General features: G+C 41.6%; 3 protein-coding genes and 1 non-coding gene across 6 annotated transcripts; 3 read left to right on the forward strand and 1 right to left on the reverse strand.

Annotated features, from left to right (window-relative positions):
- The first annotated feature begins 117,363 nt into the window (after window positions 1–117,363).
- On the forward strand, window positions 117,364–171,475 carry LOC106583019 (protein FAM107B). Of its 2 annotated transcripts, XM_014166756.2 has the most exons (6): window positions 117,364–118,401; window positions 119,142–120,323; window positions 149,890–149,953; window positions 164,840–165,068; window positions 169,639–169,798; window positions 169,903–171,475. In XM_014166756.2, exons 2-6 carry the CDS (start codon window positions 120,300–120,302, stop codon window positions 170,014–170,016), a joined length of 591 nt encoding a protein of 196 aa, XP_014022231.1. In that variant the 5' UTR covers window positions 117,364–118,401; window positions 119,142–120,299; the 3' UTR covers window positions 170,017–171,475. The 2 variants fall into 2 exon arrangements, with proteins under 2 accessions (XP_014022231.1, XP_014022232.2); XM_014166757.2 differs by lacking the exons at window positions 117,364–118,401; window positions 119,142–120,323; window positions 149,890–149,953 and adding an exon at window positions 151,165–151,413.
- On the reverse strand, window positions 131,770–131,824 carry LOC123729729 (U7 small nuclear RNA). Its single transcript, XR_006761437.1, has one exon. It is a non-coding gene; the product is annotated as a U7 small nuclear RNA (small nuclear RNA).
- A 1,591-nt stretch (window positions 171,476–173,066) lies between the features above and the next one.
- Window positions 173,067–175,282, forward strand: LOC106582949 (uncharacterized). Of its 2 annotated transcripts, none has more exons than XM_014166592.2 (4): window positions 173,067–173,180; window positions 173,633–173,803; window positions 174,274–174,327; window positions 174,411–175,282. In XM_014166592.2, exons 1-4 carry the CDS (start codon window positions 173,111–173,113, stop codon window positions 174,419–174,421), a joined length of 306 nt encoding a protein of 101 aa, XP_014022067.1. In that variant the 5' UTR covers window positions 173,067–173,110; the 3' UTR covers window positions 174,422–175,282. The 2 variants fall into 2 exon arrangements, with proteins under 2 accessions (XP_014022067.1, XP_014022068.1); XM_014166593.2 differs by having other exon boundaries at window positions 173,633–173,766.
- A 22,825-nt stretch (window positions 175,283–198,107) lies between these two features.
- On the forward strand, window positions 198,108–241,134 carry ccdc3b (coiled-coil domain containing 3b). Its single transcript, XM_014166755.2, has 3 exons — window positions 198,108–198,792; window positions 227,968–228,142; window positions 238,003–241,134. The coding sequence occupies exons 1-3, from the start codon at window positions 198,437–198,439 to the stop codon at window positions 238,285–238,287; spliced, it is 816 nt and encodes a 271-aa protein (XP_014022230.1). The 5' UTR covers window positions 198,108–198,436; the 3' UTR covers window positions 238,288–241,134.
- The last annotated feature ends 2,659 nt before the right edge of the window (window positions 241,135–243,793 follow it).

Below are 243,793 nucleotides of genomic sequence, written 5' to 3' on the forward strand. Positions count from 1 at the left end.
TGCTGGAAGCATGCATTGTCAAACCGGAGAGGTGTGGTCAATCCATACAGGGCCTTTACAGTCTCAAATGATAGTGATCATTTGAACGAGTTGGGGAGATGAAACAACGGAGCCCCATTTAATGAAGTGAAGTGAAGTGAAGTAGGTGGATGGGGCGATTTTAACGTGGAGCTTGGCAAAAAGGGGCATGAATTGTTGACATAATTGTAATCAAAACCCAACCTTAATTTACTCGTTGTGACGCACTCAGGTTCCAAACTCCATTTTAGACGAGATTGACTCTATGACCAAAATTATCCTATTTACACTTTGTTGTCAATTTCGACACTAGAATAAATGTTTTGGACTAATATCTTATCGATGTCACAGGCCATTTTTAAATGGATTAGTTGGTTTTTAGGTGCAGCCGCTCTTTAAACATGATCAATAACATTTGATTATATGGTTGCAAGGCTCCAGAAATTAAAACATTGAAATTACAAAACAGTGGCAGATATCTACGTTGGTAAGGTTAATGATGTGATTTCTTCTATTTTGTATTACATTTTAGAAATTCTAAACTATGAAAAGGAACTGACACAGATCATATGACCCATATACAATATTGGGTAAGTTACTTTTAAATGTAATCTGTTACAGTTAATAGTTACCTGTCCAAACTGTTTATCAGTAACATAACTTTTGGATTACACAAACTCAGTAACATAATCTGATTACTTTCAGTTACTTTTGGATTACTTTCCACAACTTATTCGGGCTAGGGGGCAATATTCGGAAGTTTGGATAACTGAGGTGCCCAAAGCAAATTTCCTGTTACTTAGGCCCAGAGGCTAGGATATGCATATAATTGGTAGTATTGGATAGAAAACACTCTAAAGTTTCCAAAACTGTTACAATAATGTCTGTGAGTATAACAGAACTGATATGGCAGGCATAAACCCAAGGACAATCCATCCAGAATTTTTTGTTTCAGCTCACCCCTGATTACTATGGCTGTCAATGGGAATATAAAAGGAATACCTCCCAGATTGCAGTTCCTAGGGCTTCCACTAGATGTCAATAGTCTTTAGAAAGAGTTTCAGGCTTGTTTTTTGAAAAATTTGCTACAATTTGTAGTTTTTGTAAGTGACTCCATTATGGCTGTAGTGTTTGTAGCGCCTTCCTGGTGAGGGTGCGCACTTGATTATTTATCTCCGGTAATGAATATACTATTCTCCGTCTTACATTTTATCGTTTGTTTACATATTAGGGTACCTGAGGATTGATTAGGAACGTTGTTTGACTTGTTTGGAAGAATTTTATTGGTAACTTACGGGATTCATTTGTATGCATTTTGAACAAGGGAAACCAGTGGATTACTGAGTCAAGCGTGCCAACAAAACTGACTTTTTTGGGATATAAAGAAGGACATTATCGAACAAAACGACCATTTGTGATGTAGCTGGGACCCTTTGGATTGCAAACAGAGGAAGATCTTCAAAGGTAAGTGATTTATTTTATCGCTATTTCTGACTTTCGTGATGCATCTGCTTTGTTGGAAAATGTTTTTAATGCTTTTGTACGCGGGGCACTGTCCTTAGATAATCGCATGGTATGCTTTCGCCGTAAAGCCTTTTTTAAAATCTGACAAAGCGGCTGGATTAACAAGAAGTTAAGCTTTTAACCGATGTATAACACTTGTATTTTCATGAATGTTTAATATTACGAATTTTGTATTTTTGAATTTCGCGCTCTGCAATTTCACCGGATGTTGTCGAGGCCGGGCGCTAGCGGTACGCCTTTTCAAAAGAGGCATTAAAAGAAGATAAAAATGGATCCATCAAACACATTTGGTGTGTCATCAGTGTGGTCTCTGACTTGTGGTCAGAGTCGCTCAGGTGGAGCAAACTTAAACTTGCAAATGTTTTCAATGCTGAATTGACTGTCTTTGAGAAATCAGAAAGGTGTCATAATGTATTTTTCAAAACATCCTTTCTGAATTAAAAAATAATCCAATAAGTAATCTATGGAGCAATTTCAGTGCCAACATAAATTGTATTTGAATTCCATCATTTTGAATTTGTATTAGGATATTGAATTGGAATGTAATATTTGAAATGCACAAATTGAATCATTGAATTCACAAATTTAAAATGTATTGCATTCATTGTCTGTGTATTAAGTTTACAAACCATAATTTGAAGTTTCCTAAAGTTTCATATATTCAATTTCTCAGATCCATTCAGATTCAGTTTTCAAATTCAGTTTCTAAATTCAGATTCAAAACTGGTCTAAACAACATCCTGGTACTTTGCCATCCAGGAAAAGTAGAAGAACAAGGATACATGGAACTCCCTTCCAGCCAATCGGCTACCTACCACCTGACCTCATTAATGGCCGTCAGGTGGACTGTCTTTGCGGTTGCATGTCCTACAAAATAGGTACTCCTAGAGTGCTGGGTACATGAACGCAATCTGAATACAGGCTTTGGGTGGATAGGCAATGGCATGGCAAGAGAGATGGAGTTGTTTGGGAGGGAGTTTTCCCCTCTGTGATTCTTCTTGCTATCCCACCATCAGCCAGTGATATATCTAGGGTTGCTTGAGAGAGTAAGATATGTTGAGGAAGGAGTAGATTTAGTTGTAAGTGAACATTTACGAACACAGTACTATACTTTCTTGAATATATTCACAGAGGGATCTGAGGACCCTAAAACAAGGAGGACAGGTGCAGCTTTTAGTGTTCCTGAGTTTGAAGTGGCAGTGACAAAAAGAGCAACGGATAATTTCCATGTTTACACAACGGAGTTGTTGGATGTACTATTGGCTACAGAGTGGGTGGAGGAGGTGAGGTCAGACAGAGTAGTCATCTGCTCTGACTTACGTGTAGCACTGGTGAACTTAAATTCATTTGTGTCTCAGAGCAGACATAATGTATTGTATGAGGTTTTTCAGTGCTTGTATAGGGTGAAAGGGGTATTTGTCATGTTCCTCTGGGTACCAGCTCATGTGGGAGTAGAGGAGAATGAGGAGGTGGATGGTATTGCCAAGCAGGCCCCTTAAACATCCTAATGTTGAGATGGAATTGTCAATCAGTAAAGCAGGAGGGGTTAATACGAACAGTGGTTAAAAACAAATGGAAAGAGTTGTGGAACATGGAGTGAAAGGGAAAACACCTGTATAAGATCTAGGAAAAGGTGATGGCAAGGAAGTCCTCAGGCCGAGAGAGAAGGGGGGAAAGTTTATTCACAAGGCTGAGACTGGAACACACCAGGCTCAATAGTACATTGAAATTGGTGGGGAAACATCCAACTGGGAGGTGTGATCATTGTCAGGAGGTGATGGAGACAGTGGAACATGTTCTTCTATTTCAGTGGCAGAAATATGGGAGGGAAAGAGAGTGATTGTTTTTAGAATTGAGGCATAATGTGGTTGAAGAGCCAGGACTAAGTGAACTGCTGGGGAAATCTTGATGGAATGTAGTATTTCATTATGTATTTTGTTTCCTTCACTGTTTCTGGTCCACACAGTTGGTGGCGATAATGCACCTTAAAGTTGGTTGCCAATCACCATATACAGTTGAAGTTGGAAGTTTACATACATCTTAGCCAAATACATTTAAACTCAGTTTTTCACAATTCCTGACATTTAATCCCAGTAAAAATTCCCTGCATTAGGTCAGTTAGGATCCCCACTTTATTTTAAGAATGTGAAATGTCAGAATAATAGTAGAGATAATGATTTATTTCAGCTTTTATTTATTTTATCACATTCCCAGTGGGTCAGAAGTTTACATACACTCAATTAGTATTTAATAGCATTGCCTTTAAATTGTTTAACTTGGGTGAAACGATTCGGGTAACATTCCACAAGCTCCCACAATAAGTTGGGTGAATTTTGGGCCATTCCTCTTGACATTCCTCCAGGACAGCGGAGTCAATCACCACCTTCCGGAGACACCTGAAACCCCACCTCTTTAAGGAATACCTAGGATAGGATAAAGTAATCCTTCTAACCCCCCCCCCCTCCTTAAAAGATTTAGATTCACTATTGTAAAGTGGTTGTTCCACTGGATATCATAAGGTGAATCCACCAATTTGTAAGTCGCTCTGGATAAGAGCGTCTGCTAAATGACTTAAATGTAAATGTAAATGTAGAGCTGGTGTAACCGAGTCAGGTTTCTAGGCCTCCTTGCTCACACAGTTCTGCCCACACATTTTCTATAGGATTGAGGTCAGGGCTTTGTGATGGCCACTCCAATACCTTGACTTTGTTGTCCTTAAGCCTTTTGCCACAACTTTGGAAGTATGCTTGGGGGTCATTGTACATTTGGAAGACACCTGTGCAACCAAGCTTTAACTTCCTGACTGACGACTTGAGATGTTGCTTCAATACATCCACATGATTTTCCTGCCTCATGATGCCATCTATTTTTTTAAGAACACCAGTACAGTCTCTACTGCAGCAAAGCACCCCTAAAACATGATGCTGCCACCCCCGTGCTTCACAGTTGGGATGGTGTTCTTCAGCTTGCAAGCCTCCCCCTTTTTCCTCCAAACATAACGATGGTCATTATGGCCAAACAGTTCTATTTTTGTTTCATCAGACCAGAGGACATTTTTCCAAAAAGTACGATCTTCGTCCTAATGTGCAGTTCCAAACCATAGTCTGGCTTTTTTACGGCGGTTTTGGAGCAGTGACTTCTCCTTTGCTGAGCGGCTTTTCAGGTTATGTCGACATAGAACTCGTTTTACTGTGGATATAGATAGTTTTGTGCCTGTTTCCTCCAGCATCTTCACAGGGTCCTTCGCTGTTGTTCTGGGATTGATTTGCACTTTTCGCATCAAAGTACGTTCATCTCTAGGAGACAGAATGCGTCTCCTTCCTGAGCGGTATGACGGCTGCGTCCTCCCATGGTGTTTATACTTGCCTACTATTGTTTGTACAGATGAAAGTGATACCTTCAGGTGTTTGGAAATGTATCCCAACGATGAACCAGACTTGTGGAGGTCTACAATTTATTTTGATTTTCCCATGATGTCAAGGAAAGAGCTGAGTTTGAAGGTAGGCCTTGAAATTCACCACAGGTACACCTCCAATTGACTCAAATGATGTCAATTAGCCTATCAGAAGCTTCTAAAGCCATTACATAATTTTCTGGACTTTCCAAGCTGTTTAAAGGCACAGTAAACTTAATGTATGTAAACTTCTGACCCACTGGAATTGTGATACAGTGAAATATAAGTGAAATAATCTGTCTGTAAACAATTGTTGGAAAAATGACTTGTGTCATGCACAAAGTAGATGTCCTAACCGACTTGCCAAAACTATAGTTTGTTAACCTCCCTGGGCAAGGTGGGACTTTTGCGTCCCACCTAGTCAACAGCCAGTGGAATCGCGTCGCGTGAAATACAAATACCTTAGAAATGCTATAACTTCAATTTCTCAAACATATTACTATTTTACACCATTTTATATATACACTTCTCCTGAATCGAACCACGTTGTCCAATTTCAAAAAGGCTTTACAGCGAAAGCAAAACATTAGATTATGTTAGGAGAGTACCCTGCCAAAAATAATCACACAGCCATTTTCAAAGCAACTAGCATGCATCACAAATACCCAAAACACAGCTAAATGCAGCACTAACCTTTGACGATCTTCATCAGATGACACTCCTAGGACATCATGTTACACAATGCATGCATTTTTTGTTCGATAAAGTTCATATTTATATATGAAAACAGCATTTTACATCGGCGCGTGACGTTCAGAAATTATTTTCCCTCAAATACTGCCATTGAATCAGCGCAACAATTTACAAAAATAGTTGTCATAAACATTGATACAATATTAAACTGTCATTCAAAGAATTATAGATGAACATCTCCTTTATGCAAACGCTATGAAAGACTTCAAAAAAGCTTCACGAGGAAAGCACTCTTTGCAATAATCTGAGTACTGAGCTCAGAAAAATACACTAGGGTATACAGATAGCCGCCATCTTGGGGACATCTAAAATCATACATTGCATTAGAAATATTCCCTTACCTTTGATCATCTTCATCAGAAGGCACTTCCAGGAATCCCAGGTCCACAACAAATGTTGTTTTGTTCGATAAAGTCCATAATTTATGTCCAAATAACTCCTTGTTGTTCGTGCGTCCAGTAAGCTACTCCAAGTGTAGTAAGCGCGCGGACGATGTTGCGACAAAAAGTAAAAAAAAGTTGTATTTACGTTCGTTCAAACATGTCAAACGTTGTAAAACATCAATCTTTAGGGCCTTCAGAACGTGAAGATTCAATAATATTTCAACCGGACGGTTCCTGTGTCTTGAAAAATGTTTTGGAACGGGAGGATCCACCTTCGTGAACCCGCCCCAAGAAGTGATGTCACCCCCTGCCTCAACAAATTCCCCTCCTTGTCATTCTGGCTCTGTTCATCGTAGAAGCTTCAAACAACGTTGTAAAGACTGTCGACATCTAGTGGAAGCCGTAGAAAGTGCACAATTATTACTACGTCACTGTGTATTCAATAGGAAACGACTTGAAGAGAGCCCATGCATCCGGATTTCCACTTCCTGGTAGGATTTCTCTCAGGTTTTTGCTTGCCATATGAGTTCTGTTATACTCACAGACACCATTCAAACGGTTTTAGAAACTTCAGAGTGTTTTATATCTAAATCTATTAATAATATGCATATTCTAGCTTCTGAGTTTGAGTAGGAGGCAGTTTAATATGGGCAAATATTTTTTCGGAAATTGTCAATACTGCCCCCTAGCCCCAACAAGAAATGTGTGGGGTGGATGAAAAACGAGTTTTAATGACTCCAACCTAAGTGTATGTAAACTTCCGACTTCAACTGTAAAATTCACAGAAGAAGATGAAGAAGAAGAAGAAGATGTAGAAGGAGGAGGACTGTCTTGGCTGGCAGAAGAAGCAAGAGACTCTAGTGAGCATTAACTACTAGGAGTATTCTAAGATCAAGCACAATGTCGTGCGATGCCACTTCACCACAACTGTCATCTGAAACCCCACCTCTTTAAGGAATACCTGGGATAGGACAAAGTAATCCATCTAACCCCCCCTAAAAGATTTAGATGTACTATTGTAAAGTGGTTGTTCCATTGGATATCATAAGGTGAATGCACCAATTTGTAAGTCGCTCTGGATAAGAGCGTCTGCTAAATGACTTAAATGTAAATGTATGTCATCTGGAAAAACATAGGAATCAATCTATTGTTCCATAGAGGGGTTTTAGGGGAAAGAAACCCTTCTCGTCTGAACAGCTCATGCAGTTTGCACCATGCCAGGACAGAATGTATAATATTTATTTTTCTTTAACCTTTATTTAACTAGGCAAGTCAGTTAACCTCTCTGGGCCAGTGGGACGTTTGCTTCCCACCCTATTCAACAGCCAGTAGAATCGCGTGGCGCGAAATACAAATACCTCAAAAATGCTATAACTTCAATTTCTCAAACATATGACTATTTTACACCATTTGAAAGATAAGACTCTCGTTAATCTAACCACATTGTCCGATTTCAAAAAGCAAAAGCAAAACATTAGATTATGTTAGGAGAGTACATAGACACAAATAATCACACAGCCATTTTCAAGCAAGCATATATGTCACATAAACCCAAACCACAGCTAAATGCAGCACTAACCTTTGATCTTCATCAGATGACACTCCTCGGACATTATGTTATACAATACATGCATGTTTTGTTCAATCAAGTTCATATTTATATCAAAAACCAGCTTTTTACACTAGCATGTGATGTTCAGAACTAGCATACCCACCAAAAACTTCCGGTGAATTTACTAAATTACTCACGATAAACGTTGACAAAATACATAACAATTATTTTAAGAATTATAGATACAGAACTCCTTTATGTAATCGCTATGGCCGATTTTAAAATAGCTTTTCGGCGAAAGCACATTTTGCAATATTCTGAGTACATAGCTCGGCCATCACGGCTAGCTATTTTGACATCCGCCAAATTCGGGGTCACCTAAAATCAGAATTACTATAAGAAAAATTGGATTGCCTTTGCTGTTCTTTGTCAGAATGCACTCCCAGGACTTCTACTTCAACAACAAATGTTGTTTTGGTTTCAAATAATCCATAGTTATATCCAAATACATCCATTTTGTTCGTGCGTTCAGGTCACTATCCGAAGGGTGACGCGCGAGCACATTTCGTGACAAAAAAAATCTAAATATTCCATTACCGTACTTAGAAGCATGTCAAACGCTGTTTAAAATCAATTTTTATGCTATTTTTCTCATAAAATAACGATAATATTCCAACCGGGCAACGTTGTATTCATTCAAAGGCTGAAAGAAAAAAATGGAGGAGTCTCGTGACCGCGTATCTCAGTCTAACTGTCCCCAGGCTGACCACTCACAAACAGAGCTGCTGTACTTTGCCCAGAGACAGGAGACACCCCATTCCACTTTCTGGCGGCTTTAGAGAGCCAATGGAAGCCTTAGAAAGTGTCACGTTACAGCACAGATGCTGTAATGTCGATAGAGATGCAACAGAAGGACAACAAATTGTCAGACAGGGCACTTCCTGTATAGAATCTTCTCAGGTTTTGGCCTGCTATATTAGTTTTGTTATACTCACAGACACCATTCAAACAGTTTTAGAGTGTTTTCTATCCAAATCTACTAATTATATGCATATTCTAGTTTCTGGGCAGGAGTAGTAACCAGATTAAATCGGGTACGTTTTTTATCCGGCCGTGAAAATACTGCCCCCTATCCCACAGAAGTTAATTACATTCATTCTAACCAGTAGAGGGAGAGGCCCATCCATTTACACAGGTCACCCTCCACCTTTTGCAACAAGCTGGACAGATTGAGTTTATAGAGGTTGTTCAGGTTACCGTCCACCATTATGCCCAAATATGTGAAGCCCATAGGCGACCATCTTAAAGGAAACTTATGCTTGATGGTATGATGTTCAAAGACAGACAATGGTAAGAATTCGCTTTACCAAAATTGACCTTATATCCAGAGAAATATCTATAATACTGTAATAGGTTCTGTAAGTGAGAGAGGGGATGTTCTGGGTACGTTAGAATTAAGATAAGGTCGTCCACAAAAAGTGATAACTTATCGGTATTTGCCCATCTCAAAGCCATGTATGTCAGGGCAGGTTCTAATGGCCTCATCCAACGGTTCGATGGCAAGGGCGAAGAGGTGGGGGCTAATAGGGAAACCTTGTCTGTTCCCCCTATAGAGAGGGAAAAAGGAGGAAGTAATCTCATTGGTAGTAATCGTAGCTTTAGCAGATTTATAGAGTGATTTTATCAAATTTACAAACTTTTCCGAACTTTTCCAAGGCGCAAAAGAGATATGGCAATTCGACCCTATCAAAGGCCTTTTCGGCGTCGAGGGAGACTGCGACACTAGGTATTTTGTTTCTTTAGCAAGGTAAATTATATCAAAGAACCATCTGAGATTTTTGGAGGACAATCTATTCATTATGAAGCCAGTCTGATCAGGGTTGACCAACTCTTGGAGAACAGTTTACAATCTGTATTATGGAGAGAGATTGGTCTATAGGATGCATACTTTAGCGGGGTTTTCCCTTTCTTGTGAATTACTGTAATCACAGCTTGAGAGAAAGACTCTGGAAAGCAGTTGTCCTCCCCGGCTTTTTTAAGTACCTCCATAAGGTAGGGGACCAATATCTCCTTAAATTCTTTATAGAACTCTGGAGGGAAGCATCCTCCCCAGGAGATTTATTAGAAGGTAAAGATTAAATGTCCTGCAACAATTCAGGGACTGAGAACTGTTCACTCCTCTGACAGGCAGGGGGGTTGAGAGAGGAGAGAAAAGAGGCGATCTCTGATAGATCATTGCTTGATTGGGAAGTATAGAGATCCTTGTGATATTTCTTAAATGTATCATTAATTTCAGTAGGGTCGAAAGATATCTTTAGTAAGAGTTTCTATAGCATTAATTGTCCTCTTACTTTCCTCTGCTTTCAATTGCCATGCCAACCATTTGTCTGCTTTCTCTCCAAGTTCGTAGTAACACTGTTTTGATTTAGTTTCTGTTTTTTATTTACCAAAAGCCTGTATAGGTCTTTAGTCAGGCCTCTTTGGTAGGTTTTCTCTAGCTCAGAGATTTCAGATTCAAGGACATTCAGTTAGGCACCATGTATTCTCTTCAACCCTTTATTATAGGCAATGACCTGTCCCCTCAGATAGGCTTTCAATGCATCCCAAAGAATGAAATTGTCAGGAGTGGAGAATTTGTTTGTCAAATTAAAAATATTGATCTGCTCTTTGATGAATGCACACAATTCATGTTGCTTCAGGAGTGTGACATTTAGTCTCCATCTACAGCTATTGCTCCATTTACCTTGGTAAATTGATAATACCAGAGGAGAATGGTCATTATTAATGCTGCGTGTTTCCCAGCCTCTGTTCTGGACCTGGGGACTGTGGAGAGACCTCTGGTTGCATGTCTTGTGTTGTACCAATGAGAGTCCGAACTGTGTGCCAACTGCTTGAGCAGAGAGTTCGGTACTTTCAACACATCAATACCTCGCACAAAGACCAATAGTGATGCAGTCAATCTCTCCTCATCTTTGAGCCTGGAGATACTGACATGCATGTTACTGACACTTTCCCTCCGTGTACATCTAAGTGCAATAAGTGATTCCCATTTTAGAAACTATTGAGTCTATATGTTTTGACCATGGCAATCTGCTATTTAGGCTTGCACCCAGCAGGTTAGTATCCTCAACTTGTTCAATAGCCACATTATTCAATAATAGATCTAAATGAGGTTTAGCGTTGAGTGAGTGATTTGTCCCAAAAATTATTATTTTAGTTTTGGGGATATTTAGCACCAGCCTATTATTATTTACTGATTCTAAAACTGACTGGAGCTCTACGTTAAGTGTCTCAGTTATTTATTTTACTGTTGCAGCCAACGTGTATACTGTTGAGTCATCAGCATACATAGACACACAGGCTTTATTCAAGGTCAGTGGAAGGTCATTTGTAAAAATTGAAAACAATAATGGCCCTAGATGGCTGCCCTGGGGTACACAACACTCAACTGAATTTGCATGAGAGAGGCTTCCAATAACGAAAACCGTCTGTGATCTATTAGATAGGTAACTTTCAATCCATAATAAGGCACAGGATCCAAATCCATAACACCTACGTTTTTTTCAGCAATAGAGTATGATCAATGACATCAAAAGCTGCACTGAAGTCTAACAAAACATCTCACTATCGCTAACAAAACATCTTAATATTGATTTATTTCAGAAATTTGTGTCAGTGCCGAGCATGTTGAGTGCCCTTCCCTATAAGCATGCTGAAAGTCTGTTGTTAATTTGTTTTCTGTAAAATAACTTTGTACACAATTCTTTCCCAAAGTTTGCTAAGCACTTGTAACAGGCTGATTGGTCGGCTGTTTGAACCATTAAAGGGTGCTCTGCTATTCTTGGGTACCTGAATGACCTTTGCCTGCCTCCATGTCTGAGGGCACACGTCGTGTGTTCCGCTACCAACCTCAGCAATTTACCATCAAGGTTGTCACTACTAGATGATTTGTCCTTATTATAGATAGCAACAATTTTTTCACCTCTATCACACCCACTTTGTGGAACTCTTTGACTGTGAGATTACTAATTATGTTTTACATAGGAGCACACTCTACAAAGGCCTCCAAGGGGACCTGCCTGACCGGTCTGTCCTGCGTGTGTCCGAGGTGTACAGCAACTTTCACATTGAACTGGCTGGGTTCTTCACCTGATAGACTGATGTATGGCCCCATTGAAAGCCCACCATTTGGCCTACTGGAGCTCAAGTGTCCAAACTCCAAGAGTTATGTTGACTGCTCCTACCTGATGCTCTAGCGTGGGAAACTGGAGCTAAAGTCACAGCACGCCTACTACTGTCAGGAACAAAGCCAGATGCTAATAACAGGGCTGGAGTGCGAGGACTTTGTGGTGTTCGCTGAAGAGGACATGCTGATCCAGGACATCTACAAAGACAGTGGGGAGGAAAATACAATCAAGGAAAAGGCAGACCATTTATTTTTTTATTTGTTAATGCCTAGATGTCTACATTTAATGCTTGACTTCATACATGGCTATGCATGAAAGATGAGACTGAGATTTTTTTATATATATACACAGTTTTGGAGTGCATGCTATTTTCATTCATCATTGATGTTGACTGCTAAAACTTGTTAATTACATGGCTATGCTATTTATCACTGAATAAACACATTGTTGAGCATACAGGTTACTTGTGTGTTTCAATTCTCCTAAACTGGTTGTCAGGTGAAAATGCATGACACAGTGGTAGTGCAACAACATGAGAGACAGAGGTTTAAGGCAAACAATAGCCTTTAATGCTGGTCTTTAACGATAACTTAAGTTTGTAACACACAATTGATAACCGTCTCCAAGACCTGCCTAAATATGTGACTCGTTTCAGGAAGCTAGACGTATGTCGCGGGTCACTACTTCACAGGAGAGCAATTTAAACGTTTTTTTTTTTTAATCAAAATGCATTTTTTGTCAGAAATTACTTCTGGAATATGTGAACTTTCATGTGCCTTAATAACAAACTTGTATGCCATCTGTAAATACAGCAACCTTCGCTCTAGCCATGATTGGCTGAGATAATTAGTGGGCTGGACATGCCGAGAGATGAGTTCAGATTGGTCTGCCATGTTGCGCACTTCTGTCTATTTGAGCTGGTCAGTATGTGTAGATAATCCTGTCTAACGCAACTTTATATATATATATTTATAGGTTGTAAGGCAACAAAATATGAAAAATGCCAAAGGGTGTGAATACTTTTGCAAGCCACTGTATGTTTGTGTTGCTTCACAGTCCCCGCTGTTCCATAAAGTATATATTTTATCTAATTTTACTACTTGAATCAGTTACTTGATGTGGAATAGAGTTCCATATAGTCATGGCTCTATGTAGTACTGTGCGCCTGCCATAGTCTGTTCCGGACTTGGGGACTGTGAAGAGACCTCTTGTAGCCTGTCATGTTGGGTATGCATGGGTGTCCGAGCTATGCGGCAGTAGTTTAAACAGACTACTAGCTAACGTTATGTGTATGATCTGTGTAGTAATATTATTCGTATCTCAGAGCCATTTGATTTGCTAGTTATAGCCTAATGTTACCAAGTGGAGTCTTAACAAAAGACTCCACAATGCAAGTATCCATTTCAATAGGAAGAGTAAAATGGTCTGTGAGCTATTCTCTCATTTGTGTCTGGAAGTCGCTAGCAAGCTAGCCAATGTCAGCATGTTAGTTTGGGTGCTTGATTGCTGTTGTTAGGTCAGCTAGCTAACGTAGCTGGTAAATTTGCTCTGGCTATTTACTCAGATTTCAGAGCACTATAGTCTGAGTGTTCCAGAGTGCAAAATAACTGACGAATTTATGAACGCTCAACACATGTTGAATATGTCTGGTGTCAGTTGTTGCCAGCAGTACAGTTGCAGTCACCAACGCTCTGGTTAACATAAAAACAGCCTAACAAGCTCTGCTAGGGCGAGTAAAATGGTCAGTGAGATGTTCTCTCATTTGTGTCTGGAAGTAGCTAGCCAACGTTAGCCAGTTAGCTCGGGTGTTTAACTGCTGTTGTTAGGACAGAATGCTCGGATCAACCCTTAAGGAAATGGGTGAAAATAAAACTGAATGGGTGAGGGGCACTCCAGTAGGTACCAAAATATTCAAAGGCCATTTTCTCAAAAGTTAGGTTACAAGTTTATCAACTTTCAAAGCAGAATTACTTTCCCATTGTTCGTCAACTGTAGTGTATGCTATACCATTTTCTAGCTCTGAGTTTCTACATTTATCCATTGTAAAAAACACAATTTCAAATTTTGCTACACAAGACCGAATCAAGCCTGTTGGTCACCTACAGTCGAAGTCGGCAGTTTACATACACTTTGGCCAAATACATTTGAACTCAGATTTTCACAATTCCTGACATTTAATCCTAGTAAAAATCCCTGTCTTGGGTCAGTTAGGATCACCAATTTATTTTAAGAATGTGAAATGTCAGAATAATAGTAGAGACAATTATTTATTTCAGCTTTTATTTATTTCATCACATTCCCAGTAGATCAGAAGTTTGTTTACATACACTCAATTTCTATTTGGTAGCATTGCCTTTAAATTGTTTAGCTTGGGTCAAACGTTTCAGGTAGGCTTCCACAAGCTTCCCACAATAGGTTGGGTGCATTTTGGCCCATTCCTCCTGACATAGCTGGTGTAACTGAATCTAGTTTGTAGGCCTCCTTGCTCACACACACTTTCATTTCTGCCACAAAGGGCTTTGTGATGGCCACTCCAATACCTTGAATTTGTTGTCCTTAAGCCATTTTGCCACAACTTTGGAAGTATTTTTTATTTATTTTTTGATTTCACCTTTATTTAACCAGGTAGGCAAGTTGAGAACAAGTTCTCATTTACAATTGCGACCTGGCCAAGATAAAGCAAAGCAGTGTGACACAGACAACAACACAGAGTTACAAATGGAGTAAACAAACAAGCCAATAACACAATAAACAAGTCAATGATACAGTAGAAAAAAGAAAGTCTATATACAGTGTGTGCAAAAGGCATGAGGGGGTAGGCAATAAATAGGCCATTACAATTTAGCAGATTAACACTGGAGTTATAAATGAGCATATGAAGATGTGCATGTAGAGATACTGGTGTGCAAAAAGAGCAGAAAAGTAAATAAAATTAAAACAGTAAGGGGATGAGGTAGGTAGATAGAGTGGGCAATGTACAGATGGGCTTTGTACAGCTGCTATGCTTGGGGTCATTGTCCATTTGGAAGACCCCTTTGCGACCAAGCTTTAACTTCCTGACTGATGTCTTGAGATGTTGCTTCAATATATCCACATAATTATCCTGCCTCATGATGCCATCTATTTTGTTAAGTGCACCAGTCCCTCCTGCATCAAAGCACCCCCACAACATGATGCTGCCACCCCGTGTTTCACGGTTGGGATGGTGTTCTTAGGCTTGCAAGCCTCCCACTTTTTCCTCCAAACATAACAATGGTCTTCATGGCCAAACAGTTCTATTTTTGTTTCATCAGACCAGAGGACATTTCTCCAAAAAGTACGATCTTTGTTTCCATGTGCAGTTCCAAACCATTGTCTGGCTTTTTTATGGCGGTTTTGGAGCAGTGGCTTCTTCTTTGCTGAGCGGCCTTTCAGGTTATGTCGACATAGAACTCGTTTTACTGTGGATATGGATATTTTTGTACCTGTTTCCTTCAGCATCTTCACAAGGTCCTTTGCTGTTGTTCTGGGATTGATTCGCACTTTTCGCATCAAAGTACGTTGATCTCTAGGAGACAGAACGCGTGTCCTTCCTGAGCGGTATGACGGCTGCGTCCTCCCATGGTGTTTATACTTGCACACTATTGTTTGTACAGATGAACGTGGTACCTTCTGGTGTTTGGAAATTGCTCCCAAGGATGAACCAGACTTGTGAAGGTCTACAATTTTTTTCTGAGGTCTTGGCAGATTTCTTTTGATTTTCCCATGATGTCAAGCAAATAGGCACTGAATTTCAATGTAGGCCTTGAAATATATCCACATATACACCTCCAATTAACTCAAATGATTTCAATTAGCCTATCAGAAGCTTCTAAAGCCATGACATAATATTCTGGAATTTTCCAAGCTGTTTAAAGGCACAGTCAACTTAGTGTATGTAAACTTCTGACCCACTGGCATTGTGATACAATGAATTATAAGTGATCTGTCTGTAAACAATTGTTGGAAAAATTACTTGTGTCATGCGCAAAGTTGATGTCCTAACCAACTTACCAAAACTACACAATTGTTTTTGTACAACATCTAATGACCTACAGTACATGTCACGTCCTGACCAGCAGATGGAGTTGGTGTAGTAGTTTGGGGGTCAGGACGTGGCAGTCTTGTGTGTGTCTTGTGACTCCTGATCAGGAACAGCTGGGAATCGTTGTTCCTGATTAGGAGTCATATATGTAGGAGTTGTTTGTCACTGGGGGTTGTGGGGAATTGTTTGTGTGCACTGCGTTGGTTTGAGCCTGCCACACTGTTACCATTGTAAGTACTGTTTATTGTTTTGGTTTATTGTTTTTCAGTGGATACTTTGCTTGAGATGCACCATGAGGTGCCATCTCAATCATGTGTTTGAGGTGCAGTGAGACTTGTTCGTGAAGACCTCACTTTGAAGAAGCAAAGATGATGGTGTCTGGCAGTGCAACTCTGTTCAGTCGATGACCACTTGGGTGTCTAAATAGCCCTCCTTGAACTCCTCTGTTAAGTGAGCCTTCACTTCTCCCTCTGACACCAAACAAATCGTAGAGGAAGTTGGCCCATGTGATGACGATCCGACTCACAGTGGATTGGCTGATGTTAACCTGTTTAGGATAGGGGGCAGTATTGACACGGCTGGATAAAAAACGTACCCAATTTAATCTGGTTACCACTCCTACCCAGTAACTAGAATATGCATATACTTATTACACATGGATAGAAAATACCCTAAAGTTTCTAAAACTGTTTGAATGGTGTCTGTGAGTATAACAGAACTCATTTGGCAGGCAAAAACCTGACAAGGTTTCAGGCAGGAAGTGGCCTGTCTGACAAGGTGTCGTTCTTCTTGTCTCTGTTTATTGAAGAGTGAGGATCTTAGCTGTCCCGTGACACTTCCTACGGCTGCCATAGGGTCTCAGAAGGCGGCAAAAAGCTGAATCGTGGCTTTGCAGGCTCTGGCTGAAACAAAGTAGCGCGTTTGGGTAGTGGCTGGTTACAGTACTGTGAGACTCAGGCGCGTGCCCGCGTTGACCGAAAGCTTTGTTTACTTTCCTCAGTTTAGCTAAATGGACATTCCCGGTCGGAATATTATCGCTTTTCTATGAGAAAAATGTCATAAAAATGGATTTTAAACAGCGGTTGACATGCTTCGAAGTACGGTAATGGAATATTTAGATTTTTTTTGTCACGAATTGCGCCATGCGCACGACCCTGATTTACCATTTCAGATAGTGTCTGGGACGCACGAACAAAACGCCGCTATTCGGATATAACGATGGATTATTTTGGACCAAACCAACATTTGTTATTGACGTAGCAGTCCTGGGAGTGCATTCTGACGAAGACAACAAAAGGTAATCAAACTTTTATAATAGTAAAGCTGATATTGGTGAGTGCTAAATTTGCCGGGTGTCTAAATAGCTAGCCCGTGATGCCTGGGCTATGTACTTAGAATATTGCAAAATGTGCTTTCACCAAAAAGCTATTTTAAAATCGGACATATCGAGTGCATAGAGAAGTTCTGTATCTATAATGCTTAAAATAATTGTTATGCTTTTTGTGAACGTTTATCGTGAGTAATTTAGTAAAATGTTAGCGAATTCCCCGGAAGTTTGCGGGGGGTATGCTAGTTCTGAACGTCACATGCTAATGTAAAAAGCTGGTTTTTGATATAAATATGAACTTGATTGAACAAAACATGCATGTATTGTATAACATAATGTCCTAGGGTTGTCATCTGATGAAGGTCATCAAAGGTGAGTGCTGCATTTAGCTGTCTTCTGGGTTTTTGTGACATTATATGCTAGCTTGAAAAATGGGTGTTCAAATACCTTAGAAATGCTATTACTTCAATTTCTCAAACATATTACTATTTTACACCATTTTAAAGACAAGACTCTCGTTAATCTAACCACACTGTCCGATTTCAAAAAGGCTTTACAACGAAAGCAAAACATTAGATTATGTCAGCAGAGTACCCAGCCAGAAAAAATCACACACCCATTTTTCAAACTAGCATATAATGTCACATAAACCCAAACCACAGCTAAATGCAGCACTAACCTTTGATGATCTTCATCAGATGACACCCCTAGGACATTATGTTATACAATACATGCATGTTTTGTTCAATCAAGTTCATATTTATATCAAAAACCAGCTTTTTACATTAGCATGTGACGTTCAGAACTAGCATTCCCACCGAACACTTCCGGTGAATTTACTAAATTACTCACGATAAACGTTCACAAAAAACATAACAATTATTTTAAGAATTATAGATACAGAACTCCTTTATGCAATCGCTATGTCCGATTTTAAAATAGCTTTTCGGCAAAAGCACATTTTGCAATATTCTGAGTAGATAGCCCTGCCATCATGGCTAGCTATTTTGAACCCCACCAAGTTTGGCCCTCACCAAACTCCGATTTACTATTAGAAAATTGTGATTACCTTTGCTGTTCTTCGTCAGAATGCACTCCCAGGACTTCTACTTCAATAACAAATGTTGGTTTGGTTCCAAATAATCCATAGTTATGTTCAAATATCCTCTGTTTTGTTCGTGCGTTCAAGACACTATCCGAAGGGTGACGAAGGGTGACGCGCCAGGCGCGTTTCGTGACAAAAGAATTCAAAATATTCCATTACCGTACTTCGAAGCATGTCAACCGCTGTTTAAAATCAATTTTTATGCAATTTTTCTCGTAAAAAAGCGATAATATTCCGACCGGGAAACTCTGTTTACGTTCAAAGACAGAGAAAATAAAAACATGGTGTCGCCTCGTGCACGCCCCTCAGTCTCATTGTCCTCTGATCGACCACTATCCAAATGCGCTAATGTTTTTCAGCCAGGGGCACCAAAGACATCATTCAGCGGTTTGCCGCCTTCTGAGAGCCTATGGGAGCCGTAGGAAGTGTCACGTTACAGCAGAGATCCTCAGTTTTCAATAAAGAGAGTGTAGAAGCCCAAGAAATGGTCAGACGGCACTTCCTGTAAGGAATCTTCTCAGGTTTTTGCCTGCCATATGAGTTCTGTTATACTCACAGACACCATTCAAACAGTTTTAGAAACTTTAGGGTGTTTTCTATCCAAAGCCAATAATTATATGCATATTCTAGTTGCTGGGCAGTAGTAATAACCAGATTAAATCGGGTACGTTTTTTATCCGGCCGTGCAAATACTGCCCCCTATCCCCGACAGGATAACTCTTCATAACACATACAAACTGAGGCAGCAGACTTTGAAAATTTATATTTGTGTCATTCTCAAAACTTTTGGCCACGACTGTAGGCCTAATAGTGTGGTATTAACCTACCTTGCGTAGAACCATATGTTGTCGTCGGAGGCTGCAAATCTCTCCAAACAGAAATGCTGGCGGACAGACAACTCTTCCACCTGTCTCCTCAGTTGCTGTATCTCCTTGTGGAGATCTTTGTTTTTCCCCAGGGCTGAGGGTTCGGGGGCTGAACAGTGGTCATGCTCCAGCGCCATGGGCATGGGCACATCATCTGCAACGTCCTCAATATCCTCTGCCTAGGATGGTCGCTATCTCCTATGACATACTGCAGGACGTAATGCTTGGATGGAGTAGCCCTTCCACTGGAAGAGGCCAGGCAGAGCTCCCTTCTTTAATAATCTGCGCCAAGTGCTGGTCAAAGGCTCGATCAAGTCCTCAGCTTGGAAATAACAGCTGCAGACCCAGGTGTGATTTGTCACTGTGAACTTGTCACGTAGAAAATGTATTATCCACCTCTTCCGTGCCTCTTATAATGTTGGAAAAGTGTGGAAGCTCAACACAGAGTTGAACTTCACCCATGCCTCACATTTTGGCACACAGCAATGCTCTGCTGAAGTGCTGCAACCTTCCCATTACCCTTCCCCGCAATCATTGGATTTTTAATAGAAAACAAATTAATAAATAGAAAACTATGGGGAAAAGACACATATTTTGTTTAGTGGTTTAAATAAATTATGCCTACTCTAATTTACCTACTTTCAGCACCATGAGCTGCGGCTTCAAGTTTCAGCACCAGGTCAATAACTCTGATAAATACATAATGTAAAATAAACATATTGTTTTTAATGAAATAAATTATAGTTGTAGCAATCTAAGTTGATCTCTGGTCCTCTTTCTCATCTTTGCGCTCTCCTTCTCAAACTGAACAGAACAGGCTATAGGTTAGTCTGTGCGCAAGATGGTACATTTTTTGGACTTAGCCTAATCATTTTCAGAAGAAGCCTTTGACTCTCGTATTGAACTGCCACCGTAGGCCTGCACAGCCATTGGTTAGGCAGCACACAAGATCAGCAAGAGCAGCGCAGGCCGGGGCTCAGGGTTGGAATATCCATTGCAGTGTGCAATGCAGCCTAGTTTTATTTACACCATCCCAGCATCTTAGAAATATAACTTTAATCTGTGCTTCTACGAGCATGCACTTCGTAGCCTATAGGCTACGGATCATTTGCCTGAGACCCAACTAAATAGCCTATAAGCGCCAGTGGAGGCTGGTGAGGGGAGGACGGCTCATAATAATAGCTTGAACAGAGTGAATAGAATGGCATGGTTTCCATGTTTGATATATTTGATACCATACCAATACTAAACCCTCCCCTTGACTGAAATGGAAAAATAATGACCCTCCCCCATTTTCCTCCTGGTACCAATTATGTACATTTTGATTCATCCCTTATGAGTATGCTTCTAATTGTTAAGAACTGGGGAGTTTTTCAGGATAAAAAATAAATGCAATGGAGCTAAGCACAGGCTAAATCCTAGAAGAAAACCTGGTTCAGTCTGCTTTCCACTAGACACTGGGAGATGAATTTATCTTTCAGCAGGACAATAACCTATAACACAAGGCCAAATCTACACTGGAGTTGCTTACCAAGAAAACAGAGAACAGAGTGGCTAAGCTACAGTTTTGACTTAAAACTGTTTGAATATCTATGTCAAGACCTGAAAATGGTTGTTTACCAATAATCAACAACCAATTTGAAGGATTTTCAAAAGGGTAAAGGGCAAATGATGCAGAATCTAGATGTGAAAAGCTTTTACAGACTTAGCCAGAAAGACTCACAGCAGCTCTTTGAGACTTACCCAGAAAGACTCACAGCTGTAATTGCTGTAATGTCTATTCTAACATGTATTAAACCTATTACATCTAGATGTTCCGCTAGCGGAACACCGCTCCAATATCCAATGATAGGGCGAGGCGCGAATTACAAATTCCTCAAAAATCCCAAAACTTAAATTTTTCAAACATATTACTATTTTACACCATTTTAAAGACAAGACTCTCCTTTATCTAACCACATTGTCCGATTTCATAAAGGCTTTACAATGAAAGCAAAACATTAGATTATGTCAGGAGAGTACCCAGCCAGAAATAATCAGACACCCATTTTTGAAGCTAGCATATAATGTCACAAAAACCAAAACCACAGCTAAATGCAGCACTAACCTTTGATGATCTTCATCAGATGACACTCCTAGGACATTATGTTATACAATACATGCATGTTTTGTTCAATCAAGTTCATATTTATATCAAAAACCAGCTTTTTACATTAGCATGTGACGTTCAGAACTAGCATTCCCACCGAACACTTCCGGTGAATTTACTAAATTACTCACGATAAACGTTCACAAAAAACATAACAATTATTTTAAGAATTATAAATACAGAACTCCTTTATGCAATCGCTATGTCCGATTTTAAAATAGCTTTTCGGTGAAAGCACATATTGCAATATTCTGAGTAGATAGCCCGGCCATCATGGCTAGCTATGTTGACACCCACCGAGTTTGGCACTCACCAAACTCAGATTTAATATAAGAAAAATTGGATTACCTTTGCTGTTCTTCGTCAGAATGCACTCCCAGGACTTCTACTTCAACAACAAATGTTGGCTTGGTTCCAAATAATCCATAGTTATATCCAAATAGCTGCATTTGTTCTTGCGTTCAAGACACTATCCGAAGGGTGACGCGCCGGCGCGTATCGTGACAAAAAATTTCAAAATATTCCATTACCGTACTTCGAAGCATGTCAACCGCTGTTTAAAATCAATTTTTATGCGATTTTTCACGTACAATAGCGATAATATTCTGACCGGGTGATGTTGTTTTCGTTCAAAGACTGAAAATGTAAAATGGACTCTTCACGTGCACGCGCGCACCCGTTTCATTGTTCTCAGATCGACCACTATCCAAATGCGCTACTCTTTTTCAGCCAGGGACTGCAGAGTCATCATTCAACGTTCTGGCGCCTTCTGAGAGCCTATGGGAGTCTTCGAAAATGTCACGTTACAGCAGAGATCCTCTGTTTTCGATAAAGAGGCTATAGAAGGACAAGAAATGGTCTGAGAGGGCACTTCCTGTTTAGAATCTTCTCAGGTTTTGGCCTGCCATATGAGTTCTGTTATACTCACAGACACCATTCAAACAGTTTTAGAAACTTTGGAGTATTTTCTATCCAAATCAAACAATTATATGCATATTCTAGTTTCTGGGCAGGAGTAATAACCTGATTAAATCGGGTACGTTTTTTATCCAGCCGTGAAAATACTGCCCCCTATCCTAAACAAGTTAACTAAGGGGGTTAAATAGTGTTATTAGTGTTGTATTTTTTCATATTTTTTTATTTATTTTTAATACAAATGTTAGAATTTGTCTTCTGCTTTGACATTGCAGAGTATTTTGTGTAGATCCATTTAAATAACACTTTGTAACACAGCAACATGTGGAAAAAGTCAAGTGGTGTGAATATTTCTGAAAGGACTGTAGTTACTCCCCAACCTTGCCCATATGTTCTGTCCTAGATGCAGATGCTGAATGTGAGGGTGAGCTGTATGCCCATTGTGATAGAGATCACAGGCGAAGCCTCTATGTCTGTGTGATCGCCAACGGTTTTTCTAATGAGTTCTGGCACTGGAGGTGAATGCAGAGCATCTTGCTTGCGGTCAAAGAGAACTCACACTCTATTTGTATCTGTGGCAGATGGCAACACCATCATGGAATCACTAGTGGTGGTGGATGTTTTCCTTCTCTTTTGTGGGGGCTGGGGAGGGGCAGCTGTGTGTGTTTGGGAGACTGGCAGGGTGATGGCGGTGGCTGTTTGAGTAGCCAATGGGAACATTACTCATCTATAATGTGTATGGTCTCATTTTGCATCAATTTCTTTGAGTCTAGATATTGTGATGCAGCTCTAGCCCAAGATATGTTTAATGGATTTTCATTTCTTGTTATCTACATTTCACTATTTTACTGGGAATCTAAATCACATATTATGGGAAATTTGGAAGGCTGGATAAATGTATTAACTGTCTTGGCGTTGTACACACGCGCACACACACTTAATTTCCTCAATTTCAGCTACTAATCCATCTGTTCTTCCCAGCTCTGGGGAATCCATTAGTGATGTTATCAAAAATGACATTGTGATTAAAAAGAGCATTCTTAGGGACCATTTGATAATTACTGGGTGACAGGGGGATGGGGGGGTCCAACACGAGGTGTCATAAAAAAACATGTTTTAGCCACCTTCCTAACGTTTTCAAATTATCCTTCCCTTTACTTGAAAAAAATTGCACTACCCTAACAATTCATTTAATTAATTCACAATAATGATTACGATCACAGTAAATGCCTTTTCACATCATCTCCAATGCGTCCCCCCCCCCCACACACACACACCCTTTCTTCGGAAATATTTGCATCATGTAACAAATGCTGCTGCTGCGGTCATTCTTTTGCTTTTGAGAAGGTAGTGGCAATGGAAATAGAACTTGGTTCGATTTGAGTTGCTCAACGAGCTGCAAGTCCGGCCTCTCCCAGAGTAGAGAAACAGATGATCTTGTATGACTCCGGGTGAAAAATCTACAAAGAACCAGCTAAAAAGAGGACCATATGCATGTCAGGTAAAATAACAACCCAATGTTTATCTCCCAGGACAAACTATCTAGCAACAGCTAGCTTGCTAAATGTCCAAGAATGTTTCTTGTGTGTTCTGACCTGCCCCAAAATGTATATAATTGATTCAGTTATTTTTATTATTTTAATCTGCGTGTCATGATCGCATCTGGTGTGGCTAGATAAAATGATAATGTGCACAATGGTGCACGTGGACGAACGCACGGGCCGGTCTAGCCAGGTGTAATGCTAGTCCTAGGAATAACAATAGTTATAGTTTGATCACTTATATTGAGCAATTTTTTTACTAATATTCAAGGTAAAGAATAACTTTTGCTTGCTGAATATAAAATAGGCTACATCGTTGGCAATGAACTGGAAGGGAAATTTGAATGGTGGGTAGCTCTTGTGTGACGTGATCACATTGGTTGGTGGTGATAAATTCTTACATTGCGGCCTGTCAGTGGCAGAACATGTGCCACTATTGGCTGAACCACAGGTTTAATTAATAGGGGAGGCACATTCAAGCAGATGGAATGAGTTGGCTAGAATGGAACAAATTATATAGGGAAAGCTGTAAAACGGTGAATGCAATCTGGGGAAAAAACATATTACCTTGCCCAGTGGTGTAAAGTACTTAGGTAATAATGATTTAAAATACTAGTTAATTAATTTTTTGCAGTCTACTTTACTTTACGATTCATATTTTTGACTACTTTTACTTTAATTTCTCTACATTCCTAAATAAAATAATGTACTTTTTACTCCATATATTTTCCCTGATTTTGAATGTTTAGCAGGACATCAAAATGCCAATTTTTTTATTGAACCTTTTTTTGAATAGGAAAATCAGTTAAGACAAATTCTTATTTACAATGACAGCCTAGGAACAGTGGGTTAAATGCCTTGTTCAGGGGCAGAACGACAGATTTTTACCTTGTCAGCTCAGGGATTCGATCTAGCAACCTTTTGGTTACTGGCCCAACACTTTAACCACTTGGCTACCTGCCGCCACAATCACCAATTCACGCACTTATCAAGAGAACGTCCCTGGTCATCTCTACTGCCTCTGATCTGGCAGACTCACTAAACACACATGCTTCGTTTGTGAATTATGTCTGACTGTTGGAGTGTAATCCTGGCTATCCGAAAAAAATATAAAAAAATAAACCAGTAAGAAATGTGAAATTATGTATGACTATTGGTTACGTTTTCCATCACTGCCTCTGCCCCCCCCAAAAAATGACAAGTATGACAATTGGTCACTTTTTCGACCACTGCATCTGCCCCCTAGTACAGTAATTATCGAAAGGTCCCTTAGCCTCATCCGCAATTATTGTCAAATTGGACTTACTGAACATCGCAGCTACACTCCAGTCCCCATCACAGAAGTGACTGGAGTATTGATTTGAACCATCCGGCTAAATCATGCTCTTAATTTTCTAACTCAAACGTCAAATTTGGCCCCTAGGTATGTATCTCATATATTTAAATTGATAATTCCTATGTGCCTCTGTAATTAAGTTATGAAGATTAGATGACAAATTTTCTGCTGCTCTCCACTCAATCGAGGCCACAGACCCAGGGATGATTCACTCATTTAGTTTCACCCTTATGGTGCTGAAAAGGGGATAATTCTGTGAGTCCAGATGTGCACCAAGTCCCCGGTTTTGATTCTCTAACTATGTTGATCAGTGCTCATTTCATCCATGAGTCTGGCCCTGCTCTCTGAAATCCCACTCAGAGCCGGGGTCAGATCAGTTGGCCATGAGGGGCCTAAGGGGACAGTACTAAGGAGTTACCATATGGCTGACAAGGAGACTAGACTCGGTGCTAGCTAATCAAATAAAATCCAAGTTTATTGATCGCATACACAGGTAAGCAGATGTTATAGTGGGTGCAGTGAAATGCTAACGTTACGTTACTATGCAGTAAAATGTCAAACAATATCACAAATAATAAAAATAAAAGAAATGTCGGAATGAATCCAATTAACAACCCAAATAGCACTGTATCAGTAATCAAAAGCATTATATACGTATATACACTGCGTGTACAAAACATTAGGAATACCTGCTCCTTCTGTGATATAGACCAGGTGAATCCAGGTGAAAGCTATGATCCCTTATTGATGTCACTTCAATCAGTGTAGATGAAGGGGAGGACACAGGTTAAAGAAGGATTTTTAAGCCTTGAGATAATTGAAACATGGATTCTGTATGTGTGCCATTCAGAGGGTGAATGGGCAAGATAAAATATTGTGCCTTTGAATGGGGTATGGCAGTAGATGCCAGGCGCACTGGTTTGAGTGTGTCAAGAACTGCAATGCAGCTGGGTTTTTCACCCTCAACAGTTTATCGTGTGTATCAAGAATGGTCCACCACCCAAAGGACATCCAGCCAACTTGACACAACTGTGGGAAGCTTTGGAGTCAACATGGGCCAGCATCCCTGTGGAATGCTTTGAGAACTTTTAGAGTCCATGCTCCGATGAATTGAGGCTGTTCTGAGGGCAAAAGGGCAGCTCAATATTAGGAAGGTGTTCCTAATGTTTTGTACACTCAGTGTACTCCGGATTAATTTACACAAGATATATTAATGATATGTAGGGCGGTAAGTATATTAAAGTGAGCTATGTCAAGAATCAATTATATAAATAAATATGTGATGTGTATAAATAGTGTAAATAAATGCTATGTACTGTACAGTAGTAGAAATATTAGAAAGAGCTTTGTCGAGAATACAGTATAAAAATAAACAGTGTGAAACGGGAAGTGTCCAGTGGTTTAATGTCTCTATTATATGTGACAGCAGTGTGCATGTGTGTGTGAGTATGAGGTTCACATGTTTAACCATACTTGTGGCGTCCAGAAGTCCCCATAAGTATAGTAAACAAACAATTACCAACTGGGGACATTTTGTTAGCCGTCACAAGGTGAAATGCTATTTCTAGGGGGTTTAGGTGTTGAGGACAGACGTTCCGCTAGCGGAACACCTCGCCAACAGCCAATGGAATAGCAGGGCGCGAAATACAAAACAACAAAAATCTCATAATTCAAATTTCTCAAACAATCAACTATTTTACACCATTTTAAAGAAACTTCTCGTTAATCCAACCACATTGTCCGATTTCAAAAAGGCTTTATGGTGAAAGCATAACATTAGATTATGTTAGGACATCACCTTGACAAGAAAAACCACACAGCCGTTTTCCAAGCAAGGAGAGGCATCACAAAAAAACAGAAATACAGCTAAAATTAATCACTAACCTTTGACGATCTTCATCAGATGACACTCCCAGGACTCAATGTTACAAAATACATGTATGTTTTGTTCGAATAAAGTTCATATTTATATCCAAAAACCCCATTTTATTGCCTCCAAAACTTCCTGTGAATGAGCACATCAATTTACAAAAATACTCATCATAAACGTTGATAAAATTTACAACAGTTATTGAAAGAATTATAGATACACTTCTCCTTAATGCAACCGCTGTGTCAGATTTCAAAACAGCTTTATGGCGAAAGCACATTGTTAAATATTATGAGTACAGAGCTCAGCCATCAAAGCAAGCTATACAGTTACCCGCCCAGATCTGGAGTCAACAAAACTCAGAAATAGTATTATAAATCTTCACTTACCTTTGCTGATCTTCGTCGGAATGCACTCCCAGGACTCCCACAAGAAATGTTCGTTTTGTTCGATAAACTCCATATTTATGTCCAAATACCTCCTTTTGTTTGCGCGTTCAGATCACTATCCAAAGGCAAAATGCGCGAGCGCAAAACCAGAGACAAAAACTCAAAGTTCCATTACCGTTTGTAGAAAATGTCAAATGATGTTTACAATCAATCCTTAGGGTCTTTTTATCATAAATATTCGATAATGTTCCAACCGGACAATGGCGTATTCATTACAGAGGAAAAAGAAGGAGCGGCGTGCCTGCGCAGTAAACAACTCATTGGTCTCAGGCAGTACACTGGTTGAATGGGCTCTTATTATCTCCCCAATAACAGCAGAAGCATGAAACAAGGTTCTAAAGACTGGTGACATCTAGTGGAAGCCTCAGGAAGTTCAAAATGACCCCACAGACATTGTAGTTTGGATAGGCAATCACTTGAAAAACTACAAGCCTCAGATTTCCCACATCCTGGTTGGATTTTTCTCAGGTTTTTGCCTGCCATATGAGTTCTGTTATACTCACAGACATCATTCAAACAGTTTTAGAAACTTCAGAGTGTTTTCTATCCAAATCTACTAATAATATGCAAATATTTGACTCTGGGCCCGAGTAGCAGGCAGTTTACTCTGGGCACGCTTTTCATCCGAATGTGAAAATACTGCCCCCTATCCCAAGCAGGTTTTAAGGTTAGAATTAGTGTTAGTGTTAGAATTAGGTTTAGGGCTAGGAGCTCGGGTTAGATTTCGGGTTATAGTTAGGGTTAAGGTAAGGATAAGGGTAAGGGTTAGGGGTTAGGTAAACTAGGGTTTTAAATGGGACTGAATAGTGGGTTAACGTGGCTCAGGTTGACAGAGTCTGACTGGAGGGTTGGCAGCGTGCCCCCGGTGACATGTTGGGCTGACCGCACCACCCTCTGGAAAGCCATGTGGTTGAGGGCGGTGCAGTTGCCATACCAGGCAGTGATGCAGCCCTAACAGAATGCTCTCAATTAAACATCTGTAGAAGTTTGTGAGGGTTTTAGGGGCCATGCCAAATTTCTTCAGCTGCCTGAGGTTGTAGAGGTGCTGTTGTGCCTTCTTCACCATGGTGTCGGTGTGGTGGGCCATTTCAGGTCCCCATGGATGTGCATGCCGAGGAACTTGAAGCTTTTGACCCTATCTACTGCAGCCCCGTTGATGAGGATGGGGTTGTTCCCCCTCTTCGGTCTCCTGTAGTCCACGATCAGCCCCTTTGTTTTGTTGACGTTGAGGGAGAGTTAATTTCCTGGCACCACTTCGCCAGGTCTCTAACCTCCTCCCTGTAGGCTGTCTCGTCATTGTTGGTAATCAGGCCTTCCACTATCATGTCGTCAGCAAACTTGATGATTGAGTTGGAGTTGTGCATGGCCACGCAGTCATGGGTGAACAGGGAGTACAGGATGGGGCTGAGCACACACCCCTGGGGGGCACCCCGTGTTGAGAATCAGCGTGGCTGAGGTGTTGCCTACCCTCAACACCTGGGGGCAGTCCATCAGGAAATCTAGGACCCAGTTGCAAGGGAGGAGTTCAGACCCAAGCCCCTAGCTTTGTGACGAACTTAGAGGGCACTATGGTTTTGAAAGCTGAGCTGTAGTTGATGAACATCGTTCTCACAGGTATTCTAGTCCAGGTGGGAGTGCAGGGCGGTGGGTAGTGCAATGGCAATTGCGTTGTCTGTGGATCTGTTGGGGCAATGGTGGCCATCTTGAAGCAAGTGGGGACAACAGACTAGGATAGGGAGAGGTTGAAAATGTCAACACTCTGCCTGAGGTAGTCTGTGGCTTGGAATGCTGTCCAGGCCGGCAGCCTTGAGAGGGTTAACATGCTTGAAGGTCCTACTCACGTCGGCTACACAGATCAGGAGCCTACAATCCTTGTGAGCAGCGGGGGCACATGTCAGCAGCCACGTTAGCTACATAAACTCCATTTGTCAATTTACCAATATCTTTATGAAATGTATTTGGTGAGCTTGAATGTAGTTTATTCCATTCAAAATACACATGGCCTGTATCTTCATTCCTATCAGTCTTAAGGAAAAACGCAGTATCTATTTCACAATTCATTAAAACCTGTCTGTCTTTTTACCCATGAGTACCATGATAATTTCTATGTTGCTAAAATACAGTGTTTTTTAATAATGAAGAGACCACTTTGATTCAACCACTATTCAACTTCAAGTAGCTGGATATCCACAGTCAGTTAGCATCATAACAGCATACAGCGAACAGGATGAGAAAAAGGCAATTTACGACTAATGGAGGCACAAACAAAAAAGAGATAGTGTGGGAGATGTATATCATATCGCCCCATCATACCTGCTGTTAGGAGGTGAATGACATCTCCATCTCTCCACCCCCTCGATGGTCCCACTCTCCACCATGAGTTACATGATGATATGAATCTGAAAAGTGTGTAGGATAGTGTGTGTGTGCCACACTACTGTGTGTCAGCGCTGGTTAAGTGTGTTATGCTTCTCTGCACTCATTTCACTCAAAGCTCTTAGCAGTAGAAGTGTCACGATGGGACTTTGCGGTTTGGCAAATTTGTCACACAATAGCTTAAATAGCAGTTTCTGCTGTGTCTGCTAAGTGATGTAAATCTACAACAGTTTATATTTCACAGTAAATTTATGATATGTGCACTGAATGTTATTGATATTCATGTTTCACCACTTTTATTAGGAAGACTGCAAATGGCTCCTTGGTAATATTTTGGATTTGGGCGATTACATTTTGGCAGAACTCCCTATTCAGGAGATTACTAATGTGCCATTATTTTCAGAAGCATGGGAAATACATTAATCTTATGAAGAATGAAAGCATACTGCTCACCTTTGTGCACATGGCAAGGGGGAATACAAGTCTCTCATTGATATGATCTCTTCCTGAATTGAATTACAGACTAGGAATGGACCATCACCTATTGACCCTGGTGATGACATCATTAACTCCCTCCCCTGAGGACATGTCCACTGTCTTCAAATCAATTTGTCTTACCTAATTAAATCTTCCATTTAGTTCTGTCCTGAACCAGAGAGGCCAGTAGGCTTCTATAGCCTTTGATCGTCACCTGCTCCATTAAATTGTGTTATTTTTCACCACCTATAATAAGCCTTGTCAGTATGTGCCCCAAAACAAGTGTGAAAGAGAAAAGGAAACCATTACAGCCCAGATTCTCATACCCTTGGCTGTTCTGTTCAATTACCTGCACAGTACTAACGGAGCAAGTCTCCTGCTCAAAGAAACACTGGTGATGAGATGGAGTGGTATTTAGCATGCATCTCAATTACCCCTTCCCATTCCACACAGAGCCCACTCTGCAGTGTGCACACTGGCAGAATATCCCTATTAATACATGAAACCATTGCAACTTGTAGGCCGAGTCAAATAAACACAATCTGAAACGACTAGGACTTCTCAGCTGCGGCCAGGAGTCAAGCGAAATCGCTATTTTCTTGGGTGATCGCCACTGAGATTGCTATCGATCGCCCCTTTTTATGGGACTTCCCAGTGTTCTCAGTGTGCGATTTTAATCCGGCCCCTTAACCATGGAGAAACAGCTCATTCCGTGTGTGTGTGTGTGTGTGTGTGTGTCTCTCTGCTGCTGGTTAAGAATGTATATGAGGCAGAGTAGAAGCCTGCAATATGGAGGAAGGGCTTGGTTGTTTCCATGAAAGATGTTCCATGGAGATACTCAGGCCTTCCTCCCTGCTGCTCGGTAAACAGGTAAGCATCCCTCTGGACAGAGGGTTGGGGAGACAGCGGGAGACAGAGGGAGTGCGGGGGTTTCTAGTCAGGTTAGAGACCCCCCTTATTGATCCGTGGTGCAGATCTGTGGAAAGGCTCCTTGTTAAGGTCTCAACAAACCGCCTCTATTTAAAACATTTTCCTTTATCATTACTATTGGCTTAATGCATGTACTGTAAGTTCTAAAATAATTTACCCATCTCAATAATTAAGTTTAATAGTCTGTTGCCTGATGTTTTGAATTATACATGACTTTTGAATGAATTTGGTTGATAACCATCTTTCACTGGAGCAGTGTTCAGTTGATAATCAACCATTAATCTTAATTAAATTACTGGACATATATTCCATGATCTTTCAGATCTAGACAAGGTTTTTCACAAGAAATACAGTACATTCAGTGTTTCTTGAGATGATGTTTCTAATGAAACTGAGCTTTCTTGCTGTTCAAGCACTGGTATCTGCAGACTAACGGCAGTTTGTCAAAGCAGTAGTGCAGTAGTGTAATATCAGGTTTCGAGGCTATGATGGAGGCTTTAGTAAGTACTCTCAAATCATCATGTAAATCATCTGTGATAGGCCAAGAGGCATGAAGACAGGGGATGCGACTGTATCCTTCTCTGCATTGTGTGTGTTTGTGTGTGTAGTTTAAAGTTCTAAGTTTTAGCGTCTGGTGCACAAGTACAGTAAAATGTCTTTCTGTAGGTGTATTTGTGCGTGTGTGCACGTGTGTGTGCAAGAGAGAGAGAGAGAGAGAGAGAGAGATGTTCATTATCACTAATGGGACATTAAATAAAAGTCAGAGGGAAATCTCCCTGGCCCCAGGGTCTTCAGTGCCAGCAAGGGCAATTAAAATGAGGTGATCATACCATAAAAGCTTCTCTAACGTGCACTGAATATTCACTCACATACACCCCCATCCCCCACCAACACCCCCCAGCACAGTGTGTCTGACTGAGCAGCAGGGAGGCTAATTAAGCAATAATGCCCGAGGAGGTGTGGTATATGGCCAATCTACCATGGCTAAGGGCTGTTCTTATGCACAACGCAACGTAGAGTATTGGCCATATATCACAAACCATATCACAAACCCCCGAGGAGCCTGTTATAAACTGGTTACCAATGTAATTGGAGCAGTAAAAGTAAATATTTTGTCATACCTGTGGTATACAGTCTGACATACCATGGCTTTCAGCCAATCAGAATTCAGGGCTCAAACCACCCAGTTATAATCACTAATAAATGCGAGCCAACCAACACTGTTGCACAAAACCCACCCAGGCAAGCAACATCATTCAGGGTGGTTTGTGTACTGTATACTGAAGGAATTTCATTTATAGGTTGTTTTTTTATGCAAAGCAGGTAATCCCATTTGTACAGAGATAAGCCTGTTTATTTTAACACAAGCTTTTTATAACCTCAATTTGTATTATCTATTAGCAGTTGTTGTCTGATACTTTTCAATCAACTGACTGAGTCTCCCGGCGGCTTCACTGTAGTTATTGTATTACAGGGGAGTCGGATTTTGTGGTGTCTGAGTGTATCTCTCACATTATTGATTGACTTAAAGCTATTTTATAATACAATGACAAAATGGATCATCAGCGTCAGCATTGGGAATATCTATAATAATCCGGACATCCCTTCCTTCTCCCTTTGATTTCATAGATATACAAAGGTAGAATATGTTCTACTTCAGTGAGAATGATACGTATTTAGTACATTGAAGCCACCTCTTTGCAGAGGTTATTTTATAAATGTTTAATCACGTTTTTTTTTTAACTTTAGTTTCAGGACTGCTCATTTTTTGGGTTCCCAGCTCCTCGAAAAGAAGATAATAGATATATAAATATATGAATGAGTCTTGGTAGGTGAGTTAAGCTGTGTGTGAGTTATCACCATCATACATCAGCACTGGCCTATCTCTGCTAATGATGTCATTGGTGCCTCCAGAGGTGTCCCATAATACCCCCTTCACCAGTGGGTTTTTCCTCTTCCTATATCCCCGACTGCTGCTGAGAGGGTAACTAATGTGTATTGTTTTCACTTTTGTCAGGTTTATTTATGTAGTGGTGAGGTACTCATTAAACCGTTAGGCTGTAATTAAAGGAGCAGGAGTAAATCTATCTGTGAGGGGATGTTGATTAGGGGCCTCAGTGATCATTCATGGATTTATCTTATTCTGCAATATTGTGATTGTGTGGCCATTTGCATATGTCCCTACTAAGGAGGTAAATTGATAGGACGGCCCTGCAATTAGCCCTGAACTGGATCAGCTTAGAATAAAGCTTCATCATGAACTTCAGAGAATGGAGTCATCTAACTTTATTAAATGACATTGACTCATGTGAAATCACATCCAACTTTGTAATTGTTGTTGTGGCAATATTGTGTAAATTTGTTATATGCAGTACCAACCGATCAATTCCTTCCAAAAAGAAAATAGAAAGGTGCTTGTGGTTGATTGTATTTTGTCATAACTGAATGCACTGATTAGCAAGAGTTGAAGAAGTCACAATATAATTTTGGGAGAAATGCCACCTTTCTCTCCTGCTTCCTCTTTCTGGTAATCAAAGTGTTGTGTAAAAAGTAAAAGACATCTAAGTCCTTTGATCCATCCCTCTGATTTGTCATTTGATGGTGCAATTCTTATACGACTGCAAAGCACCGAGATCCTCTCATCTCCTCCATTGCTCCAGAAAGTAATTTTCTTCTCCACAGCCCCTTGAACTGATCTGGTGTTTTTTATGTAGAAGCCTTTTCAGTTTGTATCTATGGGCGAGCAGCCATATATAACCCCACACAGTGATACTTCAACAAGATTACAAGCCTAAGAGATGTGAGACTCAACAAGCCTCTCATCCCGATACGCCAAATAAAAAAAGACAGCTGTCCCTAATGACGGCTTTACCATCCTAATCAAGCACTCATAAACGCTGCCTGAAACAGCCACCCAGAGCTGTCATATCACATTGGGTTCATGTACTTTATCTATTCAATCATTCTTCTATACATTTAGTGTTGCCTTGTTCCTCTCTAATTATTTGTATTGAAGTTTACTACATTCTGTCTCTCTATCGTGTAAAGCTGATGTTGCATGGGAATTGTGTTGAGGAGGATCCTCCACCTTGCTGAAAAATATATCTGAGCTGCTGTGGTTATCGCTCTCGGACACAAAAGATATGGCATAATAGTCAGATGGTGCCATTTACTCCATGTCTCAGCTCCAAACATGGTTATTTACCACTGTCCTTGTTGTCTTCTACAGAGGTGAGTAAACATGGCTATTTTCTGTCTGGGCACAGTTCTGAGAGTTAGAGGATAGACTCAACTCTTTCTGTCTGGACCTCAGCTCTGTTTCTCTCCCTCTCTACGACCCTTCAGCATTCACTATATAAAGGAAACATTTTATCATACACACACAATGTGTGAAAATTGCAATCATGTGCAGTGACTATTTTAATTGAAGGAAAAAAATGGCTTTGTTTTATTTCAGTAATGAACCAACCTCCCATTAACTGCCTCTGAACCATAACAATGTGATTTTAGGTAGTAAGCAAATAATGTGATTTTAGGTCGTTTTTGTCACATGAGAAAAGATCATGTGATGAACACTAAGGAGTAAATGTTGAATAGTGTTTGTATTGTGACAGTCTGTTTGCCTTGCTGTGGGTCTCTGTGACCACTGGACCATGGCCAATCACAAATGTTTGTTGAATTAAAAAGCCATGAAGCAAACACATAAGAAATTCAAACAACTGAAGGGAATCTTTGCCTTAGCAGACACCAGTGAAGCAGGACAACACTGAGATCCTGAAATACATCTCCAGCCAGGGCTGTGGGATACGCAATATGCACATACTGTACAACACACTACAATAAACATATCACATCCACAGGACAGGGCTAAAGTAGCTCTACCCATGTGGTACATTATAACAAGGTGCCTTTATGTGTAGTTAGAAATTACATAGTGTAGTTTCTGCCTGAGGTGTGTCAATGGGCCAACTCTGAAGTTACAGTGTGATGTTTGTAGATTGTTTCTGAGTGTGGTTAGCAGTTCATAGAGAACAGAATATTATCACAACTGTCTCTTGAATCTGCAATTAATGAAAAATGATATACACCCATGAAATGCGTTAAATGGTCTCTTTTTCTCTGCAGATGTTTTTCATTTTACTCCATTAGCTTACACATCAGTGCTCACAGAAGTATGTACAGAAAAAAAGGGATATTATTCAAGAATGATTATTAATTCATAAACATCTGCTAAATTAAATTATATGAAACTAGCGTCTGGGAGACCCTCACGACTCCTAAGATTAATAAAAAAAATCAGGTAAACTACAGAACACATTCTGGCCCTAATTTTAACCAGTGAATATATTATTCAGATGTAACATTTTCAGTAGTCTGCTTAGAAGGATGAAAATCACTGAACCGTAAAGTCATTCAGCTTTTACTTTTCCATTTCAAGGCCTTTAATGTGCCCTGCCCATCACTTTACATAGTATTTTCTATGACAGTTTCAGATTGCTCTTTTGAATTGACATTTTCTAGTGACACAATGCAACCCTCAGAAATGTGAAAGCTGTATGCCTAGATGTCTTTCACAGCAGAAGCTCATTAATAAGAGTTTAATTGATCCAGTTGACAGATCTCAGATATTTGTCTGATTTGAACTATTTTTTCACAGACACTTCAAGTCACTGTATTTTAGATATTTCCAAAACTTAATTGCTCTTTTTTTAGTCTCTCTCCCTCTCTCCCTCCAATGTCACCTCTGTCCCATCCTCTGTTGTGGAATCCTGGCAGAAGTTGAGTGAGTCCTAACGCGTCCCTCTGGTTCTACAGTCTAACCAGCTGTTCCAATCAGCCTGATTAGCCAGTGGAGGGATCTCAGGGGCACTGAGGGAGACAGGGCACCTCTATGTCCCTTATGCAACGACTGCTAGCTAGTACCAAATCTATTCCCCTTCACCTGTCTGTCTGTCTGTCTGTCTGTCTGTCTGTCTGTCTGTCTGTCTGTCTGTCTGTCTGTCTGTCTGTCTGTCTGTCTGTCTGTCTGTCTGTCTGTCTGTCTGTCTGTCTGTCTGTCTGTCTGTCTGTCTGTCTGTCTGTCTGTCCGTCTGTCTGTCTGTCTGTCTGTCTGTCTGTCTGTCCGTCTGTCTGTCTGTCTGTCTGTCTGTCTGTCTGTCTGTCTGTCTGTCTGTCTGTCTGTCTGTCTGTCGTTCGTCTGTCTGTCTGTCTGTCTGTCTGTCTGTCTGTCTGTCTGTCTGTCTGTCTGTCTGTCTGTCTGTCTGTCTGTCTGTCTGTCTGTCTGTCCGTCTGTCTGTCTGTCTGTCTGTCCGTCTGTCTGTCTGTCTGTCTGTCTGTCTGTCTGTCTGTCTGTCTGTCTGTCTGTCTGTCTGTCTGTCTGTCTGTTCGTCTGTCTGTCTGTCTGTCTGTCTGTCTGTCTGTCTGTCTGTCTGTCTGTCTGTCTGTCTGTCTGTCCGTCTGTCTGTCTGTCTGTCTGTCTGTCTGTCTGTCGTGTCTGTCTGTCTGTCTGTCTGTCTGTCTGTCTGTCTGTCTGTCTGTCTGTCTGTCTGTCCGTCTGTCTGTCCGTCTGTCTGTCTGTCTGTCTCGTCTGTCTGTCTGTTCGTCTGTCTGTCTGTCTGTCTGTCTGTCTGTCTGTCTGTCTGTCTGTCCGTCTGTCTGTCTGTCTGTCTGTCTGTCTGTCTGTCTGTCTGTCTGTCTGTCTGTCTGTCGTCTGTCTGTCGTCTGTCTGTCTGTCTGTCTGTCTGTCTGTCTGTCTGTCTGTCTGTCTGTCTGTCTGTCTGTCTGTCTGTCTGTCTGTCTGTCTGTCTGTCTGTCTGTCTGTCTGTCTGTCTGTCTGTCCGTCTGTTCGTCTGTCTGTCTGTCTGTCTGTCTGTCTGTCTGTCTGTCTGTCTGTCTGTCTGTCTGTCTGTCTGTCTGTCTGTCTGTCTGTCTGTCTGTCTGTCTGTCGTTCGTCTGTCTGTCTGTCTGTCTGTCTGTCCGTCTGTCTGTCTGTCTGTCTGTCTGTCTGTCTGTCTGTCTGTCTGTCTGTCTGTCTGTCTGTCTGTCTGTCTGTCTGTCTCGTCTGTCTGTCTGTCTGTCTGTCTGTCTGTCTGTCTGTCTGTCTGTCTGTCTGTCTGTCTGTCTGTCTGTCTGTCCCCAACCCAAACTCCAGCCATCTGACCTGTCAGTGTACCCTTTTCCCCTTCCATGTGCTTATACCAACTCCTTCCCTATGACCTACTCCACCTTCCATTTCTGTAGCACCTTTTACCAGCTCAAGAAAAATGTTGATAGGGGATAGTGAGGTCCTGCCTCAGACAACTAGTTCAGGTTGTCTTCTGGGTAAGCTCACCAGACTTACTCATATTAAGCTACTTTGAGACATACTAGAGGACCTGACAATTCCCAATATTTAGCCCTTAACAAGTACTTGTCAAGTAAATTAACCCTAATGTTGGTTGCTGGCTCTATGGGTCCACATACATTCCCATAAGAGTATTTCAAATTTGTACACGTTTTGGATGCCAGGTTTGAATTTCTTGTCTAAACTCATCCACATACTGTAAATTGACATATTGGCATAATGCAAATTACATAAAGGCTGGCCCTACTCTCAGTAAACATATTATACCAATACTATAGTAATTGCATTTACATTCACACTGAGACATTTTTTTCTTTCTTGTTTTTATACAAAGCTGTTCCTAAAGGAAATCTACAATATTTTGTTTTCAGGATCCATGTTTAAAGCTGCTTTGAATAAGGTTATTTTGACAGATGTTATGCCAGTCATTTCAATCTTGTGTCCCTACATAATTGTCTCCCTGTGTTGCCTCGAAGGCTCCCGTGATGTCTGTGTAAGTCTATACTTGAAACAGTACTCCCTGCAAAACATCTAGGTCTTACACCAACCCATGAAATGCAAAAGTGTTCTTCTGGATTTATTAGACTATGAGTCTGACCAAATTAGTTTGACACCCCTAATCTAGATGGTCATTATACTAATAATATGCTTTTCTAGATCAATGTGACATTACAGAAGCTATGGAATTCCGTTATCATCACCTCATTGACTCCAGCTCTCTCCAACCAAAAATGCCACGTTATTGACCCTGGAGGCCCACGTTGGGATCAGACGGGCTGCAATGGGCAAAAAAAAAAAAACTATGCTCATTCTGGCCGTCAAAGTAGTTCAAGAGAGCTTCACATTTTAACCGAATTTCAATTCCGTAACCTTTTGTTCAAGTGGCCGCAGATTGGATCAGTTCCTGGAAGAGATTGCTTCCTGAATCTGAAATGTTGTGCCCGTGTCAAGGGGACATGGCTGCTCTCGCTCTGCTCTCAATGAAGCTCACTCTGCTCTCCATTCTGACCCCAGCACAACAGCAACTGGTTAGAATAGGCAGTGTATTTGTTCCCAAAAACCTCCAATATCTCGAGAGGGGTCATGCTGAGAGCCAGTCTCAAGTGGCTCTACTACTGTGTATTTAATTACAGCAGTTTGGAGTCATTATAAAGTGACAAAAGCATAATTGCTTGGGTGTGACATTTAATGTTTCTTGTTATACAGTTTGCTATCTTCTTACAGGTTTCATTGGCACCCTTGTGACCTTACAAAGAGCACTGGTCAAACACCTCCAACCGTCATTTCTATCACAGGACAGGTTTTTGAAAAATGGCAACGGTTTTCTTCAGTTATTTCATTTCTCCCCACTCCTTCCAATTGGCACACTATTTTTCCATACTTTGAACTGAGTTTGTCCAAGAGGCTTGAAAGTGTCAAATGCTAATGTAGGGAAATACTTCATGATTTTGCCCATTATTCAATAACTTGCTTGGTGTATTCATATATTTGTAAACTAACGATCTTACCACATTAAATCAAATGATGACCATCAATACATGAAGCAGAGGTAAGATGGGCTTGTGTATTTGAACAATAAGAAATAGCCATACTGTACATGTGTACAAACTGACATGAAATCAGTTACATTAATTTATTTTGGTTGCTTTGAAAGTTTGTAGGCTATGTATATTCCAAAGATGTTCACTTTGATGGTTAAAAACACCATAACTATGTGGTTCCTGTCATGTCCTGGCCAGTATATAAGGTTAATTGTTTTGTAGTTTGGTCAGGGCGTGGCAGGGGGTATTTGTTTTATGTGGTTCGGGGTGGTGTGTTTGTGTAAAGGGTGTTTGATTTACTATTTCCGGGTTTTGGTTTATGTTTAGTTAATTCTATGGTTAGTTTAGTGTGTGTTTCTATGTTTGGTTGATTGGGGTTGGGACTCTCAGTTGAAGGCAGGTGTCTATCTGCCTTTGATTGAGAGTTCCATATATTAGGGTGTGTTTGTATGTGTTATTTGTGGGTGATTGTTCTGTGTGTAAGCCGTATGCTTTACCAGACTGTTTGTAGTTGTTCGTTCGTTTCGTTTTTGTTATTTTGTATGTTCATTTTTGTAGTTAATAAAAATCAAGATGAGCATACACGTACCTGCTGCGTATTGGTCCTCCTTCACCGACAACAACCGTGACAGTTCCCCAAAATGTGGGAAAAGATCAAAGGTAGCCTAACATCAAAGTATTACCTACATCCAGTATGTGACCCTATCTATCCCTGATAACTATGGTACTATCTCCAGAATAGTACTTTTTTCCAGTTAGTTTGGTACAGTCCAAAAACCACTTTGATTTACAACTTAAATTCCATCAGTGTCTCTAATGAATGTCATATATTTGTGTCTCAGGTCATAGTGGCTTAGATAATATGAGGGCACCTTTTATATTTGAGATGTATTCATCCAGCATGAGTGGAGTTTAAATCTACAGCTTGCATGCTGTATGTCTCACATGTTAGCTTGATCCAACAATCTATGTAATTTAGGGATAGTTGTAGAGAGTGTGCTTTGATCACTGCCATAAGAAAATAAATCATGGGCAGGATGTATGTGGATGCAGGGCAGCAGTCAGACAGTCAAATGAATACATTATTTGTAACCTTTTTGATATCCATCTTTCTACTGCATGCGCAAGTCTACAGGGTTGACTGCTCATACTGGGGATCCCCAAAGATTATGAACACACTACATAGACTACACTACATAGGACTATAGAGGGAAGGTGCCGGACCATTATGTTGTGGTGAGAATGAGACAACACTGAATAATGAGCTAGTGAGGATGACCCTCTTGTCTCTGTGAGGGGAGCAGCTTCACTCTGATCCTACAAACTGTGCTGAAACAGTAATTAACAACGGACAGCCAAAGCCACTGAGAGCTCTGTTCAGAGAGACCGGAGCGGCCAGCAAAAGGTTCACCTGACAAAGAGCAAATCTGACAGTAATTAAGTACACTATGGTACCGAAGACAAGTCCTGTGTAAAACGATGCCAACACTCCACTGAATGAAGCAAAGAGAGGTTTTTAAAATGCTGGTAAGGCGCTTGGAAACTGATGACATTGTGCCTATTTTGTCTCCTTCCTCCCTCTATCTATCCATTTGTGCATCAGATACAGTTGAAGTCGGAAGTTTACATACACTTAGGTTGGAGTCATTAAAACACGTTTTTCAACCACTCCACAGATTTCTTGTCAATGAACTATTGTTTTGTCAACTCGGTTAGGACATCAGTTTTGTGCATGACACAAGTAATTTTTCCAACAATTGTTTACAGACAGATTATTTCACTTATAATTCACTGCATCACAATTCCAGTGGGTAAGAAGTTTACATACACGTAAGTTGACTGTGCCTTTAAACAGCTTGGAAAATTCCCGGAAATGATGTCATGGCTTTAGAAGTTTCTGATAGGGTAATTGACATCATTTGAGTCAATTGGAGGTGTACCTGTGGATGTATTTCAAGGCCTACCTTCAAGGCCTACTTTTGCTTGACATCATGGGAAAATCAAAAGAAATCAGCCAAGACCTCAGAAGAAAATTGAAGACCTCCACAAGTCTGATTCATCCCTGGGAGCAATTTCAAAACGCATGAAGGTACCAAGTTCATCTGTACAAACAATAGTACGCAAGTATAAACACCATGAGACCACGCAGCCGTCATACCACTCAAGAAGGAGACAAGTTCTGTCTCCTAGAGATGAACGCACTTTGGTGCGAAAAGTGCAAATCAATCCCAGAACAACAGCAAAGGACCTTGTGAAGATGCTGGAGGAAACAAGTACAAAAGTATCTATATCCACAGTAAAACGAGTCCTATATCGACATAACCTGACAGGCCGCTCAGCAAGGAAGAAGTCACTGCTCCAAAACCTCCATAAAAAAAGTCAGACTATGTTTTGCAACTGCACATGGGGACAAAGATCGTACTTCAAAGCCGAAGAAGCCGAAGAACAAGCCAAAGAACAACATCCCAACCGTGAAGCACGAGGGTGGCAGCATCATGTTGTGGGGGTGCTTTGCTGCAGGAGGGACTGGTGCACTTCACAAAATAGATGGCATCGTGAGGAGGAAATATTATGCGGATATTTTGAAACAACATCTCAAGACATCAGTCAGGAAGTTAAAACTTGGTCGCAAATGGGTCTTCCAAATGAACAATGACCCCAAGCATACTTCCAAAGTTGTGGCAAAATGGCTTAAGTCAAGGCATTGGAGTGGCCATCACAGAGCCCTGACCTCAATCCCATAGAACATTTGTGGGCAGAACTGAAAAGTGAACTGAAAAAGTGTGTGCGAGCAAGGAGGCCTACAAACCTGACTCAGTAACATCAGCTCTGTCAGGAGGAATGGGCCAAAATTCACCCAACTTATTGTGGCAAGCTTGTGGAAGGCTACCCGAAATGTTTGACTCAAGTTAAACAATTTAATGGCAATGCTACCAAATACTAATTGAGTGTATGTAAACTTCTGACCCACTGGGAATGTGATGAAAGAAATAAAAGCTGAAATAAATAATGCTCTACTATTACTCTGACATTTCAAGTGGTGATCCTAACTGACCTAAGACAGGTCATTTTTACTGGGATTAAATGTCAGGAATTGTGAAAATCTGAGTTTAAATGTATTTTGCTAAGGTGTATGTAAACTTCTGACTTCAACTGTAAGTATTTGATGTATGAGGGGGGAGGGAGGAAGTGGGAGTCGTAAGGGATGTATTAAAAGTGTCAGAGGATGAAATATATTTACCCACATGAAACAATACCACAGTTTACTATAGAATACTATTGTACTTACTATAGAATTCTGTAGTAAGCGTCGTATACTTTAAAATACTATACTTCAGACTTCACTATCCCTTGATCATGTGTAGTACTTACTATATAATTTTTTTGTATACTGTAGTATTAGTATACTGTAGAATACTGTAGTAAATACTACAGTATTATTCGCAAATATTTTGAATTAAATACTACAGTAATGTCTGCAAAAACACTACAATAAATACTACAGCATACTACAGTCTGCAAAACACTACAGTAAATACTAGCGTATACTAAAATCCTCAAAAATACTACATTCATTACTATAGTATTTTCAACAGTTATCTTTTACTACAGTATTTATTCTAAATTTCACTGTAAACACTACAGCATACTAAAGTAAATACTACAGTTTTCACTGTAGTGTTTGATGACTTTAGTCAAAAAAAACACTAGTGAATACTACAGTCAAGTTCGCAACAGTCAAGTATGTACAGTGAGGGAAAAAAGTATTTGATCCCCTGCTGATTTTGTACGTTTGCCCACTGACAAAGAAATGATCAGTCTATAATTTTAATGGTAGGTTTATTTGAACAGTGAGAGACAGAATAACAAAAAAATCCAGAAAAACGCATGTCAAAAATGTTATAAATTGATTTGCATTTTAATGAGGGAAATAAGTATTTGACCCCCTCTCAATCAGAAAGATTTCTGGCTCCCAGGTGTCGTTTATACAGGTAACGAGCTGAGATTAGGAGCACACTCTTAAAGGGAGTGCTCCTAATCTCAGCTTGTTACCTGTATATACATGCCCGTCTGAAGTTTGCCCATGAACATCTGAATGATTCAGAGGACAACTGGGTGAAAGTGTTGTGGTCAGATGAGACCAAAATTGCGCTCCTTGGCATCAACTCAACTCGCCGTGTTTGGAGGAGGAGGAATGCTGCCTATGACCCCAAGAACGCCATCTCCACCGTCAAACATGGAGGTGGAAACATTATGCTTTGGGGGTGTTTTTCTGCTAAGGGGACAGGACAACTTCACCCCATCAAAGGGACGATGGACGGGGCCATGTACCGTCAAATCTTGGGTGAGAACCTCCTTCCCTCAGCCAGGGCATTGAAAATGGGTTGTGGATGGGTATTCCAGCATGACAATGCCCCAAAACACACGGCCAAGGCAACAAAGGAGTGGCTCAAGAAGAAGCACATTAAGGTCCTGGAGTGGCCTAGCCAGTCTCCAGACCTTAATCCCATAGAAAATCTGTGGAGGGAGCTGAAGGTTCAAGTTGCCAACTGTCAGCCTCTAAACTTTAATGACTTGGAGAAGATCTGCAAAGAGGAGTGGGACAACATCCCTCCTGAGATGTTTGCAAACCTGGTGGCCAACTACAAGAAACGTCTAACCTCTGTGATTGCCAACAAGGGTTTTGCCACCAAGTACTAAGTCCTGTTTTGCAGAGGGGTCAAATACTTATTTCCCTCATTAAAATGCAAATCAATTTATAACATTTTTGACATGCGTTTTTCTGGATTTTTTGGTTCTTTTTCTGTCTCTCACTGTTCAAATTAACCTACCATTAAAATTATAGACTGATCCTTTCTTTGTCAGTGGGCAACCGTTCAAAATCAGCAGGGGATCAAATACTTTTTTCCCTCACTGTATACCACAGTTTACACCATATAGTTTACTACAGTATTTTTTCATGTGGGTTTGCCAAAAGTGTTAAGCTCCACCTGAAAGGATAAAACAGGTCAGGGTCAGACACAGAGGGAGGGAGAGAGAGAATGGGAAGAAAGAAAGAGAGTAAACACATGCACGTGGGCACACAAAAACCCACTCCTTTATTATTTTTAAAGAAAACACTTGAACTGTGTTACGCCTTTCTTGTTGTGTGAATAATCATTCGTGAGGTGGTTTGATGTCAAACTCCTACAGGCTTGTTATATCATAAAATATATTTTCTTTCATTATTAATGAAAATTCAATACTGTGTTTGTTTGCGTGTAACCTCTACAGTCACCTTTTGTGCTGGCATTCATCTCCAAAAGAAGCCGTCTGCCTTCTCAGAGCTGTTCTGTGTCTTCACATATTAAAGTTCCAATAACTTTGAAAAGGTTTCAACTACAGATAGTTGTTCAATTTTGAATGTTTGTTGCGTATCAGTCTGATGTGAGAGTGAAGCATGCTGTAAGATTTACATTAAGTTAGCATCACTATGGGATTGTACATGTACTTGTTAGCATTGTTAACCTTCGGATTACAGAGGCTCAGTAGGGTTTGAACGTAGCACTCCTTGTGTTCAGCCAGTATTACCAAATATCCCAGTATGACAATCTGTATACCACCCAAGCCTACTTAAGGTCAACATTATTTTTGTCATTGTGGATGTATTTTTGCATAAATAAACTAGAAACAAGTCAAGTCATTATTCTTATTATCCGTTGGTGCATGAGAGTAGTATTTGATGTATGAGGGGGAAGAAGGAAGTGGGAGTGTAGTGATCCTAATAATTATTACCTTATTTCAAGGCGTCATTGTCCAGCTAAGATTCTTGAATCCTTGTTAAATGATCATGCTATTTTATTAAACAAGTTGTCCTCAATAGGCCTGAGCTCTGACGCCTGTTCATAGTTTCATGATTATCTTAGTGACAGAACTCAGACCATCGTGATTGACTCGGTTAAGTCCGAATTTCTTGAAGAACATAAAAGGTGTTCCGCAGGGGTCGATACTAAGACCTGTGCTTTTCACTATTTATATAAATGCTATTGGTCAATCTGTTAAAATGTTTTAATGTAATCTATATGCAGATGATACTATTATGTACACAATTGTCCTGACTGCTGACCTGGCTGTGACAAGACTACAGTCCAATTTTGCAGTTGTGCAGGAAGCCCATACTGATCTAAAACTTGTATTAAATACGGGAAAAGCTAAAAACATTTTGTTTTCAAGCTCTCATAAGATTGTCTCAGATGGATTACATCTTCACTCGTCGGATGGGTCTATAATCGAACGAGTCACTGCATACAAATACCTTGGTATTTGGATTGACAATGATTTATCGTTTAAAAAACATACCATTGAGCTTGTTAAGAAACTAAGATTTAAAGTGGGATTTTTTGCAGAAACAGATCTTGTCCATCTCTAGTCAGCAGGAAGCACATTGTGCAGTCAACCCTTCTACCTGTTCTTGATTATGGTTATACTGCAACGGGCGTCATAAGGATTAGACCAAGGTGCAGCGGGAACGTGTATACTCATCCTCTTTATTAAATCAAAAGAAGGAAAAACAAACAAATCACATATACAAAACAACGAATGCCACTAAACAGTCCTGTCAGGTGCACAGACACAAAACAGGAAACAACTACCCACAAATCCCATTACAAAAACACCCCTATACATAGGACCTTCAATCAGAGGCAACAAGGAACAGCTGCCTCCAATTGAAGGTCAATCCAATGAACTAAACATAGAAATAGATAGACTAGACTGAACATAGAAATACACAAACATAGAACATAGACCAAAAAACCCCGGAACACATAAAACAAACACCCCTCTTACATAAGTACATAGCCCAACAAACCCCGAACCACATAAAACAAACACCCCCTGCCACGTCCTGACCAAACTACAATAACAAATAACTTTACTGGTCAGGACGTGACATATACTACTACTATCAAAGTGCAGCTGCCTCTACTCTTAAACCCCTGGATGCCATTTTCCATAGCATCCTTTGTTTTATCACAGGAAACTGTATTCTTTACCAAAAGGTTGGCTGGACCTCGTTGAAATCCCCTAGATCACATCATTACGCTCTTTTGTTTAAAAATCCCTGCTCCACAAACTTCCGACTTACATCAATGTTAAGACTTAAAATCACAAGTTGTCAAACCCATTCACAGGATTGGTTAACTCTGAAGAGTCCTTTGGTGTCTAGAGAGTTAGGTAGATCAGCCTTTAGTTTCCTTGCGCCTTGCATGTGGAATGATCTACAATGCACATGAAAATTGGAGGAATTGGTGCCTCTAGTGCATTTCAGACAGTTGTTAAAACTTCTTAGGGCTAGGCGTCCCGCTAGCGAGACAACTTCCAGTGAAACTGGAGGGCACGCAATTCAAATAAATAATCATAAAAATTATGGATATTAAAAATGTAGGTAAATATAAGTGTCTTATATCGGTTGAAAGCTTAAATTCTTGTTAATCTAACTGCACTGTCCAATTTACAGTAGCTATTACAGCGAAAGCATGCCATGCGATTGTTTGAAGACGGTGCCCCACATCAAAATATTTTTCCACCGGCACAGGTTTCATAAATTCACAAACAGTGATTAAATATTCACTTACTTTTTGAAAATCTTCCTCTGATTTGTCATCCAAAGGGTCTCAGCTATAACATTTAGTGTCATTTTGTTAGAAAAAAATCCTTCTTATATCCCAAAATGTCAGTTTAGTTGGCACTATCGATTTGAGTAATCCATTCGTTCAACTTGCAGAGAAAGGAATCCGAAAATCAACCCCTAAACTTTGTTTCAACATGTCAAAATACATTTCTATTTACTCCTCAGATACACTAAAATGTAATCAAACTATAATAATTATTACAGAAAGAAGTATGTTCAATAGAATACCGATTTTAGCAGGTGCGCTCTTTCTTCATGGCGCACTCAAACACAAATTTCCAAGACTGTGTCCTGTACTGAAACTGATATTTCTTCTTTGTTTTTGAAGTTACAAGCCTGAAACCTTGAATATAGACTTCTGACACTGTGGAAGCCATAGGAATTGCATCCAGGGAGCTAATTTCCAGTGTGCCCTTATACCTTCCATTGTAAGAGCATGGTCTCTCTCAAAAAAAATATCTGGTTGGTTTATCTTTGGATTTTCTCCTACCATATCTATTGTGTTATATTCTCCTACATTATTTTAACATTTCTACAAACTTCCAAGTGTTTTCTTTCCAATGGTACCAATTATATGCATATCCTGGCTTTAGGGCCTGAGCAACAAGCAGTTTACTTTGGGCACGTCATTCAGGTGGAAATTGAGAAAAAAGGGGCCTAGCCCTAGTTGTTAAGGGACGTTTTTACTGAAGAATGTGTCTGTTTTTCATGATTGTGTTGTTTTTTTTGTGTATAATAATGTGTATTTTAATGTGTATATGAATGTGTACTTTAATCTGTTTATTGTATTTTGATGTGTATTGTATTGCTATACCGGGCTCATCTGGAAATGACTTGGTCTCAGCATTGACTCCTTGTCAAAATAAAGATGAAATAAAATTACAATTATTGTGTGTTTGTGTGTGCGTTTGTGTATGTGTGTGTGTGCGCACATGCTTGCATGCATTCGCGCTTGCTTGCGCATGTCTAGCAGTATCCTGTTGCCCAGACCCTCAACGCTTTTTAGCCTGTGATGGGATTCTGATCATCCCGTGACAGTAGAGCATTGAGAGAGACAACAAGAGTGAGAGATGGAAGTAGGGAGGGAGAAAGAAAGTGTATCCTATAATAAAAGATAAAGGGGCAATTGAGAGAAAGTAAAATGTTCTGGCTGTGAACCTCTATTCTATTCGATTGCTTTTGTTGGAGAGGCACCAAACTATAATCATTGTAAGTGTTTACAATCAAAGAAGACCAAGAGATCAACAGCTTTTCCAAAATTGCTCTACTGTGCAACCAAGATACACAATGAACAAATAATTATTATCAAGTTGTTATCATCTTGTCCTGTTAAGAGCTGTTATTCCAATTCTCGGCCCAGTCCCTTAACTACAATCAACACAGGCTTTGATACCGTGCAAAATGTTATCTTTTTTTTACAATGAGTAGTCAACTCTGCTCAGTAAAATCTGGATGTAGACTGAGTGATGAAATCAAACCAACTGTCTTTCATTAAGATGTCCACCTGCTTGCGGTTTTCTAACAATTATGAAGTAGAATATGTGTGAAGACTTGACTGAAGTTTTATGAGCGGCAGTTCTACGCACACATGGATGCAGCACTGACACTGTTTAGTCCCTCTTTGGCAGTGTCTCTATTTGCAGGAATCTGATATCTTTTAGGACTCTAATACCTGCATCTCCGGCATTTACATTTGTTATGCTTTGTTGAAGTTCATGCCATAGAATCGATTGACTCTAGGCTACCTACCAAGTTATCTTATGACACTCCATGTAAGCCCACTCTAATGAGTTGCATCCTACACATTTCTGGAGAATCAGTTCATTGATATTGATGTCTATGCTCACTTACACACACAAACAAACATGTGTGCACATATGTGCGGCTGTGAGCACACACACACACACACACACACACACACACACACACACACGGCCTATTCACAAAGCTTACAAATTTCTCAATTAAAACTGTCTCTTTGCATCACTAAGCATGCAGATATCCATATGAATGTAATAGCAACAGATGATGATGACAACATAAACCCTGAAAAATAAAGTAAATAAACTGAAATACATGAACCATATCCTCAAATCATGGATGTCTTACTATAAACAATCAGTGTTCATTCTCTCTCCATTGTCTTCTCCTCGGTCTGATAACCCCATTAGCTGTTGTCCTTCAGTTTCTGTCCGTTAGAGGCTGGATTTGCATCATAGACTGTCAGTGCACACAAGCAGTGGAAACGCACCCGCTGTGGTGTCTAAAGTGTACCAACAGTGCCACCATTAGACAGGCAGATGTATTCATTCAAAGGGTTTTGAAATAGGAGATACGTTTTTTTTTAAATCTCTGTGGTCTTACTATACTTTAAAGGTAGATGTGATGAATCTGAAACCTAGATATGATTTATTTTCGTAACAAAGCCATTTTAAAAGCCATTATCTAAATCAAACATGCCTCAACAAGGTTTAGGCCTCTGAGATGTCAACCTGGGTCTCCTCTCACATACTTTACATAGCCTACCTCTGACTTAGATTAAAGAGACAATCTCTGGTGATTGCACAGGGACAATTCCTTGTGTTATTCTGAACATAATTAAATGTCGTCCATCTTTCTCTCGTCCCCTTTTGGTGGAGTATGTTGAATTTGTTTTTGTTTAGTGATGATGGGAGGAGGACAATGTTGTTAGTTTTTACAAGCCAGACTCTTGCTTTGCTTTGAGGTGATGGAATTGCTCCAGCAGTGTGCTGAAATGGAACCTCCTTCACCACCCAAGATTAGACGCGGACATGAAGAAATAATTAAAAATATTGATCATGTGTACAGTGCAAGGAAGCCATCTCGGACGGGAAAGAGAGTTCAGCCTTCCATTCTGAATTGGTTTCTGGGGCTGTGGCAGAGTGAATTACACTGTTGGACTGTGCCTAATGCCGTGCCCCACAGCTCCACGACAGGGAAGGAGCAGGAACCTTTACGGAGAGAGGGAGAGTGAGAAAAAGAAAACAGTTGCTGTAAGTTGACCTTTGCAAGACAGAGGGTGTTTTTGTATGTGTGTTTGTGCGTGCGTGCGTGCGTGTGTGTGAGTGATTGTGGTGAGGAGGGGGTGGTATAATCCTGTGATTTGTTATGACCAGGGTTGGGGAGTATCTGATTATATGTAATCAGTTACATGTAATTTGATTTAAAAATACGAACTGCAATCAGTTACGTTTCCAGCAAAAAATATTGTAATAAGATTAAAGATACTTATGGATTACTTTAACATTTTGAAAGGATGTTTGCGGGAAAAAAATACATTGACATGTTTCTGTTTTATCATTAACATTCAATTCAGCATTGTAAAAAGCTGCAAGTTTAAGTTTGTTCCACCTGAGCAAGTCTGACCACTAGTCAGATACAACTATGATGACACACCAAATGTGTGATGGATCTTTTTAGTCTTCTTCCTGTTGGGGATCTTATCCCGATATCGGGATTCATTGTCAAGAGACCACGGCGGGAAATTCAAAAACTGCAAGAATCTAATAATTTCAATTTCTCAAACAATCAACTATTTCTCACAATTTGAAAGATAAACATCTCCTAAATCCAACCACATTGTCCGATTTCAAAGAGGCTTTACGGCGAAAGCATAAAGTTAGGTTATGTTAGGAGAGTACATTGAAAATAGCTGTGTGTAATGTTTTGTCAATTCAAACACAGGCGTCACCATAAGCGGATAACCAGCTAGAATTATACACCAACCTTTGACAATCTTCCTCAGATGACACTCCTAAGACATTATGTTACACAATACATGCATTTTTTGTTCCATCAAGTTGATATTTATATCCAAAAACAGCATTTTACCGAAGCGGTGAAAATCAGATTTTTTTTCTCTCAAATGCTTCCGGTGAACAACGTTACAAATCACAAAATTACTATTCGATAACATTGGTAAATTATATTATTGTCATTCAAATATTCATAGTTTAACATTTCGTAAATGCTACTGCAATGCCAGATTTCAAAATAACTTTACTGGGAAATCACAATTTGCAATAAACCGGGTGCTGTGCTAAGAACAATAGGCTAGGCTATACAGGTTAGCACCATATGTAACCATGTAATATCAAAATTACTATTGTCAATATTCCCTTACCTTTGATTATCTTCATCCATTGGCACTTCTAGAAATCCCAGGTCCACTACAAATGTGGTTTCTTTTGACAAAGTTCATAATTGATGTCCAAATAACTCCAAGTTGTTCCATGTTGTTAGCGCTTCGGTAGGCTACTAAAAAGTAGCGCGGGGGATTCACGGCGAAAAGTAAAAAAATAATCTATTTACATTGTTCAAACATGTCAAACGTTGTTTAGCATCAATCTTTAGAGCCATTTTTAACGTGAAACATCAGTAATGTTTCAACCCGACCTCTCCTGTGTCTTGAAAAACGTCTTTGAAAAATGTATCGCATCACATGATTGCGCAGGTGCAGCCAATAATGAAGTGACGACATCCCAGGGAGGTCAACTTCTCTTCATTCCCATCCGGTCTCTGTTCATCATAGACGCTTCAAACAACTTTATAAAGATCGTTGACATCTAGTGGGGGAAATAATCCAAAAGTAACAATCAAAACAAATAAAATGTAATCTGTCACGTGCCAAATTCAACAGGTCGTGAATTGCTTACTTACAAGCCCTTAACCAACAAGGCAGTTCAATAAATAGAGTTAAGAAAATATTTACAAAATAAACTAAAGTAAAAAAAAATAACATAACAATAACGAGGCTATATGCAGGAGGTACCCATATGGAGTTATGTGCGGGGATCCAAGTTAACCTCTATGGGCTAGGTGGGACGCTAGCGTGCCACCCGTGGTGCACTCCATCAACAGCAGGTGCATTTCAAGAGCGGCAAATTTGAATCCAAATAAATGTCAAAATTCAAATTTTTCAAAAATACAACTATGTTACACCATTTGAAAGATAAACATCTCCTTAATCTAACCACGTTTTACGATTTCAAAAAGGTTTTACGGCGAAAGCATAAATTTAGAGTATGTTAGGACAGTACATTTACAAGAGTTGTGTGTAATGTTTTGTCAAGTCAAAGACAGGGTCACCAAAACCATAAAACCAGCTAAAATGATGCACTAACCTTTTACAATCTCCATCAGATGACACTCCTAGGACATTATGTTAGACAATGCATGCATTTTTAGTTCTATCAAGTTCATATTTATATCCAAAAACAGCGTTTTACTATGGCATTGATGTTGAGGAAATCGTTTCCCTCCAATAACCGGCAGTCAAGTCAGCGTCACAAATTAAATAATTAAAATTAGAAAACATTGGTAAAATATTATATTGTCATTTAAAGAATTATAGATTTACATCTCTTGAACGCAATCAACTTGCCAGATTTAAAAATAACCTTACTGGGAAATCACACTTTGCAATAATCCGAGCACTGCGCCCAGAAAAATACGCGTTGCGATACAGACTAGACGTCATGTTGGGGAGATCTAAAATCGAAAATACTATGTAAATAATCCATTACCTTTGATTCTCTTCATCAGATGTCACTTCCAGGTATCACAGGTCCATAACGAATGTAGTTTTGTTCAAAAAAGCTCATCATTTATGTCCAAAAATCTCCGTCTTGTTAGCACATGATCTAAGCCAGCCGGACTTCTCGTCATGAACAAGGGGAAAAAATATATTTACGTTCGTTCAAACATGTCAAACGTTGTATAGCATAAATCATTAGGGCCTTTTTTAACCAGAACATGAATAATATTCAAGGTGGACGAATGCATACTCTTTTATAACGTATTGGAACGAGGGTACCCAACATGAACTCGCGCGCCAGGTGTCTAATGGGCCATCATCGTTCCATGGCTCTTGTTCGGTCAGATCTCCCTCCAGAAGACTCAAAACACTTTGTAAAGGCTGGTGACATCTAGTGGAAGCAATAGGAAGTGCCAAAATATTCCTCAGCCCCTGTGTTTTTCAATGGGATAGGTTTAAAGGTAATACAACACATCAGGTATCCACTTCCTGTCAGAAAATGTCTCAGGGTTTTGCCTGCCAAATGAGTTCTGTTATACTCACAGACACCATTCAAACAGTTTTAGAAAATTTAGGGTGTTTTCTATCCATATGTAATAAGTATATGCATATTCTAGTTACTGAGTAGGAGTGGTAACCAGATTAAATCGGGTATGTTTTTTATCCAGCCGTGTCAATGCTGCCCCCTAGCCCTAACAGGTTAACAAGAAGCCAGTGTATAGAGTTGAAATGTATTCTATTTGAGTTTGCATCCCAATATTACACTTTATATGCATCAGAGAAGGGTGAAATACAGTATAACAAAACTTTTTGAAATAGAAAAAAAATTATTTGTCATATTTAAAAAACAAAATCTTGATTTAATTATAAAAAATAGGAATAACATTTCATCAATGAGGCCAAAGAGGTCACTTTTGGTCATTGACTACAGGAAAGGGATAGAGCTCTATTTTAACAAAAAAAGTAGAACAAATGTGTTCTTTTCTACTTCACAAGCAAGAATGAGGTGTCGAGGCTTGACCCCTTACTGGCCAATCAGAACATGCTCCATGGCTAAATATGTGGTTGCTTCAAGTTGTGTATTTACGGTCTTTTATGTATGACCTTGGAATCATCTCCACTTCCAATGTTAGTCCATTATAGTTTACTAAACAGCTTACATAAACGACATAACAAAATGTAGACTAATCCTATTTACTGCCCCCTAGCCCTAACAGGATGTAATACAACACATCAGGTATCCACTTCCTGTCAGAAAATGTCTCAGGGTTTTGCCTGCCAAATGAGTTCTGTTATACTCACAGACACCATTCAAACAGTTTTAGAAACTTTAGAGTGTTTTCTATCCATATATAATAAGTATATGCATATTCTAGTTACTGGGTAGGATTAGTAACCAGATTAAATCGGGTACATTTTTTTTATCCAGCCGTGCAAATACTGCCCCCTAGCCCTAACAGGTTAAGCAGCAATTGTTGAGAAGCAGTCCATGCAAAAAACCTGATATCTCTTGCTTAAACAGATGGATTTTGATGAGGATTTTTTCATGCTAATGACATTTTTGCGGGGGGGCACAGACATCAACTCTAGGGGGTTAAAAATGTTTTCAGGCCATAGGTTGGGCGGTGGCACTGAACAATGTTGATTGAGCCTCCAGGTTTAACTTGAAACTTATTTTTCATCTAATTGCCGACGATGCAAGGGCAGCTGGAATTGCGCAGCAGTGAAAGTTAAGTAATATGATAATGTTTTAATATACTTTTTAATAAATTAGCTGGTGGCCAAACTTGTTATATCGGCTAATTTAATGTTTGAGATCTTTGTTTGTAGATATAGCTACATCTGTGAAGTTTAGATTTAGAAGGTTGCTAGCTAGCTAGCGTGGTTAGTTAGCTATCTAGCTAAAAATGTTAGCGGGAACTTTGTCTCAACTTCATTAGTTCGCTAAAATTAGAAAACTATTTGATTTGAAAAAATGTATCGAAATCCAAAAGGATCAGAGTTAGGTGATTTCAACCATGTGCGTGTTGAGTTCACGAGGCCAACTAACATTAGTGGTGCAGTAGGTGCATGGTGATAATTGGGATGTGGCCTAGTGTGATCACTTTGAGCCTCGTTTGGTGCAGCATGTAGCTAGCCAGGAAGTGAAGGTAACAACATGGCAAATATCTACTAATTTGTTCTTCAAAACACATATAACTAAGAATGTTTGTCTGAACAAAAATGGTTAGATAGCTAGCTACCTATATAGCTAGCTACAACACCAACCTTGACATCTTGTAACTTAGCGCTAATGTTAGCTAGCTAGCACACATGGCCAGACATGATAGGGTTGTCCTAGTCATTTAGATTAACATGTCTACGGTGTGTGCTTGTTGTTAATCAGAGATCAGACATTGTGTTTAAGCCAATATCATCGCAGGGAAGACAAAGGGGAGAATGTATAAGGGGGCATTTTGTGTGATTGTAGCTATACATATAGAAACACCATAAAATGTTTGCAACCAAATGTAACTTAAATATGACATTGCGTGTACTTGCATTTTGCAGGAGTGCAGTGTAACATGTTGGTGATGGTCCAATACCAAAAATGTAAGAAGTTCCTGAAGTTGCAACTTGGGTTCTCTTATGGAGATTTCATCAATCAAGGTGAATATATGAACTGTCTGATATATTTCTTAATTGAACCCTTGGGCTTGTTGTGGGTCAGACCCATTCTGTTGCCTTCTAGGTGGCTTATCCCCCTGTATTCTGATTAGTCTCATTTTTGTAGTCTAAAATAGGTTTCGACTGCCCTCTGCAGCACAAATAAAAATGTTGGATAAGTCCCTAACTGAAGTGGAGGAGGATGTCCTGCTGGACCTGATTGAGGCCAATCCAGACCTAAGCCTCACAATCAAAGATCTTGATCTTTCTACAGTCTCACATAATGATATCAAATAACATGAATGTATAGATTGATTGCTTTGATCCATTGTTTGTGCTCAGACAATACTCCTGCAGACTGTTTGACACCCAGTTCATGCACAGACACATTATCCCTCTCGTAAAGTGATTTAAACCTGAGATCTCCAGAAAGACAGTCTAAAAAGGCCAACACAACCTTAGGAGATGAGGCCATCGACTACGCAGCAACAAAAGAGGTACAATTATAACTGATATTGGATGTTGATAATCCCATTTCTGTGTTTGCTCTTCATGGAGTTTCCGACAGCATAAACCAACCCTAAATTGTAAAAAATGTCTCATCTTAATAGATGGTCCAAGATGCACTGACTAGTAGACCTGGTGGGCAAGACGTATTAGAATGAATATTATCGCAATTTTACGTTAAAAATACCATAAAGATTGATTTTAAACAGCATTTGACATGCTTCTAAGTACGGTAATGGAACATTTTGACTTTGTCTCTCGTTCCGCGCTCGCACGTTATGCCTTTGGATAAGTGATCTGTACGCACGAACAAAACAAGGTATTTGTACATAAATATGGACTATTTTGAACAAAAACAACACTTCTTGTGGAAGTAGCAGTCCTGGGAGTGCATTCTGACGAAGATCAGCAAAGGTAAGAGCATATTTCTAATACTAATTCTGAGTTTAGGTTGCCCCAAACTTGGCGGGTGTCTGAATAGCTCGCCGTGATGGCTGAGCTATGTACTCAGAATATTGAAAAATGTGCTTTCTCCGTAAAGCTATTTTAAAATCTGACACAGCGGTTGCATCCAGGGGTAGTCTATCTATAATTCTTAAAATAATTGTTATATATTTTGTCAACGTTTATGAGTATTTTTGTAAATTGATGTGCACATTCACCGGACGTTTTGGTGGGAATACATTTTCTGAACATCACGCGCCAATGTAAAATGCTGTTTTTGGATATAAATATGAACATACATGTATTGTGTAACATAATGTCCTAGGAGTGTCATCTGATGAAGATCGTCAAAGGTTAGTGCTTCATTTAGCTGTGTTTTGGGTTTTATTGACACATGTCCTTGCTTGGAAAATGGCTGTGTGATTATTTTTTGTCAACGTACTCTCCTAACATAATCTAATGTTTTGCTTTCGCTGTAAAGCCTTTTTGAAATCGGACAATGTGGTTAGATTAACGAGAAGTTTATCTTTAAAATGGTGTAAAATAGTTGTATGTTTGAGAAAGTTGAATTATGACATTTTGTTGTTTTTGAATTTTCCGCCCTGATATTTCACTGGCTGTGTTCCGCAGGATGCTAGCGTCCCACCTAGCCCATAGAAGTTAAACATATTTGGCGTGTGTATGCTGTACTGTTTTTGAGCAGGAGGATTCCCACGCGTCAACAGAGAGAACGTTATGCTCTTGGAATTGTGACCCTCTTTCCTTCATTGAGAGATCCTTTTTCCCCCAAAGGCTATGTAAGTGCTGGTCGAGCATGCTTGCTTTAATGTGGACTGAAAAGGGCATCAAACAGTCATGGAATCAAGTCTAAAAAATAATAACCATTTGACAACCATGTTGGTCACCTTTTCCCACATCTAAGAAACAATTCTATGATCCTAACATGGGCAAATGATATCTGAAATATTGCCTGAAGACAGTATAAAAGAAGACCTCAATTCGACCCATCAAGAAGAGTATTTCAGCCAAGTCGGGAGGCCCAACCCATAGGAGGAAGACTGACCTGGACCACCAGCTTGTTGGTGATGCTTGCAAGTGTCGTGGAAAATTACATAATTAGTCATGCTATCCCGTGTTTTACTGTTTAAAGAATAGTCTTGTTATATGCTATTGTTTTTCTAACCTGATACAAACTTGTCTTGGTGTGACTTAGTCATAAGACTGGGCTTACAGCTAAGAGGCGTTTGGGTGCAACTGCAGCATGTGACATCCTGTGGGTTTACTATCTACAGAAAGTCACATGTATGGAAACTTGCAGAAAGGAGTATGATATAGTGTTTCTTGTTGTGAATGCAGTTAGATGGTTGAGTCCTCGGGCTATCAACCTTGTGCTATCTTAAAGGAATAATGGAGAAAGAAAGTAAGAAGAAGAGACAGACGGAGGAAGAAAAGAAGGAGAAACAGGGATGATGATGATGATAATGACGTTCCACCCCCCTATTATACCCCAGTATCCACGGCACCAGCACCAACCCTGTTTGTCCGACAGCAGTTTGCTCAGCCGTCTCCCCCACCGCAGCTCTACCAGCAAACCCCTCGGAGGTGGCCCATGAGCAGTGGAAATCTGTTCCACAGCCCACATTGAGTCATGTCTCTGGTATTGATGTACTCTGGGAACTTAGTCCACCATTGACATCGACCCCTATGACGCAGAAAAGTCCCTCACCTGCAACGGTCACGACCAGAACAGGTAAAAAAGGGGACTCCAACACAACCTTTCTCCAGGCACTTCTGGTAACATTCCCTAATCCACAACCACGACCTGTGGACGGTGAGGAGGGCCATGAAGAATGGCACCCGCTTGTCGACATCCAGAAGACTTGGAGAAAGGACAAAATGAAGGACATTGCTAAAGAACTTCCAGATCCTGCAAAGGACGCTGGTGATTTTACCACACAGCTACTTAAGATGGCCCAGCTGTACAAGCCATCTGCAGCTGAGATCGCGCACATTTGCCGTATCAAGATGAGGCTGTGATGGGCGGACGTGAAGAGAGGCTTTGATGAAAACTACCAATGGGAAGAGGGTGGAGTCTATCAGACCCAACTGGCTACGCTGTGTGATCACATAAAAGAACATTACCCACCCATGACCGATTGGGCAGCTATCCATAGTTGCACGCAGAAAGCTAAAGAGTCGTTGGAAGACTACAGACATAGGCTGGAGACCTGCTACCGTAAGCATAGCGGGCTCAAACCAATGACTGATGGCCGCCGCAATGATGACAGCCTCTTGAAGGCTGCCCTAATGAATTAACTTTTGCCTGCTCTTGGTAAACGGGTTAAAACGACCTGCACTGGCTGGGAAACTACCAGTCTACAAGTGGTTATTGAACACGGTAAACACGCTGAGAGGCAGCAACTGTCTCAAGAAGACAAGACAAAACAGAGAATAGAAAATGAAGGAGTGAAGTTACAAGCTGCACAGCTGGCTTTTTATCAAGGACAGGGCCAGCAGCAGCAGGCTCAAAGAAGATCTCAAAATGATGGCCAGAGGGGAAGAGGAAGGGGTAGAGGAGGAGGACGAGGAGCCAGTGCTGACAGATGGGCCAGGCAACAGCAACAACAGGACAGGAACTTTGTTTGTTATAACTGTGGAAAGGGACATTTCGCTAGAAAAGTGTCCAAAAACAAGTGCGCAGGGAGCTGCAGGCCGTGGTTGCAAAACCGGACCTCCACTGAAAACAACCCTTTACAACCCACATATGGACTGATGGAAGGTAGAGACTGTTAACCTGTTATGGATAGGGGGCAGTATTTTCACGGCCGGATAAAAAACGTACCCGATTTAATCTGATTATTACTCCTGCCCAGAAACTAGAATATGCATATAATTATTAGCTTTGGATAGAAAACACTCCAAAGTTTCTAAAACTGTTTGAATGGTGTCTGTGAGTAAAACAGAACTCATTTGGCAGGCCAAAACCTGAGAAGATTCCTTACAGGAAGTGCCCTCTCTGACCATTCCTTGGCCTTCTACACTCTCTTTATTGAAAACTAAGGATCTCTGCTGTAAAGTGACACTTCCTACGGCTCCCATTGGCTCTCAGAAGGCGGCAAAACGTTGAATGATGCCTTTGCAGGCCATGGCTGAAAAACAGTAGCGCATTTGGATAGTGGTCGATCTGAGAACAATGAGACTGGGGGCACGTGCAAGAGGAGACTCCATGTTTTTATTTTCAGTCTTTGAACGAAAACAACGACTCCCGGTCGGAATATTATCGCTTTTTTACGAGAAAAATCGCATAAAAATAGATTTTAAACAGCGTTTGACATGCTTCGAAGTACGGTAATGGAATATTTTGAATTTTTTTGTCACGAAACACGCCGGGCGCATTACCCTTCGGATAGTGTCTTGAACGCACAACAAACGCCGCTATTTGGATATAACTATGGATTATTTGGAACCAAACCAACATTTGTTATTGAAGTAGAAGTCCTGGGAGTGCATTCGGACGAAGAACAGCAAAGGTAATACAATTTTTCTTATAGTAAATCTGAGTTTGGTGAGTACCAAACTTGGTGGGTGTTAACCTCTATGGGCTAGGTGGGACGCCTGCGTGCCACCCGTGGTGCACTCCATCAACAGCAGGTGCATTTCAAGAGCGGCAAATTTGAATCCAAATAAATGTCAAAATTCAAATTTTTCAAAAATACAACTATTTTACACCATTTGAAAGATAAACATCTCCTTAATCTAACCACGTTTTACGATTTCAAAAAGGTTTTACGGCGAAAGCATAAATTTAGAGTATGTTAGGACAGTACATTTACAAGAGTTGTGTGTAATGTTTTGTCAAGTCAAAGACAGGGTCACCAAAACCATAAAACCAGCTAAAATGATGCACTAACCTTTTACAATCTCCATCAGATGACACTCCTAGGACATTATGTTAGACAATGCATGCATTTTTAGTTCTATCAAGTTCATATTTATATCCAAAAACAGCGTTTTACTATGGCATTGATGTTGAGGAAATCGTTTCCCTCCAATAACCGGCAGTCAAGTCAGCGTCACAAATTAAATAATTAAAATTAGAAAACATTGGTAAAATATTATATTGTCATATAAAGAATTATAGATTTACATCTCTTGAACGCAATCAACTTGCCAGATTTAAAAATAACCTTACTGGGAAATCACACTTTGCAATAATCTGAGCACTGCGCCCAGAAAAATACGCGTTGCGATACAGACTAGACGTCATGTTGGGGAGATCTAAAATCGAAAATACTATGTAAATAATCCATTACCTTTGATTCTCTTCATCAGATGTCACTTCCAGGTATCACAGGTCCATAACGAATGTAGTTTTGTTCAAAAAAGCTCATCATTTATGTCCAAAAATCTCCGTCTTCTTAGCACATGATCTCAGCCAGCCGGACTTCTCGTCATGAACGAGGGGAAAAAATATATTTCCGTTCGTTCAAACATGTCAAACGTTGTATAGCATAAATCATTAGGGCCTTTTTTAACCAGAACATGAATAATATTCAAGGTGGACGAATGCATACTCTTTTATAACGTATTGGAACGAGGGTACCCAACATGAACTCGCGCGCCAGGTGTCTAATGGGACATCATCGTTCCATGGCTCTTGTTCGGTCAGATCTCCCTCCAGAAGACTCAAAACACTTTGTAAAGGCTGGTGACATCTAGTGGAAGCAATAGGAAGTGCCAAAATATTCCTAAACCCCTGTGTTTTTCAATGGGATAGGTTTAAAGTCAATACAACACATCAGGTATCCACTTCCTGTCAGAAAATGTCTCAGGGTTTTGCCTGCCAAATGAGTTCTGTTATACTCACAGACACCATTCAAACAGTTTTGGAAACTTTAGGGTGTTTTCGATCCATATGTAATAAGTATATGCATATTCTAGTTACTGGGTAGGAGTGGTAACCAGATTAAATCAGGTATGTTTTTTATCCAGCCGTGTCAATACTGCCCCCTAGCCCTAACAGGTTAAAATTCAAATCAATTTATACAATTTTTGACATGCGTTTTTCTGGATTTTTGTTGTTATTCTGTCTCTCACTGTTCGAATTAACCTACCATTAAAATTATAGACTTATAATTTCCTTGTCAGTGGGTAAATGTACAAAATCAGCAGGTGATGAAATACTTTTTTCCCTCAGTAGCTAGCTAACGCTAGACTATCTTACCTGCATACATCACCATGCATAATGGATGAGTCTCCCTGTCAGGAATGCCATACCATGGTTGCCTTTAGTTTGAAGATGTAATCCAGAGACAGGTGTTTTCTCCATCTCTTTAGCTGTCAGACTCTAATTCCACTGATTTCAAAACTTGATCCTCTAGAAAGTGGAGAGCAACACTTATGCAGCTCCCACTACACAATACTTTAAAAAAAGCTGCGTTCGACAGGATTACCAACACAGACTGACAAGCTCAAATAGACAGAATATGGCAGACCAATCCGAACTCCTCTCTCGGCATGTCCGACCCACTCATTATATCAGCCAATCATGGCTAGTGGGAAGGTTGCCAACTTTTTCTGTGGCTTAACCAACAAGGCTCGTAATTTAACAATTTTCTTTGTATTTACAGATAGCATACACATTTGTTATTAACCTGTTGGGTCTAGGGGGCAGCATTTGCACGTCTGGATAAAAAAAATGTACCCGATTTAATCTGGTTACTAATCCTACCCAGTAACTAGAATATGCATATACTTATTATATATGGATAGAAAACACTCTAAAGTTTCTAAAACTGTTTGAATGGTGTCTGTGAGTATAACAGAACTCATTTGGCAGGCAAAACCCTGAGACATTTTCTGACAGGAAGTGGATACCTGATGTGTTGTATTGACTTTAAACCTATCCCATTGAAAAACACAGGGGCTTAGGAATATTTTGGCACTTCCTATTGCTTCCACTAGATGTCACCAGCCTTTACAAAGTGTTTTGAGTCTTCTGGAGGGAGATCTGACCGAACAAGAGCCATGGAACGATGATGTCCCATTAGACACCTGGCGCGCGAGTTCATGTTGGGTACCCTCGTTCCAATACGTTATAAAAGAGTATGCATTCGTCCACCTTGAATATTATTCATGTTCTGGTTAAAAAGGCCCTAATGATTTATGCTATACAACGTTTGACATGTTTGAACGAACGGAAATATATTTTTTCCCCTCGTTCATGACGAGAAGTCCGGCTGGCTTACATCATGTGCTAACGAGACGGAGATTTTTGGACATAAATGATGAGCTTTTTTGAACAAAACTACATTCGTTATGGACCTGTGATACCTGGAAGTGACATCTGATGAAGAGAATCAAAGGTAATGGATTATTTACATAGTATTTTCGATTTTAGATCTCCCCAACATGACGTCTAGTCTGTATCGCAACGCGTATTTTTCTGGGCGCAGTGCTCAGATTATTGCAAAGTGTGATTTCCCAGTAAGGTTATTTTTAAATCTGGCAAGTTGATTGAGTTCAAGAGATGTAAATCTATAATTCTTTAAATGACAATATAATATTTTACCAATGTTTTCTAATTTTAATTATTTAATTTGTGACGCTGACTTGACTGCCGGTTATTGGAGGGAAACGATTTCCTCAACATCAATGCCATAGTAAAACGCTGTTTTTGGATATAAATATGAACTTGATAGAACTAAAAATGCATGCATTGTCTAACATAATGTCCTAGGAGTGTCATCTGATGGAGATTGTAAAAGGTTAGTGCATCATTTTAGCTGGTTTTATGGTTTTGGTGACCCTGTCTTTGACTTGACAAAACATTACACACAACTCTTGTAAATGTACTGTCCTAACATACTCTAAATTTATGCTTTCGCCGTAAAACCTTTTTGAAATCGTAAAACGTGGTTAGATTAAGGAGATGTTTATCTTTCAAATGGTGTAAAATAGTTGTATTTTTGAAAAATTTGAATTTTGACATTTATTTGGATTCAAATTTGCCGCTCTTGAAATGCACCTGCTGTTGATGGAGTGCACCACGGGTGGCACGCTAGCGTCCCACCTAGCCCCAAGAGGTTAAGGCACATGGAAGTTCACATGTTCGAGTAGGCATTTCTGCCCAAAAACTATTTTTTATAAAATATTTTTTAGCTTCAAACGGCTCTCCTGTGAAGTTGTGACTTCCGACATACGCCTAGTTTCCTGAATTTGGTCCCACTTATGAAGACTTTAGTGATGGAAGTTACTTAAGACTCATCCCTTGTTCTAAAAACATAGAAATACTTTACAGATCCAATTGTACTATGATGACTTTGAAACTGCTAAGCCGTTTGGATCCAAGCGTGGTGTTCACAAGACAGGCGCAATTTATTTTCTCCTCAGGAATCTGCCACCAAAGTTTCTCTGCTGTGATGAATATTCATTTAGTGTCATTATTTCATTATCAAGATCTAATGAAATATGTCTTTGATGCCATTCTATAGCCCTTTGAAATTGATGTAAAAAAACTGGAGAGAATTTTGCATTTTCAACTGATAGAGTTATTCGCACTGTCTGCCAAATAACTGGAGACAATTTGGAGATGCATGTAGTCTTTGGTTTCACAGAGTCCTTCAGTGGTCATTACTTTGCCAGAGTGCATAGTTATGAACTTGAAAATGTATTAATAAACCAATTAGGCACATTTGTACAGACATTTTGAACAGAAATGCAATGATCCATTGGATCAGTCTAAACTTGTGCACATAGACAAATCTAAATTGCACCTAAATTCATATATTGGCCTTTCTCTTGCATTTCTAAGATGGAACTTTTAATTTTTTTTAAACGCATGTTTTTTTCATGGTATTATCTTTTACTAGATCTAATGTTTCATTCTCCTACATTTAATTTCTCATTTCCACAAATGTCAAAGTGTTTCCTTTCAAATGGTATCAAGAATATGCATGTCCTTGCTTCAGGTCCTGAGCTACAGACAGTTAGATTTGGGTATGTGATTTTAGGTGAAAATATACAAAAAGGGACCGATCCTTAAGAGGCGAAAGAACAGTAGAAGTAGCATAGCACTTAATTCTATTCAAACTCTGTCTTGTGAGAAATGTTCCCTTGATTTTGGGTGGGGTTCCACCACGAAATGAGAACTGATATTTGCTGCTCTTCTTACTGCAAATAATCATTGTTTTTTCACCTTTTCTTAGCCAGGGCATGATTGTGTATCTAAAGCATTTGATAATTGAACATCACACACTTTTCAAACAGGTTTACCTACATAACTTAACCTGTCTGGGATAGGGGGCAGTATTTTCACGGCCGGATAAAAAAACGTACCCGATTTATACTGGTTACTACTCTGGCCCAGAAACGAGAATCGAGAAACGAGTAATTTAGTAAATTCAACTGAGGTTTTCGGTGGGTATGCTAGTTCTGAACATCACATGCTAATGTTAAAAGCTGTTTTTTGATATAAATATGAGCTTGATTGAACAAAACATGCATGTATTGTATAACATAATGTCCTTGGAGTGTCATCTGATGAAGATCATCAAAGGTTAGTGCTGCATTTAGCTGTGGTTTGGGTTTTTGTGACATATATGCTTGCTTTGAAAATGGCTGTGTGATTATTTTTGGCTCGGTACTCTCCTGACATAATCTAATGTTTTGCTTTCGCTGTAAAGCCTTTTTGAAATCGGACAATGTGGTTGGATTAACGAGAGTCTTATCTTTCAAATGGTGTAAAATAGTCATATGTTTGAGAAATTTAAGTTATAGCATTTTTAAGGTTTTTGTATTTCGCGCCACGCTCTACCATTGGATATTGGTGAGGCGTTCCGCTAGCGGAACGTCTAGATGCAAGAGGTTTTAATACCCAAACATCACTTTACCATACATTACCTAGCATGCATAAGACTAAAACCCTCAAAAACTTCAAGAACATTACTAAGTCCCTTGCCAAAAACACCAATTTGCTATAGGCCATCACCATTGCGACATACTGAGTATGGACTGATGAAAGCATTTTCCATTAGTGAGTTTACTGGTGGTGAGGAGTTGGCAGCGTCACTTCAGGTTCTGATGCAGTGTTACAACCTGGCTCTTAGATGGTGACAAACAAGGGAGTCCACACGTTGGCAGTTAATTAAGGAATAACAAAAATAATTTATTAAATAACTAACAAAGTATAAAACTACAAAAGAAAACTAACTTGTGAAGTGTGAAAGTAGGCATGTGAGGGGTGTAATGGAGATGCATGGATGAAGGTAAATGCGTGTAAGTGTTGAAGGGTGCACCAGATCACAAAACAAAATGGTGCTTGTGGAGAGAGAGAGCCAGGACTGGGCACCAGGAACTTTTATCTCCAAGCTGATCCAAACCCAGGTGCAACTTGTCACGTCAACGACCCAATCAGCTCCACGTCTCGCTAATCTGCAAATAAAAGCACAAACGTAGAGGCGACGGCAGGGAGAGGGTAACACCCCCTCCCATAAAAATCGGGGACTAACAAGGACCCGAAAACAAAACACACAACCACACAAAGACAACTGATCAAAACCATAACTAATAAAGGTTCAGACACAAAATACTATACAAACCATAAACATAAGTAGCCCACCGGATGCCCATGACACCAACCCAACCAAATTTCCTGACCCCATCCAACCTCAGCAACCACAGTACCTGGAATCAACAATTTAAGAGAAATAAATGGAGACCGAGCGACAGGAGAGCAGAAGCCAGAGCAACAGGAAGGACAAAATAAACTCTGTACAGACCACCAACCGAAAAGAAAAACAAACGCAACAAAGGCGTCCGAAGATCGACTAAATCGGTGCATGGGAAAGCGCATCAGCCACCACATTATCCACACCTTTTACATGTCGTAGTTCCAAATGGAATGCCTGAAGGAACAAACACCAGTGCATAATCCTGCGATTTGGCCAAAACATCATGTGCAGGAAAGTAAGGGTGTTGTGGTCAATGTAAACCACAATAGGGACCACACCCGACCCCACATATACCTCAAAATGCTGCAACGTCCAAATTAAGGCAAGGGCCTCCTTCTCCCCCACTGAATAATTCAACTGATAGCTGTTAAATGCGACACAAAAATGTTGTTTAATGGGGACAGCATCCCCAACATCAATATCGTGCAATGCCAAATGTGTTTGAGAAGGTGTATCAGCAAACAAATACTGAAAATGAGTGATCAAATCGGTTAACTCTGCTTTACAATCAAATCAAATGTATTTATATAGCCCTTCGTACATCAGCTGATATCTCAAAGTGCTGTACAGAAACCCAGCCTAAAACCCCAAACAGCAAGCAAAGCATGTGAAAGACGCACGGTGGCTAGGAAAAACTCCCTAGGAAAAACTCCCTAGAAAGGCCAAAAACCTAGGAAGAAACCTAGAGAGGAACCAGGCTATGAGGGGTGGCCAGTCCTCTTCTGGCTGTGCAGGGTGGATATTATAACAGAACATGGTCAAGATGTTAAAATGTTCATAAATGACCAGCATGGTCAAATAATAATAATCATAGTAGTTGTCGAGGGTGCAACAAGCACGTCCGGTGAACAGGTCAGGGTTCCATAGCCGCAGGCAGAACAGTTGAAACTGGAGCAGCAGCACGGCCAGGTGGACTGGGGACAGCAAGGAGTCATCATACCAGGTAGTCCTGAGGCATGGTCCTAGGGCTCAGGTCCTCCGAGAGAAAGACAGAAAGAGAGAAAAATTAGAGAGAGCATATTTAAATTCACACAGGACACCGGATAAGACAAGAGAAATACTCCAGATGTAACAGACTGACCCTAGCCCCCCGACACAAACTATTGCAGCATAAATACTGGAGGCTGAGACAGGAGGGATCAGAAGACACTGTGGCCCCATCCGATGATACCCCGGACAGGGCCAAACAGGCAGGATATAACCCCACCCACTTTGCCAAAGCACAGCCCCCACACCACTAGAGGGATGTCTCCAACCACCAACTTACTGTCCTAAGACAAGGCCGAGTATAGCCCACAACAATCTCCGCCATGGCACAACCCAAGGGGGGGCGCCAACCAAGACAGGAAGACCACGTCAGTGACTCAACCCACTCAAGTGACGCACCCCTCCCATGGACGGCATGGAAGAACACCAGTAAGCCAGTGACTCAGCCCCTGTAAAAGGGTTAGAGGCAGAGAATCCCAGTGGAAAGAGGGGAACCGGCAAGGCAGAGACAGCAAGGGCGGTTTGTTGCTCCAGCCTTTCCGTTCACCTTCACACTCCTGGGCAAGACTATACTTAATCATAGGACCTACTGAAGAGATAAGTCTTCAGTAAAGACTTAAAGGTTGAGACTGAGTCTGCGTCTCTCACATTGGTAGGCAGACCATTCCATAAAAATGGAGCTCTATAGGAGAAAGCCCTACCTCCAGCCGTTTGCTTAGAAATTCTAGGGACAATTAGGAGGCCTGCGTCTTGTGACCGTGGCGTACGTGTAGGTATGTACGGCAGGACCAAATCGGAAAGATAGGTAGGAGCAAGCCCATGTAATGCTTTGTAGGTTAGCAGTAAAACCTTGAAATCAGCCCTTGCCTTAACAGGAAGCCAGTGTAGGGAGGCTAGCACTGGAGTAATATGATCAAATTTTTTGGTTCTAGTCAGGATTCTAGCAGCCGTATTTAGCACTAACTGAAGTTTGTTTAGTGCTTAATCCGGGTAGCCGGAAAGTAGAGCATTGCAGTAGTCCAGCCTAGAAGTAACAAAAGCATGGATTAATTTTTCTGCATCATTTTTGGACAGAAAGTTTCTGATTTTTGCAATGTTACGTAGATGGAAAAAAGCTGTCCTTGAAACAGTCTTGATATGTTCTTCAAAAGAGAGATCAGGGTCCAGAGTAACGCCGAGGTCCTTCACAGTTTTATTTGAGACGACTGTACAACCATCCAGATTAATTGTCAGATTCAACAGAAGATCTCTTTGTTTCTTGGGACCTAGAACAAGCATCTCTGTTTTGTCCGAGTTTAAAAGTAGAAAGTTTGCAGCCATCCACTTCTTTATGTCTGAAACACAGGCTTCTAGCGAGGGCAATTTTGGGGCTTCACCATCTTTCATTGAAATGTACAGCTGTGTGTCGTCCGCATAGCAGTGAAATTTAACATTATGTTTTCGAATGACATCCCCAAGAGGTAAAATATATAGTGAAAACAATAGTGGTCCTAAAACGGAACCTTGAGGAACAACGAAATTTACAATTGATTTGTCAGAGGACAAACCATTCACACAGACAAACTGATATCTTTCCGACAGATAAGATCTAAACCAGGCCAGAACTTGTCCATGTAGACCAATTTGGGTTTCCAATCTCTCCAAAAGAATGTGGTGATCGATGGTATCAGAAGCGGCACTAAGATCTAGGAGCACGAGGACAGATGCAGAGCCTCGGTCTGACGTCATTAAAAGGTCATTTACCACCTTCAGAAGTGCAGTCTCAGTGCTATGATGGGGTCTAAAACCAGACTGAAGCGTTTCGTATACATTGTTTGTCTTTAGGAAGGCAGTGAGTTGCCATGCAACAGCTTTTTCAAAAAATTTTGAGAGGAATGGAAGATTCGATATAGGCCGATAGTTCTTTATAATTTCTGGATCAAGATTCGGCTTTTTCAAGAGAGGCTTTATTACTGCCACTTTTAGTGAGCTTGGTACACATCCGGTGGATAGAGAGCCGTTTATTATGTTCAACATAGGAGTGCCAAGCACAGGAAGCAGCTCTTTCAGTAGTTTAGTTGGAATAGGGTCCAGTATGCAGCTTGAGGGTTTGGAGGCCATGATTATTTTCATCATTGTGTCAAGAGATATAGTACTAAAACACTTTAGTATCTCCCTTGATCCTAGGTCCTGGCAGAGTTGTGTAGACTCAGGACAATGGAGCTTTGGAGGAATACCCAGATTTAAAGAGGAGTCCGTAATTTGCTTTCTAATGATCATGATCCTTTCCTCAAAGTTCATAAATGTATTACTGCTGAAGTGAAAGCCATCCTCCATTTGTGAAGGCTGCTTTTTAGTTAGCTTTGCGACAGTATCAAAAAGAAATTTCGGATTGTTCTTATTTTCCTCAATTAAGTTGGAAAAATAGGATGATCGAGCAGCAGTGAGGGCTCTTCGATACTGCACGGTACTGTCTTTCCAAGCTAGTCGGAAGACTTCCAGTTTGGTGTGGCGCCATTTCCGTTCCAATTTTCTGGAAGCTTGCTTCAGAGCTCGTGTATTTTCTGTATACCAGGGAGCTAGTTTCTTATGACAGATGTTTTTAGTTTTTAGGGGTGCAACTGCATCTAGGGTATTGCGCAAGGTTAAATTGAGTTCCTCGGTTAGGTGGTTAACTGATTTTTGTCCTCTGACATCCTTGGGTAGGCAGAGGCAGTCTGGAAGGGCATCAAGGAATCTTTGGGTTGTCTGAGAATTTATAGCACGACTTTTAATGCTCCTTGGTTGGGGTCTGAGCAGATTATTTGTTGCGATTGCAAACGTAATAAAATGGTGGTCCGATAGTCCAGGATTATGAGGAAAAACATTAAGATCCACAACATTTATTCCATGGGACAAAACTAGGTCCAGAGTATGACTGTGGCAGTGAGTAGGTCCAGAGACATGTTGGACAAAACCCACTGAGTCGATGATGGCTCCAAAAGCCTTTTGGAGTGGGTCTGTGGACTTTTCCATGTGAATGTTAAAGTCACCAAAAATTTGAATATTATCTGCTATGACTACAAGATCCGATAGGAATTCAGGGAACTCAGTGAGGAACACTGCATATGGCCCAGGAGGCCTGTTATCAGTAGCTATAAAAAGTGAGTGAGTAGGCTGCATAGATTTCATGACTAGAAGCTCAAAAGACGAAAACGTCATAGTTTTTTTTTTGTAAATTGAAATTTGCTATCGTAAATGTTAGCAACACCTCCGCCTTTGCCGGATGCACGGGGGGTATGGTCACTAGTGTAACCAGGGGGTGAGGCCTCATTTAACACAGTAAATTCATCAGGCTTAAGCCATGTTTCAGTCAGGCCAATCACATCAAGATTATGATCAGTGATTAGTTCATTGACTATAACTGCCTTGGAAGTGAGGGATCTAACATTAAGTAACCCAATTTTGAGATGTGAGGTATCACAATCTCTTTCAATAATGGCAGGAATGGAGGAGGTCTTTATCCTAGTGAGATTGCTAAAGCGAACACCGCCATTTTTAATTTTGCCCAACCTAGATCAAGGCACAGACACAATCAGACAGGTGACCCAACAAACTCTCCAAGTTTGCAAGGGACTCATCAACCTACCCTGCAAAATACCATCATCAGGGCCCGGCACACCATCTTCATCACACTCTGTCACTGTATGTGAAGGTGGAGTGGCTGACCTCAGATCAACAGATTCCACCGAAAGAACAGGACTAACCGCGTCCGTTTTAGCACATACAGTGGTTGCTCCACTAAATGTTTTGCGATTATGCTGCGGTACTTAGAGGTAATTTGTGGTTTAGTACAGTACCCTGCATCACCACTTCATTGCTCCAGACCAGCGCAAGGGGACGTTAGAGCACTGATTTTGCTTTTGGGTACTACTGTGTCTGACAATGAATGGGCGACATAAACCGAAATAGAAACTGATAATTGTGCACGACTTCAGTATTACTTAAACTGTTGTTACACTAAGGTTTTTATTCTTTTAGGATTATTTTGCTCTTACTGTAGTACTGCAGGCCACTCCTGACCAGTCACATTGTACAGTGCCTGAGTGGTGCAATGGTCTAAGACACTGCATAGCAGTGCAAGCTGTGTTGCTACATATGCTAGTTCAATACCTGTGCCAGCCTCGACTGGGAGACCCATTAGATGACTGTAGGTTTTTGGTTTCTCTCCCTATAAAAACAGAAATAATTCTAAATAACAAAATGTCTTTATTTACAAATTAGTAACAATGTCTCACTCCATGTTCAAGAATGGCCTTTTTCCTTGCTCATTTTACATTATTTGAAAACTAAATCTCCAAAATGTTATTTTTTTAAACAAAGCAATTATTATTAATAATTTAGAATTATATAAAAGCCCCTTGGATATTCTCACATATATTATTAACCCTGTTATTAGCCGGACAATATATATTGGTCATATTGGTCATGGCCCCCGAGTGCTGCACAATGGGATTGCCTTGCAGTTCTCCAGCTGTATCCACTAAAAGCGCACGAGGGTAGGGAGCACGGGATGGGCCGCAGAGCCGCGCACGGAAGACAGACCTAGCCCATGGGGGAGGAGGAGGGAAGGGGAGTGGACACCCACCCCGCCACAGTGGGTAGCACAGAGCAACACTTTAAGGGGCATTGCACTAATAATATTTGCAGGACAATATATCTTTACCAACACTTCCTTGTATTTTGATACTTTGTGGATGGGACCTCCCAGTGGTGCAGCTGTCTAAGTCACCACAATGCAAAATGTGTTGCTACAGATAGCCGTGCCGGCCACCACCGGAGACCTACGAGGCGGCTTTTGGTTTTAATTTAGAATCCAATCCTTTATGTAGTTTTTGGCGGAGAGTCACGTCATATTTTTCGATATACTGTAGGCCTACCGTAGACGACAGGAGTCTCACTAGTGTTGAGTAATGTGCTATTAAAAGTGGTGTAGATCTTATTTTAAGAGCATATTGAAGTTAGAAGCAATAGGATTTGAAGCAATAGCCTACAACTATTTTAGCAATGTGTCACGCAACTGTGAGACAAGCATGGGGACTGGCCTTGATAAATCAATGAGATTTTATTTTCACTAAATCTAATATGTTTATTTACATATTAGGGTACCTAAGGTTTGATTATAAACATTGTTTGGAAAAGTTTATTAGTAACGTTTGGGATTCATTTTGTATGCATTTTGATGGAGGGAAACTGGGTGGATTATTAACTGAAGCGCGCCAGCTAAACTGAGTTTTATGGATATAAAGGACATTTTCGAACAAAAGGACCATTTGTGATGTAACTGGGACCTTTTGGAGTGCCAACAGAAGAAGATCAAAGGTAAGGCATTTATTATATCGCCATTTCTGACTTTCGTGTCGCACCTGCCTGGTTGAAATTTGTTTTTCATGCTTTTGTATGCGGGGCGCTGTCCTCAGATAATCGCATGGTGTGCTTTCACCGTAAAGCCTTTTTGAAATCTGACACAGCGGCTGCATTAACAGGAAGTTAAGCTTTATTTTGATGTATTACACTTGTGATTTTATGAAAGTTAAATATTTCTAATTCTGTAGTTTGGATTTCACGCTCTGCAATTTGACCGGATGTTGGCCAGGTGGGACGCGACCATCCCACCGGCCCATAAGTTAATGGATTATCAAACTGTTCGGCTATGTGTTATGTAAGTTCCATTTTGACCGTAGTGTCAGCACGGCTCATAGCACGAGTCAGAGTGCATGCAGAGAATACCTCCGGGAAACTCTACGTTTTCATAGATAATCCCTACATGGGATAGGGTATGAGAAACTAACAGAGGAGATACATCAAGTCGTTACCCAAAATCACATGAACACCGTCAACGGGCAGAAAGGGACACACCCCAAGGGAAACCTCACCTCGCACAAAGTCAAACTTATATCTGACCTAGTGCAATGGTACAGATAAAGTATTCAAACCTATCCTTTGAATCATGACACTGGTTCCTGTATCTGTCTCCAGAGAAAAAGGCAGACAACACTCAAAAACAAACGATTCAGATCCACCAGTGTCTCGCAGAATCTTTTCTGGCACATCACTTCCCAATAGTGAAACATAACCCTCTGTGACAAACAGTGAATAATCAGTACTAAAAGGTTTGGACAATTGAGCTTGCGCAACAGGATTAACATGAGGAACAGACTCAGCTAATGCAACATGTTTTAAATTTGTGCTGACCAATCTGCTGACCTTTTTACCAAGGACAGGACATTCGTTCTTCCAGTGGCCTTTACCTTGACAATTACAGATTTTACTTACATCATTCTGTCCACATGAACCATGTTTGGATCTAAATGGTAATGTGTCATTACCAGAACCAAAGGAATTTGCTGACCGAAATCCACTTGAACTGTTCCTCTGCCCACTATCTCACATACAGGACCCTCAAACTGCCTTTGTGGTTCAGTACTTACTCATCTGCCAAAACAGCAGCTTCAGATGCAGTCCATACTTTGTACTTTTATATGGGTAGCAAGATGATCAGGGACAGATTCTTTAAATTGTTCGAGGACAACCAGGTTGCACAAATCTTAAAAACTAGTGACTGCTGACGCAGTACACCCACAACGGAATTCAGTTAACAAATCCCGTGAAAACTAAACATGACTGTTTTTAACCTTTATTCAATGTTCTGAAACGCTGTCGATACACTTCAGGGACCAACTCATTAGCATACAGGATAGCCGTTTTAACCTTTAGGTAATCGGCGCTATCTATAGCGCTAAGAGATGAGTAAGCCTCCTGAGCCTTACCGGCCAAGACACTGTAGCATCAAAGTACAGTCTGCATCAGGCCAAGCCCGACAGTGTGCTACACATTCAAATAATGTAAAAAATAGAGCAGATTTCAGTAAATGTAGGCATTAACCAGAGATAACCAGCAACATCAAGAGGTGGAGAACCACCAAGGGAAGAGCATCCAATTGGGGAGCTTGAGTAATCATTCTCAAAATAAAATTCATCTGAAAGCTTGCTTTCTGACAAGTTCTAACCACTGATGTTGCAACCGCAATTTAGCTTGTTCCGTATCCTGCTTCAACCTTCACAGAATCATTGTCATGATTTAGCTTCAATAAAAGTAACTCCTTTTTCTGATGAAATGTCAAACCAGCACTAGACCCAATTGGTACATCCAGTACAGCTGCACTAGGTTCACTCAATTCTGCCTTCAAAATACCAGCTGAAAGCAAATTAGATGACAGAATAGACCTCACAGTATCCTTGAGACATTTGTCACCAATCTTAACATGATAATACTCACGCAACTGCAAAAGCTATTCCTTCATAAACTGCATAAGCAACTCATCAGGAGCATGGACAAAATGTATAAGCTACTACCAAATGAACAGATTAGTAGACCAAATTTGAACTGCCCTAATGAGTATATCGACTACAGAACAAGTACATAGCTGACTTAACAGCGCAAAAAACTGGTGAGTATTACTTGAGTTTACTCAAATCCTATTGTTAAACTTTAACCTAGTCTTGGGGGGCTTTGTGGCAGGTATCGATGCACTAGAGCCCGCTGACATGGAGGAACCAGCTCGCTGGTAACCAACCCAGAACCACAGATGTGCTCCAGAGAGAATGCTCTGGGTAGTTATGGCTGCCTCAACTTCACTGTCATACACTGCAAAGACAACTCACCTCCATAATTTGATGACCCAACAGGGAACAGAACAAAGTGTCTCTAGATAGTACAGGAAAAGAGACTTGTCTTCTCTCCACCAATGCACCAAATCAAAACTTCTAATAAATAAAGTCATCAAACCGATACAAGAGAAGGCAATTTCTCAACCAATCGAAGTGTGACTAAACACAAGTTATTACAAAAAGTCAACATGTAACTCCCAATATACAGTAGCACATACAAAATGGCCAAATAGCCATACAGGCTTCTGGGACAATACCAGAACTAAGCAAACCACAAGACCCACCAAAGTGTCACCAATTACCATGTATACTAGGGATAACATCAAAATAGCCAAGGCAAAAACCCAGACAAGCCCCCATTTGTCACAACCTGGCTTTTAGATGCTGACAAACAAGGGAGTTCACACATTGGCAGTTAAGGAATAAAAATGTTTATTAAACAACTAACAAAGTATACAACTACAAAGGAAAACTAACCTGTGAAAGTAGGCATGTGAGGGGTGTAATGGAGATGCATGGATGAAGGTAAAATGTGTCTAAGTGTTGAAGGGCACACCTAATCCAAAACCAATCAACCAGATCACAAAACAAAATGGTGCTTGTGGAGAAAGAAAGAGCCAGGAACTTGTATCTCCTAGTTGATCCCAAACCCAGGTGCAACTTGTCACGTCAACGACCCAATCAGCTCCACCTGCCCCAAATCTGCAAATAAAAGCACAAACACAGAGGAGGCGGCAGGGAGAGTGAGGGGGTGGTGTAATAGCGGAAAGCAATTTATGCGAACAGCTGGGTTAACATGGATGGCACGGAGTACAGAGAGGGAATGTTGGTTTGCAATAAGATGGAGCATGAAATGCAAGTCTTTTGTAAAATAACTAAGATTCTTGTGGTTGACAATATTGTAGACCTATTGCTGGACAAGTTGAATACTGATAACTTCAGTGAACATTACCATGCATTCACTGTGTTTGATGGTGTTGATGACAAAGTTGTTGTCAAAGCTGATGATCTGACATTTTATAAGCCTTTTGGCCTTCAAAGTGCTTATATTGCTGATGAGAGCCTTTGTTGTTCCTTTGTTTGCCATGATTGAGTAATAGTCAGATTATTGGCAACGTTGTCAAGAAAATTGCTTACCTAGTCTTAGGAGGACTTACACTTGTGTTAAATAGCAACTCTGCAAATATTCTTGTTTCCATATAACAGATGTACTGATGCGCCTGTGATGCACTGAATTCATTCTGGTGTGCTGGTGATGCACTGATTTCATTCTGATGTGCCTGTGATGCACTGATTTCATTCTGATGCACTCTGTGGCCTAAATAAATGAGTTACTACTCTTGTAACGAATCCTTTATTGCTCCTGTTTAACTCACCTACAACTTGCAGGCTTGATTTGAGTGGGAGAGAACCAGACCCAAAAAATATTTTGCTAGTGTGAATATTTATCACTTCCTGGTGTCATTTCAGCTACAGGATGCATTCTCCAGAGTTGGCTCCTGAGTGGCGCAGCTGTCTAAGGCACTGCATCTCAGTGCAAGAGGTGTCACTACAGTCCCTGGTTTGTATCCAGGCTGTATCACATCCGGCTGTGTTTGGGAGTCCCATAGGGCTGCGCATAATTGGCCCAGCGTCATCTGGGTTTGGCCAGGGTAGGCCGTCATTGTAAATAATCATTTGTTCTTAACTGACTTGCCAAGTTAAATAAAGGTTAAATAAAACAAATAGTAATACTTAGGGGTGTTGAAAAAACACTCCCATGTGTCATTTGCACAACTATATTTTAACACTCCAAGTGTTTCAATATGAACACTACAAAAAGTGTTAAACTAACACTGAGTGGCCCTATATAAACACTGGACGAGTATTAAAATGAACACGCATGCTGTTAAATTAACACTTTCAAATGTGCTGTGATAGCTACAAACATGAAGAGGATGCAAGTTGCTCAAAGAAAAACAAAAAAAGTATGGATAAATGTCACAGACATATGATTGTCTCACTCCCAGACTGCATGAGTGATTCTCAGATGTAATGAAGGCTTTGCTTTGCTTCTCTCAAACAATGAGGATTTAGGTTCATACTGCCCCACTGTCGCAGGAGCACTTTTTAGGACATCAAGAGGAAGATGAGAGAGACAGAGGGCACTCAACTATCCGTCTCTCATTCCTTCTCTTTATTACACACAGTCTCTCTCTCCCTCTCAATCTCTCTCTCTGCACAGCCTATCTGTTGTTTTTGAGCTACTGTAAACTGTCTTCCTCCATATATTTTGAGCTATGCACATTCGTAATCTGTTTCACTGTGATGTTTCACTAACAATCTGTTCCTTCACAATTACGTTTTGGAGGTGCCATGCACACATCTGTTTTGAGCTGATGTTCTCTGAGATAACATTGTGCACAGCTCCACTGACCTCAACTCGTTTGGTGACCGACAGGTCCATGTGTATTTTATTCTGCTAGTCGTGCACATGCATCTGACTACATCACTGATTCTGCCCCCGCCTCTCCCTCCTCTGTGGCAGGGCACATCATCAAGGTCTTAGCTCTGATAATTACCCATTGCTCATTGGATTTGATTAATACCCCGTGGCCGCTGACTGCCCCCATGAAATCAGGCCTGGCCCTAAAATGAGTCACCCTACCAGGGCACCAACGGCCATCTTTCAAAGGCTTGCTGAAACCCTACCGATAGGCTGGCTAAAGGAGTTATCACAACCAGTCAAATCATAATCCAGGGTAAAACAACTCCACACACTCGCTCTGATATCCTGTTAGGGCTAGGGGGCAGTATTGACACGGCTGGATAAAAAAACATACCCGATTTAATCTGGTTACCACTCCTACCCAGTAACTAGAATATGCATATACTTATTACATATGGATAGAAAACACCCTAAATTTTCTAAAACTGTTTGAATGGTGTCTGTGAGTATAACAGAACTCATTTGGCAGGCAAAACCCTGAGACATTTTCTGACAGGAAGTGGATACCTGATGTGTTGTATTACCTTTAAACCTATCCCATTGAAAAACACAGGGGCTGAGGAATATTTTGGCACTTCCTATTGCTTCCACTAGATGTCACCAGCCTTTACAAAGTGTTTTGAGTCTTCTGGAGGGAGATCTGACCGAACAAGAGCCATGGAACGATGATGTCCCATTAGACACCTGGCGCGCGAGTTCATGTTGGGTACCCTCGTTCCAATACGTTATAAAAGAGTATGCATTCGTCCACCTTGAATATTATTCATGTTCTGGTTAAAAAAGGCCCTAATGATTTATGCTATACAACGTTTGACATGTTTGAACGAACGTAAATATATTTTTTCCCCTCGTTCATGACGAGAAGTCCGGCTGGCTTAGATCATGTGCTAACAAGACGGAGATTTTTGGACATAAATGATGAGCTTTTTTGAACAAAACTACATTCGTTATGGACCTGTGATACCTGGAAGTGACATCTGATGAAGAGAATCAAAGGTAATGGATTATTTACATAGTATTTTCGATTTTAGATCTCCCCAACATGACGTCTAGTCTGTATCGCAACGCGTATTTTTCTGGGCGCAGTGCTCAGATTATTGCAAAGTGTGATTTCCCAGTAAGGTTATTTTTAAATCTGGCAAGTTGATTGCGTTCAAGAGATGTAAATCTATAATTCTTTAAATGACAATATAATATTTTACCAATGTTTTCTAATTTTAATTATTTAATTTGTGACGCTGACTTGACTGCCGGTTATTGGAGGGAAACGATTTCATCAACATCCATGCCATAGTAAAACGCTGTTTTTGGATATAAATATGAACTTGATAGAACTAAAAATGCATGCATTGTCTAACATAATGTCCTAGGAGTGTCATCTGATGGAGATTGTAAAAGGTTAGTGCATCATTTTAGCTGGTTTTATGGTTTTGGTGACCCTGTCTTTGAATTGACAAAACATTACACACAACTCTTGTAAATGTACTGTCCTAACATACTCTAAATTTATGCTTTCGCCGTAAAACCTTTTTGAAATCGTAAAACGTGGTTAGATTAAGAAGATGTTTATCTTTCAAAGGGTGTAAAATAGTTGTATGTTTGAAAAATTTGAATTTTGACATTTATTTGGATTCAAATTTGCCGCTCTTGAAATGCACCTGCTGTTGATGGAGTGCACCACGGGTGGCACGCTAGCGTCCCACCTAGCCCATAGAGGATATAGGTATTACATTGAGATTTCTTCTGCTTGTGGGTTTTTGTAAATAACAAGCAGCTATCTGTAATTATTTCAGATTTCTTTCAGATGTTCAGTACTGTTTAAGAAATGAGCTCTAACATTACACTGTCTCTCAAGCCTTGTTTGGTGGTTCTGTTAGCCAAGCACGAACACACACACACACACACACACACACACACACACACTGACAGTTCTTAAAGGATCGCTCTGCCCATATCAGCACTCGCTATCTTAATAACCTTCCTATTTTCCCAATGACACCCACTCCCATTATTTTCCTGTAAATGTGTATGCAGGGGAGATGAAAGATAACAGATGAAAACAATCTCCAGTTGTTGTTGTTGTTGTTGTTGTTGTTGTTATCAGTATGAAATAATATTTATATATTAATAATGGAACAGGAAGTGGGGATAATGATGTTTGAGTAAGTTTAGTCTCTCTTTTCTTCTTGGAAACTATGATGTGTTTCTACTGATGAATCTGACGTCAGAAAAACCATTAGCAAAATATTTGTTTTTGAAGTGATTTTCCCTATTCTCTAGTGTATTTTATCCAGCAGTATTTTGTAATTTATTTTGAGTCCTGTGATTCTCCCATTGTAATTTCTTACTGCATCATTGCTCTATAGAGCATTACTTAGGATACAGGTCTCTTTCCAGTTACTGTAGAGAGTTAAACCCAGCCTTAAACCCAGTGTTAAAAAGTTGTATTACAACAGTAGTAGTGGTAGTAGTATAGTGTTAAAAGCCACAATATACTGCACTCTCAATCACATCACACTCTGTATTTATAGAAATAGATAAGGTAAATATAACCCACAATCCTTTATTTTTAGTGGCAAAAATATGAGTGTGTCTTCTGAGGTGGCTTGCCATGTGGAATGAATTGAGTGCACTGTGGGGCAGGCAGAAATGTTCTGGAAGCTGGACCACAGTGTCACCAGGTTAAATCACAGAGGCAACATTTTTCCCTTTGCCCTTGACCAAGGTTTCCTACCAGGGAGGATACTTGGGAACTAGGCTAAACAGTAGAGTTTGAAATGCCAGGCGAAGCTTCTTCCAACCACTTGCAGAGGGATTTTGGCACTTGCTCAAAGAGGTTAATAAATCCTCTTTGGGCTAGGGGGCAGTATTTTGACGTCCGGATGAAAAGCGTTCCCAAAGTAAACTGCCTGTTACTCAGGCCCAGAAGCATATAATTGGTAGATTTGGATAGAAAACACACTTTCTAAAACTGTTAAAATAATGTCTGTGAGTATAACATAACAGATATGGCAAAATCCTCCCAGATTGCTTCCACTAGATGTCAACAGTCTTTAGAAAAATGAGCTAGAATTTGTAGTTATTTTAAGTGGCTCCCATTTTGGCTGAAGTATTCTCATGCGCGTGGATGAGAACGCGTTCTTTGTTATTTATCTCCGGTAGCGACAATAACAATTCTCCGTCTTAAATGTTATTGTTTATTTACGTATTAAGGTACCTGAGGTTTGATTATAAACGTTGTTTGACTTGTTTGGAGAAGTTTATTGGTAACGTTTGGGATTTTGTATGCATTTTGATGGAGAGAAACCGGTGGCTTATTGAATGAAGCATGCCAGCTAAACTGAGTTTTTGGAGATATAAAGAAGAACTTTATCGAACAAAAGGACCATTTGTGATGTAGCTGGGACCTTTTGGAGTGACAACAGAAGAAGATCTTCAAAGGTAAGGCATTTATTATATCTCTATTTCTGACTTTCGTGGCACACCTGCCTGGTTGAAAAATGTTTTCATGGTTTTGTATGCAGGGCACTGTCCTCAGATAATCGCATGGTGTGCTTTCGCCGTAAAGCCTTTTTGAAATCTGACACAGCTGCTGGATTAACAAGAAGTTAAGCTTTATTTTGATGTATGACACTTGTATTTTCATGAATGTTAAATATTTCTGTAATTTGAATTTCGCGCTCTGCAATTTCACCGGATGTTGTCGAGGTGGGTCGCTAGCGCCACGCCTAGCCATAACAGATTTTAAGTTGATATGAGAGATGGTTGCAATGTGTTTATGTTGGTCTCGCTTTGCCAACGGCTAGATTAGTTTCACAGTTAGATAGTGTAGTCATCAATGCCTTCAAGCTTCTCAGTCCAACACCAGATATGGGCCTGTACATGGCTTCTCTCTCTAGTTGGTTGACATTATTTTTTTATCTCTGGTAATGTCTGCTTTCCCCACTTGCAGTTGCATCAGAGCAACAAGCCAATGTATCCCTCTAAGGCACGAGGCAGCACTGTTAAATGATATGTAAATATGTAACAAAACCGTTTGGTCGAGCAACTTCCTTTCCCTGTTGTGAAACTCTTGAAATGCATTTCTTCTCTCTTTGAGTGTTGGATGATTTCAGGCATGTGTCGCCTCTCCTCTGTCTGCAAGTACAGGCTACCGTTAACTTGTAAACACACTTTGAAATCTCCTCAAGACACTGTCATTAAAGGGCTGGGTTGTCTCAGTATGCCACTTAATTCAAAAAGCACGCCAACTTTAGTACAGCTATGATTCACAATTTCTTCCTCTCTTCCTCTTTTGTTGTCTTTCTCTATTTCTCTCTGCATGTTTGTGTGTTCATGCGTGCCAGTATGACTGTCTTCTTGTGCTCATTCCACACTTGTCAGTATACGGCTAACCTACAATATGATTCATAAAATTTTCATTTGACTCTATTCACAAATGTTCAACATCTAAAGAAACTTGGTGCCATTGTGGCAGAGTTATATTAAAGTAAAAAAAAAAGGATTTTCAATACTCTCTAATTGTTGTTTATTTAGTTAGTAGCTGATCTGTTGATCTTGATGTTGATGTTGTTATTTTGTTATAACTGAGGTGTGGGTGGTGACGGTCCCTCTTGTGGTAGCCGGGCTGACAGGTCAAGTGCAGTCATATGCTGCATCTTAATTTTCCTGTTTTAAATCAGCAACAGTAGAGAGAGTGATGTGCATATGCTGAAACAAAGGCACGATTGGCTACATTGCATAGGTTGTGTGTTCTGTGAGCTTCAGAAACAGCAGCATGGCTCATAATTTTCTCCTACTGGAGAGTTGATAAACTATGCCTGATCTTCCAGCCCACAGCATGTGCATTGGCCATAAGTTTAGCAATTACCACACTTGATTTATTTAATTTAACCCCCCTTCTCCACAATTTCGATCTTGTCTCATCACTGCAACTCCCCAATGAGCTCGGGAGAGGCGAAGGTGGAGTCTTGCATCCTCCAAAACATGACCCGCCTAACCGTGCTCCTTAACACCTGCCAGATTAACCCGGAAGCCAGCCGCACCAATGTGTCGGAGGAAACACCATTCAACTGGGTCAGCCTGCAGGCACCCGGCCCACCACAAGGAGGCACTAGGGTGCAATGAGCCAAGTAAAGCCCCCTCGGCCAAACCCTCCCCAAACCCGGACGAGGCTGGGCCAATTGTGTACCGTCCTATGGGACTCCCGGCCACAACCGGTTGTGGCACAGCCCGGGAATGAACCTGGGTCTGTAGTAATGCCTTTAGCACTGTGATGTAGTGCCTTAGACAGCCGCACCACTCGGGAGGCCTTAACACACAATTTTAAATTTATTGAATTTTTGTGTTTTGTGTATTCACACTTATAACACACCTCACACGTTAAACTTTCACAGAACAACCTTGAAATAACCCTTCACTCTCGGTTCTTTTAAAAATCCCCACAGGGAAAATGTATTTTAAATTTAAAAAAGTGTGAACCTCGTTCCAAGTGAAGACAAAGTCTGAAGATGGAGGGAGAACATCATTTCCATGAAAAATGTGCTTCCACTGATAAGTGTTGATCTTCCCTGATTAAGTGCTACTTTTAAACAAATCTAGCTGCTATGGAAAGAAACTTTTGTGTCACGTTCAGGATCAATGTCAATACCCAGTCAGAAAACATATGTCTTCAGTTTGTGTTTACTAATCGATATAATTTCAAATAGCATGTTGATATGAGAGGTTGTGAGGGTTATGCTTATGTGATTACTATCAGGGATAGGAAAAAACAGATTTCTTATGAGATAACTCTCTTCATGTCCAAAGATGTGAGGCAAACACTGGAGCAAACAAATAAAGCTCAGCACTTGAACCTAAAAGTTCCTATAAATGTCCAGCACTCGCTGTACAAAACCAATTCTTCTTCAACCTATTACAGTCCAAATATTGACTGTGAAACTCTATAAAAGTCGCTCTTTTAGGGCTATCCAAACAAAGTAGATAGAAAATGACCTTGAGAGCATACTGTTCTTGTAACGTGTATGCTAGGAGTCGAGAAGCAAGTACAGGGTGTGAATTTAATAAATAATTGCACATTGAACAAAACAAGGGTAGCGTACAGCCATGAAACACAGAAACAGAGTCAATAATGCCTGGGGAAAGAACCAAAGGGAGTGACAGATATAGGGGAGGTAATCAGGAAGGTGATGGAGTCCAGGTGAGTCTCATGAGGTGCGCGTAACGAGGGTGGCAGGTGTGCGTAATAATGAGTAAACTGGCGACGTCGAGCCCTGGAAAGTGGGAGTGGGGGTAGACGTTATAGCTGTCTCCACTCCAGTAAAATGTCACGATATGTTAACATCAGTATATTTTGTGCATTTCATCACCACGCAATAAAAACGTTCTCCATTGGAAAAAAAAACATCCTTTTCTATATAATTCTGTAAAGATGCACCGACGGAGAAGGGCGACATCTTACGAGTTCCAACCCAACTTTGTAATACAATGACTTTTATCGTGTTTTACAAATCTTTCATTGAGAGTATTTTAACTTTTTGTATTGTTTGTTGGTTTGGCAATGCCACTGTCAGCCAGAGAAATATGCTGAGAAGGATTTTCCCCACAGCAAGGAAGGTACTTGGAGTCAAATAGACAGGCCTGGTTGAGATCTTTAAGGTCAGGCCCTCCGCAAGGCTCACAAAATAATTTTAGACCCAAGTCACCCCCTGTACACGGACTTTGAACTACTCCCCTCTGGGTGCAGGTATAGGGCACACCTCGGCAGGAAAAATATATCCCTCCTAAATAACTTCCTGACTGATGTCATGAGATGTTGCTTCAATATATCCACATAATTGTCCTGCCTCATGATGCACATCATTTTCCTGCCTCATGATGCCATCTATTTCGTGAAGTGCACCAGTCCCTCCTGCAGCAAAGCACCCTCACAACATGATGCTGCCACCCCCATTGGAATGGTGTTCTTCGGCTTGCAAGCTTCCCCCATTTTCCTCCAAACATAACAATGGTCATTATGGCCAAACAGTTGTGGTGGCTAATTTCTGCATTACCAAATGAGGAGAGTTACAAACTTCACACACCAGTCAGAGTTATACTTAAACTACATCTTTAATAATAAGAGCTTTGCAATAGCACTTGACTTTCAATGATGCGCCATTGAAAAGTGACAACACAAAAGTACAAAGATCTTTTATAGCCAAGATACACCCCTCTCAACGTACATGACGAACCACAGATCTTAGGAACAGTTCACAAAGAAAGACTTTTGCTTGAGAGAGGAGTATCCCATAGCCAGATAGCATTCGCTATAAATTATCGTTCAGTTTGGTCCCTAAGACGAGGTTCTAATCCCGTTCCTGGTACTTCATAGCACAAAAACACCATCTCATCCAATGGCATAAATCAATTGTCAACTCTAGATACTCCCATCTCAAGTAAACCCCCTCTTGACCCCACCCCTGGACAAGCTCACTGAGGGGAGTGAGCCTCTAGGTCATACACTATCCCAGAATAAGTGCAACATCAGAGAGGACATACAATGGTTCCAGACACTGCAATACACCTCCCCCCAATGCCAAAGGAGGGAGTGACTTGCGCACAGACATTGTGGAGACAAGTAATTGGTTCCCCATTAATCACGCCATCCCTTCACATGGTTTAACAGATACATTCACATATGAAGACAATGTTCCATCCTGTCCTCTTCCCTTTCTGATATTCTGCATTGCACAAGAGACATGTAAAAGACAAGCCTGACCTCTCCCCTCTCTGGGGCCCAAGCGACAGAGCCCCAGCTGAGGGGAGTGCAGAAGTGCAACTGCCAACACCAGAGTCCAAAGGGATACATTCTGATTCATCCGCCACACAGTTCCATTTTTGTTTCATCAGACCAGAGGACATTTCTCCAAAAAGTATGATCGTTGTCCTCATGTGCAGTTGCAAACCATAGTCTGGCTGTTTTATGGCGGTTTTGGAGCAGTGGCTTCTTCCTTGCTGAGCTGCCTTTCAGGTTATGTGGATATAGGACTCGTTTTACTGTGGATATAGATACTTTTGTACCTGTTTCCTCCAGGATCTTCACAAGGTCCTTTGCTGTTGTTCTGGGATTGAAAACTCATTTTTCAACCACTCCACAAATTTCTTATTAACAACTATAGTTTTGCAAGTTGGTAAGGACATCTACTTTGTGCATTACACAAGTAATTTTTCCCACTATTGTTTACAGACAGATTATTTCACTTATAATTCGCATTTATAATTCACAATTCCAGTGGGTCAGAAGTTTACATACACTAAGTTGACTGTGCCTTTAAACAGCTTGGAAAACTCCCGAAAATTATGTCATGGCTTTAGAAGCTTCTGATAGAATAATTGACATCACTTGAGTCAATTGGAGGTGTACCTGTGGATGTATTTCAAGGCCTACCTTCAAACTAAGTGCCTCTTTGCTTGACATCATGAGAAAATCTAAATAAATCAGCCAAAACCTCCACAAGTCTGGTTGATCCTTGGGAGCAATTTCCAAACGCCTGAAGGTGCCACGTTCATCTGTACAAACAATAGTACGCAAGTATAAACACCATGGGACCACGCAGCCGTCATACCGCTCAGGAAGAAGACACGTTCAGTCTCATAGAGATGAACGTACTTTGGTGCAAAAAGTTCAAATCAATCCCAGAACAACAGCAAAGGACCTTGTGATGATGCTGGAGGAAACAGGTACAAAAGTATCTATATCCACAGTAAAACGAGTCCTATATCGACATAACCTGACAGGCTGCTCAGCAAGGAAGAAGCCACTGCTCCAAAACCGCCAATAAAAAAACAGACTACGGTTTGCAACTGCACATGGGGACAAAGATCGTACTTTTTGGAGAAATGTACTCTGGTCTGATGAAACAAAAAAGAACTGTTTGGCCATAATGACCAACGTTATGTTTGGAGGAAAAAGGGGGATCGTTGCAAGCCGAAGAACACCATCCCAACCGTGAAGCACAGAGGTGGCAGCATCATGTTCTGGGGGTGCTTTGCTGCAGGAGGGACTGCACTTCACAAAATAGATGGCGTCATGAGGAGGGAAAACAATGTGGATATATTGAAGCAACATCTCAAGACATCAATCAGGAAGATAAATCGTAGTCACAAATGGGTCTTCCAAATGGACAATGACCCCAAGCATACTTCCAAAGTTGTGGCAAAATGGCTTAAGGACAACAAAGTCAAGGTATTGGAGTGGCCATCACAAAGCCTTGACCTCAAGCCTATAGAAAATCTGTGGGCAGAACTGAAAACGCGTGTACACCAGCTCTGTCAGGAGAAATTGGCCAAAATTCACCCAAGTTATTGTAGAAAGCTTGTGGAAGGCTACCCGAAACGTTTGACCCAAGTTAAACAATTTAACCTCTATGGGCTAGGTGGGACGCTAGCGTGCCACCCGTGGTGCACTCCATCAACAGCAGGTGCATTTCAAGAGCGGCAAATTTGAATCCAAATAAATGTCAAAATTCTAATTTTTCAAACATACAACTATTTTACACCCTTTGAAAGATAAACGTCTCCTTAATCTAACCACGTTTTACGATTTCAAAAAGGTTTTACGGCGAAAGCATAAATTTAGAGTATGTTAGGACAGTACATTTACAAGAGTTGTGTGTAATGTTTTGTCAAGTCAAAGACAGGGTCACCAAAACCATAAAACCAGCTAAAATGATGCACTAACCTTTTACAATCTCCATCAGATGACACTCCTGGGACATTATGTTAGACAATGCATGCATTTTTAGTTCTATCAAGTTCATATTTATATCCAAAAACAGCGTTTTACTATGGCATTGATGTTGAGGAAATCGTTTCCCTCCAATAACCGGCAGTCAAGTCAGCGTCACAAATTAAATAATTAAAATTAGAAAACATTGGTAAAATATTATATTGTCATTTAAAGAATTATAGATTTACATCTCTTGAACGCAATCAACTTGCCAGATTTAAAAATAACCTTACTGGGAAATCACACTTTGCAATAATCTGAGCACTGCGCCCAGAAAAATACGCGTTGCGATACAGACTAGACGTCATGTTGGGGAGATCTAAAATCGAAAATACTATGTAAATAATCCATTACCTTTGATTCTCTTCATCAGATGTCACTTCCAGGTATCACAGGTCCATAACGAATGTAGTTTTGTTCAAAAAAGCTCATCATTTATGTCCAAAAATCTCCGTCTTGTTAGCACATGATCTAAGCCAGCCGGACTTCTCGTCATGAAAGAGGGGAAAAAATATATTTCCGTTCATTCAAACATGTCAAACGTTGTATAGCATAAATCATTAGGGCCTTTTTTAACCAGAACATGAATAATATTCAAGGTGGACGAATGCATACTCTTTTATAACGTATTGGAACGAGGGTACCCAACATGAACTCGCGCGCCAGGTGTCTAATGGGACATCATCGTTCCATGGCTCTTGTTCGGTCAGATCTCCCTCCAGAAGACTCAAAACACTTTGTAAAGGCTGGTGACATCTAGTGGAAGCAATAGGAAGTGCCAAAATATTCCTCAGCCCCTGTGTTTTTCAATGGGATAGGTTTAAAGGTAATACAACACATCAGGTATCCACTTCCTGTCAGAAAATGTCTCAGGGTTTTGCCTGCCAAATGAGTTCTGTTATACTCACAGACACCATTCAAACAGTTTTAGAAACTTTAGAGTGTTTTCTATCCATATATAATAAGTATATGCATATTCTAGTTACTGGGTAGGATTAGTAACCAGATTAAATCGGGTAAAAAAAATTCATCCAGACGTGCAAATGCTGCCCCCTAGCCCTAACAGGTTAAAGGCAATGCTACCAAATACTAATTGAGTGTATGTAAACTTCTGACACTCTGGGAATGTGGTGAAAGAAATAAAACCTGAAATAAATCATTCTCTACTATTATTCTGACATTTCACATTCTTAAAATAAAGTGTGGTCCTAACTGACCTAAGACAGGGTATTTTTACTAGGATTAAATGTCAGGAATTGTAAAAAACTGAGTTTAAATCTATTTGGCTAATGTGTATGTAAACTTCCGATTTCAACTGTATGGTTTCCAGTTTGCAAAACGTCCAGCGAAGTTCCTTGATGGCCGTCTTGGTTTTCTGCTTGTGGGGGGATATGCACGGCTGTGACGATAATCGAGGAGAGTTCTCTTGGGAGATAATACGTTCGGCATTTGATTGTGAGGAATTCTAGGTCAGGTGAACAATAGGACTTGTATGTTGTTACTATTACACCATGAGTCATTAAACATGGAATTGTCACGATTTACCAGGAGCAGAAGAGAGGCAGAGTCAATTGCAGGAGACAGAGGTCCGGTAGTGCGATAGCGTTTAATAACAACCTGAAAACAACACAAGAAGCCGAAGGGCACAGGGCGCACACAATACTCAAAGAGGGAACACGTTCCCAAAACAAATGACGCACGGGGCGCAGCCCGGCTGAACTAGAATAGGGAGCAGCGCTTACTAACATCTGTCCTGAATAAACATAAAACAATCCCGCACAAAATCCCTGAACTGAAAAGACACACTAAATACCCCCCCCCACTAATGACAGACAAGGAACAGGTGCGGATCAGACAGACAAAACCAAAAGACACAGAAACATGGATCGGTGGCAGCTAGTAGGCCGGCGACGACGACCGCCGAGTGCCGCCCGACCGAGGAGGGGCGCCACCTTCTGTGGATACTGTGACAGTACCGCCGACGCCGGCCTCGGGGACGACCCGGAGGGTGAGGCGCCGGTCGATCCGGGCGGAGACGGTGGAATTCCTGCAGCATAGCCGGATCCAGAACGTCCCCCGCCGGGACCCAGCACCTCTCCTCCGGGCCGTACCCCTCCCAGTCCACGCGGTACTGCAGGCCCCCTACCCGACATCGGGAGTCCAGGATGGCCCGGACGGTGTACGCCGGGGCTCCCTCGATGTCCAGGGGGGGCAGAAGGACCTCCCGCACCTCAGCGTCCTGCAGCGGACCAGCTACCACGGGCCTGAGGAGAGACACATGAAATTAGGGGTTAATGCGGTAATATGTAGGAAGTTGTAACCTATAACACACCTCGTTTATTCTCCTCAGGACTTTGAACAGCCCCACAAATCGCGGACCCAGCTTCCGGCAGGGCAGGTGGAGGGGCAGGTTCCGGGTCGAGAGCCAGACTCTGTCCCCTGGGTTAAACACGGGGGCCTCACTGCGGTGGCGGTCAGCGCTCTCCTTGTGTCGTTCTACAGCCCGCTTTAGACACTCCTGGACAGCATTCTAGGTCTCTTTCGAGCGCTTCACCCATTCCTCCACCGCAGGAGCCTCCGTCTGGCTCTGCTGCCATGGCACCAGGACCGGCTGATAACCTAATACAACCTGGAAAGGTGACAGGTTAGTAGAGGAGTGGCGCTGAGAGTTCTGGGCCATCTCGGCCCATGGCACGAACCGCGCCCACTGCCCTGGCCGGTCCTGGCAATACGACCGCAGAAACCTGCCCACATCCTGGTTAATGCGTTCTACCTGCCCATTACTCTCGGGGTGGAAACCTGAGGTCAAGCTGAACGAGACCCCCAGCCCCTCCATAAACGACCTCCACACCCTGGACGTGAACTGGGCACCCCGATCAGATACGATGTTCTCGGGCACCCCATAGTGCCGGAAGACATGGGTGAATAGGGCCTCCGCGGTCTGTAGGGCCGTAGGAAGACCGGGCACAGGGAGCAGACGGCAGGACTTCGAGAACCGATCCACAACGACCAGGATTGTGGTGTTCCCCTGTGAGGAAATCCACCGAGAGGTGAGACCAAGGTCGTTGTGGAACGGGGAGGGGCTGTAGTTTCCCTCGAGGCAGGTGCCTAGGAGCCTTGCACTGGGCGCACACCGAACAGGAAGAGACATAATGACGAACATCTTCAACCAAGGTGGGCCACCAGTACCTCCCCTTCAGGCCCCGCACTGTCCGTTCCACCCCAGGATGACCCGAGGAGGGTAGAGTGTAGGACCATCGGATCAGGCGATCGCGAACACCAAGCGGAACATATTTCAGACCCGCGGGACATTGTGGTGGAGTGGGTTCTGACTAACCCGCCCGCTCGATGTCCGCATCCACCTCCCATACCACCGCTGTCACCAGACAGGAGGCGGGGAGTATGGGAGTAGGATCGATGGTCCGCTCCTCGGTGTCGTAGAGACGCGACAGTGCGTCAGCCTTCCGGTTCCGGGAACCTGGAATGTATGAGAGGGTAAATTGAAACCTCGTAAAGAACATGGCCCACCTGGCTTGACGAGGATTAAGTCTCCTCGCTGCCCGGATATACTCCAGGTTACGGTGGTCGGTCCAGATGAGAAAAGGGTGATGTGCCCCCTCAAGCCAATGTCTCCACACCGTCAAAGCCTTTACCACGGTGTAACGCCCTGGCCATAGAGAGGGGTTTTTAGTTCTCTATTTTGGTTAGGCTAGGGTGTTACATGGGTGGGCGTTCTATGTTTATTTTTCTATGTTGGTTTGTTTCTTTGGTTTGGCCGTGTGTGGCTCTCAATCAGGAACAGCTGTAGTTCGTTGTTGCTGATTGGGAGTCATACATAGGCAGCCTGTTTTTCCTTTGGGATTTGTGGGTGATTGCTTTCTGTTTCGTTGTGAGTACCTGACAGAACTGTCGGCTGTCGTTTTTTTGTTTATTTGTTTAGTGTTCTATTTTCGGGTTTATTAACCTCTATGGGCTAGGTGGGACGCTAGCGTGCCACCCGTGGTGCACTCCATCAACAGCAGGTGCATTTCAAGAGCGGCAAATTTGAATCCAAATAAATGTCAAAATTCAAATTTTTCAAACATACAACTATTTTACCACCTTTGAAAGATAAACATCTCCTTAATCTAACCACGTTTTACGATTTCAAAAAGGTTTTACGGCGAAAGCATAAATTTAGAGTATGTTAGGACAGTACATTTACACGAGTTGTGTGTAATGTTTTGTCAATTCAAAGACAGGGTCACCAAAACCATAAAACCAGCTAAAATGATGCACTAACCTTTTACAATCTCCATCAGATGACACTCCTAGGACATTATGTTAGACAATGCATGCATTTTTAGTTCTATCAAGTTCATATTTATATCCAAAAACAGCGTTTTACTATGGCATTGATGTTGAGGAAATCGTTTCCCTCCAATAACCGGCAGTCAAGTCAGCGTCACAAATTAAATAATTAAAATTAGAAAACATTGGTAAAATATTATATTGTCATTTAAAGAATTATAGATTTACATCTCTTGAACGCAATCAACTTGCCAGATTTAAAAATAACCTTACTGGGAAATCACACTTTGCAATAATCTGAGCACTGCGCCCAGAAAAATACGCGTTGCGATACAGACTAGACGTCATGTTGGGGAGATCTAAAATCGAAAATACTATGTAAATAATCCATTACCTTTGATTCTCTTCATCAGATGTCACTTCCAGGTATCACAGGTCCATAACGAATGTAGTTTTGTTCAAAAAAGCTCATCATTTATGTCCAAAAATCTCCGTCTTGTTAGCACATGATCTAAGCCAGCCGGACTTCTCGTCATGAACGAGGGGAAAAAATATATTTACGTTCGTTCAAACATGTCAAACGTTGTATAGCATAAATCATTAGGGCCTTTTTAACCAGAACATGAATAATATTCAAGGTGGACGAATGCATACTCTTTTATAACGTATTGGAACGAGGGTACCCAACATGAACTCGGCGCCAGGTGTCTAATGGGACATCATCGTTCCATGGCTCTTGTTCGGTCAGATCTCCCTCCAGAAGACTCAAAACACTTTGTAAAGGCTGGTGACATCTAGTGGAAGCAATAGGAAGTGCCAAAATATTCCTCAGCCCCTGTGTTTTTCAATGGGATAGGTTTAAAGGCAATACAACACATCAGGTATCCACTTCCTGTCAGAAAATGTCTCAGGGTTTTGCCTGCCAAATGAGTTCTGTTATACTCACAGACACCATTCAAACAGTTTTAGAAAATGTAGGGTGTTTTCTATCCATATGTAATAAGTATATGCATATTCTAGTTACTGGGTAGGAGTGGTAACCAGATTAAATCGGGTATGTTTTTTTATCCAGCCGTGTCAATACTGCACCCTAGCCCTAACAGGTTAAAATCTTGAATATGAATACACATCCACTGCTGCACCTTGGTCTCATTGCGACGAGAGTCGTTACAGAATCACCCACCAACAACGGACCAAGCAGCGGAGGAAGGAGAAGCACCAGGAGAGGGGCAGTATGGACTCGTGGACCTGGGAGGAGATCAGAGCCGGAGTGGGCCCATGGAAGAAGGCAAAGGAGGACCGGGAATATTACAGTGGAACGCCGATAGCGTTAAAACCGGAGAGGCAGCCCCAATAATTTTTTGGGGGGCACATGGACAGATCGGCGGAGCCGAGGATGGAACCAGAGCCAGTCGGGGTAAAATTGGAGGGGAGCGAAGCAGAGACTGTTAACCTCTCTAGGGTAGGTGGCATCAAATCGTCCCACCTACGTAACAGCCAGTGTAATCCCGTGGCGCGTTATTCAAAAACCTCAAAAATGCAAAAACTTCAATTTTTCAAACCTATGACTATTTTACACCATTTTAAAGACAAGACTCTCGTTAATCTAACCACACTGTCCGATTTCAAAAAGGCTTTACAACGAAAGCAAAACATTAGATTATGTCAGCAGAGTACCCAGCCAGATATAATCAGACACCTATTTTTCAAGCTAGCATATAATGTCACATAAACCCAAACCACAGCTAAATGCAGCACTAACCTTTGATGATCTTCATCAGATGACAACCCTAGGACATTATGTTATACAATACATGCATGTTTTGTTCAATCAAGTTCATATTTATATAAAAAAACAGCTTTTTACATTAGCATGTGACTAGCATGTGACTAGCATTCCCACCGAACACTGCCGGTGAATTTACTAAATGACTCACGATAAACGTTCACAAAAAGCATAACAATTATTTTAAGAATTATAGATACAGAACTCCACTATGCACTCGATATGTCCGATTTTAAAATAGCTTTTCGGTGAAAGCACATTTTGCAATATTCTAAGTAGATAGCCCGGCATCACAGGGCTAGCTATTTAGACACCCAGCAAGTTTAGCACTCACCAAAGTCAGATTTACTATAAGAAAAATGTTATTACCTTTGCTGTCTTCGTCAGAATGCACTCCCAGGACTTCTACTTCAATAACAAATGTTGGTTTGGTTCAAAATAATCCATAGTTATATCCAAACAGCGGCGTTTTGTTCGTGCGTTCAAGACACTATCCGAAAGGGTAAATAAGGGTGACGAGCATGGCGCAATTCGTGACAAAAAATTCTAAATATTCCATTACCGTACTTCGAAGCATGTCAACCGCTGTTTAAAATCAATTTTTATGCCATTTTTCTCATAAAAAAGCGATAATATTCCGACCGGGAATCTGCGTTTAGGTAAACAGACGAAAGAAAATAAAGCATTCGGTCGACTCGGGCACGCGCCTAAGCCCATAGTACTCTGATCGGCCACTTGCCAAAAGCGATAATGTGTTTCAGCCAGAGGCTGCCTCGATATCGTTCAGCTTTTTACCGGGCTCTGAGAGCCTATGGGAGCCGTAGGAAGTGTCACGTTATTGCAAAGACCCTCAGTCTTCAATAAAAAGAGCCAAGATGAAACACAACTTGTCAGACAGGCCACTTCCTGCATGGAATCTTCTCAGGTTTTGGCCTGCCATTTGAGTTCTGTTATACTCACAGACACCATTCAAACAGTTTTAGAAACTTTAGGGTGTTTTCTATCCAAAGCCAATAATTATATGCATATTTTAGTTACTGGGCAGGAGTAGTAACCAGATTAAATCGGGTACGTTTTTCATCCAGCCGTGTCAAAACTGCCCCCTAGCCCTAACAGGTTAACCTCTCTAGGCTAGGCGGGACGAATTCGTCCCACCTACGTAACAGCCACTGCTATCTGGTGGCGCGATTTTCAAAACCTTAAAAATCCTATTACTTCAATTTCTCAAACATATGACTATTTTACAGCCATTTAAAGATAAGACTCTCCTTTATCTAACCACACTGTCCGATTTCAAAAAGGCTTTACAGCGAAAGCAAAACATTAGATTATGTCAGCAGAGTACCCAGACAGAAATAATCAGACACCCATTTTTCAAGGTAGCATATAATGTCACAAAAACCCAGAAGACAGCTAAATGCAGCACTAACCTTTGATGATCTTCATCAGTTGACAATCTTAGGACATTATGTTATACAATATATGCATGTTTTGTTCAATCAAGTTCATATTTATATCAAAAAACAGCTTTTTACATTAGCATGTGACGTTCAGAACTAGCAAACTTCCGGGGAATTTACTAACAATTTACTAAATTACTCACGATAAACGTTCACAAAAAGCATAACAATTATTTTAAGAATTATAGATACAGAACCCCTCTATGCACTCGATATGTCCAATTTTAAAATAGCTTTTTTGGTGAAAGCACATTTTGCAATATTCTAAGTACATAGCCCAGCCATCACGGGCTAGCTATTTAGACACCCGGCAAGTTTAGCCTTCACCAAAATCAGATTTACTATTACAAAAATGTTATTACCTTTGTTGTCTTCGTCAGAATGCACTCCCAGGACTGCTACTTCAATAACAAATGTTGGTTTGGTCCCAAATAATCCATCGTTATATCCGAATAGCGGCGTTTTGTTCGTGCATTCCAGAAACTATCCGAAATGGTATATCGGTTGACATGGCGCAATTCGTGACAAAAAAATTCTAAATATTCCATTACCGTACTTCGAAGCATGTCAACCGCTGTTTAAAATCAATTTTTATGCAATTTATCTCGTAAAAAAGCGATAATATTCCGACCGGGAATCTCCTTTTCGGCAAACAGAGGAAAAATCACAAAGACGGGGGCGGCGAAAGGCGATAATGTGTTTCAGCCTGGGGCTGGGATGACGACATTCTGTTTTTTCCCGGGCTCTGAGAGCCTATGGAAGACGTAGGAAGTGTCACGTTAGAGCAGAGATCCTTTGTAAAAGATAGAGATGGCAAAGAAGTTCAAGAAATGGTCAGACAGGCCACTTCCTGTAAAGGAATCTCTCAGGTTTTGACCTGCCATTTGAGTTCTGTTATACTCACAGACACCATACAAACAGTTTTAGAAACTTTGGAGTGTTTTCTATCCAAAGCCAATAATTATATGCATATTCTAGTTACTGGGCAGGAGTAGTAACCAGATTAAATCGGGTACGTTTTTTATCCATCCGTGAAAATACTGCCCCCTAGCCATAACATGTTAAACCAGGTGATGTCACCGCATATGTGGGAGGTGGAACTAAATGTTAGGTGCAGAACATGTAGAAGGACAATATAAGAAGAAGATGGAATCCTATTACACCGGCGCCAACACTAACGGATTACAAAGGGAAACCCAGCCATGTGTTGTCCAACGATACAGAACTCCCAAACAAGCCAAATGCATTTTATGCTTGATTCGAAGAATATAACGCTGTGCCTTGCGTGAAGGCCTTGTTTTTCCGGATGACTGTGTGATCTCGCTCTCCATGGACAATGTGAGCAAAACGTTTAAACAAATTAATAATCACAAGGCCGCCGGGCCAGACGGAACACCATGGCGCATTCTCAAAGCATGCGCAGACCAGCTGGCAAGTGTCACCACCAGCGGTGTGTGCTTAGTCTGTTTATAGTGTGGTGCCAGGACAACAACCTCTCCCTCAAGACCAAGTGGCTGATTGTGTACTATAGGAGAAAGAGGGGCAAGCCCGCCCCATTCACATCGATGGTGCTGTTGTGGAGTGGTTCGAGAGCTACAGGTTCTTTGGAGTCCACATCACTAAGGCCTAACATGGTCCACACACACCCACACAATTGTGAAGAGGGGACGGCAGCGCCTCTTCCCGCTCAGGAGGCTGAAAAGATTTGGCATGGGCCCTCAGATCCTCAAAAAGTTCTACAGCTGCACCATCGAGAGCGTCTTGACTGGTTACATCACTGCTTGGTATGGAAAATACACTGCCATTGAATGCAAAGCGCTACAGAGGGTGGTGCGGACAGCCCAGTACATCACTGGTGCCAACCTCCCTGTCATCCAGGACCTCTATATCAGGCGGTGTCAGAGGAAGGCCCAATAAATTGCCAAAGACACCAGCCACCCAAGCCATAGACTGTTCACTCTGCTACTGTCCAGCAAACGGTACCGGAGCATTGGCTCTCGGACCAACAGGCTCCAAGACAGCTTCTGCTCCCAAGCCATAAAACTGCTAAATAGCCAGACTGCTAAATAGTCAATTAAGGGTACCCAAACTATCTGCATTGACTGTATCTTGCACTGACCCTACGCACACTCACTAGACTATATATACACATCATATACACACTCACAGGGTTGGGGAGTAATGGATTACATGTAATCCGTTACATGTAATCCATTCCATGTAAGCAATTACAAAAAACTGTAACTGTAATCCGTTACGCTACCAGCTAAAATATTGTAATCAGATTACAGATACTTTTGAAAAACTAGATGATTGCTTCGAGGATTACTTTTAAATTCAGAAAAAAAGTTTAAGATTGTTCCACCTGAGCGAGTCTGACCACAAGTCAAAGACCACAAATGACACACCATATGGGTTTGATGGATCGCGGGCTACAGTCCAAGCTATGTCTTCCAATGCTGCGACTACTGTCGGCATCCAAAGATTATCCAACTTTAATAAACGCTTGGAGGTAAGGATGACAGCAGTGGTGTAGTCTACGGATATCACTTATTATTGATATCTACATAGTGCATTGAGGTGAATCACACTGCTGCTCTCTCATTTAGCTATTTGCACCTTACGGATTGTGATTGTTGTGGATGGCTGTTAACAAATCTAAATGTGTATTTGAACCCAATAATGATTGAATTCAAGAAGTTTAAGCTGCCTATCAATCATCGTTTTTGAAACCAGTGGACAGCCAGTGAAAAATGTGCTCTTGCCACAGCTGCATAGTGCGGATCCAAGCCTATGGAATAAAACTGTGTCTTTTACTGCTCAATCTAATTCATGCTGATTAAACAAAAAAATCCATAGGCCTGATGGACACATGTTTAAACGTGTACACTTTTGATAGACTTATAGGGGCAATCTGTAGTTGCTACATCAATTTTTGGACTTATAAATATATATATATACATCCATTGATTCTTGAAGAATATAACTTAGAAATGCCTCATGAGCTTAGTTCATTCAGCTGTCGCAATCCATGAGAACCCAAAATATAACCTTGTTTTACTTCAATGTTTGTAAACATTGTAAATGTAAATAAACACTGTATACCCTCGTAACATGGTTAAAACAATATTTTTTATATCATGGACGGTCAGTCCTTGCATCCATAGCTCTGTCTATTATTCTGAGAGTGGTTACATTTCTCCAGGCCCATCCCTCAGCTTTATTGTTATTGTTTCATCGGTGGATTTGCCCTTTAAACAGCTGCATATTATCAAGATATCAAAGTGTCACCAACAAAAGGTAAACAATAGGCCTATAGCAAATGCAGCATATGGCATTCATTTTTCACATGTAAATAGCACTTTTCAGTAGTGCTGAAAGCATGCCATTCCATGAGCGCAGAATTTATTTTTCAACTCAATAAATAACAGAGTACGGCTTGCTAATAAGTCTTTAGTTTTTTTCACCTTTATTTAACCAGGTAGGCTAGTTGAGAACAAGTTCTCATTTACAACTGCGACCTGGCCAAGATAAAGCAAAGCAGTGCGACACAAACAACAACACAGAGTTACACATGGAATAAACAAACGTACAGTCAATAACGCAAAATAAATAGTTTTGGGGTCATGCTCAGGTAAAACAATTTGGCTAATCTATACTTCCATATTTCCAAGTCCTATTCTTCAAGATCAAGGGGTATAACATTTATTGTAATGACTGGAATTCTGATAGACTTTGGTTTTTAATGTAAAGATATAATTGAATCGTATTATTATATGTAGTTGAAAGAACCAACGCTGGAGCTGAGAAGCAGGTACAGGGAGACAACATTTAACTGGAACAGACATGGAACAAACAAGCAACAGCGTCAGCACCCAGTAACATAAGGACAGACAACAAACAATGCAGCAGCGGGGAACAGAGCTGGGGAACTGACAAATATAGGAGAGATAATGTCAGAGGTGATTGAGTCCAAGTGAGTCCAATAATTGCTGAAGCGCGTGACATGATGGTGGCAGGAGTGCGTAATGCTGGGGAGCCTGGCACCTTCGAGTGCCAGGGAGCGGGAGCAGGCATGGCAGTAGTAGAAAGCGATGGGTTAGAAGAAGCCAACATAACCAACCCATACAGTGAAATTGAACATCCATATATGGCCAGCTATGTAAACTTTAACATTGATTTATCCTGCAATAGATGTCGTTCAATAGGTAACATACATTTTTGTCTTCTTCTAATGCCTCTTAAGGGGAAAGTAATCTAAAAGTAACGGAATGTAATCAGATTATGTTACTGAGTTTGGGTAATCCAAACATTACGTTACTGATTACAATTTGACAGGTAACTAGTAACTGTAACTGATTACATTTAGAAAGTAACCTACCCAACCCTGTACACTCACTCACACACATTCCCACACAAAACCCACACACATACACTATATACACACACACAAACACAATAACACACACAAGCACACTGACACAACACAAATACATAAACATCAGTTGCGGTCGGTGCCGTTTAAGTTGAGGGAGGAGGTTTTGTTTTGAAGAGCATGGCAGCGTAAAAATGGGGGGTGGGGTGGGGACAATGCAAATAGCCATTTTATTAACTGAGTCATGGTTTGGGGGTAGAAGCCGTTAAGAAGCCTTTTTGACCTAGACTTGGAGCTCCGGAACCGCTTGCCATGCGGTAGCAGATAGAACAGTCCATGACTAGGGTGGCTGGAGTCCTTGGCAATGTTTTGGGCCTTCCTCTATCCATGATGAGGTTGCTACACCTATCCTATGAATGAAAGTTTACAATGTAGGTGCACAGGCAGAGAGACATTTCAGTAATCAAGGTGACAGATATTGACACAATCAATTCCGCCTTGCAAAATCTTGCCTGCATCTAGCTGATCTAGGGTGTAATCATTAGTCCAACAGCTGCAACCGAGAGTTTCTATTGGATAAATTCAGGTATGTTTATCCCCATTTCATTCCATTTGGTTACATTTAATAAACGCTTTTCAACAGAATTGGCGGAATAAATACATCGCTGGTCACACGCAAACACAGTTTCATAGCAGCCACATATAAACAGCATGATCACTTTGATCATTGAATAATTCCTTCTTGCATCTACACGCTCTCCTCCTTTCACCTTTTCCCTTCGCTTACAGACTTCAGTGCACAACACATCAGCTGTCTGTGACCAGGCGAAAAAACCTTTCCAAGCCAAACCTTCATATCATAATTGCTAACCGCTACACACAGTCTACATCATTGTCACCATATTTGCTAATGTCAAGTCAACATAGCTACTAAAACGAATGTGTTAGTAAACCCGCTATAATCATGGTGTACATTGTACAGTTAGCAAGCAGTTTAGCAGTTACACTAGCGGGCCCGGTGGCAATAAATAATAAAACCAAAAGGGTACCTTGATTTGGAAGAGTTCCAGTGCTGGATAGCCATAGCCAGCTAGGTAACATAGCATCCCTCTCCGTTTGAGCCGAGTGTTTGAGTAGGCTAGGCTAACTAGCTGCATTCACTAGCTAAGTAACTGAAAGTGAAAAGAATACAACACATAGCTATTGCTCTCTCTCTTGTCTTTCTCCTTAATTTTTGAAGACTGTTCAACTGTTGTTTTTCTCTTTGAGTCAACTACTCACAACATTTTATGCATTGCAGTGCTAGCTAGCTGTAGCTTATGCTTTCAGAACTCGATTGATCTTCTGATCCTTTGATTGATCATGTCAGTTCATCCTGAAAGAGCTTTGGTAGGTTGGAGGATGTCCTCCGGAAGTTGTCATAATTATTGTTTAAGTCTATGGAAGGGGGTGAGAACCACGAGTCTCCTAGGTTTTGTATTGAATTCAATATACCCAGAGAATAGCTGTTCTCTGGCGCCAGCATGATACTACCCTACAGAGTGCTGTTGAGGCTACAGTATACCTTCATTGCAAAACAGTGTGTTTTAATCAATAATTTTGTGACGTGACTATACATACATATACACATATAGTGCCTTCAGAAAGTATTCACACCCCTTGACTTTTTCCACATTTTGTTGTTTTACAGCCTGAATTTAAAATTGATTAAATTGAGATTTTTTGTCACTGGCCTACACACAATATCCCATAATGTCAGTGGAATTAGTGGAATCGGATTAGTTGATTTGGCTATTTTAGCCCCCCCAGTCGCTGGCAGGTGTATAAAATTGAGCAAACAGCCATGCAATCTCCATAAACAAACATTGGCAAAAAACAACTGAAGACCTCGGTGACTTTCAATGTGGCACCGTTATAGGATGCCACCTTTACAACAAGTCAGTTTGTCAAATTTCTGTCCTGCTAGAGCTGCCCCGGTCAAATGTAAGTGCTGTTATTGTGAATAGAAATGTCTTTGAGCAACAACACCTCAGCCGTGAAGTGGTAGGCCACACAAGCTCACAGAACGGGATCACCGAGTGCTGAAGTGCATAGCGCGTAAACATCGCCTGTCCTCGGTTGCAACACTCACTACCGAGTTCCAAACTGTCTCTGGAAGCAACATCAGCACAATAACTGTTAGTCGGGAGCTTCATGAATTGGGTTTCCATGGTCGAGCAGCCGCACATAAGCCTAAGATCACCATGCGTAATGCCAAGCGTCGGCTGGAGTGATGTAAAGCTCACCGCCATTTGACTCTGGAGCAGTGGAAACGCGTTCTCTAGAGTGATGAATCCCGCTTCACCATCTGGCAGTCTGTGAGACCAATCTGGGTTTGACGAATGCCAGGAGAACGCTACCTGACCCAATGCATAGTGCCAACTGTAAAGTTTAGTGGAGGAGCAATAATGTTTTACATGGTTCGGGCTAGACCCCTTAGTTCCAGTGAAGGGAAATCTTACAATGACACTATACAATAACATTCTAGACAATTCTGTGCTTCCAACTTTGTGGCAACAGTTTGGGGAAGGTCCTTTCCTGATTCAGCATGACAATGCCCCCGTGCACAAAGCGAGCTCCATACAGAAATGGTTTTTCAAGAACAGTGTGGAAGAACTTGACTGGCCTGCACAGAGCCCTGACCTCTACCCCTTTGGAATGAATTGGAACGCTGACTGCGAGCCAGGCCTAATCGCCCAACATCAGTGCCCGTTCTGACTAACGCTCTTGTGGGTGAATGGAAGCAAGTCCCTGCAGCAATGTTCAAACATCTACTGGAAAGCCTTCCCAAAAGAGTGGAGGCTGTTATATCAGCAAAGGGGGGGGACCAACTTCATATTAATACCTAAGATTTTGGAATGAGATGTTCAACGAGCAGGTGTCCACATTCTTTTGGTCATGTAGTGTACTTTAAAATGACTAAAATCAAATCAAAACTGTAGAAATTATAATGGACTTATATTCATACAGTTTCTTGGCTGTCCAGCTAGCTAATAATCACTAGACAATCAGGGAACATAGACAATTCCAAAAACAATGGATAGCTGCTGTAGTTCAGACTCACATAACATCCAGGCTACCATATCACACCCAAATGTACAGATACACAAACCCAGAGAAATAGCAGAGAGAGTAATTGTCTCATACTATACAGTGAGGGGAAAAAGTATTTGATCACCTGCTGATTTTGTACGTTTGCCCACTGACAAAGAAATGATAAGTCTATAATTTTAATGGTAGGTTTATTTGAACAGTGAGAGACAGAATAACAACAAAAAAATCCAGAAAAACACATGTCAATAATGTTATAAATTAATTTGCATTTTAATGAGGGAAATAAGTATTTGACCCCCTCTCAATCAGAAAGATTTCTGGCTCCCAGGTGTCTTTTATAGAGGTAACGAGCTGAGATTAGGAGCACACTCTTAAAGGGAGTGCTCCTAATCTCAGCTTGTTACCTGTATAAAAGACACCTGTCCACAGAAGCAATCAATCAATCAGATTCCAAACTCTCCACCATGGCCAAGACCAAAGAGCTCTCCAAGGATGTCAGGGACAAGATTGTAGACCTACACAAGGCTGGAATGGGCTACAAGACCATCGCTAAGCAGCTTGGTGAGAAGGTGACAACAGTTGGAGCGATTATTCGCAAATGGAAGAAACACAAAAGAACTGTCAATCTCCCTCGGCCTGGGGCTTCATGCAAGATCTCACCTCGTGGAGTTGCAATGATCATGAGAACAGTGAGGAATCAGCCCAGAACTACACGGGAGGATCTTGTCAAAGATCTCAAGGCAGCTGGGACCATAGTCACCAAGAAAACAATTGGTAACACACTACGCTGTGAAGGACTGAAATCCTGCAGCGCCCGCAAGGTCCCCCTGCTCAAGAAAGCAGATATACATGCCCATCTGAAGTTTTCCAATGAACATCTGAATGATTGAAAGGACAACTGGGTGAAAGTGTTGTGGTCAGATTAGACCAAAATGGAGCTCTTTGGCATCAACTCAACTCGCCGTGTTTGGAGGAGGAGGAATGCTGCCTATGACCCCAAGAACACCATCCCCACCGTCAAACATGGAGGTGGAAACATTATGCTTTGGGGGTGTTTTTCTGCTAAGGGGACAGGACAACTTCACCGCATCAAAGGGACGATGGATGGGGCCATGTACCGTCAAATCTTGGGTGAGAACCTCCTTCCCTCAGCCAGGGCATTGAAAATGGGTTGTGGATGGGTATTCCAGCATGACAATGCCCCAAAACACACGGCCAGGGCAACAAAGGAGTGGCTCAAGAAGAAGCACATTAAGGTCCTGGAGTGGACTAGCCAGTCTCCAGACCTTAATCCCATAGAAAATCTGTGGAGGGAGCGAAGGTTCGAGTTGCCAAACTTCAGCCTGGAAACCTTAATGACTTGGAGAAGATCTGCAAAGAGGAGTGGGACAAAATCCCTCCTGAGATGTGTGCAAACCTGGTGGCCAACTACAAGAAACGTCTGACCTCTGTGATTGCCAACAAGGGTTTTGCCACCAAGTACTAAGTCCTGTTTTGCAGAGGGGTCAAATACTTATTTCCCTCATTAAAATGCAAATCAATTTATAACATTTTTGACATGCGTTTTTCTGGATTTTTTTGTTGTTATTCTGTCTCTCACTGTTCAAATAAACCTACCATTAAAATTATAGACTGATAATTTCTTTGTCAGTGGGCAAACGTACAAAATCAGCAGGGGATCAAATACATTTTTCCCTCACTGTAATTCCACCAGTATTGAATCATGGTCCAAGTTTGTCTGTTGCTGTAGGCACTGGCATGAGTAAAACATTGATGGGACTCCACAGGGAACTCCCCTCAACCCTAACTCCAATCCCCTTCCTCATCCAAAAACAAACATATCAAAATAGCCTACCCCTTAACTGTAAACAATCCTGTAGTTAGAGCTACTTCAAATAAATTCCAATTAGATTCTAACCTTTTTCCTTCTAAACACTCTGGAGTGGTGTTATATTCAAATTACAATCATTTTCATTTTAATCTCAATTTGTTTTGGGACAAATTACTGTGTATTTGTAAGGACATGGATGTGATAAAAAAAAACTATTATTGTCTACCACAGTGTTTCACAATACCTAATGGACACATACTGCTTATTGAATCTCTGAGCTAGATAATCAATTTCTGCTGATGGTCATTGTGACATCTAGCACTTTCACACACAGTACAGCAGTCAACGTTGAATGCTTCATAATGGAGTACAGATTCATGCTCTGTACCTGTATACACTCAGTTTAAAGCTCTTTATTTATAAAGCCATCCCAGCTTTTCACATAAGATGCTTTCCTCACCCGCAGTAACAGAATCATACAGTTTGGTGGGGAGAAGATATAGCGAACACGAGGGGAGAGGTAGAGAAGAGGAGAGATAGAGGAGAAGCGACAATAGGGTGATCTACAAATCTCTTGCTTTACTCCAGTCTCCCAGGAGGAAAAAAGAGTCAACAATGTATAACACTTCCCACGGCATAGTCGTGAAAAGTTACAATTCATAGTGGATTCCATCCTCACCATGTGATCTTGGTGGTGAACAATATCTGATTTGTTATTTGAGAGCATATAATAATATAGACAATATGGTACACTGAGTGTATAAAACAATAAGAACACCCTCCTAATATTAAGTTGCTTTTGTCCTCAGAAAAACCTCAATTCATCCAAGCATGGAATCTACAAGGTGTCTAAAGCATTTCACAGGGATGCTGGCCCATGTTGACTCCAATGCTTCCCACAGTTGTGTCAAATTGGCTGGATGTCCTTTGGATGATTGACCATTCTTGAAATACATGGGAAACTGTTGAACGTGATAAACCCAGAAGTGTTGCAGTTCTTGACACAAACCAGTGCGCCTGGCACCTACTACCATACCTTGTTCAAAGGCACTTAAATATTTTGTCTTGCCCATTCACCCTCTGAATGGCACACATACACAATCCATGTCTAAATTGTATCAAGGCTTAAAAATGGTTACTTAATCTGTCTCCTCCCTTTCATCTACACTGACTGTTGAAACAGATTTAACGAGTGGCATTATTAAGGGATCAAAGCTTTCACCAGGATTCACCTGGTCTATGTCATGGAAAGAGCAGGTGTTCCTAATATTTTGTCCACTCAGTGTATAGTTGTGTTACTTACTCTCAGCCTCAAATAACAATCATGGCTATGAAGATAACTCTGTATCAGTGTTATAGTAAATGTTTATTAACAAACACTGGTATAAGGCCACACCATGCTGGAGGGCTTGTAAAGGTACATTTAATCAAGGGTAAAAAGCCAGGATGTAGCCCTGGTCAACCATTAAAATGTTACACTTGGTGAGCTGAAACATTCCCTGATCTCTTTTCTAAAGGTTCCTGTTTTCACTCTGTACCTCTTCACAGCTTTCAGCTAGGTTAATTAGTCCCTCACCCCTGTACTTAAGAAAGGCTGTGTTTTTAACCTTTGATCTTGTGTGTGTGTGCATGGGTGTGTCCATGTGCACTGTCTGTTCTTCATCCATATATACTCAAAACAAAATATTTGAAGCCTTTTTCAGTTAATAACATAGTACTGTATGGTCTCAAACACCTTCTCTCCTAGCCTATAGAGAGCTCATGTTAATATGCTCCAGGGCTCAGGTGTTAGACATCCAATGCCCAGAGGGACTCTATTAGCTCAACAAATCATTAGATAGGCCAAGCTGAGAGCCCGAATATCCCTGGATGTATGTCTGCTGAGACCTGCTTTAACATTTTGTCTTCTAAGACTTAAAACCTCTCATTGTGTAACTGGTGCCATCCCTGAAATGGAAAACCCTTGTTTCTCACTTTTCTTTGAACATAACATGTGAATTATAATGCATTTGGTCTTGGCATTTACGATCTGCTCTTCAGGATGCTCTCCATCTGAAGAGTGTATAGGTATTATATTTAACCTGATCAAGCCGGACTGTAGATAGAAGGCTGGGTTGGTGGTATGGAAAACGTGCAGTGTATTCTCAACCTGGAGCTGGCTGGCTTGGCAGGGAGGAAACTTGTGAAGGTAGATAGCTTACTGGTTTGTGATACGAGAGGAAGAGGGAGATAAAGAGCCTGAAGACATCAATTGAACCAAAATAAAACTCCAAAGCATGAAAGCCACCTGGGGTGTATTCATTACGGAAACCGTTTAAGAACCAAAACGAAAGCAAACCGAGCAAACGGAACGAATTGGGTTGGGACTTACCTGAATTTGTCCAATAGAAACTAGTTTGCATTTTCCGTTTTGGTGTAAACAGTTTCAGTTGCAAAACTTTTAGCAACAGATGAAACGTTTTGCAACAGAATTAGCTTAATGATTACACCACTGATTTCCTCAGCAAGGTTGAGAGACAAACATAGTAAAGGTTAAGCAGGGCGTACACTACACAATTTTGGCCCCGATTTAGCTGTCCCAGATACGTCGTTGCCTATTTGGGGCGCGGGGCTTTTATCGACACTCGTTATTAAATGTGAGTGGGTCAGAGATTCAGTCTGAGGGCTACCAATGCTGTCTTTGACCCATCTCAGATGTCCCAATATTTTCAAACGTATTTTATTTTAAGGGCACAAAATCGGCAATGTTCTTGTAGTGTGAGATGTGCAACAACAGGTTTTGAGATCGGTGATCAGCAATAGCCAATGAGAGCTTGCCAAAGAAGAAGCCAGTGAGATGATGGTGTTGTATCAACCGAAGGAAAAGCAGCCAACAAGTGCTCAGCATATGTGGGAACTCCTTCAAGACTGTTGGAAAAGCATTTGAGGTGAAGCTGGTTGACAGAATGCCAAGGGTGTGCAAAACTGTCATCAAAACAAAGGGTGGCTATTTGAAGAATCTCAAATATAAAATATATTTTGATTTGTTTAACACTTTTTTGGTTACTACCTGATTCCATATGTGTTATTTCATAGTTTTGTTGTCTTCACTATTATTCTACAATGTAGAAAATAGTAAAAATAAAGAAATACCCTTGAATGAGTAGGTATTCTAAAACTTTTGACCGGTAGTGTATGTAATTTGCTTTATGTAGATGAGACATTTCAATGTTGTTAATACACAAAGTCATCAAAAACCTGATCTAATTTGCATATAAAATATACATTTGCAGCAAATTTGCAGCAACAGTAGAATGTTCGCCACAAGTTTCCCAGAATTGTTTGCCAGAAGTTCACAAGTTGCAGCAAATTTGCCGCAAAACTAATTTGCATGTGAAACTATGAGTTTCCCGCAGATTTGCCAGAACAATTTAACAGAAGTAGATTTTTTTCAGGAAAGGGTTTGGTCTTATATGAGCCTCAATATTTTGCCTTACGACCTGACATTTGTATTTGGGAGAGCCAGTGTGCCTTTAAAAAAGTCTGCCAGATAATAATTGTTTAAATGTTTCAAGAAAGTGTGCGCAGATCCGTGACCATTGTAATTGCACTATTAATACAGAGAAAACTACTTGTCTTTAGCCCAAACAATTCCAAAGATCCACCCATATCAACGCTGCTATGTTTTTCTCCCATCTATTGCGCATTGGCCCCATTTTACATTCATAAACCGTCGCAGGCCGTTCTAAACTAATCGCAGGCCATAACCATTTGTTTATACCGTGTTCAGTCACTTCACATCATAAGCTAGCTAGCTATCTAACAACCTGGTCACTTTACCAGTACAAACATTTGGGGGGCACGGAAAGAGATTGAAAATAAATGAATGACATATCCTTTGCATGTTCACAAGCTTGACATTTTTAAAGAGACAGTACACACACACTTACACATACCAACTGATTAATGGACTGCTGAATGTATATTTTTTTATCTTGCTTTGTTTGTTCTTTTCCATATTATGTCTCTCTCTGATAAGCTACCCAGGAAAGGGTTGAAAATAGCCCATATTAATATATGTAGCCTTAGAAATAAGGTTCATGAAATCAATAACTTGCTAACATCAGATAACGCCCTCCATTTGGCAAATCTGACCATAATTCCGTCCTCCTGATTCCGGCTTACAAGCAAAAATTAAAGCAGGAAGCACCAGTGACTAGATCAATAAAAAAAGTGGTCAGATGAAGCAGATGCTAAGCTACAGGACTGTTTTGCTAGCACAGACTGGAATATGTTCCGGGATTCCTCCAATGGCATTGAGGAGTACACCACATCTGTCATTGGCTTCAACAATAAGTGCATCGATAACGTCGTCCCCACAGTGACCATACGTACATACCCCAACCATAAGCCATGGATTACAGCCAGCAACTGCACTAACCCGGAAGCTTATAAGAAATCCCGCTATGCCCTCCGACAAACCATCAAACAGGCAAAGCATCAATACAGGACTAAGATCGAGTTGTACTACACCGACTCTGTCCTGCAGTCTCTAGTTTTGTTTTATCTTGATTATGGTCCAGTCGTGTTGTCGAGTGCTGCACAGAAAAACTTAGTTAAGCTGCAGCTGGCCCAGAACAGTGTGGCACATCTTGCTCTTCATTGTAATCAGAGGGATAATATAAATACTATGTATGCCAGACTCTGTTGGCTAAGAGTTGAGGAAAGACTGACAGCATCATTTCTTTAGTTTTTTTTATTTAACCTTTATTTAACTAGGCAAGTCAGTTAAGAACAAATTCTTATTTACAATGACGGCCTACCCCGACCAAACTCTAACCCGGACAACGCTAACTTTAAATAAAATGGGAGCACCAATGCTACCAATGATATATTTTTTTAGAGCCCTGGTTACACAACACCATGTATACATGTATCTCACTTAGTGCTGAGCGATTAACCAAAATGTGTGTATAAAAAAATATTTGTAAACAACTAATTGACCAATGTCAGTTTTCTAGAGATAAATCAGATCCAGCCTGAAATGTGCGATGTGGTAGGGAGTTGTAGTTTTCAATAGGCCAATATTTGACATAGTTTAGCGCATAAAACTACAATGACCATAATCCATTGTGTATCTTCTTGTCCGATCAGTTTCTTTTATGCCTGCGGAAGAGACAGCAGAATGCGTGTGATCGTCAGGGGATATAGAGACCAGCTGTTGCTTCGTAAGGTATCTCTCCCTGAAAATACATGATCTAAGTGATTGATAGTTGGTATTCAGTAGTCATAAAAGAATGCCTTATTTAAATTGTGATTTTGTCAGACAGCGTAGTCAGCAGCTCTATAGAGATGAGATGATGACTTGGAATGAAATAATAAAGTCATTAAATAAAACAAATGTAATATACACAACAACTGAAATATTTTATAAAAGTAAAGTGAATAAATGGTTAAGCAGTATTGGGCAGTCACTACCATCATGGGACTTCTATTAATTGTTTTATTTTGTTGTTGCAGCATTCAACCCAAATAATCTAAACCGAAATCGAAAATCATTATTATTTTTTATTAATCGAATCGAAACCCAACCGACCTCAAAAAGCACTAATCGCTCAGCAGTAATCTCACTATACCATGACACATCTCACATATACAGCACCAATGGCGACAGCTAGTCTTACTGGGGTCCGACACATAACGAAAAGACATTACAAACAAAAACTTACTTTACAATTGACATACACTTAAAAACATTAACATGTAGTGAGTGAGTGTGTGGTTACCTCTTGTCATCTTAACCACCGGCTCAGACAGGAACTAAAGTCTTTCGGAATTGGTCAGCTGCTCGATTAAATTCTGGGTCCATACCTGTTGAGAGGGGATTGAGAGATGCTAGAATAAGAAGTGGAACCAGAATAAATCTATGGGCCGAATATCCCCTCCTCTTCCGGAATTGTAAAGATGCGAAATCGTGATTTGTCAAAATAATCAGTGACAAAAAAGGCAAACCCCATAATTACTGCTGCTCGTTATCCCATGCATCCCATTTCTTCCCGACAGATTCTAAGGTACCAGTTATGTTTACTTAGATCTGTCCTCGAGAGATTATTATCCAGCCAACTTTTGAAATATTGTGCAACAAGTTTAAAGGCGGTCTTAGGGAAGGTATTGTATGGATTTGAAGTAACTTTCTTAATATGCATAAACCCCTAGTGAAACAACAGCTGCCATATTTCCATAATAAACCCTTAGGGGCAGTATGTGTTGTGGACATACTCTGTTCTGGGGGTGTGGCAGGCAGACAGGCAGAGAGGCAGGCAGGCAGGCAGGGTAGTAGTAGTAGTAGTAGTAGTAGTAGTAGTAGTAGTTAGTAGTGGTAGTGTTTCAGTTACATATCATAGCTGAGCTTGGATAGGGCTTCAGTTCCAGGCAGACAGCAATGGATAACCATTCCCCACTGGACAGGTAAATAAGCCTTTTTCCAGTTTTAAATTGCATTACGATCTAATTACTTACTGTACAGCTGAGTAATTGATAATCAAAGTATTTAGAGTTACTATAGGGCATAAGGGAAACTTAATTTATAATTTTTTGCAGAGCTACTTTAACTGTGTGTAGGTTGCATGGTTTCAGTTCTACATGGCAGCTTCAGTCATGGGGTATTTTCTTGTGCGTTAAAATAAGTCAGGGCATACTTTGGCAGCTTGTAGTTAAAGCATCTTAAATTCACCATCATCTGTTTATTTGATCCCTTAGTCAGAACAGAACATTCTCACAGAACCAAACAGTCAAGATGAGTATATATGTGCATATATGTGTATATATTTAGCTGTTCAGCAGACAGGGTGAATGGAAAAAAGTTATACTCCACATAGAGGGAATCTGCATAGAATGCCTAGAATTTGTCTACCATCAACAAAATCCCAATTTAACCCGTCATGAAGACAGATATTGCTTTATCTATGTGTTGACCATCCTAATGTCTTCCAGTGGTTCAAGGTGCTGCATATGTTGTTGTGCTATTGTCCACACTCATCTTTCTGTGCTTCATCTGGTCCAAGCCCTCCATCGTACAGCCAAAGACCAAGGCTTTCAAAAGTATTTGGGTACAGGATTATTTTATAACACTCATAACAATAGGTTATCACTATAGTCATTTCTTATGAAATCTTAGAGGAACATGGATGGTAAACAATCTTTTTCTTCTTGTCTGCTGCATCACTTTAATTTTTTAGACGTATTGAAGAGTGAAAAAACTCAAACACAAGTAAGTATAGCACCAAAAGTAATCTACAGAAGCATTTTTTTGTAAAATAGAGATTCTGAAAGTCTATAATTACATACCACTGGAACCAGTGCATAAAATGAACAACTGCCAACCACCAAATGCAGTTGATTTAGGTATTGGCGGGTAAAAATGTGGGCCTATATTTCACCAACCATGTTGTGTGGTCAATTTGTAGGGCTCTACAGTGCAAGTACTATATTCGCGAATAAAAATAGTAAAAAGTAAAGTATGAGCATGTGTGAGTTTGGGTTAGTAAAATGCTGCAGTAGCTGTTTTCAAAGTATTTCTGCTGTTTTGTTTCATAGCTGCTAATCGCACAAAGAAATACGAATCCTATATCCCAATTTGCGCAGAAACAATACCTGACAGGGGAGCTGTGCGCACTGAGTGAAGTGCTGATAGATTAATATTTGGAGGCGTTGCGCACAGGCATAAAAGTTGGTCTAATTTACTCGAAAGTTTACAAAGTGAAACTTTGTCCTTGTGTTTCTTGGATATTTACATTGTTTTGTTAACAAGCTAGGTTGTTTCCAACTTTAGTTTGAGTCTGTTACTTCAACTGATAGTGAAGAGATGACTTACTCAGATCCCAAATCTCACACACACATACAAACACACGCTTGAGTGACCCCATTACCACGGTAACCTTCTGCCCTTAAAGGGGCAGCTGAACATTTTGTCTCTGATATTTTGGTTAAATGTAATACAATTGAGCAAAATGGCGAACAAAATATGTTGGTTGGTAAAAGATCTAAGTGGCTTTTTACATCTACCTTCCACAGTGACTGGTGGACCAAAAAGTAAAAATGTTTGCCCTGACTGGAGTGATTTCACTCTTAAATGAATTAATCAAACAGTTAATTAACTGAGAATGTTGCTTTAGGTTGTCCATTATTTACCCTCTTTCAGTGCTTTTCCAGTAATGCAACCTATCAATTTGCTCAGTGAGGGTCCTATTAATACCCTCAAGGATGTAGTGGGGTTCATAAAAAAACCATTACTAAATGGCATCCTCTTTTTTTCAATATACTCAGTACTTTGATGCTCTCCCGTTGGTGAAGGTAACACATTAATCATGACACAGAAATCATTTATTTAATGAACATTTAATTAAACAAAACTAAATAAATGGCAATGTGATGTCAAGCAGCTGTCCTAATCTATCACTAACGAGCACAGTAATTCCCTCACAGTTGAAATTGACCTAAACTCATAATCAGCGCTTATTTATAAAATGTAAATAATGCAGTTTTTGTTCTGTCAATATGGAAAAGATGGCTAATTGAATCTCAATTGATACATCAATACTTCAGGGTGACATGACAAACAATTTAAGTAAGACATCCTTTTGTCATTCTCATACATTACTGATAATTTATTCTATCTGTGGGGAAAATAGCCCAGTGCCTGCAGGCCGTTAGATTTTTAAAGAGTCAGAATGGGTAGGGCAAGGCTGTCCAGACAGTTAAATACTTCTGCCAACAGCCCGGGTATGAATGGCTTTGCATGTTAAAATGTTTTTATTTATTTATTTAACCTTTATTTAACTAGGCAAGTCAATTAAGAACAATTTCTTATTCACAATGACGGCCTACCTAAAATGGCATGTTTTATGTAGAAAAACTCATTTTCCGTCTCAATAACCAGAGCAAGTTGAACAACCTCGAACCAAATGTGTCTTCAAAATGAATGTCCACCAACTAACTTTGTCTTTCTTGTAAGAAGTGGTGTGGCGAATATAGTCGGACCCAGGATCTGCTTCGATGGCAGACATGAGTAGAGAGAGTGAGGTACTGAGAACATGTCCATTTGGAACTGAGCAGACATCTCAATTTAACTGCTGTGTCAGTGCTAGAGTTGAATCAAACACACAGGCTGCAGATGGCAGTAGAAACTCACTTTGTGTCATTGTCGCCCAGTTTGTTGTACTGAGATCCTAGAGCTAGGGCAAACTACAAATTAATAGAAAGTGTAATTCTGTAAAAATGTCTGTGCCCTACAGTCTTAAGTACCTGACTTTCCTCGTCTCTCATTCTGCATGAACCTTGATCTGAAAATGAATAAAATAATCGAAAGAAATTCATGATCAAGGTCAATTACCCATTCAGGAAGGGAGTAGAAGAGGGTAAATATACTATTCCAAAGTATTGAGATGTAGCCAGGGAATGTATACTGTACAGTATGAAATAGTGTGTCATAGTGTAATATGACACCTTTTAATCTTTATAACATCATGAGTGGCATTTACAACAACATCGGGGTTGGGCTGAATATTATCCTTGTGAATGGTGAGTTGCATTAGAGAAGCCCTACTGTGTAATAAAAACATTTACTGAGGTTAACCTCTTATAGCTCCTTAAGGATAGGGGGCGCTACAGCGAAACTTGAAAACAATACGTGCCCATTTTAAACGGCCTCCTACTCAAACTCAGAAGCTAGGATATGCATGTAATTAGTAGATTTGGATAGAAAACACTCTAAAGTTTCTAAAACTGTTTGAATGGTGTCTGTGAGTATAACAGAACTCATATGGCAGTCAAAACCCCGAGACAGATCCCATGCAGGAAGTGGAAATCTGATTTGTGGACTCACCTTCAGCACTTTGCCTATAAAACACACCGTGAGTTAGGATTCATTGAGCACTTCCTAAGGCTTCCACTAGATGTCAACAGTCTTTACAAAGTGGTTTGAGTATTCTATGGTACAAACTGACCGAAAGAGAGGCTTTGGAAGTTAGTCACAGGGGGAGGGCCATTACCACTATGACGCGGGCACCCATGGCTACCCTCCCCTTTCGAAACGTTTAGTAAGACAATGCAATCGTCCCCCTTGAATATTATTGAAGCTCTGGTTGAAAAAGGCCCTAAAGATTTATGTTATACAACGTTTGACATATTTGAACGAACTTAAATATATATTTTTTGCATATTCGTGACGACAAGTCCCGCGCGCTACAGTACATTTTGAGTAGCCTTCGGAATGCGCTAACAAGAAGAAGCTATTGGGACATAAATTGTTAACTTTTTCAAACAAAACTACTTGTTGTGGACCTGGGATTCCTGGAAGTGCCTTCTGATGAAGATAATCAAAGGTAAGGGAATATTGACAATAGTATACAATAGTATATTTGATATTAGATGGTTCCAAGATGGCGCTAACCTGTATCGCCTAGCCTATTTTTCTGAGCATAGCATCCCCTTTTATTGCAAAGTGTGATTTCCCAGTGAAGTTATTTTTAAATCTGGCAATGCGGTTGCATTCACGAGATGTTAATCTATAATTCTTTGAATGACAATATTACATTTTAAAAATGTTTTCGAATAGTAATTTAGTAAATTGTAGCGCTGATTCACCGGAGGCATTTAACGGAAAATATTTTCTGAACATCACGCGCCGATGTAAAATGCTGTTTTTATATATAAATATGAACTTTATCGAACAAAAGAATGCATGTATTGTGTAACGCGATGTCCTAGGAGTGTCATCTGATGAAGATTGTCAAAGGTTAGTGCTTCATTTAGCTGTTTTTTGGTTATTTGTGATGCATGTGGTTGGTCGGTAAATGGCGGTGTGGCTATTTTGACATGTACTCTCCTAACATAATGTAATGTTTTGCTTTTGCTGTAAAGCCTTTTTGAAATCGGACAACGTGGTTCGATTCAGGAGAAGTGTATCTATAAAACGGTGTAAAATAGTCCTATGTTTGAGAAGAAAAAAATATTCGATTTGGTTATGGTTAGGTTATGAATATGGCGCTCTGATTTTTCGCTGGATGTTGATCCCGCATTCGGGACCAGCCTTTGACAACTTTTAAGTATTTTAGTAAGTACAATCAAATATCTTTTGTCTTCCAATGTGAAAGTGGGGAGTTTGAAAAGATTGGTTCCTTCAACATGTATTCTGAAAGTAAGTGCCTTCTGCCCTTATGAAAAAAAAAAAAGTGAAATTTGCTGATTCACATTTGAAATAGCTGTGTTCAGTTGTTGAGCTTAATTTTTTCACGTGTGAAACCACCTTTTCACATGTGAGGACAATAACATGCTTTCACTTCACGTGTGTAAGGGCTGTCGTACTGGAGAGAAGACCAAGGTGCAGCGGAGTTAGTGTTCATAATTTAATTCAGACAGAACACTAGATAATTACAAAACAAGAAACAACCGACAGCTAAACAGCCCTGACAGCTAACACACTGAACAGAAACAATTACCCACAAACACAAAGAAAAACACAAACCTGTTTATAGGACTCCCAATCAGAGGCAACTAGAAACACCTGCCTCCAATTGAGAGTCCAGCAACCAATCTACACATATCACAAAAACTCTGCCACGTCCTGACCAAAACTAATACAATTACTCCCTCTGCTGGTCAGGACGTGACAACGTGAATTGCAGTTTCACATTTGAAAGTAGCGGTTTCACATTGTAAAAACATTCACGTGAAAATGTAACTTTCACATGTGGAATTGCAAGTTTTCACAATCACATTTGAAAATCCCATTTGATGTTTTTGATATTACAACACTCCAGATGTGAAAATCCAATTTGCAGTTTCACATGTTAAAAAACTCCACATGTGAAAATCTCACTTATACAGTGCATTCAGAAAGTATTCAGACCCCTTGACTTTTTCCACATTTTGTGACGTTACAGCCTTATACTAAAAGGGATAAAATAGTTTTTCCCCCCTCATCAATCTTCACACAATAGTCCATAATGACATGGCAAAAACAGGTTTTTAGCAAAAATGTTGCACCTTTATAGAATTTTTGTTGTTGTTGAAATATCACATTTACATAAGTATTCAGACATTTTACTCAGTACTTTGTTCAAGCACCTTTTGCAGCGATTACAGCCTCGAGTCTTCTTGGGTATGACGCTACACCTGTATTTGGGGAGTTTCTCCCATTCTTCTCTGCAGATCCTCTCAAGTTCTTTCAGGTTGGATGGGGAGCATCGCTGCACAGCTATTTTCAGGTTTCTCCATTGATCTTCGATCGGGTTCAAATCCTTGCTCTGGCTGGGCCACTCAAGGACATTCAGAGACTTGTCCCAAAGCACTCCTGCGTTATCTTGGCTGTGTGCTTAGGGTCGTTGTCCTGTTGGAAGGTAAACCAGGTTGTCATCAAGGATCTCTCAGTACTTTGCTCCGTTTATCTTTCCCTCGACCCTGACTAGTCTCCCAGTCCCTGCCGCTGAAAAACATCCCCACAGCATGATGCCACCACCATGCTTCAACCTTGGGATGGTGCAAGGTTTCCTGCAGACGTGATGCTTGGCATTCAGGCCAAAGAGTTTAATCTTGGTTTCATCAGACCAGAGAATCTTTTCTCATGATCTGAGAATCCTTCAGGTGCCTTTTTAGCAAAATCCAAGTGGGCTGTCATGTGCCTTTTACTGAGGAGTGGCTTCCGTATGTCCATTCTACCATAAAGGCCTGATTGGTGGAGTGCTGCAGAGATGGTTGTCCTTCTGGAAGGTTCTCCCATCTCTACAGAGGAACTCTGGAGCCCGATTGCTCATCACTTGTAAAAATAACATTTGCAGTTTCACATGTTCGAAAACTCCACATGAGATTTTTCACGTGAATGATCCATGTGAATCTTTTTTTTACGTGACCAAAAACCACATGATTTTTTCATGTGATCTTTTTGTAAGGGTGGTATCTGCATACAAAACAGGAATGCAACATGATAGATAACTTCAATGTAACTTCCTGGTACTATTTCCATGCATCCCAAAGAGACAACTGTATAATATTTAGGTAATTAACACTTCACATTGCAATTCTCAAATACCTGGTAAATAGTGGACCGTAAAACACAGTATAAAAAACATGTTTGGTGTATTTCCTGTGGCCTCCATTAGATGATCCAGCTACAAAGTAAGTTGTCAATAAAAATAAGCTGAATTGACGTAACTGATCCCAGCCCTGTATGGTAGCTCCAATTCTAGGTCGGGATAGAGACTAAGGAGACTTTTCTGACCAGCATGCCATTAAAAACCCGACTAGCCAAAATCGAAAACTGTTTGATGCCATCTCTCAGGATGACGGACACAATCAGGGAGACGTTTGTCAGTATGGGGAGCACCGGGGCGAAGTCACTGGAGACCAGAGATGGCTGGGTCTTTGTTGAAGCAGGTTACATGAATGGACAAAGCCCCTTGAGAAAGTACAGTAAGCATGTACTTTTCAATAAAGGTTATAGAATATCAAATAATGTGTGCACTTTGCTTCAAGGAATCATACATGTTCTTCTTTGTGTTTGTTTGTTTTTGTATTCCTCCATATACTGTAGGTAGTGAAGCATAATGTTGAGACAAGTGTATATGATGGCTGGCAAGGGGTGGTGGAGATGGGAGGCTGCATCCTGAGGAAGAGCAGAGAGAGGGGAATATGATGGCTACACGGAAGAGTTCCTTTACAGAGCTGTCCTCATTATTCAATTTGTAAAACATTACATGTTGATGTTAAGTTCTTTTTTCATTTTACTTCAACTGTATCAGTTTCTATCCTTTCAGAATTCAAATCAAAGTTTATGTGTCTCGGAAACAGTTTAGCAGATATTATAGTGGGTGCAGCGAAATGCAGATGTTAGTAGCTCCTAACAATGCATTAACGTCAAACAAGTGCACAAATAATCCAAAAATAAAATACGGGGATCACGTGACCCTTGAACGAGATGGCCGCATGAACTGAGAGCTCCGCACAAGTAATTTCCAGTTCTTAATCTTACCTCCACTTCAAGTTAAAACCCCATTAGCTTTAGTTAAAAAGTCATGGCGGCTACAAAAGGTGAAATTACATGTGACATTTTTACCCGGACTCGGAGAAATAGCCGTGGAAAAAGCCTCCAAGAAACAGCTACCTTCAGAAAAAGCTAGCACCATTAGCCAGGGGCAAGAGGACCCATCCCTTCCCAAGGCCAAACAACTGCCAACCGCCCTCTGTTGAAGACATCCTTTCTGTGCTGAGATCCCAACGTACAGAACTCAACATCAAACGAGATGGCATTAACTCTCAGCTCAGTGCGATAGGGGGCAAGGTGACAACCCAGGAAAATGCCTTGCCTGACATCAACAACAAGATAACCATCAACACGGGGCGCCTGGATGAGGCAGAGGGGCGAATCCTATTCATGGAAAACTCACTGGCAGAAGCCATGGAAACAATAGCATCTGCTAAAAAGAAAATAGAGCATCTGGAAGAGAAAACAGAGGACCTGGAAAATATGGGGCGAAGGAATAATTGTGTTTTATTAAACCTGGCTGAAAAAGAAGATGGAAACATGCCACTGAACCACTACCTGCAAGATAAACTTCGTAGTGGCTCCGCCTGTCCACCGACAAGCCCATAAAACTCGAGAGAGCTCACCGAGCACAATCACCATACGTTTCCTGAGATTCACCAAAAAGGAACGAGGCAGCAAAAATCAACACCATTACAGTGGGAAAGCCAAACTCATTTACACCAGGACCTGTCAGCTGGAATACGCCGAAAGCGCTGAGAGTTTGACAAGGTTAAGAAACACTCCATTGACCGAGGCATCATTAGGGGATTCAAATACCAAAACGAGCTCAGGATTCTTCACCAAGGAGCCCTGAGACACTTCAAAACTCCCGAAGAGGCAAAACGTTTTTTGAAGGACAGTCCTGCCAACTGAGAAATGGACCAATGACTAAAAGCGATTACTGTTATTACTAATGGAGGTAAGACAACATATAGCCGCCATCCAATGACCCACCCGCCCCGCTAAATGTCTTTATAGCCGTCTAATATTTATTTTCTTTTAGCTGAGAGAGGGATAGGCCCTATAGCCTATCCTAGGCCTATTAACGTTTTAGCCTACTTTTATTTCCCCTTTTATGTCAAGTAAGAAAATGTGCCATTTACAGCCTGTTATATTGTCTGTAGAACATATTGGCTAGTTGGCAGACAAAGTGATCAGATATTAGGCCTATAGACAATTTTCTGTATTTTTTTGTTTGTTGTATTTATCATTTTCACATAGGCCTTCTTCATTTATCACCATTTTATCGATTAAGACACATCTACAGTCATAACGAGAGGCTCAGTGTGTCAATTATCTCCATGCCGCCTAACAAGAGCCTAGGCCCAGACAGATTTCCCAGAGAGATTCACAAAGCTTTTTGGCCCCAGCTTAGATGTATTTTCATTCCAATGCTGGATAAATTTTGCAAAAACAGAGCTCTCCCAGACTCTATGTACACAGCCCAAGTTACAGTGTTGCTCAAAAAAGACAAGAACCCTCTATCCTGCTCGTCCTTTCAGCCCATAAGCTTGTTGGATTTTGACCAAAAAATTATTACCAAATTGCTCGCCAAAAGAGTAAACACTTTTCTTCCCAAAATAATAAAAGCGGAGCAAACTGGATTTATTAGAGACAAGTACTCTTCTGATAACATTCGCTGTTTTTTTCATATTATAGATCAAGTAAACACACAGAAGACCCCTGTCCTGCTGGCTTCACTGGATGCTGAGAAGGCGTTCGACAGGATGGAGTGGAGCTTTCTGTTCTCAGTCTTAGAAAAGTTCAATATGGACCCAAACTGAATCCAGTAGTACGTTAGAATGCTTTCCCTGGGACACTTGCCCGATTTGTGGCAGCTGCTCCTAGTGGCCAAATTCTCAAACAGGGAAGGGGACGACACTCAGAACCTGGGACTGTATTTCAGTCAGTAAATGACAGACGAGGGAGTAAATAAGGGCATAAGCGAGGGAACAACTTTCTCGAAATAAATGCAGCTCTAGCAGAGCCTGAGAAGGTCAACCTAAAGAGGTGAGAAGCAGAAAAGACCATAACAAACAGTTATAAACTCCCACACACACTCACACACCTAGGCATGGTCCGTCCAGCCCAGTGTTTTCCAGCTCCTGGTAGTAGCCAGGGGGATGACTGGTGACATAGCGACAGTGACCACCCTGGCTGGAGCTTCTGTCCCACAGTGTGCTTTCTCCCTGGGTTCCTGCACTGTCAGGCCCAATTAGCATAATCCCCCCTACTGTCCTTAAGTCTGCTAAGAGTGGGGAGTCAGCCAGCAACAGGTGGCTGAGAAGGGTCCGCTCTAGTACAATGGCCATGCTCAGACAGGTGCTCACTCACACACATACAGCACATACACCTCTCTCTCTCTCTCTCTCTCACACACACACACACACACACACACACACTACCCAGCCTTCTCATTCTTACTCTCCCTCTCTTTATACAATCTAACTGATAGCATGACCTTGCAATAGTTGAGGTTTGATTTGTGGAGTTATGGATCCCTCCTCAACCAGTCAGGACAGCCAGTCTTGAGGTGCATCTTATGAACTAGCCTTGTCTGGAGTACAGTACAGCAACCCTGTCTGTTGTTGTCAGCGTGCCAGAGGGAAAGCTAGGAGGCCCCTTTTCTCTACCGTCCATCTGCCCCCTCCCTGGAGCAGGCAGGCAGGGTGGACATAGCAGAGCTGAGGGAGAGCCTGGAGCCTGGCCCTGCCTGGTGGAAGTAGAGGGACGTAGGGAGAACTGTGGTGAGGGAGACCCAAAAAAAGCCACACCTGGCCGGGCATACGGAGTTAGCAGACCTCTACATGCAGGAGCATGGGGGCATCTTATTCAAAGAAAGTAAGTGGGCTTCCTCTTCTAAGACGGGCTGGAGTTGCTGTTCAACACTGTTAATATGTCTTACTATACTGCCTCAATACATCTTGTTAACTAACCCTAGATATGAGTAAGTCGCTCTGGATAAGAGCGTCTGCTAAATGACTAAAATGTAAATGTAAATGTATATGTTTGGTTGCTTATTTATTGATTTACCTATTGGGGAAGGTCTTGGAGGGAGTCACATTCGTTGGCCTTTGTGCTAGACTACTACTTGTTACTAAAGCTATGGTATATAATTTGCTGAAAACATGATTTATTTGAAGACTCATTATAAAGAACCAAGAACAGCTTTTGCAGACAATCTCTTTAATGGCTTAGAATAGACAGAAATACCTGTGTTTGTTTGCTAGTATACCATGTTCAGTATAGTAACTGTGGACTTTACAGACTAACAAATCAATTGAATCACTTGGCTGAACATCACACAGAACATAAGCAACTTTCACTAGTCAGCCTTGAAATATGTGATATTAGCTGTTTGAATGGCAGGATTAGCAACCTTGACCTTTCCATTGTTTACCGTCACACATCCATGCATAAATGTAACTGTGGATAATGCTGGGCATGAAGGCATGCATAGAGAATATAAATTCCGCAAATACCCCAGAGGTTTCTGATTAACTAGGGAACTTCATTGTTGGCCATTGAGCAAGCAGACCATGTCCAATAGAGTATGCACAGGGCTGCATTCACAAACATTTGAACTATGGGGTGGGACGCACCTGTTTGAGGGTGTGGATCAGGTTGTGTTACCATGGAGCCAGCGGATGCCAGCTGACAGCTGGGGTTCCCAGAGGGTTACTAGAGCATTATGGGATGCATGTGTCCTCTCATCACCCGAGGGGCCTGTGTCATATCTTTTTTTTTGTTGTCATTTAGCAGACGCTCTTATCCAGAGTGACTTACATTTCATTTCATGCATTTTTGTACTGAGGGGAATTTATGACCGAGTAAGATTAATGGGCATATGTTTGACTGTAATTCATACAGTATCTATTTATGTGCTATGGTGAAGCCATCCTGGAGTCAAAATGTGTTCATGTGAAAGAGCAGGGAAATGAAAAGTGCAAAAGTTAGGAAGTTTGTCATAAGAGAAACACATTACAATATCACCTATATCAGACACCTGCAGTCTGCTGCAGATGTTTTTGCATAGCTATGTTTACCATACCATTGTCACCAAGTAAGGGAAAAAGGTACACACACACCACATACAAATAGTCTTATACTGTGATGAAATACAACCATCATAGGACTAGAATATTTACTCCATAACATTCACGGATCTCAACACAGTGTGACTGTATCTTCAGCTATCTCTTCCCATCTTCACAAATTAAATGACTCAACCTTGCCCAATATCACCAGCATTTTAACTGCATAGTCCCAATCAGAATTACCCCTATGGGTGTTTGGGTGTTGTGGCCCAAATGCAGCAAGAATTTTTGTAAACAACGTTAGATATGAGGCATTAAGAAACATACTCACTCGGTATTATGTGCCTCTTTACAGAAGCTAAGGGGGCGTTATAACAATGTTCCTTATTATTTAACGGGTTACATAACAGAATACAGTTCAGTAGACAACCAGCTGTAACATGATTGATTCAGTCTAACCCTTTTGTTTTGATTTCTCCCAATTCTTTCTCATTGGATGGCTAGGGATTTTTTGACATTATTTTAACAATGCTGAGACCAAGTTCTCTTTTCCAGATGAGGCCTGTAGCAACACAATACACATCAAAATTCAATGAACACAATGAACACAAATTCAAAGTACACATTCATATACACATTAAAATACATGTTATTATACACAGCAATACACAAAAAGAAGAACACCATCATAAAAAATGATGTTAGGTCCCCTAACAACCGTCTGAAATGTACCAATTCCTCCAATTTTAAAGTGTACTATAGATCATTCCACACGTAAGGTGCAAAAACACACAAAAACAAGAAAACTAACGACAGTTAGACAGTTTTGCAGGCTAACAGACAACAATGCAAAATCAACTTCCCACAAAAGACAGGTGGAAAAAGGGCTACCTAAGTATGGCTCCCAATCAGCGACAACGATGTACAGCTGTCCCTGATTGAGAGCCATACCAGGCCAAAACAAAGAAATACAACACATAGATAGGGAACATAGAAATAGAAAACATACATCAAAACCCCAAACACACAAAACAAACACCCCCTGCCACGCCCTGACCAAACTACAATAACAAATAACCCCTTTTACTGGTCAGGACGTGACAGTACCCCCCCAAAGGTGCAGACACCGAATGCACCTTAGCCATAAGACACCAACAATAACCCATATCAACAAACAAAAAACTAAAGGGAGGGAAGGGAGGGTGGCCACCGTCACTGACGGTTCTTGTGCTACACCCCCCCTTCCCAATCCTCCCCCCTACGGATGTGTCTCAGGAGCGGGACGCAGACCCCGCTCCAACACTGGCTCACCCCACTTTGGTGGCGCCTCTAGAGCGGGGTCCCTCGCCGCCAACCCCGGATGGGGGACCCTCGCAGCGGGCGACTCTGGCTGCGCCGGACAGGATTCACCAGGCTGGGGAGACATGCAGGAGGCCTGGCTCTGGGAGCAGGCACAGGACTCACCAGTTTGGGGAGACATGCAGGAGACCTGGCTCTGGGAGCAGGCACAGGATAGACCGGGTCTTGAGGATGTACTGGAGGTCTGGAGCACACAGCCTGCACAACCCGTCCTGGCTGGGTTGTAACAGTAGCCCTGCACGGGCGGAGTGCTGGCACAGGGCGAACTGGGCTGTGCAGAGGACTGATGGCTGCCATGCGTAGAGCAGGAACAGGGTAGCCTGGGCCTAGGAGACGCACTGGTGGCCAGATGTGCTGCGCAGGCATACTCCTTCCTGGCTGGATGCCCACTCTAGCACGGCACTTGCGGGGGGCTGGGATGTAGCGCAACGGGCTATGAGCGCGCACTGGAGACACTGTGCGCTCTACCGCATAACACGGTGCCTGACCAGTACCACGCCGCTTCCGGAAAGCACGGGGAGTTGGCTCAGGTCTATTGCCTGACTTAGCCAATCTCCCCGTGTGCCCCCCCCAAAAAAACATTTTTGGGGCTGCCTCTCAGCCTCCTCTTGCCGTGCCAGCTGATCCTCCCAGAAACGCCGTTCTGCCTTCGCTGCCTTTATCTCCTCCGGCGGGCGACGGTATTCTCCCACTTGTCTCCAGGGTCCCTGTCCGTCGAGAATCTCTTCCCAAGTCCATGACTCTAGATAGCTCCTCTCCAGCTCCTTACCCCGCTGCTTGGTCCGTTGGTGGTGGGAAGTTCTATAACGGCCGTCGTAGTGAATGGACCAAGGCGCAGCGGGTTGAGTGCTCATTTTTGACTTTTATTGAACACTTACACAAAAACAAGAAAACGAAGGACAGCTAGACAGTTTTGCAGGCTAACAGACAGCAATGCAAAATCAACTTCCCACAAAAGACAGGGCTACCTAAGTATGGCTCCCAATCAGCGACAACGATGTACAGCTGTCACTGATTGAGAGCCATACCAGGCCAAAACAAAGAAATACAACACATAGATAGGGAACATAGAAATAGAAAACATACATCAAAACCCCAAACACACAAAACAAACACCCCCTGCCACGCCCTGACCAAACTACAATAACAAATAACCCCTTTTACTGGTCAGGATGTGACAGGAACATTTTTGGAAAGCAACTACAGTTTAGTAGTTTTAGGTTATTGTCTTGCTAAAAGGTGAATTCATCTCCCAATGTCTGGTGGAAAGCAGACTGAATCAGGTTTTCTGCCAGGATTTTGCCTGTGCTTAGCTCTAAAACGTTTTTCATTCGGAAAAACTCCCCAGTCCTTGACAATTACAAGCATACCCATAACATGATGCAGTCACCACTATGCTTGAAAATATGGAGAGTGGTACTTAGTAATGTGTTATTGGATTTGCCCCAAAAATAACATTTTATATTCAGGACAAAAAGTGATTTGCTTTGCCACATTTTCTGCAGTATTACTTTAGTGCCTTGTTGCAAACAGGGTGCATATTTTAGAATATTTGTTATTCTGTACAGGCTTTCTTATTTTCACTCTGTCAATTAGGTTAGTATTGTGTAGTAACTACAATGTTGTTGATCCATCCTCAGTTTTCTCCTATCATAGCCATTAATAAACTGTAACTGATTTCACCAATCCCTGAACAGTTTCCTTCCTCTCTGGCAACTGAGTTAGGAAGGACACCTGTATCTTTGTAGTGACTGGGTGTAAAAATACAACATACAAAGTGTAATTAATAAGTTCACCATGCTCAAAGGGATGTTCAATGTCTTATTTTAAAAATGTTACCCATCTACCAATATGTGACCTTTGTGAGGCATTGGAAAACCTCCCTGGTCCTTGTGGTTGAATCTGTGTTTGAAATTCACTGCTCGACTGAGGAACCTTACAGATAATTGTATGTGGGGGGTACAGAGATGAGATAGTCATAAAAAATGTATGTTAACCCCTGGTCGGACATCCAGCGAAAAATCCTTTCCTCATTAGCATAACGAAATTTAATATATATTTTTTTCAAATATAGGACTATGTTATATCGTTTTATAGATACACCTCTCCTGAATCGAACCACATTGTCCGATTTCAAAAAGGCTTTACAGCAAAAGCAAAACATTACATTATGTTAGAGGAGTATATCGTAAAAGTAGCCACATAGCCATTTTCCGACCAACCACATGCATCACAAATAACCAAAAAACAGCTAAATGCAGCACTAACCTTTGACAATCTTCATCAGATGACACCCCTAGGACATCACGTTACACAATACATGCATTATTTTGTTCGATAAAGTTCATATTTATATATAAAAACAGCATTTTACATCGGCGCGTAACGTTGACTAACTATTTTCCCTCAAATGCATCCGGTGAATCAGCGCTACAATTTACTAAATTACTATTCGAAAAAAAATTTAAAATGTAATATTGTCATTCTAAGATTTATAGATGAATATCTCTTGAAAGCACCTGTAATGCCAGATTTAAAAATAACTTTACTGGGTAATCACACTTTGCGATAAAAGGGGATGCGATACTCAGAAAATAGGCTACCGTTACAGGTCAGCGCCATCTTGGAACAATCGCATATCAAATCTAGTCTTGTATACTATTGTCAATAATCCCTTACCTTTGATTATCTTCATCAGAAAGCACTTATTTCGGTTCGTTCAAACATGTCAAACGTTGTATAACATAAATCTTTAGGGCCTTTTTCAACCAGAGCTCCAATAAGAATCAAGGGGGACGATTGCATTGTGTTTCAAAATGTTTCGAAAGGGGAGGGTAGCCAGGGGCGCCGGCGTCATAATGGTGATGGCCCTCTCTGTGTGACCACGTTCCACTGCGTCTCATTCATTCAGTTTTCACAGTAGAAGGCTCAAATCACTTTGTAAAGACTGAGGGCATCTAGTGGAAACAATAAGAAGTGCTCAATGAACCATTGCTCACTTGTGTGATTTACAGGCAAACTGATGAAGTTGAGTCCGCAATTCAGAATTCCACTTCCTGTTACGATCGGTCTCGGGGTTTTGACTGCCATATGAGTTCTGTTATACTCACAGACACCATTCAAACAGTTTTAGAAACTTTAGGGTGTTTTCTATCCACAAGTATTAATTACATGCATATCCTAGCTTCTGAGTTTGAGTAGGAGGCCGTTTAAAATGGGCACAATTTTTTTTCAAAAATCGCTGTAGCGCCCCCTATCCTAGGCGAACGACAAGAGGTTAAACACTATTATGCACAGAGTGAGTCCATGAAACTTATTTAGGCTTGCCATAACAATGGGGTTGAATACTTGTTGACTCAAGACATTTCAGCTTTTCATTTTTAATTAATTTGTAAAACTTTAGAAAAACTTAATTCCACTTTGACATTATGGGGTATTGTGTTTAGGCCATTTTATCACTTGTAAATTCAGGCTGTAACACAACAAAAGTCAAGGGGTGTAAATACATTCTGAAGGCACTGTAGATTGTTAAAACTGTATCAGGTTGACCTTACTAAACTCCTATTAATCATAGAGGGGAAGAGACACATGTAACACCAGGGTCTTTTATTTGACTGCAACCATGATGAGAGAGAGCATGGATATGGCTCTCAGTTTCTTCACTGATAGTACTGCATTTTCCCTACTGCTATCTGGGACATCGAGTAGAGTTAAATCTGTCTTGTGCCAAAAACCTACTGAGGCAGACTAAGTCAATCAGAGACAATCCCTGTCCACATTACCCAACGGACAGACTAACAATACTGGCTACCTCTTTAGAAAGAGTTTAACTGTGAAGTAACTAGTGTTATGGACTCGTTCATGCAGAGAAACTACAGTATCAGTGCTATGTTTTTTCACAGGTCTAATGTTACCCTAAAGCTTGCCATTTTTATTGCAAAGTAATGTACACTGTTGGTCCCATGTTTCATGAGCTTAAATTAAAGATCCCCCCTAAAAAATGTATAAGCACAAAAAGCTTATTTCTCTCAAATTCTGAGCACAAAAGTGTTTACATGCTGGGGACTCTAAAATGTGCAGTTTTTTCACACAACACAATGCCGCAGATGTCTCAAGTTTTGAGGGAGTGTGCAATTCGCATGCTGACTGCAGGAATGTCCACCAGAGCTGTTGCCAGAGAATTTAATGTTTATTTCTCTACCATCTCTAACATAAGAATTTGGCAGTACATCCAAGCAGTCTCACAACCGTAGACCATGTGTATGGCGTCATGTGGGCAATGTCAAAGTTGTGAACAGAGTGCCTCATGGTAATGGTGGGGTTATGGTATGGACAACAAACACATTTTATCGATGGCAATTTGAATGCACAGAGATACCGTGAAGAGATCCTAAGGCCCATTGCCGTGCCATTCATCCACCGCCATCACCTCATGTTTCAGCATGATAATGCATGGCCCCATGTCGCAAGGATCTGTACACCATTCCTGGAAGCTGAAAATGTCCCAGTTCTTCCATGGCTTGCATATTCACCAGACATTTCACCCATTAAGAATGTTTGGGATGCTGGATCGACGTGTACGACAGCGTGTTTCAGGTCCCGCCAATATCCAGCAACTTCTCACAGCCATGGAAGAGGAGTGGGACAACATTCCATAGGCCACAATCAACAGCCTGATCAACTCTATGCGAAGGAGATGTGTCGCGCTGCATGAGACAATTGGTAGCCACACCAGATACTGACTGGTTTTCTGATCCTCCCCCCTACCTTTTTTTAAAGGTATCTGTGACCAACAGATGCAAATCTGTATTCCCAGTTATGTGGAATCCAAAGATTAGGTGTCACGAATGCTAGGAGTGGTGGTAGGAGTCAGGCGCAGAGAGCAGAGGTAAGAAAAAATGAGATTTATTTTCTCTGGTACGACACGGTCGACGCCAACACAACAGGCGTGTGAACTAAATGACCAACCCATACACAACGGGCACACAGTCCGGAAAGAAAATAATCCAGGCAGATCGCCAGCACATCCAAAAAGCACACTGACGTAAAATAATCCCGCACAAACCTGGGCGGGCTAAACAGGCTTAAATAACCACAAATCAAGACACACAAATAAGGAACAGGTGCAAACAATAAGACATACCGACAGAAAAGGGAAAAGGGATCAGCAGCGGCTAGTAGGCCGGCGACGATGACCGCCGAGCGCCGCACGAGCAGGCAGGGGGGCCAACTTCGGTGGGATTCGTGACATTAGGTCCTAATTTATTTATTTAAATTGACTGATTTCCTTAAATGAACTGGAACTCAGAAAAATATTTTAAATTGTTGCATGTTGTGTTTATATTTTTGTTCAGTGTATTTGATAGAACATCACTATAAGAATTCTACTGAGCAACCATTCGTCTGTTACCTACAAACCCAGAATATATGTGTAGGTATTTCTTACATAATTGTTTAATTAGACTTTCAGACATAAGACCAGACCCATGCAGAAATTTGGAATGCTTTTTTATTAAACTGTCTGGCTCATTGATGGGGTTCTTTAGTCACTATTGTCTGTGGCCACCAACAGTGTCTAAATCAGGGAAGGAAGAGAAAGATGGTGGAGGAAGGTGAGAGTTGATGAGTAGTAGCCTACAGGTCTGTCCTCAAAGTGCTGGGTCATGGCTAATTAGGTGCTAAGAGTGTTTAAAAAGGGAAAGCATTCTGAATCCCCAAACAGTTTACAGTCAATTACTGGGCACAGACGTCAATTCAACATCTCTTAATTTCATTGAAATGTCATGGAAACAATGTTGATTCAAGCAGTGTGTGCCCAGTGGGAATGCACAATGGAATTGGAGTACACTGGGGCACTAAAGAAAACATTTACAACCTATTTTGAAATGTACTCAGTAGTCTTTTTGTTATTTTCAATGAGTACCATTAGATCAGTTGTGGAGCTTTGAGTAAACAGTCACACCATTCTCCTTGAGAGTTTTTGGGAGTAAATCAAGGCATTGTTGAGGTGAGGCACGGTAGGTGCGAAAGTATTCACCCCCCTTGGCATTTTTCCTATTTTGTTGCCTTACAACCAGGAATTAAAATAGATTTTTTGGGGGGTGTGTATCATTTGATTTACACAACATGCCACTTTGAAGACGCAAAATATTTTGTATTGTGAAAGAAATAAGAAAAAAAAAGAAACTTGAGCGTGCATAAGACCCCCCCCCCCCCCGGTGTACAGCAATCTTTAAGTCATACCACAGATTCTGAATTGGATTGAGGTCTGGGCTTTGACCAGGCCCTTCCAAGACATTTAAATGTTTCCCCTAAAACCACTCAAGTGTTGCTTTAGCAGTATGCTTAGGGCCATTGTCCTGCTGGAAGGCGAACCTCCATCCCATTCTCAAATCTATGGAAGACAAACAGGTTTCCCACAAGAATTTCCCTGTATTTCGCACCATCCATCACTCCTTCAATTCTGACCAGTTTCCCAGTCCCTGCCGATGAAAAACATCCCCCACAGCATGATGCTGCCACCACCATGCTTCACTGTGGGGATGGTTTTCTCGGGGTGATGAGAGGTGTTGGGTTTGCACCAGACATAGCCTTTTCCTTGATGGCCAAAAAGCTACATTTTAGTCTCATCTGACCAGAGTACATTCTTCCATATGTTTGGGGAGTGTCCCACATGACTTTTGGCGAACACAAAATGTGTTTGCTTATTTTTTTCTTTAAGCAATGGCTTTTTTCTGGCCACTCTTCCGTAAAGCCCTGCTCTGTGGAGTGTTCGGCTTAAATTGGTCTTATGGACAAATACTCCAATCTCCGCTGTGGAGCTTTGCAGCTCCTTCAGGGTTATCTTTGGTCTCTTTGTTGCCTCTCTGATTAATGCCCTCCTTGTCACGTCTGCTCCCGCTCTTCCCTCCTCCTGGCGCTTGAGGGCGCCAGGTTGCCCTGCATAATGCACTCCTGCCATCCATCACGCACACCTGCCTTCCCTCGTCACACGGATCAGCGTTATTGGACTCACCTGGACTCACTTATCACCTGTTTATTTCCTCCCCTATATTTGTCAGTTCCCCAGCTCTGTTCCCCGCTGCTACATTGATTGTTTTTTTGTCTTTGTTTTCTGTATGCTGACGCTATTCCTGGCTCGTTATATGTCCATCAATTATTAAATGTTACTCCCCGTACCTGCTTCGTCTCTCCAGCGTCAATACATATGTAACTCCTTGCCTGGTCCGTGAGTTTTGGTGGGCGTCCCTCTCTTGGCAGGTTTGTTGTGGTGCCATATTCTTTATATTTTTGAATAATGGGTTTAATGGTGCTCCGTGGGACGTTCAAAGTTTCATATTTTTTTATAACCCAACCCTGATCTGTACGTCTCCACAACTTTGTCCCTGGCCTGTTTGGAGAGTTCCTTGGTCTTCATGGTGCCGCTTGCTTGGTGGTGCCCCTTGCTTAATGGTGTTGCAGACTCTGGGGACTTTCAGAACAGGTGTAAATATACTGAGATCATGTGACACTTCGATTGCACACAGGTGGACTTTATTTAACTAATTATTTGACTTCAGAAGGTGATTGGTTGCACCAGATCTTATTTAGGGGCTTCGTAACAAAGGGGGTGAATACATATGCACGCACCACTTTTCCATAATATATATATTTTTTATTTTTTGAAAGAAGTTATTTTTTTCATTTCACAATTTTGTGTATGTCAATTACATGAAATCCAAATAAATAAAAAAAACATTTAAATTAGAGGTTGTAATGCAACAAAATAGGAAAAATGCGAAGTGGGATGAATACTTTTGCAAGGCACTGTAGGCATGAAGGTTTTTAAAGAAATGTTCCCATTCATGGTAAAGGCTGTATATGTTGGCTCAATCAGAAATGACCTTTACAAGCTGCAATGCCTGTAGCCCATGATTGGATTGAATCCTGGCATAATTTAGGAAGACATTTTTGGGGGAATAATGCGAAGGGGGATTAATACTTTTACAAGGCACTGTATCTGTAATTATATGGCTGTAGGGTGAGGGTAGGGTATCTTAGGTAGATGGCTACATTGAAATAGGAAACAGCCATTAGCTATATTTGTTGATGATTTGTGGGCCCCTATGCCAACCAGATGTACTGCTTACTTATTAAACACACAGTGGTAATGATGATAGGACTTCTGACTAAAACCCTTAAGACTGACAATAAACTTAGAATCTGTAATGTAATGGTTTACTGTAACGCCCTAATGTTCAAGATGCTCCAAAGACCAAGCTCTGGGCAGGACAAATTCCATGCCTGAAAACCAAGTCATATGAGTTATATGTTTAAAACTGTGAGACAGACTAGCACTTGCTATTTAAACTGAACACAAGCCAAAAAGGGCCACTCAAGATTAAGGTTAAAGAGTAAGCCACATACTAACCTTTCCCTGACCCTCTGCAAATGCTTACTTAAAGGCCCCCCATCAGAGGGCAATGCTTAATTCCTGTCCTAGAGCGGAAATTCTTTATTTAGGTTCCACCTCTGAAGAATGACGCAGGCTGCTAATACTTATTTACGAATTGAGGGTTGGAACGTTGTGGTGATTTCCACATGGAGTGGAGAAATAACAACAAGTAGGGCAGTGACAGCTGTCAGTGTAGCTAGCTAGCATATTTAGCAAGCTAATGCTAACTGTTTCTGTTTTTTTTACTACACCATATTCAAAAGATTAGCTACCTGGCTAGGCTATCACACATGGAAAAATACTATAGTGTATACTATGTTAGGAATACTATAGTTCACTGTAGTGTTTTGCAGACTGAAGTCTGGTATACTGTAGTATTTACTATAGTGTTTTTGCGGACTGTGGTGTACCGTAGTATTTACTGTAGTGTTTTGTTATTATCTTTAATATATACGTGGGGGGCTTTCTCCTTGAGAAAACCTACTGGATAAATACTAAAAGAACAAATGTTCCATTACCTGAAGGTAGGTAGGTAGGAATAAAGGAAGAACTGGGATCTGTACATTCAGCGCTTCAGCTGTCTTTCAAAACCATAGGGAACACTATATATGGTCTATACTTGGCATGTAGGTTTCTCACTTACGGGTGGCACAAATTAGGATATGGGGAGAGGAATGGTAGGGTATATGCTAATTAAATACTGTAGTATTTACTATAGTTAAAAAATATATGTTTTTGCGGACTGTAGTGTTTTTGCAGACATTTATGAAATATTTTGTGTGGATAATACTTTAGTATTTACTATAGCATTCTACAGTATACTACACAATTCTATACTAAGTACTACACATGATTGAGGGATAGCATACTACAGTGTGTAGTGTAGTATTCTACTTAAGTGATAATGCCCGAGAAGCGGGTGTTTGGAGGACATATTGGCACGGATGTTGGGCAAACCGTGCAAATATATCACCGGTTTCTCGGGCATTATCACAACGGTTGCCAACATATTCAAATAATGATTTATATATTTTAATAAAAAATGTTATTATGATTAATTTATTCATATTATTTCATCCTTCAACAAGATATAGTCCTGAAACAAATCTAGGGTTGCTACCCAAGCCGGCTGGTCGTTCGTTCTATTGGTTCAGTTGCCAGAGACGCGACCCAGTCATTTAGTCTTTTTGTTCTGTATCTATAGACGTTCAGTCGTTTGTTCTAAATGTACCATTGCCATACTGGCTGGCAACGTTCTCATCCATTGCTTGCTAGCCTGTTGGGGATCGAGGGTAACCTAATCCCACTGACGGGATTGCTAGCAAGGCGGGAAATTCAAAACATCAAAAATCTAATAATTTAAATTTCTCAAACAATCAACTATTTTACACCATTTAAAAGATACACATCTCCTTAATCGAACCACATTGTCCGATTTTCAAAGAGGCTTTACGGCGAAAGCATAAAGTTAGATTATGTTAGGAGAGTACATAGCCAAAAAAGTACACACATCCATTTTCAATTCAAGGACAGGCGTCACCAAAAGCAGAAAAACAGCAAAAATTATGCACTAACCTTTGACAATCTTCATCAGATGACACTCCTAGGACATTATGTTAGACAATACATGCATTTTTGTTCTATCAAGTTCATATTTATATCCAAAAACAGCATTTTACATCGGCGTGTGTCGTTGAGAAAATGTGTCTCCCCAAAATTGCCAGTGAATTTACAAAAAAATACTCATTATAAAACGTGGTTAAAGTATTAAACTGTTATTCAAAGAATAACGGTTGCGCATTGACAGATTTCAAAATAACTTTACTGGGAAAGCATACTTTGCAATAATCTGAGTACTCTGGTCAGAAAAATACACTAGGCTATACAGCTAGCCGCTATGTTGAAATCATCTAAAACCATGAATAACATTAGCAATATTCCCTTACCTTTAATAATCTTCATCAGAAGGCACTTCCAGGAATCTCAGGTCCACAACAAATGTTGTTTTTTTCGATGTTTTTTCCATGCTGTTCCGTGTGGGAGGGAAAAGTCACGACGAAAAGTAAAAAAAAAAATCTATTTACGTTCGTTCAAACATGTCAAACGTTGTTTAGCATCAATCTTTTGGTCCATTTTTAACGTGAAACATCAGTAATATTTCAACCCGACCTCTCCTGTGTCTTGAAACAAGTTTTGAAAAATGTCTCGCCTCACATGAACGCGCATGTGCGCGCAATAATGAAGTGACGACCTCCCAGGGACGTCAACTTCCCTTCCTTCTCATTCGTTCTCTGTTCATCATAGACGCTTCAAACAACTTTATAAAGATCGTTGACATCTAGTGGAAACCATAGGAAGTGCAAAATGAATCCTTTGTGATTTATTACCAATGACTTGAAAATAGTACAGCCACAAAATTTTCATTTCCTGCTTGTATTTTTTGCCATATGAGTTCTGTTATCCTCTCTGGGCTAGGCGGGACGAATTCGTCCCTCCTACATAACAGCCACTTGCAGCCTGTGGCGCGATTTTCAAAAAGTTAAAAATCCTATTACTTCAATTTCTCAAACATATGACTATTTTACAGCTATTTAAAGACAAGACTCTCGTTAATCTAACCACACTGTCCGATTTCAAAAAGGCTTTACAACGAAAGCAAAACATTAGATTATGTCAGCAGAGTACCAAGCCAGAAATAATCAGACACCCATTTTTCAAGCCAGCATATAATGTCACCAAAACCCAGAAGACAGCTAAATGCAGCACTCACCTTTGATGATCTTCATCAGATGACAACCCTAGGACATTATGTTATACAATACATGCATGTTTTGTTCAATCAAGTTCATATTTATATAAAAAACCAGCTTTTTACATTAGCATGTGACGTTCAGAACTAGCATACCCCCCGCAAACTTCCGGGGAATTCGCTAACATTTTACTAAATTACTCACGATAAACGTTCACAAAAAGCATAACAATTATTTTAAGAATTATAGATACAGACCTCCTCTATGCACTCGATATGTCCGATTTTAAAATAGCTTTTTGGTGAAAGCACATTTTGCAATATTCTAAGTACATAGCCCAGGCATCACGGGCTCGCTATTTAGACACCCGGCAAGTTTAGCATTCACCATAATCATATTTACTATTATAAAAGTTTGATTACCTTTTGTTGTCTTCGTCAGAATGCACACCCAGGACTGCTACTTCAATAACAAATGTTGGTTTGGTCCAAAATAATCCATCGTTATATCCGAATAGCGGCGTTTTGTTTGTGCGTTCCAGACACTATCCGAAATAGTAAAGAAGTGTCGCGCGCATGGCGCAATTCGTGACAATAAAATTCTAAATATTCCATTACCGTACTTCGAAGCATGTCAACCGCTGTTTAAAACCAATTTTTATGCCATTTATCTCGTAGAAAAGCGATAATATTCCGACCGGGAATCTGCAATAAACTAAACAGCCGAATTAAAATACTCCACGGGGGCTAATCGCGCACGCGCCTCACTCCATTGTCACCTAATGGGACACTTGAATAAGATGATAATCTGTTTCAGCCTGAGGCTGCCTCGTCAACCTTCATGATTTTCCCGCGTCCTGAGAGCCTATTGGAGCCCTGGGAATTGTCACGTTACAGCTAAGATCCTTACTTTTCAATAAACAGATGCAAGACGCACGACTCCTTGTCAGACAGGCCGCTTCCTGCATGAAACCTTGTCAGGTTTTTGCCTGCCATAGGAGTTCTGTTATACTCACAGACACCATTCAAACAGTTTTAGAATCTTCAGGGTGTTTTCTATCCAAACCTGAACAATAATATGCATATTCTAGCTTCTGAGTTTGTGTAGGAGGCAGTTAAAAATGGGCACATATTTTTTCCAAAATTCTCAATACTGCCCCCTAGCCCAAACAGGTTAAACTTAGAGACACCATTCAAACAGTTTTAGAAACTTCAGAGTGTTTTCTATCCAAATCTACTAATAATATGCATATTCTGTTTTCTTGGCCGGAGTAGTAACCTGTTTAAATTGGGTACGTTTTTCATCTGGCCGTGAAAATACTGCCCCCTAGCCCCTAGAGGCTAGCAGGCCAACTACAGCTAACTTACAGTCAGGTCAAATAGTGCAGGCAGAATAACAAAAGTAGCTGCATTTGCATTTGTTTAAGCTGTTTTCTAGTGACATTTATTTGGATACATCCATAACAATGAGCTAATGAGGCGCAATTTCGCCTGGCATAGAAAATGTGCTCTCTCGTCAGGACGCTGTTGTTCAGGGGAGATAGCCAACAACACAGCTCACACAATCAATTCAAACTGATGCTGGAAAGACTACAAACTAGCTCAACCATTTCGTTTTACCTTTTTGAATTTACATTTACACTTTGTATATGTTCATAAAAATGATGCTAGCTGATTCATGATTTTGACTGGCTGAGAAATGTTGCCTGCCTGTCTGTCTCTTCCCGACTCCCGACATGTTCATTACTATGGGACAGCTGGAGATCTAATTTGAATATTGAAACAATGTTGCAAATGTCGAAGAGACAGAGAGCAAGGTTTATACAAATCTCCGCTGTTGAAAACTAAATGTTAGTCTAAAAGAAATGTGTGATAATGTCTAGATGTATTTTATTGTGGATATCAAGTTTATAAATTACCTGGCTGGGCTGATGAGACAGTGGATTGCGCAGTCAGATGGAAAGGAGTAAATAGGAATTTTAACATCATAGATTTAGCCGGTGGTAACTTAGAATAGACACCGTCTGGAATGCAGTTTTAACCAATCAGCATTCCAGATTAGAACCAGCCGCTGTATAAAGTATACTACAGTTTACTCTAGAATTCTATAGTAAGTACTGTAGTATTCCATAGTAAACTGTAGTATTTTGTATGTGGGATAGCTGGTTCTGGAGCAGGATTTGTCATATGCATTCAGGGAAAACTTCGCCACAGATGGATAGGGGAAACCAGCAGCTATTGTTATCTCCAAAGTTGTTTCATCTTACATATTGCGAATGCAAATATGCCATAGAAATAGAAGGTATAAGATGAAGCTCCGGTAATATGCATAGCCTAACTACTGAACGGTTTGGACTAGAGACACGTTTTTCTACATTGTAATTGACACAGAGCAACCTTTGGTAGGCTGCTGGCAGGATATTCGGCTGCACTACAGCAATGCTATACTGGACTCGCTAAATGTACAGTAGCCCTTAGGGTGCTAAACAACTAACAGGTCCAGAACAAATGCTAAGTCAGCCAGTGCTCATACCATGGTTCTCACAGCGAGGGGAAATGGAATGATTGTCTACAATGACTTTGCTCATGATGCATGCCGCAAATGACATGTAACAACATTGTGAGCTCATCGGACATGAAATGAAACACCAATACAAATGTAACAGCACAACAAAACAGAAAACAAGTTTGTGGAATCTTCTTTCGCGGATGCCTTTCCATTACAGGATACACACTTGTGGATTCTAGCTGAACCAATCAAAGGAGTGGGCATCGTCTTTCAGCAACAACAAAAATTAAGTGAATTCCACTCCTGTCTGCGTTGAAAGGTTCCTTACGTATCAACAGGTGCTCGGGGAGTATCCATGACCCGTTGTGATACAGCGGGGGGGGACACATGAGAAAGCGTGTGTGTTCAAATCTCTTTAGGGAATCTACAGGACTCAGCCCCCTTGATGGTTTGCACATAGTGTTGAGCAGGGGCACAAATTTCACTGGGGACGGTGGGGGGGAAGTCCTCCCCACACTTATAAAACTAAAGTTGTGCCCATGGTGTTGATTGTGTGCTGTTGGACATGTTGTGGTGAGGAAGGAAAGGGTTGAAAGCACCTCAGACACCAGCCTGGCCTCAGATCCATACAAAATATACTTTACATATTTCTGAGCACCTCCAAGACATATGAAACCTACTAATGGTCTAGTTACTTTAGCCAGAAACAAAAGTAAGGAGGTTGGTCTGGGAGGATGGGTGGGCGATGGGTCCGCGACGGTCTAGCAATCCAAAGGTTGAATGTTCGAGTTGCGTCGGGGACAACTGTAGCATTTTAGCTAACCCTTCCCCTAACCCTTATTGTAAACTTAACCCCTGCTACGTAAATTGTCATTTTAGTTTTCCTAAGCGCCAACATAAATTCTCCCTGTAATTCTCCTTTGTTATGGCGCAACAAGCAACCTGGTCTCAGATAAAGATGTGCAATACTATACGTCCTCCAAGAGGAATGATAAGTTACTTCATCCAATTCGTATGCTATTGTACGACCGGGTAAGATGTATGATACTATACGTCCTCTGATTTGTATGATATTGATATTGTATCCATTCATTATATATCCTAATGTAATTGAACATATCATACTAAATGGATTGCCACATATTTACATACAGATTAATACAAATTGTCCTGAGACCTCGTTGCAGACACAGCTTGCCCTGGCAGTATCCGTAAGACTTCATTAAATAGGAGGAATTCAGGATCAGTCTCAGTGAGTACAGAGACGTCTGTGGGTAATGGGTTTAAATATGCCCAAAACAGCAGTTTGTGTCATGTGAATTTCTATATAAGGCAATGTGGAAAATAAAATTATACATTAGTATACACTTGCCAAAAGTGAATGAAGAGCGATGTGGATGTCTGTATCTGTTGTTATTGTTAAGGTTCACTGAATGTTTAAAAGGAAGGATTGACCATTGCTCTCTGGGCCATGACATTTAGCCTGATGCCTTTGATACATTTTGAGCTGTAACAATCCCAGGGGCATCCAATCCTCCAATCGCCAGTCACTCCCTCAACCATGAAGCCAGTGTGATGCTGTATTTAGACAAAAAAGATATACTCCAAGCAGGAGAGATAACATTAATAACACTTATCACAAAGAGAGAAAACAGAGAGAACCATAATGTAGCTTTATTCCCATATCTGAGAAGAACTGGGCTGGACGGAATGTGCTGTAGCTGTGTCTTTCTATTACATATTTTAAAGTTCCTATAGGTTAATGTAACCAAAGCTCCTATGATTACATACTTCTTCAATAAACTATCATGACTATTATTGTTATCAAAAAAACTGACATCATCCATGTTTTGTAATAAACTAAATGGTACTCTACAATATGTTATGGAAACAGTACTGTAACTATGACAGTCCAGCTGATAAAAAAAAAAATTCACATGTAAACATTACAATGACGGTTTGTCCTTGAGAACATTTCAGTCATTCTAGAATTTGAAAAATGCACCAACAGCAGCAGAGAGAGAAGTTTACACAATCATGTCTGTATCATGGCAATAATGATAAGATATCAAAACATGTGGAGTACTCACAAATTCCAATTCTAAATCCACTTGAGCCCAACCCTGCTGGACAGGCAATCAATAACAAGCTGGCAAAGCAGCAAACCCAGACACAACATCATACAAGCCAGGCCTGGTCTCTCACCTGTGTGCACACATTTTGATCCCAGGCTATGCCAGGCTGACGCTGGTGTCAGTGCAGCCTATGATGAAACTACAACCTGCCCTGTGTCATCCGTCCTTGTGTGACATGCTGTCTGACATCTGTCCCTGTTGCTGGCATGTGACCTACAGTCGCCCAGCTGCAGATCCATATGACCAGATGGTGTTTGTGTTTACCTGCATGGTCCTGTCCTCATTACAAGCTCTTCTGGCTCCACCATATAGGACATTATTTTATTTGTATTTTATTTCACCTTTATTTAACCTGGTAGGCCAGTTGAGAACAAGTTCTCATTTACAACTGCGACCTGGCAGTTATACTGAAAATACTATACCATCCAACAGTTAAAATCCTTCAAATATCGGTTTATTCACCAAAGCTGCAACATGGACCTGAAATGGTACTGTAGCTGTAGTGAGAGTAGAGGGCCTCACTTGGACAAGCTCTGAAGGTGCTGCTATCACAATCAGTTGTGGCAGATATACACTGAATGTACAAAACATTAAGAACACCTTCCTACTATTGAGCTAGCCCTCAGAACAGCCTAAGTTTGTCGGGGAATGGACTCTATAAGGTGTTGAAAGCATTCCACAGGGATGCTGACCCCTGTTGACTCCAATGCTTCCCACAGTTGTGTCAAATTGGCTGGATGACCTCTGGGTGGCGGACCATTCTTGATACTAACAGGAAACTGTTGAGAATGAAAAACCCAGCAGCATTGCAGTTCTTGACACAAACCGGTGTGCCTGGCACCTACAACCAAACCCCGTTCAAAGGAACTTAAATCTTTTGTCTTACCCATTCACCCTCTGAAAGGCACATATACACAATCCATGTCTCAATTGTCTCATAAGGAATCATATCTTTCACCTGGATTCACCTGGTCAGTCTGTCATGGAAAGAGGTGTTCTTAATGTTTTGTACACTCAGTGTACAGTAGAAGTGTTTCTCCACTAGGGGGCAGAATCAGTAGTCTCAACAGAGTTCAATCTGATAATGCATAAATCTGAATTTGTATGACCATTGCATGTTGTGTAGTGTTGTTGTTGTTATTGATGTTGTTGCTGTTGTTGTGGCTATGTGTGTGCACACATACATGCGTGCGTTAATGTGGGTGTATGTTACAGCCTGACGCAGGAAAATGAACACTTTGCAGTTTAAAATTGTCTGTAAAAATGTTGTTCTGCCTGAGTACATTAGTTTTCCTTCCTTTGATGACTTGTGGTGTAGAATCGCCTTACTGGGATCCCAGATAGGGGGCGGTGAGAGAAACACTAATGTACCGTCCTGAGGTGTACACTGCCCCTGAGCACTGATCTAGGATCAGGTTCATGGAGTGGTTCTCATATTTGTTTACTTTCAGTAAACAAAAACAACTGTCTAGTCAGGATCCTGACTTACCAAGGAACTAGCTCAGCTTTTCCAAGTCCTCAAGGGAGACGACAGTGGGTTAACAGCAACACTGATTGTGTCGCTGCCCAATATCAAGGGGCAATGCTGAAGGGCCTGTCACCAGCATGTGGCTGTCCTACTACATGTGTCAGGTTCTAAATCAACATTACAGGTTTTAAATATGCACACTCTCTTGGGTAGTTCCCTCTGTCTCTTCCAATGAACTAGTCCTGAATACCTCTGACAATCTCTCTGTTTTTACTGCTCTTTCATCTTATCTAGAAAGCAGTGTGTTAAGGGACTCCAGGATCATGTAGGGTATTGTACTGAGGCAATGTGTCAGCCACAAGACTTGATTGTGTAAGATATATATATATTTATATACATGTTTTAAATGGCCAATGATGACACTGCGTCCTTTCAATATTGAAATATGTAGTAATACTATTCAAAGGGTATAATGCCAACATAATTATAACGTTGTGTAATTATCATGATATACTCACATTGTGAGTGTGGACGTGTTTAACAAAAACACAACAAACAAACATTTCACCAACTGGGGACATTTTGTTTGTCCCAACAAGGTCAAATGCTATTTCTAAGGGGTTTAGGGTTAAGGTTAGATTTAGTGTTAGGGTTAAAATTAGGTTTAGGGTTAGGCGCTAGGGTTAGTTTTAGGGTTAGGGTTAGGAGCTAGGGTTAGGTTTAGATTTTCGGGTTAAGGTTAGGGTTAGGGTTAAGGTTAGGGTTAGGGTAAGGGACAATAGGATTTCGAATGGGACTGAATTGTGTGTCCCCACAGGTTAGTTATACAAGACTCTGTGTGTGTGCATGTGTGTGTGTAACTGAATGCATAACACTGATCTCTAATGTGCCTGAGCAGGTAACCAGTCCTGCTCCTGGCGATATCAACCAGTTAGGGGTAAGGTTAGGGTTAAAGTTAGAATTAGTGGTTAGAAGGTGCCATGGTTGTGTACTTCCTAGCAACCCTGCTCTCCCGTCCGGAGCCTCTGCTAACAGCCTGTGTCGTCTGGGTAACCTGAGCACCCTGAGGTGTGAAACCAGAGCACCAGATCACCGGACCAGGGTCCAAATTGATTTGACAAAAAAAGTCAAACCTCTTTGTCTCAAATCTTATTATTGGGTTAGAGGCATAGAGGCACTTTCTCAGGATGCTTAATAAAACCTGAGGAAAATCAAACAGGACTCTGAAAGGAAAGGTCAAATGACCACTGGTGTTAAGGAGACACTGGGCCAGGGCAAAACACAACATAACATTCTAAACCCAGGTCAGCAAGCCTGTAGGCATACAGTAGGATGCTTTATGAACGCCGTGTTTCCCGCTATCTATTGCTGTTCACTGGACCCTATGATTACTTGGCTACATAGCTGATGCCTGCTGGACTGTTCATTAATCACGGTACTCCATTTTGTTTATTTTGTTTATCTGTTGGCCCCAGCCTCAAACTCAGGACCTGTGTGTAGTTAACTGAACCTCTCTGTCCATTCATCGACATTTTACCTGTTGTTGTTGTCTTAAGCTGATTAGTTGTTGCTGTCTTACCCATTGTTGTCTTAGCTAGCGCTCCCAATCAACACTTGTGATTGCTTTATGCCTTGCTTTATGGCTCTCTCTAATGTCAATATGCCTTGTATACTGTTGTTTAGGGTAGTTATCATTGTTTTATTTTACTGCGGAGCCCCTAGTCCCACTCAAAATGCCTCAGATAGCTCTTTTTTCCCACCTCCCACACATGCGGTGACCTCACCTCGTATAACTAGTGCCTCCAGAGATGCAACCTCTATAATCGTCACTCAATGCCTGGGTTTACCTCCACTGTACCCGCACCCTACCATACCCTTGTCTGTACATTATGTCCTGAATCTATCCTACCACGCCCGGATATCTTCTCCTTCTATTCTCTGTCCCCAACACACTAGACAACTAGTTTTGATAGCCTTTAGCCGTACTCTCATCCTACTTCTCCTCTGTTCCTCGGGTGATGTAGAGGTTAACCCAGGCCCTGTTTGTCCCCAGGTGCTCTCTTTTGTTGACTTCTGTAACCGTAAAAGCCTTAGTTTCATGCATGTTAACATCAGAAGCCTCCTCCCTAAGTTTGTTTTACTCACTGCTTTAGCACACTCCACCAACCATGATGTCCTTTCCGTGTCTGAATCCTGGCTTAGGAAGGCCATCGAAAATTCGGAGATTTCCATCCCCAACTACAACATTTTCCGTCAAGATAGAACTGCCAAAGGGGGATGAGTTGCAATCTACTGCAGAGATAGCCTGCAAAGTTCTGTCATACTTTCCAGGGCTATGCCCAATCAGTTTGAGCTTCTAATTTAAAAAATGAATCTCTCCAGAAATAAGTCTCTCAATATTGCCGCCTGTTATAGACCCCCTCAGCTCCCAGCTGTGCCCTGGACACCATATGTGAATTGATTGCCCCCCATCTATCTTCAGAGTTCGTTCTGTTAGGTGACCTAAACTGGGATATGCTTAACACCCCGGCCATCCTACAATCTAAGCTAGATGCCCTCAATCTCACAAAAATGATCAAGGAAACCACCAGGTACAACCCCAAATCCGTAAACATGGGCACCCTCATAGATATTATCCTGACCAACTTGCCCTCCAAATACACCTCTCCTATTTTCATTCGGGATCTCAGCGATCACTGCCTCATTGCCTGCATCCGTTATGGGTCCGCGGTCAAACGACCACCCCTCATCCCTGTCAAACGCTTCCTAAAACACTTCTGCGAGCAGGCCTTTCTAATCGACCTGGCCCGGGTATCCTGGAAGGATATTGAGCTCATCCCGTCAGTAGAGAATGCCTGGTTGTTCTTTAAAAGCAATTTCCTCACCATCTTAAGTAAGCATGCCCCTTGCAAAAATTTTTTAGAACTAAGAACAGATATAGCTCTTGGATCACTCCAGACCTGACTGCCCTCGACCAGCACAAAAACATCCTGTGGCATACTGCACTAGCCTGTTGGGGCTCGGGGGCAGTATTGAGACATTTTGAAAAAAATATGTGCCCATTTTTAACTGCCTCCTACACCAACTCAGAAGCTAGGATATGCATATTATTAACACATTCGGATAGAAAACACTCTGAATTTTCTAAAACAGTTTGAATGGTGTCTGTAAGTATAACAAAACTCATATTGCAGGCAAAAACCTGTGAAAAATAGATCCAAAAAAATGTTAATTTTGTGACTGTACTATTTAGTGTCATTGTTTTATAGATACCATAGTGAGAAAGGATTCATTTCGCAACACCTACGGCTTCCAATAGATGTCAACGATCTTTATAAAGTTGTTTGAAGCGTCTATGATAAACAGAGAGCAAATTAGAATCCAAGGAAGTTGACATGTCATCACTTCATTTTTTTGCGCCTGCGCATAAATCTGAGAAACGTGAGTTTGTCATCATTTTTTATCTAGACATAGGATAGGTTGTGTGAAAATATTACTGATGTTTAACGTTAAAAATGGACCAAAAGATTAATGCTAAACAACATTTGACATGTTTGAACGAACATAAATAGATTATTTACTAGGTTTTTTTAGCTTTTCGGCGTGATTTTACCAGCCCCCACCACGTTTTGTGGGAGCATAATGAACGCTAAGTACTTGGTGTTATTTGGACATAAATTATGAACTTTGTCAAAAGAAACCACATTTGTTCCGGACCTGGAATGCCTTCCGGACCTGGGATCCTGCCTTCTGATGGAGATAATCAAAGGTAAGGGGGTATTTACAATGTTATTATCGATTTTAGATGATGCTAACTGTATAGCATAGCCTGTTGTTCTTAGCATAGCACCCCGTTTATTGCAAAATGTGATTTCCCAGTAAAGTTATTTTGAGATCTGGCCATTCGGTAGCAATTACGAGATGATAATATATTATTCTTTGAATGACAATATTATAATTTACCAATGTTTTCGAATAGTAATTTTGTTATGTTCACCGGAAGCATTTCAGAGAAGAAAAAATCTGAATTTCACGCTACTGTAAAATGCTGTTTTTGGATATAAATATGAACTTGATGGAACAAAAAATGCATGTATTGTATAACATAATGTCCTAGGAGTGTCATCTGATGGAGATTGACAAAAGTTAGTGCATAATTCAAGCTGGTTTCTGCTTTTGGTGACGCCTGACCTTGAATTGAAAATGGATGTTTGTACTTTTGTGGCTATGTACTGTCCTAACATAATCTAACTTTATGCTTTTGCCGTAAAGCCTCTTTGAAAATCGAACAATGTGGTTAGATTAAGGAGATGTTTATCATTTAAATTGTGTAAAATAGTTGATTGTTTGAGAAATTGAAATTATTAGATTTTTGATGTTTTGAATTTCCAGCCTTGTTAGCAATCCCGGCTCGGGGTTCATTGCTAACCTGTAGCCCCAACAGGCTAGCATCGAATAGTCCCCGCGTTATGCAACTTTTCAGGCAAGTCAGGAACCAATACACACAGTCAGTTAGGAAAGCAAAGGCTAGTTTTTTCAAACAGAAATGTGCATCGTGTAGCTCTAACTCCAAAAAGTTTTGTGACACTGTAAAGTCCACAGAGAATAACAGCACCTCCTCCCAGCTGCCCACTGTACTGAGGCTAGGAAACACTGTCACTACCGATAAATCCACGATAATCGAGAATTTCAATAAGCATTGCTCTATGGCTGGCCATGCTTTCCTCCTGGCTACCCCAACCCGGGCAACAGCTCGGCACCCCCCGCAGCTACTTGCCCAAGCCTCCCCAGCTTCTCCTTCACCCAAATCCAGATAGCAGATGTTTTGTAAGAGCTGAAAAACCTGGACCCATACAAATCAGCTGGGCTTGACAATCTGGACCCTCTCTTTCTGAAATTATCCGCCACCATTGTTGCAACCCCTATTACTAGTCTGTTCAACCTCTCTTTCGTATCGTCCGCTATTCCTAAAGATTGGAAAGCTGCCGCGGTCATCTCCCTCTTCAAAGGGGGTGACACTCTAGACCCAAATTGTTACAGACCTATATCCATCCTGCCCTGCCTTTCTAAAGTCTTCAAAAGCCAAGTTAAAAAAACAAATCATTGACCATTTCGAATCCCACCGTACCTTCTCCGCTGTGCAATCCAGTTTCCGAGCTGGTCACAGGTGCTCCTCAGCCACGCTCAAGGTACTAAACGATATCATAACCGCCATCGATAAAAAAACTGTGCAGCCGTATTCATTGACGTGGCCAAGGCTTTGGACTCTGTCAATCACCGTATTCTTATCGGCAGACTCAACAGCCTTGGTTTCTCAAATGACTGCCTCGCCTGGTTCACCAACTACTTCTCAGATAGAGTTCAGTGTGTCAAATCGGAGGGCATGTTGTCCGGACCTCTGGCAGTCTCTATGGGGGTACCACAGGGTTCAATTCTCGGGCCAACTCTTTTCTCTGTATATATCAACGATGTCGCTCTTGCTGCGGGTGATTCCTTGATCCATCTCTATGCAGACGACACCATTCTGTATACATCTGGCCCTTCTTTGGACACTGTGTTAACCTGTTGGGTCTAGGGGGCAGCATTTGCACGTCTGGATAAAAAAAATGTACCCGATTTAATCTGGTTACTAATCCTACCCAGTAACTAGAATATGCATATACTTATTATATATGGATAGAAAACACTCTAAAGTTTCCAAAACTGTTTGAATGGTGTCTGTGAGTATAACAGAACTCATTTGGCAGGCAAAACCCTGAGACATTTTCTGACAGGAAGTGGATACCTGATGTGTTGTATTGACTTTAAACCTATCCCATTGAAAAACACAGGGGTTTAGGAATATTTTGGCACTTCCTATTGCTTCCACTAGATGTCACCAGCCTTTACAAAGTGTTTTGAGTCTTCTGGAGGGAGATCTGACCGAACAAGAGCCATGGAACGATGATGTCCCATTAGACACCTGGCGCGCTAGTTCATGTTGGGTACCCTCGTTCCAATACGTTATAAAAGAGTATGCATTCGTCCACCTTGAATATTATTCATGTTCTGGTTAAAAAGGCCCTAATGATTTATGCTATACAACGTTTGACATGTTTGAACGAACGGAAATATATTTTTTCCCCTCGTTCATGACGAGAAGTCCGGCTGGCTTACATCATGTGCGAACAAGACGGAGATTTTTGGACATAAATGATGAGCTTTTTTGAACAAAACTACATTCGTTATGGACCTGTGATACCTGGAAGTGACAACTGATGAAGAGAATCAAAGGTAATGGATTATTTACATAGTATTTTCGATTTTAGATCTCCCCAACATGACGTCTAGTCTGTATCGCAACGCGTATTTTTCTGGGCGCAGTGCTCAGATTATTGCAAAGTGTGATTTCCCAGTAAGGTTATTTTTAAATCTGGCAAGTTGATTGCGTTCAAGAGATGTAAATCTATAATTCTTTAAATTACAATATAATATTTTACCAATGTTTTCTAATTTTAATTATTTAATTTGTTACGCTGACTTGACTGCCGGTTATTGGAGGGAAACGATTTCCTCAACATCAATGCCATAGTAAAACGCTGTTTTTGGATATAAATATGAACTTGATAGAACTAAAAATGCATGCATTGTCTAACATAATGTCCTAGGAGTGTCATCTGATGGAGATTGTAAAAGGTTAGTGCATCATTTTAGCTGGTTTTATGGTTTTGGTGACCCTGTCTTTGACTTGACAAAACATTACACACAACTCTTGTAAATGTACTGTCCTAACATACTCTAAATTTATGCTTTCGCCGTAAAACCTTTTTGAAATCGTAAAACGTGGTTAGATTAAGGAGATGTTTATCTTTCAAATGGTGTAAAATAGTTGTATTTTTGAAAAATTTGAATTTTGACATTTATTTGGATTCAAATTTGCCGCTCTTGAAATGCACCTGCTGTTGATGGAGTGCACCACGGGTGGCACGCTAGCGTCCCACCTAGCCCCAAGAGGTTAACAAACCTCCAAACAAGCTTCAATGCCATACAACACTCCTTCCGTGGCCTCCAACTGCTCTTAAATGCTAGTAAAACTAAATGGATGCTATTCAACCTTTCGCTGCCCACACCCGCCCGCCCAACTAGCATCACTTCTCTGGACGGTTCTGGCTTAGAATACGTGGACAACTTCAAATACCTAGGTGTCTGGCTAGAGTGTAAACTCTCCTTCCAGACTCATATTAAGCATCTCCAATCCAAAATTAAATCTAGAATCGGCTTCCTATTTCGCAACAAAGCCTCCTTCACTCACACTGCCAAACATACTTTCGTAAAACTGACTATCCTACCGATCCTCAACTTCGGCGATGTCATTTACAAAATATCCTCCAACACTCTACTCAGCAAACTGGATGTTGTCTATCACAGTGCCATTCATTTTGTCACCAAAGCCCCATATACCACCCACCACTGCGACCTGTATGCTCTCGTCGGCTGGCCCTCGCTACATTTCGTCGCCAGACCCACCGGCTCCAGGTCATCTATAAGTTTTTGCTAGGTAAAGCTCCGCCATATCTCAGCTCACTGGTCACCATAACAACACCCACCCGTAGCACGCGCTCCAGGAGGTTTATCTCACTGGTCATCCCCAAAGCCAACACCTCGTTTGGCCGCCTTTCCTTCCAGTTCTCTGCTGCCGATGATTGAAATGAATTGCAAAAATCGCTGAATTTGGAGACTTATATCTCCTTCACTAACTGTTAGCATAAACTATCTGAGCAGCTTACCGATCGCTGCAGCTGTACACAGCCCATCTGTAAATAGCCCATCCAACTACCTACCTCATCCCCATATTGTTTTATTTACTTTTTTTGCTCTTTTGCACAGCAGTATTTCTACTTGCACATCATCATCTGCACATCTATCACTCCAGTGTTAATTTGCTCATTTGTAATTACTTCGCTACTCTGGCCTATTTATTGCCTTACCTCCTTACGCCATTTGTACACACTGTATAGATTTTTCTATTGTGTTATTGACTGTACTTTTGTTTATCCCATGTGTAACTCAGTGTTGTTGTTTTTTGTCGCACTGCTTTGCTTTGTCTTGGCCAGGTCGCAGTTGTTAATGAGAACTGGCCTACCTGGTTAAATAAAGTTTTTTTTTTTTTTTAAGTAGGGGCTAGGGCAAGTGCTTACAGAAGGGATTTGGCCCAGGAATCCTCTACTGTAACTGGGATTTCTGGAAAACTTGGTAATTTTGGGAAAGGTACCAGAATTTTGCAACCCTAGTACTGAGACCTGAGGCCTGTTATAGGACAGGTAGAGCCTGCTTGGATTTGATTGTCCACTTATAGAGGCAAGGCATGAACCTCGATACACTCCTGGGGCAGGAAAATTAAGAGGATAAAGTTATGGACACTCATAAGCACTGGAGATCAATACAGAGCTTACTGTTCATTATTCAGACAGTATGAGTTGACTCATCAATGAGAGAGGGGCTTATGCAGTGTGTGGCTGTAACTATAGAGGGATTTTATTCCATGCTAAGCTCATTTAAAACTTGACTCTATTGTTATTGGCACAGGCTTTTCTTCTTATACCTTCTTAGAGAGCCCCCTGGTAATTGTAATACTGCTTAGACCAACTCTGTTGTAATTCAAAGCAATGAGAGAAAGCATTCATATAAAGAGCAATGTACTGCAAAAAAGTTATTATTTTCTATTATAACTATTCAATTTTACAAAAATGTATTCCATTTACCATGAAAAAAATAAATGTCTTTAGACATTATCATGACTGAAGACTCTGTTTTGATCATTTCACAAAAAAAAATGTGTATCATAGTACATGACACAATCAACAGATATTATGTATTTTCCATGTGAGGACATGTATTATTTATCATTTTTCATATTCACAGAACATTTTAGAGTTGGGAGTACATGAGGAACACCCTGTCCCAATACGGTGACAAAGGCATATTTAGGAGAAACCTCAAAACCTCCATCCCCCCAACTCTCCATTTCCATGCAAGACACAGAACTCACCCCATACCCCACCAGTGGATTAACAGAAATGCCCCCACCCCAGTAATGCCAGGTTGTGGGTTGGTGGGGGGGACTCAAGACAGTAAGGGCCTTGTCACCACACCAAGCCTGAGAAGGCCTCACCTAGCAACCGTAGACGGCAACACAATAACCTTTCACACAGCCGACAGGGCGTCCAAAAGGCCCTTTGAATGGAGCTCAGCTCACCCCTGTGAAGAGGCTGTACTGCAATGCTTCATTATGAACAACCAGGCCTCTGGAGCCCTGCCAAAGGGAGGGAGGGAGGGAGGGAGGGAGGGAGGGAGGGAGGGAGGGGATGTGGGGAGAAGGATGAAGCAGTTACAGGATGGAGTAGAGGTATGGGGATAAAGGTGAGGAGGATGGAGGAAGATGAAGAGAGGAATGGATAGGAGTAAAATGAGTAAGAGGAGTAGAAATGACAGGGATGGAGGAGGAATGGAGGGGAGAGAGGGACAGGACACCAATGGAGGAGTGTTTCAGATCTGTTGTCACTGTGCCAGTGGCCTTCAACTGTTTATAGACCCCAGACCGGTAATGTCCATTTCAAATCAATGAGGAGAGACACTAATGACGTCACAAGCATGGTGGGCGGATATGATCAAATTATCAGGGTCGGATGTATTGTCTGAACTGATCTCTGCCCCCCCCCCCACCCCTCTCTCTGCAGAAGGCGTACAACATCAACCAACAGCAGCAGCGTGTGAAAAACGGAAAGCACCGGAATGGCACAGGTACGTCTGGCCTTCTAAGTGTCATGAAACAATAACAGGTCTGGGAAGTAAAGCCTAAGCACCTCTGAGTTACCATCCTGTGTTATCAGCCTTTCCATGTACATAGAAGAGTAATGGACCTGGCCCTCCACTCACCTGTCTTCCACACACTTGGCACATTTGACTGTTTACTGGTCTGGTTACAGTGTTTGTGTTATGCATGAACACATGTTTTAAAGGGTCCAAATCATCCAGCAAGAACCTTAAGAGTCTTACAAGAGTCTCACAATTCAGGACCTGTGCTAACATGATAAACTCTGATTATGTCGATTTTGTGAAATAAAATGGACTATGTGGTACTCGACAGAGACTTAAGAGTCCAACATTAAGTCAACATGTCTTGGAGAGTTTTCTTCAGAGTGCTAAAGAGATTTTTTTTGAAATCCTAATCCCATGTCTCACTTTGTTGAAAAACTAAGGATATGTTTAATGAAAAGCAATATTTATAACTGTAACAAGTAAGTCAGTGAACAACTTGTCACCCAGTTATCTTTTCCATAGTGGTAAGTATCCCTCTCTTTGTCAGGAGAAAAATATCACAGTGATAATGATAACCCTCTGGGTGGTGGCAGGCTAGCTCATCATCTCTACGTAGCCTAGCTAATGCTGTATACATTATACATCCCCCTTAAAGCAGAGGCCTTGAAAAAGTAATGTGGAGATGAACAGCCCAGTGTGCCCTTTCGCAGTACAGCCAGCCTGTCTACTGTACTACACTCTGCTGAGTATGAAAGCACCCAGATGATTTATGGTTAATATGAGCATTGGGCCAGAGAGCTTAAACTCTCTGCTAATCCTACCAGCTATAGACCATTGAGGATCAGAGAGAGGGGGGAGACGGAGAGAGACAGTGGGGGGAGAGGGGGAGCGAAAATAGGGAAATAGAGAAAGGGGGTAGTGGAAGAGAGAGAGAAAATAGTGAGAAATAATTGAAGAGAGAGAGTAGGGGAGAGGGAAAGGGAACATGAGAGGATAGAGGAAAAGAAAGAGAGAGACAGAAGATAAAAAATGTGTAAGAGAGAGCATGAGAAAGAGAGCATGAGAGGGGGAGAGAGAGTATCCAACAGCATGTTAGAGGGAAGGGAGAGGCAAAAGAGAGAGTAATAATATTAGAGGGAGAGGGAGAGAGCACAGAGGGGAGGGAAGGAGAGGTAGGGGCGGGGCAGTGGAATGCCCAGGGTCATGTGACTGTTTACTCTAGCCTGGGCACAGAAGTTTAAAGGAGTGCTGCAGCAGCCCTGCCTCTGACGGGCTTCTACACAGAGACATTTAGGTTTCAGAGACAGGACACACAGAGACACCCGGACAGAGAGAGAGAGAGACAGACACAGAGAGAGGCATGGCACAGAGAGTTACCCACAGCCACAGCCTGTTCCCTCCTGGCCAGTCTGGGAGGCCCAGGGACGTGCTGGTCAAGTCAGGTAAGACCCATGCAGAGCCAGACTCCACTCTGTCACTATGGCAGAACAGCAGGGCTGATCAGCAGAAGCCAGATTTTGCAGGACAGTGTTTTATATGTTATAGACTTTGTTTATTTAGGGGAAAGGGAAATTGTGCAAGTACAGAGAAGGTAGTGAGATCTGTACAGTATGTTGATAATACAACATGGTTTCGCAAGGACAGTGGGATGTATTATTGAGGTTAGCTGGTGGGAACTTTGTAGATACTATATAGATGTTGTTATCAGTTTCTATTTATGGGGAGAACGTGTTTCAGACAAATCTAAGAGGGTTCATTGGCAGTGCCTGGAACAGACAAACATGGAGCGAAATATACTCGAAGTTGTGACACAAAAAGCATTAGATCAGTTTCACAGAAAATCAGTTGTGGACAGCTAGCTTATATCTATGACTGATGCATTGGCACAGCAGCGCAGATTGACATGTTAACAGTTTGTTGGACACAACAAGGTGTCACAAAGCTCTCTGACTTCACATGGCAAGATGATGACAGCATAGCAATTGTAATCACCTAATTTGATTATTTTGTAATCCGTAATCCTTGAATAAAGTGTTTAAAAAAAGATATATATTTCAACTTTATTTAACCAGGTAGGCCAGTTTAGAACAAGTTCTCATTTACAACTGCGACCTGTCCAAGATAAAGCAAACCAGTGCGACAAAAACAACAGCACAGAGTTTCACATAAACAAACGTACAGTCGATAACAGAAAAATCTATGTACAGTGTGTGCAAATGTAGAAGATTAGGGAGGTAAGGCAATAAATAGGCCATAGAGGCAAAATAATTACAATTTAGCATTAACACTGGAGTGATAGATGTGCAGATGATGATGTGCAAGTAGAGATACTGGGGTGCAACAGAGAAAAAATAAATAACAATATGGGGATAAGGTAGTTGGGAGGGCTATTTACAGATGGGCTGTGTACAGGTATGATGATCGGTAAGCTTCTCAGATAGTTGATGCTTAAAGTTAATGAGGGAGATATATGAGGAGTTGGCTTTGAGGATGATGTTTACTTCAGATAGATTAATTCAGATAATGTCCAAGCAGAATTTTCATGTTTTGTACCCTTGAGAGTCTTGGGACATTAACACGTGCTCTGTGCAGAAAAGCCTTACGTCCACTGTCCGTCAATTGGACAGTGCAGGGCCTCCCATGTGCACTTTAAACTGATCAATGGTTGCTCTGTTGTCATATATTGCTCAAACTGTATGAGACTTCCACATTTCGCAACCTATTTTTCTGTGATTTCACTTGCAGTATCTGGATGTCTTGTTTATTTAAGTAGAATAACACTGGGTTCACCTCTGTGGTATAATGGCTGAGGTGTGATCAAGTCAAATAAACTGTGCTGCCTGCCGGGCATGTTATCAGAGGGTGTGTGACCGACTGCCCTGCATGAGTATGGCAACAGTAACATACTCTACTTAAACATACACACCATGTACTTGGGTCCCTTATTCAAGCAGAATGTGTGTACCGTTCTGTCCGTATCACTAATTAATCTAGTAACCCTGAGTGAAAAATGTGTTTAATTCAACTCTACAGTCACAATTCTAAGTAGCGAACTGTATGATTCTGATGGCCTGTCTGGTTAGGCCTAACATCCGTCTTCCTTGGCTGCTGCTGATACGAGGTTAGACCCCTGCCTTTTTTAATGATAATGACTTCATGGAGCCTCAGTCTGAATTTCATGGTGTGTCGTCAATCTGTATTCACAGTGTATTCTGGGAAAACAACTCTCCCACCCTGCCCGGTGGGAGCCTGCGTTGCCACGACGACAACCAGTGTTCTGTTTGTATACAATCTGAGAACTCTTTCGCTCTGATTTTTCCTCCCAAGGTGCATAGCGTCAGAACTAATAAATTCCCTACCCAAGCCATCTGCATGCACTTCCTAGAATACCAGGGAAGTAAATCTCACTGAAAAACATTAGAATGTGCCTTGGTTGAAAGTCATAAGGAAATAATTGATTGATAGGCCAAGCCATTTCACCTTAATTTCCCAAAGTAATGTATAATCAAACAATGTGTAGCCTGCTTTCACTACAATAACCACTTACTCAGGATAACATAACTTAATAGTGGCAAAAAAAAAGCATTTAAAAGAACAAACAGCGACTCAAATTACATTGCCATAAAAATGGTTTGCTGCAGATTGTGGGAGGATGGGGACTGAAAGGGCTCATGTTTCTCTAGCCACTGTAGCCTGAGCCTGCTCTCCTGCCACAGACACCAAGAGGAAAATATTATTTCCCATGCTCTTCGAGGGTTATCAGAGCACCCTCTAAACACATTATCCCAATGCAACTGGACAATGGACTCAGGGCACAGAGGTACAATTAACTTACCCAGGGTGCATTGAGATGACATCTAGCTTGGTCTAAATGTCAAATCAATACAACCACAGTCAGGATTATATGACTGAAGAACTACTGAATTCACCTACGTGTCCATCTCCCACGTGACATTCTGCATCTCTCTCTTGATCTTTTGAGAGAGTCTTGTCTATTTTACACACACATAGTACATACACAGTACACCCATAGAGAACACATTCCTCTCACTGTATGAGTGGTTGTGTAGAGATGTGTAGAGATCCAGCAGAGAATTGGAGTACAGTAAGCTTCTTTAGAAATCGCTACTGCTTTAGAAACAGCCAGAGGTGGGACCAAGTCATTATTACTCGAGTCAGAAGCAAGTCTCAAGTCACAAGGTCCGAGTCTCAAGTTGAGTCCAAGGTGGTGAAGGTAGGAAACAACACCTCCACTTTGCTGAATCTCAACACAGGGGCCCCACAAGGGTGCATGCTCATCCCCCTCCTGTACTCCCTGTTCACCCATGATTGCGTGGCTATGCATGCCTCCAACTCAATCATCAAGTTTGCAGACAACACAACAGTAGTAGGCTTGATTACCAACAATGACGAGACAGCCTACAGAGAGGAGGTGAGGTCTGTGGGAGTGTGGTGCCAGGAAAATAACCTGTCACTCAATGTCGACAAAACAAAGGAGCTGATCGTGGACTTCAGGAAACAGCAGAGGGAGCACGCCCCTGCCCACAACGACGGGACCGCAGTGGAGCAGGTGGAAAGCATCAAGTTCCTCAGCGTACACATCACTGACGATCTGAAATGATCCACCCACACAGACAGTGTGGTGAAGAAGGCGCAACAGTGCCTCTTCAACCTCAGGAAGCTGAAGAAATTTGGCTTGGCACCTAAAACTCTCACAAACTTTTACAGATGCATAATTGAGAGCATCCTGTCGGGCTGTATCACCGCCTGGTATGTCAACTGCATCACCCGCAACCGCAGGGCTGTTCAGAGGGTGGTGCGGTCTGCCCAACACATCACCGGGGGCAAACTACCTGCCCTCCAGGACACCTACAGCACCCGATGTCACAGGAAGGCCCAAAAAATGATCAAGGAAAACAATCACCCGAGCCACTGCCTGTTCACCCCGCTATCATCCAGAAGGTGAGGTCAATACAGGAGCAAAGCTGGGACCGAGAGACTGAAAAACGGCTTCTATCTCAAGGCCATCAGACTGTTAAAAAGCCATCAGTAGGCGGCTTCCACCTGGTTACGTAACCCTGCACCTTAGAGGCTGCTGCCCCGTATGCATAGACTTCAAATCATTGGCCAATTTAATAATGGAACACTAGCCACTTTAATAATGTTTACATATTTTTGCTTTACTCATCTCATATGTATATACTGTATTCTATTCTACTGTATTTTAGTCTATACCACTCCGAACATATTTATATTTTCCTTAATTCCATTCTTTCACTTTTGGATTGTGTGTACTGTTGTGAATTGTTAGATATTACTACACTGTTGTAGCTAGAAACACAAGCATTTTGCTACACCCGCAGTAACATCTGCTAAACATGTGTATGTGACAAATAAAATTTGATTTGATTTTGATTTGAAGTAGAACGGGTCAAGTCTCGAGTCAAGTCCAAGTCGTGAATTCTAAGTCCAGTCACACGTTTTCAAGTCTTAGGTCAAGTTAAAAAAACATCTATACATACAATGACTTGTTCAACTACAAATCTTTGTCTAGTTATTGAGGCTACCAGATAGCCAAATTTTGATTTGCCTATGTAGTTGTAAAATAGGGATCTTGTAGCAGTCGAAAGGGCATGAAATCAGCAGAAGGCAAGGCAGGTTGACATGTTCAGAGTGTAGAATTATTTACAAGTCTTTGTGATCCAATGGTGTTAGCGCCATTTCATACAAAATATACAAGTAGATTTACCAAATATACACGGGCAATAGCCAAAAATATATAGCCTCTGTATCAGGCTTAACCTGTCCTATCTGAACAAACACAGGTAGAGGGCTTGACTGTACAGCCTCCCCATGAGAAACCAAATCGAATCTGTCTAACAGGAGCTCAAACAGGTAGGCCTACATAATATGAGCATCTGTCCCACAGGACCATACAATAAAATAAAATAAAAAATAAAATAATATTTTATTTGTCACATGCACCTTATACAACAGTGAAATGCTTACATACAAGCCCCTAAATAATGCAGTTTTAAGAAAAACAGGTGTAAAAAAGTTTTTACAAAATAAACTGAAGTAAAAAAGAAAGAAAAAAAAGAAAATAGAAGAATAACAAATAATTCAAGAGCAACAGTAATTGAGGTAATTGTACATGTAGGTAGAGGAAAAGTGACTATGCATAGATAATAAACAGAGAGTAGCAGCAGAGTAAAAATGCAAATAGTCCGGGTAGCCATTTGGTTAGCTGTTCAGTAGTCTTAAGGCTTGGGGTTAGAAGCTGTTAACCTGTTGGGGCTAGGGGGCAGTATTTTCACGGCCGGATAAAAAATGGACCCGATTTAAACTGGTTACTACTCTTGCCGAGAAATGAGAATATGCATATAATTAGTAGATTTGGATAGAAAACACTCTCTAAAGTTTCTAAAACTGTTTGAATGGTGTCTGTGAGTATAACAGAACTCATATGGCAGGCCAAAACCTGAGAAGATTCCATGCAGGAAATGCCCTGTCTGACAATTTGTTGTCCTTCTGTTGTATCTCTATCAACATTACAGCATCTGTGCTGTTACGTGACACTTTCTAAGGCTTCCATTGGCTCTCTAAAGCGTTCAGAAAGTGGAATGACGTGTCTCCTGTCTCTGGGCAAAGTACAGCAGCAGAGTTTGTAAGTGGCCTGCCTGGGGACAGTGAGACTGAGATGGGTGTTCACGAGACTTCTCCATTTTTTTCTTTCAGTCTTTGAATGAATACAACGTTGTCCGGTTGGAATATTACCGCTATTTTACGAGAAAAATAGCATACAAATTGATTTTAAACAGCGTTTGACATGCTTCTAAGTACGGTAATGGAATTTTTAAATTTTTTGTCACGAAATGCGCTCGCGCATTACCCTTCGGATAGTGACCTGAACGCACAAACAAAACGGAGGTATTTGTATATAACTATGGATTATTTGGAACCAAAACAACATTTGTTGTTGAAGTAGAAGTCCTGGGAGTGCATTCTGACGAAGAACAGCAAAGGTAATCCAATTTTTCTAATAGTAATTAGGTTGTCCCAAACTTGGTGGTTGTCAAATTAGCTAGCCTGTGATGGCCGAGCTATGTACTCAGAATATTGCAAAATGTGCTTTCACCGAAAAGCTATTTTAAAATCTGACTCCGCGATTGCATAAAGGAGTTCTGTATCTTTAATTCTTAAAATAATAGTAATGTATTTTGTCAACGTTTATCATGAGTATTTAGTATATTCACCGGAAGTTTTCGGTGGGTATGCTAGTTCTGAACATCACATGCTAATGTATAAGCTGGTTTTTGATATAAATATGAACTTGATTGAACAAAACATGTATGTATTGTATAACATAATGTCCTAGGAGTGTCATCTGATGAAGATCATCAAAGGTTAGTGCTGCATTTAGCTGTGGTTTTGGTTTTTGTGACATATATGCTTGCTTTGAAAATGGCTGTGTGATCATTTTTGGCAGGGTACTCTCCTGACATAATCTAATGTTTTGCTTTCGCTGTAAAGCTTTTTTGAAATCGGACAACGGATTAACGAGAGTCTTATCTTTCAAATGGTGTAATGGATATGTTTGAGAAATTGAAGTTATAGCATTTTTGAGGTATTTGTATTTCGCGCCACGCGATTCCACTGGCTGTTGACTAGGGTGGGACGCTAACGTCCCATTGGCCCAGAGAGGTTAAGAAGCCTTTTGAACCTAGACTTGGCGCTCCGGTACCACTTGCCATGTGGTAGCAGAGAGAACAGTCTATGACTAGGGTGGCTGGAGTCTTTGGCAATTTTTAAGGCCTTCTTCTGACACCGCCTGGTATAGAGGTCCTGGATGGCAGGAAGCTTGGCCCCAGGGATGTACTGGGCCGTACGCTCTACCCTCTGTAGTGTCTTGCGGTCAGAGGCCAAGCAGTTGCCATACCAGGTGGTGATGCAACCAGTCAGGATGGTCTCGATGGTGCAGGTGTATAACTTTTTGAAGATCTGAGGACCCAAATCTTTTCAGTCTCATGAGGGGCAATAGGTGTTGTCGTGCCCTCTTCACGACTGTCTTGGTGTGTTGGTGATGTGGACACCAAGGAACTTGAAGCTCTCAACTTGCTCCACTACAGCCTCGTCGATGAGAAGAGGGGCATGCTCGGCCCTCCTTTTCCTGTAGTCTTGATCACGTTGAGAGAGAGGTTGTTATCCTGGCACCACACTGCCATGTCTCTGACTTCCTCCCTATAGGCTGTCTCATCATTTTTGGTGATCAGGCCTGTTGTGTCGTTGGCAAACTTAATGATGGTGTCGGAGTCGTGCTTGGCCATGCAGTCATGGGTGAACAGGGAGTACACGAGGTGACTGATCACGCACCCCGGAGGGGCCCCCGTGTTGAGGATCAGCGTGACAGATGTGTTGTTACCTACCCTTACCACCTGGGGGTGGCCCGTCAGGAAGTCCAGGATCCAGTTGCAGAGGGAGGTGTTTAGTCCTGGGGTCCTTAGCTTAGTGATGAGCTTTGAGTTAACAATGGTGTTGAACGCTGAGCTGTAGTCAATGAAGAGCATTATCACGTAGGTGTTCCTTTTGTCCAGGTGGGAAAGGGCAATGTGGAGTGCAATAGAGATTGCGTCATCTGTGGCTCTGTTTGGGTTGTATGCAAATTGGAGTGGGTCTAGGGTTTCGGGGATAATGGTGTTGATGTGAGCCATGACCAGCCTTTCAAAGCACTTCATGACTACATACGTTAGTGCTATGGGTCGATAGTCATTCAGGCAGGCTACCTTGGTGTTCTTGGGCACAGAGACTATGGTGGTCTGCTTGAAACATGTTGGTATTAAAGACTCGTTCAGGGACAGGTTGTAAATGTCAGTGAAGACACTTGCCAGTTGGTCAGCACATGCTCAGAGTACATGTCCTGGTAATCTACCTGGCACTGTGGCCTTGTGAATGTTGACCTGTTTAAAGGTCTTACTCTCATCGGCTACAGAGAGCATAATCACACAGTCGTCTGGAACAGCTGGTGCTCTCATGCACGCTTCAGCATTGCTTGACTCGAAGCATGCATAAAAGTCCTTTAGGTTGTCTGGTAGGCTTGTGTCACTGGGCAGCTCACTGTGCATCCCTTTGTAGTCCGTAATAGTTTGCAAGCCCTGCCACATCCGGCGAGCATCGGAGCCGGTGTAGAAGGATTCAATCTTAGTCCTGTATTGACGATTTGCCTGTTTGATGGTTTGTTGGAGGGATTCCTTATAAGTGTCCAGGTTAGAGTCCCGCACCTTGAAAGCGGCAGCTCTACCCTTTAGCTCAGTGCGGATGTTGCTTGTTATCCATGGCTTCTGGTTGGGGTATGTACGTACGGTCACTGTGGGGGGGACGGCATCAATGCACTTATTGATGAAGCCTGTGACTGATGTGGTGTATTCCTAAAGGTCATCGGAAAAATCTGTGCTTGCAAAACTGTCCTGTAGCTTGTCTGCGTCATCTGACCACTTACGTATTGAGCGAGTCACTGGTACTTCCTGCTTTAGTGTTTGCTAGTAAGCAGGAATGAGGAGGATAGAGTTATGGTCAAAAAATTGGTAAATGGAGGGCAAGGGAGAGCTTTGTACGTGTCTCTGTGTGTGGAGTTAAGGTGGTCTAGTTTTTTTTCCTCTGGTTGCACAAAAATATAGATGAAAACAATCTTGGTAAATAGTGTAATCTACAGCTTATCATGAGATACTCATGTGAGGAAAACCTCGAGACTTCATTAATATTAGATATCGTGCACCAGCATTTATTGACAAATAGACACAGACCGCCACCCTTCGTCTTACCGGAGGCAGCTGTTCTAGCTTGCCGATGCATGGAAAACCCAGCCAGCTGTATGTTATCCATGTCGTCGTTCAGCAACGACTTGGTGAAACATAAGAAATTAGTTTTTAATGTCCTGTTGGTAGGATAGTCTTGATCGGAGCTCATCCAGTTTATTATCCAATGATTGCACGTTGGCTAATAGGATTGATGGTAGAGGCGGGTTACACACTCGCCGTTGGATTCTTACAAGGCCTTCCGATCTACGACCCCTATATCTCTGTCTCTTCTTCATGGGGGTTTGGGTCTTGTCCGGTGTCTGAAGTAAATCCTTTGCATCCGACTTGTTAAAGAAAGAATCTTCGTACCAGTATGAGGTGAGTAATAGCTGTTAAGATATCCAGAATCTCTTTTTGGTCATACGAGACGGTGCTAGAAACATTATGTACAAAATGAGTTAGGAATAACACGAAAAGACACAAACAATAGCACAATTGGTTAGGAGCCCATAAAACGGCAGCCATCTCCTCCGGCACCATTATATCAATTACAACCAATAAAATGGTTCTACAATGTAAAAGGCAATTTACAGATCCATTGGTACATTCATCTTAATCAGACTTAATGATTATTAATGATACTTCAACACCATGCATACATGGAACAATCATTTTCTCTTAGTCAACATTCTGACTGCAAAGCGTGGAGCGCAGGCCACGTAGCCTATTTCTATACCCACTGAGGTGCACGCGCTCCTATTACGCACAACCATGAATGACAAGCGACATAGTACACAGACACATGGAACTCTGATATTACCCAGAAAATATGAACAAAGGAAACCATACATTGAGTTAAATAAACATAACTTCTACCTCATGAGTCTTGTGAATGTTCATGTGCACAATAAACGTTGTGCCCACTCAGTGGGTAAGAAATGGTTGGCTAAATTAAAATGTATTGTTGGTCTATCAAACATGAAACATAAATGTCTACGTGTTGCAATGCAAGGCACAGGGATGGAATGATGAAACGCTAGGAATTATTATAGTATTAGATGGAATATAGATTTATCACATAGGGCCGATGCAAACGTGTGAAAGCAAGAACACACATTTCAACAAGAGAAAAAAAGAACTCCCCATTGGCGGGAGTTTGGAGTGTGCAAGTGAAGAGCCGTGCCTATGATGCGTCTTCGCCACAGTAATAATTCATTTTAAACAAATTACAAATGCAAGCTTCATAAGTACAAAAAAATTATAATACCAGTAGGCATATGTTAGTAATTGTTGCCCCATTGCTGATGAGCTTGCAAAGTAAACAGTTAATATTCTTGAATACCAAACCATTTTTGGAGCTGCAAATGTATTTATTATGGCACTAGCCAATCTGTTGCAGGTTTTTTGCAAGGGCGATGCTGCGGCTACTGTTTCTGGCTGCATGTAGAGTAATGCAACTAGACCCTGTGCCACAAAATTAGTGACAAAACATTACAAAACCTGGCCAGATAAGTTCAAGGGCTTAGCATTGATGGGAACTCCTTCAAGACTGTTGGAAATGCATTCCAGGTGAAGCTGGTTGAGAGAATGCCAAGATTGTGCAAAGCTGTCATCAAGGCAAGGGGTGGCTACTTTGAACAATCTCAAATATAAAGTATATTTGATTTGTTTAACACTTATTTGGTTACTCCGTGATTTCTTATGTGTTATTTCATAGTATTGATGTCTTCACTATTATTCTACAATGTAGAAAATAGAAAAAATAAAGAAAAACCCTTGAATGAATACGGGGGTAAAAAAGTTTGACTGGTACTGTATATACAAAAGTACGTGGACACCCATTCAAATGAGTGGATTCAGCTATTTCAGCCACACCCATTGCTGACAGGTGTATAAAATCGAGCACACAGCCATACAATCTCCACAGGAAAACATTAGCATAAGAATGGCCTTACTGAAGAGCTCAGTGACTTTCAACGTGGCACCGTCATAAGATGCAACCTTTTCAACAAGTCACTTCTTCAAATTTTGGCCCTGCTAGAGCTTCCCCGGTCAACTGTAAGGAGCAACACTGGCTCAGCCGCGAAGTGGTAGGCCACACAACCTCCCAGAACAGGACTGCAACACTCACTACCGAGTTCCAAATTGCCTCTGGAACCATTGTCAGCACAAGAACTGTTCTCCTGGATCTTCATGAAATGGGTTTCCATGGCCGAGCAGGCGCACACAACCCTAAGATCACCATGTGCAATGCCAAGCATTGCCTGGAGTTGTGTAAAGCTCACCACCATTGGACTCTGGAGCAGTGATGAAACACACTTCACCATCTGGCAGTCCAACGGACGAATCTGGGTTTGGCGGATGCCAGGAGAACGCTACCTGCCCCAACGCATAGCGCCAACTGTAAAGTTTAGTGGAGGAGGAATAATGGTCTGGGGCTGTTTTTCATGTTTTTGGCTAGTTCCAGTGAAGGGAAATGTTAATGCTACAGCGTACAACAACATTCTAGACGATTCTGTGCTTTGTGGCATCAGTTTGGGGAAGGCCTTTTCCTGTTTCAGTGTCACAATGCCCCCATGTACAACGCGAGATCCATATAGAAATGGTTTGTTGAGATCGGTGTGGAAGAACTTGACTGGCCTGCACAGAGCCCTGACTTCAACCCCATCGAACACCTTTGCAATCAATTGGAACACTGACTGCGAGCCAGGCCTAATCACCCAACATCAGTGCCCGACCTCACTAATGCTGTTGTGGCTGAACGGAAGCAAGTCCCCGCAACAATGTTCAAACATCTAGTGGAAAGCCTTCCCAGAAGAGTGGAGGCTGTTATAGCAGCAAAGAGGGGACCAACTCCATTTTAATGCCCATGATTTTGCAATGAGATGTTTGACAAGCAGGTGATCACATACTTTCAGTAATTGAGTGTATCTGCGTATGTTCTGATGGAACCATTGACATCCTAACAATGGAACCAACATTCTATGAATGATTCTATAACTTCCATTAAGAGCACTGGGGAGTGACAAAATCTCATGCACTTCCCATGTCACTTAGGATTGCGTTATAGTCACCCCACCTTTATGAAGTAATTAAAAATAAAAAAAAAGTCAAAGCTCAGTGAACCTGGCATTCCCTCTGGGGTTTGCATGTGTGTACAGCCGTGACCAAAAGCTTAGAGAATGACACAAATATTAATGTCCACAAAGATTGCTGCTTCAGTGTCTTTAGATATTTTTGTCAGATGTTACTATGGAATACTGAAGTATAATTACAAGCATTTCATAAGTGTCAAAGGCTTTTATTGACAATTACATGAAGTTGATGCAAAGTGTCAATATTTGCAGTGTTGACCCTTCTTTTTCAAGACCTCTGCAATCTGCCCTGGCATGCTGTCAATTAACTTCTGGGCCACATCCTGACTGATGGCAGCCCTTTCTTGGATAATCAATGCTTGGAGTTTGTCAGAATTTGTGGGTTTTTGTTTGTCCACCCGCCTCTTGATGATTGACCACAAGATCTCAATGGGATTAAGGTCTGGGGAGTTTCCTGGCCATGGACCCAAATAGCGATGTTTTGTTCCCTGAGCCACTTAGTTATCACTTTTGCCTTATGGCAAGGTGCTCCATCATGCTGGAAAAGGCATTGTTCATCCACAAACTGTTCCTTGATGGTTGGGAGAAGTTGCTCTTGGAGGATGTGTTGGTACCATTCTTTATTCATGGCTGTGTTCTTATGCAAAATTGTGAGTGAGCCCACTCCCATGGCTGAGAAGCAACCCCACACATGAATGGTCTCAGGATGCTTTACTGTTGGCATGACACAGGACTGATGGTAGCGCTCACCTTGTCTTCTCCGGACAAGCTTTTTTAAGAAAGTGTCCCAAACAATCGGAAAGGGGATTCATCAGAGAAAATGACTTTACCTCAATCCTCAGCAGTCCAATCCCTGTACGTTTTGCAGAATATCAGTCTGTCCATGATGTTTTTCCTGGAGAGAAGTGGCTTCTTTGCTGCCCTTCTTGACACCAGGCCATCCTCTAAAAGTCTTCGCCTCACTGTGCGTGCAGATGCACTCACGCCTGCCTGCTGCCATTCCTGAGCAAGCTCTGTACTGGTGGTGCCCCGATCCCGCAGCTGAATCAACTTTAGGAGACGATCCTGGCGCTTGCTGGACTTTCTTAGGTGCCCTGAAGCCTTCTTCTCAACAATTGAACCGCTCTCCTTGAAGTTCTTGATGATCCGATAAATGGTTGATTTAGGTTCAATCTTACTGGCAGCAAAATCCTTGCCTGTGAAGCCCTTTTTGTGCAAAGCAATGATGACGGCACGTGTTTCCTTACAGGCAACCATGGTTGACAGAGGAAGAACAATGATTCCAAGCACCACCCTCCTTTTGAAGCTTCCAGTCTGTTATTCAAACTCAATCAGCATGACAGAGTGATCTCCAGCCTTGTCCTCGTCAACACTCACACCTGTGTTAACGAGAGAATCACTGACATGATGTCAGTTGGTCCTTTTGTGGCAGGGCTGAAATGCAGTGTAAATGTTTTTGGGGGATTCAGTTCATTTGCAAGGCAAATAGGGACTTTGCAATTAATTGCAATTCATCTGATCACTCTTCATAACATTCTGGAGTATATGCAAATTGCCATCATACAAACTGAGGCAGCAGACTTTGTAAAAATTAATATTTGTGTCATTGTCAAAACTTTTGGCCGTGAGTGTATGTTTAACAGTTAGCGAAGAGGGTGTAAACTAGCGTTTCAGCATCTCAACCCACAGCTCCAAAGATCCCAAACAGAGCCAAGTGCCTTGCGGATCACCTGCCGTTGCTCAGCTGTTGCTAATGTGTGCCAATGAGCAGGAATATTTTCCCATCTCCTGTTCTGTGGATGCAGCGGCTATTGCCCCCTTATGGGAATGTGGAACCTATGGCCACCTTCCTGTTTCCCTCGCTCAAGCCTCAATTGCTAGTACATGATTACCCTGTTTCCCTTCGCAATCACTAATACTGGTATCTTTCTCTGTTCATTCATCCTGTCCCACCCTCTCTTCTACTCTCTTTCCTACAGCATCGGCCTATGCGAACCTACAGTGGGAGCAGCAGCCCAGGCAGGATGGGAGCCACCCACCTCAGGACTACCCTCAAAGGGACCAGCCCCCAGTGGCTGGCTACATCCCCCAGCCCAATTACATGGAGGAAGATCATGATCTCATCAAGCCCAAAAAGCTCCTTAATCCAGTGAAAGCCTCCAAAAGCCACCAGGACCTCCAACGAGAGCTGCTAATGAGCCAGAAAAGGTACAACTCCCACCCAACAGTCACATACAAAATCTTGGATGGGACAGCTGATTGAGGTTATTATCCAGCAATCTAGCTATCAGTGTTTTCCAGCTCTTCTGTGTGTACATCTGTGTGTACACACAGGTCAACCTGACAAGGCATTCAGCATTCTAAGCCAAGCCCTCTGTAATGTTTTGCATCACTAATAATCATTTTGTATGAGAGGATGGATTTTCCTACGGTAATGCCCCATTACAGATCCATATGATATGACATTAAAGGCACATACCCATATCAAGGCATTACAAAAATAAAGAGATCCAGGATTACTCATAATAACTATATGTACCTAAACATGTACAGATTTACATAAAAGGAGAAGTACATTCTAAAACATAGACATCATTAGTCAAGAAAGGTCAGATGACAACTGATCGTAATGCTACAATGGTGTAATCCCACTTCTCAATTATATAAGCCAAAGGTACTTTATTGTAACAACATAACAAACAGAAAGGATTGGGTTTAAAAAGGGTCATAATGATTGAAACAAAGTGTAACAGCATAGGCAACATTCCCATTTCCCCTCTCTCTCTCTCCTGACTAGAACCCCATAAACTGCCCCTCCAAAATGCTTTCTGAAAGGGGTCTTGGAGATCCACTCACAACATGTGCTAGTAACTACACTTAAACGTTCCCAAAATATTTAGTTCCCAGGAAGCAGGATATTTTCAACATGCCAGGTTGGGTACACTCTTATAAAAAAAAAAGGGTTCCAAAAGGGTTATTCAGATAACCCTTTTTGTTTCAAGGTAGAACCCTTTTTGCTTCCATGTAGAACCCTCTGTAGAAAGGGTTCTACATGGAACCCAAAATGGTTCTACGTATAACCAAAAAGGGTTCTTCAAAGGGTTCTCCTATCGGGACAGTCGAATAACCCTTTAAGGTTCTAGATAGCACCTTTTTATCTAAAAGAGTTTGGGGGAGATGGATGTTAATCCCCCCCACCCACTATTTAAAGGGTCTCAAATAGGAATTCTAAATGACTACAGAGAATCAGCTGTATTTGGATCTTGGGATGAAAAATATGTAACGATTTTTGCTTGAAAAACAAAAAAAGCGACAATAGTTCTGTTTGTTCATCTTGAGACGCTGTAGCCAGTATACACTTCCTCAAAATAGTCAGAATTAATATAAAATAACTAAAGAAATCTGTCATTAATTTGGACGTTATTGCAGAGGAGATCATAGTCGCACAATTTTACATCTAAGATGTTTGTTGCAGTAATTCTGTAGTGAAATTTGCATAAAAATGAGTTGTCTATCATTGTATGACAACAAACACTTCATTGAGGAACCCCTAATGTTGACCAATGACCAACGAAGGGGCAAGAACAATTTCTGTGTGCACAAACAGCCGAAAAAACCCTTGCCGAAGACCAAAATGAACAAAAACGTCACAAAATGTTGTCATAATATGCACGAACTTGCCTTAAGGCATATAAACAGAGCAGTGTTTTCTCTCCATTGAAATCTGTCGTCTGTCTCTCTCTCTTTCTCTCAACATTCAGATCTCTTTAATTAGCAGGCCAATTAGAAGCCAGTTGTTGCTAGGTGACAACCCACCAAGATACTGTCCCGATCGCTGAGTTGTTGGGAACTGGGCAAATCCCCATGGCTCAAGCACTCCAACCATCCTTGAGGGGACAGTGGGAACTCAAACCTTTAAGAGAGTGGGCAACAGAGGGCCTTTTATGCCCCTCCAGCCCTGCTGTTTTCTAGTGTTCCTCTTGTTTGTTTCATTATGCAGTTGGATTTGTATTTATAGTCATGGTATTCAGTGATCATAAACATGAATCCAAACCTTTTCCAACATGCAAGAAGAATACAATTATATAATGCCATAGAATGGCCCGGAAACCCCATTCCCAGGAAGATAGAATGCAGTACATAATGGTGAAATACCTCCCCTATCTGCTCTTCCCTTTCTGTAATCAATCTACAGTATGTTAATAAATTTTCATGGTGTATCTGAACTTGATTACACTGTAGTTAGTCAGTTAATCAATCAGGTGCTAAATAGGTTATAATAACAACATCATCATACAGGAGAGCCAGACTAATCGTTTATAGCCCACTAGTCTAGTAATACATAATTCACTCTAAAATAAATATGTTCAAGAAAGGACATGCATGTCTCACCTGCAGCCTCTATTCTAGTAATATGACCCTTATTAAATATGTCCACCTTCCAGTATTGATATGACAGAGAGAGGAAAAACCAGTACACTAAACCTGGAGTGTTCTTAGAGTGAGAAATGGGAAGAATATAAAAACATAGAAATGAATTGATAAATGTAGCAGGAATTTCAGGTCTAACATACAGTATTCCATATATGTCCTTGGGGCTATGTAAGGTTATCTTTCACTGAGCCTGCTTTGGTGCTTCTGTCAATGTTCATCTAGAACAAACAGACACCACATCGAGGGGCCCATTTGGCCGTGATCAGCAGATTATTATATTTCCCTTGAGATGCACACACATGCATTAGCGTCTGCTTTTCTGCAGGCAGACAGGCAGATACTCAGAGGTAAGCTGGCATGGCACCATGCTTTCAATTAAGCATTTATCTGCAGGGCTTGGGTTGGCACTGCTACTGGTGCTAAGAGGGGTATGGCTGTGAGAGTCAAAGCCCAGAAGAGGCAATCTGTGTTGGGCACCATAACAGAGAGAGCCCTAACAACGCTGGGAGATAAGCCACACCACTGAGGTGGGGGTGCAGGAATTAGGTCATCAAACTGAACAGTCTCTCTCTCTAACTGATTGGTCTCCACTCTCCTTTCTCTGATTGCTTTTTCTCTCCTCCTCTCGTTTGCTCTCTCGCTGTAGATAAGGCTTTTTGTATCATTGAGTGGCATTGATGGCTGGGAGATTTGAGGGGGCGGATGGAAGAGAAAAGAGGGACTAAAAAGCATTGTCAACAACACACAGAGAGAGAAAACCTGTTTGGGTTCAAATGTCACTCCAGTTCACAATGCTGTGTAGCTAGGAAGGAAACAGGAGCCCATCTATGGATTTCTAAGCATTGAGTAGGTATAGAGCAGTCAGTGGTCCCAGGGTCATGAGTATAGACGACAGAAACCAGAAAGTAATATAGTGGCCTCAGATATCAGCCCTTTTAATGTGCTATTCTTGTCCTGTGGTTGGCCAGCGAACTACACCTTCCATAGATTTCTTGGGGAAAATAGATTGTAGTCAATACTGGTAGTGTATTTCTTTCATAAACAGGCTGCTGCTATACACAGCAGTCTAGTAGTGTGTGCGTGTGTGCGTTTAGATACTACTGCACTGTTGGAGCTAGCATTTCGCTACGCCCACAATAACATCTGCTAAATATGTGTATGTGACCAATAAAATGTCATTTGATTTTTATTTGTTTTGTGTGCAGAGAAGCGAGTGAATGCTGATGAACACAGAATCACTCTATTTTAATCACCTCCATGTTTGTTTGTGTACACCTCTCCGACTTATTCGATGAGCACAGACAAAATGAATGAAAACACTAATCACACCTCCCATAGCAGCCCTCCCTCTATCTGCCACGTAATACAAACCTGTGACTGCACCTCCCTAAGGAAGAAGAAGGCACTACATTGATTTAATTAGCCGTCTCACAGAGGAGAGCTGAGAGGAGGATTGCCAAGAGACCTACTGTTTTCATTTACATTTGGTTCAGTTGTCAACTAACATGAGTTCAAAGTGAAATTAACCAAAAATGTCACCATGTCATCGGATTTAGGTTCAAAGTTAAATCCACCTAAAAGTTGGATTTAGGTGGATTTTTGCAAATCCAATAAGTTTTTCACGTTGATTCAACGTAATCACGTATCATTTTTTGCGGTGAAATGACGTGGAAACAACATTGATTCAACTAGTTTTTGCCCAGTGGAGAGTTCAACACCTATCTTATCCTGAGTGTAATAGCTTGTCACTCTGAAGTTAGCTGATGTGAGATATCGAGGGTAGATATTGCATTTATTCTTTATCAGTTTTAGAGGCCATGTGCAGTGATTGAATAAATTCAAAGTATCTTAATAATTGAGAAGGATGTTTTTTTGCCTTCCTGATGGAACAAAAGTCCCACCACCGAGCCTCAGCAGTGTGCTTCCTGTTGGCTTTTTCTATCTAATTTGAAAAGAGGCTGCCAATCTGAATGGATTGGCATCACCATAGAGATTCAGCGACACACACAGAAACACAGCTCATGGATCACCAGTCCCTAGCCCGCTCATGTTAGGACTACAGGAGCCTTTATCAGCAGGAAAATTTGCTTTAGGCTACTTCTATGCAATTGTTGTATACTAAACTGCAACATAATCCTTTCACATTTGGTTATTTTTATCATATTATTATAATAGAATCATGAAGAAAATCAATGGGTGAGGACAGGATATCAGATGACAGAGCAAAATCAGAATTTAGCATTTAGCATGATAAGAGTGACCTCTGCTGGAGACAAGATGAAAACATTGAAGTTAAATTCAAATGCATATGACATTAGTAAATACCTTCTCTGCCGGCTCATAGGACTGGTGTTGTTGGTGTGGAGTCTAAGCCGGAGCTGCAGCGCGTGTTAGAGGCCAGGAAGAGGGAAAAAATGATAAAGCAGAGGAAGGAAGATGAGGCCAGAAAGAAGATCTCTCCTCTGGAACAAGAGCTCCTCAAGAGGAAGGATAAGCTAGAAGAGGTAGGAATCATCAATCGGTCAATACAATTATATTGCTATAGGAAATTTTACAAAGGCATCAGTCACAAATTGATTGAATAAACTCCCTTTTGTTTCTGATTCAGTTGGAGAAGGAGCAGGAAAAACAAGAGGAGACCGTGAAAGCCCCAGAGTTTGTCAAGGTCAAGGAGAACTTGAGACGTACGTCCTTTCACAGTAATGGAGAGAAAGAGGTGTAGAGACTAACCGGTCCAGGTATACAATTTAGTTGGAATCTGCTGGAGTTTGCACACATGTGTGTATTATACGTGTGAATGGACAAAGAACTGCTGTGATGTGTTGTTCTGACTGCACAACTCAGACAACAGCAAGGAACTTCTACCTGTTACAAGGACTGGCCGACAAGCCATGACACAATGCCTTCACTATCCTACTCAGAGCAGAGACAAAGAGAGAGAGAGACAGCGAAGGAAGGTTGACTCTGCATTGGGCTACTGTTACAGTCAGTAACATAGGCCAAACTATAGCTGTGACATCTCAATCCAGAGTAACTGGCATGAGTGTGAGGGTCAAAGAGGGGAGCAGCTATTCACTAGTGGACATAGTGTTCCGTATTGCAATGACTCTAGAAATAAAGCCAAGATGGGTGTTCTTCTACAGTGTGTCACAGCAGTGGTTACTTTTCATTTTAAGCTGTGTATATCCAAGAGTCATTCTCTAGGATACAGTATAAGAAGCACACTGTACCTGCACATACAATCAATATAGATTGTTAACAGGAAACAATCCAATTAACTTAATGGCACATTCATAATCTTCTCATGCAATTTAAGGTCACGTATCTCAATGTGAAATCTCTCACAGAGAAAGTTCCTATCCCTAACAGTGCCTTCCTAGTTGCATGTCATCCTAATAAAAAAGTTCAAAACAAGAAAAGCTATCATTATGAAACGGTATACTATCAATCATTTAATGTCACCTGGGCATCATATAGAGTACAGTATATAGGTGAATGTGAGTGTTGGTGTGATGTTGAAGAGACACAAGAGGCACAGATATTTATATTACCTCCAACCCCATCTCACCTTTTTTTTTCGTAACATTTACATATTTTGAAAAGTGATATTTATGTTTTGTGCTAAAGGTGTGAGACAAGGTAGATATTCTCACATTTGTAATTCTATCACAGCTCTTTTTAAATAGTATTATGTAGCGATACACAATTAAATGCAATCAATTGAATAATTTTATTTAAATAAGGCACTTTAGAAAATAAAATTATGTATCTGAATATGTATTTCAGTGATGAATTATGAATTAGTCATTTTTTAAATACTGTCTTTTTAAAATCCAATGATTAAGTTTGAATTTGTTTTTATCCTGATTGCGTATATTTGTATGTTTGTTTTTTGCACCACATATTGTTCTCTGCCTTTACTGACTCCTGAAGCCACTTACAATGTTTAATGGTATAAAACTGTACATGTTATAAACATGAAGACATTACTACTCATTTATTTTTCAGTCTCTTCATTGCATAAAAGTATGACTATTAATGTATGATTATTTCAATAGCACAATGATTGTTATGAATAACAATAAAACATCAAATTACTACATATCTGAGAAGGGAGGTACAAAGAGCGTAAGTAAGATTGCTTTTCTTTCTAAGAAAATAAATAAAGGACTAACACTGCATTGATAGTAGCACTGTGACCATTCATTTGGACGGAGAATGTCTAGATTCATTGGTAGTTTATTGAATGCTGTTGAAAAAGAGATTAATATTTTGTGAGCTACATTAGAGAGACAAACACACCACTGATCCAGCCTTCTACCATCACGGCTGAAAGTTCTAGAAAACAAAGTTCCATCAGTAAGTTTGCAACAGCGTATTGAGTTTAGTGTCCCTATTGGGTCCCTTTAGGCAGAGCCAGGAAGCTGTCTCTTGTGCCAAACAACCAGAACACAGGGCACTCACTACAGTGCCACTTCCCATGGAATGTTACAAACCAGAAAGTAAGATGCTGAGCAACATCGTCAAGGCTGGAATTCTGGACCGGTGACACCTGAACAGGTAAACAAACCAAAGCCTGGGAGAGAGTGAGTGGCAACTCTGCTATGCCTTCATTAAGATAGGAAGATTGTGGCAGTACAAAGTACATTGTCACTGAAATTCTAAAGATGTGTCCGTCTGTGACATTTTTGTTTGGGTTTGAGCCCTCAATGTAATACCCCAACTTTGACCAACCATGCAAATTCTCCAAGGTATCCAATGGAATGGCTTCATGAGAGTAGGATTTTTGCCCTGAGAGAATAGTGAAATGCACGAGAGAATGATTCAGAATCAGTCCCTAACCTAAGAATACTTGATGGCTATGAGTAATACAGACAGAATATCTCGTTTGAAAATGATTTTTATGGTGATTTTTAAATTATGCTAATTATATTTCCGTGGGGTGAGGACATCGACTCTAGGCAGTTTGCTAAGCATTGCGAGACACCATTAGACATAGTCCCCTGTGCCCTCACTAAATTCTTTGGCCCCATAATTATGGGGGTAGAGTAATGCGACACTCTGCATCACAAGAAGACTCTTTGTCCTCAAACTACTATCACCCTCCTGTGTGCTTAATCCTCAAGAATCTTCAGGATCCGATTTGTAGTGCTCCGCTACACAAGAGCCAAATTGTTTCAACGTTGCCTTGGTGAACCTGAACTGAAGGGTACAGCGAACGGAAGACCTATAATGAAAGTGCCCACATTCAGTCCTGACTCCTGATTAATATCCGAGTAATAGAATTTGCTATTCTTTACAAAGTGGCTAAATACAGCAGTGGAAGTATCCTATTTTAGATTATACTATAGAAACCGATAACTACCGATAAGTTCAGCCAGATAAGCAAGTTCTACTTTATAAATGCAAAGACAGAAATATGTTACTTACAACTAGTCTGTGTCATAACTGTTGTGGCGATGGGGATTTACATGGATACACACCATGTTACATTTGTGTCTGCTCTTCAGTTTGATTAGTGCAGTAATGTGTGATTGTTTATATATTTTTCCTTATTGAACAAGCTAATTCGACCTGAAATTAAGCTGCTTGTGGCACATCCACAGGTAAATGCTTAGAAATAGAGCACCCTCTTTGGCCTTGTTCCACCTGTCTAGAGTCTACACAGACACACACATACACATGCTCACACATGCTCACACACACACACACGATGAACGATGTTGTTGAGGTGCTTGGGGGGCGTGGTGTTTTCTCAGGTAACATACAAAGAGCTAGGGCTTTTAGGGGCATTGCACTTTGCTTGTTGAGAGGCAATGAGGCTGTGTATGGATATTGCTGTGCCACTGCTGGCTATGGTGCACATGACCTACATCTGTGAAGCAGGTAAGAGTCCATATATTATCTGTATTATAAGTTTCTTTAAAACTGGAAACAGCTCAGTTGTAGGTGTTTCAAGAACACTCAGGTAGTACTGAATAGAAACAAATAATGGAATTTGTAATTGAATTGCCACATGAGGGTTTCAAAGCACTTTATAATGGCTATACAAGTACGTTATTTTAACATCTATCTCTCTGTAAGACTCAGAGCTGGTGATCCATATCAAAGTGATGGTGTTGCAAGGACAAAAAAAAGCAAAAAAAAGCTGTGGAGTAAAAATGTACTCATATTTGATTTGATATTATTTGACTTGGTTCTATCACTATTATCACTATTGTCATCCGGTACTACATTTGACATTGATATTTTAGTTACTTAGGACATTATTCCTATGTACATTAAGTACTGTGTGTTGGTGAAAATATTCCTCTGTGGGTTTTTTGTTGTTTTTGTAGCTCTGCTGAGGAAATCCACAGCGGCTGACTTCCTAAGACCAGTAAGAGAGAAGCGTGCTGCAGAGTGTTTCCCTGCAGGCTGCAGTATGGAGGACAGTGAGGCTGAGGAGCTACTGGAGGCCAACTCACACTATGTGAGTTCAGGCTGGCAGACACACTGGAGGATAGACAGTAAATATGGGTGTCTCAATATTATAGTCTTACTCAAATTCATGTTACAGTGTTCCTCCTTTTAGGATGGCTAAATCAAAGCTAGAACTGATTAAATCTGTTTCAGCTAACTGGGTCTCTCCTGAAAAAAAAAATTTTTATCACTATATACGGGCCACAGACTGAGAAACACGACTCTGTAAATTGATCCTCCAGGGCAGTGGTGCATCTACCACTACTGCACTCAAACATACAAGAGAACAAAGACAGGTCAGGACATTGACTCTGACATCTGTTTCATTTGCACCAACTTGAAATATCACAATATCACATTTCTAGTATGAGAACTGTTACTAGTCCTGAACTTGAACAACTCTGACTAACTCACCAACAGACAGAAATAATATGCAGTACTTTATATTTTGTAAAACCATAAAGCCATCTATGTGTAACACAATTTGTGAGGATTACATGACTTTCTGAATTCGCAGAAGGACAGTTCGAAGATGCTGTTGAATGGCGGCACTGGGGCAGGGGTGAACTCGGTAAGTTCCAAGTTTTCCACGTTTTTATGGAAAACAAGGTGCACACAGTCCATAATATTTTGTTTTCTGGTTCTTGTTTTCAGAGTCCTGGTAGTGAGGCTACAGTGGAGGAAGGCTCAGGGATGTAGTCCTGGGATGTACTGTAGCATCATCAGGCAAACGCCAGGAGAGCTGCAGCAGACAGACAGGAGATGCATGGGTCTTATCTATAATGAATGACAAAATGCAAGGCCAAATATTCCACTTTATTAATCATTATCTTTTGGGATGGGTGGAATTATAAAAACTTTAAATACTGGAAATATAGAATTCCAAGGTCAAGTGAAAGATGGATTTATTCTAATATTGTTATTCTCTCTGCTTTGTCAAACCATTTGATTTATGATTTGTGAGTCTTCCTAAGATTTGTTTCACAGTATTTCTTGATTTTTAACAAAAAACGGCTAACACTTGTTATGTTAGTTAAAGAATCAGATAATTGCCTACCTTCATATTGGTGCTTCGTAAGAATGGTGCTCAGTACTTCATTGATTTTGCAAGTTATCTTCGTAGAATCATAGATCTTAAACTGCATAGGTACAGTTCTTTATAAGCCATGAATTGTCCAAAGGAAATATTTCCCACTTTGACAGTTAAGAGTGGTAAAACTTGAACTATGAGAAGTAATTGAAGTTGATATACTAAATTATATTATGTGGAGCAATGGAAAATATTTGTATAATATTTTGAAAATGTACTTTTTGAAGATTTGCAAACAAAATGCTTTTACCATTTACAACTAATTTTACAATATTTCTTTGTAATGTGCCTAGTCCCAAGTCAAATATTATAGGGAATTATCCCTGACCTGTATTACCTGTATTTAAATATCCAACTTACTGATTTAGAAATATATAGGCAGGCCTACTTTCGAAATGTCTGTGTAAATATCTCAATAAATGCATATTTTAATCAATTGTTGTTAGATATCTTTTGTATACGCGGTGTCCAAGACATTACTAACGTAGATTGGGGAAATGAAAATATGCGCAATTAAGTGTGAGGCAATATTATTTCACATGAAGAGACCAATGGAAACAGCTATGTAAGCCTGTGAAGAGGATACATCAACAGATATCTGCAATATAGAATGAACCATCTGTACACCTGGGAAGCCAAAGGGCCTTTTTGACAAATTTGTAAATCTGAACTATCTGTGTATATCAAGACCCTGCTTTCCTCCTCAGGTAAAATATGAAACCTCAGGCAAAAGATGAAACCATGCTTAGAACCATGACCCAGAAAGGAACCTCACGGATTACTGATTAGATAGAATTACTATCCAAAACAGTACATGTATGTAATATTCATTCCATGCGTGTAAGAGATCACTCGTTCACAGTGGAAATTCCTTTTCCTACCAGGAGAGAGAAACTGCATGTGAATCTAATTCTATCTGCACCTGTCCATTGTCTTCCCCAGCTCTAGCAAGTCAGTGAAAGCATGTTGACAAGGGGTGGCTGGGCTGGTCCATACAAGGCTATCAGGGAGAACTACGGTATGGACACCAGACACTGTGTTCTGACACAGTTCCTACCTGTCCCTGGTGAGATGTTGTTAGGAGAAGCCAGGCAGGGAAGTATGGAGGTCTGTCAGCTATACCGTGGGAGAAGAAACGCTCCAGCGAGTCGGAAAATTGATCAAGTCGAGAGCTGGGCTTGGGAAAGGAATGGGAGAGGGGTTGTAAGAATGGAGGTCTGAGAAAAAAGGAACACCAGAAAAACCAACAGGACAGACAAAAGGTACTTTGATTTTCTAACATGTAAACTGCTGGAGCTATTGTTAGCCCTCTGTTTTAGTGAGTTAGGGTATTCATCCTTGTAAATAAGAATTTGTTCTTAACTGACCTGCCTAGTTAAATAAAGGTTAAATAAAAATAAAATAAAAATCCCATGACCTAGATAGTAATATGGACCGGAGCACATAAAAGGACGTTGTACATTTGTTTTCTAAGTAATCTTATTGTCCTGCAGGATCTTTTCATGCTCAATGTCATAAAGCAAAAGTAAACTTTATTTTGTTATGGCTCCAGAAAAACCAATGGATCAATGTGACTGACTGGGTTCAAACCACGGTCTCCTATGCACCACAAACATTGGGCTTGTTTGAGTGGTAAGGCTGAAGCAACCCGACTGCAGACGAGAGTCGAAGAGTAATATCGGGGGAGGTGCATCTGCAACAGGAAAAATGCAACATGGCAGTTTGCCGTTGTTTATAAAAGTGTTTTCTTTTTAATGTGGAAACCCCCATATTACACACTCACAAACTGTTAATATATGTGTGTACATTGTACTATGAATTCAATTGGTGAGCGAGATTCACATATCACATTCATTTGTACATTGAAGTCTACACATGAATCGTGGCAAAGCTGGTTCCCGTTTCAGTCAAGGCTTTGGTCAAGCTCGCGTGGGTCAAACAAAAACACCCTATATAGAGCCTTCCACAATGCAGGCGCTGGCTGCAGGAGGAAGTTAATGAAGAGCAACAGCAGAAACTTGCAGTCAACTACAGTCAAAACTTCATGACCTTTGATCACTTGGTTTTTGTAAAGTTTATGTAGTTGTCATGTAGACACAAGATGGACAATTTTTTCCCCCAATGTAACACACTTTGAAAGGCGGTGACCGACTTTGTGTTAGACTGCTGAGCAAAAGTCTAGGGCCTAGATTCAATCAGATCAAGCGGTGTCGGTGGTGGAACTGCATTGGAGGTGAGAAATCGGTGAGCAGCTGCTCTTGTGATTATTGTCACGAAGCTCCACTCGCATTAGAAGTTCAGAACCATAATGTGTAAGCTATATAGAAATAATTATGCTCAAATGTAAAAATCATTCAAACTAAATAATGAGGATTTCTATCCTCTTAATCGAGGTGTACATTACATCTCTCATTCCAGTGTTCGAACTTGTGAACAAGGCTGCATGGGATTTCTGTTAATGTGACTCCGTGCAGCAAATGGCAATATCTGCTTTAGGTGTAATGCCAGGAGCCACTTGTGGATTTGACAGCTCTAATGCAGTTCCACCTCTGCCACCACCAAAACAACTGCTATTCGGATGTTGGCTAAAGCGGATCTGATTGAATCGAGCCCTAGCCCTAACTGTGGGTGTGTTCGAGCGGTAAGCCTAACAAAGCCGACTGTAGACGAAAGTCCGTGAGTGAAGTCGGGGGTGTTTCTTCTGTAATCAACATAGCTGCTATTGTTTATATAAGTTTTTCTTCATAAATGTCTAAATAAACTTTTCTATACTCGCATATCACACACTCACAAACTGAAAACATAACATGTGAACAATTAATTGGTTAGATCTCTCTCAAATATCACTTTCATTTGTAGCTTTAGAATCGCAGCAAAGTTGGTTCATGTTTCAGTCACGTCTTTGGCCAAGTTCGGGTGGGTCAAACAAAAACACCCTAATGATTGGTTGACAAACAATGCCTCCCACAATTCAGGGGATGGCTGCATGGTGCAGGTGGTGAAAAGCAACTAAAGCGACTTTAAGGTGATTTCATCAAAAACAGCATGATTTTTGTAAAGTTCATGCAGTCGACATATAGTCGAAAGTTAGACAATACTTTTACCCATAATGCAACACACTTTGAAAGGCAGTGATCAACATTGGTCAACATCTTGACAAAAGTGATCTGCTCCAATGTGCCCTGTATGAAAACCATATAACATGTTTCGCTGCCAGTAGCTAGGTTTCCATCCAATTGGCAACAGATTTTAATGCGAATATTCTAAAACAATATGCGCTTTTTCCATCAGAGATGTGTTTCACCCCAAAAAATTGCAGACCACACAACATATCATCGCTTGACTCCAAATTTACTTTGATATGATGGTTATTATCAAATAAATGTTTAGTTGTCACATGCGCCAAATACAACAACCTTATTGTGAAATAGTTACTCATGAGCCCTTAACCAACAATGGCAAAAAAATTAAGTAAGTAAGAAAAATGTGCTAAATAAACTAAAGGAAAAATAGTAATACAATTAAATAACAATAACGAGGCTATATATATATAGGACTATTTACATTGATCCCCTTATTTTATTATTATTTATTGTTATTTTTTGCACTGACTCTCTTGCACAGGCTTGATGTACACTCACTGGACTCTGACCACTCACTCACTCACACATACTACACTGACACTCCAACACACATACATGTTTTTTTTGTGTGTCAATGTATGTGTGTTGTCCATATATATATATGTGTATATATATATGTGTGTGTGTGTGTGTGTGTTTTTTTTGTGTGTCCATGTATGTGTGTTGGAGTGTCAGTGTAGTATGTGTGAGTGAGTGAGTGGTCAGAGTCCAGTGAGTGTACATCAAGCCTGTGCAAGAGAGTCAGTGCAAAAAATAACAATAAATAATAATAAAATAAGGGGGTCAATGTAAATAGTCCTTGTAGCCATTTTATTAACTGTTCAGCTCTCTTATGCCTTGGGGGTAGAAGCTGATAAGGAGCCTTTTGGTCCCAGACTTCGCGCTTCGGTACCACTTGCCATGCGGTAGCAGAGAGAACAGTCTATGACTTGGGTGGCTGGAGTCTTTGACAATTTTTAGGGCCTTCCTCTGGGTGACTACCTCATGAATCTGGTTGAGAGAATACCAAGAGTGTGCAAAGCTGTCATCAAGGCAAAGGGAAAGGGCAAAGGTGGATACCTAGTCAGTTGTCCAACTGAATGTATTCAACTGAAATGTGTCTTCCGCATTTAACCCTACCCCTCTGAATCAGAGAGGTGCGGGGGGCTGTCTTAATCAACGGGTGACTACATTGAAGAATCTCAAATATAAAATAGATTTTGATTTGTTTAACACTTTTCTGGTTACTATATGAATCCATAGGTGTTATTTCATAGTTTTGATGTCTTCACTATTATTTTACAATGTAGAAAATATTAAAAATAAAGAAAATCCCTTGAATGAGTAAGTATGTCCAAACGTTTGACTGGTAATTTTTTTTAAATATGCCCGCTGATTCATGATTTTGACTGGCTGAGAAAAGCTGCCTGCCTCTCTCTCGTCACGACTCCCGACCCCTACACATTCATTACTATGGGACAATTGGAGATCGAATTTAATATTGAAACAATTACTCATCTCATATGTATATACTGTATTCTATACTATCTTTTGCATCTTAGCATATGCCGCTCTGACATTGCTCATCTAAATATTTATATATTCTTATTCCATTCCTTTACTTAGATTTGTGTGTATTAGGTATTTGTTGTGGAATTGTTAGATATTACTTGTTAGATATTGCTGCACTGTCGGAACGAGAAGCACAAGCATTTCACTACACTCGCAAAAACATTTGCATGTGTAAGTGACCAATAAAATTTGATTTGATTTGATTTGAGGTGTTCTCTCATTTGTGTCTAGAAGTAGTTAGCAAGCGAGACAACTTTAGCCAGTTAGCTTGGGTGCTTGACTACCTTTGTGAAAGACACTCGGATCAACCCTGCTCCTCAGCCAGCACGTCCCGTGTCAATAGTGTAGTGTGCGCTCTGAAATTACAAACAGACCATCTGACAAAGGTCTGAATTTATTAACGACCCAGAGCGCCCTGTGACACACTGGAGTCAATTTATGAACGCCCCCTTGGTTGTCAATCAAATGTATTTGGCATCTATCAAATGGGCGAGCAGGCAAGCTCCCATTAAGATGTTAAAACGTGGGTTGGGACAAACATGCATTGGCAGGCAAGCTGCAGAAGGACGAGCAGGCAGGCCATTATTCCCCATCGTTTGTTGCAACCTTGTCTCAGAGCATTTTATATTATTCTGTATGTTTATCGGAGACACTCCATTTTGTATAATTCAGTGCATTCGGAAGGTAATCAGGCCCCTTTATTTTTGTTCCACATTTTGTTCTTCTACAGCCTTCTTCTCAAATTGATTAAATGTTCAATCTACATACGATACTTCATAATGATAAAGCAAAAAAGGATTTGTAGAAATGTTTGCAAATTTATGAACATTTTTAAATGGAAATATCACATATACGTACTGTAAGTACTCATACACTTTACTCAGTACTTTGTTGAAGCAATTTTGGCAGCGATTACAGCCTCAGGTCTAGTTGGGTATGACGTTACAAGCTTGGCACACCTGTATTTGGGGAGTTTCTCCCATTCTCCTATGCAGATGCTCTCAAGCTCTGTCAGGTTGGATGGGGAGCGTTGCTGCACGGCTATTTTCAGGTCTCTCCAGAGATGTTTGATCAGGATCAAATCCAGGCTCTGGCTGGGTCACTCATTTACATTTACATTTAAGTCATTTAGCAGACGCTCTTATCCAGAGCGAATTGGTGCATTCACCTTATGATATCCAGTGGAACAACCACTTTACAATAGTGCATCTAAATGTTTTAGGGGGGGGGGGGTTAGAAGGATTACTTTATCCTATCCTAGGTATTCCTTAAAGAGGTGGGGTTTCAGGTGTCTCCGGAAGGTGGTGATTGACTCCGCTGTCCTGGCGTCGTGAGGGAGCTTGTTCCACCATAGGGGTGCCAGAGCAGCGAACAGTTTTGACTGGGCTGAGCGGGAACTGTGCTTCCTCAGAGGTAGGGGGGCCAGCAGGCCAGAGGTGGATGAGCGCAGTGCCCTCGTTTGGGTGTAGGGACTGATCAGAGCCTGAAGGTACGGAGGTGCCGTTCCCCTCACGGCTCCGTAGGCAAGCACCATGGTCTTTTAGCGGATGCGAGCTTCAACTGGAAGCCAGTGGAGAGAGCGGAGGAGCGGGGTGACATGAGAGAACTTGGGAAGGTTGAACACCAGACGGGCTGCGGCGTTCTGGATGAGTTGTAGGGGTTTAATGGCACAGGCAGGGAACCCAGCCAACCGCGAGTTGCAGTAATCCAGACGGGAGATGACAAGTGCCTGGATTAGGACCTGCGCCGCTTCCTGTGTGAGGCAGGGTCGTACTCTGCGAATGTTGTAGAGCATGAACCTACAGGATCGGGTCACCACCTTGATGTTAGTGGAGAACGACAGGGTGTTGTCCAGGGTCACGCCAAGGTTCTTAGCACTCTGGGAGGAGGACACAATGGAGTTGTCAACCGTGATGGCGAGATCATGGAACGGGCAGTCCTTCCCCAGGAGGAAAAGCAGCTCCGTCGTGCCGAGGTTCAGCTTGAGGTGGTGATCCGTCATCCACACTGATATGTCTGCCAGACATGCAGAGATGCGATTCGCCTCCTGGTTATCAGAAGGGGGAAAGGAGAAGATTAATTGAGTGTCGTCTGCATAGCAATGATAGGAGAGACCATGTGAGAATATGACAGAGCCAATTGACTTGGTGTATAGCGAGAATAGGAGAGGGCCTAGAACAGAGCCCTGGGGGACACCAGTGGTGAGAGCACGTGGTGCAGAGACAGATTCTCGCCACGCCACCTGGTAGGAGCGACCTGTCAGGTAGGACGCAATCCAAGCGTGGGCCGCGCCGGAGATGCCCAACTCGGAGAAGGTGGAGAGGAGGATCTGGTGGTTCACAGTATCAAAGGCAGCAGATAGGTCTAGAAGGATGAGAGCAGAGGAGAGAGAGTTAGCTTTAGCAGTGCGGAGAGCCTCCGTGACACAGAGAAGAGCAGTCTCAGTTGAATGACCAGTCTTGAAACCTGACTGATTTGGATCAAGAAGGTCATTCTGAGAGAGATAGCAAGAGAGCTGGCCAAGGACGGCACGTTCAAGAGTTTTGGGGAGAAAAGAAAGAAGGGATACTGGTCTGTAGTTGTTGACATCGGAGGGATCAAGTGTAGGTTTTTTCAGAAGGGGTGCAACTCTCGCTCTATTGAAGACGGAAGGGACATAGCCAGCGGTCAAGGATGAGTTGATGAGCGAGGTGAGGTAAGGGAGAAGGTCTCCGGAAATGGTCTGGAGAAGAGAGGAGGGGATAGGGTCAAGCGGGCAGGTTGTTGGGCGGCCGGCCGTCACAAGACACAAGATTTCATCTGGAGAGAGAGGGGAGAAAGAGGTCAAAGCACAGGGTAGGGCAGTGTGAGCAGGACCAGCGGTGTCGTTTGACTTAACAAACGAGGATCGGATGTCGTCGACCTTCTTTTCAAAATGGTTGACGAAGTCATCCGCAGAGAAAGAGGAGGGGGGGAGGGAGAGGTGGATTCAGGAGGGAGGAGAAGGTGGCAAAGAGCTTCCTAGGGTTAGAGGCAGATGCTTGGAATTTAGAGTGGTAGAAAGTGGCTTTAGCAGCAGAAACAGAAGAGGAAAATGTAGAGAGGAGGGAGTGAAAGGATGCCAGGTCCACAGGGAGGCGAGTTTTCCTCCATTTCCACTCGGATGCCCGGAGCCCTGTTCTGTGAGCTCGCAATGAGTCGTCGAGCCACGGAGCAGGAGGGGAGGACCGAGCCGGCCTGGAAGATAGGGGACATAGAGTGTCAAAGGATTCAGAAAGGGAGGAGAGGAGGGTTGAGGAGGCATAATCAGGAGATAGGTTGGAGAAGGTTTGAGCAGAGGGAAGAGATGATAGGATGGAAGAGGAGAGAGTAGCGGGAGAGAGAGAGCGAAGGTTGCGACGGCGCAATACCATCTGAGTAGGGGCAGAGTGAGAAGTGTTGGAGGAGAGCGAGAGGGAAAAGTAGACAAGGTAGTGGTCGGAGACTTGGAGGGGAGTTGCAATGAGATTAGTGGAAGAACAGCATCTAGTAAAGATGAGGTCAAGCGTATTGCCTGCCTTGTGAGTAGGGGGGGAAGGTGAGAGGCTGAGGTCAAAAGAGGAGAGGAGTGGAAAGAAGGAGGCAGAGAGGAATGAGTCAAAGGTAGACGTGGGGAGGTTAAAGTCACCCAGAACTGTGAGAGGTGAGCCATCCTCAGGAAAGGAACTTATCAAGGCGTCATTGACGAACTCTCCAAGGGAACCTGGAGGGCGATAAATGATAAGGATGTTAAGCTTGAAAGGGCTGGTAACTGTGACAGCATGGAATTCAAAGGAGAGAAAGAGAGAATGATAGACAGATGGGTCAGGGGTGAAAGAGAGAATGTCCACTTGGGAGAGATGAGGATTCCAGTGCCACCACCCCGCTGGCCAGATGCTCTCGGGTTATGCGAGAACACATGGGCAGACGAGGAGAGAGCAGTAGGAGTAGCAGTGTTATCTGTGGTAATCCATGTTTCCGTCAGCGCCAAGAAGTCGAGGGACTGGAGGGTAGCATAGGCTGAGATGAACTCTGCCTTGTTGGCCGCAGACCGGCAGTTCCAGAGGCTGCCGGAGACCTTTAACTCCACGTGGGTCGTGTGCACTGGGACCACCAGGTTAGAGTGGCAGCGGCCACGCAGTGTGAACCGTTTGTATGGCTTGTGCAGAGGGGAGAGAACAGGGATAGTCAGACACATAGTTGACAAGCTACAGAAGAGGCTACGCTAATGCAAAGGAGATTGGAATGACAAGTGGACTACATGTCTCGAATGTTCAGAAAGTTAAGCTTACGTTGCAAAAAACGTATTGACTAAAAATACTAAAATGATACAGTACTGCTGGCTGGTGAAGTAGGCTAGCTAGCAGTGGCTGCGTTGTTGACTTTGTTTGAAAGTGTAGCTGGCTAGGTAACCTCGATAGTTTCAGGACATTCAGAGACTTGTCCCGAAGCCACTCCTGCGTTGTCTTTGCTGTTTGCTTAGAGCCGTTGCCCTGTTGGAAGGTGAACCTTCGCCCCAGTTTGAGGTTCTGAGCTCTCTGGAGCAGGTTTTCATGAAGGATCTCTCTGTACTTAGCTCCCTTCGTCTTTCCCTCGATCCTGACTAGTCTTCCCGTTGAAAAACATACCCACAGCATGCAGCTGCCCCCACCATTTTTATTTTATTTAACTAGGAGTCAGTTAAGAACAAATTCTTATTTACAATGACGCCTTACCGGGGAACAGCGGGTTAACTGCCTTGTTCAGATGCAGAACGATACATTTTTGCACCGTCAGGACAGAGAAGCTACGTCTGGTAAAACGAGGGGCGGGGGTGTGTGTCTATTTGTCAATAACAGTTGGTGTCTAATATTAAAGAAGTCTCGAGGTATCGCTCGCCTGAGGTAGAGTAGCTTATTGTCATGACGTTGGCCTGTGGGTAAGGTTTATGACCCCCCCCCCCCCCATAAATACCTTTCTCCCTTCTACTGAAGGACTTGAATAGCTTGTGTTAAATATAGAGAGTCTGGGAACATCAAACAAATGGGGAAAGGTACCACATATTTTGTTAATAAAACCAATTGGAAATATGCTTGGGAACGTAATGAGTATGTATGTCAGTTCGGTTGTCATCTGAAACATTATGACTGATGACAGGACGACATAAACTGTATCTGAGAAAGTATACGCCCGCTAGTTATCAGAGTCACATGGAAGTGTTATGCAATTGAAATGTTTGATATTGAAAATGTTTGTTAGGAGATGAAATGTAATTTTAGCGTCCGAATGAGAGATTTGGGTTTTCATAAGGAAAGTGCCCTGCTCGATCAGTGGCCCAACCCTGTGAAGAAACAGGGGTTATAAACGATGAAACACCTCCCTCCCCCTCTCCACTATATAATCCTTTGACGAAAAGATAACCACGTTGGTTCCAGACCGGGAGGTCAGCAGCCTCTACGTTAGAAGGACACACATGTCAAGTACAGAACTAAGCCAACCTCGGCGTGAGCTCTGGTATGAACTGGTATGAACTTTGAGCTTATTCACTACAGAAGTGCTACTTCCTAGCCGTTGAGTTAGCAGCGGCCGCTGCTAACGTGGGTTAGGAAAGGACGGACGACGGATCCAGTCTAACAACCAGACGAAGATACCACCACGTATCCAATGGACCACCATTGACATTCTTCCGAAAACAGGGAGATCTGTTGGCCAACCCGGCCAGCATCTACGACCAATCTACCGAAGCGCAGCTCAGAGTAAGTATTTATTGCATTTTCCCTTTCCAAATGGGCGGTAATTTAGAATGCATAAGATAATGTATTTACGATAGCATAGCTGCTGTTTCTGTGTTCCTAAATCTTCCCGCTCTTTCATTCAAGCCCAACCCCCTTTCCTTTATGTAACTAGCTTTCATACAGGTTCCGTCCACCAGGACGTTTTCTGTATGACATCATTGTATTCTGTGTATTTGTAATTCTGTGTGATTAGTTAGGTATTTAGTAAATAAATAATTAAACCCAATTTTGTATTGCTGATTCAACTTGTTAGCCAGGGTTCGTGAAGATAGCCAAGAATTTACAACTTTCATTATGAGACTGAAAATAAGACAAGGGTTAATATTGACTGCTATCGAGGTAAAATATTACAAAGTATTTTAAGAGTTTATTCGGAAGATAACAGCTCTATAAACGTTCTTCCTTGGTGCCCCGACTTTCTAGTTAATTACATTTACATGATTAGCTTAATCAGGTAATATTAATTACAGAGAAATCATTTTATAAGTTAGCATGTCATATCACTTAATCCGGCATAGCCAAAGACACGACATTATAATAAGCCGTATACAACACTATCTACCAAGAGAGTTCTCATCTATATTATTCGTAGCCGTCTATTTACCACCACAAACCGATGCTGGCACTATGACCGCACTCAACCAGCAGTATAAGACCATAAGCAAACAAGAAAATGCTCATCCATAAGCGACGCTCCTCATAACCGGAGACTTTAATGCAGGCAAACATAAATCAGTTTTACCTAATTTCTTCCAGCATGTCACATGTGCAACCAGAGGGGAAAAAAACTCTAGACCACCTTTACTCCACACACAGAGATGCATACAAAGCTCTCCCCCGCCGTCCATTTGACCATAACTCTATCCTTCTGAATCCTGCTTACAAAAAAACTAAAGCAGGAAGTACCAGTGACTCGCTCAATACGGAAGTTGTCAGATGACACGGATGCTATGCTACAGGACTGCTTTGCAAGCACAGACTGGAATATGTTCCGGGATTCATACAATGGCATTGAGGAGTATATCACCTCAGTCATCGGCTTCATCAATAAGTGTATCGATGACGTCGTCCCCACAGTGACAGTATGTACATGTCCTAACCAGATGCCATGGATTACAGGCAACATCGAGCTAAAGGCTAGAGCTGCCGCTTTCAAGGAGCGGGACACTAATCTGGCCGTTCATAAGAAATCCCGTTAGGCCCTCAGATAAACCATCAAACAAGCAAAGCGTCAATACAGGATTAAGATTGAATCCTACTACACAGGCTCTGACGCTCGTCAGATGTGGTAGGGCTTGAAAATTGTTACAGACTACAAAGGGAAACCCAGACGCGAGATGCCCAATGACGCGAGCCTACCAGACAAGCTAAATGCATTTCATGCTAGCTTCGAGGCAAGAAACACTGAAGCGTGGATGAGAGAACCAGCTGTTCTGGACGACTGTGTGATAACACTCTTGGTAGCCGATGTGAGCAAGACCTTTAAACAGGTCAACATTCACAAAGCAGCGGGGCCAGAAGGATTACCAGGACGTTTACTCAAAGCATGCGTGGACCAACTGGCAAGTGTCTTCACTGACGTTTTCAACCTCTCCCTGACCGAGTCTGTAATACATACACTACTGAATTTTTTGTGCTTTTCTTTAAAAAAACAAGGACATTTCTCAGTGACCCCAAACTTTTGAAGGGTAGTGTACATGTTTCAAGCAGACCACCATAGTCCCTGTGCCCAAGGAAGCGAATGTAACCTGCCTAAATGATTTCCGCACCGTAGCACTCACGTCGGTAGCCATGAAGTGCTTTGAAAGGCTGGTCATGGCTCACATCAACAGCATCCTCCTGAATACCCTAGACCCACTACAATTCTCATACCACCCCAAAAGATCCACAGATGATGCATCTTAATCGCACTCCACACTGCCCTTTCCCACCTGGACAAAATGAATACCTGTGTGAGAATGCTGTTCATTGACTACAGCTCACTGTTCAACACCATAGTGCCCACAAAGCTCATCACTAAGCTAAGGACCCTGGGACTAAACACCTCCCTCTGCAACTGGATCCTGGACTTCCTGACAGGCCGCCCCCAGGTGAAAAGGGGAGGCAACAACACGTCTGCCACACTGATCCTCAACACTGGGGCCCCTCAGGTGTGTGTACTTAGTCCCCTCCTGTACTCCCTGTTCACCCACGACTGCGTGGCCGAACACGACTCCAACACCATCATTAAGTTTGATAATGACACAACAGTGGCAGGCCTGATCACCAACAACGAGACAACCTATAGGGAGGAGATCTCTCTCTCTCAATGCGAGCAAGACAAAGGAGCTGACCATGGAGCTGACCATGGACTACAAGAAAAGGCAAGCCGAACAGGACCCATTAACATCGACAGGGCTGTAGTGGAGCAGGTCGAGAGTTTCAAGTTCCTTGATGTCCACATCACCAACAAACTATTACGGTCCAAACACACAAAGAGTTGTGAAGAGGGCACGACAACACCTTTTCCCCCTCAGGAGATTGAAAAGATTTAGCATGGGTCCCCAGATCCTCAAAAAGTTATACAGCTGCACCATCGACAGCATCCTGACCAGTTCCATCACCACCTGGTACGGCAAGTGCTCGGCATCTGACCACAAGGCACTACAGAGGGTAGTGCGTATGGCCCAGTACATCACTGGGGCCGAGGTTCCTTTCATCCAGGACCTATATAAACTGTGCAAAATAAGAAATGTTCTCTCACTGTCAACTGCGTTTATTTTCAGCAAACTTAACATGTGTAAACATTTGTATGAACAGCACAAGATTCAACAACTGAGACATAAACTAAACAAGTTCCACAGACATGTGACTAACAGAAATGGAATAATGTGTCCCTGAACAAAGGGGGTGTCAAATTCAAAAGAAACAGTCAGTGTCTGGTGTGGCCACCAGCTGCATTAAGTACTGCAGTGCATCTCCTCCTCATGGACTGCACCAGATTTGACAGTTCTTGCTGTGAGATGTTAACCCACTCTACCACCAAAGCACCTGCAAGTTCCCGGACATTTCTGGGGGGAATGGCCCTAGCCCTCACCCTCCGATCCAACAGGTCCCAGACGTTCTCAATGGGATTGAGATCCGGGCTCTTCGCTAGCCATGGCAGAACATTGACATTCCTGTATTGCAGGAAATCACGCACAGAACGAGCAGTATGGCTGGTGTCATTGTCATGCTGGTGGGTCATGTTAGGATGAGCCTGCAGGAAGGGTACTACATGAGGGAGGAGGATGTCTTCCCTGTAACGCACAGCGTTGAGATTGCCTGCAATGACAACAAGCTCAGTCCGATGATGCTGTGACACACAGCCCCAGACCATGACGGACCCTCCACCTCCAAATCGATCCCTCTCCAGAGTACAGGCCTCGGTGTAACGCTCATTCCTTCGACGATAAACGCGACTCAGACCATCACCCCTGGTGAGACAAAACGAGACTCATCAGTGAAGAGCACTTTTTGCCAGTCCTGTCTGGTCCAGCGATGGTGGGTTTGTGCCCATAGGCAACGTTGTTGCCGGTGATGTCTGGTGAGGACCTGCCTTACAACAGAGCTACAAGCCCTCAGTCCAGCCTCTCCCTGCCTTTTGCGGACAGTCAGACCACTGATGGAGGGATTGTGCATTCCTGGTGTAACTCGGGCAGTTGTTGTTGCCATCCTGTACCTGTCCTGCAGGTGTGATGTTTGGATGTACCGATCCTGTGCAGGTGTTGTTACACATGCTCTGCCACTGCGAGGACGATCAGCTGTCCGTCCTGTCTCCCTGTAGTGCTGTCTTAGGCATCTCACCGTACAGACATTGCAATTTATTGCCCTGGCCACATCTGCAGTCCTCATGCCTCCTTGCAGAATGCCTAAGGCACGCTCACGCAGATGAGCAGGGACCCTGGGCATCTTTCTTTTGGTTTTTTTTCAGAGTCAGTAGAAAGGCCTCTTTAGTGTCCTAAGTGTTCATAACTGTGACCTTAATTGACTACCGTCTGTAAGCTGTTAGTGTCTTAACGACCGTTCCACAGGTGCATGTTCATTAATTGTTTATGGTTCATTGAACAAGCATGGGAAACCATGTTAAAACCCTTTACAATGAAGATCTGTGAAGTTATTTGGATTATTACGAACTATCTTTGAAAGACAGGGTCCTGAAAAAGGGACGTTTCTTTTTTTTCTGAGTTTACTAGGCGGTGTCAGAGGAAAGCCCAAAACATTGTCAAAGACCCCAGTCGCCCAAGTCATAGACTGTATTCTCTGCTACCGCACATCAAGCGGTACCAGAGCGCCAAGTCTAGGACCAAAAGGCTCCTTAACAGCTTCTACCCCCAAGCCATAAGACCGCTGAACAATGAATCAAATGGCCACCAAACTATTTACATTGACACCCCCCCCATTTATTTTTTACACTGCTGCTACGCTGTTAATTCTCTATGCATAGTCACTTCACATGTACAAATTACCTCGACTAACCTGTGCCCCCGCACATTGACTCAGTACCGGTACCCCCTGTATATAGCCTCGTTATTGTTATTTTATTGTGCTACTTTTTATTATTTTTAAGTTAAGTTTATTTGGTAAATATTTTCTTAAGTCTTTCTTGAATTGCACTGTTGGTTAAGGGCTTGTAAGTAAACATTTCACAGTAAGGTCTACACATGTTGTACCTGTGCATGTGACTAATAAAGTTAGATTTAATTTGATTTTGATTTGATTGGTAGAGTGCTGCAGAGACGGTTGTCCTTCTAGGAGGTTCTCCCATCTCCACAGAAGAACTCTGGAGCTCTATTAGTGACCATCGGGTCTTGGTCACCTCCCTGACCAAAGCCCTTCTCCCCTGATTGCTCAGTTTGGCCGGGTGGCTTGATCTAGGAAGAGTCTTGGTGGTTCCAAACTTCTTCCATTTAAGAATGATGGAGGTCACTGTGTTCCTGGGGACATTCAATGCTGCAGACATTTTTTGGTACCCTTCTCCAGATCTGTGCCTTGACACAATCCTGTCTCGGAGCTCTACGGACAATTCCTTCAACCTCATGGCTTGGTTTTTGCTCTGACATGCACTGTCAACTGCGGGACCTTATTTAAACAGATTTGAGCCTTTTTTATTTTTAATAAATGTGCAAATACTTCTATAACCTGTTTTCACTTTGTCATTATTGGGGATTGTGTGTAGAGTTATGAGGGGAAAAATGTAAAAGTCAAGGGATCTGAATATTTTCCAAATGCACTGTATATTATGTATGTATGGTATGTATAAATTTGTGGAAGTCCATCACCCATTATGTATGATATGTTACAAAATGAAATGCATTTTATATGTTAAGAATTCTAGCTAGGTGGCTAACGGTAGTCTAGGGATTAGGGGTTAAGGTTAGGGTTAAATTAAGGAGTTAGGTTAGGGTTAGGGGCAGGGTTAGCTAAAAGGGTTAGGCGAAGGGTTAGCTAACATGCTAAGAAGTTGCAAAGTAGCTAAATGGTAAAGTTGTCCGTGATTAGATTCGAAGTCGCAACCTTTGGGTTGCTAGACATTCACATTATACACCAACTCTCCTTTCATTTTTTGCCTTAAGTAAGCATCTGTTTTATGTAGCCAAATGTAACATGTTTCGGATTTACTTATAGAATAATACTAAATGCTCTGAGACCAGGTTGTTTATACATTTTTGATGGCCAACTACCTGAAACAGTTTTAGATGGTTTATCTAATGTTTTTGTTATTTAAATTTGAGTTAATCTCGCTCTGGCTAGCGTTAGTTGTTAATCTTGTTATGTTTATGTGAACAACTGAGAGAGCAAGATCTCTTAATCCCTTCTCGCCTATGCCCACTATTTTTTTTAGCATGGCTGGCCTGGGTTGCATCCCTCACTGCTAATGAGATCATCTTGGATAAACCAGAACTAGAGTATCACATCATTGGTCAGCTGCTCAATTACGTGCTGGGTCCATATGTGTTAAGAGATGATATGGGTCACATTTCTCTGCTCAGACATTGCATGCATCAACCAATGTTTGCGTGCCACATTATCAACATTATCTATCAATTTTTTTTTTTTTACCTTCATTTAACTAGGCAGGTCAGTTATGAACAAATTCCTATTTTCAATGACAGTCTAGGAACAGTGGGTTAACTGCCTTGTTCAGGGGCAGAACAACAGATTTGTACCTTGTCAGCTCAGGGATTTGATCTTGCAACATACACTCTAACCACTAGGCTACCTGCTGCCCCGATTGATGTGGTTAGCTGATATGTAAAATACCTATCCAGGCGTTGTAAGATCTGGTATGCGTCAGCAATTCCTGCGGTGCAGAGGAACATGCCCATGAAGAGATGCTAGAACGAGGACCGGAATGAGGAGCTCCACCCTCTCTCTTTGCAAGTTACAGGCAAGTCTATGGGCCAAATATCCCTTTCCCTTCCGAAATTCGAATAACCAGTGATGGAAAAACCTATGGCCAGGAACTATTGCTGTCCATGAGAGATGACTAAAGAACCAGGAAAACCTGCCCACGTTGGCCCCATGTAGGCTGCCCACATAAGGATAATGCGCCTTTGCTTATCGGCTCCACATTTTCTCTGGTGAGAGCGGCCCTCACTTTGCCTAAATAAGACCATCTTTTCCCAGCAAACATGCCCACATTGGCACGATGTGTGCCAAATACAGACTAAAATAATGTCCCTCCTGTACGTACTGTAGGCCGCCCACATTGGGCCAATGCTCCTTTGCTATTTTGTTTATGTATTTTTTGTACGTTTTACCCCCTTTTTCTCCCCAATTTCGTGATTACGATCTTGTCTCATCGCTGCAACTCCACAACGGGCTCAGGAGAGGCGAAGGTCGAGTCATGCGTCCTCAAAAACATGACCCGCCAAACCGCGCTTCTTAACACCCACTCGCTTAACCCGGAAGCCAGGCGCACTAATGTGTCGGAGGAAACACTGTTCAACTGATGACCAAAGTCAGCCTGCAGGCGCCTGGCCCACCACAATGAATCGCTAAAGAGCGATGATCCAAGTAAAGCCCCCCCGGCCAAACCCTTCCCTAACCCGGACGATGCTGGGCCAATTGTCCACCGCCCTATGGAACTCCCAGTCACGGCCGGTAATGACACAGCCAGGGATCAAACCCCAGGCTGTAGTGACGCCGCAACACTGTTTTTTAATAGGAATTAGTTTATTTATAATTTAATTATTAGAATTTAATTAAATGCATAAATTGCATCATTTTCAAGCCTAAAAGGTAATTAGGGAATATGTTACATTGTAGCAGAATGCCAACCAAGTTGATACTATCATACATATATTTTTACAAGAAAAACTGTTATGTTTCTCATATGTCATATGCACTTATTAGAGTCTTTTTGGCAGTGTACAATACCTTTTTAAACTTCTGCATCACACAACATAACATTTAAACTGGAACGACAATCTCAGTAACGGCTGCACAAAAAGTGTGCAAACCACGCCCCCAAATATTTGTATGAGCCCCCGCCTCTAGCTTGCATGGTATGGTGTGGGCTATAGCCTGTGTTGGGCTGGTGTAGGCTAGCCTGTGTTGGACTGGTGCGGGCTAGCCGGTGCTGGGCTCGGTGTGGGCTGGCCTGTGTTGGGTTGGTGTGGGCTAGCCCATTTTGGGCTTGGCGTTGGCTTGGCGTGGGCTGGCCCGTGTTGGGCTGGTGTGAGCTAGCCATTGTTGGGCTGGTGTGGACTTGATGTGAGCTCGCCCATGTTGGGCTTGGTGTAGGCTAGCCTGTGTTGGACTGATGTGGACTAGCCTGTGTTGGGCTGGTGTAGGCTTGCCCGTGTTGGGCAGGTGTGGGCTTGCCCAGTGGTTCCCAACCTTATTTGAGTACTGTACTCCTAAAGCACTTTGACCTACCTGAAGTACCCCCTCATGTGTGTGCGACCGGCGTGATTCATAGATTACGTGTAAATTTGACAAAAATTTGGTTAATCACTTTCACTGTGTCATTCAAAACATCATGCAACTCAGGACATTCTCTTGCTAGCCAATGCCTCTCTGTGAATGATACAGTGGGATATATCTTCTTTATGTCGGCAATTAATAATTTCACTCTTCCAGCGCAGTGGTGGTTGTAGCTTGTAAGGCTCCCTGGGCGAATCCCCCCTTCAGCCCCCCAACAACAACAAAAACCCACCATTCTGCACTAACTGTAAATTTTATTCAGACATTTGGAACAACACAAATACATAACCATAACATTTAAAACGATATAAATATAAAAATACAAAAATAAGACTCATAAATATCAAAAAGAAGTAACAAAGACAAATAGAAACAAATTGTAGTATATAACTACAAATAAAAAAGAGAATCAAATTATTACACTATTGCTAACAAAAAACACACAAATAAAACTAAATTGCACAACTCCTATATCACACATAGACAAATAGAATAACACACTTATAAAGAAGAGAACCTGATTATTACACTATTGCACTTCAAACAAGAAACACAGAAACTAAATAGCACAACTAATTGCATTAGTACTGTACGAAGTTAGAAGTGCGGTATTTGATAGATTCTCCGCTCCCCCTTCCTCAGGCTTCCAGTGGGGAGTCCTGAGGTCAACCTACCCCGCCCCCTCTCCACCTAGTAATTCTGAGTGGGAGACCTTCCCAGACAGTAGCCTGCCTAGCTCACAAACTAGAATCAGGGCGCCCACTCAGACAAGGTTAATTGACCCACAGTCCCACACGGTGACATGATATCATTGACGTGACGTGTAAATGAGCGATAGAAAACCGATTGCGCAAATGTCACCATTCGGAATATTATTATTATTATTAATTTTTTTTTGTGCGGGCGCCCCATGCCGCCCACGGCAAGATGCCGCCCTAGGCGCCTGCCCATGTCGCCTATGCCTAAATCCGCCACTGCGAGTCCCAGGCATTGATGCAACACGAACCGTGCACACATGAACACAGGATTTCCCAATCCAGATTGTGCTGTGAGAAAAAGGTGTCAATAGCGTGAAACACATCCTCACCCGTAGTTCTCCCCGTTAACTTCTTGCAGAACAGAATCTGCTCATTAATTTCCTAAATGTTTCTGTATGGCACAAACGCAATCAAATTGCCTTCCCCAATGACATCAGTCGATATCTCTAACTGCAGAGAAAATGGACCGGAATTAATATTTTATCAGCACTTGATCCACAATATCAATGCCCATGTCCTCGATCGTACAGCACACTATGTTATTTGACAATGGTACCGTCTTCAGTGCATCAACTGCTGTCTTATCAATCATAGTTTCTGCGAGGATAAGAGCAGCAGGCACTCTAGCGCACAGAGCAAAGGATCACATGCACTCGGCGCAAGCAGAGTGTCACGTCCTGGCCAGTATAAGGGTTAATTGTCATTTTAGTTTGGTCAGGACGTGGCAGAGGGTATTTGTTTTATGTGGTTCAGGGTGGTGTGTTAGTTAGGAGGGTGTTTGATTTATTATTCCGGGGTTTTTGGGCACTGTTCCTTGTTTACGTATTTCTATGTTGATCTAGTTAGTTGTATGTCTATGTTTGGTTAATTGGGGTGGACTTCCAATTGAAGGCGGCTGTGTGGTGTTGCCTTTGATTGGAAGTCCTATATTAGTTGGGTGTGTTTGTCTGTTTAATTGTGGGAGATTGTTCTGAGTTTAGCCTTGTAAGACTGTTTTGTTGTTCGTGAGTTCGTTTCGTTGTTTTGGTGTTCATTTAGTTTGTAAATAAATACACAAGATGAGCATCCACATACCTGCTGCGTTTTGGTCCTCCTTAACCAACGACAACCGTGACACAGAGGATCAACCATTGACCCAAAGGGCGGGCGCGCAGTAGCAGAAACTATAGTTAACAAAATAGGCCTATAAATATAAAATAACTAGAGATTTCACACCAGTGATCTCAGTAAATGTTTTCCTGACAATTAAGATTTAAATAACTTGAACATATACACTGCTCAAAAAAATAAAGGGAACACTTAAACAACACAATGTAACTCCAATTCAATCACACTTCTGTGACATCGAACTGTCCACTTAGGAAGCAACACTGATTGACAATAAATTTCACATGCTGTTGTGCAAATGGAATAGACAACAGGTGGAAATTATAGGCAATTAGCAAGACACCCCCAATAAAGGAGTGGTTCTGCAGGTGGTGACCACAGACCACTTCTAAGTTCCTATGCTTCCTGGCTGATGTTTTGGTCACTTTTGAATGCTGGCGGTGCTTTCACTCTAGTGGTATCATGAGAGAGAGTCTACAACCCACACAAGTGGCTCAGGTAGTGCAGCTCATCCAGGATGGCACATCAATGCGAGCTGTGGCAAGAAGGTTTGCTGTGTCTGTCAGCGTAGTGTCTAGAGCATGGAGGTGCTACCAGGAGACAGGCCAGTACATCAGGAGACGTGGAGGAGGCCGTAGGAGGGCAACAACCCAGCAGCAGGACCGCTACCTCCGCCTTAGTGCAAGGAGGAGCAGGAGGAGCACTGCCAGAGCCCTGCAAAATGACCTCCAGCAGGCCACAAATGTGCATGTGTCTGCTGAAACGGTCAGAAACAGACTCCATGAGGGTGGTATGAGGGCCCGACGTCCACAGGTGGGGGTTGTGCTTACAGCCCAACACCATGCAGGATGTTTGGCATTTGCCAGAGAACACCAAGATTGGCAAATTCGCCACTGGCGCCCTGTGCTCTTCACAGATGAAAGCAGGTTCACACTGAGCACATGTGACAGATGTGACAGAGTCTGGAGACGCCGTGGAGAACGTTCTGCTGCCTGCAACATCCTCCAGCATGACCGGTTTGGCGGTGGGTCAGTCATGGTGTGGGGTGGCATTTCTTTGGGGGGACCCCACAGTCCTCCATGTGCTCGCCAGAGATAGCCTGACTGCCATTAGGTACCGAGATGAGATCCTCAGACCCCTTGTGAGACCATATGCTGGTGCGGTTGGCCCTGGATTCCTCCTAATGCAAGACAATGCTAGACCTCATGTGGCTGGAGTGTGTCAGCAGTTCCTGCAAGAGGAAGGCATTGATGCTATGGACTGGCCCGCCTATTCCCCAGACCTGAATCCAATTGAGCACATCTGGGACATCATGTCTCGCTCCATCCACCAACGCCACGTTGCATCACAGACTGTCCAGGAGTTGGCGGATGCTTTAGTCCAGGTCTGGGAGGAGATCCCTCAGGAGACCATCCGCCACCTCATCAGGAGCATGCCCAGGCGTTGTAGGGAGATCATACAGGCACGTGGAGGCCACACACACTACTGAGCCTCATTTTGACTTGTTTTAAGGACATTACATTAAAGTTGGATCAGCCTGTAGTGTGGTTTTCCACTTTAATTTTGAGTGTGACTCCAAATCCAGACCTCCATGGGTTGATAAATTGGATTTCCATTGATTATTTTTGTGTGATTTTGTTGTCAGCACATTCAACTATGTAAAGAAAAAAGTATTTAATAAGATTATTTAATTCATTCAGATCTAGGATGTGTTATTTTAGTGTTCCCTTTATTTTTTTGAGCGGTGTATTTTGTTGGTTATATTTTTCTTATATTTTTTTTCTTCACATTTTTTTAAATCTTCCCACGTACTCACTGGGGACTGCCCATGTACCCCTAGGGGTACACCTACCCCTGGTTGGGAAACACTGGGCTAGCCTATATGTTGGGTTTAGGCTTAACCATGTCTGTCCTGTGTGGCTCAGTTGGTAGAGCATGGTGTTTGCAACGCCAGGGTTGTGGGTTCAATTCCCACGGGGCACCAGTATGGAGAAAGAAATGTATGCATTCACTACTGTCAGTTGCTCTGGGTAAGAGCTTCTGCTAAATGACTAAAATGTAAATGTAATGTGGGATTGATATGGGCTTGTTGTGGGCTAGGCTGTGTAATAACAACATAGGTGTCATGTTTGCTGGGTAATCTCATTCCAGGATGAGGTTACTAAAGAGAAGACAACTGGGGGCTCTTCTGCTGGGAAGGACATTCCCATGACAGAGGTGCAATGCAGGTACACAGACATGATGTTACATGTCAATGTATGAGCCTACTGTTCTGTTGGGCTTTTGAGCCTGAGACATTTGGGAAATGTACAGTATTCTTGACCTCTGACGCTTAGCAGCAACTCATATATTTTTCAGATACCAGACTGATTAGAAAGTTATCTGGTGGTCTAATTTGCTCTTAGGTGTAGCCTAATTTGTGACTGCACCCCCAACTTGTTATCACACGTGGAGTGGGCGGGGCCCCAGTTCATCATATCTCAGAAGTCATGTCCCCATAGGACATAGTTTGTGTCTGTGATAAGGTTGCTGTTGTGAGGGGCTGAAAACAAATGTCTTTTAGTACATTTTACAAGGCTTATTGTGATCGAAAAAATACAGAAGTATAGAAATAAACCCAATATTATGTGATGTTGGAAATGTATGGAAGTAGACCACGGTCTGCAATTTTGGAGGATTATAAAATAAAAACATTCGATAGGATCTCAATTTTAAGCAATGGCACTGTTGATAACCCCGATCAATCAATCACATGTATCAGTAGATGTCAAAAAGGGCCGATACAGAAACCCAACCAGCAAGCAATGCAGTTGTAGAAGCAAGATTACCCCATGCATGTATAATTGAGAGAGGTTATGTATTATAAAGTGTTAGCTAATAGACAAGGTGTTCTCTTGGCTAGTCAGAATAGCCTACTTTAACGCGTGTCAGATGTCAAGCGCACGGAGCGCCTCTACTCACAGGATCCAGGGAAGCTGCGCGTAATTTTAGATCAGCACTCACAGTGTAGCCTAGCGTGCAGGAGGGGATGAGGGAAGAGGGTTTAGCATAAGTAACTGCTATTGAATTTGAATGCAACAACTTACTTTATGTCACTTTCCTGCTGTTATTTATAAAGAGAGCATAGCCTACTTGTATGATACCTGTCACATATTGATGCTACATGCGCTGACAAGCCCATGGAATACAGTCGTGCCTGACAGTTTGATGAGAAGTCTGTGGTCCTGGTCCTGTAACTCTCACCAGCCCGCACACCCTTCGCTGCCCCGAATTTGGCGTGGGCTGCAATCGAAACCTGCAGTTACCAGAAATGGGTGCTATTTTTGCGTTGATTCTGGCGACCTGTCTGAGCAGGGTTTGGGGATGTCAGTTGGCACACGACTGGAGACCCCAGACTGAGGCGTGCCGTGCGGAGCTCGCGGAGATCATCGTGTTCGCCAAGGTGCTTGCGCTGCACAAGGACTCGTACAGTGTGTATAACTACCTGCCTTGGCAGTATGACACGGACCTCTTCTTCTCCGCAGAGATCGAGCTGCAATGCGACCAGGCGTGGGGCAGCATGCTGGAGGTCCCCACCGGCTCCCGGTTCAATGTCACCGGGTTGGGCTACTTCCCCTGTTACTCCTACAGCGTCGTGGAGAATAGCTCTTACTATTTCTTTCTGAGGTAAGAGACCGTGAAGTCCTGGTGTTGATGGAGGAGCATTTATCACTTTCAAGCAAGTTTAAAGACTGAAATGACACAAGTACAATACACCAGAATATCGACATATAGAGATGTATTGTGTCTAGATATAATATAACCCTTACATTTCCAGCGGTGTTAACCTTTTAACAGTTTAATGAGAAACTTTTGTCTGATGAATAGACACTAGGTGGAATAGAGTTGAGAGTGCTGGGTCTGCCCTTAGGATTGTCTTGGGATATGTTTTAGACTTTGGAAGACCCAAGTGGCAAGCAAACACAGCAGAAAGAATAAACCAAACCATGGGTGTGTGTGCGCGCAATATTATAGTGTGTCATATTGTGTAGCTAGATTCCACAAACCGTTTCGCATGTGAGATAAATATCAACAGATTGAAAAGATGATCAGATTCAGGTCGTTTAGAAGTAACCCCTGTAAAGTTACAAATCACATTTTATTTGTTAGATCATTTATAAACAGCAGGTGTAGATTAACAGTGAAATAGTTACTTACAGGCCCTTCCCAACAATGCAGAGAAAAATCTAGAAAAAAAATGGAACAAAAGGAATAAATACACAATGTGTAACAATAACTTGGCCATATACACGGGGTACCAGTCCCGAATCAGTCAATGTGCAGGAGTAGGAGATAATTGAGTTTGATACAGTGCCTTCAGAAAGTATTCACACCCCTTGACTTTCTCCACATTTTGTTGTTACAACCTGAATTTATAAATGATTAAATTTAGATTTGTGTCACTGGCTTACACACGATACTTCATAATGTTAAAGTGAAATTAATAGAAAATTAAAAGCTTAAATGTTTTGAGACAGTGAGTTCGCCTCTCCCGAGTCCGTATGGGAGTTGAAGCGATGGGACAAGACTGCAACTACAAATTGGATATCACGAAATTTGGGGGGAAAATGCCCCCCCTTTGTTATGGCAAGCCTAAATAATTTCAGGAGTAAATAATTGCTTAATAAGTTGCATAGTATCACTCTGTGTGCAATAATAGTGTTTAACATGATTTTTGAATTGATTACCGCATCTCTGTACCCCACACATACAATTATTCTTTAAGGTCCCTCAGTCGAGCAGTAGATTTCAAACACAGATTCAACCACTAAGACCAAGGAGGTTTTCCAATGCCTCACAAACAAGTGCACTTATTGGTAGATTGGTAAAAAAAAAAAAAAAAGTGGACATTGAATATGCCCTCCATAATTATTGGGACAGTGAAGCATTTCTTCTTCTTTCTAACCTCTCATGTTATTATAATGGTGAGAGGTTAGCATGTCTTGGGGGTATGATATTTGTTTGCGTCTGTAACTTTCTCACTCTTCATTATTCACGATTCATTCAGGACTATCCACAATCATGGTAGCATCCACATTGATGTAGATGTAATGAGGTGCGTACTGGTGGCAGAGAAGTCAGGCGCAGGAGAGCGGAAACTGATTTACAACGGTGTCGTTTAATAAACATAAACATAACAATACATGAAATGGGTCAAACAAAACCTAGTAATAACCAGCATACCGTGCACAAGCACTACAAGAAACAATTACGGACAAGGACATTGGGGGTAACAGAGGGTTAAATACACAACATGTAATTGATGGAATTGGAACCAGGTGTGATGGAAGACAAGATAAAACCAATGGAAAATGAAAAGTGGATCGGCGATGGCTAGAAGGTCGGTGACGTCGACCGCCGAACGCTGCCCGAACAAGGAGAGGGACCAACTTCGGCGGAAGTCGTGATAGTAGAAGTGTTTAGAAACATATTCTATTATTATTTACGATAAAAGTGACTCCAAAATTACACATGTGGAGTAAAAAAAATTACGTCACTGTCCCAAAAATTAGGGCGGGCACTGTATCATTGAGCATGGTGAAGTTATTAATTACACTTTGGATGTTGTATCAATACACCCAGTCACTACAAAGATACAGGCATTCTATCAGAGAGACTTGAAAAGCAGAAATATTATATCTCTTACTGAAACGTGTCTGGATGTTGACGCTATGCACGTAGTACTTGGTGGAGTCTCCATGCAGCGGCAGGATCATACGGCGGCTTCGGGAAAGTCGAAAGGAGGTAGAGTGTGTTTTTTTCATAAATAACAACTAGTGTTCTGCTTCAAGTGTGAAGGAAATCTCAAGCTTTTTCCCACCTGATATAGAATACCTCTGTCATGCCTGCTCCCGCTCTCCCTCTCCGGCGCTGGAGGGGCCAGGCTGTCCTTCATTTCGCACATCTGTCACCATCATTACGCGCAGCAATGCTCATTGGACTCACCTGGACTCCTTCCCTTTGTGAATTGCCCCGTCTAACTGTCTGCTCCCCCATTTGTTCCCTGTGTCCGCATTAATGTCGTTATGTGTTCTTGTCCAGACGCTGTCCCGTCCTGTTCCGTTCCATGTCCATTGATAATTAAATGTTCACTCCCTGTACCTGCTTCTCGTCTCTACCAGCGTCGATCCTCACAACCTCATGGTAATCTACAGACCCTTTAATCTATCAAGAGAGTTCTCATTTGAAATTATCATGGCTGTCTACGTAACTCCACAAGCCAACACCACTCTGGCAGTCAACGAACTGTATGAGGCCATAAACAAACAAGAAACCGCTTGCCCAGAGGCAGCGTTTCTGGTGGGAGGAGACTTTAATGCGGGGAGACTTAAAACCGTCCTTTGTCACTTCTACCTACAAGTCTCCTGCGCCACTAGGGGCACTAAAAGTCTAGACCACTTTTATTCTACCCACAGAAATGCATACAAGCCCCTCCCTTGTCCTCCCTTTGGCAAATCTGACCCAGACTCCATTCTCCTGCTTCCTGTTTACAAACAAAACTCAAGCAGTAAGTATCAGTGATGCGCTCAATACAGATGAAGCAGACGCGAGGCTACAAGACCGTTTTGCTTGTACAGAATGGGATATGTTCCAGGATTCATCCGATAGCATTGAGGCTTTTACCACAACAGTCACGGGCTTCATCAATAAATGTATAGACGATGTCGTCCCTACAGTGACTATAAAAACGTATCCAAACCTAAAATCATGGATTACAGGCAATATCCGCGCTGGGCTAAAGGCTAGAGCTACCGCTTACAAGGAACGGGACACGGACATGGACTCATAAAAGAAAGCTCGCTCCGACTTCCGACAAGACATCAAACATGCAAAAGGACAATATAGGCTGAAGGTGGAATCCTGTTACACCAGCTCCAACGCTTGTCATATGTGGCAGGGCTTGCAGACGATAACGGATTACAAAGGGAAACCTAGCCATGCAGAACTCCCAAATGAGCTAAATGCCTTTTTATGCTCGCTTCAAGGCATATAACATGAAAGACCCTGTTTTTTCAGATCTCACTCTCCATGGCTGATGTGAGCAAAATATTTTAACAGGTTAACACTTACTAGGCCGACAGGCCAGACGGAAAACCAGGGAGCATTCTCAAGGCATGCCCAGACAAACTGGCAAGTGTCTTCACAAACATTTTCAATCTCTCCTTGTCCCAGTCTCTAATCCCAACATGTTTGAAGATGACCACCATTGTCCCTGTTTCTAAGAGCTCCAAGGTAACCTGCATAAATGACTATCGCCGTGTAGCACACATTAGAAATTATGAAGTGCTTTGAAAGGCTGCTTTCAACACACATCAACACCATTATCCCAGACATTTATTTTTTTTACATTTAAGTCATTTAGCAGACACTCTTATCAAGAGCAATTTACAGTAGTGAATGCATACATTTTTTTCCATACTGGTCCCCCGTGGGAATCGAACCCACAACCCTAGCATGGCAAACACCACACTCTACCAACTGAGTCACACGGGACCTAGACCCACTCCCATTCACATACCGCCCCAAAAGATCCACAGTTGACGAAATCTCAATTGCACTTCACACTGCCCTCTCCCACCTGGATAACAGGGGAAATAACTATGTGAGAATGCTGTTCATAGACTACAGCTCAGCCTTCAACACCATAGTCCCCTCTAAGCTCATCACCAAACTAAGGACCCTGGAACTAAACCCATTCCACTGCAACTGTATCCTGGACTTCCTGATGGGCCTCCTTCAGGTGGTGAGGGTAGGCAACAACATCTTCACCATGCTGACCCTCAACACAGAGGCCCCTCAGGGGTGTGCTTAGTCTCCTCCTGTACTCCTTGTTCACCCACGACTGTATGGCCACGCACGACTCAAACACCATCATCAAGTTTGCTGACGACACTACGATTGTAGGCCTAATCACCAACGGCGATGAGTCAGCTTACAGGGAGGAGGTACGAGACTTAGCAGTGTGACAAAAGGACAACAACCTCTCCCTCAGTGAGCTGATCGTGGACTATAGGAGAAAGAGGGGAGAGCACGCCCCCATTCACATTGAGAGAGCTGTTGTGGAGCGAGTCGAGAGCTTCAAGTTCCTTGGCATCCACATCACTAAGGACTTAATTAACATGGTCAACACACACCCGCACAGTCTTGAAGAGGGTTTGGTAGGGGCCCTCGCAAAGCTCTACAGAGGATGGTGCGGACAGACCAGTACATGACTGGGGCCGAGCTCCCTGCCATCCAGGACCTCTTTATCAGGCGGAATCAGAGGAAGGCCCGAAAAATTGCTAAAGACTCCAGTCACCCAACCTATAGACTGTTCACTCTGCACCATCCCGCAAATGGTAACGGAGCATTGGCTCTCGGACCAACAGGCTCCGAGACAGCTTCTACCCCCATGCCATAAGACTAAATAGCCAATTAATGGTACCCGACTATCTACAGTGACTCTATCTTGCACTGACCCTACGCACACTCACTAGACTACATATACAAACCATATACACGCTCACTCACACACACTACATTGCCACTCCCAGACAAAACCCACACACATTTACATGTATTACGTATGCATGTACACACACACACAAACACACACACGCATACTGACACAGCACACTCACACACACACACTTTTACACACATCATTTGCTGCTGCTACTCTGTTCTTTATTTTACTCTTATTATTATTATCTATCTGGATGCCTAGTCACTTTACCCTGCCTTCATGTACATATCTACCTCAAATAACTCGTACCTCTGCACATCGATCTGGTTCTGGTACTCCCTGAATATAGCTCCATTGTTGTATATTTTATTTATTTTATTCCTCGTGTGTTACTATTTTTTAACTCTGTAATGTTGAGTTGGGCTCATAAGCAAGCATTTCAAGGTAAGGCCTACAATAGTTGTATTCGGCGCATGTGACAAATAACATTTTATTTGATTCGATTTTGTTATGCGTATGCTTGTCATCGGACTAGGGAGATTTTTTTTAGGATAAAAAGCAACAGAATAGAGCTAAGCACAGGCAAAATCCTAGTTGAAAACCTGGTTCCATCTGCTTTCCAACAGACGATGGGAGACAAATTCACCTTTCAGTAGGACAATAACCTCAAACACAAGTCCAAATATACACTGGAGTTGCTTAGCAAGACGACATTGAATGTTACTGAGAGGCCTAGTTACAGTTTTGACTTAAATCGTTTAGAAAATCCATGGCAAGACTTGAAAATGTCTGTCTAGCAATGATCAATAACCAACTTGACAGAGCTTGACAAATTTCTTAAAGAATAATGTGCAAATATTGTACAATCCAGATGTGAAAACCTCTTGGAGACTTACCCAGAAAGACTCAAAGCTGTAATCACTGCCAAAGGTGAATGTAACATGTATTGACTTAGGAGTGTGAATACTTACGTAAATTATTTGTTTATGTATTAAATTTTTTCAAAATGTGAAAAAAATTATAAAAACATGTTTTCAATTTGTCATTATGTTGTATTGTGTAGATGGGTGAAAAAAAAAATGATTCAATCCATTTTGAATTCAAGCTGTAAAACAACTAAATGTGGAATAAGTCAAGGGGTCTGAATACTTTCTGAAGGCACTGCATCTCCCTTGGTGTTAGAGGGGAACAACACAGCAATCATATAAAAAAGTGGCCATGGCTTTCCAGCTTGTGTAATTAGAGGCTGATAGTTCCCAACCGCTTAGGGAAGACCCTCAAAGCTAGGAGTTTAGGCTGATGGTGTTATCTCCACACCAACCACAGGCTGGCTGGGAAGTCTATTGTTTCCCAAACACGGAACAACCCTGCTGAATAACACCAGCCTTCTGTTCTGGGAGATTAACTTGTGCCGACACGTTTAACTGATGTCTCAAGTCTTCCTGTGTTCCTTTCATTCTCAGCACCTAGAACAGATAAGTGCACAGTCATTCAAAGAGTCTTTCAAAGGCGTTCCAGTGTGGAGTGTTCAGCTATCCCGCATGGAGGTCCAGCGCCAAGTACAATAGTGACCCTGTGTTTAGATAGTCAGAGGGAAAGAGTGTGTGTGTGTGTGTGTGTGTGTGTGTGTGTGTGTGTGTGTGTGTGTGTGTGTGTGTGTGTGTGTGTGTGTGTGTGTGTGTGTGTGTGTGTGTGTGTGTGTGTGTGTGGATTAGTTGGATGGCCAGCTGCATTTTCAATCGTTTTTTGAAGACCCCAGGTTCATAGGCCCCCTGTTGCCAATCCATATACTCAAACACACGCACACACTCCCACATGAACACACAGACATTAACACAGACTACATACACGCACGTTTTAAACACACATAGGAAGGAAATTGTGTGTTCCATTTGAGAGGACAGGTTGATGGTGTCATGATATAACCATTCTCCATCATTGGGAAATCCTTAAGGCATTTTGGGGGTTTTGCTGATCTGAAAGTGTCCTCAACTACAAGCCATAGGGATGCAATCAGCCAGCTACTATGGGAGGAAACAACCTAATAAGGGTTACAGTAAGACACAGACATATGGGCCCAAGGATTTAGGGTGCAATGAAAACTAGAATAAAACAGCCCGAGACATTGACATTTAGTGTGCTGCGTTACACTGTCACTAAAAGTTTCATAAAAAGCCTATATTAGAATACTGTATACCTCCTCTGATGCATCTCTGAATTACATATGTAGGATCGTAATTTGATCACTCTTTTGTTGCTGAGAATTTTCCTGTTGTTACGGCTGTCGAAAGGAGGGGACCAAAGCACAGCGTGGTGAGTGTTCATTATATTTCTTTAGACAATGAAAACACTTTCATAAAGAAACAAACCGAAAACAGCCAAACAGTTCTGTCAGGTCACAGAAAAACAAAACAGAAAATAACTACCCACAAAAACCCAGGTGGGAAAAGGCTGCCTAAGTATGGCTCCCAATCAGAGACAACGATAGACAGCTGCCTCTGATTGGAAACCATACCCGGCCAAAACATAGAAATAAAATACATAGAATGCCCACCCCATATCACACCCTGAGCTAACTAAACAGAGAAAAACGTCTCTCTCAGGTCAGGGCCTGACACCTGTACAGCAGGAAATGCAAACTTGTAGTGTATTCTAGGTTTAAAAAGGCTTCTAAAGTTTGTAATTTTCACTAAACAGGTCAGACTTTATTTGCCCTAATGAAAAATGTATCAACAAAAATCCATTATATATAATCCACATAATAATTCACATTTCCTGTTGCTTCAGGATAATTTCCCTGCTGTAGCAAAAGGGCTCAAATAAGATCCTACATCTGTACCTTCCTTCATTAGGATGCTGGGATGGAGGGGGATGTGTCTGTCTGAGCCTCTAGTGCTGCTCTGCAGCTTCTCAACTAATCTCAGACCTGCGTCTTAAACTTTTAACAGAGGAGTCTCCAGTTCCAGTAAGCATTGTTCTCGTCATTCTGCAAGCATGGTTCTCTCAAGCGTTGAATCAGCAAGCCAGTGCTGAAAAGTTTCCATCAGAGTCTCCAGTGATCTCCCATTTCCTGTTAAAGCCCCCCAAATCACAGAGTCTGAAACAGCCTCCCCTAATCAATCGCGACTATGAGTCCCCAGGACAGGACTAAAGGGATAGTTTAGCATAGGAAGAAATGCAATAAGGAATCTCCCACTGGACCCAAACTGTAGACTGGTTGATTGGTCTGCCTGTCTGTGCCAAATGTAGCAGTCTCACTCCCATAACATTGTTGCTGGTCTGCTGTTTAACAAAGTGAAGAGACAGATTATTATTCTTGGTGATTCTGTGAGTAGAATGTGTGTGTTAACTTCTCTAGGGCCAGTGGGACGATTTCATCCCTACGTAACAGCCAGTGGAATCCCGTGGCGCGTTATTCAAATACCTTAGAAATGCTATTCCTTCAATTTCTCAAACATATGACTATTTTACACCATTTTAAAGACAAGACTCTCGTTAATCTAACCACACTGTCCGATTTCAAAAAGGCTTTACAACAAAAGCAAAACATTAGATTATGTCAGCAGAGTACCCAGCCAGAAATAATCAGACATCCATTTTTCAAGCTAGCATATAATGTCACATAAACCCAAACCACAGCTAAATGCAGCACTAACCTTTGATGATCTTCATCAGATGACAATCTTAGGACATTATGTTATACAATACATGCATGTTTTGTTCAATCAAGTTCATAATTATATCAAAAACCAGCTTTTTACATTAGCATGTGACGTTCAGAACTAGCATACCCCCCGCAAACTTCCGGTGAATTTACTAAATTACTCACAATAAACGTTCACAAAAAACATAACAATTATTTTAAGAATTATAGATACACTATAGATACACTATGCACTCGCTATGTCCGATTTTAAAATAGCTTTTCGGTGAAAGCACATTTTGCAATATTCTAAGTAGATAGCCCGGCATCACAGGGCTAGCTATTTAGACACCCACCAAGTTTAGCCCTCACCAAAGTCAGATTTACTATAAGAAAAATGTTATTACCTTTGCTGTTCTTCGTCAGAATGCACTCCCAGGACTTCTACTTCAATAACAAATGTTGGTTTGGTTCAAAATAATCCATAGTTATATCCAAATAGCGGCGTTTTGTTAGTGCGTTCAAGACACTATCCGAAAGGGTAAAGAAGGGTGACGCGCCCGACGCGTTTCGTGACAAAAAAATTCGAAATATTCCATTACCGTACTTCGAAGCATGTCAACCGCTGTTTAAAATCAATTTTTATGCCATTTTTCTCGTAAAAAAGCGATAATATTCCGACCGGGAATCTGTGTTTTAGTACAAAGAGAGAGAAAATAAAAACATGGGGTCGCCTCGTGCACGCGCCTCAGTCTCATTGTCCTCTGATCGACCACTTACCAAAGGCGCTAATGTTTTTCAGCCAGTGGCTGGAATTACATCATTCAGCTTTTTCCCGGGTTCTGAGAGCCTATGGGAGCCGTAGGAAGTGTCACGTTACAGCAAAGATCCTAAGTTTTCAATAAAGAGAGTCAAGAAGAACAAGAACTTGTCAGACAGGCCACTTCCTGTAAGGAATCTTCTCAGGTTTTTGCCTGCTATATGAGTTCTGTTATACTCACAGACACCATTCAAACAGTTTTAGAAACTTTAGGGTGTTTTCTATCCAAAGCCAATAATTATATGCATATTCTGGTTTCTGGGCAGTAGTAATAACCAGATTAAATTGGGTACGTTTTTTATCCGGCCGTGTAAATACTGCCCCCTAGCCCTAACAGGTTAAGGCTTTACAGTTAATATCAAGGTTAGGACTTAATAGTTCATCTCTTGCTTTCATCTAACCAGATTAAGTGAAGGGGTCATGACAGCCATTAACAAGGGGGTCTTCACAAGTTACTGTAGGTAAATAAATCTCAATGCAGTGGTGGTACTCTGACTAGCTTTAAACCTCAAGACACTGAGCTGCCTGCCACTAGGGAGGGCTACTATAATCTGGAAGAAGTTTCCTTCTCTATTTTCTAATTACTATAATAACTGATCTGAGAAAATAGAATAGGTGAAAGCATTGTCTGAGAGCAATAAACACTTGATCTTGTCTACTGCAAGGCTTTTGTCACAGTGTTATAATATCTCCATTGTGTTCAGTTCACAAACGTAAGTACGACTTGGTAACAGGCCCGGTCCTGGCTGATATGCCTCCCTCCCCCTAACCCAGCAAAGTAAAATAGTAGCCTAGTAGCCCGCAATGCACTTTTATGAATACCATCCATGTGCAAGTTATAGTTTGTTAAACAGGCTGTTGCATTGGCTTTATAGTCCTGATACCTGACAAAGACCTAAGACTAATCCTTTTTGCTATTCAAGCTCTGAATTTCAACTACTGCACCATAGGCAGCACATCTTAAAGTAAATTGAAATACATTTGCCAAAATTATATAATTACTCCTCTCTTTACAGAAATAAATACAATAATTTCAAAATAGTTCACCAGAGAGCATGACTTAGCTGCAGAAGATCATTAGCTTCGTAAAAAAAAATTGCTGTGGTTTGTTTCAAATCACAAGAACCTAGGCCTATGCCTTGTTTGGAAGCCAGCAATTTGGGCAGCACGCATGGCAATAGCCCTAGCTGATTATTGAGTTGCGACTGTCAGGGAAAAGCATTTAAAATATTTGTGAAGATAATGTCATGAGTATAATGTGAAATCTCTCTCCAGAACGCACTCAGCACTCCATCCAATTGTTGCGCATTTAATTCCTTCTGGGTACAGACGTTCACCGTATATTCCACATTGGTTCAACGTTCATTCAACCAGTTTGTGCCCAGTGGGTTGTTTCATTGTGTGAATTGTTTGCCCTTTGATTGTTTATTTTAATAAATTCCCCATTACATATGTAACCGGTGGTAAATTTACCGTTAATCCCTGTCATTTGGTTATATTAATTTCTGTTAAAACCTGTTAAGGATAGGGGGCAGTATTTTCACATTCTGATGAAAAACGTGCCCAAATTAACCTGCCTGCTTCTCAGACTCAGAAGGAGGATATGCATATTATTCGTGTATTTGGATAGGAAACACTCTGAAGTTTCTAAAACTGTTTGAATGATGTCTGTGAGTATAACAGAACTCATATGGCAGGCAAAAACCTGAGAAAAATCTAACCAGGAAGTGTGAGAATTGTAGTTTTTCTTTTGAATCCTTATCGAAACTACAGTGTCTGTGGGGTCACGTTGCACTTCCTAAGGCTTCCATTGGCTGTCAACAGCCTTTAGAAACTTGTTTCATCCTTCTCCTGTTACTGAGCAGAGAATAGGAGCTCAGTCAATCAGTGGACTGCCTGAGGACAAAGGACTTGGTTATGCGCGAGCGCACCGTTCCTTCTTTTTCTTCTGGAATTAATACACTATTGTCGGGTTGGAATATTATCGACGTTTTATGTTAAAAAAACCCCCTAAGGATTGATTGTAAACAACGTTTGACATGTTTCTACGAATGGTAATGGAACATTTGGACTTTTCGTGTCTGGATTTACGCTCGCGCATTATGCCTTTGGATAGTGATCTGAGCGCGCGAACAAAAGGAGGTATTTGGACATAAATATGGAGTATTTCGAACAAAACAAACATTTCTTGTGGAAGTAGGAGTCCTGGGAGTGCATTCTGACAAAGATCAGCAAAGGTAAGTGAATATTTATAATACTAATTCTGAGTTTAGTTGACTCCAGAACTTTGCTGGTATCTGTATAGCTTGCTTTGACGGTTGAGCTCTGTACTCAGAATATTGAAAAATGTGCTTTCGCCGTAAAGCTATTTTGAAATCTAACACAGAGGTTGCATTAAGGAGAAGTGTATCTATAATTCTTTCAATAACTGTTGTAAAGTTTATCAACGTTTAGGATGAGTATTTTTGTAAATTGATGTGCTCATTCACCGGAAGTTTTGGGTGGTAATACATTTTCTGAACATCACGCGCCAATGTAAAATGGGGTTTTTGGATATAAATATGAACTTTATCTAACAAAACATAAATGTATTGTCTAACATTGAGTCCTGGGAGTGTCATCTGATGAAGATCGTCAAAGGTTAGTAATTCATTTTAGCTGTTTTTCTGTTTTTTGTGACGTCTCTCCTTACTTGGAAAATGGCGGTTTGGCTTTTCTTGTTTAGGTGATGTGCTAACATAATCTAATGTTTTGCTTTTGCCGTAAAGCCTTTTTGAAATCGGACACTGTGGTTAGATTAACGAGAATCTTATCTTTAAAATGATGTATAATACTTGTATGTGTGAGAAATATGAATTATGAGATTTTTGTTTTTTGAATTTGGCGCTGTGCTATTTCACTGGCTGTTGTCAAATCGATCCCGCTAACGGGATTCGCGTGTTAAGGGGTCACTTAATGCATATATTAATTTTCAGAGTGGAAAAGTTGTTTGCAGAATTCACATTAACCTGCTACACTTGTGAGAAGTAAGTTTAGGTTTTTGTTTCATACCATTTACAAGTTTTGTAATTGTTTTCCTTGTCTTTTGTTTGGAGCGATCCATGTGAGCAGTGAACATGTCTCTGGTATATTTCTCTGTCCTGCTAATGTTGACGGAGTGCGCGTGCCTGAGCACGCACTAAGTAGGATACTTCTGACTACCACTAATAATAAGCTGAGCCTCACCTCACCTCACACAGTAAGTCAACAAAGTCAGCTTTTTTTAACATCCATTGCGAATGATAGGCTAATAGTTCCTCACAGCATTTTACAAATCTTTTCAACACTCCCCCTCGATAACCACCAGGCCTCAGTGTGAAAGTGTCATAATCATGTATGTAGGTGGCAGGGAAGACAGGCGCAGGAGAAACCAAAATCTCACGGTTCTCTTTTTCCTTTGCACTGTGCTGATGTTCAATATCTGTTGTTCATTCAATGTCAAATCTATCCGTGAGCTGCCAAATGTCTTAAGAGCTATTGTATCTGGCTTTGGATGTGAGATACTGATTTCCCATGCTTGTTGAGTGCTATTGGCAAGTTATTTAAGTCACAGTAACTGACTCAGTAGAGTTGGTTGCTAGCAGTGCAGCCACAGAGCCAGTCTTTCCATTGATACCACTCAAATTGCAAAAATATTTTTATTTTCTGTCCCTTTCTTTGATGTAGGTCCCTAAACTCAGCCTAGGGGAAAGGTAGCCTCTAGTAATTTATATGCTAATAGATGGACGGTAACTACATAATATTTTCAGGCCGGTGATGCTGACACCGTTACGGTGCAACCAGCTGTCTACGTCTAATGTTTGCTGATACGTTTTGCTATTTGCTGCCACAGCCATAGCTATATTTGTAGTAGACGAGTACCATCCTTCATTTATTTTTGCCCTAGAAAATACACAATAAACTTTTATGAGAACAGGCAGGTTGTTTTGGGTTAGCAGACGAAGCCCCAAAATGCTAGCTTGCTACCCAACTTGCAAATCCGTGTCAGTTATCATTATCTTTGTCCGACTTGAAATTAGTTGGCTAGCTATCTAACACATTAGCTTGCCAGTTCGAGTTGAAACATTATTGAAAGCAAGCTGGCTATATCCTATGATTAGTTAGCAAGCTTGTATCCAAGTACCTGCCCTGTATTAACCCTAAATGCCAATGGGCTACAGTTAGCTGCTGTTAGAAAGGTAGCTAGCTAATGTGAGCTATGCACATCTCCCTCTTATATGCTACATCACATGTTAGCTTGATTTATTTAGCTATTTACAGTATCTTTCCCCTTTCATCTGTGATAGCATAGCTAGCCTGGCTCGCTAGCATTAACAAATATTATACAACGGGTGGGTCTAATCCTGGATGCTGATTGGTTAAAACCTCATTCCAGCCAGTGTCTATTCCAAAAGATACCACCGGCTAAGGCTATGATGTTGAAAAGCCTATTCACTATTCTACAGTATTTGACTGTGCAGTCCACTGTCTCATTAGCCAAACCAGGCAATTTATAAACTTGATCTCCACTGTAAAAAGCATCTAGACATCTCCCATTTCTTTCAGACTAGCATTTCATTTTCAAGATTTGTATTAACCTTGCTTGACAGGCAGCAGATGTAACCATGTCTGATGTAATCTGTTCATGGCCATCTGGCAATATTGTTGAAATGCATTGGAAGTTTACACCAACTTTATGAAAGTCCATTTTATTACATTTTTTCCTTTTTATTCCAAGTACAAATTACAAATATCCGGCACAAATATTTGTTACACAGATTATCAGCAATAAACAATTTACATCACTACATCAAACATCCCTGCCACAAAACAAAATGCATAGTTAAAACAAGAAGAGACCTTACTTTTTTTTTTTAATTGTGCAATTGTCTTCACTCAAAAAATCGCATTATAATAATTCAAGGACCATTTCTGTTATTAACAAGGGATTCAACTCAATCCGAAATATTTGTAATTTTGGTATAGCTTTCTGGAATTTTTGTTTATGTTTAATGTATTTAATAACAAGATTGCAATAGTAACATACCATATCCTTCATGCCAACAACATTGGTTGTGTTCAAAAAGCTAAATATGTACTCCGCAAGGTTTTCTCCAAAAATCTATCATAGATTTACATTCTTAGAAAAAAGTGCATAAGATTTTCACATTTTTTGTAGAAAACACACCGTGGAATTATATGGATGTATAGTATCTTATGCAGAATCTTAAATTGCATTTGTAAGGCATTAACCCTGCTTTTTTCCAGACAATGTCAGGAATAAACATGTTCCAAACAAAATGTACCTCTAGGCATAAATTTGTTCTTTGAATGGAAAGTGTCTTTTTTGTATTTGTTACAACAAGATTTCTCAAGTAAGCCCACGCCTTACAGGCTGAGTTCTGGATAAGCTCTGTGATCATCACCAAAGCTAAGATTAGTTTTCCTTAGTGTAGTCAGACCACTAGGAATGGTTTTGATCACAGAAATAAACTCTGAAAGGTATTGGAAACTCATTCAATGTAATAAATTGTTCCTATGAAAGAAAATTACCCCTGTTGTCGAATACATCAAGAACAAAGTTAATATTTATTTCATGCCAGCTAGGGTAGAACAATGACTTACTCCTTACAGTTATTTCTGAATTATTCCACAAAAGAGCATTATGCGGGGAGAAGTTGTGTAGCAAAAGTATTTTCCAGGATATTAAAGCTTGTTAGGGAAACCTATCTAATTTAGTGGGTAATCTTTCAGGAAAATAATTACATTTCAGTCAAAATGTAAGACCTCCCAACTTATAAAATACATTGTTTGGAATGAAATACCAAATGGATTCTTTATTGACCAAACATCTTTTCAATAAATTGACCTTGAACGTGTTATTTTTGTCAACAAAATCCAACACTACCAGACCTCCTTCAGCTCTCTTATTTCAGAGGATAGACTTTTTAGTTTGAAAGACTTTTACAAATAAGAAATGCCTTGTCAATCTCATTACAGGTAGAGGGATTTACAAATAAAGACAATGAGATGGTACACAAAGTGAGCTGTCCCTCTGCTTTGGACAGAAGTGCTCTTCCAAGTGTAGATCCCTTTGTAGCCAATTATTAAATATGTACTTTGTTTTCTTAATTTTAGGAGAGAAATTCATATGTGTTCCTAAATATTTAACACAGTCCTGTACAGGAATATTTTATATTTCTTTATCATTAGAGTCATATACTGTAAACATAAGATTTCACATTTAGAAACATTCAGTTTTAATCCAGATGCAATAGAGAATGCAGTGATGGCATTAAGGGAATGGGCAACCTGGTCTTTGTCTCTTAAAAAAAGAGTAGTATTGTTAGCAGGCTGGTCAATTTTTATATCTCAGTCAAAAATTGATAAGCCATGCAAATGTGCATACCAAAATGAATAAGAAAGGTGAAGACAGACATCCCTGTCGTACATTTATGTTGATACTGACTTTTGGATATATTAAGGTTTCATATCACAGAACTATTTAGATCTTTGTAAAACATGTGAATGACTTTGATCACATTTTTACCGAAACCAAAAGATAAATTAATGTTCAACTGTGTCAAAGGCTTTACAGAAGTCTAAACATAAAATAACAGCATCTGACTCAATTGCATCTGAATAATCCATAAGGTCCAAGACTAAACTAATGTTGAAACTTAATGTGACGGCCTTTCATAAAGCCTGTTTGAGTCTCATTTATAATTGGATCTATTCATTTCTTTAATCCTTTGGCATAAACCAGAGCAATCAATTTGTAATCAATATTTAATGAAGTGATGGGTCTCTAATTGTCAATGAGAGAGGGGTCTTTATCAGGCTTCGGAATCAGTGAAATAAGGCCTTGCTTCATAGTGGAAACCATTTCAGAAGTTTCAATGAAACCTTGAAACATAAAAAGTAACTCCCAAAACTGCATATAAAATTCAACTGACAGGTCATCAGGGCAAAGTGATTTCTTTAATTGACACTATTGATTCGCAAACTGAGTGGAATTCATCCTCAAACACAGGGACATAGTTCTGAATGTAGCTTTCTTAACAATCTACCTGAAGTTGTGAGTTGTAAAGGTTTTCATAAAAGGAATTAGCAAACATTGATATTTCAGTGGGATCTTTTCATAATACATCATTCATTTTGAGTTCAGTTATAGATTTTCTTTTGTAGTTTCTCTTTTCGAGTGCAAATAAATAACTGGTGTTTCTTTCCCCCTCTTCAATCCATTTTGCTATTGATCTGACAAAAGCACACTTTGCCAGATCTGTGTAAAACTGTTCTAACTCTAGTTTTAAAGATTTAAGTTCAGACTCTAATTCTTGAGATAAATTATCTTTCTTTTGAAGACTGTCAAGATTGCTCATTTAAAAACATTATCTAAGGGCGGTACACAATTGGCCCAGCGTCATCCGGGTTAGGGGAGGGTTTGGCCGGCCTGGTTGTCCTTGTCCCATCGCTCTCTAGTGACTCCTGTGGCGGGTCGGGCGCAATGCACGCTGACACGGTCACCAGGTGTACAGTGTTTCCTCTGACACATTGGTGCGGCTGGCTTCTTTAAGCAAGTATTGTGTCAAGAAGCAGTGCGGCTTGGCGGGGTCATGTTTCGGGGGACGCACGGCTCTCGACCTTCGTCTCTCCCGAGTCCGTACAGGAGTTGCAGCAATGGGATAAGACTCTAACTACCAATTGGATATCACGAAATTGGGGAGAAAAAGGGGGTTAAATAAAATAATAAAAACATTTAAAAACATTATCTAAGGTGCTTTAGGTGCTTCAGCTCTTTGGCATGTTTAATAAATAAAACGCTGACTTTTGAAGAATTTCCCATTTACTTCCATGACCCAATTCTTCTCTCGCAAAAATGTATTTGGCTATTGATTTTGATGTTCCCATTGAAAATAGGTTCTTTGAGAAGTGTGTTGTTTAATTTCAAATAGCCTCGATTACCCTTAGATAATCTACATCTAGAACAAATTGTAACAATAAGGGGGAAATTAGGAATAAATCTATTATAGATTTTCGTGACATAATTTTGTTGGTCCAGGTATAACCCCTTGCATCCAGATTGAAATAAGACTAGGCATCAACAACAGAAGGGGGTTGGAAAGTGTTTATATAAAGTTATAGTTCGAACGGTAAATTTACTCTTGGCAGTACTCACAGTTCAAGTGTGGTGTCATGTCACAAGAATCAACCAGCAATCTTTCTTCCTTTAATGAACACATGTGGGCCCTTGAACCTAGCTTTTTTGCCCTCATGTCGAGCATTCTGTATTAGCGGCCACAGCTTCTCCCTGAGAGTCTGATTTTGCGGTATACAGAGCCTCTTTGATGCGAAGCGTCTTCTAGTCCAGCAACTTGTTCCCCATGTCCGCTTTCCAGATGATCTCCCTGTAGTGGCGTATGGTGAAACACAGGATGGCATTGCAAGAAGGTCCATCAGTCCTTCGATTCCCAAGTCGATGTACAACGTTGATCACATCTCTTAGCTCGTCTTTGATGCACGGAGCCACCTGCCCCAGGATATGATGACGACTTTCCTGATGTCCTCTCGCTCTACCTCTCTTACACCTTGGATGTTCAGATTCCACCTGCGAGAGTAACATTGAAGTTCAGCTACACTCTCACTCAGCTCCATGTTTTTGGACTTCAGTTTCTTCCTCTCATTCTTTAGAAATGTTATCTTTTCCTTGTTCCCGCTCACATCTGTGTGAAGCTGACAGGCATTTTCTGACAAACCATCCATCTTCATTGATGTTTCTTTGGTAGCCCGCTCTATGGTGGACACTTCGGAGAATGTGGCGTCTTGTTTAGTAGTCAGGGTCTGGATTGCAGTGAGAAGTTCAGACATGGAAATGTCCTTTTTCACTTTTTTCCACCGGTGGACTTTTGCTTGGGGTCTGAGGTAAAGAGGTTGCAAGGATCTCATCCTGGTCCATTTCCTTCCTTGCTTGCTTGAGCTCGCGCCATTGTGTGTTCATGCTGCTATAGCTGTCATCGTTGCTATCTAGCATGCCTGCCATCTTCTGTGAGACTTAGTTATGTCGTCTTCTGCAGTCTTTCTGTCGTGTTCTGCCCATTCAACTTGAGGAAAACAAACTCAACTAAACTTGCCATATATAGCTAAAACCAGTAATAGTTAGTTTAATGCTAAATTGACAGCAAATATTGGGCGAGCGAAATGTGTGTGCATTGCGCTCATATGCAGACTTGACGATAAATGTCCACATGGCAGCTGGGGGCAGAGCAAAACATGTTGTCTCTGGGCAATTGGGTGTCATTGGCAAAAGTGGGCATGTAAGTAATCCATACTAGAGGTCTTCACGGATCCACCTTTACCCGAATACCCAAGACCCGATCTGGGACCCGAGCGGGTCCGGATCTGATATGATTGTCGGATCTGATATGATTGTCATGGGTCTCGTGTATTTGTAATTTTAACTGACTTGTCCGGAAGGGTCCATACAGATCCAAACGCGTCTGCTGCAGTAGAGAGAGAGAGAAATTGTATAATTTATGCCGCTGCTCTTGCTTTTCACGAGAGTGGAGCGTGGCACTTGTAGCTTGTTGGCCAATCATAAGTCATCAAAGCGGCATTAGGCAGTCATAGATGATGAAACACAGAGAGATGAAAGATAGATAAATTATTATAATAATTTTTTGGTACATTTTGGGGAGAAGGCTGGCTTCCCTTGGCATCCATGAATACACACCACTGAGGCTACAACAACCAAGAGCCAACAGGTAGGCAGGCTGCTACATAATATTCTGAATTAAGTTATTGGTAACTGTAGGATGATAAAGCTCATGCACTGCAGCCTCAGTTAGCTAGCTTAACTAGATTTTCCCGATTTGATGCAGTCCAAGACAGGTACTACGTAATCATATTGATGCTAAATAACCTAGCTGTGGCAGCTATTAGTCTACTGTAGCACAAGTCGGCTTGGTTGGTTGCGGTCTCGCGTATCCCCCTCCCTCCTCCCTGTGTCACTCGCTCACAGTACGGACCCTCCCCCACCTGCTAGAGTGGAACCTCTCTCCTTCTCTGGCTTTATCAGCTCTGGTTAATAAAGTAGCTTAAAATTAGACTTTTCTGCTGCTTCCCTAACTCAGACCTGGTGTGGATCCGACCAGGTTTATATGGAACGGGTCTAGTTGTCCTCGGGTACGTTCAGAACGGGACCCGTGAAGACCTCTTATCCATACCCAACCCTCCGGTAAATTGTGACGAACTCACTTACAAAACTCAGTTTGACAAGACTGACTTTATGACCAAAATTATGCTATTTACACTTTGTAGTCAATTTTGACACTAGAATTGATGTTGCTGACTCATATCGATGCCACATATGCCATTTTAAAACCAGTGAAGTGTCATGCCTTGACACAAGAGCCCTTGGTTCTCTATGGTGTTTAGGTCAGAGCATGACTAGGGGGGTGTTCTAGTCATTCTATTTCTATGTTGGTGAGTTGTATGGTTCCCAATTAGAGGCAGCTGGTAATCGTTGCCTCTAATTGGGGATCATATTTAGGAAGCCCTTTCGCCCACCTGCTTTGTGGGATATTATTATATATTATTATATTGTTCCGGAACTCCAATTTGAGCAGCAGCAGCAGCTGAAAAATGAGCTCCTACAAATATTGAAATGTACATGGTTTTTAGAGTGAAGTACATCGGAAAAAAGCAAAAGAAAACTGCAAGACTGAATAGGAGAAAAAACAAGCAACAAACAAAGAAGATAGGCTTTTGAAAAATAACTATTTTTCATAAAATTGTAGTTATCTTAGCTAGCTGAATTGTTTACCAGTTGCTAAGCAGTTGCTAGGGACTCTTTTGGAAGAAGCTAGCTAGCTAACGAAGAACAACAAAGAATATCTAGTTAACAGAAGAAAAGAAAGAGAAAATCAGGACAGAAGAAAAAGGATATGAAAGTGAAACAGTTCTCTAAAGACACAAGAGACAATAATACAAGAAACAACACTTATGTAGCTTGTCAACTATGTGTCTGTCTATCCCTGTTCTCTCCCCTCTGCACAGGCCATACAAACGCTTAACACCGCGTGGCCGCTGCCACTCTAACCTGGTGGTCCCAGCGCGCACGACCCACGTGGAGTTCCAGGTCTCTGGCAGCCTCTGGAACTGCCGGTCTGCAGCCAACAAGGCTGAGTTCATCTCAGCCTATGCTACCCTCCAGTCCCTAGACTTCCTGGCACTGACGGAAACATGGATTACCACAGATAACACTGCTACTCCTACTGCTCTCTCTTCGTCTGCCCACGTGTTCTCGCATACCCCTAGAGCATCGAGCCAGCGGGGTGGTGGCACTGGAATCCTCATCTCTCCCAAGTGGACATTCTCTCTTTCTCGCCTGACCCATCTGTCTATCTCCTCATTTGAATTCCATGCTGTCACAGTTACCAGCCCTTTCAAGCTTAACATCCTTATCATTTATCGCCCTCCAGGTTCCCTTGGAGAGTTCATCAATGAGCTTGACGCCTTGATAAGTTCCTTTCCTGAGGATGGCTCACCTCTCACAGTTCTGGGTGACTTTAACCTCCCCACGTCTACCTTTGACTCATTCCTCTCTGCCTCCTTCTTTCCACTCCTCTCCTCTTTTGACCTCACCCTCTCACCTTCCCCCCCTACTCACAAGGCAGGCAATACGCTTGACCTCATCTTTACTAGATGCTGTTCTTCCACTATTCTCATTGCAACTCCCCTCCAAATCTCCGACCACTACCTTGTATCCTTTTCCCTCTTGCTCTCATCCAACACTTCTCACTCTGCCCCTACTCAGATGGTATTGCGCCGTCCCAACCTTCGCTCTCTCTCTCCCGCTACTCTCTCCTCTTCCATCCTATCATCTCTTCCCTCTGCTCAAACCTTCTCCAACCTATCTCCTGATTCTGCCTCCTCAACCCTCCTCTCTTCCCTTTCTGCATCCTTTGATTTTCTCTGTCCCCTATCCTCCAGGCCGGCTCGGTCCTCCCCTCCTGCTCCATGGCTCGACGACTCACTACGAGCTCACAGAACAGGGCTCCGGGCAGCCGAGCGGAAATGGAGGAAAACTCGCCTCCCTGCGGACCTGGCATCCTTTCACTCCCTCCTCTCTACATTCTCCTCTTCTGTCTCTGCTGTTAAAGCCACTTTCTACCACTCTAAATTCCAAGCATCTGCCTCTAACCCTAGGAAGCTCTTTGCTACCTTCTCCTCCCTCCTGAATCCTCCTCCCCCCCCCCCTCCCTCTCTGCGGATGACTTCGTCAACCATTTTGAAAAGAAGGTTGACGATATCCGATCCTCGTTTGCTAAGTCAAACGACACCGCTGGTCCTGCTCACACTGCCCTACCCTGTGCTTTGACCTCTTTCTCCCCTCTCTCTCCAGATGAAATCTCGCGTCTTGTGACGGCCGGCCGCCCAACAACCTGCCCACTTGACCCTATCCCCTCCTCTCTTCTCCAGACCATTTCTGGAGACCTTCTCCCCCTACCTCACCTCGCTCATCAACTCATCCTTGACCGCTGGCTACGTCCCTTCCGTCTTCAAGAGAGCGAGAGTTGCACCCCTTCTGAAAAAAACCTACACTCGATCCCTCCGATGTCAACAACTACAGACCAGTATCCCTTCTTTCTTTCTCTCCAAAACTCTTGAACGTGCCGTCCTTGGCCAGCTCTCCTGCTATCTCTCTCAGAATGACCTTCTTGATCCTAATCAGTCAGGTTTCAAGACTGGGCATTCAACTGAGACTGCTCTTCTCTGTGTCACGGAGGCTCTCCGCACTGCTAAAGCTAACTCTCTCTCCTCTGCTCTCATCCTTCTAGACCTATCTGCTGCCTTTGATACTGTGAACCATCAGATCCTCCTCTCCACCCTCTCCGAGTTGGGCATCTCCGGCGCGGCCCACGCTTGGATTGCGTCCTACCTGACAGGTCGCTCCTACCAGGTGGCGTGGCGAGAATCTGTCTCTGCACCATGCGCTCTCACCACTGGTGTCCCCCAGGGCTCTGTTATAGGCCCTCTCCTATTCTCGCTATACACCAAGTCACTTGGCTCTGTCATATCCTCACATGGTCTCTCCTATCATTGCTATGCAGACGACACACAATTAATCTTCTCCTTTCCCCCTTCTGATAACCAGGCGGCGAATCGCATCTCTGCATGTCTGTCAGACATATCAGTGTGGATGACGGATCACCACCTCAAGCTGAACCTCGGCAAGACGGAGCTGCTCTTCCTCCCGGGGAAGGACTGCCCGTTCCATGATCTCGCCATCACGGTTGACAACTCCCTTGTGTCCTCCTCCCAGAGTGCTAAGAACCTTGGCGTGATCCTGGACAACACCCTGTCGTTCTCCACTAACATCAAGGCGGTGACCCGATCCTGTAGGTTCATGCTCTACAACATTCGCAGAGTACGACCCTGCCTCACACAGGAAGCGGCACAGGTCCTAATCCAGGCACTTGTCATCTCCCGTCTAGATTACTGCAACTCGCTGTTGGCTGGGCTCCTGCCTGTGCCATTAAACCCCTACAACTCATCCAGAACTCCGCAGCCCGTCTGGTGTTCAACCTTCCCAAGTTCTCTCACGTCACCCCGCTCCTCCGCTCTCTCCACTGGCTTCCAGTTGAAGCTTGCATCCGCTACAAGACCATGGTGATTGCCTACGGAGCTGTGAAGGGAACGGCACCTCCATACCTTCAGGCTCTGATCAGGCCCTACACCCAAACAAAGGCACTGCGTTCATCCACCTCTGGCCTGCTGGCCCCCCTACCTCTGAGGAAGCACAGTTCCCGCTCAGCCCAGTCAAAACTGTTCGCTGCTCTGGCACCCCCATGGTGGAACAAGCTCCCTCACGACGCCAGGACAGCGGAGTCAATCACCACCTTCCGGAGACACCTGAAACCCCACCTCTTTAAGGAATACCTAGGATAGGATAAAGTAATCCTTCTAACCCCCCCCCTTAAAAGATTTAGATGCACTATTGTAAAGTGTTTGTTCCACTGGATATCATAAGGTGAATGCACCAATTTCTAAGTTGCTCTGGATAAGAGCGTCTGCTAAATGACTTAAATGTAAATGTAAATATTATTTTGTTAAGTGCTGATGTGCGCGCTGGTTGTTCACGGTCGGTGTTTGTTTGTTTATTGTTTGTTGTAGTTTCACTTTGGATTAAAAGTATGTGGAACTCAAATCACGCTGCGCTTTGGTCTGTCTACCCTCACGATCGTGACATGAAGTTGGTTCTAAGGGGCAGTTGACCTTTCATATAAGGAATTTGATTTATAGCATTTACTTTGACTTAAGCATGACAATTTAGTACTTTTTCCACCACTGTACGTAAGTACATTTAAAACCAGATACTTGACTTTACTCAAGGATTATTTTACTGGGTGACATTCACTTGAGTCATTTTCTATTACGTTTACACAGATCAGACAGACAGGTGTGATACCTCAGATTCAAGGGTGTTCATTTAAAACAATAAAGAAAAGAAACAGGTCTCCTCCTGGTTTCCGCATTCTGGGCTCCAGGGAATGCTGTCTCCTCTTGGGTAGATCACCAAGCCCCTTGGATCTAGCAGACCTTGAGGACGTCTATCTGGTACCAACCTCTCACTATCTCCATCCCTCCCACGTGCTGCCCTCATGGCAACTTTATGGGCCCCGTACGGTTGGTGAGCAATCAGCCCCAAAACACCTCCTTTGGTCTTCATCCACCTGGGGGGGGTCCTTTAGCCTGGCTGACTGTCGGATTGTGGACTACGAGGGTGGGGTCGTCCTTCCGTCCCATCCAATGGCTCCCGAACTCGTCCTGCGTCCCCTTCAGCAGAGCCTCGTTATTCTAGTGTGTCTCCACGGCTCCCAAGAGGTCCTCCAAGGTCTGGGGCATGCATAGGCTCGCCGCCCTCTTCATGTTGTGAGGTAGCGCCTGTTAGAAGTGATCCATGACCACTTTGTCGGTAACGGGGAGGGTAGTTACGTCGATTAGGAGCCATGCCCTGGTGATGCGCAGTAGGTCGCTCATCTGGGCTCGTGGGGAAAGCGTTGGCCACGAACCTCCAGGCTGTACCGGTAGTGGCTGAGTACCTCCCGCTTGAGACCGTCGTAGTAAGCCACCTGTTCGGTGTTGAGGTCATAGTATGCCTTTTGGTTGTCTCTGGACAGGGACGGGAACAGCAGACTCGCCCACTTCGCCTTGAGACATCGTTCCCAGAGTGCTGTCCGTTCGAACGTGCAAAGGTAGGTCTCGATGTCGTCATCGTCCGTTAGCTTGATTAAAAATTGATTGGAATGCAAATCGATCTGCCTTTCTCCCCTCAGCTTCCTGACTTCCTCAAGCAGGCAGACATTCTGTAGACGCTGTTCTTCCAGCGATCATTCCTGAATGTCCTGTTGCTCTTGTTGTGCCCAAAAGAACTGAGCTATCAACTCGTCCATGCCCGTTTCGCGTAAACGTCAACCCTGGTCCGACCACGTTGTCAAATGCCGCGTTCTCCACCACTTGTGGCAGACCAGTTGGTTTGACTTACTCACCAGCCTCAATCAGCCCTAATTAGTCCTGGGCGGACCCGTCGAGACCAGGCACATCCAGCAGAGGGAGCCACCACCACTTGATGTAGACTCCGTCTGTCACCTGGCCTCAACGAGTCTCCCCCTGGTGGCTTATACGCTGTACGCCACATAAGGTATCGTCATTTTTATTCAATTATGGCAATTGAGTACTTTTTCCACCACCGTGTGGCCACATGAACCAACCAGCCAGCTTGTTCCATTTTGGTAGGGCAAAACTCACCAGTCAAACCATCAAAGAAAAGCTAAGAAATAGGAGAAGGCTGCATTAATTAAACCAACGTGCTTTGACTAAACAAGGTTATGACGAGAGGACAAGCTTTCCTATGAAGGAACAGGGTTTTATGTTGAGGGATGGGAGCGAGAGGGAGGTGAGCTGTTTAAAGTTGGGGAATTTGAGAGGGGATGTGAAAAGGAGTCTGAGGGTTTGAAACAAAGGATAATCTCTATAACTGCTGTCCCATCTACTGTATGTAGTTGATACCTTATGCTGAGGGTGTAATATAGATGATAAGTTGGTTTGGCAGAACTGCGACAATATAGCTAGCTAATACAGAAAGCGCATCCAGGATATTACTTGGCTAAGCCAGCAATTTTTTCTACAACCATTGCCTGAGGAACTTTTTGGGAATGTACACAAGTGGTTGGGGCTTAATTATGTTTCTGCTAAGTGCAATGGAATTTGTAGAAGCTGAGTAGAAATTTAAACCAGTGGAAACATTGGCCTGTATTTACTAGTGCTGGTTGACATTACTGCGCCCTCTGTGAGTATTTGATTGGTTTATACATCAGCTTGTAATCCAATAGGAACCAAATGTCCGGAGACTTAGGCTACATGCTAGACTTGAGAAGTAGGGGAAACACTGGCCATATGCAACAGAGCAAAGATTGAGAGAGGAATGGATGGAGGAAGGGTGAGAGAGATCGGGTAAGGGATGGAGGAAGGGAGAAAAAATAGGGACAAAACGTACTGTTCATGAATGATGTGGTATAAAACAATCCACAAAGCCATGCTTGTCAGGATGGGAAGTATCCATGTCTCAGGAGCATGGAATTAATTAAAACCAGTGCATCAGTTATTGTTTTGAGGGAGACATTGGTTCCAGCATCCTTCAAAATATATATTTAAATTAATTTCAAAGCTATTGAAATGAGTACACACAGACATTCTCAGTGGTCTTGTGTATTGTGAGTGTGTTATTGTGTATGTACAAAATAGTTAGTTAGAACCATATGCATTTTTGGGGGGCCAACACAGTCAAACACAGAGTGTTATTCCCGCCGGATCCTCTCTTACCAGCCACATACAGTGCCTTCGGAAAGTATTCAGACACCTTGAATTTGTCCGCATTTTCTAAAATGTATTAGATAGTTTTTTTTTCCTCATCATAGACATTTTTGCAAATGTATTAAAAATAATCAACAGAAATCACATTTACATAAGTATTCAGACCCTTTACTCAGTACTTTGTTGAAGCACATTTGGCAGCGATTACAGCCACGATTCTTCTTGGGTATGACGCTACAAGCTTGGCACACCTGTATTTGGGGAGTTTCTACTATTCTTCTCTGCAGATCCTCTCAAGCTCTGTCAGTTTGGATGGGGAGCGTTGCTGCATAGCTATTTTCGGGTCTCTCCAGATTTGTTTGATCGGGTTCAAGTGAACCACTCAAGGACATTCAGAAACTTATCCCGAAGCCACTCCAGCTTTGTCTTGGCTTCTGGGCTTAGGGTCGTTGTCCTGTTGGAAGGTGAACCTTCACCCCAGTCTGAGGACCTGAGCACTCTGGAGCAGGTTTTCATCAAGGATCTCTTTGTACTTTGCTGTGTTCATCTTGGCCTCGATCCTGACTAGTCTCCCAGTCCCTGCCGCTGAAAAACATCCCTACAGCATGATACTGCCACCACCACGCTTCACCGTAGGGATGGTGCCAGGTTTCCTCCAGACGTGATGCTTGGTATTCAGGCCAAAGAGTTAAATCTTGGTTTCATCCGACCAGAGAATCTTGTTTCTCATGGTCTGAGAGTCCTTTCGGTGCCTTTTGGCAAACTCCAAGCGGGCTGTCATGTGCCCTTCACTGAGGAGCTGCTTCCGTCTGGCCACTCTACCATGAAGGCCTGATTGGTAGCGTGCTGCAGAGATGGATGTCGTTCTGGAAGGTTCTCCCATCTCCACAGTGGAGCTCTAGAGCTCTGTCAGAGTGACCATAGGTTCTTGGTCACCTAACTGACCAAAGCCCTTCTCCCCCGATTACTCAGTTTGGTCGGGCGACCAGCTCTAGGAAGAGTATTGGTAGTTCCAAACTTTTTACATTTAAGGATGATGGAAGCCACTTTGTTCTTGGGGACTTTCAATGCTGCAGAACTGTTTTGGTACCCTTCCCGAGGTCTGTGCCTCGACACAATCCTGTCTCAGAGCACTACAGACAATTCCTTCAACCTCATGGCTTGATTTTTGCTTTGACATGCACTGTCAACTGTGGGCCCTTATATAAACAGGTGTGTACCTTTTCCAAATCATGTCAAATCAATTGAATTTACCACAGGTGGACTCCACTCAAGTTGTAGAAACATCTTAAGGATGATCAATGGGAACAGGATGCACCTGAGCTCAATTTCGAGTCTCATAGCGAAGGTATTTCTGTTTATAAATTTGCAAAAATCTCTAAACCTGTTTTTGCTTTGTCATTATGGGGTATTGTGTGTAGATTGCTGAGAAAGTTTTTGAAAAATGTAATACATTTCAGAATAAGGCTGTAACGTAACAAAATGTGGAAAAAGTCAAGGGGTCTGAATACTTTCCGAAGGCACTGTAGCTCTTAGGGTTGACCTTGTGTTGCCTCTGCTAACATTCCAGTGCCGGAGTTGGCCATCATTATCAACGTTATGAGTGACCCCCGCTGTAGGGACAAAACATCAGGCTGTCTAGGTCAGACAAAAACATACAAACATAGAGCTCATGCACACACATACACACACATAGATGAGGTGCCTTTTTATTTTGTATTTTTGTGCCATACTAAATTTTCGTTCACTACCCTCAAAACCCAATGTAACAATTCTCGCATGCAGCTACTGTCACTCATAACCTAGATGGAGTCTAGATGCATGGACTGGGGGGGGTGTGGAAGCTGTTGATTGGAGAAGATACTGTAACATATACTGTTCTGTGCTGACCGTCATTATTTGAACCTAACAGAATGCATGAGATAAGTTTTCTCTGAAGAACAGTGGTTCAAGCATCTGTCAGATGTTGATTGCTTGAATCATTTGAATAACACAGCTGTTTAACTCCTGATAATCACATTAAAAATCTATCTGTTTGAACAAACACACAATTTCCTTCCAGCTTTATAATTCAAAATGATGTCATACCAGGCCATTTAACATTTTCCTGCATTAGGAAACAATCCATGGAAGAACTCACGTGTCCTTCCTTCACCGCAATGTAGGCTTGATTATTACTTATAATAAACTCTGCAGGCCATTACGTGATCTATTCTCTGTAATTGAGTAGCACAAACATAAATCTGAACTTTTCCTCAGGCTTGCCCATGGAAAGCAGCCAAAGCTCACAGTAAAGAAAGGAGCAGTGCCCTTAACGAGAGGCAGACCAAATAAGTGTGTCATTTCTCCTCCTTTTATGCCAGGGTAACCATGGTGTTGTATTAATATGTATTTTGCCACCTTGAGAGATGTGATAACAGACTTCCTTCATTTGATGGGAGGTGTGTGTGTGTGTGTGGATATGTGTGTGTGTGTGCAGATGTCTGCTTGGAGAGGTTATGAGTGACATGGTTTAAACACCACAATTAATAAAAACAACAGAACGAAAGAAGAGAGGATGTGAGACATAGAGAGAGTATGCCACTTAGTTTAGATGAGTTTGGATGTGAACTTTCAATGTTTCACCTGGAGGTAAATGTAATTGTGCTGCCAAATGCCTTTGTAATACTTAAGTGTTTTTGTGTAGCTGCTGAAGAATTGTTATAATATTTTACTGCAGGTGCTCTAACTGTTATGCTACGGGTATTCCCCTCCGTGTCACACGATTGGAGGTTTTATTAGACAGCTGTGGCCCAAAGCATAGTTGAGATAAACAGATACCAAAGCCACACACTGAGGAGGATAAAATACATGTTATTTTAACCCAGTCTAAAACCCCAACGGCAGTATCACAAAATCTGCCACACTTCAGTCTCAAAGCCTTACAGTATGAGAGTGTGTCTGTGTGTGTGGAATTCAAATGCAATGCATCTTGATCCCCTGTCTCTCTGTGTTCCTCAGGATGGATGAGAACTACAACATCATCCCCCATGGGGTTAACTTCCAAGACCCAATCTTCCCAGACACACCAGAGAACCACCGCATGTTCGCCAGCCTCTTCCAGTTCTCCAACTGCACGGCCGGAATCACAGTCCACACCTACACCCCAGAGTGGGAGGCTCAGGAAGACAGCCGGGTACAAATTAAACTTATCTATCGCTCTTGTTTATGTGTGCCTTTATTACAAAAGTCTTAACAGCATCGCTTAAACAGCATCTCCTAAACCACCAAAGAGCAAGATCGGCAAAGAAAAACAACCTAGGTTGGAAGAATCTCATCAAAACACATGCAGGAAACCTTTGACAGACACACTATATACAGCTGATCAAATTTCCTTGCCATTCCCCATGGCTGAGGTAGCATGCAGCGTTGCATATTGTAGCAAGTCTTCCATGATCACCTGCACTTGATAGACAGGAAGATTTTAGTAAAAGGTAGTGCTGCATAGTATTATGTTTAGCTTAACCTCCCCTTAACCCCCAATCAGTGAACAGTGCCTATAATGAAACAGAATGCAATAGGAGCAGTGGTGTTTTGAGCCCCACATTTTTAGCCCAAAAAATATTAATGATACTTGAGTTAATAAAGCCTCCATTCAATCATACAAACATGGTCTCTTTTTTGCTTTCTTGAGTAAGGCAGCTCCAAAATGCAGGTGTTTCAGCCTAGCTCAGTGCTCTCTGTGGTGGTGGGGCAGCCAGCGGAAAATGTGGAGCGTAGGGGTTGGTAATGTTCTCTAGTTGCGCCGTGATTGGCTTAGTGTTCTGTCACACATGGGGACACTACATCACTGACAAATCTATGGGTAGAGCTACAAAATTCAAGCCCCTTGGGAGCTACCATAGAGTTACATTATAAGTGCCAATCCAAGAAGGCTCAAGGTCATTGGCCACAGATAAAATGATGTCAAATCACGTTATATCTACAGTAGCTTTGATTGGACATACTTTCAAAATCTTAGCTAGAAGTAAAAGGGTAGGTAACACATTCGCCACGCTGATCCTCAAGACAGGGGCCCCTCAGGGGTGCTTGCTCAGTCCCCTCCTGTACTCCCTGTTCACTCATGACTGCATGGCCAGGCACGACTCCAACACCATCATTAAGTTTGCCGATGACACAACAGTTTGATTTGAAGTCAACAATCTACTGGCAAATCCTTTTTAATCCTTGTCATATGAAGTGAAATAATGAAGAGAAATTATAGATAAAAAGTATCGGTGCTCATCGGGCATTGGACATAAACATTATACAGCAAGTTGGAAATCGCACCTTCAACAATGAGTGGTTTGGAAGGAATCAGTGGCTAACTGTAAGCATTGCAAAGCAATCACTAGCCTGTTATTCATTGGAGTAGGTGTGTGGTCCCAATTCTCGGTTTAAGGTTCTCTTTCCATGCTTAAAATTATAAACATTCAACGTTGGCCATGCTGTCAATCTAGCATGATTTCTGTCGTGCTCATAACAAGTGTTAACTCAGAACTGGGAAATCTGACTTCAGTGAGTTCAAGACAACTGGGAACTCAGGAAAAAACTAGCTCCGACAGGGAAAATACATTTTGAACCGTTATCCAACTTCCAAATTGTAAATTGGGAACTCGAGCCTCATTCTAAAGCTATTCCCGGAAGATCACTGACGTCATCATGATTCAACCTTGTTTTTTTCCCGAGTTCCCAGATGTTTTCAAAGCAACATAAATCCAGAGAATGCCAAGCTTTGATGATAAAGTTTGACAAAATTTGCCCACAAAGGACCGCCGCACCTCATTCCTGTTCAAGTGAGTACAGCACAGCAAGTTGAGTCCAAAAATGTCTTGTATGCTGCTGTATAAATTATGTAATATGCCAGGGAGATATGTATACTGTAGCTAAGAAAGTAATACTGAGGTATGTTTTGTAGTAAACTGTTAGTAGCCCATGTGCTTCACCCTAATAATTTGATCTATTTTCCCCTCTGAATTTTGCCTACCGTTCTGACTTGTTGGTGCACATGTAGCCTATAACCTGTTTTAGAGAAATGTAATCATCAAATATTGTAAGAGCTTTCATTGTCGGCTTATATGCCCCCTTTATTTATCCTACGGTTCTGACTTGATGTACAGGGAGAACACTGTAAGTATGTTCTGAACAAACAGTTATATTGACTAAATCCGTCCTAGCTCGCTCATTAATGTCTTAATCAAAATTTACAGATTGCCTCTTATCCGCTTGTCGTCCCCTTATGCCATAGTTTGTACATCTCAATTGTCAGTAGAAACCACATTTGTTTAAGCATGTCAGCCATGTCAGATATGTTTTTTTAAAAGCTAGTAAATTAGGCTGAATTAACTGTTTTGCTGCCAGACAAGGCTCCGCAGATAGCCACGTGTAGCAGAGGTAAAGTGTTGGGACTGCTGTTGGAACTCTGCTGTTGGGATAGCTTTATGTAGGCCCTAACAGTTTGTTGTCACCGTTTGTCACCTTTATAGTGCAATTAATGCATTGTTTAGTGTTGTGTTGTGTAGTGGCTTTGCTGGTATGCACCCCCCAATTTGTTTGTTTTGTTTGTCCCACCAAGATTTACATGCTAAAATTGCCACTGAATAGGAGCCCCCACTTCACAGGGAATGGAATTGTATGCTATCCAGAAAGCATTCTGCTAACTGACAGGGGGGGGGGGGGGCTGATCCGAAATAGGGGATTTTATTTTTGCTTTGGGGAGGATTATGTGAAATTGTGTATTTATTGGATACAGGGGAGGGTAGTGAATCTTTTCCCTGTTTTACATGCACCATTTGCAGGTTTTACTATATAATTTCTTCCTTACAGCCACATTTCCTCATCTGCTTGCATGCGCCTCCCCTATCAAGGTGTTTTGGTACTTCCATTACTTTTCTGTGCACTTGCTATACAGTCAACTCTATCCTGCCCTCTATCCATAGTGATAATAGTGGTAGGTGGATTTTTGTCACGTCCTGACCATAGTAAGTTGTTATTTTCTATGGTAGAGTAGGTCAGGGTGTGACAGGGGGTGTTTGTCTATGTTTTGTATTTCTATGTTCAGTTTCTAGTTTTGTATTTCTATGTTGGTTTTGTTTGGTATGATGTCCAATTAGAGGTAGCTGGTTGTCGTTGTCTCTAATTGGAGGTCATATTTAAGCTGATGTTTGTCCCACCTGTTTTTGTGGGTGATTATTTTTTGAGTAGTGTTTATTTCTCTCTGCGTCACGGTTTGTTGGTTTTGTTATTGTAGTTATTTGTGTATCGCAACGTTTCACGTAATAAATAAATATGTGGAACTACAACCATGCTGCACTTTGGTCCGATCCTTTTGACAGCCGTGACAATTTTGTCCAGATCTGCAACAGCAATCATTAATCATTAACTAGCAATCATACCACACATAAAATCATTAAAATCTCTTCACATAAAAAATTGATTAATTTATATGAAACTATTTGTTTTAAATGATTATTTGCTTCAAATTGAATAAAGTACTTCCCAATTGTAGTAGTTGGGGTTTGGTGACATCGCGGTGAATCGAATCATGGGAATCATTTGTGAATTGCAGAAGTAATCAATTTTTTTTTAGCTGTAGCCTTCCTTTCCAATTGTGTCGCTGCAAAACAAATTTTGTAGGTAGTTTAGGTTTATTTGGTCATTCAATTTATGGGACATTGCAACTCAAAAGATGCTAGTAGTCAGCCTGAAGTAAACACTTCTAAAGGTAAGATATATATATATATATATATGCTTATTGGCTCTATAAAACCCGCCATGAATGCTGAAATTTTCACATTTTTCCCCAAAAACATTACTATTTAAATGTTGACTGCAAAGTAGGCCTTCCTGACAGAATGATATCATGATGATTTGTATCAATTGGGTGCACATTTGTTTTGCATACTCTGCCATCACAAACTAAGTGTACAAAACATTAGGAACACCTTTCTAATATTAAGTTGCACCCCCTTTTGCCCTCAGAACAGCCTCCATTTGTTGGGGCATGAACTTTACAAGGTTAACTAGCAATCATACCATACATAAAATCATTCAAATCTGCACAAATGTTCAATATAAATCCACAAGAATATAGAGGAATATCCATGTCTCAGGGCTTACAAATATTTTTTTTTACCTGTATCCTCCCCTTCATCTACACTGCTTGAAGTGGATTTAACAAGTGATGTCAATAACTGGTCAGTCTATATCATAGAAAGAGCAGGTGTTCCTAATGTTTTGTGCACTCAGTGTATACATAGCATCAACATTTTTTTATCTGATTTCCCACTAGCTGATCATTGTCTGCAGCCAGCTCTGTTCGTAGTGTAATGAGACAAACAGGGAGAAGTGGTCAAGTCGAATATCCACACTTATAAACACAGGGTTGCTACAGTTATTGTTATTTGTGGTGGTAATCATTCTTTTTGAGTACATTTTATGAGAGGGAAATGTATGTAAATCATTTCTACAGTACAAGGGGATGGCCATGTGAAAATATTTTTTACATCCCTAATAGTGGCTTTGTAGTCAGGGCTAACCACAATCTTCAAATGTCTACTGAGGAGAGGCTTGTAAGTGTAATTTGTTCTTTGTGGCTGGGAGACCAGAATTCTTTAGGTGGTGGATAGAGGCCTTGCTCTGATGGTGCAGACAGTCAGACTCCCCTTAGTTAGAGCTCTGCTGTGCTTCTCTCTCTAAGTGTCAATGCAGAGTAGAGTATGTTGACTGGAGAGTGGGATGCGGCTGAGAGACAAGGAGAGGCATACAGGTTTTTTATCCATCTATGGAGTTTTCTACAATGAGCACAGAACAGAAATCTATTAGACTGTACTTGTAATGGCTATTTGACCAAGAAGGAGAGGGATGGAGTGCTGCATCAGATGACCTGGCCATCACAATCACCTGACCTCAACCCAATTGAGATAGTTTGGGATGAGTTGGACCGCAGAGTGAAGCAAAAGCAACCAACAAGTGCTCAGCATATGTGGGTACTCCTTCAAGACTGTTGGAAAAGCATTCATCATGAAGCTGGTTGAGAGAATCCCAAGAGTGTGCAAAGCTGTCATCAAAGCAAAGGGTGGCTACTTTGAAGAATCTCAAACATAAAATATATTTAGATGTGTTTAAAACTTATTTGCTAACTACATGATTCTATATGTGTTATTTAATAGTTTTGATGTCTTCAGTATTATTCTACAATGTAGAAAATAGTCAAAATAAAGAAAAACCCTTGAATGAGTAGGTGTGTCCAAACTTTTGACTGGTACTGTAGGTAAAACATTTTGGTAAAACTTTATTTGGGTAGTCCATCTGTAGATGCTCTACAGGCATTTTAGATGCTCTACAGTAACATTTCAACTTAACCCTTAACCTAACCCTAAACTTAACCCTAAACCTTACCCTAACCCTTAATCTAAACCTAATCCTAACCGTAACCTTAGCAAGCAGTTGCTTAGCGACAGATAGTTTGTTGATAGTAGGACCATCTTTAGAGCATTTACAGATGGACTATCTGGACTGTTCAAATTAAGTGTGACCAAATTATTGGATCAGTTTCAAAGCCCTGTCCCGTGGTCCTGATTTGAAGTAGGTTGAGGGAAAAGTGTGCCTCATACGCATTGTAAGATACTGAATGCTAGTAAACATGCTGATGTCTACACATTTCTCCATAACCTATCCATGGTTCACCTCAGAGTTCCAGTGTCAAGATCAACGCCAGTGATTACATCATAGAGTCCTGTACGGTCCCTTTATAGAAACGAATAATCTGCCATTTCAATGTCTTTAGATGCCATTCATTGAATTCAAGATTTACATCAGTCTTCTCTGTTTCCAATCATGTGCTAACTGCACATAAAAGCCTTCTTTCACGATGAAGGAATAAGAATTGGCTTATTTCCATTAATGACCACATCTCAGCTCAAATCTGTAATCAGAGGCAAAGCCAAGGAAATGCACAATGTTTTTCTTATGATTACACTCGTATTACAAAATAACTGAAAGGAATGGCTAGGCCCACAGGCTGGACTGTGTGACAGCACAACGCAATCATATACTGTCATCATGCCACACAGACATGACTGTTACTGCTGTGTAAGAATGACATTCTAGGGTCTTCACATGTAAAACGAATGATAATTACCCAACACACATGATGTTATGATTATAGTCGTCAATTTCCTGCGTTAGACTGAAAATCTCATGCCCATGGAGGTATCTTCAACTGGGACCCACAGCTGTTTTCCCTCAAAAACCTTTGATGTCCCTCTAATAACATGGGAAAATGTTCCACTAAGGCTGGAAATAAATGTATTAATGAAGAGATGAGTGTCAAGATTGCATATTATGTCAATGATTCTATGGAACCTGGGTCCCTACCATTATGACCACAGTGATACATCATTCATGTGCCACTTATGATTAGTGGCATTTATTGGCATTTCCAATAACAATGACAGAAAGATGTGGAAATGGGGACTTTACTCTGGGTACCTCTGGTCTGAATGAAAAATACTCAGGCAAACAAGCTCCATCTCTCCTTCCAAATGTTTTGGTTACCTGGAATTTTCTGTTAAGAGTTACCTGCTGAGTGTCCTGGCTGGTCTAGCAGTAATGACGCAGCCTCCAGCACATACTGTATATACTATATACTGTATACAGTGACGGCATAGGTTCGAATCTGGCCTACTGCTATTTGACAAAACCGCATTGTTTTTTTCTCTATTTACTGAGTGATCGATAGAGCTATAGATACCATATCTTATGACAAACAACTTACAGTGCCTTCAGAAAGTATTCATAAGCCTTGATTTTTTTCCCACATTTTGTTACGTTACAGCCTTATTCTAAAATTGATTAAATAAAAAATGGTCCTCATCAATCTATACACAATACCCCATAATGACAGAGCAAAAATAGTTTAGACATTTTTGAAAATGTATTAAAAATAAAAACTTAAATATCATATTTAAGTAAGTATTCAGACCATTTACTCAGTACTTTGATGTAGCACCTTTGGCATCGATTACAGCTTCGAGTCTTCTTGGGTATGACGCTTCAAGCTTGGCACACCTGTATTTGGGGAGTTTATCCCATGCTTCTCTCTCTGTGTGCTTAGGGTCGTTGTCCTGTTCGAAGGTGAGCCTTTGCCCCAGTCTGAGGTCCTGAGAGCTCTGGAGCAGGTTTTCATCAAGGATCTCTCTGTACTTTGCTCCGTTGATCTTTCCCTCGATCCTGACTAGTCCCTGCTGCTGAAAAACATCCCCACAGCATGATGCTGCCACCATCATGCTTCACTGTAGGGATGTTGTCAAGTTTCCTCCTCCTTCCTCGTGTTTCTCATGGTCCTTCAGGTGTCTTTTGGCAAACTCCAAGCGGGCTGTTGTGTGCCTTTTACTGAGGAGTGGCTTCTGTCTGGCCATTGTCCATCAAGCCTGGATTGGTGGAGTGCTGCAGAGATGGTTGACCTTCTGGAAGGTTCTCCCATCTCCACAGAGGAACTTTGGAGCTCTGTCAGAGTGACCATCCGGTTCTTGGTCACCTCCCTGACCAAGGCCCTTCTTCCCCGATTGCTCAGTTTGGCCGGGTGGCCAGGTCTAGGAAGGGTCTTAGTGGTTCCAAACTTCTTCCAATGAAGAATGATGGAGGCCACTGCGTTCTTGGGGACCTTCAATGTTGCAGATATTTTTTGGTACCCTTCCCCCGATCTCTTGCTCGACACAATCCTCTCTCGGAGCTCTACGGACAATTCCTTCGACCTCATGGCTTGGTTTTTGCTCTGACATGCACTGTCAACTGTGGGACCTTATATAGACAGGTGTGTGCCTTTCCAAATAAATGTCCATTGAATTTACCACAGGTGGACTCCAATCAAGTTGTAGAAACATCTCAAGGATGATCAATGGAAGCAGGATGCACCTGAGGTCAATTTCGAGTCTCATAGCAAAGGGTCTGAATTCTTATGTAAATAAGATATATATATATAATATTTTTTTCTACTTTTGCAAACATTTCGCATTGTTATTGTGGGGTATTATGTGTAGATTGATGAGGGGGGGAAAAAGTATTTAATTCATTTTAGAATAACAAATTGTGGGAAAAAATCAAAGGGTCTGAATACTTTCTGAATGCACTGTATATAGGAGAGGTCGCAATTTACGCGATCAACAGGCCATGCCAACAGCCAGCCACAAAATAAAATGAGCCAGGCTCTTTTACGCCGTCTTCCGAATGGTAGCTATAAATGCAGAGGTTGCGCACAGTGCAGCAATATGATGAAGTGTGAAAGTTTCTGCCACCGACATAGAGGAAAACAGTTCCAAATAAATGACATTGTTACGTGCTCCACCACCCATGTTATCTACATGATTATATGTCCATGTGGGCTGTGTTATGTAGGTAAAACCTCTCGTTCTCTGAAACAGAGAATTATTGAACATCAGGAGAAACGACAGGGATTATCCATTTGCAGTACATTTTAATGACCAAAAACATGACATTTCTACCTTTTAGATTTTGTGGCACAGAGAAAGTTAAGATATCAGACAGGGGAGGGGATATAAATAATACTCTGAGTGACAGAGAATGTTATGGGATTTTCAACCTCCAGACATTATTTCCTGAAGGTCTTAATGATGAAATGCCCATGCATGTTATTTTGTAAATGTGAACATGAGTTAATGCCTCCACTTCAGATGACTCTGACGTTTTTCTTGCGCTGTACCCAATGATTTACGAAAACTTGCTTGATGGGTCGATGTCCTCATTGTGGTTTTACAGATGTGTTTAATACGTTTTATGTACACACTTTATTCGAATATTTATGAAATGCGCATTGTTATATTTGCTAACACTTACTTATTTTCCCTTGACTCCAACCACATTCGATGCATTGAACGGATGTGGGTGGAGCTATGTCTACATAAGGGTGCTAATTAAAAAAAAATGTACAAAAGCTTTGACGAAGGCCGAAACATAAAGCTTAATTAATAAAGAGCAGTGATACTATCAAGAGCAGTGATACTATCAAGAGCAGTGTGTGGGTTTAAAAAAAAAAATTCTCATCTTATTCAACTGTTACCATGCATCTGCAAAAAAGATAGCTCAGATGTGCAAGTGTCTTTTGAATTTTAGAACTACTGGCTAAAAAGTATCCAAAAGAACCAGGGAATATCTTTAAATACAAGTAGACTTCACTGTTGGTCTTAGAAGATTTAACACTATCAACAAACATGATAGGTTACTCTCCTCAGTACTACCACTGTTAACTGATGACACCTGTCATCATTTTGAAGAAATTACCTTGTGTTTATCGTTAATCATTAAAGTTGTGCGTCATGTGTTTTGAATGAAGGGAATATTCTTCAGTTGGATAGTATGTTCACCTACAACTTAGCTGTAGAAACACAGTAAATTAGCAGATATCTTTCATCCTCAATATCAGTGTATTCTCGTTCAAAGGATTAGGTCTAATTCATGACATATGAGGTGAAAAATTCTTAGAATCTGTCTCAGACTTTCCATCACTGAAGTGGAACAGTTTCTAGATTTGTTTTTCTATCTCTATTGCTTGGCACATAATACATTGTGGCTTGACATGACCATTTTAGCATATCCCCCTACAAGGCAAGCATTTGTTTTCTGAAATATGTTTCAAAGAAAGGAGATGAATATCTTTGCCTTTTGAAGTAAATTATAGATTTCCAAACATTAAGACTGTATCAGGAACTTGAGTAACCATAGGATCTAAAGATTCAGGACTGAATTAGGTTAACAACTTGGTTGGAGTTTGTGCAATGGATCATCAAAGGTCTAAAACAATGATGCAGTAAAACAACGATGGAGGTTTCTTATTATTTTTCCCTTCAATAATATAATACTATAGAACAGCATGCTAAACAACAGCCTGAGACTTTATTCTCTGAACTCACACATCATCTGAATCAATTATGATCAACTTCAATCTGGTAAATTAGCATTTTGCTCACTTCCTGTTGACTGACTTCCTGTTTCTTCCAGCTGCTGTGCTCGACGGTGCAGAAGGCCCTCTTTGAGGAGGAGGAGCGTGTGAAGACTCTCTCCCAAAAGGTGCGTTCTCTGGAGAAGGCCAACAGCCATCTGCGAGACAAGGTGAAGAACATGAAGCGCCTGCTACGCCAGGCTAAACGAGACACCAAGGACCAGAAGACCCTTCCAATGAAACAGCTGCACAACCCCGAGCCCCCCCACCCACACCAGGACACCACACAGGACCAGAAAAGACCCGCCCTCAAAAAGATCCTCACCAAGACGCTAAAAAACTAAGCCCAAACCCGCCCCTACCACCACCACCTGTTGCACTGCAGACATGGACAGGCTTAAAAGGATATAAGAACTGTATAGAATGTGACATCAGGAGAAGGATAAGTAGGCTATAGACAGGTATTGTATGTAATAATGTATCATGTCAAAAGCTATGGAGATAGAGGAATTGCATACTCTTAATGTGATGCAGACTAGGCACAACTCTGTTACAAGAAAGTGCATTCAGAAAATCAGAAATGTTTTGTATGCTGAAAAAAACGATGCAGTAAAACAACGATGGAGGTTTCTTATTATTTTTCACTTCAATAATATAATACTATAGAATAGCCTTCATAATTTCTAAATATAAATCAAGTTATTTCACACACATATACTCTGTATGGATCTATAAGGAATGCCTACATTACAATGTGATAAGCGTTTATTGTCATTGCAATCACATTGTGCCACTCTGTTCTTACCACAGGAAGAGTAGCAGGACAATTTGAGGAAACCCAGCTAGCAATGAGGAATCGGCCCAGAAGCAGCCCTCTTCCTGGGGGCCGGAACTGATTGAATCGGCCCGGAATTAGGTGTCAGACTCGGCCCAGAATCAAAATGAATGACTGCCCAGAATTGGCCCAAGTACATCGGCCGTTTCCGTCTACCAGAATTCAGCCGACTTTTCCGGCATCTTACCAGACTCCCCCCAGAAGCGGCCTGATGCAAATGTAAATAAATGTATTCAAAATTACCCAATTTCGTCATTTTAAATAGTACTATTATCCATTTTATACATACAAATTATACCCATCCACAAAAAAACACCATACAACTGGTGACCGTGTCAGCGAGTCGCTACAGCGCACTGGGACAAGGTCATCCCGGCTGGCCAAACCCTCCCCTAACTCGGACGACGCTGGGCCAATTGTACGTCGCCTCATGGGTCTCCCGGGCGCGGCCGGCACAGGTCTCAGACCAACATCTGTAGCAATGCAGTTTGCACTGCATGTAGTGTCTTAGACCGCTGCGCCACTCGGGAGGCTCCATCCACAAAGTTTTTAATGCTTATCAATTGCCTTGCACAAAGTATCAAAATTCTAAAATACTACACAGGACTCTTAAAGAATTTATATGGAAAAAATGTATAATGAAATGTTAATTTTATAAAGCAGCCCGTGTAATAATCTGCCAGAGAGTAGCCTCAATCAGCCTGAGCCCCAAGTAATACATTTGGGCCAGATAACTCTCACCGGAATCGACCTGAGCCCCAAGTTATACATTTGGCCCAGATAACACACACCGGAATAGGCCCGAGCTCAATCCCTGCATCCTAGCCATAAGTAATACTGCCAAAGGTGGCCCACACTCAGGCCACATGATGTCGGCCACATGACTCTCAGCCGAGTGCCCCGACTCTCAGCCGGAATCGGCCCAGATCCACTGCGCTAGCTGGGAAACGTTGTCTTGGATCAAATGTGATTTCCGCACACAGGCTGAGACGGCACTCTTGCTTCATTACGACTCACTGGTTATAGAACAGTGATAACAAAACAGACGGGGGTTCGCTTTGATTGTGACAACATGTAAGCTGTATTTAGTCTCCAAATGTTTTTTGAAACATAAATACATTTGCACAATGAGGACATCTCTCAAACACATCGTTACACTTTTTGGTTAGCAAGCTAGTGAATTTTTGCCATTTTGGCATTGACATGAAATCAATGAAAACACCTCAAAACAAGATATGGTATCAAGAACAAGATAAAACTAGCTGAAACGAGCCAGCTACGAATCACAAAATGGCATCTTCTTGTCATTTTTGCTAGCTATCTGATCATTCAGAATCATAACAAAGCAAGGCCACATTGATGCACACTCGTAATTTCTGTGACGTTGTCAGCCAACCCGTCTATACAACTGCTTTGTTACAAACATGTATGCTGGGGGATATGGTAATCACAGTCTCATCCCACCGGGCCTTCCTGACCCCCTATCTCATCCAAACCTTGCTCCCATATCCCCCCTTTCCTAGGTCCCCTCATCTCAGTACCATAGAGTAGAGGTCAGTGCTGCCTCTGTGAAGCCTTATCCTCCTGTGAGGATATAATATTGAAAAAATATATAACATTCTGATGAATAAGGTGAGGTGTTTGAGCTATGTTGGCAGGTCAAAGTCTCACCCTGTAATTTTACACACCTCTCACGCCCCAAACATGCCCAGGCAAAATACTCTGCCTTCCCCAGAGTGGAGTTCGATGCCAGTCTCCATGCCAGGTGAGATGCTGCCATGGTAGCTGTCACCTTTTGGAGAACTAGTGGGAAAGTCAAGGAAAGGCCTACAGGTGTGCTGGCAAAACCATGCCAAGGACCCCACACTGCTGCCCTGAGGGTGCGAAACCCAAAACAGTCATACTGGTTAAGAACATCTGCTAAATGACTTGAGTGTTACATGTAAAAGGTTACATTCCGTCCTTAACAACTGATGCTGGATCACCTCCACAGAGTACAGGAAGTTTGATTTAGTGACAACACAGACGATAGACTACACAGATGCTAAACTCTTAATACTGTATCTATGGCTCTGATAAGCTCTCCCGACCCTTCCCTTCCCTCCCCTCCCCAGTTCCAACTATAACCATTACACACCAACAAATTCTGTTGAAATCTAGATGTTTCTCATTTTGCCAGTTATATGGTTATTATTAACCAATAATAACTTTATCCCAAGGGCTTCCAGGTTTATTTGTTATTTTTTTAAGATCCCAACTTTTTGTGGGTGGTTTTATACATTTCTATTGAGTGAAAAATGTGTTTTTATATTTGAAACAGGGTGCTGAGCACTCAATAAATACAACCACTAGCCAATGAGGTGTGATGTGGTACAGTAAAATATTTTTCTGTGTCAGAACTGAGAGGCGTCCCAAGTCCCCTATTATGTGTTGTACTTGGCTTTTATGTTTGTCCTCTTCAAACAATAATCATTTGGTTGCCTTTAATTTAACCTTAGTATATTCATGTATGACAGCAAATAATGAAAAAAATAAACATTATCAAATTTCAAATCAAATCAAATGTATTTTTATATAGCCCTTCGTACATCAGCTGATATTCTCAAAGTGCTGTACAGAAACCCAGCCTAAAACCCCAAACAGCAAGCAAAGCATGTGAAATAAGCACGGTGGCTAGGAAAAACTCCCTAGGAAAAACTCCCAGGGTTGGCTGACAACGGTCAGGGTTCCATAGCCGCAGGCAGAACAGTTGAAACTGGAGCAGCAGCACGGCCAGGTGGACTGGGGACAGCAAGGAGTCATCATACCAGGTAGTCCTGAGGCATGGTCCTAGGGCTCAGGTCCTCCGAGAGAAAGACAGAAAGAGAGAAAGAGAGAATTAGAGAGAGCATATTTAAATACACACAGGACACCGGATAAGACAAGAGAAATACTCCAGATGTAACAGACTGACCCTAGCCCCCCGACACATAAACTACTGCAGCATAAATACTGGAGGCTGAGACAGGAGGGATCAGAAGACACTGTGGCCCCATCCGATGATACCCCGGACAGGGCCAAACAGGCAGGATATAACCCCACCCACTTTGCCAAAGCACAGCCCCCACACCACTAGAGGGATGTCTCCAACCACCAACTTACCGTCCTAAGACAAGGCCGAGTATAGCCCACAACGATCTCCGCCATGGCACAACCCAAGGGGGGGGGGCGCCAACCCAGACAGGGAGACCACGTCAGTGACTCAACCCACTCAAGTGACGCACCCCTCCCATGGACGGCATGGAAGAACACCAGTAGGCCAGTGACTCAGCCCCTGTAAAAGGGTTAGAGGCAGAGAATCCCAGTGGAAAGAGGGGAACCGGCAAGGCAGAGACAGCAAGGGCGGTTCGTTGCTCCAGCCTTTCCGTTCCTCTTCACACTCCTGGGCCAGACTATACTTAATCATAGGACCTACTGAAGAGATAAGTCTTCAGTAAAGACTTAAAGGTTGAGACTGAGTCTGCGTCTCTCACATTGGTAGGCAGACCATTCCATAAAAATGGAGCTCTATAGGAGAAAGCCCTACCTCCAGCCGTTTGCTTAGAAATTCTAGGGACAATTAGGAGGCCTGCGTCTTGTGACCGTAGCGTACGTGTAGGTATGTACGGCAGGACCAAATCGGAAAGATAGGTAGGAGCAAGCCCATGTAATGCTTTGTAGGTTAGCAGTAAAACCTTGAAATCAGCCCTTGCCTTAACAGGAAGCCAGTGTAGGGAGGCTAGCACTGGAGTAATATGATCAAATTTTTTGGTTCTAGTCAGGATTCTAGCAGCCGTATTTAGCACTAACTGAAGTTTATTTAGTGCTTTATCCGGGTAGCCGGAAAGTAGAGCATTGCAGTAGTCCAGCCTAGAAGTAACAAAAGCATGGATTAATTTTTCTGCGTCATTTTTGGACAGAAAATTTCTGATTTTTGCAATGTTACGTAGATGGAAAAAAGCTATCCTTGAAACAGTCTTGATATGTTCTTCAAAAGAGAGATCAGGGTCCAGAGTAACGCCTGAGGTCCTTCACAGTTTTATTTGAGACGACTGTACAACCATCCAGATTAATTGTCAGATTCAACAGAAGATCTCTTTGTTTCTTGGGACCTAGAACAAGCATCTCTGTTTTGTCCGAGTTTAAAAGTAGAAAGTTTGCAGCCATCCACTTCTTTATGTCTGAAACACAGGCTTCTAGCGAGGGCAATTTTGGGGCTTCACCATGTTTCATTGAAATGTACAGCTGTGTGTCGTCCGCATAGCAGTGAAATTTAACATTATGTTTTCGAATGACATCCCCAAGGGGTAAAATATATAGTGAAAACAATAGTGGTCCTAAAACGGAACCTTGAGGAACACCGAAATTTACAATTGATTTGTCAGAGGACAAACCATTCACAGAGACAAACTGATATCTTTCCGACAGATAAGATCTAAACCAGGCCAGAACTTGTCCATGTAGACCAATTTGGGTTTCCAATCTCTCCAAAAGAATGTGGTGATCGATGGTATCAAAAGCGGCACTAAGATCTAGGAGCACGAGGACAGATGCAGAGCCTCGGTCTGACGTCATTAAAAGGTCATTTACCACCTTCACAATTGCAGTCTCAGTGCTATGATGGGGTCTAAAACCAGACTGAAGCGTTTCGTATACATTGTTTGTCTTCAGGAAGGCAGTGAGTTGCTGTGCAACAGCTTTTTCAAAAAATTTTGAGAGGAATGGAAGATTCGATATAGGCCGATAGTTTTTTATAATTTCTGGATCAAGATTCGGCTTTTTCAAGAGAGGCTTTATTACTGCCACTTTTAGTGAGCTTGGTACACATCCGGTGGATAGAGAGCCGTTTATTATGTTCAACATAGGAGGGCCAAGCACAGGAAGCAGCTCTTTCAGTAGTTTAGTTGGAATAGGGTCCAGTATGCAGCTTGAGGGTTTGGAGGCCATGATTATTTTCATCATTGCGTCAAGGGATATAGTACTAAAACACTTTAGTA

The sequence above is a fragment of the Salmo salar genome, chromosome ssa22 (genome assembly GCF_905237065.1).
Source record: "Salmo salar chromosome ssa22, Ssal_v3.1, whole genome shotgun sequence".
In the NCBI taxonomy this organism is placed as follows: Eukaryota; Metazoa; Chordata; class Actinopteri; order Salmoniformes; family Salmonidae; genus Salmo; species Salmo salar.

Excerpts from the sequence above, each read along its gene's own strand:
- LOC106583019 (XM_014166756.2), top strand. The coding sequence starts at position 120,300 with ATGGGGGCATCTTATTCAAAGAAA. Across the intron at positions 120,324-149,889 it reads GGGCATCTTATTCAAAGAAA|AAGGCGTACAACATCAACCA; the intron begins GTAAGTGGGCTT and ends CTCTCTCTGCAG. Across the intron at positions 169,799-169,902 it reads GGAAGGATAAGCTAGAAGAG|TTGGAGAAGGAGCAGGAAAA; the intron begins GTAGGAATCATC and ends TTTCTGATTCAG.
- LOC106582949 (XM_014166592.2), top strand. The coding sequence starts at position 173,111 with ATGAGGCTGTGTATGGATATTGCTGTGCCACTGCTGGCTATGGTGCAC. Across the intron at positions 173,181-173,632 it reads GACCTACATCTGTGAAGCAG|CTCTGCTGAGGAAATCCACA; the intron begins GTAAGAGTCCAT and ends TTGTTTTTGTAG. Across the intron at positions 173,804-174,273 it reads GACACACTGGAGGATAGACA|AAGGACAGTTCGAAGATGCT; the intron begins GTAAATATGGGT and ends CTGAATTCGCAG.
- ccdc3b (XM_014166755.2), top strand. The coding sequence starts at position 198,437 with ATGGGTGCTATTTTTGCGTTGATTCTGGCGACCTGTCTGAGCAGGGTT. Across the intron at positions 198,793-227,967 it reads TCTTACTATTTCTTTCTGAG|GATGGATGAGAACTACAACA; the intron begins GTAAGAGACCGT and ends TGTGTTCCTCAG. Across the intron at positions 228,143-238,002 it reads AGGCTCAGGAAGACAGCCGG|CTGCTGTGCTCGACGGTGCA; the intron begins GTACAAATTAAA and ends TGTTTCTTCCAG.